The sequence below is a fragment of the Typha latifolia genome, chromosome 2 (assembly GCF_019914945.1).
Source record: "Typha latifolia isolate L0001 chromosome 2, TyphaL0001v2, whole genome shotgun sequence".
Lineage (NCBI taxonomy): Eukaryota > Viridiplantae > Streptophyta > Magnoliopsida > Poales > Typhaceae > Typha > Typha latifolia.
In genome coordinates this window covers 5,551,126-5,839,483 of record NC_133087.1, presented here as the reverse complement: position 1 = coordinate 5,839,483, position 288,358 = coordinate 5,551,126, and the positions used below count along the sequence as shown (strand labels likewise).

Below are 288,358 nucleotides of genomic sequence, written 5' to 3'. Positions count from 1 at the left end.
AGGAGGAGAGATCGAGATATATATATATCAATTTCACTCTCTCTCTCTCTCTCTCTCTCGATCTCTCCTCATCCCTCGGGCTAGGGCACCCAATGTGCTCAGGCGACGGCGATTGGTGACAGCGACCAGCAACGGCAATCGGTGACGGCAACTACGACAGCGATCGGCAACGAGTAGCTCGATGACAAGGTCGACGGCGAGCGGCAAGAACTATTAGGAGGGTGCCGTGCAACACCCCTTGTGCCATGTGCAGGTACGCCGCTGGCACGACCATCCATGATTTCAAACTCTAGTTAGTATAAGTAGCTGAGGAACCATCATAAATCTTGTCACTCTCTAAGATATAGCACCACGATAGATAACTATTAATGTTTTCAAGAAAAGACTAATGACGACCCCCCTAAAATAGGTCTAATCAGTCATAAGTAGGACAACTCAACTTTCTCCTCGTAAAGTACATATTATTGAATTTCTTATAAAGTCAGCAAGCAATGCATGATATTCTCAATTCTCCACTTCTCAATTCCATTTTAAAAAGTTAGAAAGATTAGAGAACTAGAGATAACTTACTTCCCCAGGCACACTGAGAGATCTATCGCTTTCAGCACCATAAGCAAGCACAACCTGCTCAAGAAATGCGTATATAAAAAAAAACCATGTCAAATCAAGTAAATCTATGCAATTAAATATTAACAGAAAAATTAGCAGCACACAAGAGGATCTATAGATGCACCTGCTTTAGCTCGAAACCTTACCACATCATAAGTCTTGCGAAGGTCTGATAGAGATACATTAGTACCAAATGATACGTTTCCAAAGAATGCGCATCTATCATGTGCAGCCACGCGAGAAAATTGGTTTACCACAATCTGTCACCAAGTTTCTGGTAGAGTTGAGCTTAATAAGATTAAATGCATGCCAATCAACATAGCACTGAATAACTAATACCATTTGAAACTTATATAGCTGAAAAAGGAATAGAAGGATGGAGTAAAAACAATGAGAACATGAAATGGAAGTACTGAATATGACTTTTTGAAATTAGTATAAGAATATAGAACACACTTAGGCAAAATGGTTTGCAATATATGAAAATAAGCACTATTATTTGCAAGAAGTAATCAGTCTATTTTACAGTCCACTGCATATAACTCCCAAAAAATTTGCATGAGTTGTGAGACAATGTGAAAATAATTGAATCAACATAATACCTATGTAGATTCACCCAAGAGCATGAGACAGAAGAATCAAACTACGTTAGGAACCTAATTTCTAAGGAGAGTGATACAAGTATTGTCCTTTTTAAAGATCAAAGAAATGGGATATAAGTGTATTGCCTCAGCCTGCTCCTCAAGAAAATTAACCATTAATTTAGGATCTCAAACAATATTTCTCCCATGACATTTGCCTTGGGCAATATCCAGCATTGACACTCAATCAGGCCCTCCAAAAAATTCGGAACCACATGATTTAGATTCACCATGGATTTATTTTATTTTACTTAATCAATCATAAACCACTGATTAGCTGAAAGAAATAATAAAAGCAAACATCATTTTGCAATTGCTAAGCCACTATAAAATAAAACAACACTTGCAGCAGCCGCTCTACACACATCAAAAGCAGATGCTAATGCAATTGCCTACCCTATTAATACATCGAATGAAAATGAAAACAATTTAATCTTCAATGCCTACATGCTCAACTGCAGAAAGCACACTGTAGCACTATTGTCTCAGTCACCTACATGGATTCTTCTGTAAGAATGTAACCCATGAAACACACTATTTACAGTATCTATGACTTAATAGTACCTTGCAAAGTAGTCTTTTTCTTTCATATGGAACATACAATGACCACTGTTTCAAAAAACTTCCTTCTAAGTGCCTAGGCTTCCGTCTTAGATGGAATATAACTAGGCTTTTCCGTCTTAGATGGAATATAACTAGGCTTTTCCGTCTTAGATGGAATATAACTAGGCTCCGCTTAGATCCCCTTAGTACCTTGAATCCCGTTTTAGTATGTAGGTTGACTTTGAAATTTAAAAAAGAAATTGTAGATCTTGATAAAGTAGTGGATTCAAATTGCTTAGAATGGTTCTTAACAATAATGCATTATTATAATTTTAGATTGTATGTTTTAATTTCAAATTTTTCTCTAACTATTATTTCTTCTATTTATTTTTGAATTGTCTTGAATCCTAGGCACTTGCCTAGCTCATAGGTGTTACATGAACGCTTGTTCGCTCATCTCTAGCCAATACATGACCCTTTGTCCACCCACCTACTGGCTACAGTCTTTTAAAACATTGATAATGACTTTAAAGTATCTACAATGGCATTAATGATTGTGAGATGTTATTATGATCTTGCTAAGCACTAATTGTCGAGACTAAATTGGCACAAAAGCTTCAAGAGACAACTTATGATCATCATATATATGTTACGAATCAGATCTAGACCGATCCAGATGTAAGAAAATTGTGAAAATTTAGGTAGTGGTAACCTCGTGAATTAGGATTATAATAAGTCTAGTTTCACCTAAATCGTAGGTTGGGATAAAAATATACAAATAAAAGATAGAGTAGGGTTAGAATCGAGCAGAACGGTAAATATCCGATGTTGTGGCGGTCGTCAGAAAATAACGGATGGCCAAGGGTGGTAGTAGACGGCCGTAAGGTAGGATGGTTCGTAGAGGTGATGATGGCTATGGGTTGGAGGTAAAGTTATAGTTTCTAACTTAGATCTACTCTTAGAAAAATAAATAGCTATGATTAATTTACTTCTACTCCTAAGATAAACTTAAGACTAATAATTTCTCAATACTTGAATACTTAGATGAATAAACAAAAAAACTCAGCCTCTCTATATGTAGAGATTGAGTACAATGAGTCTTACTCGAACTTAGCCTTAAGGCTTATATGATTCGAACTAGGACTTACCTTAGAGGCTTACATGACTTAATTAAACTTACCTTAGTAACGTGACTTAATTGAATTTGTCTTAGTAAATTATATGACTTAACTAGACTTGTCTTAAGGATTTACATAAGAGATTAACATGAATTAATTAAAAGATAAATAGACTCGATCTATCGAGTCCAATATCCTCATGATGTGATCCGATCTGACCTAGTTCGTATCAATATATGTCGGAGAATCTTGAATTCCAAACTCCAAAGATTCATTTGATGTCTAAGGTACATGCCCTGCGTGGCTATACAAGGATCGCAAATCTCCTCTCACCAGTGTAATGTATCCGAACTCAAAATCCATATTTTTTTCATTACAATATAAACCTGAACACCTTGTTCTGCATTTAGCCTAAAAAAGAATGGGTTGGTTCCTAATAGGGCCTAGTTTATTAGTTGCTTATTAAACAAGTTTACTCCAAATTTAGTGTTGGCCATCTAGCCACTTTATTGTTGAGCAAATACTACTAAAGATTGTTGAATGGAGAAAAATTATTTATGTGGAAGACTTTAATAAAGAGTTCCCTTTTTCCCTTCTGCTTCTATAGAAGTGTGAGGCATATATCTACATCTACAGTGGCATGCATCTCTCAAAAGATATTTAAAGCACTTCAATCCTGTGTTTGCATCATATACTTGACTTTGATATTTCTCCTATCGCTTTGGCCCTTTAACAGGGCTAGGACACATTGGAGGCCTAGATACATCTATAAGGGAGTTCATTTGGAGGTGCACAAAAGAAAATTGTCAAGCATATCTATGATGAACAAAAATCTTAAAATCTTTCACAAAGGTTTCTTAGCAGCTCAACTGTGGCCTAAGAAATTTCAGACAGTAAGAAGTAATTGACATGAAACAAGTTCATTCTTGTCTCATTATGTGAAGAGGAGTTTACATTATTTCTACGAAGCGGCATACCTCAACATAGTAAGAAATACTAAAGAAAAGGCTCGGAGGAAGTACGCATCGAATGTTTAAACTAGAAAATCCATACTGGTTTAGTTGAGTGATAATTGTTCACACATTTTCATCAAATAATGGGAATACAGTTCACTGATCCCATTTGTTCCTTCTGAACATTGTGGCACCTATATAGATTTCAACCACGAGCAATATAATCGTCTTAACATATATTAAATGTCACGACCGCATCAATTCTGATAACTTGCGGAAAGTGGCATTCTCTTTAACCACACCGAAGCCAAATGTAAAGGCCGTTCGAGTGCACGAGGCTCCATTGCAATTACTTTTAAGTTAATCAATCTCACAAGTACACTTTAGCTCCATTGCGGCACAGGTTGAAGAACCAACAAATTCTAAACTTGATAAGGCGAAATCAAGAACTGCAAACATCTCCCTCACCTTTGTCTCTGGATGATCTGGCGCCACCCCCGAACGAACCAACCCAAACGGGGTCGGTAGACGATCAATAATATCAACTTCTGCTCCTTCGTGAGCCTTCAACATCTATAAAACACCACCAACAACATCAGAAAAGTTGTACAAATGCTATAGCACACGCAAAAAAGAAAGAAAAAAAGAAAATTTATTTGCATACCTTTTCGGCGGTGTAGAATCCTGCAGGGCCGCTACCAACGACGCAGACATGAAGTGGGTTGCTATTCAGAGTGGAGAAGGCCCTCGAAATTAGCTTCCTCCCGTGAAATAGAAATCTACCCATCTTTTATTTTCGGTTTCTTTAACAAAACCTCTTGTGAATTTATAAAAAGAGCAAAGTTTGAAGCAGAAAATTCGAATCTTGGGAAGGAATGGCGGCCGAGGAAGGGGGAGGGGCAAAGATAAAGAAGAGACGAGAAGGGTGGACGGTAGACCGGAGGCTCACGAGTCACGAGGTGGGGAGGTGTGTTCGTAAACGGGTTAAATTCGGATGCGGTTGTGAAACCGGATTGGGATCCGCTTAGTGAAGTTTTCTCATTCTGGAGTATTGATATTGGATGGATAAGAAAATTTATATTAGATATGGGTAGAATTTTAAAATAGACACGCATACAAATCGGATGTAAATTAAAAGATCATATTTGGATTAGATTTTAACCAAATACAAATAAGAATCAATTCATCAATTAAAAGATACAATTGGGAAAATAATCTTTATATTTTCTTAAAAATGTATCAAATCAAAATGGGCCAAGTACAAAAATGTAGGAAAGGGTATATAATTGGCCCATACTTGAAAAGAGGCTTGGAATTTGGGCTCAGATATATTTATATATCAATTGATATTCAGAAAGTTCATATGCAGGGAAAACATGCAGGTTTATAAGTATCAGAATATAGAATATAGAAGATAAAAATCATCTCTTAGGTCTTAGAAAAAGTTTGGTAATTACTATGGCCTCATAGCAAGATGTTATGAGTCTTAATTTAAATCTGCATCTTAACCTCTTGGGCTAATTGAAGTATCTCGAGCCTACTGGGTGAGAGTGTTTTAGAAAACAAGAGTGTGATGATATGAGTTCAGATCCCACAATTTCCTTTAGAAATGTTACTGCTAAACAAAAATTTATATTACTTTTGTTATACTATATGCTCAAATGATGGTAATGTTAATATAATTGTTAGTTCAGTAATTACTCTAAAAGCTTAAGTTATTAAAGAACAGTAATTTTATATTTTATAATAAAAGTTCTCTTTTATTTTAGGGCAAAAATATTTTGATTAGCGCAGGAAGTAGACTTGAATTAAATGAGTGAACATTTTATATTTTAAATGGTAAATGTGCCTAACAAAATTTGAACTCAGGACATCTACTTTGATACCATGTTAAGCTTTTAGAGTAGTTTTTCTCTCGAACAATCTTAACCTAAACTTCTATGTCCCAAACATCACTAATCTAGTGAAGGCCCAAGCTTTCGTACTCAAACTACATTAGCAAATACAGATACAATATTTCCTTCTAGGACAAAGCTTCTAGCACTACATGGATGACTTCTTTTTTTCAACAACTACTCTAAAAACTCAAGTGATCATAAAACAATAATTTTTTATATTTTATATGTAATGATAATAATTAAATAATCCTACACAGGACGAAGATCATACAGATGATCAAACTACTTAGATCCATCCAAATATATATCTCACAAATAATATTTACAAGTGCATGCCTCTTCCATCAGACAGTGGATAGCATAGCATTGCCAATGGCTGGACCCACCAATGCCTTATTGCAATGCATGCATTCATGTAACTCAGACAATCAATGCAGCCCACCACCTGCTACCTCCCTCAACCATGCACAGGGTTTAAAAATCTAACACTTGATATATATATATATATATATATATATATATATATATATATATATATATACATATATAATGCCAAGAAACATGACTAGCTGGAATATACTGTATAACTTTTAGTCCTATATTGTTTGGAGAGACCTATTTGTCACTACCAAGGAAGAGAATACTAATGAGGAGTTTGCATGGAAGATTCATTTGGCTTCCTCTAAGAGAAAAAAGAGAGCAATATTAAGCACTTAGTTTTTAAGAATCGAATCTTGTTATTACTAAAACTTAAGAACTTTTTAAGTACACTTCTACGAGTACACACATCCTCTCTCGTTAGTGCTTTCGAATATTTGCCATAGTGAATAGTAGTAAGCCTAGATGAGACAACTACTATTTTTTGGTGTGAATCATAAAATGTTTCAGATCCTATCTTATTTTTTTTTAAAAAAAAACCATGGCCTATTTTTGTGCAAGAAGAATATATAAGGTGTTATATCTCTTTTGCATGGTGGACTCTGGGCCCTAAAACTAGTTGGTGTGATGGAGGTGATGGGCTATGTGATGTGCTCAGTTGTAAAAGGGTCCACTCTTCTCCAATCAGTTAAAACCTACATGCATACTCTCCTACCTCCCAACCCCACACACACATCCCCAAAACATAAAGAGAACATTGTTGAACAACATAATTGAGTGTGTATATATATTAGTGCTCTTTTTGAGTGAACATTGAAGGCCCATGTTTTGGTTACTAGTGAAAGTGTAACATTTGAAGGGGGGTTGTCTAAAAGAAAGAAAAGGAAAAATTTTAAATTAACACCCTAGGCATCAATAAATTTTTTATTAAAAGCTAACCTTTGAACTAGTTATAATCCTACCAATTCTTTTTGTTTATGATTTTTATACATGGTTAATTATACTCTACTTCCTTTGGTTTAGCTCAATTACGAAAAATCTCTTTGTACTGGCAAACTTAAAAGTCGAATGTTTGAATAAGCTTTCTAATTTATCTAAATTTATATCGATCAATTTTTTTTATATCGATCAACTTAAAAGTCCATAGACCAGATTAGTTTATTTCAGAAACCCAATTATAGTCCCATTCCTTGCAGATTCTGGTGTTGGGCAACAAGGAGAGTAACCTCTTGCATTCTTGAACTAGAGAAAGATTTCCTGTCAGGATTTTCATCCTCCTTGTTAACAACTTTAACAGTCTAAAGTGAGTATGAATAAACCCCTGATGTCCCTTGTTTGCATGGCTTTCTTAGACCTCATTTAGTACCACCAGTAAAGCATTTCTTTTCCCATGTAGAAAATTTTCACACCTATCCAGAATAGCTGATCTAGCCATAGCAACAGGAGGAAGAGTTTCAAAGATGATAGCACTCAGACCTGCTAGAGAGCCTCCTCTAAATGACCAAGGTATGATGTATATATATATTATTTAAAATTTAATTAGTATTATTTTAGATGCGTTGGAAACTGTATCTAATCTCTATAATTTTATCTCCAATGTAAATTTTTAAATTTGATATTTAGGTTAGTCAAATATAATAAAAAAATAATTAATTATTGCACTTTAGTTCGGACCAGAGGAGTTAAATGTATAAGTTAAAAATAGAGGACGGTTTTGTATAATTAAGTCAAACTACGAGGAGTGTAGTATAATTTTCCTTTTTATATAATAGTCTAATATTGGATTTTTTTTAATTATCTATAATCCAAGACTATGATTTATTTAATTTTGTGAATAAAATAATAAAGATATTCCTGAGACACTTGCTAATATAACTTCTAACCAAATTTACTAAACTACCTGAGAAAATTAAGCCACGTTATTTTAAAAGTTAAGAAAGACAAGGATATTTTTGACATTAAAGGAAGAACTTGGTTAGATATAAAATTTTGGTTAGTTTAAGTTAATCTGGGTTATGATATAAAATTTATAGACAAAACAAATGATCAGATCACAAATGGATCAAAGATGTGGTGTTAATCACATAAACATAAGATGTACGGTGTCATATGAAAATTTCTTTTTAACAAATGTATCCCTCAGCAGACGATAAGCTATAGTTCTTCCAGCTTGGCAATATAATATATAATTAAGAGAAAATTATATGTTATCCGTCTATGATTAGATCTAAATTTTCTTTGCATTCCTATAATTTTACTTGTGATTATATTCAAACTAAAGTCATTATATTTTCTGTCATATTCGATCAATCTATAGATTAAATTTAAAGATACTCATTAGAGATAAAATTATAAATAATTATATAAACTTTCTAACACATTTACTATAATACCGATTAGATTTCAGATGATAAAAATATAATAAAAATATTTATATGTTAAATATATTTATCGTATCTTTATCATTTGAAATCCGATCGATATTAATTTTCGTGTGTTAAGAAAGAAGATTATGAGTATTTTTAATGATTTCAATTTAAATATAATCATATAGAAAAAGTTAAAAGTGACATAAAATATAATTTTCCCTATAAGAGTTAATCATTGTAAGTCTCTTCCAAGTAACTCTCTCATCCAGCTGCAGTTGCAGCATTTAGTAATTGTTACTCCTTTGAATTGAGAAAGACTGGAGCAAGTGTGGAACTCACAGCAGAATGCATTCCTTAGGTTGTTGCTAAAGAAAATACCTAAAATTCAGCACATAATATACTAATACAATACAAGGAGAAGCAAAGGAGAAGAATAAAGTAGATGTAAACGTCAATTAAAGTATTTGAGTGTTGTGGTGGAGAATTAAACGATTAATTAAACATCTTATTGCTTAGATTTAAAGCCACTCAATTCGATCTTTAGCCTAACAGCAATGATGACTACTAGCATGCATTTTAAATTTGAGCCATAATTAACATCCATTGTATAGCTATTGTGGTTTGAATACTGTACAATTTAGTGGGTCTAATCTCCACTATGGTGTACATTGTCATAATTATAAACAAAGCCTCTCTTATTTGCTAAAAATATTCGAATAGTATATTAAGTTAAGTTTAATTTAAGAAGTACATGATTAAAATATAAGAAAAAGTAGAATATAGAGTTCATTTAAAGTAATATTTTTTATTTCAATAAATTATTCTTATCTCACTACTCGTGTGATTTTTGAGATTAAATAATAGTAGTTTTTGATTTATTGACCCCGTGAAATTTAATTTTTGGCTACGAGTTTGGTGTTTAGAGGCTTAATTTTATATTTTTTTTATTATAAATTGGAGGTTTAATTTGATCCTAAAAATAAGTTTTATTTAAATTATAAAGAAATTTACATGTAAAACCCTGTCTTTTAACGAAATTATAGTTTATATCCTATATTTGTACTATTTACAAATAGAGCCCTATAATTTAGTGAATATATACAAAAAAATTCTGAGTTAAATTAATTATACTAAAAAAATTTTAAAAATACCTCAATCAAGTCATACTAGGGCATTTTAGTTATTTTAGAAATAAGAGTATTTTAGTTATTTTAAAAATAAAATATCTCTATTTAATAGAATATTCTTACAGTATTAGTTCAAATTTAGCCCAGAATATTTTTTACACGTTGCTAAATCATAGGTTCGATTTATAAATAGTAAAAATATAGAGCGTAAATTGTAATTTTGTTTAAAAAAAGAAAGAAAAGTGTTATAATTATATCTATCAAACGAACGGCAAGGAGCTGCTTGCGACTCTATTTGTAAATAATTAAAAAAGAGAAGGCATTATCTATCGTGTAGTCAAAATATAGCATGTTGTTTATTAATTTTATCTTTAATTTATCATCAAGAATACATAATGTGATATCCAAATTAGTCAAGATTTAAGACTAAGTGTTAAGTGACTTTCTCACACTAGGAAAAGCCCGTGGGAGTCACTTTTTTTTTTTTTTTAATTTTGAGTAAAGTGATGATAAAAGAATAAAGCAATGTTTTGCCACTGCAGTGATGAAATATTTATGCTTTCCGACCCGAGTCTTAAATAAATCTTAAAATAATTCCGCTTAAACTCTCTGAAACTCGAACTTTCTTGTCTAATTTTTTAATTAATTTAGTGGCAGGTAAAATAAATTTTTATAGGTAAATAAATTCAAAGAATATATATATAAACAAGTGATAGTGCATATCTAACTGGAATTATTCCCTAAATTTTTATATGTCTCATTCCTTTTGACTCTTAGAAATTATAATAATCGAATATTAGACGTGATATAATCATTGCACGAAGACACGTGTTTGCATGCGAGAAGAGGAGAACAGATCAAGACAGAATCATTGGTAGTTGGAGTCAACGTTCAGACCAAATGGTGATAAAATATATTTCATTTTTTCTTTTAGATTGGGATTTAGTGGGGGCACGCCTAATTCACGCGTTAGGTTTGTCTAAGGGCATTGTCGGATGTTGGATTTTTTTTATATATTTTTTTAAATTAAAACTTGGCCCATATTCTTTTATTTCCTTTTAAAATCTACCTATCTTTCTAGTAGAATTCTGCTCTTAAAATATTATTCCTCCTTGGTGAATCCCGCATCAAATCATATATTTAATTTTAAGATTTGTAGATTTGATTCCAACTAGATGATTAAAAGAAGCTAGGGGTTATTTCAATTAATTTATGCATGACTAACTATTTTTTTAATCTTTTATATACTTTTATTATTATGATTATTGTTATTAAATTATTATGATGAGTTATAATATTACTGTGATTATTAATCTTTTATTTTTCACTTTATTATTCTATGATAGCATTTGTCGAAATGATATTGCTGAGATAAACTATGAGTTAAGTCTTATAAGAGTGGAAAAATTAGCCTGAGAATGAAGCTAAATGAGCTAGATTTGGTTGCCCTGAAAGTGTGTTCGTTGTCGCATTATCTGACTCACTTTTGTACACGAGCTAGTACTCATAGTTGAGGAGCTTCAAAACCAAACATTGCTGCACCAAATATGCAATCGTTGGTTAAAAAAATAAAGGAGGCTTTGTTAATATGTTCGAATGATAAAGTGCTGACCGATGAGGTAACGACCACTTTATAATGGCCTGAACAATGACCAACATCTCCCTCTCGTAAGATGAGAACTATTGCAAATGCTTTGATATCTTGCTTAAGTAAGCTATTGGGTGATCGTCCTGTCTTAGTAGAGTAACTATGTTGATCCCCGAGGCATCATACTTAATGATGAGTAGTTTAGAATAAGTCTAGTAGATGAAGGACAAGTATGAAAATCATGGTTCGTGATTTAAAGGTTGAGAGGGCAACTCACCTTGCATAAAAGCATTGCTAAGAGTGTCGTGCTCTTCTCATAGCCTGCCACAAAGCAGTGATAGTAGCTTGTGACACTGAAAAAGCTACACAACTCCTTTGAATTCTCGAGGAGAGGTCATCAATGCATGCTAGAAAACTTGTCGGCATCAGCATTCCAAGAGTTAATATAATACAGTTTAAGTACTCCACCTTTAGCTAAACCTTATAAGCACTTAGAATGCTTCATATGGAAGTGATGAATGGCAAACTAAGGTGAGAACATTCTGCAAGTATTGCATGCAAGATTCTTAGGTGAGGCTTTATACAAGGATATTGTAAAAAAAAAAAGCTAACACATACCAATAAATATTTGTTTAGAATACATTGTTCATAAAACTCGTAGAAGGTGGTCAAAGCATTGGGTAAAATCAAAGAGCGTAATTAAGAACTTGTAGTAGTCATTCTTAGTCTGGAATGTTGTCTTGTGAACTATCATTGGAATGCACACGAATATGATGGTGGCCAAAGCAGAGATCAAGGTTCAAAAAATAGGTTGCCCCTGTATGCTCATCAAGTAGCTCATCTATCACCGGCATAGGATACCTTTCTTTGATAGTGATGACATTCAACACCCTATAGTCTACACAAAATTACTACATGACATCCTTTTTATGCACCAATAGCATCGGTGAAGAATAAAAGCTATGACTCGAGGGAATAACGCCATTGATAAGCATCTTAACCATCAACTAGGTGATTCCTCTTTTGAATATGAGGGTATCGATATGGTCAGACATTGGTTGCAATCTCGATATAGTGATCTTTGATTCTCTCTAAAGAATATTGCTTTTAAGTCATCATAATTGGAAATTCTGAATCTATAGAAAATTTGATGAAAAATTACTCTACACGACAAATCTAGTCAAACGGCTCATGACCACCAAACTTGCAAAATTCCAACCATGTTGTTTCCCCTTGAAGTGTATGCCCACACAGATGATCAAGAATGAGATTGAGTGACCATATGAATGAGAGGTCGTTGTTGAAATGGGTCATGAGACATGGTAAGGTGGTCATTAGGATTTTGTCATGATTCAACATGTCATATGACACCCTCGGTTTAGGTGTAGTAGGAGTAGTCGAGATGGAAGAGGAGAATTTTTGGACTCTAGCATTGTGGCCTAAGGAATGTGGGAGTGGAGGCAAAGGTGGTGGCGGCATGTTGTCCTATGCCGTATCTCAAGATGGACATTGGTGTCTTTAGACAAAGCTAATCTTAACTCATTAAATGCTGACTATTTTAGTGAGACCAACATCACCATGTTGATTGGTGGTAGCTAAGTAAGCTACATATCCATTTCTTTTGGTATTCCTCGGTGGTGGACAAATGAGGGTGGCAACCATGGTGTAGCTCTGTGTAGATCGGTGGGATAGAAGTAGGGATGACAAGGGCAATGTGGAAGTTGGAGCCATGGAACCCTAGCCAACCTTTTGAGTTGCCATAAATCTGGTCGCAAGGAGCGTTATCTGAGGAAGGATTGGCTTTGATATCAATGATACACCTTAGTTGGTCGTGAGGTAGCTCGGTTTATGGAGTAACCGAAGATACAGGGAGGAGGTGACCTAGGGTTGCCTTAGTGTAGCTGTCGAGGGAGAGAAAAAGGATTAAAGAGAGAGTTAAGGAAATGAACGATGTCAATGATTTCTACCTATATTTACTCCCTACTAAAGAAACTAGGACCCAACCTAACATAATCAAATAAAACAAGCTGACTGGATCAACCAACTCAAAAAGGCTAATTTGAACTATCAAAACGACACAAGTAGACTAAATATAGACTAAGCAACAAGTAGACTAAATATAGACTAAGCAACTCCTCAAAATGGCACATCAATGTATGTATTAAATTAGTATAATAACTTACTAGAATAAGATATAGTCATTGTGGTAGTTCAATACTTTATCAAGATCAGAGACTTATGTGTTGATATGATAAATAGGATATCGTCCACATTAATTCTTTAGGTAAAATTAGTTATCTCTACATCTTAAATCTTTAAGCACTATGGATAATTATGCTTTCTCCCTTTCAATTATTTTACTGGATGCTAATGCTACTATTAGGATATGAACTATTTATTTATAGGTGAGAAAAAAAAAAGCCATATCTCTTATTATCTCGAGCAACTCCTTTTCTTATCACATCCTACCTGAATATAAAATATTTCTCAATGGAATAGAGAAATACCCAAGTAATAATTGATTCAAATTGACCAAATTCAATAAACATGGATAGATCACCTACAGGATACATGATTAGTTAACGGGAAATCTCGTGTAACATATAAGATTTTCTTAACTAACAAAGTGTTGTTATAAGTGATTTTCTAGAAAAAAAATATCTTTAACAAATTCCACTCGAAATGAGACCTGCATCTAGAGATAAACCCCATTCTGATTTTCCAACACATTCCATTGTGATTGTCCATGTCGTGGAGAAGATATCTACTACTAGCCTACTACTAAATTCTGAAAGCATCTAGAATTAAACTTCATAGGCAAGTAGTCATCAAACACAAGAGAAAGGAAACAAAAGCTGTAATCTCTTGTATAATTGGAAGTTAGATAGCAATTAGGTGCACGTATTAATTAGTAAAGTAACAGCTACAAGCTGGGGGAGTTGCTTTGATATTACCTTGCCAAGAAAGAGATTAAAGGAACAAATTAGCTAAAATTAAAAAAAAAAGCGAATCAGACATTTTGTTGGTTTTTGGGAGTTTTTTTTATGTATCTCGTACACTTAAAAAAAGAAACTAAGACTTAGTCATTTTAAAAAATTTAAAATTTTAAAAATAATTGGCCTTCCGGTTTTATGAAAAATATTTATATAAGTCACTTTTCAATTCAGTAGATTTTAAAATTTAAATTGCTGACCAGAAAGGTAATCAATATAGAAATTTCTCTCCTAATGCTTAACAATTTACTTAGTAATTTTATATGATTCGCTTTCCTGAAAATTAATTTAATATTTAAAAATATAACATATATCTACTTTTGTATTTAAGTTTTGTTATAAGTTAGAGAAAAATAAATAAATAAATAGGGGCAGATTTAAAATATTAAAAGAACTCGGTTTTTACTAGAGCACAAGACATGGTATCTCAGAGAGAACGATTGATGGGAAATTAAATAGTTTTATATAAACTGGAGATCTTCTATGGATATATAGTTTCTCAATTTAGGCAATTCTCCAGTTCGAGGAGACTACAATTCCAGCTATCGATCACAAGATAACAAAAAGAGAGTCCCTTTCTCATGCCTTAACTTCATCTTTTGTAATTATTAATTTGTAATGTCCTGTGTCAGAAGATTTGAAATTAAAAGAATATCACGCATGTATAAATGGCCATCTTTCTCAGACATTCATCATTCCTTTATGTTTTGTTTTGGACCTTGTAAGCAAGGATTGTTAAGTGGGTCAGGTCTCGGTCGAATTCTAATTACAAAATATCAAACCTTAGTGGTGTACAAATAGTTTATCTCATACACTACTTGGCTCAAATCCATCCACTTTGTTAATTGAGTGGTTCAGTATCATTTTGGAAAAAAAGAAAAAAAAAAAAAAAAAAAAAAAAAAACCCAGAAGAATTTCTAGACTCGCGTAGATTCTATTTCATTGTAGTTGATACAGAAGCCAGTTTAATGATCTTAGACTGCTCTTGTGGAGGCATCACCATAACATTAGACCCTTGTATTAGGCTCGGGCATATGAGATTGATGTGCAATCAAGGGTGACATGAGTGCACGGAGGAGGATTTAGTCATACTTTATTGTTAAAAATATTATATAGTCTTTTGGACCCTTTTATAGGGAAAGCACATAGACAATTTATTATAAAGCTGATACATAGAATAAATGGATATAATTTGGACAAGTCATAAAGCTTTCATAACAACACAACAAATAAGCTATTGCATCAAGTCCAAAGAAAAATTAGCAAACAAAGCACACCTAACTCTTAGGTAAGGTGTTTTTGATGACTCCCCTGCGATCTTAGCAGATTCAGACTAATAATTTAGTACATCAATACAACAACAACGACGACGACCTATATTGAACGGATGAAGAAGGAAAAGAAAACCAAACTAAAACCAAAAGGTAGGCTACTCCGACTAGGCTAGCGGTGGGAGTGATGGCAAATATGAATAATGCGACGATTGCCACTAGCTAGAGGAAAGATGTGGCAGCAGTGATGGTGATGCATGATTGGATTGAGCAGAACTAGAATTTAGGAGGCAGATCTAATGACACAAAGGTCAGAGACGACGACGCAATAGATCTGAGGTGGCTGGCTAGAGGAAAGACAACGATGACAGCACAAGGTGACAACGGAGTAGAAGAGAGGGAGGTGAAAGCTGCCCTCACCTAGCTTAATGTACCAAATATGCGATGCATCGACCCAAACCTAGTTCAATAGATCCTAACCATTTTAACAAGCTGGTCGGATTAGAGCAATTAGTTAGATTTGCCTGCCCGAGATGGGTAGTTGGGCTCGGGTCATGATCTTACTTGACTAATCAAACCCCAGTGTGCCGGTTTGTGCCTGTTGACCATGGCCCATCCTCATATCTAATAATAAGAGCTCGTTTTGTTGGCTCGAACTCATAAATCTAGAATTGCATTTTAGTCCACTTTAGAGAAAAAGTGAACTGTCAAGAGTAAGACAGAGGCTTCAACTTTTTTTTTCTTTTACTATCATTTAACAATCTATGTATATGTTTATCCTTCAACCCCTTTTTTTTTATAAAAAATATTATATATAACTTGCTAATTTTTAACAAAATTATAGTTTACACTCTACATTTTTATTATTTGTAAATTGAATCTTATAATTTAGTAAATGTGTATAGAAAATACTGTCTGTTAGCTAAACCTAACTATACATTTAGATTAAATTAATTATACTAAGAAGATTATGATAATATCCTCATCTAAGTTATAGTTACCCAACCTATACTATCTCAACTAAACCCAATTTATAGTAACGATATTTTAGTTATTTTAGAAATAAATATCTCTAATTAATGGAATATTCTTATGGTATTAGCTCAAATCTAACCCAGAGTATTTTGTGCACATAATCACTAAATTATATGGTTCAATTATAAATAGTAAAAATATAGGGTGTAAATTGGAATTTTAATAAAATGTAGGGTTTTATATGTAAATTGTTTTTAATATTATCTCAAAACATTCTAGAGTTAGTCAAAATTATTCGGGGGATTTACTATATAGATGAGTTAAATAAATAATATATGTGTAATAAAAATAATACTCCAATTCAGGTGCGTTTATCTTGCTCACCATTATGAATTTATTTTATTTTTTAATTTTTAAAATAAAAAGTATTCTATATTCCATCAATAGTTAGTAGTAGTTACATTAAATTTAACTCAAAAGTATTTTTGAGACAATGAAAGTTGAATTATAATAAAATGTTATAGACTAGACTAAGGTGGTCTATTTGCTCGTTAGCTGTTTAGTGGTGGAATTAATAAAGATGGTGAGATCTAAATGATGTGAGTGGATAATGGAAAAATGATGATGACGTAGAGTAATTTGTGATTTAGAAAGGAAGAAGAGGTAGAAGATGGTTGACCATAAAAAAAAATGGGATCGACGAATGAGGAGATAGTCGACGGGTAGGGTTTGAGGGAAGAAGTAGAAGACTATGGGGATTGACAAGCGAGGAGCAAGGGAATGACATCGGCCTTGGATCGAATGAGGAAGTTGAGAGAGATGAGAGGTAGGAGAAATAGAAAATGTCAATATTCTTACATGATTCCATCCCAAAGTGGTTGTCTTCCATATATTTAGAGGCTAGATAGAAATTCAAAAATATTCAAATTAACCTAAACATGAAATAACCTCGGCGTCATGTTTCGTTTCTAGTGTTCAAAAACTATTGGATGAACATAACTCTCAGATTGGAATGCCCGAACATCACTGTGCTGGTATTTGAATGTTTTAATAAAGATTGCTCTCAAGTTGGGGTGTTCAAAAGCCGTTGGATGGGCATTTGAATATTTCGATGAAGACTGCTCTTAGGTTGGGGCGATAGAATGCCATTGGCCAGCGTTCGAATGCCACGATGTTTTACTGGTCTTGGATTGTGGCGTTTGGATGCCTCGATGAAGGTTGCTCTTATGTTTGCCATTCTAACACTGTTGATCAGGTGTTCGACCACACAAGCCCGATGTAAAAAAGTTCTCCAAAACCAATAAATACCTAATAAATAGGTTCAAGCCACTGAACCTAATCTCCTCTCCTCTGTGTGGTGACTTGATTGAGCCTTAATCACATTATAAAATTATTATATAAATTCTCAAGTCTTTTTTTATGATTTGACAATAATATGTGATCGATAACTCTAGACAAAGGACTTACACTACTTTAGCATCAATCCCTGTATCGGTTTGTGCTAAAAGCTTAAAAATGCTCCAAGTACTTTATAACTTCTTATATAATATTATCAACGACGGGAATGTTCTTATTAATGCTCCATACATTGTAATGATTACAGCTAATCTATACTAACAATTTTCGCCTTCTCATATATTATCTTTTTGATCCTCTTTTGCAGAACATAATCATTGATAAAATTTTAAAGGGTTAATTACACCAAGACTTGTAAACTATAGCCTTGTTTTACATAGATGCTATAATTTATTTTTGTGATATTTTGAACCGCTCAACGATCTAATATCTCTCACTCTCTGATGGTGCTAGCAAAAATTAAATGACTATCTTACCCTCATTTTCTCTCTCTTTTCTTGCTCCAAAATAAGGGTAGTGGTCCATGGACCAAATAAGTTTAATTGAGCGATAGTCACTTTGATTTGTTTTAAGTAGAATAAATCTAGTAGATAACTAATGAAGTAGACATTTCAGAGGTTTGGCATTGTTAATTAAGAGAGTCAATGTATTATAAAAAATAAATGTGATTAATTACACTAAGCCCTCCTGAATCTAAATATTTTTTTACCACATAGATCAAAACCTAAGAAAAAATTTAATTCAGAGTTATTTTTTTCCTAGTTAAAAAATGCATATAAAAAAAAGGTGATAATTCAGAACAGAAAAATATAATAATCCCAAGTAAATAAGATGTATAGGAAAATTGACAATAGCACAACAAGTTTCGATGCAATTATCCCTGTTTTAATTTAGGTCATAAAAAGAACCCGTCAAAATTAACAATGACTTCCAAACCTCAAAAGCTGTACCTTGTGTTACCTCCGGTAAGTCAGGGTCTGGTTCCACCGGCCACTTTGACACTTCCTTTAATTTGGTCTCATAATAAACTAATCTCTCTCTCTATATATATATATGTATGTATGTATGTATATAGAGAGAGAAGAGAGAGAGAGAGAGAGAGAGAGAGAGAGCTGGAAGAGAATATGAGGTCGGGCACATGAGGACAAGCGAGGGGGCCGAGCAAGAGGGGGGGAAAAAGAGTGTTAAAAAAAAAAAGGAAAAGCCTCCTCGGAAAAGGACACGTCGCCCTCCGACAAAGATCTCACTCAGCGTACGGACACCCCCGAACTCCCACGATATCATTTCTTTTTTTTCCCGCACTCCCCGAATTCCCGCCACTGGCGGCTCGGCCTTCGAGAAGGGAGGGGCGGGGGGCTCTTTTGCATATTTACCCGGCCAGAGATGTAGGGTGATTAGTGGTGACAATTGTTTTAGTTTGGCAAATGGCAACTATAGAATAGCAGTTTCTATTCATTCCCCCCTTCCTCTTTTTCGACGAGAGCTATGATTAGGTCTATAATTATGTAGGGCTTTTGGCTTCTTGTACTAGATAAATTGAATCAGTCCTTGAGATGATTAATTAGTGTTGAACAAAGGACTTTTGGGCATATTAGCCATTGCTATATATATATATATAAATAGAAAGAAAAAGGATTTAATGATTAGAGAGTAGCAGTGCGTGATTGCTATCTTGGTGCTTTGGGATCATCACCTACCTATGTAACTACTAGCTTTATGTGTTAGGGCTGTTAGGCATTTCTTTTCATATATTATTAGAAGGCATAATTTTTGTCTATTTATTTGTAATAAATTCTCACACATCAATAATCTATATGTCTTTCATGGTGTATATATAATAAGTGCACCAGTGTGTATCTAGATATGGATCAAACCAAGTTACTTTCCAGCTCAGGGGTTATATATTTGCTAGGTATATATTCGTTTGAGTCGTAGCTTAATATTGTGGCCCTAGCAGTGTTTTCTAGGGTTTGAATTTTTTCCTCTTTTAAAAGAAAGTATTTCTCGCCGCCTTCGATGGCTTGCCAATAGCTAGGTGAACAGGAGAGGTTTTTCCCTCCCACTCCTTCAATGAGTTTGTTATTCTCTCCTCACTGTCCTGTCTTCTTTTCTTTCTCTCTAAGGTCCCTCTTTCTTCCCATCACCGTCTGCCTCCCATCTCTTCTATTATCGGCGCCGCCGTCGTCCATCTCACCTCGGTCCCCCTCCTTGGCCTTCCACATCTCCATAGATTATCTACTAGGCACCGAGGGTCATGGATTTTGCCTCGGTCCTCTTCTTGACCTTTCGTGCCACCGTTGTCTGTGTGAGCTGCCGCGGATCTTGCCTACACTGCTTTCACATCACCATCTTCTGCACTGACTATTGTGACGTCGCATGCCTTGGTCTTGACATATTTGCAAAAGTTACTTCCGTCCTAGCCCGACCCGCCTCTGCCTCATCTCATTTCATGTTCTACTAGCGTATATTTGGTTTTTCACCTATATGTTTGGGAATACAGATTTTCTTGGTTTCACAGGTTGCTCAAATGGAGTCTTCAAGTCATTTCATTATAATTGCTAGACTCTATCACTGGTGAGCCTGCATTCCTATCTTAGCTTGCTCCTATTTTGAGTGCTTAACCTTTTAAGACTCATACTTTTATATCTATAGTGCTGCCACAATTGGCCAAGTGAAAGGCTTGTTTTTAGAGTATTGCTCTTTCTCCTCCTTTTCTTATTGTGCTTGAGTACTTGTTCTTAATGCATCACTATTATTATTGTTCGGTCTGTAATACAACCAAGTGAAGGAGCTTTTTCTTAGGGTTTTTACTCTATTCCCCTTTTTTCTCATGTATTAAGTTGTAATCGTTCGATTGAAATTAATAATATGATTAGTCTATGAATTTTCTCTCAAAAAAAGAATAGCTTAATATTGTTAGAAAAACACTTGCATCCAAAAGCTTAAGCTAGTTAATGACTAACCATTAAAGGCTAGAAATTATTTTTTTGTTGTTATTGATATTAGAGAAAAATCTAAATGTTTGGTTTAAATTAAAGAAATTTTACAAATCACACCATGCATTTTACCTTCTTTAAATTAAAATTTTTTTACAAATCCTTTCTTTTTCCCTTTAATCCTCATTTAATACCCTCAATTAACTTAGACTATACTAGCAAAGAAATATTCTTTTATAATCTATGAAATAATTTATAAATATCTATATAATCCCTATCTTATTCAGGGGAGGGATAAAGAGGAGGGAAAGGGATGGTAGAGGTATTTTAGTAATTTAGTCGACCTCAGTTAATTAAAATGACATCAGGGTGTTAAATGAGAATTTTAGAGAAAAAAGAGGGGTCAGATTATAAAATCCTTAAAAACGGAGTGTGAATCACAAAATATAAGGTGTGATTTATAAAATCTCTTTAAATAAATAGGTATGTAATTGATCAATAATTTATACCATGTCATTAATTAATTCGATAAACATCTAACGTACTAGACCTAGATTTATATTTTTAATTAATTACTTGAATGTAGTAGAACAGTAGCATTGGATTGATTATCGGTAAGGCGATTATTCTATTTATTCTACTTTTATCCTGTCTAGTGCTTCATAGTCGTGTTTCTATTTTATAAGTGTGAATCTAGTCGATCCGAAAGTAGATGTTGTCTTATGCACCAATTTCTCCTAAATGATTCAGGCTTACAATAACTAGTCTGTGGGCATCTTGGACCTGATGTCATTCCTCCTCAATATTCGTGAGAATTTGATATATTACCTTTTAAATAGTTATGTCGGTAACCTAAAAGAATTTTCCATGCATCTTTGGAACATTTACATATTGTATTGAGCTATTGTATAGTTCGATTATTCCAAGAATTTGCATGCATTTGTCTTTGTCAAGATAAAAAAAAGAAGATAATCTGCAACTAAAGTTGAAGATAATATGCTTAACGTAAAAAGAACTTGTAATCTCCAATAATTGTAGGTGACCATGATTAGCTATTTACTAAGTGAGAATAACGTGGGCAACTTACATATATGCTCAACCTTATATTCAAAATTAGGAAAAAAAACATTCTACGAATTGATAAACAATATGATCTGGAAAATTGATTAAGCTTTAATTAATAATTGATAAAAGAATTCTATGAATAAATAATATCTCATGAAAAATAAACTTCTTGGCAAGATTCTGCAGAACTTTTAATTACAAGGTATTCAGAGTTAAGAGTGCCAGTTGTTTCTTTGTGATGTGGGTTAGATCTCAAAGGAAACGCCAAAATTTCTAGCCATCACCAAATAAGTAACATGAAAGAACAGCATACCATAATTAAGGACAAGCGCAATATTCCAACAAATGATAAGCTATGACATCATTCTATCTCCAGAGATTTATTGCAAAGTATAGTTAATCTTAACCAAATCATGGTTGCATTTTGAGCCAAATAAATTCTATTAATCAAGAATGTTATTAGACCCGGCAAAGTCCAAATGTCAAAGTATCATCTCAAATTAGTTCTTTGCCTCTCCCTGATAAAACATTAGACCTCACTTATTTTCTAACAGAAATTATTGCTTGGAGGACCCATAACTTGTCACATCGTAATCCTAAAGAAAATAATATTGCCACATGTGAACCTAGTCCTAGTCTTCTCCTTGAAGCCAAATTAAGAACTAACCCTACTCAGACCACTCCTTTTGGTCTGATGCAGTGCTACCACCTTTTCTCCCCCGTTTTATTGTTAAAGCAAAAGGAGAAAGGAAAAAAAAAAAGCAAGGGGAGGAAAAAAAGGAAGCAAGGAAAAGGTAAATAAAAAGGTGGAAGGAAAGGAAACAAAACAAAACAAAAGACTTCTACCTCCCATGTAATCAGATTCCTCTTAACAAGTCTTCTGCTTTTCTCTTCTCCAGTACCTCAACCATAGAAGCAAAAGAGGCAAAAGCTTCTAAAGATTGACTTGGAGGAGTAAGTAAAAGAGGCCAAAGAATTCAGAGATGAATAGGGGAGAGCTCCAGACCTCTCTAATGCAGCAGATGATGGGGGAAAGTCCTAGTTGGTGGAGCATGAATAATATGAGGCCACCTCCTAAAGAAGCTTCTCCCTTCATGCTCTCCTCTTCCACATCATCTTCTCCTGCAGTCTTCTCTCATCAACCACAGCCTTCTGATTTCCTCCCTATGAGTACACCTTGGAATGACAGCCAGGACCAGCCAGAATCATGGAGCCAGCTATTGCTGTAATTCTCTCTCTCTCTCTCTCTCTCTCTCTCTCTCTCTCTCTATGCATGTATAAAGATGGAAACTGGTTTTGCGCATAATATGGTCACCACTAAGATTCTTCATAATTCGTTGTCCTTCAGAATTCCCTTGAAAGGACTTATTTAACTTTGAACATTTCAAAGTCCAGGATATGATGGAACAATTTGATCTCATGTGATATTATATATATATGTGTGTGCAGTTATTGTTTTAGATTTACTTTCTCATTCACTTCCTTTCCTTTTTTTTCTGGTGGAAATTCGCAGGGGTGGATTAGTTGGGGAAGAAGAGAGATATAGCTCTAATACTTTTCAACCTAAAAAGATAGAGGCTTGGGAGGATCAAGTTGTATACCCAACAGGTAGTGCACATAATATTTGTTGTCCGAAGCAAGAGAATTATGAGAGTACTGGGTATGTCTATATCCATGGGAGTGAAGAGATCCAGGTACCAAAATCTCCATGGGGTCGACTTCTATCAGCTACTTCTCCTAGGTCTTGTATCACATCAAGCAGCTTCAGCAGCAACATGTTGGACTTCTCAAACAAGAAGCCAGAAGGACGGCATAACCAACCAGACAATTCATCTGAGGTTGGAAAGCTTGACTTGCTTTCATGATCTAATACCAACCCTTTTTCTTTCTTTAATATATCTTTGCTCTCTCTTATAATTGTTTATTTTCTTTCGTTGATTGGTTCAAAAAATTATACGTGTGTTTTCGTCATCGATCTTCATATCCTTATTATACTTTCGTGCTATCTTTTATTTCTTGGTTGAGGATTTCCATTTAGTTATTGTTTATGTGATATCTTGATAAGGGTAATGTCTGCTACAACCGAGGAGCTCAAGAAATGTTGATGGTTCTCTTGAGTTAATTAGGGTTCATAGATCATATATATAGAGAGGGGCCCTTAATTCTTACTTTATCTTTTATCTTTATCCAGTGCATGAGCACAGCAACTGGTTCAGCTTTCAAGAAGGCCAGGATTCAAGGCTCCTCAGCACAATCTACTTTCAAGGTTAATTTCCTCTCTTCTTTTAATATGCACAATCTACTTTCAAGGTTAATCTCCTCTCTTCTTTTGATATGACTTTGATCGGGAATCTCTCTCTCTCTCTCTCTCTCTCTCTCTCTCTCTCTCTCTTACATAGTTACATGCTAACCCAGTTTCTGAAATTATATAAATAATATTAAGAATGCTTTCATGCTTTTATGACCTAAAATGATTGTTTTTTTATCATTATAAGAAGAAGAAGAATATAGCAATTCAATGATGCTAGTATTTTGTTTTCCTTATTTTGTTTCAGGTGAGGAAGGAGAAGCTAGGGGATAGAATAAATGCTCTTCACCAGCTTGTTTCTCCATTTGGAAAGGTATTACCACTATATATCCTCTAGTATTAATTATGTGAGGTATACATTACTCTACCATAGTATCTATATACACTAGTACTGCCAATTCCCTTTACTGATATAAATCTCTACTACGAGTCTTGTACTTTGTAGATCTATAGTTTTTGCCCATCCCTTCCTGCTTTGGTATTCAAATAAAGGAGATCTGACATGGCTTCTTTTCCAGACTGACACTGCGTCTGTACTGCTAGAAGCCATTGGCTACATAAGATTCCTCCAGAGCCAAATTGAGGTCTCTCTCTCTCTCTCTCTCTCTCTCTCTCAGTCTCTCTCTCTTTGAAAGGATGGGGAGCAAATGAAACAAAAAAGAAGGGGTGGTTATAAGAGCACGCAGTTAAAGCTGGTGCAAAAAAGCAGTGTTGTTTTATGTAGCATCTTTTAGTCATTGGTGTCTTCTAATGCCATGTGTTTCAGAGAATATGTGCGACTATTTCTCACACACATTCAAACTTATCCTTTTATCTCATGCAGGCTCTGAGCACCCCGTACTTGGGCAGTGGATCTGTGAACACCAAGCATACTGTGAGTAACTTGAAACACCAGCCCCACCCACCTCCATCTCCATTCTCCCCCACAATTTCCAATGCTACTACTGTTCCTATTACTAGTCCTTCATCTTTCTTATATCTCTATGTTTTTCTTTCACACACCGACATATGTAGGCATACAAGCACCTACCTACATATGTAGACATCCAAGCACAAGTAAACGTGTGCGTGAGCGTGCTCTCACAGGTCTGAGAAGACTACTGTAGGTTTCTGCTCAAATTGTTTTTTATGGAAGGTTCTGCTAGTCTTCTGAAAAGAAGGAAGACTGTAATCCTTTTCATGATTTCTTCTACTTTCTCCTCCGAATAGCTGTTGTCCTTTTGATAATTCACAAAACCATTATTGATAGTTTTTTTACAGTTGAGTGGCAGTATATATTAAGGTTTAGTTATAGTTTTTTTTGGAAATAAACCACGACCTAGATTTTTAATGTTACCGTTGTTCAGTACATAAACTTTATTTTAGTAAATATACTCTTAGCTTGTATGGTCATCAAGTCATCAACATATTTCTGCATTTCAGCACGTAATTTCAGTAAAAATTCGAAAGAACCTTCTGAAATATCATATATTTTTTAGATTTGCACGGTATATTACTGCCACATTACCATTTTGAGGGTCAATCATATTTAATTATTATAATTGTCTCCAACAGCAAGCATAGTGAAGTGTCTAGGCATATGATTTTTGTCTAAAGTATACCATATCCTGAAAGATTTGCGTTGCAAATTATTATATATATTTATCAAACTCTGCATGCTTGTACTCTACTGATTTGTAGAAAACGTTTTCTTTATGTATAGGGGCAAGGAGAGAGGAATTGTATTTTCCCAGAAGACCCTGGTCAGGTATGCTTCATTGGATCCATACCCACCCCAGGAAAAGCAAGATGACCCTTGTAAAAGGAATCATATTAGTATAGAGCTTCTTTTTACGACAAAAAAAAGCATTAAAAGAACAAAACCTTTAGCTTTACAGCTTTTACTCTCATTAAAGAATACCCATATGTTGCTGATATCTATATTACATGATTCTCTTGGGCAGTTGTTAAATGATAATTCTATGAAGAAAAAGGGACCACCTGAGCAGGTATTTCGCGTAGCTTCAAAGCAATTACTCGAACGATTTATGGTCATGAGTATATGTGATAACAAGTTCATTTTTGACTTAATTGATTTTCTACTAACATCAGGTGGGAGATGATCAACCAAAGAAGGATTTAAGGAGTAGAGGATTGTGCCTTGTTCCAGTGTCCTACACTTTGCATGTTGGAAGTGAAAATGGTGCAGACTACTGGGCTCCTAATTTCGGCGGAGGATTTTGAGAGGTGGTATGTGTCTTAATTTACAAAGTGGCATAACATCATGAGCAGTCACTCTGCTAAACTGAAGGTTGATTGCTCTTGATGCTATGCACTGATCATATCTTTGCGCAGCATCTGTGCAAAATTAAGGTGAGGATGGTTAGCTGCACTGCAGGACTCTTATATATGCTTCAATATGGCACCTCCTTGGTTAGATCTTTGGAACTCTATGATGTATATGAAAATTTTAATATTCGTTGCTGTACTCTTATATGTCGTCAGGATGTAACTAGAAACAAGGAAACAAGGGTTACGTCCAGCTATCAAGAAAGGTTAACAGACACCGGTCTTGAATATATACTGATCAGAATTAAAGGTTACCTTGCTTTCCTAAAAAGTAGTAGAATAGTAAGGTTACGTAGAATCCTACGTACATCTCTTTGGAGTTATCAGCCACTAAAAGAGGAACTTTGCTAGCGATAATAATGAGAGAGAGAGAAAGAAAGAGAGATTTATGGAACAACCAAAGATGTGATCACATGAATTCCAAGATAAAGATACGTAAGTTTATGGTTCATTTGATAAAATGATCAAATTACGATAGACAATAACATAACGTACAGCTAGAAGGAAATTAAATATATACATATATAATATATTCATCCGTGTAAACATATATATATATATATATATCAAAAAAAATATAAAATATCCAAGGTGATCGAATATACAACATATTATCTATACAATATTGCAAAAAAATAAAGTGTAGAGATTCTATCAACAAACACATTACTTGAAAAACCTCATAAACCTAGGATAAAAATTTATGAATCCTATCCAGAATTAAATTAATCACTAAAACTATACAATAGTTATAAGATTGTATGGTCTTCCTTGCTCGAGCCTTCTCTCGAGCCTATGAAATACAACTTTTCGTGATTGATTCTGAACTTTAGTAACCCTTAAGGTTGATACTTCCATCTCTGTCTCTAAAGTTTTTGAAGATGCATTGAAGATGGGATGTGTAGAAAATGACTCAACACCTTTTGCCTCGAATCCTCCCCCTTTTTAAATTATAGATGTTAAGCCATAATCTTGATCTCTTCAAAACTTTAAAGTAAAAGTTTTAATAATCCAAAATAATTGAAGGTTAGATCTAAATTGGTATATACCTTCTCCAATAATAGCCCAAAACTGAACTTCCAAAAGTTTGCAAAATGGATTCTGAAAAATCACATCTGCATTGTGAATTTGAATGCCCCCATCATGAAAATTCATTCTGAGTCATATTTGTTCCCAAAATGGCTAGAACCACCATTAAAATGCCTATAAACCAAAAGTTTTAAACTTTGTAGTTATTACTACTTTCTGGGTGGTCAGAATCATATCATCAATATATATATATATATATATATATATATATATATATATATATATATATCTTCTTCTTATGAACCAACATTATAGATTAAGATCATTTCAAAATTAATCTTCTGTTTTAATATTCTTCATCAAACATCTTATAACTTATGGTAAAATTCAATCATAAAATTATGAATAATATTCTATTGATGCACAATTTGTTAATTATATTAGTATAAAATCTTAACACGTAAAATTATGTAGTTTAGTTGATATCTAGATTGGACACCACCACTAACAAACAAATTAAGAATATCTAGTAGCTAGCTAGATGCTGCCTCTTCATCAAACCTAGCTAGGGCAACCATCAAGTAGGCATAGTATAGACGGGATTACACTTAATGTTTTATAGCTCCAAGTTTGATATCCTTTTTCGCATAGCTACCATGTGAATTCTGACTAAAAGTAGCATGGAGTAAAAAAGAAGTCCTCTTTGTATCTTGTGAAGCTAATGCTAGATCCCATCTATCTCATGCATGCTTCACAGATATAAGTCGTAATATTTATATAAACACACACACACACACACATATGTAAGGTGCACCCATGGCCACTTCATTGAATAGATTGCATTGAACTCAAAAGGGAGTGAGGTTATACATATAATATACCACGTACGTACGTACGTACTCCAAAGATCTGAAGCTCTTTTATTTGAGCTTCAGATCTACTCCGAAGAATTTCCTCGAATTAGCTTTACATTAATCTACTGAAATGGAGTGAAAAAGTCTGCTACGAAAACAACGAGGAAGCCTCCAGCATTCAGAAAAGGAAAATGCTTCGGGAGTTACCCTACATAACATGAAGGGTCAGGGAAGAAAGGAGCTTGGTATACATGGTATTCTAGTGAAGAAGGGGGTGTTGCAAGTATTGTTAATTTTATATATTTATTTTTAACTTTGATTTAAACATGCAATAACTTGAGTTTTCGTGTTAGAAAAATAAAGAATAAATATGTAAAGGTGGCTTATGATACATGCCGAAAAGGATCTATCCTAAAGAAAATTGATGTCCTTTGTATATGATTTCTCGCCTGTCTATTTTCTAAAGTATAATTTAGAATCTTATGTTATGTCGCCGGTTAATTAGCACAACACCCTTTGACATTTCTATTTGAAAACAGTGCTCCTCCGATTTAATCAAAATATTTAAGAAAAAAATTAGGAGAGAAGTAGCTAAATCTTTGCATTTTGACTTAAAATATTGTGTTGTTTTTTTTTCATAGGGGAGGGTATATATTGGTGTTAGAGGTTTTTTCTATTTTCTAAACAGTGTAACCCCCCAAACAACACATAACAATTAAAAATAGTCATTGGGCTGTTACAAAAATTAATTTTAAAACTCTTGCAACATTTTGAGTTCTAATTTTTTTAATTAATTTGAATTCTAAATTTTATTATAACAACGGTTAAATAAATAGTTAATCCAAAAGCTTATATACGTAAGTGAGGGCTACTTTTTCTAGAGGTCATGAGTTCAAATATCAATAACCTGCTATTATTTTCTAACTCTTAATTAACCTAAATTACATTTTCTTGAAATATGATTGCTTATCTCATCTGAATCATAGTATTATAATAATAATAATAATAATAATAATAATAATAATAATAATAATAATAATTTATCCTATTTGCCTCCTACACTATCTAAAAGTAACAACATACACTAATGGTGTAAAATGGGAGTGGATCAGTTTACTTATCTCTCTCCTTTTCTTTTCTTTTTTATTTCTGAAAAGGTGAGATGCATTTAACTAAGATGTACCCCTTCTTCTTATGGTGGATGGGGTATCACAAGAAAGGAGATTTAAAAAGATCTCGGGGGTATTACATAATGAAACCAATTAGTAGTCCTAGAAGAGGTTTCTCTGCCCGATTTAGCTGAAACATCACCACCAAAAACACATGCCCCTCATATGTGTAAAATTGGTAGAGGATGTGTTGAGTACTGTTGAAACACAAAAGCCATTTTTTTCATGGTAATATACATGTGCTAGTACCATAACATTATATAGCACAACAAGTATAATGAAATATATATCATTATTATGTTTTACGTGCTATCATACATAATTATGCTTATGGATATGCATAGTAATCATGAGAAGTGTAATTATGTCAAATAATGAGTAAAGTTAACATAGACTACTTGCATTAACAAAAGTAAATAAATATCTGCCCATGCATGATATAAGTGTGATGATATTATAAACCAAGACATTTCATTCTCTATACTACTCTTAGGCTGCGTAAGTGCCTAACATCGCTGCCAAGATAACTGGTTACAACTGCGTTGTGAGATCATCCTCACATAGTACAGTGTCCGCCTTACTAAAAATGAAATAATAAAAACATAAGCACAATATTTCTAATATTAATTAATTAAATAATTATAATGCCATTCACTATAGGCTTAGGTTGATATTTCTAAAAATTATTATATTTATTAATCAAGTAGAGTTAGCGTAGCTGTACTAAGGCCTAATACTTTATTAAAAGTAAATTAAATAATTTATCTCAAATTATCGCTCGACTAATTACTATTGATTTAAATCACATCAAATAGATGACATTTAATTTACCAAATTCCAACAATAACTAATTCTCATTAAGAGCAATAGTAATGGCACTTTTAACAAATTTTGATTTATAACAGTTATTATAACTAACAAATTTAAAGTCTAAAATTCATTAATATATAAAGTTCAACTTGACGTGAATAATTAAATAAAAAGATTAACGTAAATTAAAATAAAATAAGGATATACTAATATATTTGAGCCAACCCAAGGCCTAAAACAATAGGTTGGTTGTAACTAACCCAAAAAACAAAAAAAAACCTATCAAGCTTAGGCTCAAAGCCCCATCCCAACTAAGCCAAGAAAGCCACCTAGGCTGAGCTGCAGCGTACCAATAACCAACATAGGCTGGATTGCAGACCAACCCACCGTACTATTGATTGACTGTTACGAACCAGATCTAGAATGATCTGGATGTAAGAAAATTATAAAAATTTATGTGGTGGTAGCTCATTTGTTAGGGTCCTAATGGATTTAGTTTCACATAAATCTAAGGTTAGGATGAAAAGCTAAAAATAATATAGTAGAGATAAGTCAAAATAGAGCAGAACGGTAAATATCTGATGTTGTGGCTGTCGTTGGAGGGTGGCAAATAGTCAAGGGTGGTGGTGGATGGCTGTAGGATAGAGTGGATGCTAAAGAAAGGTGGTGGCTAGGGTTTGGAAGCTTTGAAAGTTCTACAGCTATGATCTACTCCCAAAAAGGTAAAGGCGATTTAACGAGCTATGATAAAATGATAAATATGGTAATAAAAAATAATTAAAATCAATTAATTCTCAATGTTTGAATTCTTGGATGCTTAACAAAGGAGCCCAACCCCTTTATATATAGAGGTTGGTTATAATGAGTCCTACTAGGGCTAGTTTTAAAGGCTGACATGACTTGAATTAGGACTTGCCTTAAATGCTTATATGACTTAATTAGACTTATCTTAAAGGCTTACTTGATTTAACTAGACTTGCCTTAAGGGCTATCGTGACTTATTTGAACTTGCCTTAACAAGACTTGCCTTAAGGGCTGTCATGACTTATTTTGGCTTGTTTTAATAACTCACATGACTAAACTAGACTTACTTAAAATGCTTACATCATGAAATAATTAAAAGATAAATAGATTCGACTTAACCAACATGGTCGGATTATAATAATCCACCATGCTTTCAACCACCTTGTCCTCAAGGTGTCTATAGTGGGTTTCAAACATTAGTTTGCTCTCAAACTTTATGTCCTCGATCTTCGTGTGAGTCTCATCTACCACAAGGAGGAGGGGCCCATGGTGGGTTATGCTCTAGGGCCCACCATTTTGACCCATAGTCTATTCTAGCCGCGGGTGGCTCGAGCCAAGTCATAGCACATCTAGTTTAGGCCATGGCTCGGGTGCAACTGGCCCAAGGAAGGTGCTGACAGTGGTGGTTTAGACTGAAAGTGCTTAGATAATCACCGATTGAAAGTTCGAGACTTTAGCCCTAGCTGCCATAGCGGGTGGGGAGGACAACATCACGATCGTTGATGGGGGCTTCTCTAGTGTTGCTACGATGAAGAGCTCGATCTGCAAGGATGGAGGGTGCTCTACCACAACCGTAGAAGGGATGGTTGCTGTAATAACCTAAGTACTAAAAAAAATTATAGCTGGGCATGAAGCGACCGACCACGCTGTGGCCGGCCTCGTGTCCAACATGCTTTGCATGCTATGGCAGTAGTGGAGGTGCCACGCACCTCTATCGAGCCACTCTTCTTCGTGTCACGGCGACGCGTGGAGATGGGACCGAGCCCACTAGCCACTCCTTCGCCGCCACATGACCACCATGATCCCTCTTTCTCTTCTTCTCTCTCTCTCTCTAATTTTCTTTTTTTCTCTCCTCTCATTCTCTTGATCTCTCTCCCTCTCTCTCTCCCTCTAGTTCCCCAGCAGCCGCCGATCGTCGGGAAGAGCCGCCATCGGCCCTTCTACCCGTCAATTCTGATCCACCTGTTTAAGACCTTGTGGATCTTGCTATTGAGGACTAAACGTTGTTATAGCAACGTAAACGAGTGGTTGTTTGGTAATTATAATTGTGGTGAGTAGTCTTATCCCCGAGACATTTTTCTCAAATTAGGTTATATTATATATTATGTACACACATATTTTTGCCTCTAGAATAATTATATGACTTTCTCTAGAGATGATTACAGTCGAGCAGGTTTTATCATGCATATTATTAGTCTGATCTTGGATATGAGTATGATGATGATATATAGAGATGATTAGAGATGACTAGACTATTATAATTTTATATCTAATTAATCTATAGTATGAGTATGCATGTGATAGACTAGCATGAGTATACATGTGTTGACTATATGGTTGGAGACTATATTGCATCATTTTTCTCTTACTCTTATTTCACCTAAATTTCTGTTATACATTGACTTGTTATCATACTAGATATATGCATATGATTTGTCATTTAAAAGGAAAGCATTCTGATTGATATGATAGTTGGTAGAAAGTACGAAGATACTCGAGTAGGTGCGAGGGTTAGTGCGTGCCTAGAGTTGATTGATCACTCGACATAGTCGTGATCCTATGGTCTTATGTCCGAGGTCAGTAGTTTGTGTGCGCAGCAAACATGCGGATACATGCCGTTCGCCAAGACATATATGGTGAGTTATCCTCATGTAGTTTCTATCAGCTAGTTAGGTACTAGGGACTAGATAATGATGATAGTCGTAACGATTAGTAGGGTATGATTATATGATTGAGTTATTCTTAATGGTTGGCAGGATATGCTTTGAGCCTTCAGGCTAGATTATGAGATTTGGTACCGAGTGTTGACTATGCATAGTAGTCTAGTATGATGGTGTTATACCGAGATGTCAGTGATGATTATGATACTAAGAATTACATATGATTATTGAGTAATAATCATGATTTAGATACCATTGCATTTGCCATCATGACATGGTCGACATGCATTATATGTGTTATATTTAAGAGTGATACGATGATAGTTTGACATATAAGCTTATTTATACATTGTCAAGAGTTTATATTTTTGATCAGTTATAAGATGACATATATTATAAATTTGAGATTATTGAGGATTTGCTTATATGTTCATTCATAGCATGATATTTTTTTTCTAATTCATATTATTCGATATGGCATCACTAATTCTGGATAAGATTTATTCACTAAGCCTTTAGCTCATGACTATCTTTGTTTTCTCCTTCTCAAAAACTCAAGTTATCAAAATGGAGTAGGATATTCCCTTAGAGATCTTACTAATGAGTGAAGAATAGAGTGTGGTTAGTGTTTTATGCTAGATGAGTTATGTTATATGATGTATCAGTTGACATTTTTTAAAGTGTCTTTATCCTTGTCTTATATTTTTAGTATGTGATTTTGTACTTGTATAAATATATATATATACTATTATTGTGTATATATAATAGTGAAATACTCTTAATGATGTGTTGTGGCCTATGTGAGGCCCTAATAGGGTTATCTATATGTTGTTGATAGTCAGACTTGAGTTATTTTTAGTTTAGATATTGTAGATAAAATTATGATGTTGATACAAGTTTATTTGATTATCAGCAACTAACCAAGTTGCCAGGTGCCTTGCATGTACCGTGTGGGTTCGTGCCATGCACGTTTTTAGGGTTTGGGTGTTATAGTTACCATGGTTTAGATGGTCTTCATTGTTTTTGTAACAACCTGCCCTTAAAAAAAATTGGGCACGACGTGGCCGACCACACTATGACTGGCCTCGTGCCCATGCAAGCTGCATGAGCAGCTTGCGTGGTGAGGCGCCACGCGCACACCGCCGCTGCCGCAGCCAACTAGTTGCGGCCAATTGGCCCTGGCGCCGCCGCTCCTTCCGCTCCACCGCCTCTCTTTCTCCCTCTACATCTCTCTCTCTCTCTCTAACTACTACCGTCGTCGCCACCGGTGAGGTCTCTCACTTCCCCTCTTTCCTTTTCTCTCCCTTTCTCTTTCCCTCTATCTTTCTTGCTTTGGGCTCGGGCTCATCGGAGCCGAGCCGCTGGCTTGAAGCCGGCAGCTGGCTGGCCACCAGCTGCCAGTGCCCTCCTCGTCGGCCCGGGTCCGCACTTCCCTCCCCTCCTCCCTTCTCCTTTTTCTCTTCTTTTCTCTTCTTCTTCCTCTTCTTTTCTTTCTTTCTTCTTCTTCTTCTTCCTCAGTTGTTCCCCTTTCTGCAATAGTGCTGGGCTTGGGCTAGCACTATAGCAGATAGTGCCGAGCCCAGCACTGTGACAAGGGATTGCTCCCTTTTAATTTATTTACATTAATTATATGATTTAGTTTCTAAATTTTAGATAAATCAGTTTATCTAGATGGTAGATTATTTTGATAATTTACACTCACTATTATAAGTATTCGCTAAGTATTTTTAGTATAATAATTTATTAATTATAGTTATAAATACTTGCATACGATTATATATAGTTTAGCCATTGTTTATTAGATTAATACATGTAATCATATTGATAATAATCTTATATTTTATATAGTTTGTTTTATTAAAAATAATTAAATTATATAAGTTTCTATTAATGTTTATGTATGCTTATACATGCATATGTTTAATATATTTGAATATACAATGTGTTTCTAGCACATTATTATTATTATATATTATTTTCTATGCAATAAAATGCTGAGCTCAGATAATTATTTTTATATTTATGGATAATGATTATTATATGTATGATTAGTAACTAGTTAAGTAAAAGTAGTAATTGCCAAATAATTGAATTATAGTTAGTTTATTTTATGTACATATATTTTAATTCTTTTATGCTTAAAGAGATTAATTATTATATGCCTAATATATAATTAGAATAAGGTTATCATAATTATATATATATAATGTATATCAAGTTATTTAAAAAAATAAAATAATTTATTATATTTTACACCAATGAATTCTAAATGGGATAAACGGCTAACATCATATTACTTAAATATTTTTAGATCCTGAACCCCCCTTTATGTGAGACTCTGTGGACCCTAATGATGAGGGATGTTTGATTGATAGACGTGAGAGAAGCGTAGTTCGTGTTTTCTGATCAGACTGTAAGTAGTCTTATCCCCTAGACTAATTTCTTAAATTAAGATATATTAAATATTATGTACATGCATGATTATATAGCTTTATCTAGCGATGATTTCAGTCGAGCATATTTTATCATGCATTTGATTAGGCTGATCTGGGATATGAATACATTGGTGATATATAGAGATGATTGGAGCTGATTATACTGTTATGACTTTGTGTCGGGGTGATATCTAGCATGAGTATGCATGTGATAGACTAGCAGTGATATACATGTGTTAGTTATATGGTTGGAGACTACATTGCATTATTTTCTTTTTGACTTCCTTACCACCTAAATTCCTGATATGCATGACTTGTTATAGTACTGGATATATACACGTGATCTATCATATAGAAGGAAATGCATAAATTTCATTAATAGGAAAGTTGATAGAAAAAGCATGAGGGTACCCGAGTAGGTGCTAGGGTTAGGGGTGCCTGGAGTGATGATTATGGTCGTTGATATGCAATATCTCGAGGCCTATGTCCGAGGTTAGTTGAGTCTGTGCGCACAAATAATCGGACACCTGCCATTCGCCACAGCATGCGTGTGGTGAGTTACCCTTATGTGATTTCTATTAACTGGTGGGGTACCCGATCTAGATAAATTTTGATATACCCTTAGCGTATAGTAGGGTATGATTATGACTGAGATACCCTTAGAATATGGCAGGGTATGCTTTGAGCCTATGGGTAAGATGTTGAGATCGGATATCGGATGTTGACTGTGCATAGTGGTCTAGTATGATGATATTATACCAAGATGTTGGTGATGTTGAAAAATGCATATAATTTTATTATCATTTGTTATACCTAATTATCGAATGGTCAATATGCATCATAGGTGGTTACATTTGATAACATAGCATAATCATGATTGACATGCATCATTTGTGTTATATTTGAGAGAGTGTTATGATGATGGTATGATTTAGAGATTTGTTTATTCATTGTCGATGATTATATATTTTTATCAGTTATAACATATTATTTACTTTTCATCTATGTATTTTTTTAGGAACATTCATATACTCATTCATGACATGATGCTTTTTTTAATTCATATTATCCAGTACATGATTTACTCTCTATTTGGATTCACTAATTTGGGGTAAGATCTATTCACGCCTTTTGCTCATGACTCTCTTTATTTCTTTTCTAACCCTCTTAGATATGTGGTACGTGATAGCGACTTGAGATATCCTGAGAAAATATTTTAGATTGATGAGGTGAGCTATAGGTGCAAGACGGTATAGATGATAGTTTGTATAGAAATTAAGTTGTATCATTATTTGTTATATTTGTAATTTATTATATCAAACGATAATTTGTATATTACATGTCAGATTATAGTGTACTCGTGTATCAGTTGTTTAGTTGTATCTTGATGGTTTGTCGTGGCATGTGTAGATCTTGCTAGATTATGTGGTGGTCTAGTGTATATTATTATGGACTTAGATATTCATATGTTAACGGATTTATTTGGTTAATAGTATGATTTATTTGGTGTTGGATTATGGGAGCATAGAGATGTTAGCAGATATTATTTGATGATGTCATGATTATATGTGCACAATGGTATATCTATGCGTGACGGGTCCCGCCCGACCCGTCGCATGCGCCGGGCGTACCGTGTGGGCGCATGGGCGTGCACGTGCCCGTGCTAGACGGGGACATTACAGTTTCACAATTATTAGTACTTGAAGGTGGGTGGTATGGAGCCAAGATAGCTACTATCAAAGCTCTGGGAGCCTTCTCGATCTTTTTAGAGCTTTTCTTCAATTCGACCAAAAATTCTTTAAATATTACTTTCGCCCATGTCGATGGCTTATCGTCGACGGTTGCTAGTGGTGCCAAGGAAACCTCCACAGGGATGGAGATAAATTTTTGGTCCTCCATGACCACAATCTCCCCTGGGTTAGGTTTGGATTATGTGTTCACAATTGTATGAGGAATGTCGACTCTAATACCAATGTTACGAACCAGATCTTGAATAATTCGGATGTAAAAAAATTATAAAAATTTAGGTAGTCGTAGCCTCATGAGTTACGGTTCTAATGACATTATTTTTACCTAAATCTAAGATCGAGATGAAAAACTAAAAATAAAACAGTGAAGATAGAGGGCAGAATGGTAAATATCCAACATTGCGGCTACCGTTGGAAGATGGCGAACAAGCAATGGTGGTGGTGGATAGCCGTAGGGTAGGGTGGTTGCTGAAGGAAGGTGGTGGCTAGGGTTTGAAAGATTTGGAGGTTATACGGTTATGATTTACTCGTAGAATAGTAAAGACAATCTAATGGCTAGGATAAAATGATAAATACGGTAATAAAAAATAACTAAATTCAATTAATTCTCAATGCTTGAATTCTTGGATGCTTAACAAAAGAGCCTAAACTCTCTAAATATAGAGGTCGGTTATAATGAGTTCCACTAGGACTAGCCCTAAAGGCTGACACAACTCGAATTAAAACTTGCCCTAAAGGCTTAGATGACTTAATTGGACTTGTCTTAAATCTTACTTGACTTAACTAGACTTGCCTTAAGAGCTATCATAACTTATTTGGACTTGCCTTAACTAAACTTACCTTAAAGGCTGTCATGACTTATTTTGACTTGTCTTAATGACTCACATGACTAAATTAGACTTGCCTAAAAGGCTTATATCAAGAAATAATTATTAGATAAATAGACTCGACTTAACCCACGTGGTCGGGTCGTAATAGGAATTTAGCTATAGTGTACCACAACCAACATGGGCTGGATCGTAGACCAATCCACAGCACCATTGGTTGGGACACACCCAGCCTAAAGGAACTTGGGCTGCGCTAACAGCAGCCCAACCCAATAGACCATAAGTCTAAGCTGCACCCAGCTCAAGCCCAAGCTGAGCAAGGCTGCACCCAGCCCAGCCCACCACATACTAATGGCATGTTGGCCAACACTGATAGTAGGGATAAAACATGAACTGCAAGCTAAATTGGAGATTAGCATGGCTCCACCTCGACAGAGGAGCTCGATAGGGAGGGAGGGAGGTTATCGATGATTTCTGCTACCAATGATCCCAATCCATAACCTAACACACCCATACGATGCACAAAATCTACACGAGGTGGCTTGACAATGGTCGAGGCTATCGACGGTGAATAAGCCCCACACCATGGCTGACGGCTAGGGAAAAGAGTCTCCTAGCAAACCCAACCATGAGGGCACTAAATGATAACATCGAAAGTTTTGTCTCATGAAGACGAATGCTTCCGACCAACCACGAGGAGGAGACTGTGATGGCGATGGCTGAAATCATCCTTGAAAGTCAATAGAAGGAGGCTACCAAGTGTAGCCTCAACCTATGGGAGAAATTATCCAAATAGGGTACCGTTAGCATGGGGACGACGAGGGGGTTCTATTGGCTCAACTGATCATCTAACGGGATCGAAAGGAGGAAAAAGTAAAGGAAAGATGCTAAGGAATGAACTAAACTCAAACTAACTTTACAAGGTTAGAGGACTCACCGATAGTGTGGGCTTTCAGTAGCACTTCGGCACGGCGAAAAGAAAAGAGGGAAAGAGAGAGTTGCGGGGTTAGGAAGGAAGAAAAAACAATGAGAAAAAGATAGGGGCAGAGAAGAAGAAGAAGACAGCACACAGACACTCAATTTTTTTATTTTTACAGGCTGTTACACTAGCTGCCTAGTCAGCCACCTAGTTTCCCCTTTATACACATGTAATATAGACATTAATATAGCCTCTAAATAGCTTTTGACACTTAGGGTGTATTATTTAAGGGATATAAAGATCGGATTTGATTTAGTTATCTATGGGTCCTACATAATCTCATGTTTGGTATGCAATTAATAGATGAGATTAGAAGTTCAGCCTAGATGCCATATCCACCAAAAGAGGGGATATAGCATCCCATCTAGGGGGTGGATGGTATATCTCGAGTGGAAGGATAAGAATAATATTACTATATTATCATATAAAAGAAATAATAAATTTAGATATATAAATAACAAAACTAACAATCTTAATTAATCAAACTTTATTTTTATTTTTATTAGTATTAGCATTTTTATATTTATTTAAAGTATTACTATACTAAAAATATTTCATATTTTTTATTTTATTATTAAACATTTTTATATACTTATTTTATTACTTTGTATTACTTTTGATTTTAATTTTGATTATTTTGTATTGAATGTGATTAATTATTATAATTAATATAATTTAATAATATAATATAATTTAAGTTTGAGATAATCAATAATAGTTTAAAATAGTAATTGACGTTACTATTTTTCTTTATTAAAGATAATAATGTAATTCTGTTTAGTTATCCCATATATTCTTGTATAAATCAAATAGTAGATTAAAATTGTAACCCCGAAATAATCCAGGAATGACTTATTCTATCTTATTTAATCCTACAATCAAGTGCACCCTTAGCCAATGTTCAGGCATTTACACGGACACGTGGTCTCGCCATGTAAAATTCTAATAGCTTCCTTCAAATCAATCTCCATAATCAGCTTGCAATCCTTCTCAACTAGGCTTAAGCCCGAGCGGGTTGCCTAGATTTTTGTGAAGAGGAAATGACACATCGGGGCAAGGCTCCCATGAAGCCTGCACAAGTATCCTCTTCTAGTTCCTTAGAACCGCTCCTACACCATCTTGGTGTACCTCATTAAGTAGGCTTTATCAGAGTTCAGCTTCACCCATCCTGCTTCCGATACAATCCATTTCACACTCATCCTATCATTTACTACATTGGCTTCTTAGCTTCCTTTGCATAGTTCTGGATCAACTAGGCCGCTATGCAAGTAACTTTCTTCGGCGCATCTGTTTCTCCTCCAAATGCAATTGGGTTTTGTTGCTTCTAGATGAGCCATAACGTGGAAGCAATTATGGACTTGATTCTATTATTTCCACATTTGTCCAAACTCCACAACTTGATGAGCCACTCTAGATAAATCATAGGCCCCACATCCCTAATAGATGGGGTTAACATGTGCCACACCATCAATGCAGAGCTGCATGTAAAAAAATTATGGAGCACTAGTTCGTCATGTAGCTAGCAAAAATGTAGATATCCTCCAGCACCACGTGCATGCGAATGAGATAGTTCTTTGTTGGCAACCTGTTCAAGAGTAGCTTCTAATAGAATGTCAATATCATTGGCACTATCGGGGGGCGCCACAATATCTTCTATTCTAGCCACTATTCTAACTCTGGATGGAGGAGATACTTGTATATAGACTTAGCTGGTGGTTCCTCTATTGGGTGCAACCACCATGTCCAAGCTTTGATGGTAGTGGCATCACCTTATGGAAATGCTGAGATGTTGAAGGCAAGCTTGATACTACATCCTTGACAAGCCTCTCCATAGTCCACATTGTCCCTTTGAGGAGTTCATCAACCATAAGCTGGTCGTCTAGGAGCACCTAGTGGATGATCCATGACTATTTGCTTCATGGCATAGATGATAATTTGAAAAACTCCTAGACACAAGTATGTATTTAAATATTAGCCAATGATATCACTCGTTCGCTTAAGTAAAAATTCGTAAAAATATTAAAAACGAAAGCAGAGATGAACACTAAGATTTTAACGTGGAAAAACCAAAAAAAAAAAAAAACCACGAATCCAAACTCATATCAAAACCAATCACTATGATAGTAGCAATTACAAGACTGACTCACAAAATAACCCGTCGATCCAAATGACTTTGTTCCTCTCAGTCTTGCTCGCTAGAACCCACGATTCACTACTTCTCGTGATTGATGTCCAACCTCAGTAGCCATCAAGATTGATTTTTTGTCTAGATAGCCCTTAAGACGAAAAATTAACTTTTGTAGATGAGTGAAACCTTGTTAGTTGAAGAACCAATGTAGCCTCAAGAAGTCTCATTCAATAATGCTTCTTCAACCACCCTTGAGATAGGGCATCACAATCCTTATATATGATCTCCAAGATAGAGCGAAATTCAAGTCTTATCTGAACTCACGAGAATCCAATATTTTCAAACTTCGTTGGTGCGTTCGAACGCGGCCCAAGTGCGTTCGAACGGCCTAACTTGATCTCAGGTTCGTTCGAACGGGCCCGAGTGCGTTTGAACGCGACAGCTTGAATTCTTCAGGTTGCGTTCGAACGCGTTTGTGAACGCAGCTCTTGGTCTGTGTGAACGCAAGTACCCGCGTTCGAACGCGTTTGTGAACTCAACAGCTTTTCTCCAATAATCTTGGAATTCTTCAAACCAGAGATATTCTAGACTTGTATAAAGCTCATATACATGTAAAAATACACTTAGAATATTTTGTACACAAATGCCAATAATTAAAAACCTAACAATCTCCCTCTTTGACAATTTGTGACAAAACATCTAGTTTACAAGATATTACAAAGAATTCAAAATGAGCATTCAACAAGTCTAGTACTTTTAGCATATCAATCCCTACAAATAAGAATATACCAATCCAAGATCAAGTGAAAATAACTAGAAATGAATAACAATCTAAACACAAGTTATCAAGCAAGCATAAGTTCACAAGCACTCAAGCAAAGTTATTATGCAGTAAACATAAACTAGTAAACTCCCCCTATGCCCAACACTCCCCCTACACCAGTAAACTCCTAAACTCTAAACACACCTCTAAACTCACACTCTCCCCTTTTTGACACAAATGCCAAAGACTAGAAACTTGGTGGGAACTGACGATGTAGAATCGACAACACAGAGTTGAGTACGGTCCCCTGACGAGTTTACTCAGCTCGTAAATCATTCACGACCGAATGGAGGTCCTGCACCTGAGTGCTAAGCTGATCAAAATGGTCAGAGAACTGTGGTAACTCCACCTTAGTATGAGATGAATCATCGTCAGAACTGTCATCAGAAATATCGAGGTGTGATGAACGTCCAACAGTGGAAGAGGACGGCTTGAGAGGAGATGACTGATCATGAGCTTGACTCCGCTTAAGAGTTATCCGATCCAACGATTTTTGCGAAGTAAGGGAAGCTTCTGAGGCATCCACTCGCACCCCACTCTGAGTGCACAAATTGGTAATAAATATGCCAAACGTCAACCCTTTACGAGGCGCTTCTTTCTGTGCAGCTGTCAAAATGGAATCGCATATCAGTAGAAACGCCCGACAGCATCACATGAAGGAGAAAGGCACGATCTGAACTAATACTAGAATGTCGAGTCTTGGGGGTGACATTGTACAGACAAAGTAGGTGAAGCATGCGAGCCACTGATATCAGTTTCGTATGAGGCATCATGTTTCCCTTCCAACGTTCCCATTTGATTAACACAGTACTAGCATAATCTTTGACATCAGGAAGTGGAGCAGACGATGGATACTGAAACTCACCATCAGGAAGTTGGAGTTCAGCACGAATAACATCGGAATCCAACTATATCTAAACCCCACGGACAGTAGAACGTATGCAGCGTTCTAAAACCGTAGCATTACTGAAAAATTCCCTAACAACTTCCACATATGGAGTCCCGCTCATCCGACACACGGATAACCATCCTCGCTCAGTAAAGATCTGTTCGATCCCCAAGGCAGAAAAATCAGAAATGACTACGGGTCGTTCACAGATAACAGGTCGAGTGCCAAAATTATGTTTATATCCCCCTGCAGCCGTAAATGTAGAAAACTTGGGAGCCGAAGTAGGTGACAAAGGCGACCTTGGTTTCTTGGAAACTACAGCTTTTCTAGGCATTCTTGAGAAAGAAACAAGTTGCAAAATTCAATACATGCCCAAAGCAAACAAAAAGATAGCAAGAAATCCATAAAAATCTAGAAACCATGAAGGCCCTAAATGAAATCCATCTTCCACATGAAAATGCTAAGATATCACGTTCAATCACACAAGAAACATTAAGATAGTAACTTTAACGTGATCAAAACTCGAAAACGCACGAAATCAATCAAGATCAAGAGACTTAATTGAATAAAAAATAGGAAAATTGATGGATGATCATACCTCGCAAAAGTGAAGAAAAACTAAAAGATTCGGCCGAAAGACCAAGATCTTGAAAATTTGAGAGGGAGAAAATGAAGAGTTTTTAGGGTTTGGAAGATGGAAGATGAAAACCCTTGGGTTTGGACGCAATATATAAAGAATCCTCGAGTGCGTTCGAACGTGCCAGTCACCGCATTCAAACTAAAAAATTTGCATTCGAACGCCTTTTTTTTAAAGTAAAAAGTCTAAGAATAGATCAAAAAATCTTTTTGGAGATGCACTTCTAAAAATTCAAAATAGATTCAAGACATAGAATATGACAATCAAATGAAATAAGTCATACACAGATCAATCAAATCATCAAAGGCATATTATAATCAATTCTAATGCATCACTCAAAATTAAATTAATTTTGATTGATCATAACAATATGCATATGCTAGTTGAGCATAGATAACATGAAACATTCTTCTTAAATAAACTTTCCTATTTAAACAATGATACAACACAGTAGTCAAATCGACTTAGTATTTAAATTTGCACTTTTCGACTTATTCTCCATAACAGAACAAGAATTTTTTCTGTAATTTTTTTTATATATACTTAAACCATATAGGTGCAATGATGGCTTTCACACATGAGTAGGTAGCACTTTTCTTGTAGTACATATTAAACAATGTGCAAGAAAATATTCACATATATCAAATTATTTTTTATTTAATTTGTAAGCAATGTACTGAGTCAAACTAGACTCTAAATAAGATGGCTTTCATACTAATTCATTGTAGCCCTTTTCATTGATCTTTTATGAACACATTTGTGATGACTAAGCAAGAGGTCAAACTGTACAAATCAAAGTTAATAGTGAGCTATTTAAAAAAAAATTCATAATGTCATGCTCACTCAAGAATATACACACGTTATGAGTGCATTAAATTCAGTTTAATTATAATATAGAAGTCGAGAGAGTGAATAAATTAGAAATGATACAATATACTACAAGATGACAAAATTGATTATAATAACTCATAATCAAGAGAAAAATCATATTTTTATGTCAAGAGTATATTATTGAATCTAGGAGTGCATTAATTTTTTTATGACAAAAACTCTCGACAAATCTGAAACTAAAACCAAAGAGAAAATTTCAGAGTAAAAGAAAACTTAAAAAAAATGAAATAAAATAAAAAACACGCAAACCAAAATAAAAAAAATCAATCCAAAGCACAAATCTCTAAAGAAGTACGAAGATACTCAAATCTCTGTAAATCCAAAGGTTTTGTAAACAGATCACCCAACTGTTTCTCCGTCTCAACATGTTCTAGTGCTATTATTTTGTCTTCAACTAACTCACGTATAAAATGATATCGAATATCAATATGTTTTGTACGCGAGTGTTGAACAGGATTTTTTGATATATTACTAGCACTCATGTTGTCACAATAAAGCATCATAGTATCTTGTTCAATGTCGTAATCTTTGACCATTTGTTTCATCCATAGTAATTGAGAACAACAACTTCCCGCTGCAATGTACTCAGCCTCCGCAGTAGATAAAGATATTGAGTTTTATTTCTTACTATGCCAAGCAACCAGATTGTTTTCAATATAAAATCATCCACCTGAGGTATTTTTTCTATCATCACATGAACCTGCCCAATCAGAATCTATGTATCCAGATATGATAGCTCCCGAGTCATAAGTAAACTAGATACCTAAATCAACTGTGCTACCGACATATTTTATGATACGTTTCACAGCAAACAAATGTGTCTCCATAGGTTCAGACTAAAACCTAACACACACACCGACGCTAAATGCAATGTCAGGTATACTAGCAGTTAAGTACAAAAGACTACCAATCATGCTCCTATATAGTGTCTGATCAACACTTTTTCCTAAAATATCCTTAGTTTGGTAGTTGTACTCATAGGAGTTCTAGCATGTTTTGCATTTTCTAAATTGAATTTAGTCACAAGATCCTTAGCATACTTGGTTTGAGTGATAAATATCCCTCTTTCCAACTAAGTAATTTGAAGTCCCAAAAAGAACTTCAACTCACCCATCATGCTCATCTCAAAATGACTATGCATGAGATCTGCAAACTCCTTAGCTAAAGATTGACTTGTTGCCCCGAAGACAATGTCATCCACATATATTTGTGCCACAACTAAACTCTTGTTCAACCGTCTAATGAACAATGTCTTGTCAACTCCCCCTCGAATGAACCCCGCATCCACTAAAAAAGTGGTCAACTTCTCATACCAAGCTCTTGGAGCTTGTTTTAGCCCGTAGATAGTATTTTTCAATTTAAACACATGAGAATGAAATTTTTGATCTTCGAACCCTTTCGATTGTTCCACATAAACATCTTCATTTAGAGTACCATTCAAAAAAGCACTTTTAACATCCATTTGAAATAATTTAAATTTTAAATGACAAGCAATAGCAAGCAGTATACGAATAGACTCTAATCTAGCAACAGGATCAAATGTCTCATCAAAATCTATACCCTCAATTTGAGTATATCCCTGTGCTACTAGTCTAGCTTTATTTCGAACTATATTGCCATGTTCATCACTTTTATTCTTGTAAATCCATTTTGTACCAACGACGTTCACATTCTTAGGTCTAGGAATTAAATACCAAACATCATTCCTACAAAATTGCTCTAATTCCTCATGCATAGCATTAACTCAAGAATCGTCTAACAATGCTTCCTTCATATTTTTAGGTTCAAAAGAAGATGTATAATAAGTAAATAATACCTCACTTTGGATTTGTCGTCTTGTCTTAATTGGTTCATTCACGTCTCCGATCACTTGTGACAGTGGATGATTTGTTTTCACTCTGGCAGATGGTTCCGGTACGTTGCAGTTATCTTTGTTCATTTCAACTTTGTCCTCGTCCTGATTCTCAATTTCCAAATCAAGCTCCTTTCTTATTTCTTCGTCATATGTATCTGCAGAAACAAAAATAAGAGTAGCTTTAGTTATATCAGTCGTGGATTCATCTATCATAACATTAGCAGATTCCATAACAGTAGGAGTATCAAGATTAAATACTCTGTAGGCTCTGCTATTATTAGAATACCATAAGAAGATGCCTTCGCTACTTCTAGTGGCAAATTTAGTCAAATATTCTCGATCACACAATATATAGCATTTACTTCTAAAAACTCAATAATATTTAACACTAGGTTTCTTACCTTTTCAGATTTCATATGCAGTCATTTTTGTACCTAGTCTTAGATAAACACAATTTATCACATGTACCGCTGTATTGACCGCCTCTGCCCAAACCTTTGAGTAACCTTTTTAGTGTGAAGCATAACCCTAGCCATTTCCTGCACAACTCGGTTCTTTCTTTTCACAATCTCGTTCTGTTGTGGAGTTATAGGAGCTGAAAATTCATGTTGAATACCAAGAGAATCGCAAAATATAAAAAAAATTTCATTTTTAAATTCTCTACCATGATCAGAACGAATCCTAACTAGAGTAGTAGATTTTTTATTCTGCAATTTTAAGCATAGTGATTTAAAAACTTTAAAAGTTTCAGACTTCTCACGTAGAAAGACAACCTAGGTATATCTGGAGTAATCATCAACCATTAAGAATATATAGCATTTACCTCCAAAACTTTCCATTTTTGTTGGACCCATCAAGTCCATGTGAACTAATTGTATCACACGGTCAGCGGTAGCTGCATTTACCTTCTTATGTGAGATCCAAATTTATTTTCCAATTTGACACAAACCGCACACTCTTTTTGACATTTCTTTCATCTTAGGTATTCCTCTTACCACTTTTTGTTTGGACTGAGTAAAAAATTCCTTGTGATTCACATGTCCAAGACGTTGATGCCAAAGATCTGCAATGTCGAAAGAGGCACTGTTACATTTCAATTTATATGAAGTTCCAACAACATAACAATTATCAGATGTTCTAGATCCATAACATATAACATTACCATCATGATCTAGAATAGTACAATCATTTTTGGAGAATTTTACCTTATAATTTTTATCACAAAATTGACTGATGCTCAGAAGATTTGCTTTCAAGCCTTTAACATAAAGAAGATTTGCTTTCAAGCCTTCTCCGAATGTCATAACTCTCCCTTCATATTTTTTGAGATTAGAAAATAAGGACTTGTCACCGGACATATGTCTTGAACAGTCACTGTCTAAATACCACAAATCAGAATTTAAAACTTTTAAGGCTGAATGCACAACATAACATTTCAAATCACTTTTCTTAACCCATATGGCCTTTGTTTTCATCCCATAAATGAAAGCACTTCTAGGTTTTTGCAAAAATTTACAATAAGGTCGAATATGCCCTAGAATGCCGCAATGATAGCATATCAGAACAAACCCTTTTCTACTCACCTTTTGTTGAGGAGTGTGACTAAAGTTTATCTTTAGTGCCGTTGAAGATTCACCAGTTTGTAGATTCAACTTTAGTTTAGAAGCATTCATTCAGGATTGCTTTGAAAATGCAGTTGATGACTTCAGATATTCTTCCTTTTGTATACCTGTAGAAACGAAGACAGTTTTATTATTATTTGAATTACTAGTGTATCCAACACCATACCTGTCTTTTCCAGAGATCTGAGCTTTTAGAATCTCGTCAAGTTTGTTCTTCCCATTAAGAAATATCACTTCTTTCTACAATCGCTCTAGTTCAATTTCATCAGCCTTCATTTTATTTTTCGCATTGTCAAGTTGTTCAGAAAGGTCTTTGACACGTTCAAGTTCCAATTTGTACTTCTCCTCAAATTGAATTCTTTCTGGTTCGATTACCTTGAGTCGTTGATGTAGTCTAAGATTGCTTTTCTTGAATTTAAATGACTCTAAGTACAGGTCATTATATGCCTTTTGAATTTCAGATTCATCTTCCTCAGCTGGTAACATATCCTGATCATCTGTACTATCAGTATAAAAAACAGAATCAATATTAAGTAGAGAAGAGGCAAAAGCTACAAAGTTTTCTTCGTCTTTTTTAGAATCATCATCAGATTCATTTGAGTCATCCCAAGTAACTTTCATTGCTTTACCCTTCTTCTTAAGGCGATTAGGGCATTCTTGTGCTATGTGTCCAAAACTAGAACATTCAAAACATCGAACTTTATTCTCAGAATTCTTATTTTTCTGTTTAACATTGTTGTTGCTCACACCTGTATTCGAACTCACAGTATTCTTCTTTTTCACAAAGAATTTGCTTTTCTCAAGTTTTTCAGCATTCAACTTGTTTGGCTTCCGAAAGAATTTATTAAACTTTTTGACGAACATAGCCAACATCTCAACATCTAAATCACATTTATCATCATACCCCTCTATATTTTGTTCAATTGTGGATAGGGCAATCCCTTTGGACTTCCTCAGTTTTGAAAGACTGGACTCAAATGTTTGTAGATTTCCTACCAATTGTTTAACTTTTATAGAATCGATGTCCTTACTTTCCTCAATAGTTATAACTTTTGCCTGAAACCTCTTTGGAAGAGACCTAAGGATCTTACGGACAATTCTATTTTTAGGAATTTTCTCTCCTATGTTGAAATTGGAGTTGACTATATCACTCAGCTTTGCATAGAACTCATCAAATATCTCATTCTCCTCCATACATAGAGTTTCAAAACTAGTAGTCAACCTCTGAAGTTTAGAAAGTGTTATAGTCATAGTTCCTTCGTGAGTAGTTTCTAAGATCGTCCAAGCTTCTTTTGCTATCTCACAAGTAGAAATTCTTCTAAATTCTTCCGAGGAAACACAACTAAAAATTGCATTTATTGCCTTGCTATTCTATCTAACTTTTTCATAATCTGTCCTTTCCCATAACTCTATCAGTTTTTCAGCAAGTTTATCATCCACCATGTACATTGGTGGACTCCAACTAGGGATGAAAATGGGTCGGATTAATTCCGACCCGACCCGCTATCCGACCCGATTCGGATCGGATTCGGATAAAAAATTTTTATTCGATTCAGATACGGATAGAATTTTTGAAAAAAAATTGGATACGAATTCGGATACGGGTCAGATATATTTTTCGGATTCGGATATGGATATCGAATATCCGTTTATCCGCATATTTTTTTAAAATGATTTACAGTTTGTAATTTCCTTATTTACATAGTAAATATTAATATTATTACTAATAATACATTATATATTATTTATAGAGATTAATTTCTCTAATTTTATAAATTTGACATATAAAAAATTATTTAGCGTAAAACTCTTAATAATTTTGTGTTAATTATATATAAATAAAATATTATAATTATTTTAAATTCAATCAATATCCATTTAAGATCCGATCCTCTATTTGAAAATTATCCGTATCCGTTTAGTTAGGATATGGTTTTAAATTTTGCTATCCGTCTAATATCCATATTCGAATTTGTATCCGGACTAAAAATATGGATCTGGATATGGGTTGAGCACTATCCGATCCGTTTTCACTCCTAACTCTAACCGTTCACAATGGCAAACCATACTCGTTCATCTATAGACTTCAAGTAAGCTCTCATCCTAGCTTTCCAATATCCATAATTTGATCCATCTAGGATATGAGGTATAATAGATGATGGTCCATCTCTATGAAAATCTATGCCTATCTGATCTCTCTCAAAGGGTAAGAGAACCTACTCTGATACCAATTGAAAAACCCCTAGATACAAATATGTATCTAAATATTACGAAATGATATCACTCGTTCGCTTAAGTAAAAATTCGTAGAAATATTAAGAACGAAAGCAGAGATGAACACCAAGATTTTAACGTGGAAAAATCCAAACGGGAAAAAACCACGTATCCAAACTCGGATTAAAACCAATCACTATGATAGTAGCAATTATAAGACTGACTCACAAAACAACCCGTCGATCCAAACGATTTTTTTCCTCTCAGCCTTGCTCGCTAGAACCCATGATTCACTGCTTCTCGTGATTGATGTCCAACCTCAGTAGCCCTCGAGATTGATTTCGTCTAGATAACCCTTAAGACGAAAGATTAACTTTTGTAGATGAGTGGAACCTTGTTAGTTGAAGAACCGATGTAGCCTCAAGAAGTCTCCTTCAATAATGCTTCTTCAACCACCCTTGAGATAGGGCATCACAATTCTTATATATGATCTCCAAGATAAAGTCAAATCCATGTCCTATCCGAACTCACGAGAATCCAATATTTTCAAACTTCGTTGGTGCGTTCGAACGCGGCCCAAGTGCATTCGAACAGCTTGACTTGATCTCAGGTGCGTTCGAACGCGACAGCTTGAATTCTTCAAGTTGCGTTCGAACGCATTTGTGAACGTTGCTCTCGGTCTGTATGAACGCAAGTACCCGCGTTCGAACGCGTTCGAACGCGTTTGTGAACGCGGTGTGAACTCAACAGCTTTTCTTCAATAATCTTGCAATTCTTCAAACCAGAGATATTCTAGACTCGCGTTCGAACGCGTTTGTGAACGCGGTGTGAACTCAACAGCTTTTCTCTAATAATCTTGCAATTCTTCAAACCAAAGATATTCTAGACTTGTATAAAGCTCATATATATGTAAAAATACACTTAGAATATTTTGTACACAATTGCCAACAATTAAAAATCTAACATAACCATAGCTCTGGCGTTGCTTTGGTAGTGCACCCATTGCCTATGAGCTTCATGCATCCCTCTTAAGCTTGGTCACCATAACATTGATGCTTTACCACAACAAAAATGCAGATGTATGGATCTTGGTTGCCCAAGGATCCAAGCTTCCCTAATTGCAATGAAGTATTCTCACCTAGGGTTCATTAGCACCATTTACTTGGCCAAGTCAAGTCGGTGAATCGCTAGGCCACCATATTCCCTAAGCTTGGTTAGTGCATCCCATTTTACCAAGTGGAGTCACCTTCTATCTCCTTTAGCTCAGATAAATATATAGCCTTATACTCAAGATTATCCAAGATCGTTGTGCTACTTAGTTAGTAAGTAGGGATGGCCATCAGAGTGGCATTCAACCAAGATGGGCCTGCCAGCCAAGGAGAGGAAATGTTGCTTCCAACCCACTAACTTCTTTTTGACCTTAACAATCAAATACTTTTGTTCCTTGATTTTAACTCTCTAACCCGAGATGAAAATTCCTTAGTAAACGAAAGGCATGACCATCTCTCATAGCCCAAGCATTTTAAGCAGCATCCTTGAACAATCTAGCCCCAACCAGTTAGGGAGGAAAAACTTCGCAAAGTTCACCTTCTGGTGAAGAGACTCGAGTAGCATTCTAGGCAGGACAACAAGCAATCCTCATTGGTTTTGGTGGCCCGTGCAGTACTTAGACTCTTAAAAAATTATATATCTAGGATACAATACCTTCACTATCAAGTTTTCAAGGCTGTTTTTGTCGTTTAGTAACCCCAAGAGGAGTTGAGAAACTAGGATGAAGAGGTACAACGAGAGAAGATCCTCTTATCGGAGTCCATGGTGTGGCATGATACTTGGATGTTTTTTTGTTGACAAGAATTGTAGACATCGATGACATTATGCAGGCCCGATCTAGGTATACCACACTGTCGAAAATCCCATGTGCATGAGCATGCCCATCACTGCCTTCTAACTCACTCGATCATAGCATTTATCCATCTTTACTATCATTGCCAACGAGTTACCTATGTCATAGGTCATCGAATGAGCAACCTCCTACACTGCCTAAGTGATATCAATGATGCTCTGGCTAACTATGAATGTTGCATCCTCCAAACCAACCAATTTAGGAAGGTTTGCCACGAGCATCTTGGCGATTACCTTATAGGCGACCATACACAATGCTATCAGCCTGTAGTCCTGTACCATGTAGTATTATCTCTCTTTCATGTTGTTTGGGGTCATTTTTATAATGTACCTGATATTAAAACTGTAAACATAGTTCTTAACTTAGGTGAATATTTTAATTAACTTAGAGATAAATAACAAAATCCAAAATTACATTATAGATTCGGCAGGTAAATAGCTAATTCCACATGTATGTAATGAAATTTATAGAAACAAAATATAATACTCTAATACATAATATAATCCGTAATCCGAAAGTGCCTTTCATAAGATAAGATCTATTCTGCACATCATCTGTCATGAATAAACTGAGCGTTGCTTGTGATCTTTTCCTTAAATTGTCCTCTTACATACATGTTCTTCCACATAAAGTTATTATCCAAAATGTTAGGACTCTAGGAACTTTCAAGCTTTAATATTTCATAGATATTCCTTACTAATGCATTATGTGTAAATGATGTTCACTATTTCCTAACTAGTCAGTACTAAAATCTATGTTTGATAGTGCACGATTTAAGTTATTTAAAAAATTATTTGCACTTGGGAACTATTGATCATCAAATAATTATTCTACAGTAAATCTAGTCACATTTGCTTCCAAGATATCAGAATATTAATATATACAAACTCTTCAACTACAAGATCAAGTTATGAAAGTTGAAAAAACTCCTAGACACAAGTATGCATCTAAATACTAGGCAATAATATCACTTGTTCGCTTAAGTAAAAGTCCGAAGAAATATTAAGAACGAAAGCAGAGATGAACGCCAAGATTTTAACGGGAAAAAACCACGGATCCAAACTTAGATCAAAACCAATCACTATGATAGTAGCAGTTACAAGACTGACTCACAAAACAACCCGTCGATCCAAACGACTTTGTTCCTCTTAGTCTTGCTCGCTAGAACCCATGATTCATTGCTTCTCGTGATTGATGTCCAACCTCAGTAGCCCTCGAGATTTATCTTTCGTCTAGATAGCCCTTAAGATGAAAGATTAACTTTTGTAGATGAGTGGAACATTGTTAGTTGAAGAACCGATGTAGCCTCAAGAAGTCTCCTTCAATAATGCTTCTTCAACCACCCTTGAGATAGGGTATCACAATTCTTATATATGATCTCCAAGATAGAGCCAAATCCAAATCTTATATGAACTCACGAGAATCCAATATTTTCAAACTTCGTTGGTGCGTTCGAACGCGGCCCGGGTGCGTTCAAACAGCCTGACATGATCTCAAGTGCGTTCAAACGGGCCCGAGTGCGTTCGAACGCGAGAACTTGAATTCTTCAAGTTGCGTTCGAACGCGTTTGTGAATGCAGCTCTCGGTCTGTGTGAACGCATGTACCCATGTTCGAACGCGTTTGTGAATACAGCTCTCAATCTGTGTGAACGGACCCGCGTTCGAACGCGTTTGTGAACGCAGCTCTCGGTTTGTGTGAACGCAAGTACCCGCGTTCGAACACGTTTGTGAACGCAGCTCTCGGTCTGTGTGAACGCACTACACGCGTTCGAACGTGTTTGTGAACGCACCGCGTTCGAACGTGTTTGTGAATGCGGTGTGAACTCAACAACTTTTCTTCAATAATTTTGCAATTCTTTAAATCAGAGATATTTCTAGACTTGTATAAAGCTCATATACATGTAAAAATACACTTAGAATATTTTGTACACAATTGCCAACAATTAAAAACCTAATAGAAGTAGAATTCTATGTAAATAATGTTATCATATCCTATTGTTACATTTATAATTTTTTTGATTAAATATAGTTTACCATCCTATATTTATACTCAAAATTACTTTACCCTCTTGTACTTCAAAAAGTCATAAACTAATCTATATATTTATGATTAAAATAATACCGTTAGTTTTCTCGTTAAACTTAACTAAACGGTGTCAAAATAATGAAAATAAACCTCATTATGTTTGTTAGACAAGATACGCAACATTTTAAGATAATACCCATAGATGACTAATATAGCCATGACGCTAAGTTAAATTTGATAGAAAAACTAAAGTCCCACTTTAGTTATAAGTGTAGGGATTAGTTTGAGACTTTTTAAAGTATATGAGATAAAGTGATTTTAAGCATAAATACAAGGTTGTAAAATATATTTAACCATAAATTTTTTCTTCCACTAATGCTCTACATCATTAATAAATAGCTCGTCAACATCATAAGGAATCAAATTTAGCGTATAACATGCTAATCAATCTAGCATACAATAAGCACACTTTGAACATTCATACAAACATCATCATTATCCATTAAGTAAAAATTTTGTGATCTCCGTAAGAAGAAAGTACTTCAACCTTACATCATATTCTATTTTCGTCGGAATGTCCTTCTATGAGTTTGTAAAACTTGGCTTTGAGTTACAAAACAATGTTCCTAACTTTGATTCCTCTTAAAGAAAATAAATTTTGCATATGTATAAACTTGTTGATAATCTAATACAAACAAATCAATATGCAATTTAATATATGCCTAGATGAGTCTTTTTCTTTTCTTAACATGTATAAATTTTATTCTTAATAGAATTTTGAAAAAACATTTAGACACAAGTATGTATCTAAACACTAGGCAATGATCTCACTCGTTCGCTTAAGTAAAAGTCGGAAGAAACATTAAAAACGAAAGTAGAGATGAACGCCAAGATTTTAACGTGGAAAAACCCAAATGGGAAAAAACCACGGATCCAAACTCGGATCAAAACCAATCACTAGAATAGTAGCAGTTACAAGACTGACTCTCAAAACAACCCGTCGATCCAAACGACTTTGTTCCTCTTAGTCTTGCTCGCTAGAACCCACGATTCACCGCTTCTCGTGATTGAAGTCCAATCTCAGTAACCCTCGAGATTGATCTTTTGTCTAGATAGCCCTTAAGGCGAAATATTAAGATTTGTAGATGAGAAGAGCCTTGTTAGTTGAAGAACCGATGTAGCCTCAAGAAGTCTCCTTCAATAATGCTTCTTTAACCCCACTAGAGATAGGGTTTCACAATCCTTATATATCATCTCCAAGATAGAGCTAAATCCAAATATTATCCGTACTTACGAAAGTACAAGATAGAGCCAAATCATAATCTTATCCGTACTCACGAAAGTACAAGATAGAGCCAAATCCAAATCTTATCCATACTCACGATCTTCAAGATATAGCCAAATCCAAATCTTATCCATACTCACGATCTTCAAGATAGAGCCAAATCCGAGTCTTATCCGTACTCACGAAAGTCCAATATTCTTAAACTTTGTTGGTGCGTTCGAACGGGCTCGAGTGCGTTCGAACGCGACCGCTTGAATTCTTCGAGGTTGCGTTCGAACGCGTTTGTGAACGCAGCTCTCGTGCGTGTGTGAACGCAGCACCCGCGTTCGAACACATTTGTGAACGCGGCTCTCTGTCTGTGTGAACGCAGATTTCGCGTTCGAACGCGTTTGTGAACGCGGCTCTCTGTCTGTGTGAATGCAGATTTCGCGTTCGAACTCGTTTGTGAATGCAGCTCTCTGTCTGTGTGAACGCAGATTTCGAGTTCGAACTCGTTTGTGAACAGCGTTCGAATGCGTTTGTGAACGCACTGCGTTCGAACGCGTTTGTGAACGCACTGCGTTCGAACGCGTTTGTGAACGCACTGCGTTCGAACGCGTTTGTGAACGCACTGCGTTCGAACGCGTTTGTGAACGCGGCTCTCTGTCTGTGTGAACGCAGATTTCGCGTTCGAACACGTTTGTGAACGCGGTGTGAACTCGACGGCTTTTCTCCAATAATCTTGCAATTCTTCAAACCAGAGATATTCTAGACTTGTGTAAAGCTCATATACATGAAAAATTATACTTAGTATATTTTGTACACAATTGCCAACAAATAAAAACTTAACAAATTTCACCTAAGCCATAATCCGATCCTTTAACCATTTGTTTTTCCTCTTTAGTGAGGTGAATGAGAGGAAAAGATAAAGGTTATATAATTATGTCATACACAAAATTAAATAACTATATAATAAATAACTTTAAAATTAGACTACTTTCTTAGCACTCAATTGATGTATAAGAGTTAAGAGAGTATCCTTCTAGAACTTCATAACACCAGCCTATCGAAATATTATGGTAGTCATGTTAGGGAGCTTGGATTTCAAAATTTTGGCAATACTCTAGGAACCAAATATGTGACGAGGAAAGTTAAGATAGTTAAAAAAATCAAAGTAAAAAAATTATAATCTAATCATCAACATAATCATGATTACTATCAATATAATGGTATATCCGGTCAAGTACACTTCATTTGCTACACTCCCGGTCACCGTCTTGTTGACCTTCTCAACTATCAATCGAAAGGAATGGAAGAGTAACTCATGTACATCCAATCCCCAATTATATTTATAAATATAATGAAGGTTTTTAATATAAGGAATAAGCTCCAAGGGGCAAATATAATTACTATGCTAAAATAAAACAATACTGAAAACTAACAAAATATATACTTTAATAAAATCAATGACGCTCTCTTCATCGTCCAAGGGTGATAATTTCTCCAACACAATCTCTATTTGCTTTCTAGTTATTACCGTTCTACAAATAAAGTATGTTTTATTAAAAGAATTTTTTACAATTCATCATTCACTTTTCTACCCTTCGGATTGCTCATATTGAAGACTACCTTTTCACCGTTCAAAGGTAATCCAAAAATTATAGTAGTTTTCACTGCCTTTAATTGGAGTTTAAATTTTTCATAAATAAATATTGATTCACTCCTCCACCCTTTAATTACCTCTTGAAGGAGTAGTGTGTCATGTGCGGCATAAGGAAAGTCAAATAAAAACTTGAAAGATATTTTGAAAGCAATCTTGATCGTGAACAAATTTAAACATCTCTTTTGTTTTACTTGTATAGCAATGGAAAGTAATCAAGCACAATTTAAAGACCCTATATTTTCTCACAATTTAAACATCTCTTTGTGGCCTTATTAATCTTCTTCTTGATGGAGGGGTCTGACTGGTTCGAAATTTATCATCAGAGTTTCTCTTCTTCTTTGATAAAAGGGTCTAAGTTGGTTGTTCCTTTAATTCATACCTTTTGTTCCTTTAATTTATGCCTTTTATCTTCACTACAATTAGTGGAATATCTCTTTCTGGTCTTTGCAATTATATTAATTTAAAAATATCAGCACAAATCATAAGAACATAAGATTTTAAACAACTAGCAAGAATGTGTGTATAACACATTAAATATACGTCTCATTTGGTTATTAAAATGCAAATAATAATTATAAATGGTGTCAATAAACTACGAAACTAAAATAATAAGTTGCAATTTTGTCAATAAGTTGCGATTTTATCAATAAGTTGCGAGATCAAAATAACAAGAAAGAATCTTATCAATAAACTATGAAACCAAAATTACAACTGACACTTTGGTAATTTAATTATGAAAGCAACATTACAACTATTCATATCTTCTCAAGTTTTAGTAATATTCCCTAAAATGTATAAACTATTAGTCCTAGTATTATTAATTAAAAAATAGAAACCTAATTAAACTATGACGATTAGATTCAGACCAAGCTATGGTTACCTTGGAGATAGGAGTGGTAAAATTAACCCGACCTAATAACCCGACACGATAACCCGGATATTAATTGGGTTGTGTTTGGGTTTATATCACTGACCAGCTTAACCTATTTAACTCATAAAAGTATACGAGTCAAGTCAGGTTAACCTGCCAACCCACAATATATATATATATATATATATATATATATATATATGTTCTAACTCTAAGACCTAAGTCCCCACTCCTCAAGAGGCCAAGACTACAATTGTGTTGTCGTTGCCTTAGCCCCTTACCCATGCCCGATCACATCGCCCGATCCTCTCACGCCACCTAAATCTCCTCACGTCGTCGGATCTCCTCATGCCGCCCGAGCACCTCACACCGTTGGATCTCCTCATGCCACCAAGTAACATTGCTGGACGACGATGTCGTCACCCTCACCTATCGACATGCAAGCATGGCGACAACTCGCTAGCTTTACCACTCTTCGGTGGTGCTGCTCCACGACGGGTGTGTGCTTGTCGATGGAAGCAACTCTCATATATACTACAACTCCTCCAGTGTCGAGTACCTAATGGAGCTTAGCCTCGAGGTGTTCTTGCCTCATCATCATGGGAGCCAGAGATGAGACTCCGTCGCTATGGAGGTCCACTCCCAGAACCTCGCTATCGCTGACACCTTGATCTTCACCGCCGCTTCGCCATCTCCGACAACACCTCCACAGCTAGAAGCCGATGTAGATTTGTTACTAAATATTGTTAATAATTCTGCTAGATTAGTGTTATGTGTTTTATATTTTTTGTTAGTTTGATTAAAATATGATGTATATATTCTAAATCTTGTTGTATTAAGTTTTTATAGTAATCTTGTAAATTGGTTAATCTCATTTTGTAAATAGGTTAATATAAATGAGTCGTTCTCGTGTTTGTACTGAATATGTGATATGATCTAGAACCAAAGGTAAGTTACGCAACTATTCCTTCAAGATCTAAATGTATTAAAAGAATCAGTCCGCACAATCGTGGGAAAATATTCGTCAGATATTCTTCTATAGTCATAAAATTACTAAACTAATTGTGTTAGATCCTTAACTTCCTGATCTACAACTTTCGTATTTATGCCCTTTACAGATTCGAACTGTAGAAGGGACAAAAATATGGAATAACGTGGGTGATGGTGGTGGTGATGGATGGAGTGGATGTTAGGGTTATGGATGAGTATGGAGATGAAGGTGGATGGTGGATGTGATTAAGGGAAGTAGACGAAGGGAATGAAGTGGTCGAGATCCCAAAGAAGAGGGGTGGCTCGATAGTCGAGGGGATTAGAAGTTCGGAGAAATCTTACCAACTATAGAGGTGGAAGGACGGTGAAGAGGAATTTTATTTTAATAAAAATAAACAATTAATGCAATAAGAAAATATTCTAACTAAGTGTATCAATATGACCAGACCTGAACCCGACTAACTCGACCCAGTTGCCACCCCTACTTGGAGACCTTTGATTCAACACCCAAGGTCGAGATAAGGGGCTTCATATTTTATCCAATGAGTTATCCTTTTATATTTTTAGCATTGTTATTTGCTTATTGAGTTGTATTTCATTTTAGACTCTTTGGACTAGTTATTTGCTCATTGCTCTTTGCTTTGGGTTAGTCAGACTCTAACTTAATCAAGTTAGATTGACACGAGTCAATTATGTAGCCACTATATATATTGTGGTTAGCACTACCTAGAGCCATCATCGCTACCGCTACTTCCCCTTCATCTAGCCGTGCCCCCCACACTCAAGGAGTGGCCCACCGTCCGAAGCTATCACATTCTCTACCAACTACAACCACCCACCTTCACCATCGCCTACCTTAACTTTCCATCATCATCATCATTTCCGGTGCTTCCATGTCATTGCTGGCATATCATCCTCATCCCATACCTAGGAGTTCGTGCTTCTATCCGTGGATCCCTAAAATTAGTTTTGAAACTAATCTTGCAGTTCTGTCCATCCTGACCTCCCAATATCTCCCGATCTAACCATCCAAATATTGAGATATTGGATTCATTGGAAAGCTCTCTTGAAGAGTTACAATATACAAATCTCGCAAGGTTCCAATGTGTAGATCTTCTAGAATATCTCAAGAAAGTTTTGCCCTAATCTTTTATAATTGATTGTGCATTAGAACAAGCCACTTCGGTATTTTGACTTTCCTCATTTTTGTGAGTCTAAATTCCTATTTTGATCCTGAAGTTAAGGTGTTCTTACAATGGTATTGGAGCAAGTCGGACCTTAGACCACCTTGAAACACCGTTAATGTGAACACAAGGTCAAAAAGGCTAGCAGATGATTTTGCCCCTATCGATTCAAATTTGGTTGCGGGAAGTCCAGACCATGGTAGAGATCAATTAGAGACCTCCGTATGTGACCTTAGCAGATCAAAGTGGATGGACCGCGGGACCAGTCAAATGCAAGGCAAGGCCCATAGGACCTACTGCTCTTGCGCATGCTAGAGGAGATGCATGCAAATTAGGAGGCAGCTAGGGCATTGCAAGAGAGGATGATGACATTACTTGTCGACACCCTAGCAGCGAAAACAACTACTTCTAGCCCTCCTCTTGCTTTTCCAATGGTGGAGACACCGCTCGCATAGATCGAGCCCTTATTGCCTACCCTACTAATGCTGAGGACGCAAGAAGAGGAGCTACCTAATCCACTGATAGGTGTACTGATCTACTGTTGGTGCTTACCAAGAAGAGCTCAAGAAAATCACTACTACATGCAACCCGACATAGTCAAATGCGCTACTATGGAGTTCGTTTATATCAGGGCTACATAGAGAGATCTAAGTGGATGTGAAGGCTCCCATCTTGTTGGTGCAAAAGAAAGACAACAGATAACAATTTTGTGTGTATTATCGAGCCTTGAACTTCATCACCGTCAAGGACTATTATCCAATATCTATGATAAAAGAGCTCTTGTATGAGTTGGCAAGAGTGACATACTTTAGCGAATTGGACTTGCATGCCAGATACCACCAAATACAGATTAATTTTGTAGATGTTCGCAGACGACATTTCACATGCACAATGGACACAATGAATTTTTTGTTATGCTATTTGGTTTAACCAATGCTCCAGCGACTTTTCCAGGGTTGACGAATGATATTTTTAGATCTCTAGTATGTCGATTTGTCTTAGTCTTTTTTGACGATATTTGGTGTACAACTAGAGTTTTGAAGATCATTTACAACATCTTCACAAAGTGTTGAAAATTTTGGAGACAAATCTGCTGCTTATGGGGATATGAGAAGGTGAAATATTTTGGCCATATGATCTCAAATGAAGAGTAGTGGCCGACTTGAGCAAAATTGCATATAAGCTCGGTTGGCCACTCCCGAAGATCGTGCGCGAGCTTTAGGATTCCTTGGGTTGGCGAGCTATTACTGAAGGTTCTTTGCTCGATACAAAAAAATAGCTTCATCTGAATCACCCCTCACAATGCTATTGAAGAAGGATGCATTTGAATGAAGCAATCAAGTCACTAATGTGTTTTAAGAATTGAAATCAACAATGGCGTCGGCATCAATATTGGCACTACCAAACTTCACCAAGGGCTTTGTGATTACATGCAATGTATCAAGACTTAGAATAGGTGTTGTTTTTATGTAAGGAAGTTGGTTTAAAGCGTTCATGAGCAAAGCTTTATTTTGGAAGATTCAAAGACATACGAGAGAGAAATATTGGCCATTACCAAATGGAGGCCATATTTGAGCGGGCATTGCTTCACCATCTGAATGAACCAGAGGAGCTTTCCCCACTTCATGAGTCAGAGGATAAGTGCACCAGTACAACAGTAGTGGGTGATGAAACTTTTAGGGAGTATGACTATGATCTACAATACAAGAAGGGCATAGAAAATCGGGTAGTGGACACGCTATTGCACCAAACTAATAGGGTTAAACTTATTGCCTATTTGAGCCCTATTTTTTTCTTCCTCAAGGAATCGAGGGGAGTAGGTATGGTTGGCCTAAACATTAAGTATCTTTTGTGAGAAACAGTAGTAAATTCGAAGAGTTATTTAGAGTTGGAGGACCAAGACGACATCCTATTAGATCGTGGGCCACATTCAAGTGCCCATGATTGCTTCCTTGCGGTCTCAGGTGCTTGACCATTTCCACAACACCCGGGAGGTAGCTATGAGGGTGTCTTGTGGACATATAGTTTGGAATACGGAAGGATGTACAGATTCATATTCGAGGGTGCGAGATGTGCCAACAGGCAATATTGGAGACGTTGAAACTAGTTGGAACACCATGGCATGCCAAGAACCATTGAATAATACCTTTTTTGTTTTGTGGGAGACCATCTAAGGCATTGGTTGAAGTTTTATCATGGATCGAGTAGTTGTACAACACCGCTCAGCACAGTAGCATCTTGATGCCACTCTTGGACACACATGATATATTACGCTGGCTATGAGTACACATGATGACAACCTATAATCATCATAAGCAAATGCATGATCGAGGACATCGTGAGCAAGAGTATGATGTCGGCGATATTATTTATGTTTGAGTACAACCTTATTGCCGAGTGACCTTACGATCGGTGTGAAACTAAAAATTATCGCATTATTGTTTTGGTCCTTTCAAGGTGTTGGAGAGGATATGGCCTGTTGCATATTGTTTGGAGCTGCTGGAAGGAACATGTGTGCACCCCATGTTCCATGTCTTGCTGTTGAAGGTGAGAATGACTGTTGATCAAATTGTTGAAAATACTTTGCCCGAGCTAGAGGATGACATTGAGATGGTTGAGCCAGCTCATGTGTTGGCTAGGCGACATCGGAGACATGAAGGGAGATTGGAGATAGAGATACTCATTAAGTTACTTAGCAAACTATCCGATGAGGCTACGTGGGAGTCTGAGATTAGCATCATGGATCGCTCTTTAGACTTCACAATTTGAGGATAAGGTGGAGAAGCATGGTGAGCTATGAAGTTAGATTCAGACAAAAACATGGCTGCCTTGGAGTTATTGGGTTCAACACCCAAGGTGGAGATTAAAGGCTTCACATTTTGGTCCGTGAGTTATCATTATTTATTTTTAGCATTGTTATTTGCTTATTGAGTCGTATTTCATTTTAGACCATGTGGACTAGTTGTTTGCTTAGTGCTCTTTGTTTTGGGTTAGTTAGACTCTAACTTAGTCAAGTTAGACTGACATGAGCCGACTAGGTAGCTACTATATATGTTGTGATGTGCACCTAAGTCAAATCATCTTGGAATAATCAAATCTCTAATGTCATCTTCCTCATTCTTCCTTGTTCGACTAGATGCCCCCACGACAGCCTTGGCACCACCTAGATTCGTCACCGTTACTACTACTTTCTCTTTTGTCTGGCCGTGTCCCCCACACTCCGAGGAGCGGCCCATCTTCCTAACTTGTCACCTTATCTACCAACTACAACCACCCACCTTCACCATCAGCCACCATAACTTTCCACCACCGTCATCATTTCCGATGACACTACATCACCACCGACCTATTATTTTCGTCCCATACCTAAGAGTCCATGTCTCTATCCACTAATCCCCCAAATTAGTTCTAAAACTAATTCTACAGTTCCGTCCATCCCAATCTCCGACTACTAATATGATGATATCTCTCGATATATTATCCAAATCTCAAATATTATATTCGTGGGAAAGTTTTCTTCCGGAACTACAATATATCCAAATTTATTCAGAACCCGATTGCGGATCGAATGGCTATCACTGATGTTCTGAAGCAAAAAGCTATTTCAATTTTCAAATAATGAATAATATGAACAAATGACTTTTTTTTTATTAAAAGTCATTAATTGCAGTCTCTTCAATTGGGCAGCCATACTCGAGTAGGTAAGATTATCGACATATCGGTGTTGTAAATTTTGGAAACTGAAAATAAACCTAACTCCCAAGAATAAAAACTAAGTAGGTTTTTAAAATATGATAAATATATATATTAGGGGAGAGCTGTGAACAAGTAAAATTTTTTGGCGCAAAACACAGAGTTTTTGACCAAAATATTATCAACGGTTTTTAGTTGTTTTCAATACACTAAAAAACTATTAGAAAAATTATTATTTTAGACAACGAATTCTTCACTATTGTTTTTATATCAATCGCTTATAGAGAAAGTGATTTTTTTCTATATAAAACACTTTATAGGAAAAAATGGTCTAAAAATGACTGTCTGATATAGTGATTTCACTATATAGTAGTTTAAAAAAATAGTTTGAATAGTATTGTATTTTAGAGAATATTTTGTAGTGCAGTAATATTTTGGTTTAAACTCCAAAAATACATACTGAAAAAAACTAAAACCTCCGCCTTAAGAATACCCACGTGTCGCTCAACCACAGCCACCTGTTCCTCCTCCCCTTCCCCAAACCCTCCTCCACTTCTTTCGATTTCATCCTCTTCCTATCTCCCATCGCTTTCCGTTTATAATCCAACAAAACCTTCTCTTTTCCTTCTCCATCTTAATGCGATCGACCCTCCCCCCATGGACATCTCCGCCGCAGCCTCCTCTCTCCTCCGCTCGATCCCCTTCCCCGATGTGAAGCCGCGATTCTCGCCGTCCGCTCTAAGATGGCGGCGGCCGTCCCCGATCACGGCGGAGGTCTCGGTGTCGGGGTCGGGAGAGGTGGTCGCGCGGTCTTCGCCTGCGACGCCGGTTTACATGCCCACTCCGAGGGATCGGCCGCTCCGAACTCCTCATAGCGGGTGAATTAATCTTTTTGTTGATTTTCGTTTAGTTATTTGTGTAGGACATTGTAACATCACAGCTTTGTACTTTCAACTGAGCTGATGCTTGAAAAAAAAAAATCCTTGTCATGAGATAAATAGTTTTCGGGAACTAGAAATAGAAATATTAACATTATAATTTCATACCCAAATGCTTACATTGCTAGTGAGATGAAATCTTGCTTATCACTAGTAATAACGAGTGACAACGGGTTATCTTACTCATGTGCTTGTTATGTGGCTAAATGGCTTAGCCAAGAAAGAAATTTTGTGATCACTCTCACAAAAGTAGAAGAGAGAAGAGAACAGAGTAGTAAATTAGAACCAATGATAATTTCCATAAAAGATTATGTTCTGCATCATACGCCACCTTTCCTTGAATAGAGAACAATCTTAAAACAAATAAAACTCCTAAAACTACTAGGAATTCAATCTAAATAGGAACTATCAACTAATAGAAAACTAAATTAAAGACATTGAAATATCAAACCTACATAGTAAACCTGTTGAGATTATGAATCTTATAGAATCAGGAAATCCTTGAGAATAAGACTCCTATAAGAAGTAAGAAACCTTAAGATTAGGCATAATTCTAGAACTAGGAAATGCTTGATAGTTGATACTACATCAGTCCGCCATGCCTAAAAGGACTCATCCTCGAATCAAATAATGGACTTGCTTAAGAAGGATGATACTTGAACATGTCTTGGACATTGAATGTCTTTGAAATTTTGTAGTTATCTGGGAGGTCAATTATGTAAGCATTATCTTTAATATTATGCAAAATGCAGAAGGGTCCAATTTTTTTAGGATTCAATTTCTTTTAGCTTCTTACTAGAACTTGTTCTTTTTGGATATGCCCTATCACAAAGTCATCTTCTTTGAAAACTTTTAGTCTGTGATGTTTATCTGGAATTACTAGTAAAGGAACAAGATCCATTGGATGATTTAGTGATTGTCCAAAGACAACAAAGACAATCTCAAATGGTGATTTTTTTGTTGATATGTTCTTCATGTTATTGTATGCAAACTTAGCTTGGGCAAGGATTATATACCATTTTTTTTGTAGATTTGGTGAATTCGTGCCAACAATAAGATCAATATGATGTTATTTGTCTCGCTCAGTAGGCAAACCTTTAGAAAGCTTAACAGGTATTTAAAAAAATTCATTAAGTAATAAAATTATCTCAAGTGGTTCTAGTGTCGATATTGGACCTTCTTTCTATCATTGCCAAGACTTCTGCTGTTTCTCATGACTTATGCTCTACGCCATTGACTAAAAGAAAAGTTGTGCGGTTGATATTTGTTCCTCTTTGTGCATATGGGTGAGAATAATTTTCATCCTATCTTTATAGAAAGTAGATGTATTATAACGACCTGCATATAGAATTGGCGTCATACTGTCAAGAGTGACCAAGGAGTATATAACAAAACATATATGTCAACCACATCAAAGAGAACTTGATCCTTGTATGGTTGGCCGATGGTGAAAGTGATAAGACATTATTTCGTTACTTTTATCTTGCCAACACTGCTGATCCATCCTCTAGAATAAGGGTTTGGATGATCTTGGGTGGATAGGTTCAATTTGTTAACTGCTATTTGTGAGACAATATTTTCACTGCTACGCTTATATATGATAAGGTCACAATCCTGTTGACTGGCAATGTATCTCGTCCTGAAAATATTATGTCGTTGCTTAGGTGGATCTTGCTTTGGACATACAACAATTTTCAAACCACCAAAGAAATTCCTTCGTCCTCATATGTTTGTTATATGAGCCTCGTTCTCTTCCTCTTGATCATCTTCATATTGCTCTTCTTTGATCAAAAGATTTTTGACAATGAGATTGATTGATTGTTTGTTGCTTGGGGCATTAATTTGAATAATGTCCTACTTCTCTACATTGATAACACTTTATAGGATTTGTAGTGACAGAAGTGTTGTTCCACCTAACGTTCTTTCAAGTTCGTTGACATAGTTGGTTGAGAGGTAATATTTGATTGCACTATTGGATTTCTCAGTGAGCTAGATCGAGTAATTGAATAATGAAGTGGAATACATATGTAATTCGATGACGGATCCATTGAAGTTGTTGTAGAAGAGAATATATTGTAGGGTTCGCTTGATTGATCAAATTGATTCTCCACCTATTGAAGCATGATTCGATCATAAATTGTTGGAAAGTCCTTCGAGAAATCTCTCTAAAATTGAGCTTCTGTCTCAAATAAATCATTTAGTGTAGAGAATTAACAAAATTCTATGGTATAATCACAAACGGAATGGTTTCCTTGTTGGAACTTGGAAAAACTATTGATCATAGTCGGCCGGAAGGAAATAGGCATGCAATAATTGCTTCATCCATGCTAACATTTAATTAGTGGCTTGTTTTGTCACGCACTAGTCATCTATAGTTGATCCCACCATGGATGGCCGTGCCGGCAGCGTATCGGCACGTGGCACGAGGGGTGCCGCACGACACCCCTCCTAGTAGCTTTGCCACTCATTATCGACCTCATCGTCGAGCTTACTGTGATAAGCTTTGATACCAAATTGATAAGCTCTAATACCAATTTGTTATGATATGGAACCAAGATAGGTTACGCAACTATTCCTTTAAGATCTGGATGTATTACAAGAATCAGTCCGTGCAACCGTGGAAAAATATTCGTCAAATATTCTCCGGTAGTTAGAAAATTACGAAACTAATTAGGTTAGATCCGTAACTTCCTGATCTACAACTTTCGTATTTACGCTCTGTGCAGATTCGAAGTGTAGCAAGGAAGAAAACACGGAATAACGTGGGTGATAGTGGTGGTGACGGGTGGAGTGGATGTTAGGGTTATAGATGGATATGGAGATAAAGGTGGATTGTGGATGTGATTTAGGGATATAGACGAAGGGAACAAAGTGGTTGAGATCCTAAAGAAGAGGGGGGCTCGACAATCGAGGGAGATTAGAAGTTAGGAGAAACCTTGCCAACGGTAGAGATGGAAGGATGGTAAAGAGGGAGGAGGGAGATTATGGTAGATAGATGATAGAGAGGCAAGAAATTAATATTCCAATAGCATTATAAAGTTGGTTGCCATCTACATATATATAGAGGCTAGCCAACAAATCCTAAAACAATATGAAACTCTAATTCTAGAACTTTCCCGTCCTATAACTAAATCCGGTCCTATAACTAAATCAAACTGGCTGGTGGTCGCTTCACTGGTTTACCAATCTGACTATCTAGTCTGTCTGGTTTTGATAATTATGCTACATCACTTATCTGTGCCTTGGCCCTACGGGTATGCTATTTATGCTCAGTGAATCAAGGGAACTTATCTGCAGAGTGGATGCTTGCACTACTCCTTAGAACATTGCATCAGAGTGAAGCCTTTTATGATGATGCAGAAGGCCATAGTCAGCTAATTTTGCCATCTAGTTGAAAATACTTAAAACTTCAGTTTTTTTGTCCAGGAAAATATGGCATGCTCATGTGGAATAGGAAGCCTGTAAATAGATTTGTCATGCCTATTATGAGTGTTATTTTGTCAAAAACTCAGCCTTAGTCTCTATTTAAGTGCTAATTTTGCATGAATGAATAATATGTTGCTATCTCACTGTCTATGGATTACTAGTAGATACTGTTATCACACATGTTGACAGAAAGTATACTTCTCAATTCAGCTAGTTGATGATCCTAAGTTATTGGTCGAAACTTGAAAGAAGAATGTTTGATTCAAGATGATCTTATATTGTTGGTTGAAACTTGAAAGAAGAATCTTTACTCTTATACTATTTCATGAGGAAAAGATGATGGCCGGAGTTGAAATAATGAGCTGATTGGTGTTCTTGTGGCAGGTACCACTTTGATGGGACTGCTCGGCCATTTTTTGAAGGATGGTATTTCAAGGTATCAATCCCTAAGTGCAGGGAAAGCTTCTGCTTCATGTACTCTGTTGAGAACCCAGTATTTCAAACTGGGATGAGTATGCTGGACAAGACTATCCATGGCCACCGGTTTACTGGGGTTGGTGCTCAAATTCTTGGTGCTGATGATAAGTATATCTGCCAATTCACAGAGGAGTCTAAGAACTTCTGGGGAAGTAAGACTTTTCTCATAGACATCTATTTTTTGATAATACTCATTGCATCTGTTCACTTAGAATACTCAAAATCCTTTCTTCCTGTTCATGGATAAAGTTAACAAATTATGCAAATAAACAGAGTGAATCAAGATTAGTCATGATCTGTTATCATGGTTAAACTTTAATTTTTTATGTCTGACATTTGAGAATATTGAGGTTGCATTAAATTTACTGAAAATAATAAGTTAATCTTTCCTGGGAGGAAATGTAATGTACTAACCTGAATAAGCATGACATGAGAGCTAGTAATTATTCTGTTATGAAGTGTTGATGATATTGTTTGTTGGAATGCTACACTATTCATCAGATGTTCTTGTGATTTCATGGCTTTCATGGTTTGTTGGGTAATCAACTAGCAGAAGAAATTTAGCATGTCAAAAGTACTTTAGATCATTAAATTTTCATAATATCAACATCACGCTACTTTCTTTTGGCATTTCTTTGGAAGACCGTAAGTTTCTAGCATAAGATCAATATTTAATACTACAACATAGATAAAATGAAAGGCATTATTCTGCATCGATGTTCATTTTATTAATACAGCTATAAAACAACAGGAATGCGAGCTTGATTTAAGAACTTGATCACCTGCTGGTCTAAAACATTTCCTGTCAGATACAAATTGCTTATAGTAGAGGTAAAACTATTGATCCCGAGCTCACTCTTCACAATTCATACATTTGATTTGGAAGCCAATTGCTGTGGCTGTATATATTTACTTTTTCCCCCCTAAATCACTATCTCAAATTTAAGATTAAATTAGTTTGACATCAGTGGTTAAATATGTTAGGAAATGATGAGAGGAAATTAGAAGAAATTAGAATTCACTTAGCCCAACATCAGACAAGGATCCAAAGTGTTTGATTATGCGGCCATACAAGTATGGTCATTCAGCTACACTGATATGCCCTGTATGTGGGTGGCGGCAGAAGCAGTTCTGATAAGCTCTGATACTAAATTGATAAGATCTGAAACCAAAGATAGGCTACGCAACCATTCCTTCAAGATTTGAATATATTACAGGAATCAGTCCGCGCAACTGTGGGAAAATATTCGTCATATATTCTCCTGTAGTCAGAAAATTACGAAACCAATTGGATTAGATCCGTAACTTCCTGATCTACAACTTTCGTATTTACGCCCTTCGCAGATTCGAACTGTAGCAGGAACGAAAACACGAAATAACGTGAGTGATGGTGGTGGTAACGGGTGGAGTGGATGCTAGGGTTATGGATGAATATGGAGATGAAGGTGGATTGTGGATGTGATTTAGGGATATAGACGAAGGGAACGAAGTGGTCGAGATCCCAAAGAAGAGGGGTGGCTCGATAGTCGAGGGAGATTAGAAACTAGGAGAAACTTTGACAACGGTAGAGGTGGAAGGATGGTGAAGAGGGAGAAGGGAGAAGTCTAGAGAGAAGATAGGAGGCAAGAAATCAATAATCCAATAGCATTATGAAGTTGGCTGCCATCCACATATATATAGAGGCTAGCCAAAGAGTCCTAAAACAATATGAAACCCTAATTCTAAAACTTTCCCGTCGATCGCGTTCGAATGCACCAAAAGACGTTCTCTGTATGTGCGAATGCGATGCCGGTGTTCGAACGCGGGCGTTCGAACTCGCCCGACCGCGTTCAAATGCACAATATGCGTTCTCTGTATTTGTGAATCTGATGCAGGTATTCGTAAGGGCGTTCAAACGCGACTCCTCCTACGTTCGAACGCGACCTACAGAAATTTTATTTTAATAAAAATAAACACCTAATGCAATAAGAAAATATCCTAACTAAGTGTATCAGCCCACCACGCTTCCCCCACCTTGCCCTCAAGGTGAAAAGTCGGAGAAACACTCCAAGATATCAGTCTCCAACTCCCATGTCACCTTATCGGATGGCTTGTCATGTCATTCAACTAGAATCTCCATCTCCAATCTGATACCATGTCGTCGTCGGCGTCTAGCAAGTACTCAAACTGGCTCTACGACCTCTATCTCCTCCAATTGCTCCGGTAGAACCGATCTAACAATCTCATGATCTCCAATGCGCTCTCTCAACAATGAAACTTGAAAAATAGAATGCACTCTCGACCCCTCCGACAGCTCTAAACGATATGCAATCGGATCAATACGCTCCAACACTCAAAACGGACCAAAGTAGTGATGTGCTAACTTTTGATTTCGCATCGAACGTAAGGTCACCTGTCGATACGGTTGCACCCTCACAAACACCCAACTGCCGATGTCAAACTCCTACTCTCTATGGCTACGATCATAAACTTGCTTCATGCGGTTTTGAACAAGTTTAAGATGAGCACGCAACCTTCTCAATGTGGCGTCTCTATCCATCAAAGCTAAGTCCACCTCCGTCCGATCTGCAGATGCCACTGGATCATAAGCGCGTAACGTCGGAGCCGTGCGTTCATACACTACCTCAAATGGAGTCATGCCAATGCTGCAATGGTAGGCAGTGTTATAAGACCACTTCACTCACGGTAAGAACTCCAACCATCGTCTCGGCATCTCTCCCACAAAGCACCTCAAATACTGCTCAATGCCTTGATTGACCACCTTGGTTTGGCCGTCCGTTTGCCGATGGTAGGTCGAACTGAAGTTCAATCGAGTCCTCTGCAATCTGAAAAACTCAGTCCAAAAGTCACTCATAAATACACGATCACGATCCGAGACAATCGTGCGTGGCATGCCATGTAACCGAGCAAAATCTCTAACAAAAATTTCAGCCACCGACTTGGCTAAAAACGGATGTGACAATGCCGAAAAGTGCGTATACTTGCTCAACCTGTCAATCACCACAAAGATAACAGAATAACCACGTACCAGCGGAAGACCCTCTAATAATCCATAAAAATGTCTTCCCAAACACGATCCGGTATATGTAAAGGCTGTAGTAATCCGGTCGGTTTCAATATGGTTGCCTTAGCTCTTTGACAGACTTCGCAAACACGGACAAAACTCCTCACATCCCGCCTCAATCCTGGTCACGTGCAATTCTAAGATATCCTCCTATAAGTCCTCAAGACACCCTCATGACCAGCCTCTGGAGTATGGTGGAAGTGCTCCAACAATTTCTGCCGCAATCCATCATTTGCGGGCACTCGAATGCATCCGCGGTCCAGCAGCAAACCGCCTCGATTTTCCAACTCTAGATGGCGCTCCGAATCATCCATCACCTCCTGCAACAATCTCAAAATATCTAGGTCAGATGTACATGCATACCTCAGGTCGTCAAGGAAGGGAAAGGTAGGAGATGTATAGGCTGCAAACTCGGTGGTATCGGGTTGGCACGATAGTGCATCCGTCGCTCTATTTTCCTTTCATTTTTGTATTGGATTTCATAATCATATCCCAGCAATTTTGTGACCCATCGTTGCTGTGCTGGAGTGTGTATGCGCTGTCTCATAAAGTATGGAAGGCTCTTTTGATTGGTTCGGATAATGAATCATCTACCGATCAAATAAAGCCTCCACTTTGTCACCGCATGCAGAATTGCCAACATCTCTCTCTCATAAGTCGATAATTGCTGAGATTTTTATGACAAAGCCTTACTAAGAAAGGCTATGGGGCGTCCTCCTTGCATAAGTACAGCTCCTATGCCAACACCCGACGCATTATATTCCATAATAAACTCTTTGGTGAAGTCCGGTAGCACTAGAACGGGTGCCGTCGTCATTGTTGTTTTCAGTTTTTCAAAGGCTGAAGTGGCTTCATCCGTCCATCTAAAAAAGTCCTTCAACAAAGAAGTGAGAGGAGCAGCGATCTTGCCATATCCGGCGATGAAGCGTCGATAATATCCGGTCAGCCCTAAAAATTCTCTCAATTCGGTGGTAGTAATAGGAATGGGCCAAGCGGTCATACATGCAACCTTTTGATGATCCGTTGCTACACCATCCGCTGAAATAATGTAGCCTAAATACTCCACTTGTGGTACTCCCCATAGACACTTGGACTTCTTGATCTTCAATTAGTTTTGCTTCAACAGATTTAACACATCCTCTAAATGCTGCCAATGCTCAAATTCAGTCCTGCTATACACTAAAATATCGTTAAAAAATATCAAGACATACCTTCGCAAGACAAGCCGAAATATATCATTCATGAGGTCTTGAAAGGTAGCTGGAGCATTGGTGAGACCAAAAGGCATCACTCGGAACTCGTAATGCCCGTTCGAAATCCGAAATGCAGTTTTGTGCACATCCCCCGGACGAATTCTAATTTGATGACACCCGGCCCTTAAGTCAAGCTTACTAAATATAGTCGCCTCTGCAAGCTTGTCTAGCAACTCCTCAATAACCGTAATGTGATACCTGTCCTTGATGGTAATAGCGTTTAGTGCCCGATAGTTGACACAAAAACGTCATGTTCTGTCCTTTTTTCACACCAATAGCACATGGGATAAGTATGAGCTATGACTTGGTTGTATGAGGCTTTGCTCCAACATCTCGGCTATCATCTTTGAGATAACTTATTTTTGCACATGTGGATACCGATATGGCCTCACGTTCGCCGGTGCAGCCTTGGGTATAATCTCTATGCAATGATCCGCCGCTCTCCTCAGCGGCAACTCCTGCGGCTCCTCAAACAGTCCAGAAAAGTTATCTAATAAATTAGACAATTTAATGATAATATCTGAACTCATTTGAGGCTCATCAATGTCTGTTTGGGCCAAGGTGGCTCACAACGACTACTAACTCTTTCAAACTCAGCTTTGTATTCCAATACGGTCGTCCTCTGAATCATCTTGCTTAATGTGATAGCAAAATCTTTATATGCCGCTGTACCAAATCTACGTGTAATCCTCCAACAAAAATTAGCCCATCCGGTAAATCCTCCACCACGAATAACCGATCTATATCAATGCAATGTCGTTCCTTGGAGGTGAAAGCTTGCCATCTGTACTTTTGTATTTTCCGCTGTACTTTGACAATCAAAATATTGTTCAATTTGAAACACCCAATCCGTTGGATCATCGCCTTGGAATTTTGGAAAATTCAAGCGTGCGGTTCTCCCTTGAATAGCATTGTCGGGTTCACGAAAAATCCTTCGTTCAGGTCTAAACCTTTGTGCAATTTGATCACCTTTTCTAAATCCTCAAGCACATCTATCACCATCTCCAAAGGGATTAACCTCATCCTCAAAGTGTCAATCCTCCTCATTGACAAAGTGTGCCGGTGCTGCACGCCTCTCGGGTTCCACCACCGTCGGTCTTGGGTTTTGCAACGGAGGTGGGGAATGATGTGTGGGCATAGGTAAGAGGGGATCATTAGCACTCGCATGGCGCACTTGGACTTGTGGGGTATCAGTTCGATGAGGTCCCATCGTTGGTCCTTCTTGAAACTTCGATCGCCGTCGAGGAGATAACGAATCTAATCGATTCTTGACATATTCCTTGAAATCATTGTGATCCTTTTGAATTGAGTCAACTCTATGCATCAATGTATGGAACATGCCTCTAAGTTCATCCATATTCGCACTTATAGACGTTGATTGACTTGGTCCTGCCGTGGTCGCTCCAAAGAAATTGACCTCACGGTTAGGGTCATCGTGGATTGAGTCTTCCCTTATCGGTGTGCTCTCTATAGGTCTCCTTGTTGATGTCATCTTCCTTATTTCAACCATTAATGGAGGTCTGAGGTTCGCTTGCTCTGATACCAAATTGATAAGCTCTGATACCACTTGATAAGCTCTGATACCAAATTGATAAGATCTGAAACTAAAGATAGGCTACACAACGATTCCTTCAAGATCTAGATGTATTACAGGAATCAGTCCGCGCAACTGTGGGAAAATATTCGTCAAATATTCTCTTGTAGTCAGAAAATTACGAAACCAATTGGGTTAGATCCATAACTTCCTGATCTACAACTTTCGTATTTACGCCCTTCGCAGATTCGAACTATAGCAGGGACGAAAACACGGAATAATGTGGGTGATAGTGGTGGTGACGGGTGGAGTGGATGTTAGGGTTATGGATGGATATGGAGATGAAGGTAGATTGTAGATATGATTTAGGGGTATAGACGAAGAGAATGAAGTGGTCGAGATCCCAAAGAAGAGGGGTGGCTCGACAGTCGAGGGATATTAGAAGTTAGGAGAAACCTTGCCAACGGTAGAGGTGGAAGGATGGTGAAGAGGGAGAAGGGAGAAGTCTAGAGAGAAGATAGGAGGCAAAAAATTAATAATCTAATAGCATTATGAAGTTGGCTGCCATCCACATATATATAGAGGCTAGCAACGCGTTTGATCGCGTTCGAATGCACCAAAAGACGTTCTCTGTATGTACGAACGCAATGCAGGCGTTCGAACGTAGAATATGTGTTCTTTGTATTTGCGAATCTGATGCAAGCGTTTGCAAGAGCGTTCAAACGCGACCCCTCCTGTGTTTGAACGCGACCTACATGAATTTTATTTTAATAAAAATAAACACTTAATGCAATAAGAAAAGATCCTAACTAAGTTTATCAAGTTCACAAAGTATGTGGCTGTATATAAGGTCTATTTGATTAATCAGACAGCATAGGTGTGTTGGTTTTATGATATCAACAATGTATAAATTGTCTATTAAGGCTAATTTTAAATCATGTAAGTAATTACTTTTAATCTAAACCCCTCCAAGTTATAATTTGCATTTGTGGGCATAATATATGTATTGTTATGGCTATGGATTCAGGTATCGACCAATCCCGATCTATATCGCTGAAACAGATCGGTTGATACGGCCGATTTAGTTGATCCCAGCTCCGAATTTTTTGAAACGAAAGGCCGATATAACTAATACAGCCGATATAGCTAATACAGCCGATACATATCATTTTCTCAAGCACCCTATCCCGATTCCGAAATCGATACTTAGAATTTTGGTTATGACAATTTATTTCATAGAAACACACATTAAAGAAATGAATGGATTCTTAAAATTGTCTCTAGACAAACGTTCATGCTTCTTTTTGTGCTTCCTTATTATACAGAATGTGTCGGACCTAGTGTGTTGAAAAGCAGTAAAGGCGGTCTCCCCACAAACAACAAAGGCGGCCTTGATATGTGAGTGGGCTGCTGTAGCTGGCTTGGCAGCCCGCTTGACAGTTGGTGGGCCTGGTAGCTGCAATGGCGGATGTGGATGGGTCGAGTCAGGTAACGGGTAACAAAATGGTTTAGGTTGGCTGTAAGTTTGAAAAAAGAAATTTGTTTGAGCCTTAATTCTTGTCCTTTCCTCATTGATCTCTCCCTCTCTCCTCTCATCCCTCTCATCTGATGGACGTCATCTTGGCCCCCTTTTTCTCATCCCCTTCCTTGGACGTGAGATGCTTCACCACCTTGGGTTTCTTTTCCACCACAGGGGCCTCCTTGGCGACGGTCTTATTCTCCTTCTCCACCAGATTTTTCTCTGCTGGCTTCTTCTCTGCCTTTGGCGCCATCGAAAATCGAGGGAGAAGGAGAGAGGAGAGAATTCGATTGCCTTGGGAAGCCTTCGATTTAGTATTTATGAGAAAAAATGGTAGGCTGTGATTGGTTGGTGACTTGGAACATGGATTGATGAGTTGGCAGAAATTAGGGACATTTAGTTCTTGCAATCTAAGGCATGGATTAATGAGTTGGTATACTGTATTAGAATATCATATACTTTATTCTGATTCTTGCAAATTTGAGGCACGAATTGATGAGCCTATATATCATATATAATTATTTTTAATTTTTTATATATTAAAATGCCAGACCTCCAAGGCGCTTATATACCGTCTAGGGGCTATGTGGTGGAATGACCGGCCGCATACCGCGAGTGCCTTTTAAATTAGCAAGCACTGGTTCAAATTAATGGTTGATAGATTGAACCACTGGTTTCTTTTAGTGAATATGTGTTATAAAAAAATTAAGAAATCTAGGTAAAGTTCGTTCCTAAACTAACACTTATTTATAGCTTAAATGAATTATCGCTTTTTTTCTGCCCATTTTTATTGTTGCATATACTTAAATAGAGTAACCATGATAACTCATTAATTCATGAATTTGAGTTTGCATAGGCAGGCATGAACTGATATTGGGAAACACCTTCATAGCCGCAAGCGACTCCACTCCTCCAAGTAAGGAGGTCCCTCCACAGGTTGTTGCTTTGGCTTCTTATTGTGTGCATAAAAATATAATAAATCATTCAAGTGTTATTTATTTTGTGTTGAACATATTTCTTCTTAGTTGCGTGGGTTCACCAGCACTTACTTCGTGTGGCTTAATCTGCTTCACTGTAACATTGCTGGGGGCCTAGGACCAGGATATCCACCCTTGAAAGCTGGCCATGTAGGTCTAAAGCTGTACGAGAATATTGTATCCCTTTTGCACATTTGTAGTAAAATAATAGGGCTCCCGTGGCCTAGTGTCTTGCCCTGCTTGTCCACCTTTCCTATACAGAGAAAAAGAAGAAAGAAAAAGACACATAGTTAACGTCTAATTTAGTTGTTTGACTTGTTATCAGGATCTCTATTTATTAAGATGTTTTGTTACATAGTGGTAGGATAAAGTGTGCAGGTAGAGGTAAAAGGAGAGTTAGTACTTCATAAGTTCGTACTCATCTGGCAAAAATCTATCGTCTTTCTATATCCTTCCCACTGCTGCCACTCTTAACCTCTTCGTATAGAGATCTTCTTGTATTCATTTTATTATTTCCATCGAGCTAGAAAAATAAAAGACAAAGAATTACTCTCGGTTGTGCAGTTAGCCCTAACTATTCTTCTGGCACTTCAACCCACAAGTAGTCCAATTGTGGAAAATTAACAACAAAAGGAAGCTGCTGGTCCTAACTATTTGGGGTCGGGTGGTTCACAGAAATTCCCTAAATTAAAGTTATTTAAAAATTTGTTGTTAGCAATATTGTTTTAGTGACTTCTCTCTACAGCATGTTGCATCATTGACCCTACAGTTGTTCCCAAGTTCTTCCCTTTGTTGACAACTTCAACTTTGAGTATCTTTGGTAATATTCAGTCTTCCTGTATTCAAGACCAAGGTACATCGGATCGGCCGATCCGGATCAGGATCGGCCAAGCCCGACCTCAATCCAAGCTGATCCTAGTCATTTGATTAGGATCGACTAGGATCGGCCAATCCAAATCGGAATTGGTGGGACCATTTTGGTAAGGTGAAATTTAAAAGCCAAAAAAGAACTAATGGTTGGGCCCTATTTTCCTACTCTGACACACCAGCATAATTGATGGGTGGGCCCCTATCCTTTTACTAATCTGGCTAACAAGTCCGACCTCCACTCCTATCCTCCTTGCAATAAATGCCTCTCTCTCTCATGCTAAGTGATACAAGAAAGAAATTTTAGAAATAGATATAGAAGGCAGCAATAGTACCTTTATATACATCAGAGGCAGAGATGATGACGATTTATTCTTTCATTTATCTTTTATGTGATACAGCTAAGATTAACAAACGAAGACCACACAAGTACAGTCCACAAATAGATGAGTACGGTTGATAAGGAGAAAAACAATCATAATAATAATAATTAATAATTAAAGAGATAACCAATTAGTAAATTATGATCAAAACAATCACAGAGATTTACGAGAGATAGTTCAGTATTTATTAAAGTTTTGACTTTTGAGTTAGTACTTTTTTTAAAAAAACTTTTAGGGTTCATATATGAATAATTATTATGTTATTATTATTTTGTCATTTTTTCTATATTTTTAGAAATTTTTCTGTATTTTTAAATAATATTTAGAATTTTACGTAATTAAAAAAAGTCTGACCCAATCAGGATGACCGATACAGCCGGCCAATCCGGCCGATACCTATTGTTTTTCGGAAGGCCAATTCCAATCCCGATCCTGATTTTTCAAACCTTGTTCAGGACAATGGTTATGTTGCCAGGCCCCTTGATCTTTGACAATTTTCTATTATCTTTTCATTCCATTTGGACATTTTATTCGCTCTATACGTCCAAACTTTGCTGCAGCTCCATTTAATGTGAGGGAAAACAAGAGTCTGTGCACAATAGTCAACATATATTTAAATATCATGTCATTTTGACTGATATTCTCCAATTAGTATCTTAAACACATCAAAAAGTTATTATCAAACTAATTCCAGAAAATCACTTCTCATCTCTTTGTTAAGATGGCTAAAAACTTCAGTTTTGTTGCATTATCTCTCTATTCCCGTTTGCTGCAAAAGTATTTCTCCGCCGTTTGATCAGATACCTTCCTTGTGGATTTTGGTTGTCTAGTCTCCTTGAATTGCGAACAATGAACAGTATTTGGCATTCAAAATATGCTGAAGACCTGAGCTAGATAGTCTTTATAGTTTGATTACTTTGATATCATAAACTGAGCAATGATTTCATATATATGTAGGAATAAATAAGGAAAAATATTGCAGTTTGTTAATTTTTGTTGTATTAAAAATATTGGGTTTATGTATTTCCATGGACATCTATATATATTGCTTCTTATACATAATTATGGGGAATCTAGGTAGGCGTTGATTCCATAGATAGTCAATGTAGGACTAAAAAATATGCTTGTACTCATGTTGTTATTGAATGCCCACTTTAATGAATCAAGAATTGCTTTTGTTCATTTTAGGAATTCCGTGATCGTGTTTTAGAAGGTTTCCAAGTCACCCCAATTTGGCATCAAGGCGTCATATGTGATGACGGACGGTACTTCAGATCTCAATTTTATTAACCTTACTTTTGATGTTTAACTTTTTATCATTGCTAGAGGATTTACAATAATGAAATATTAAGTTAAGCTTGTGGTACCACCCTTTTCTACATATATCTGACTGACTATATATGAACTTTCACTCTTTTCTACGTGTAGCAATGTGCTTTTGCTCTACTTATTATAAAATTCTTAAAGAGATGAATGAAATAATTGTCATCCATTTTAATAAGGGCAATGATTCCATACAATCTACTTTATTATAAAAACACTGTGGGAAGTTAAATCTAACTCTTGAGAGAGAGAGAGATTATTAACAACTCCCAAAAATCCAAATAATGATAGCCTAGACCGTGCCGTTCTTTCTTCTCTAAAATCTTTTCTACTTTCTTCTTGTAACAACAACGAAACAATAAAATGTTGCTAGTCGGAGCAACTTTATCAAGATCCAACCCAAGCTACTAACAGTGTTGATGATCATACTACAGTTTTTATATTTTAAAGGGTTAAATACATTTTACCTCTCTATACTTATACCCAAAATCACTTTACCCCCATGTACTTCACAAAGTCTCAAATCAATTTTTGTACTTGTGGCTAAATTGAGACTGTTAGCTTTTCTATTAAATTTAACTAAGTATCATGATTATTTTGGTAATTTACTTTATTATATCAAAATCTGCATATGTTCTCTAACAAACACGATAGGGGCATTTTGGTTATTTTGATGTTATTCAGTTAAGTTTAAAGAAAAAATTAACGGTTTTACTTTAGTCATAAGTATACGGACTGGTTTGAGATTTTTTGAAGTACAGGGGGGCAAAGTGATTTTGGGCATAAGTACAGGGAGGTAAAATGCATTTAACCCTAATCAGTAACATTGATGATAGTAGAAATTATTTTCTCAAGGAAGATAGTTACAAAGGTGGACTTTTAACTACAAACTATGCATTAACTATTAGGCCCTTCAGTTCTAATTATGGCAAGAATGGAGATTCCAGGTTTTTCTGGACCTACCAGTAGTATCTTCCTTTTTGATTTAGTTTCTCTGGGAGAGTGTTCCAATAGGATTTACTACGATATGATAGGGTCTACGGTACCAAATTGATAGACTTTGATACCAATGATAGGCTATGGAACAATTCTTTTAAGATATGGATTTATTGCAGGAAGCAGTCCGCGCAACTGAGGAAAAATATTCATCAATTATTCTCCCACAGTCAGAAAATTGCGAAACCAAGTGGAATCGATCCGTAATTCCTTGATTTACGTTTTTCGTATTTATGCCCTTCACAGATTCAAATTGCAACTGGGACGAAATTACGATTAAGTGCGGATGATAGTGGTGGTGACGGGTGGAGTGAATGTTAGGGTTATGGACGATAATGGAGATGAGGGTGGATAGTAGATGTTTAAGTGATGAAGACGAAGGGGAAGAAACCCAAGGAAGAGGGAGGACTCAACAAACGAGGGAGATTAGAAGTTAGGAGAGACTTTGCCAACAGTAGAAGTGGTAGGTTGGTGAAGAGGGAGGAGGGAGATTAGGGTAGAAAAGATAAGAGGCAAGAAACCAATAATCCAATGGCATAATAATTTTGGCTGCCATCCATACCTTTATAGAGGCTAGCTAATAAGCCAAAATAATAATAATTAATCATAATTCTAAAAGATTCCCACCGATCGCATTCGTACATGCCCGATCGCGTTTGAACGCACAAAAGACATTCTCTGTCAATGCGAACGCAATGCAAGTGTTCGAATGCGTATATCGCGTTCTTTATTTTTGCGAAGCTGATGCAGGCGTTCACAAATCCGTTCGAACGCTCTTCCAACCGCGTTCGAACGCGACCTATAGAAAATTTATTTTAATGAAAATAAAAAACTAATGCAATAAGAAAAGACTCTAACTAAGTGTATCACGATAGCATTCCTATTATTGGATAACTCATGCACCATTGTTTTGTGTGATCATCCAATGCCTGCACTTTAGAAAGGTCTGGAATTTCCCATTCTCAATGCAAATATCAAAAAAGACTGAAACACATAGTTGACCACTTGACTCAACTTTTTCATATCACTGGAAATGGGTTATTGACAGTGAACAAAAAACAGCAGCAGTTTTATTTATCTTTTGATGAATACAACCTCAGTTGTTTAGTACTAGTTTTAGTGCGGAGAAAGAAAGAGTGGATACCTATAATTTAGCTAGAAAGATCACAGACAAGTGACATTATGATTAGCCTCTGCACTGTGACATTGACTCATCTCTTTGGCTTTCCATTGTTTTGAGTGTTCCAAAAGACAGTGTTTAAGATTTGATTTGATCAGTATCTGTCTGTGATAGGTCAAAATACGTGCAGACTGTGAAAACAGCACGCTGGGAGTATAGTACAAAGCCTGTATATGGCTGGGGGGATGTTACTTCCAAACAAAAATCGACAGCAGGCTGGCTTGCAGCTTTTCCTGTATTTGAACCTCATTGGCAGATATGTATGGCAGGTGGCTTGTCAACAGGTACTTGGTAAATTCCTACTTTAGTACCTTATTACACTCCTTGTTCGATACAATTCAAGCATCCAAATCTAGATATATCCAGCTATGTATATGTACAGTTGCTTCTCTATTCTGTAGATATAGACTAATTAATATGCATAATGCACATGAACATTCATTTATTGTTATCAGCATCAGAAATACTATAGTTCTAACACTTGATTAGTTTTCCTTTACAAGAAACGATTTTTTCCCTATTTAATTCCTAGTATCAGACTGAATGCTCAAGTCTTTTGTCCCTAATTGGGTTCACTCATCTGGACAAACTGCAACTGTAGCACCTACTGAGACACTACATTCCCCAGTGTATCCCCCAGCGTATTGGGTCTCTGATCCATTGTTGAAAATGAAATTATGAAAGAAAATGTAGTAGATTCATTTTAACATAAAAGTACTACCATTTCATACTACCCGTTTTAGGAATATTTTGCACCACTACAAAGAATACCTCCCTGCATTAAAATGTAAGGAGATACCTCATAATTTTATTTTCAGTATGAGGTGGAGCTCGAATTTTGGCGGCCTCTGGTATGCAATTTTTTCTTCTTTCTCTGATGAGCTCCCCATCCTCTCTCTCAACCCCTCTCACCCTCACCTCTCTCTGCAGCACTCCCTCCATCTCCTCCCTCTTTTTCTCCCTTTCTCTCTCTTTATTCTGCATCAATGAGAGAGGTGTTAGTGAAGCGATGCAAGTTCCCAAGAGAGAGAGTAGGAAATAATCATTTTTTGTTCCTCTTAATGTTTAAACATGTGGATGTCATTTTTCCTTTTTATATTTTTCTGAATTTCAGAAATTTTCTACATTTCATAATAATTTTAAATTTCATAAAAAAGTTTCGTCCAAAATGGCCAACTGATATTAGCTGATACATATCAACTTTCCAGTGGTCGATCTTGACCCGCTACCAGTATCCGGAACCTTGTTTAAAACTAACACTTTCCAGTTGGGGGCTTCTGAGAAATTTCAGTATTTTCCTTTTTTCTTGGTTGTTGAGATTAATCTTCTTCTTTCTCTGAATCCTCCAATCAACTTCTCTTGCAAATAGAGCCCATCACAAGAGATAAAAGATTTGGAATATGATGAATACAACTAAATGTTATCCACGAATTAAATAGATTCATCGTAATCCATAAATACCAATGTCAAATTTCATAAATTAAGAAACCCTACATCAGATTTTACTACGATTGTCAGAAATATAATTATTGGATTCTAACAATATAATTACCAAATTCCATATATCTCAATTAAGGTATCCACAGATAAACTAACAAAATCTGGTAGAGAAAAAATAATGAATGAATTGTCATTAATTAGGAAAGAAAGAAAAAATAATTGGATCAAGGAATTATTGTGCCTGTTGTTTGCTCGGCATGCCCTAGTGTGCCAATGGCACACTTTGATATGGTTTTTACAATTTGTATATATTTTGGGTCAACGATGGTCATGCTAGTAGCACGTACCATGCTAATCCACCATTGGCACGTCATGGGCACGCCTCGTTGTGCCAGTGACACACCCCTACATGCCATTGACATGTATTTATAATATTTTTAAAAAACTTTTTTAAGATATTTAAATTTTTTTTTTTGATTTTTGATATATCAATTTTTGGTTTTTGGTTTAAATATATGTATTAAAAGTTTAAAACCTACGTTATAATATTCTATCTTTAGATTATTTTTGTAAATAACATTTTATTAAAAATAAAATAACAGTTAAATATAAATATTATTCAACACATACTATGATTGAAGACATTCATTAAAACTAATATTAATGATTCAACACTCCATAGCATAATTGTATACTCCATAATAAAATTGAACACATAATATTAATTGATAGTAATTTAATAATTAAAATTAATATCTAGTTAAACGTAAAATAACGAGGAGGATCAAATACTTCATTTGCCGGCACAAGAATAACGCGATAATATTGCATTAAATATTGTTGATATTCTTCAAAACTCATTCACTGATAGTATTACTCGTTGAAACGTCTTACAGTCTTTATACAAATAGAAATTTTATATTTCTTCTATGATATGATATGTATATTGATCATGAACGAGAATGAATGGCACATGCACAGGCACATGTATAGACACACCATAAACATATGCAAGTTGGAAATATAGAGTATAATAATGGTATTTTGGCTTTGGTGGATGTGATTGATATGGTGGTAAATATGATAAACTCATATCATCTTGTAGGTGCACCTCTCCTGATGTTATGCTACCTACATATTTAAGTCTTCTGTAAAAAAAAATACCTCTCTAAGAAAGTTGGGTAAGGGGAACACATGTCTTATCTCCATTATCACCATCACCAAACTGAGTCTTATTATTACCATCACTATCACTATCACCATCACCATCATCATTATCATCTCTAGTCTTATTATTATTAATTTTATCTAAGCCTTCTAAATAATTAATTGATTAGTTGATTTGATAATGATTGATGAAAATAGAAAAAAAAATAGTTCCACATAGCACAATGACCAGCACGCTGCCATGCCGGACGGCACATAGCCGTGCCGATTTGCACAGGTCGGCACAGGGGTGTGCCACTGGCACACCCCGTGCTAAGTGCCGTGCCATTACTGGTACGGCAAGTGCTAGTAAGCATGCCCCCGTGCCGAGCAGCACGACCATTCATGTTTTGGGTTATAGTATATGTATTAAAATCTATATTAGAGTATTTTATCCTTAGATGATGTTGTAAATTATCTATTTTGGTAAAGATATAATAATATTTAAGTAAAAATATGATTCAACACATCTATTAATTGATAATAGTTTAATAATTAATTTTGGATATGTTCCTACACCAATTTTTTCACCAAATTGAATAAAATTGACATATGTTGGTCAAATTTTCTGAATTTGGGGGATATCAAATTTCTCCTTTGATTCTTACATTTTAAAAAGTATTTGTTATTGATCTAGCACCAAAATACTATATCTTTGTTGAATACTCTTACAAATGATAGATCTAGCAAGATTAGGTTTGATCCATCATTTTTACACCCCAAATTGGCTTTGAAAGTGTAAAACAAAGGAAATACTAAAAGAGAATGAAAAACAGAAAAAATTATCTTCTGGTGGGATTTGATGAAAAAAATCTTGAAGAATCACATATAGATAAAAGGGATTGAGGGAAATGCGATCACATAAATTACCTTTCTCTAAGTGGCATTGGAAGGGAAAGTGCGATAAACTTTTGAGTGTTTCAAATGGTTTAGGGCTTCAAACAACGGTGGCTTGCCCTCGTGTCAAATAGATGACAGATTGTTTACAAAAATATAAGTATGATACTTCCTCGAGAACTCTTATCTTCTTTCCTACGACTCAAAGTCTTATGTTCATACATATTTGCTTGCCTCCTCCTTTCCTTTGACCTATGCTTAGCTATACAGCTGTCCTTTGACTCTATTGTATGGGAGCTGGTATCTCTGAACCTAGACCAAGATGTTCTTAAAGGGTCTTACTATTTACTTGACTACGATCTCTTCTAAGTAGATTAGAACAAATTGATCTAAGTATAGAGGCATCTTCCATTCATTTCGATTTGGGTCTTTCTGCTCTTTGTCTATGGTTGGACTAAAGGTACCAGCACCCTGGCTTATTATGTGAAGGCTATGGCATGCATTCATGGATCTAGTATTTAGGCCTTGAAGAAATAGTTGTGGAAGGGATTGAGGCTTGTAAAAGGTTTTGGAAGGGTTAGAAAGTGGAAAAGAAAAGGAGGTGGTTTAGAAGATTTAGATGTGAGAAACTCTAGAGATGCATAACAAAGGGAGGAAAAGGAGTGGGAGGAAAAGAAAAGAGTATAATGTGAAACAGAGGCAAGAGACATTTTCTGAGAACATGGGTACATAATTGGCATTAGGGAAATGAAAAGTTATCATTCAAAGTAAAATAGAGTTGACAAAACTAAAGAGTTACTATACAATATGAAACAGTAGCAGCCTGTTCTGCTAGGGTTTGAGAATTTATTTCCTTCCCCTCCCTTGAGGGCTTCTCCCTTCCACTGATGACTTTTCCCCTCTCCCTTCCCCTAGCCAATGTGGTGGTTAGGTGAGGGGAGAGGCTCTTCCCCCTCCTTTGTGAGAATCTTCTTTCCTCCTCTCTTTTCTCCCCCATCTTCCTCATTTTCTTTTCCTCCCATCCTAGCTTCCTCCTCCACCTTCCCTCTTCCATCTTCTCCTCCTTAAAAATTGTGGCAATTTGACTCCTCAGCTTTGTGGTGGTCTCAGTCGATGGGTAGCGAGAAGCGTTGGTTGGCTCTCTAGTGGCCCTTATCAGCCTCCACCTATGCCCTGATGGTGAAGGTGTTTATCCTGGTGGCTTAGCTGTGCTCCTTGTCCAGCTGCCGTCGTCTTTTGAAAGAAATCCTTCTTTCTTGAAATCTTTAATTATTTTTCTCTGGAGCAATGTTTCCTTTTTTTACTTTCTTTGATAAGACGTCATTCTTTGTGAGACATGTCATTCTCTCTCTACCTCGTAGCAAAAAGATATTTCTAGTGGTAGGATTGGTATTCCAAAGATTAGTTGGGTAAACCTATAATGATTAAAGTGAATTGGGTGTAGATGCCAAAAAAGGAAACCCAATTGGTTTTTGGTGCAATCACCCAATTTTTAGAATCTTAAAAATCCTTTACCTCCTTGCTTGTCTATCTTTCCCATGAATTCCCATGCCATGGTGTTTTTATTAGGGATTGTCGTGTGGGCTGGCACCCTCAAAATCAATATTTTAGGGTGATTTTGCAACCCTAGTCCATATTATGCAGAAAGAAGTTTCTTAGCAAATCAGTAGGTTTATCTCACGATCCACGTGAAAAATAAGTTAAGATCTGTAACTTATTTCTCAGATCCACTTTAGTTAAAAGTGTGAGATCCTTTCCCTTCTCCATTTTAGAATTTCAGCTTGAAAGGAGATAGGTGGAGATGTAGACTAAGGAAAGCAACTCTGAGGGAGGCGGATGAGAAAGCTATCACAACCGAAATCATGACCGATCACATGAAGGCTCAATATAATTAGTAATTCTTTAGTCAATAACTAAAAACTCTTTTAAGGAAATTAAGATGTTCAAGTTAGACAACCATTGCTATTAAAACAATTAATGCAGGTAAAGAAAAAAACCAATCCTAAGTGGAAGTAAATGAGTTTTGGTACACCACATTCATTTGCCACACTGATTAGCATCTGAAATGTTGAGAGAATTTATGAGCTAATAATTTTAGCTCAGTGGTTAAATCCACCCAAAAGCCAATAAAACTAGAATTTGTAAAACATGATTTGAAAATCAAAGATCAAGGATTAATAATAATAATTAGCATGCTCATTATGTGAATAATAAAGCATAAATAATAATAATGCGAGTGACAAGCTAATAACATGCTCAAATTTCATTATGTAGAACTTTTTAATCTCGATAAAAGCTGTATTTTTAATTTTGGGTCTGTGCCTGTGAATCCATATCAACTAAAAGTGACCCTCAATATGATGCTCAAGTCTATTTCTTATAGTTGATTTAGTTAGGGTCACCAAGAGGTATCACTTAGTATTATATATATCATATCTAAATATTAAGAGAGATTAGTCACTGTAGGAAGTTTTTCGATATGATTTGAGACTTCCATAATTTCGCCAGAATTGCGTAAGAAAGCTATTGTAGTGATCTAAAATAGTTCTATTTCTTGGATTTTCACTAAAGTCATTAAAAAAGTCACTGTAATGATTTAAAATAGATTTGTTTCCTAGGCTTCCAAGTAAACTCGAGTCTCTACGGAAAATCATGGAGTGATCTATACTGGGTTTGTTCTCTAGTCCTATGTATCTCAATTTAAGTTCTGCTAGCTATTCATGATCAATATATTTGCAATTTGTACAAAGAATAACAATGCACAAAAATAACAAGATAGCATAATACCATGATAACATAATGACACGAAATACAAGATGAATAAAAATATGAGTGCATCCACTCACCTGTGGTCCACGTGGAATAGCTCAATTTAATAATCTAGGTACTAGTAAAATTTTTCACCTTTATCCATTAAATAATAAATTCATTTTATATTCTAATAATAATTTTTTTCTAAAATAAAAACTAATTAAATTTGGACCAAAATAAAGCCTAAAAGATTGGGCTGCGTGGACTGGGCTAACCTACAACCTACCAAGTTGCTAAGGTGAGTTAGGCTTGAGGACCCAACCATAAGCTCGCAGCTCAAACCGAAATTACACAAGGCCTAACCCACTAATGATGGCTGTGCTGATGGTGGCACAACACTTGGCACGACGTGTGTTAGTAGCACACCTAGTGCCGAGTCATGTCGTGCCGACCGCTGCCGACTATAACGAGTTGTATGAGATTTGAAACGTATTTTATTGATCTAATACAGATCTATTAGTGGTAAATCTAAAATATTCTAAGAGCTTTTTTTTATCATGTGACAAACATGATATGTCGGAGCCCATTTATTTTTACTTTTTTCTATTTCAATAATATTATGGAGTATTCAATCATTAGTATTAGTTTAATAAATATTTTCAATAATATTATGTATTGAATAATGTTTTTATTTGTTATTGCTATATCTTTAATAAAATAAGTGAGTTTAGAAAAATAATTTAAAGATAAAAGACTCTAATGTCAGCTTTAATATATATATATATATATATTAAATAAAAAAATTAAAGATTAACTTGCCGAAGACCCACACTATAAATTTCATTAAAAATGTGTGCCAATGCATGGCAGCACACACACCAGCGGGCCATGCCAATCGAGGATCGGCATGGCATGTGCCTTCTGCACACACTAGCTAGTCTCTTTTGGTTTCTCTTTACTAGTTTACTTAAGGCAATTTCTTGTGCATACTTTTAGCCTTTTAGGTGATCTGTATATAAATAATTCTGCATGAGGAACCATTACTTGATGTATGCACTAGTAGCACACACTGATATACTTGAAAGTATGCGGAACTATTGTTTTCTATGAGTATGAATAAGGATATATCTTTAGGAATTTTAAGCTCCACATCTAGTTATTGAAGAAACAAAAATTCAGGGGAAGCCTAAACCTGATGTAGGCTGAATAAAGATGGTGGTAAACAGAGCATTCAAAGCATTTGCAGACCACACCCTGGAGGAAAATATTGATGCCACTTCAATGCCTTCAAGCTGGGACCACTGAGAGCAGTACATGACTCTCTGTTAAACTGTGTGATTGCACACTTAATATGGGTCCTTGCTATTGCTGCAAATCCTTGCCGTCTTCCATTTGACTGATCCCTCATTGAAGGTCTCAAATTCCCAATGTGCATTGCTTGTTCAGAGTTTCAGGTATTTATTGGTGTATTGCAAATGAGGTCTCAGTGCATTGCAGGCTTACAATAATGCTTGGGTGTTAAATCTGCAGTGATAATTTTTGTTTTACTGCCTTACCGGTTATTTTGTTAAGGTTAATGATCATTCTACTATTTTTTGGGTATTAATCTCTTGCAATGCTTCCTTTATAAATGTTATTTTGGATATCAAATTTGGTTGCCATAAAATATTTCTTTAACAAACAAGTTTAGTTGGATCTTGGCACAGGATCACTTTTCTTAGGTCATGAAAGAATATGGGATATCATGAATTACATAGCTTAATCTTTTGGCATGCCCACACAAAAAAAAATTCAATTTTTTTAAATATCTATATTATGTTAATTTGATTTGTTTTCTTCATATGTTCTATCAGGATGGATAGAATGGGATGGAGAACGTTTTGAATTCGAAAATGCTCCTTCTTATTCAGAAAAGAATTGGGGCGGAGGCTTTCCAAGAAAATGGTTTTGGGTATGTTAATACTTTTCTCATTTTCTAATCATGCATTTATTCTAATATCTTAGGTATGTTTAATGCAACAAAAAAATGCTTCTCATATAACATGTTTCATGTTAAGTAGGCTCAATCTTTATTCTTTCTAGTCTCTATGCACACTTGCATGTTATGTCCTGTCGAGCGGCATGGGTGCATGCTGCTCGGCACTGCTGCCTGCTGTGCTGTGCTAGTCTCAGTGTCGATGTGGAGCTATTCTTTTATTTTTAGTTTTATTTTTGTCAATCATTATCAAATCAACACTCGTTATTTTCTTAATCAACATGATATGATATGTTAAACTTTTTTTTTTTACTTTTTAATTCCATCAATCATTATCAATCAATGTGTTGAATTTTATTATGTGTTCAATTATATTATGAAGCATTCAATCATATTATGGTTGTTCAATTATTAATATTAGTTTTAATAAATGTATTCAATCATATTATATGTTTAATAATATTTGTATTTGACTATTGTTTTATCTTTAATAAAATATGTTATTTACAAAAATAATCTAAGAATAAAACACTACTACATAGGTTTTAATATATATATATATATATATATATATATTTAAATAAAATATTAAAGATTGACATGCCAAAAATCTAAAAATATTTTTAAATATCTTAAATTTTTTATTAAAATTATGTTAAATGCGTGTCTGTGGCACAACCATTGTTGCTCTAAATTGCAATATATTGTAGTTCTTCTGTTGGCTATCCTAATCTTATTCATGGGATTAAATTGTCCTGCTCGTTTCAGGTTCAGTGTAATGTTTTTGAAGGTACACCAGGGGAGGTTGCTTTAACAGCAGCTGGTGGCATGAGGAAGCTATCTGGATTGACTGACAACTATGAGAATCCTGCCTTGGTATGGTACTGCACATTCAATCCTTATATTTAATTTGGTAGCATTCAGTAAGGCCTCTAAGCACTTGGTTAATGATAGGAGCGTGAATTATGAAATAGTTATAATCCAGCAAATTAAGATAGTTTTTTTTTCTTGTTCAAAAGCTTTGAATACTAGGATAGTAGTTCTGTCCAAGACGGTTCAATTAACAGGGTTATCTTGCTTGGTATGACTGCTCTTGATGCAACGGATAAGCTCTGAATCCAAGTTTGTTAGAGTAAATGGAACTTGGCAATATGGAAGGAGGATGGAATGAAATTCTTTTTTGAAGTCTTTGAATAGAGTTGGACTTTCTTGCTTACATGAATTATAAGTGAGTGAGGGAAGCAGGAAAGAACAAAAGGGTTTAAGATCATTGGAACTAATGGCATGTAGTTGCTTTTTTTGTTCCTTTAACAGTAAAATTATAAAATTTTGTGGACTACTGTTCTTTTCTAGTTTATCACAACTATCAAATTGGCCTCCTTGTAAATGTTTCGAGAAATCATAGAAGGGGAAAATATCAGATATTGCATTTCAACACAACAAAGCATGGCATTGACAAAACAGCACAATGCACTTGTAGATGAGGTAGATCAAATCAACAAAGAGGCTAACAACTTCTTCCTAGATAAAATCAGTTAATAAGGTGTTTGAACTTTCTCTGCTTTACAAACCTTTGATTGCTTCTGTGAGAAAGAAAATCTTTGGTTACTGTGATGCAGATTGGAGTTCATCATGAGGGAACTTTCTATGAATTTGTACCTTGGACCGGTAAAGTAAGCTGGGAAATTGCACCATGGGGTTACTGGAAGATTTCTGGAGAGAATGACAGACATATGGTAATTAACTAATTACTTTACCTGGACTTGGAATGCAAACTCATTAAGATCTGATTGCCAGTGTTTGTTTAGTTTTGTGAATATATGCACTTGTTTATCTAGTCATCATGGTATCCTTACTGCCATTATTTTTTCCATTTATCAACTTACAAATTTAGGTACTATAAGTTTGATATTCATCTTAAATGACCTCTAATATGGCACTAATATCCAACTTTCAAATTTTTTATAGTTGGAATAATCTTTCATAGACTGTCCTAGTGATAAGAGCAAGGTTGTCTGAATGTTGATCCAGTTTGGATTAGGTTACTTTTTGCATTTTTTTATTAAAATTAATTCTTAGATTTTTGTCCTGACTTGACCTTAGTTAAATTGGTAGAGATTATAAATGGTCTTGGCTTTTGATAATGAATAAAAATTTGATGTGTCACAAGAGGTTAATCAAATTGAGGTTTTAAGGCTCCATTTCTGAGGTTAGTTTGCAGAGTTTGATTTATTGAATGAAGTGCTATGCCATTTAAAACAGGCGCAAATACTAGTGTTATTTTCCAGATGATTTGTCTTTGTCTAACTCCCTCATAATATAGAAAAGTCTCAATTCATTTAGATGACTGACAATCATAGGCACACACATGCCACAAGTGTAGGGTAAATAGTCACATCAAGAGGCGTTGTCTTTTGTGGTTTCAGCTTGCAAGTCTCTATAGCTGAATCACATTTTGTGCATAAAAGGCCAGTTGATCTGTTGAACTGGTTGAGGATTTTAGATAAACGTCTGGGGGTTTTGCACATGAAATTTCTCGACGTCACTTGATCCTATCAAGTATGATGTTAGTGTCTCTTCACATTCATTTGGTGATCTGTTATTCAGAAAGAGCATTATGCGCAAAAAATCTTTTATACTCAGTCTGCATGATTGCTAGTTTATCAATAAGAAAGAAATTTGGTTGATGGAAGCAAACTTAAGACAAGGAATATTCTCTTAGCACACAATCTCATAATTATTTTTTGTCTTGCTTTTGTTTTAGGTCTTTGTAATTGTGATATACTTTTTAACTTAATTTATGTTAATTTGATATAATATTAATTGAAATGATGATGATGATGATATTGTTAATGCTGACCATATATCATGGATCTTTTGGGATGCATAGGAACTTAATTCATCTTCAATAAATCATATCACATAATGGACCAAAATACATGTTACTTGCAACGAAGGGCTACTTTGCCTTTGTAGTGCACATATTTTATGTGTAATGCATACATCTACGTAAGCAATGGATACATATATATAAGCCGATACATTTTGCGTGTAATGCTTTCATTTATGTAATTAAAATGTATGTTTTTGTAAGCAATAAGCACTTTGTCTTATACGTGGTGGTACCTATACAAGAAGATATAATTACAATAACTAGATCTCATTTGCAAACAACATGAGTTTTGATCTATGCTTGCTAATGTAATTAGAAGTTGGAATTAATTTGCAAATCATTCGTTGAATTTATGGACCAGTGATAACCACCTGGCAGTGGTATGCCAAGTATTATAAGCATTGAGCTTTTATTCTTAGGTAATTGTACACCCTAATCTTATGAGAGTCGTGGTGGGGTTTACTTCATGTAGAAACAAAACGGATAGAAGATAAGAGAGAAGATGGGAAGAAATAGAAGGATATGGTAAGAGCCCTCTGTTTGTACATTCAGTGTAAAAGGCAAGCAAAAAAAAAAGGAAATATCTACCATTCTCCATGTAGTTTGTTAAACCATTTAGAGGGAAGCTAAAAAAGGAAAGATGACCACTTCCAATTTTTAGGAAAATAAGGTCATATTCTTATGGACTATGAAGCATGGATACAAAAATGGGTATGATACAGATACATCGATACAACAAATCTTAAAATATAAGGTTACCGTATGCATAAGATACATAGCTCATATATATATATATATACACATACAGTGGCGGAACCAATATATTTTTACTCGGTGGGGGAGAAAGGTGTCAAGTCACTATTAAATTATGTGTGACAATTTTCTTTTTAGAAAAACTAATGAATAATAACTTGACATTGCCTATTCACAAATACTATTTTCTAATTTATCTCATCAATTTAGAAGACAATTTGTATATATTATACTATATTATAATATATTAGTATAGTATATATTATACTCTATTAGTGTATCATATACTATATTGCATGGATGGCTGTGCCGGTCGGCATTTGCTGTATCAATGGCGTGCCAGCACGTTACACGAGGGGTGCCGCATGGCACCCTTCCTAATAGCTTCGTCGCTCGCCATCGACCTCGTCAAGCTTGCCGTCACCATTTGTAGCTTGCCTAAGCTCGCACCCCCATCGGGTGCCCTAGCCCTAGGATAGGAGGAAGAAAGATCGAGAAAGAGAGTGTTAGTTATTGATTAAAAACTTAAGTTGCAAATCCGGATCCTGGATCTCTCTCCCCTTCCTTTCTTCCTCCCTTCCTCGAGCTAGGGCACTCGACGAGGGTGCAAGCTCGGGCGAGTGGCGACGATGACAGTGAAGGTGAAGGTGAGGATGAGTAGCCCCTTACCTTTTTCTCTCTCTTATAGCATGGTCGGTGGTCGTCACAATTTGTGCCTGTGGCATGATCATCGTTGCTATATTATTATATATCATATATAATTTTTTTTCAATTTTTTATATATTAAAAATGTTAGATTACTAAGTCGCATACATATGTGACCGCATACTACCTAGGTGCTATGTAGTGGGGTGGCTGTCCGAATACTTCGGACGCCTTTTAAAACATTGCTTTTTTACAAAGAGAAACATTCTATATTCAATAAGAAATAAAAGGTATGACTCATTGATAGGAATCTCAAAAATATTCAAAAAGTATATAAGAAATATCCACAACATTATTTTATTTTTAAAAGTTCAAAAATTTTAAGAAAGTATCCGATACATATCTGGAAGTATTTGATGAGTGTCTTACTTGATAAGGATACGATGGGAGTATGGAAGCATCTATGTTTCTTGGCTTATGGATTAATTAACCTTATATTAGGAGCCTTGACAACCTTTGAAAATGCTTATATCATCTAATTATGTCAATTGTTGGCTCGTCAAAATACTCAATACCATAGCAGCTCTATTGTTTGATCAGTTATTATTTGGGATTAATGTTGTTAAGGATTCACCTCCTGTGGAACGAAATGTCAAGGTGTGGATTACACAAACAAGTCAATGATAATCATTTGAGCAAGATTTATTAGATTTTTGGAGCTTTGTTCTTCATTTTTAGATTATCTTGATTTTAGAGTATTTTATTTGTCCTTTAGAGTAAGGATTGTCGTGCCAACACTTATCGTGCCAGTGCTAAGTCGGCACGTGGCACAGCGACTACCTACAACACCCCCAAAAGAGCTCGCATAGGGACTCCATAGTTGCATGGAGAAGCTAGAGGAGATGTAGAGCCGACGAGAACTACCACAGCCGCATGGAGAAGCCGATGAAGATGAAAGGGCCATGGCTAGGGTTTTTCTTCTTGTTTCGTTCATCAGATAAAGAAGAAAAGTTGAGAAGATGATTTGAATCACTTAAAAAATTGATTCGGATCCTAGAGGATCATCTAAGATAAGTTAGAATTCATTATCATTTAAAGGATCCATATCACATAAAATAGGATCCTTAAAGATAAGTTAGAATCCATTATCACTTAAAATATGATTCTTTATGATAATTTAGAAATGACTTACAATCCTTTATTTCTTATAATAGGATCCACGTCCACAATTACTAAAAACATAATCCAATAAGTTAACCCATCATCTTCCTCCCTTCTCATCGGTCCACCCTTATTTTTTTTAACCCTAGCTTTAAACCGGCAGCCATGGATGGTAGTGTGAAGGATTCCAAAACAAGTCTCTCTCTCTCTCTTTGCCATGCTGCCATGCCGTGTGTCAGCATGGCATGTGCTGTGGCATGTACCATTTTGATCGGTGATCGGCATGGCAATCCTTTCTTCAAAAAATCATACTTATACTTGTATTGTTAGAAAAAGTCGAACTGTTCTATTTTAACTTTGCTCGCGGATTTCTTAGCATTTCTCTATTCAGCTCTATTTGATCTAAGGTTTTTGTCAATTAAGTTGTATGGTATCTTTCGTAATCAATTCCTATGTAATTTTGGTCTTCCCTTCCATTTTAAGGCATCTTCTGTGAGCTCCTTTTCTTTTTTGAGGATTCAACCGATTAAAGTTTCTGTGTTTCCTACTAGCAGTAATGGATGTGTTTATCTATTGATTAGGGAAAAGCAATTGCAGTTTCCTGTTTTATCCTTAGTTTGATGATTTGAATGATTCAACTTATGGTCAAGCAGCTGAACATCAGTTCTCTGCTTGGGTTAGAATTCTGAAACTATTAGAACCTCATCACATCGCTGACAGGTTTTCCTACGAACTTAAGAGAATATGTGTTCTACAGAAATCCTAGAGACCAGTAGCTCATGAGTTGAAGCACTGTACATGGATTGAGTCAATTTTAAGTCTGTGAGAGGCAGTCTTTGCATCAAGCATGGCCAAGAGTTTGTCATGGGAACCTACAGGCAAGCTGTGGTTCTTCCAGTAGGGCCTTCTCAGATTGAGTCAATCTTAAGTCTGTGAGAGGTAGTCTTTGCATCAAGCATGGTCAAGAGTTTGTCATGGGGCCTCTACAGGCAATCTGTGGTTCTTTGAATAGAGCATTCTCAGATGGGAGCTTATCATGGGTGATCTATAGGCAAGCATCCGTGTTTGAGGGAGCCAAAACAGTGACACATCTTAGATCAGTTAATGATTATGCAAGTAGAAGATGTGTGGTAGTAAGATGGTACTGCCATCTCTCTACTTATTATTAGTATTTAGCACATTTATTGCGTGTAGAAGGACCACTTTTCTCTCATAAGGGATTTTCATTGAAAGAATCTTCTCCCTCTTGATTACTTGCAACCCAGGAAACTGAGGTTTTTGAATGTCCCATCAGAGGTTCTTGGAACTCTTGACCATTTCTTTTGTTACACACCCTAAGTTGATAACTACAGGCAGTTATTTGGTTATTCCTCTTTATTTTTTATTTTTCTTGTGTGGTAATACTGCCTATCAATGCTTATGGTCAGGTGGAATTAGAAGCCACCACAGATGAACTTGGCACTCCCTTACGAGCTCCCACCGCAGAAGCCGGCCTTGTAACAGCATGCAAAGACACCTGCTTCGGAGATCTCAAGCTGCAACTTTGGGAGAAGAGATACGATGGCAGCAAGGGGAAGGTGAATTACTAATGCATATTTTGAGTTGCATGGATTGTTTTGAGCTAAAACAGTGTCACTAGTTTTCTTGTATTGACGTGCAACCAATTGTCTTGTAGATGATACTGGATGTAACAAGCAACATGGCAGCATTGGAAGTCGGCGGCGGGCCCTGGTTCTCAGAATGGAAGGGCGAGACGTCATCAAATGAGGTCCTGAGCGGTATCCTTCAAGTTCCAGTTGACGCTGAGAGCTTCTTCCCCGTTAACTTCTTCAGGCCTCCAGGTCTTTAGGATCTATACAGGTGTATCCAGTGAGATAACAAGTTGACATGAGGATGAGTAATATTAGTGCATATCCAATTTTATTGGATCTTAGGCTTCAATTAGTTGTTGTTTTACTCTCTCTGCAAGGTATAACTTCTTTTCTTCTTTAGTTCTCGACATGAGCGAATTATTTTCAGGACTGCAACGATCCAGAATTTGCTTTTCTCCGTTCACTTTTTATTGAATAAGAATTGGCTAGGAATAAGCCTTCTTATAGTAACTAAATAATCACTCAGTCTCCATTCACTTGTAAAATAAAGGTAGAATAGGTATAACTACTTTAATTTTTAATACTAGAAGATGAGAACTAATATTAGTATAAGTTATTCTAATATTTTTATTTAATATTAGTATGGGTAATAATTATATTTCATGTGATATAAAGTTGATATTAAAGTATTGAAGAATAATAAAATTGTATTAGGAATTAGTGATGTTTTAAATTAAATGACAAAAATACCTTTGAGTATAATTTTTCTAAAATAATATTATTATTTATTAAAATTGTGAATTTAAAATACTCTATATATTTGTACTATTAAGAACTATGCATTATAGGGTAATATAGGGTTATAAGTAACCATATAGGCTGCCTGGACTGAGGAAAGTGGTCCAGTTCATTTGGGCAGCTGTCTTGAACGATAACTTTGGTTGGTTAGCTACCTACCTACTAGGTCACCCATGCTAGGTTCTATTTCCTTTTTTGTGCTGGATTGCCCTATTAGAATGGCATCATGTCGCCTCTCCAGTCTCAAAGGATGATGAGCAGTACAATTGTTGATAGACATTAAGTCGCCCCGGTGCGAGAGCCACTCGCACCCACTAGAGACTTCAAATAATAGTATGGCCAAAGATATAAAGAGATTGCGGGATAATACGGGGTTATAAAGTTGCACTGTATGTAAAATAATCATCTATTAGAGGATATAAATAGGTACTACGGAATAATGCAGGATTATAAATTCACATTTTACTAGGAGTAAAGAGGCACTACTGCTTGATATTGATAAAAATTGATGCATATCATAGCTTGAGTACTCGAGAGTTTTTGAAAGTTTAATGTATGCAATGCATTGCACCTGTCTAAATATTATTTTTGTCGTAGGCAAATTAATTTGATACACTAGTTATCATAATTTTGAACATTAGAAAGTAATATTTGTTGTATTAGGATATTTGGAAGGAACTAAAATTGTTTATACTATATTATGGAAGAAATTCATCTGTTATTGAAAAGTATAGTGATGTGAAACTGTTTAGATGATGATTCTAAATCTACAAGTAGATAGATTTTCACCCTTAGTGGTGCTGCTATTTCTTGGAGATCCAAAAAACAGACTTGCATAATTCATCTTACCATAGAGTTTGAGTTAGTACCTTTAAGAAAAATAGGTAAAGAGGCTGAATAGTTAAGAGATTTTTTAGTTGATTTGCCAATGTGGTCAAATCCTATCTCCTAATCTACAATTGACAAACAAAGGAAAAACATCTAGCTAGGCTATTAGCTCTATGAGATTCGCTGGGTATCAAACTGCTTGATTGATTCATTGTGATAGTCAAGCATTGTGTCACGGGCATATAGTAAATTATATAATGAGAAGTTAAGACATAAATTTTAGACATAATTTTGTGAGACGGCTAATAGAAGATGAAGTAATCACCATGTATTACATTCGATAGTGCTCAAATATAGTGAATCATTTGACTAAAGGTCTTAATAAGGATCTAATTAAAAAAAACATCTTGTGAGATAGGTCTTTAGACTAGTTGAATAATATCTCCAAAGGATGACAATTCTACCTAAACCATATATTTCATGCTCTAGGTTCAACGGGGAAAACAAATATGAAGGGTGATGATACTGCACGCTATTTGGACCGACTCAGAAATTATTTATTAAGTGCCATGTTCTTGTAATGAACAAGTGGGGTTGAGTTAAACTTTTAACGAGTTTGTATAATATGTGTGTTTAATCTACAGGAGCGCCTAAAAAAATTCTACCTATGTGAGTACAAAGTCAGATTGCTTTTGTCAGAGTTTGGTCAACTCCTAGCATACTCATAAAATTGAGATCAACACATAGCCATTAACATGCGGTTCAGAAAAACATTGAGATTTTGATAAAGATATGTGTGAATTCTTTATTGTCATAAAGTTTATTAATTCAAGAGATTTATGTTTATTAATATCTTGATATAACTTTGAGAATTTTATACTACGTGAAAAATCAAACTACACGGTAGTTTCACTTATGTATCAATATTTTTGTGTAACGACAAGCATATTTTAAATCAAAGTTATTATTATTTATTTTAAAATAAGTGGGGGATTGTTTGAAACATTAATTTTTTATGGTGTTTTTTTACAATAATAATTTTGTGAGTGGATGTTTTGATAAGACACATTATTATGATTATAACTAATTGTTTAACTAGCATCTTTTAATCTTATAACTACCGTAATTACTTTTTAGTTATCTAACTATTAGAATATTTTAGTTTGTGTCTTTTCTTTTTCTATAAATAGAAGATGGTGATATTATTTTTGATTATTCCAAAGACCTTAGTACTTGCTATTACAATTAAATCTTGTTCAGATTAATATTCAATTTTGTGAGTTGCACCTTAATTTGTGACGATCTTATATTCCAAAAACATATTGCTTGTAATTTTCAATCATAATAAGTGGACGGCAAATTTGTTCAAAACATAGATTTATCTTCGCCTAACTATTGTAAGAGCTTATCCATTTGATTTCATTCATCTTCACTTTTACTTTTCTCGAACATAAAAAGCCTACACTACCTATATAAGTCTGCATGACATTTAAAATATGCAAAATATTTGTCTACAAATGCACTACCTAGTAAAAAGCTCGACCAACTTATATGAGTCTACATTTTATTTAAATATATAAAAATAGTTATCTATCGTGTAAGAAAATATGTCTGCACTACATTATAAAAAAGCATGTAATACTTGTATAAGTTAGTATTATATTTAAATATGTAGAATATTGTCAACAACTTAAAGAAATATGTTCATATTGCATGATAAAAGGTCTATATTTCTCATAAAAAATACACAAAGTAAAGATTACTTCAAAAAATTTATATAACGAAGATTACCGAAATAATTCAAATTATTATCCTAATTAATCAAATAATTTGCCACCTATAAAATGACCTCCTAGCATGGCTATTAATGTGCTTCTGTCAGAGTTTAGTCAACTCCTAGCATACTCATGAAATTGAGATCAGTGCATGGCTATTAACGTGTAGTTCAGAAAAACATTGAGATTTTCATAAAGATATGTGTGAATTCTTCGTTGTGTTATAAAGTTTATTAATTCAAGAACTTTATGTCTATTAACATCTTGATACAATTTTGAGAATTTTACACTATGTGAAAAATCTAACTATACGGTATTTTCACTTATGTATCAATATTTTTATGTAACAGCAATCATATTTTAAATCAAAGTTATTATTATTTTATTTTAAAGTAAGTGGGGGCTTGTTAGTGATATTAATTTTTTATAGTATATTTTTAAAATAATAATTTTGTGAGTGGATGTTTAGATAAGACACATTATTACGAATATAACTAATTGTTTAACTAGCATCTTTTGATCTTATAACTACCGTAATTATTTTTTAGTTATCTAACTATTAGAACATTTTAGTTGGTATTTTTTTCATTTACTATGAATAGAAGATGGTGCTATTATTTTGAATTATTCCAAAGATCTTAGTACTTGCTATTATAATTAACTCTTGTTTAGATTAATATTCAATTTTATGAGTTGCACCTTAATTTGTGACGATCTTGTAATCCAAAAATATATTGCTTGTAATTTCCAATCGTAATAAGTGAACGGCTAATTTGTTCAAGAGATATATTTATCTTCGCCTAACCATTGTAAAAGCTTAGCCATTTGATTTCATTCATCTCCACTTTCAGTTTTCTTTAACACAAAAAGCCCACACTATCTATATAAGTCTGCATTACATTTAAAATATGTAAAGGTATTTGTCTACACTGCAAATACACTATATAGTAAAAAGCCCAACCAACTTATATAAGTCTACATTTCATTTAAATATATAAAAATAGTTGTCCATAGTGCAAGAAAATATATTTGCACTATATAGTAAAAAGCATGTACTACCTGTATAAGTCAGCATTACATTTAAATATGTAGAATATTGTCAACAATGTAAAGAAATATGTTCATATTGCATGATAAAAGGTCTACATTTCTCATAAAAAATACACAAAGTAAAGATTATTTAAAATATCATTTATTTTTTAGTACTTCTTTCTTTCCACTAAGAGGTATTTTGGTCATTTGATATAAAATATTATCATTTTTTAATATAATGTTTCTATTTATTGTTACTTTAATATTAATTTTATATCACATCAAATATAATTATTACTCGTTATGCTAATATACAACTAAATATTATAATTGCTTATATCTGCATTAACTCTCTTCTTCTAATATAAAAATCAAAATAATTCTTGTATAATTCAATAAGCGAACAGAATTGATTAATAGATTTATTTGATCCGGTAGCTTGTTAAATACAAATAGACTTATTCTTATATAAGCCTTCTTATATTGATATCCCTAGAAAGTTACCTCCTAAGTTTATTCTGACTTACATCTCTCACATCTTATCTTTTTATCTAATATTTTTATATTTATTAATTAATATATTACTCATGAAAAATATTTTAATCAACTATTATTTCAATCACATTCTCTCTCTTTTCTTCTTCTTCTTCTCTCTTTTCCTTATCCATCCATTATAAATGGTACTCTTATTATTTGCCAAATTATTATTTAAACTTTGTATCAGATTAAATATAATTATTACACATTATATTAATATATAACTAAATATTAAAATAATTCATACTAGTATAAATTCTCTTAAGCTAGTATAAACAAATATAATAGTTATATTAGTATTCATCTCCTTTCACAATTGAGAGATAATAAATTACAGACAGACAATATTATTTATGCTTAGACACTTCCACTCATTTGTGCTAATGAAATAATGCTAAGATGGTTCAAGGAGATCATGTTATATGAATGTACATGAGTTTAAATTCAGTATTGGTTTAATTTCAGACATCATTAAGTTCTTACATCTCTCTTGAAATTAAAAAAAATTTATATGAAATTGGATACTTGATTGATCTAAACTAACAAACCAACAATTTAAAAGTTTTTTTTAACTTTTATATAGAGATCTTTACTAATTACACTGTATATTTTATCTATTTTGTAATTCACACTTCGTCTTTAAAGATTTTGTAATCCGATCCCTATTTTTTCTCTATAATTCTCACTTAACACCCTAACGTTATTTTGACTAACTAATATCGACTAAATTACTAAACTACACATACTATTCTCTCTTATTTTATATATCTCTCCACCATCATTCCTATCTATCTCTTTCACCGTCGACGTCGTCACCGTTACCGTCACCACATTTTCTCATCTTTCCCCCTCTCCTCCTCCTCTTCTTTATTTTCTTTTTTTTTGGGAAGAGAAAAAGTAGATGAACAAGACAAGAGTAATTTAGATATTTATAAATTATTTTATATATTATAATAGAATATTCCTTTTCAGGTACCATGTAAATTAACCCAGGATATTAAATAAGAATTATAGAAGAAAAATAAGAGGTCGGGTTATAAAATCCTTAAAGACAGGGTGCGAATCATAAAATAAGTAAAATATAGGATGTGATTTGTAAAAATCTTAAAAATATAAAATATTACAAAGGAAATCCTCTTCATAAACGAAAGATTTGGAGGTAAAATATATTTTATTTTCTAATACTTTAACAAGTGCCAACTAACCTAAATGGTGTTTTTACTCTCCTAGTAATAACAAGGATATTTTAACCATTAGGGTTCAATAAAACAAAAGGTTGGAATTAAAAAGAAAAAGGAAGATCGATTTGGCAGCCTTATCCTGACCTCAGTGATGTTTTTTGCGATTGGATCCAAAGATGATAATATTCGTTGACCAGTTTGAGAATGGAATTGGCAAAGAATACTTACTTCAATTTATTGGGCATTGGAACGAGAAGTAGAGTTTGAGCGATAAAAATTATTTTAGATAAAATCATGAATAAGACAAGTGATCTATAAGTTGTTCTTGTAAGTGCTATAGTTGATTTAATAATTGGTTCGATCTAAGATTAGATTTGTAACTTTTTTTAACCAAGATATTAATTATTTTTCACGTAAATTTTTATGTGTTTGTCGCAGATTACTATTATAAATTTTAAATTAGTACCAGAATTAGGAGATGGATTTCTCTAGATAAGAATAATCCTCTATTAATCCTCCCTTGCTCGTTAAAGTAACATATTCATATTAAAAAGTTAGAATATAAATATATATGAAATCTATAGATGAACGTGTGTAGTTACTTATATGTGAAGTTGAAAATAGAAATCGTTCATAAATCCAGTTGATAATAACGAGATAAAACATCATGTTTAGTTGTGTCACTCACATTTATAAAATAGCCAAGAAGTCTTGAGGAAAAAACTTGGTCTCCACATGTTATACACATTGTTCTTAAAACATGATTATCAAATGTGAAAAGATTTCTACTGGTAAAAAATAAGAGATAGATGGTAGGAAAGAGATAATTAAGAGGAGAAGAGAGAGAGAGAGAGAGAGAGAGAGAGAGAGAGAGAGAGAGAGAGAGAGAGAGAGAGAGAGAGAGAGAGAGAGAGAGAGAGAGAGAGAGAGAGAGAGAGAGGAGAATAATGTATTAATTGGTTCCTAAAGATGCTCATTCTCCAACCCTATCCATTTGACCTTGCAACAATACTTTGACCAAGGAAACGTGCCCAAATAGAGAAAAGAATGGAGAGAATGATTGGGTTTTGTTTGATTTGGTCCTCAGCATGATGCTCTTGAATTGTCCTCATTCCCTCTATTCTAGTTTGATTATATTGTTTATTAGCCGAATGCTAGATATAAGACAATAATAGATAGTTAAAAACACGTCCCTATCGATTGAGGGTTCTTTATGGGTTCTAAAATATTCTGAAGCACATATAATACTAGTAAATATTTCAGTGTCTCCACTTAGTTAGATTCCATCGCTGGTCAACGATAGAGCATAATAAAATTAAGAAGAGTAGGAGATACTAAATAGGATTAGATAAGTTAATATAAAATTAAAGTATAATAAGTGGGCTGTTATATCTCTTCTTTTGGGGATGTGATTCCTAATCTTATCTATTGTTTCTATTAGTTTTGGTTTTCATTAATTTAATGATATTTAATGATATATAATTTATGTTTGAGATAATCAACATTGTTTAAAATTTTAATGAGTATATTAATTTTTCTATAGTTTTATTTAGTTATTCTATTATATTAAACTAAATAGTAAGTTAAAATTGAAATATGGAATTAGTAATCCTAAGAATATGTTAGTCCCTTAGAATAAGTCTACTAAACTTATCCAATCCAACAACCAAACTTATCCAATCTAACAACCAATAAGGAGCATTTAATAGTTAGAAAATAAAGTTTAATTATTTTATTCGAATAAAATTATTTTTTTAGTACATTCAACACTTCGATACTAGTTTTAATACCCATTAAAGGGCAGTATCAAACTTTTTAATGATTAAAATTACATTAAAGAGAGAAGGCAAGACGCCCCAAAATAATTACACCCTAAGCGAGCAGTGGCATCAAGATATAATATGAATGTGAACTCAGACACACATGAGTCATCCCACAAAAAAGAAGAAGCAGTTAACCTAGATTGATTAGCTAGCCAGTTAGCAACAGAATTTGCTTTCCTAAAAATGTGATTAATCGTCACTCTTTTGGAAGAGCTAATCAAGTGTTGAATATCTTCGATAAGGTTCCTGATGATCTGGTTGCCATCCCCGCCTTTTCAAGAAGTAAGATTAGTTGTTGAGTCTATCTCAATCATCAAATTCTGGATGATTGAACATGTATATATCAAATTCTGGATGATTAGAATACAAGTATATATGAAATCTATAGATGAACATGTGTGGTTACTTACATGTGAAGTTGAAAACAAAAATTCGTTCATAAATTAGTTAATAATAACGAGATAAAACATCATGTTTAATTGCGTGACTCTCATTTATAAAATAGCCAAGGATGCATGAAAATCTTGAGACTAGTCCATCAAAAAAATTAGTCATTCATTAAACTTGGTCTCCACATGTTGTAACATTGTTCTTAAAAGATGATTATCAAATGTGAAAAAATATCTACTAGTAAAAATGAGAGATAGATGGTAGGACAGAGAAAATTAAGAGGAAAAAAAATTGACTACAAATTTTTGGTTGATGATAGGAGAGAGAGAGAGAGAGAGAGAGAATAATGTATTAATTGGTTCCTAAAGATGCTCATTCTCCAACCCTCTCCATTTGACCTTGCAACCATATTTTGAAACTAATGTATGGCTACGCTTTATCCAACTAAACATCTTGGGAGATCTTAAAATATTTTAAGTTCCCAAAACTTTAACCAAGGAAACGTGCCCAAATAGAGAAAGGAATAGTGAAATTGATTGGGTTTTGTTTGATTTGGTCCTCATCGTGATGCTCTTGAATTGTCCTCATTCTTGAGCCACCTACCATTGAAGGATAGGTGATACACCTAAGTCCAACATGTTAAGATCTCAGATTTGCTGCTTGGCACTATTATAACCAAGAAAAATGTGATTTATAGTCCTTTGCCTCAGTAGTCTAGCCTTAGTAGGTAAGCAATTCCAAGTGAGCTTCCAAAGAAAACTCTTGATGCCAAGAGCTATAAGTAAGCTCCAGATGAGCTTTTATTCAAATCAACCATAACGTCAGATTGGAATTTAGAGATAAGAAAATTATACCCATTTTTTACGGTGACCAGACCTCTAGGGTCATCAGCTTAAACTCAGGTGTCGTTAGAAGGTAGCGGGGTAGCTTAATGTTCTAAATAAGATCACACATATCCTAACCAAACCATTGTAAAATCCTTTAATACTCCTCTCCCCAAATTTTGTTAACATTTTCAAGAAGTAATTGGAGGTGTGTAACCTAGTTCTTGCTAGATTCGCATCTAGTCACGAAGGAAGGCAGTAAAAGAAGTGGGAGGAGCAATCAACTGGACGATCATAACAACAATTTAAGAATGTATTAGGTGAATCCTACCTTGTGCCAAGATAACACATGTAAAATGATAAACAAGTAAACTCATGTGAAATTTGGAACTATTCACCTTGGAATTCAAATTGTAACTCTGAATCTGAATGAATATCCAGTCCACAAACTATTTATTAGAAAGAAGCAAATGGGAGGTGCTTAACATGAGGTACTCCTGAGGTTTGAGATGGAGATTTTTCTATCAATAATAGGAGAGGTTGTTTTAGGATAAGATATAGGTGTTACAATAATGCGAATCTGACCAAAAAAATCTTTGGAAATTTCCTAAAAAGCAATGTAAACGTTAGATTTTTCTTTCAGGCCAAATAATAAAGACATCGATCTCAAGCATATCGAAAGCAAGGAAAGAAACAAGCCTTCACATGCATCAACTTCAGTCTGTCTCTCTATATATAAAGTTTCCTGCATACAAACTCTCTACCCATCTCGCTCTTTCGGAGAAAAAAGAAAAAGAAAAAGTATTGGGTTAGAAACTCCAAGGGAGAGATGGTGAGAGCCATGATGAAGAAGTTTGTGATCTTGGTTTGCCTTGTGGTTCTGATGGGGGTAGTCACTGATGGGGCTACACCAGTGAGCACTTTGAAGAAAGTATGGCAAGTGAACAAGAGAGGACCCTTCTTGGGGCTAATTGTGCCAAACTCCTTTGAGATGAACCCTCTTCTCAACTCCTCAAGCTTTGTCCAGAATAAGTTTATGCCTCACTTAGATGTTGGAGGTGAGAGATGATCATGTTGTTCTTTCCTCTTTCTTTTTTTTTTCTTTAAAACAATGAGAGTTTTTCTCTTTTTTATTTTTTTGGTAGATAAAACTAGTCAATAGCACCAAACTAGCCTATTTCTTTTAAAAGCTTAAGCTGACAGAATGCCTGGAATTTTATTGGAATTTAAGTCAATGAGTGGAACTCACCTATTGTATACTTAGAAATCTAAGATGGTAGTGATGGGTGAATTTTGACCAATGTAATGTACACCCAATGAGCTATTCTTTTATGACTTGCTATAGTTATCTTCGTATCTTTCTAAGTTTTCTAATTAGTGGATAGATTTTTACATTAAGACAAAAGAAAATAGATGAATAATATGCTTTGTTCTTGCATTGTTATGTGAAGGCAAAAGATTCCGCTTTGGAAGCATCGGCAAGGAGAAGGTTATTGTTGTAATGACAGGATTGAGCATGGTAATTAACGCCTTTTTTGGTAATCTTATCCCTTAAACTTGCATTCGACAATGATAAGATGAGGACTCTAACCTTTGTTTTTATCTCCTCAAATGCATAATTGCAGCTTAATGCTGGCTTAACCACTCAGCTTCTACTAAGCCTCTTTGATGTCAAAGGAGTGGTGCACTTTGGAGTTGCAGGAAATGCGAATCCAGACCTCCAGATTGGAGATGTAACTATTCCTCTATACTGGGGTCATACAGGGTTATGGTATTGGCAAGTATGCATCCATCCTATTCTCATTACATTCAAATTAGTATTCATATATATAGATAGACACATAAGTCTATCTTGAATGTTACTAAAGATTTTTTCGCTTCGATTCTTGATATTTTAGTTTGCAATCTTTGTTTTGTTAGAGATATGGTGATGGGGCTGAGGATGAACTAGCATTGGAATCCTCAGGTGACTACACAAGAAAAATTGGCCATCTTAATTTTTCAGACTATAATGCAAACAGGTATGGCAAGTCTGAAAATCTATTGAACAGTGTATGGTATCAGCCAGAGGAGATCTTTCCTGCAAATGGAGTACCAGAAGTCAGACAGCATGCCTTCTGGGTTCCTACTGACAAGCATTATTATGCACTCGCAGAGAAATTAAAGGTGATAAATATGATTATTTCCGAAATTCATTGCTGATATGAACTTTCTGTCTTATCTTCACAGATTCTGTTTGTAGAGATTGATTTATTAACTAGATTTCTTAAATGATGTCTTCCAATATTTCCTAGTATTTTTGCATTCTAGAATATGACCATTCTAATTGAGAACTCATTTAGAATGCAATTGAAAAACGTATGAAGTAGGCTTGTCTATTTGACATCAATTCAGCTCTATTGATCAGACATAGCTCTATTGATATATTTTTTTTTCGCGTGATTATTCTTTGTAGGGCATGGAATTACCCAAGTGTGCAAATGCTAACACATGCTTAGAAAGGAGTCCAATGGTTGTGAGGGTGGAAAAGGGATGCAGTGCCAATGTTTTTGTGGACAATGCAGCATATAGACAGTTCTTAAGATCCAATTTCAATGTGTCTCCAATTGACATGGAGAGTGCAGCAGTTGCACTTGTTTGCCTGCAGCTACAAACTCCTTTCATAGCTATAAGAGCTCTGTCTGATCTTGCTGGTGGCGGCTCTGCGTTGTCAAATGAGGCTAACAATTTTGCTACCTTGGCTGCAGAAAATGCAGTCACTGTGGCCTTAAAATTCATCTCCTTCCTCTAAATAATCTGTTCTCTTTGTCGCGTCGCAATTTGTTTCGCTGAAAGTATGGTAGTACCCTTGTTCTGAATAAAGAAATTTCAGACTGTTAATTTGTATGTTTGCATCCAAGCAAATGCTGTCATTTATGAACAGAGTATGTAACTGGTTACATCGAAAATTAAACTATTTGTACTTAAATGATCTGAAACTGATACAATTTCCCGTTCAAACTGAATGGAATAAGTACTAAAAGTATTTGAAAAGAAGCTCTAGGTGGGTTACTCCTTTCCTAATGGACCTCAAACTATCTGAATGAATTATCTTTCTCCTTCAATCAAATTTACTCACAATTTCTCATTCTTCAAACATGCAACCAAATGCCTTTATGCCTCAAATTTTAGCTACCATCTCTCTTATCACAAATCACTATGTACCTCCCTTCATATTTGAACCTGATAATGGGTTGGGTCGCTTGGGATTGATAACAACTCTAATGACTCAACCCGATATAATTAGTATAATATCTATTAAAAAAATTATATCTAAATTATTTATAACCAAGATTTAATATATAATTGTATTTGGGTATGTTACCGTTTATTTAGTTATAATTTTTTATTGTTCGTGGAGCGGGTTGAGTCGAAGCCCCATGCCACTCAATTATTTGACGAGTCAATGGGTCATTATTGAATCGAATAGTCATATATGGAGGACTTGGGCTTAAAAAAAATATTATTATTATAAGTTGGGCTTAGAGTTAGGCTTGACCTAAATTTGATTCTGCTCGACTCGACCCGATTTGAAGAATGCTGAGGTTTACTTTATATTCATGATATCTCAATCAAAGATATTCGTGTGGCTGATCAAGTAATAACAATAATTAATATCACATGAGTATTTTAGTAATTTAATAGCTGTTAAAAAATTTATAGTACTTTGAAACAAATAGAACAAAGTGATACAAATCAAAATTTTAAAGGATGGTTTAAGTTTCAGAAATACCACGGAGAGATAATTAGTAATTCACTTATTAATCTACCTTTCTAGCTAGGAAGTTTTTTCTCAAACAAAATCTCTAAAATGCTCTAAAAATATCTCACTCATCATAAACCAAATCATTAAATATTCTTTTTGAGATAACAATGATGTGATATTTATTTTTTGCAACTAATCATATCTAGTATATATTCTTACAGAAATAAAAGGAAAGACTTAAAAAGAAACAGAGTTAGTTAATAGTTCATAAAGGAAAAAAAATCATTTAAAGTGTTTAGAAAAACAAAAGGAAAGATTTAAGATTCTTATTATTCCATGCAATCTTTGACAATGTTCCATAATCTGGTGGAGTTAGTTGACCCATCACTATCGCTATTTCCAAAATTTTATTGTCGAATAAATCTCGAATAAATATCCCAATCTACCTTAATTAACATCTCTTCCATCGATCCAAGACTTTTAAGCGAAGAATTTATTATACTCGACCCATCTTTTTCTTTTCTTTTCCCTTGGAATTTTACACTGAGGTCCCCAATTTTTATGCTACGGATAAATCCTTGGAATTATTTATGACATCACATCTCACTCTTTTAGCTTCTCTTCTTCTGTTCCTCTTATTCCTGGATAAAGGTCTCCTCCACTATATGCGAACGGGGGTTCGAGGGCAAGAGAGGAAGACAGAGAGGAAGGCGGACGCTATGGCCGCCGCAAAGTGGAACGAGACGGCGCTTCTCGTGATCGATATGCAGGTAAAGGTGGTCTCTTTGGATGGATTTTTCCCAGTCTGTTGATGAAATTTGTAGTTGGTGTGATCTTTTCCGTGTTTTTTTTTTTTTTAAAATTTCCAGAAAGATTTCGTCTTGCCGGAAATGGGAAGCCCGGTGCTCGTGGCGGGGGGTGAAGCGATCGTATCGTCCGTCGCAAAGGCCGTCTCGGTTGCTAGAGATCGCGGCGTTCTTGTGATTTGGGTTAGTTGCAATTGCAAGATTGCTCCTTTTGCTACTTCCTTTTGTGGGTTTGGTTTCGAGCTTGGAACAGATCAATTATTACTCAATAGTGGTGTTTGGAATATTTTATGAGAGTTGATTGCTTGAAGCAACGGTAATTGGTTGATCAATGTAATGCCTTATAGGTAATTTACAATTCGTTACGGAGGGGAATTACTACTGCTAGTAGGAGGAGGAAATACTAAAAGTAAGGAAATATATTTAGAACTTCCTTAAATGAGGTTTCCTAATTATTATGGTTGCCGATTTTATTTTCCATCGGTCATGGGATGGAGTGGAATTTGGGTTAGGGGAGTCGCCTCTATAAGAAAGGAATATAGAAGATTGAGGATTACTGATCTAATGTAAGTGAAGATGGCATTTTTAGTGAAATGATAGCAGAGAATAGTTTTCAATGTGGGACTACTCAACTCGAGAAGAGATACTATAGGAGGCTAAGTTGATGTATTTGCATTGAGAATTTCTAATAGGGACTACGCAACATTAGTGGTGATGATGAGAGTACATTAATTTGGATCTGTATTTGGTTGGGATTATGTTTCATATTCTAGGGTGTTAGATGTAGCATACACAATATACATACATGTACATGTCAACATTATATATCCGAATTTGTTTCATTATATGTAGTTTTTACTTTATAGTATCATCATTTATCATCTTTAGAGTGATTCTTACTGATCTTGCTTAAGCTTTGTACTGTTTACACTCAACAATTATCTCTAGCTTTAGTTATGCAAGACATACTTACTGAACCCAACAATAAAGAATTTTCTTCTTCATAAACCTCAACGGTTTACAGTTCTGATAAACAAATTGTCCTTCAAATTCTTAAGGATGAATGGATAATTTACAAGATAGAGATAGAAGATAGAAGGCTTCATGAAGTATATATGGTTCTTTGTTATGGAGCATTGGCATATCTTTTTTATTCACACAAAGGTGCAGCTACTAATAAAGGGTTGAAAATGCAGGTTGTTAGAGAGCATGACTCTCTAGGAAGAGATGTAGAACTCTTCCGCAAGCACTTCTATGCCAATTGTAGAGGACCAACTATGAAGGGTTCTGAAGGTGCAGAACTGGTTGATGACCTTACAATTAGAGAAGGGGAGTATAAGTTGGTGAAGACACGCTTTAGTGCATTTTTTGCCACACACCTTGATTCTCTTCTCAAGGGTTCTGGAATCAAGAGCTTGGTTATCGTAGGTGAGAACTAGCACTAAAATTGTATAATTGATGTATATTTTATAAGTACCTGATAATGTTAAGCTCCTCGGTCATTATGCTTAATCTATGTATAGACCGACCATGTCAATTGGCTTCATTACCTGATTATTGCTCACCTTTGCTTTTCCTCCGCGCCTCAGCGGTGTCAATTAGAGGCTACCTGTAGTAGCATGTCATTTAGAAATATGAACTCTGACAATGATATATTAGTTAACTTGCGTTTTCTAAATATGAACTCTGAATTGAGGTTTGTATAAAGCTTTGTAGGATAGAGAAAGAATTATAAGAAAAAATTTCGCCCACCAAAAAGAGAGGTGAGGGTGCACCTTTGCTATTTGGTACTTATTGGAACTGAACGGGGTTCTGATTTAGTTTCTTTCATTGCTGCATCCTACCACCTTTTATTAGAAGACTTGTAGAATAGCTGCAATAAGTCTTGCTGGTTGTACTATGATTTTATCATATTGGTAGAAGTCATGCTTAAAAGAAGCTTTGGGTCCTCTTTCTCTAGGATTGTTGGGTTTTTTCTTCTCCGATAGGAGCATTATTAACTAATTAACTTTCATTATTTTTCTTATTCTACAGGTGTTCAAACGCCAAACTGTATTCGACAAACTGTCTTTGATGCAGTGGCATTGGACTATAAATATGTTACTGTTCTTGTTGATGCGACGGCTGCTGCTACACCTGAAGTTCATCTCTGTAAGTTCTCATGCTCCTCTCATTTTTTTCTTATGCTCTTAATTATTTTTTTCCATGTTGTCGGGTGATTGAAATCATGTTAATCAGATATCAAGCAAATCTAGCACTATTTCTCTTGAATCACATGGGTTTGTGATTTGAGTACTTGTAGCCAACCCTGGGCTGTCATAACAAATAACTACAAGCTAAATTTTGGTTGGGAGCATTAGCCATACTAGTAGCAATGAAATTGCTCATGGCTGCAGTAGCACTACTTCTCTAGCTTCACTGGAGTGACAAGTCTACTCTGGCTCAAACTTTGGTACAACATGTTGGGTCTTGTGAGTTTTGAACATCTAGATTAGAGGCTGTACGGTCATAAGATTCTAAATTTACATAAGTGTATCACACAAAGGCAGCAGACATAGCATTAAGTCCTAAGTATTTTATATCAGCCACATGATCCATTTCCATGCTTCAGAATAATTCATGATTAGGACTTTGGCCTATGGCCTATGTACAGAAGTCAGCAGTAGGCAAAGTTTTCAAATCTAATGGTCTTTTACTGGGATCTTCTGAACTTCTAGTTGAGTTATTTGGAATAATGATGTGAACCTGGATGTTGCCAATAATATACTAGGACTGAAGAAGTTGCATTGATGGACTTATTTATTCATTTGTTTGCTTTGATAACTTGTTGACCAGGATTTAACCTGAGTTCCTTATAACTTTTGGTCTTCTGAATAATTTATGATTTCAAATTATCTTGAACCAGCAAATATCAGAGACATGCAAAACATCGGAGTAGCAACACCAACTTTGCAAGAATGGTGCAGTTCAGGTGTATGACTACTAAAGTTCGGCATTCTGACTACGTGAGTATCAGGATTGCATCGTAACAGAAAGTCTGCCATGTGCTTATTATTAAAAAAACAGTAAATGTTTTCTTCTCTGCGCATAACTTCTACTTCTACCATATTGCTTTGCTTGGACTTAAGTGCTGATGTTTCATATGTTTAATACTTACAATCTGCTCAGTACCAAATATGAGTTATTCCTCGAAATATTTAATGACAAAGAGATAACTATTGCAGGTTGGTGTATACTTTAAGAGGCAGAAGAGAAAACAAGCAGCCTATACTTTTTTTCTTTTCCAACCCTTTCGGCGATACAATTTTGGTAAACTAGAGTAGCAGCGGCGGAATAAAGGAAAAACATAGATGAGTAAATATATAACAGAAGGGAAGAAGAACAGTGTCTCACCTCAAAGAGGAAGGTATATGTCACACAGATGTATTGTTTCAGTTTTCATAATTCAAGATCTCATAAGTGGTAGTGAAGCTCAATCGATCGAAAATTTTTCAAGCAACACTAAATTGTGAGGTATTATCTTTTGCAGGAACATCTTGTGGAATTGGAGATTAAGTTAGTCTCTGTGGTTGCATGGATGTACCAGTTATGAATATATATGAGATGTACTCGTAATTATGCAAGAAAGTTAGTGGATTTATTTTACGATCAGAGCTTTGTCAGTTCATACATGTGTCAGTGTCTGATGATTTTTCTTATTTAATATTATTTAGTAAACAGATTTAAAATATCTATAAATTTAGATTTCTCTCTCTTCCCACATAGGAGAGAACTGCCAACATGACAATATCCTAATTAAAAACACTGAAGTTTTTAGCTTTTTCATTTTAATACATTGTCCCCCAAGAAAACGTTGAAATTTTAAGGAAAATATAGTAGAAAAAAAATTTGTGAAGACAAAAAAATATCACTCTAACTAGTTATAATTTCAATCATTTTCTCTTTTCTTCTCTCTTCTCCTTGTTCATTTATAAATTCATTATAAAGGATATTTTAATTATTTGCTAGACTATTTTTTTAACTTTATGTCATATTAAGTATAATAATTATACATTATAGTAGTATACAATTAAATACTAGAATAGTTTATATAGTATAAAAACTCTAGTATAAGAAATTAGAATGAATGAAGCCAAAAAATTTCAACCTGTTCTTTTGAATACTAACCTCACGAGAAAAGGCTGGAATTTTGTAACTACTTTGAAGAAAATGCCAATATGACGAAAAAGGACTAATACAAAAGCAGCAAAGTATCACTTAATCAAAACTTGTATAGATATACTATTAGAGACCATGGAAAATTGTTACAGCACAATACGTGACTAGAGGAGACTCATCTTCTCCACCACCACCTTGAAGGTGGTGGTGGCGGCGGAGTAAGGAGGTCGATCATGGTCTCCTTCTCCTTGGGGGTCAAGGGAACCCCTCTTATGAGGTTTAGTGCCATTATGTGGACGTTGGTCTTTTGCCTGTGCCTTTGATAAGCCCATACACCTGCGGCCGCGCCAGCAACAATGACCTGACCATGGATGCACCAGAGTACAGTTAGCATATTTCTCTAAATCATGAAAGTAAGATGCTAGTCTGTAACATTAGTTTCTAGCAACCTGCCATTGAAGGAAAATAATCGGCGGTTCCATGTGATATCATGCAAGATAATTTTATTCCACCTTCCTCCTTCTTTGAAACAATTTACCCAGCTAAAATTAAAAAAAAAATTATGCTACATCATTCGTGATATTGTACTTGATCAGCATCATTTCATATGAATGATACCGAAGTCTGCAGTGCAGAAAAATATGGTAATGATGCTTGTGATTATGCAAGATGATTTGAATGTGAATTTATGAAAATGAAGGCATTCATCAAAATCTAGTAAACAGAATACAGTTGTTGCCTCCTTATTTTAAACTAAATGTCATTTTCTAGAGATTTAAAACTGGCTCAACTAGGCCAATCAATGAGATATTAATTACTGGCCTACTATCAAAGTCATCATGTCATAAGTTTAAAAAATTTCATTGAATATTTTGTTTACTTAATGAAAGATGAAGAGGGCTTCCAGGCTAGATATATAAATAACATAACATAACCATCTGGCATTTTCAGATCAAATAAAAAATAAAAGGAATTCTTTATACCTCTTTCTTTATATGGGGATGAGAAAGGTGAAACACAGATCTTTTAGGACTTGGGTCATTGCCATGTATGAAGTTCTAACAAAAATGATTCAGATTGCATATTACTTCCAGGCATGATACGAACATTCAAGAGTACAACTAGTCATGAAACTCCTATAAATGCTGATATGGCAGCATTGTCTACTTATCACCTGCAAAAAAAAAAAATTGTAAACAAACGTACAATTACTAATAATACTGACCGGTGATAACCACAAGGCAGCCGTTTGAAGATCAAATTTTGGGGCATAGAGTACTGTCTCCCCAAAATCTTCCTCTAACTTTTTATAAATCTCCTTATCGCTTTTACCAGATTGGATCTCATCACGAATTAACTGCAAGGGATGACAGCACAATTATTAAGATTACAATTGTTAGTTTGGAACTGTCTAAATGAAAATGAAAATATCAGAAGTTGTATTAATAAGTTAGAAATCAAGAATTATATGTTTCAACTTTTTAGATATGGTGTTTGTCAGAGGAAACAAAGAAGCAACTAGCTTTACATGTAGTTAAGAATTGTCATGTAATGGCAACAATCATAGTAGTCCAAGAGAGTATAATCCATGCTTTAAAGCAGTATGACTGACTAAATGATCACTTGGAAGATTTACTCATTCAATGAAATAAACAGATTAATGAACAATGAGATCAAATAAGTAGAACAAGAACTCAAAATAAATTTTATGCGAAGAAGATTATTGGATCAACAGTCATCAAGCATATAAAACTTCTAGACTGATGTTTAAGATGGAGAACCTTACAGGATAAGATGTACACAACTACAGATAATAATTATATCCTATAACATGTACATACTTAACAGAAGTAAATTAAGACCCTAAAAGCAGAAAATATCTTGATCGAAGATATTGGAAACATTGTCAGGTCTAGCTGTTGAGGAGAACATCTTTTATCATCGGAAATGAGCATGTTCATTTGCAACTTTTTAACCTGACAATGATGCCAGGTTTTTTATGGACACTTACTGCAAGGAAATTGTAGTCCAGAAGGTTTTATAGGAATATAGAACTATCAGAAGAGTCGTATAATATATTCTTCTCAACCAGTTCCCATCAAGTTTATCGACAATACTGAAAGTATTGTCATTAAATATTGATCTTATACTCCCTTTAATGTCTTAAATTCGTTAACTAAGCTCCATATAACCATCACAACTTAAACCTTCAAAACACAAACCATAACTTAAAAGGAGAAGTACCTTCCTGAGTAAAATAGCCACATCGGCTTGGGAGTCTTCAATGGATTGGCTTCCACACTCCGTGCACCGAACATTATGGCTAATATTTCTTGCCCGTGCTTCTACAATCTGTACCTTCTTCACATCTTCTTCAGTTGACATAACAAAACTGCCATGTATTAAATTTAATCATTTCCTGAATCTTTCATTATCAAAAACCCATACAGATAACCAGATGAGAAGGGGATAACAGAATCGATCCCCGCCTCTCAATTTCTGTCAGACATTATGTCGAACAGTTGGCAGGCAAGATGAATAATAAGCATGAAACTAGATGCACTACGACAATCCGATCGCTCTCTGACCCAAAATCAAGCCGCATAGTAACGTGAGAAGTAGTGTCAAACTCCACTTAGCTCGTAATCCAACAAATTAGAAAAAACAAGAAAGAAATGCAAACTAAATAATCTCCATCAAAGAAAAGACCATCAATAAAAACTCAAACTTGGGCTACCCATCAAGCGAAGCATCAAGGTGATAAATTTAGGTCAGAGGGAACCGGTAAAATTAATTACCTGAAGGCACTACTACCGGATTCAGTAGAGCTTCACGCAAACACGCGCGCCGTATAGCAGAGTGGAAATTAGAACAGCAACTTACTATGCCCTTCCCTTATAACCAATTGGTTGGCTAACAACTATCTATTCTTATCAAACCCATGAATCTCCAGAGTAAAACGGATCCAGGAAATTATTTTTTTATTACTAATTTTTGTTTCATTTTATTTATTTATTTATGTTTATTATCAACTTCTTTTGAGTTATTTTTGGAAAATTTATTACGAACATACTATGATTTACCTTTTATTATCAAACACATCTTTATCATATCATATGATTATTTATCATTATATCCTTACATTTCCTCTTTAATGCCTAAAAAATAAGCTGAGTTATTTTTAGCCTAATGGCTGATGGAATATATATAGTATTCTTTTACTTTTCAAAATAAGAAATTACAGTATTTAATTTGAATTTAACACTTGGTTTCCTTTTTATTTTTATCTTAAATATTAAAAACCTTACTCAAAGGTATTAAGATCATTTTGCACCTATAATTAATTTATGTATGTTAACAAAAAAGAAGTAAAACATACATAAATAGAGCAATTTTTTATTAAAAAAATTATCTTTTTGTTAATAAATCATGAGCCTATAAAATTGGGTGTTGAATTATAAACATCCATAAATTAGGGTGTTCTTGAAAAAAAAATTTGGATAAATCATAAGCTTATAGGTTAATAATAAGCTAACCCAAATCACCCCAATGTCAAACACAGGATTGGAATGCACAAGCTCAAGATAAGATAGGATGCTAACCACCCACTTGTGCTAGTGCATAGGGTCTACCAAAATTAATTAATTTGTTTTAGGTATTACAAGCAAATGATAACTTGCCTCCCACTACTCACTGAGCAATTTAATGTTTCATGTATTCTGTAAAGGCATTACTGTCCAATTGTCTACATTATTTGTTCATTTGTAGTACAGAGTAGGATCGTCAAATCTATACAGAGATAGCCGCAAAGAATACCCTGAAATGATAGAAAGAAATACCAAGTAGATTATATCTACTGTTTAATAAAAATAATAAACCAAGGCGGCCCTCGCCTTTTGTTAGGGCAACCGGTGTGCCGCCCTGCATGGCAACTGTCTTTTTCGCCATTTAAAACATTGCACGTTACACATTCTACTGTTTAGAGGGCTTACCAAACTTTGGATTGAATCTGACTCACCACTACTTGTTAGTGATTAGCATTCATCCTAGTACATTGACTCTATTATTGATGATATTCATATTCTAACTAATAATTTCCAGAACTATTAAGTTACCTATATTTATATTTATAAAGAAGCTAATTATGTTGTTGATTGGTTAGCAAATTAGGTAAAAATGTAGACTGTACATGGAACTGTCTGCATCTATATCAATTATATTTTAAACTTTAAAAATCTAAGAGAAATTTCAGTTTTTCCCAAATTATTTGACTCAAAGATAGAGAATTTGATTAAAAATATTGAAGAAAAATTGTGATATTAGAATTTAATTAGATATAATCCACTAATATCTAGTTTTAAAAGGACTTTAATTCACCCTATAAAACATAGTTTAAGGCTCTGGAAAAGTTTATAAGTTATTATTATTATTATAAGCTATCCCGCTTGCATGACAATCCTTAAATGAAAACTTCCCTTTTGATCTACTATAAATTTTGGTATCCAACTCTAAAAAAACGTTTTACAACTGTAGTAATTAATTTATAAAATATTTTCTTTCTTACAAAAAAATTATAAATTCTAGATTGGTTTAATTAAAACACCATAAGTTTCCATCTTCTAAAATAAAAAATAATAACAAAAATGTATTCATCTCTTTGTACTTAATAGAGTCGAGGCAAAAGATGGTTAAATTACCAGTACACAATTCTCTGCTAATTGAATACAACACCTGTGAACTGCCAAAGAAAAATTTCCCACAATTTTTCTTCTCTCTGCATGAGAGAGAAAAACTATCCTCGTTCCTTGTATCCAAGCTCAAGCGAAAGCAAATTAAGTTTTATGATATTAATCATATTTTCTATTTGTACTTGTTATAATCATCTTTCTAAGTTAAACCCAAAAATAATACGGTAAAGTAACACAGAATTACTGAAGAGCTAGCTACATCTCACTGATAACTCGGCCTCATAATATTAACAACAGTCTCTTGTAAGTCTAATAGTTACATAGATTTCACGACTATTAATCATCCTTGTTGCAAGTATCACGTTTGGAATTTTCGAACGCCAGTATATATAGAAGGATGAAAACTTTGACCCTGTAACTACTATCTGCAAAAAAGATTAAGAAGCAAGACAACATCATCACTTGGTTCAAAATAAAGAGAAGATGAAATAATTATAAGATAACTTGAAAGCGTTTAAGTTGCAAAATTCTTTCAACATAGTCGTGCGCGAAATGGGCAAGCATTGCAAAATTAAGTATAATGATCATAAAACTCATCGTCAGTTATAAATTCTTCACCCAATTCTCAGGATCCTGTCTCGACAATGTACTGTTTCTAGAGAGAGGCTAGAACTAGAATTCCACCTCACTTTGGTTTTAACATTCAGATGACTAACTTTTTAGTTTGAAAACCAGTCGCAATTATCACAAGTGGCACCACATGAGCTTTAGAAGCATAGATCTTAGAAAAAGTGATGTAGCAACATAGAGACAAAAGGTGAGTGAGAAGCCATCTGGAAAAAATGGTCTTCCAAGCTGGCTCATGAATATTAGCTTTAGTTTTAAATAATTAGATAGCTGAAAGTGATTATGAAATAAACCAGCAGGTATATATAGTCCATGAACATTGACAAGTAGTATTTTACGATAGGATTATCAGGTTCTTCAGCCATTCAACCTACCTGGGAGTGAGAAATAAATTAATTTATGAGATGGTACCTCTATTCAGATGACAGGAGTGAGATTTCGATTTCTTGAAGTGTCTTCCCCTTTGTTTCCATCACATTCCTTCTCACAAATATTGCAGCAATCAAACAGAATGATGCAAATATCGAGTACAACAATTGTGCGCCTAGTTTCTCCAGTAGCGGCAAGAAAAGCAAACCAACAAAAAAGTTCACCACCTGAAAATTTTGAAGGCAGTTTTGTTTAATAATTTCTTTTCTTGAGTCAAAAAGAAAATAACTAATCCTGGTTATGCTTAAGCAACTTCAACATTACCAATGCCATCATTATCTTCTAACATTAAGAACTAGACTAAATCAACATACTAAATATGCTAATAGTAAACTTAAAAAGTCTGAACAGCTATGAAGGATGGATGGTTCAAATTCTCAATAATCTGGTGAGGTCCATATAGGCAAGCTACAAATAGAATACTCATTTAATTCTTCCTGAAGAGTTTCCTGGTTCAAGTATGAAGTATCCAATTTTTAGAATAAAAGAAAATTTATGGATTGCTCTAATACATCTCAGATACCTTCTCAGGCAATTGAATGGAGGCAATGATCTTCGCTAATGACTATCTGAGGATCATCAATTTGTAGACAGACTTCTACATGGTTATTTAAGGCTTGGTCAGGAAGATTTGCTCAGTGGTAAAAATTGACATAAAGGTTTTATTTGCATTATGATATATAACACTCAAGGAACCTAATTCAGAGCTTCTTCCATATATGATAATTAATTTTAAAAAAACTTTTTCTTGTATTTGATCTTGCATTATAATTCTATGTAATAGTAACATAAACAACATTGCATCAATGTAATTTCATATACTCATTAAAATGTATCCATTTCATAGTTTATTATTTTTCTCAATTAAACAATTCTATAAATGCATAACTAAAAAGCAATTCTATCAAACAAAGGTTTCTTTATTTCTTGCATTGTTTCTAGATACTTAACGTCCTTCATATGAAAAACAAGATATGTCATAACATACCCAATGCACAGACATGCATAGAGCCATAGCCTTTGCCCGAATTTTATTGGGGAAGATCTCAGGTAAAAGAAGACCAGGGACTGGGCCAGCTCCCAATGAAAATGCCAAGACAAATCTGCAGAAGTTGTGAGCTTTGAGATCAAGTAAAGTTATTCCAAGATCTGGTAAATGCGTGCTACAGTGCAAATATTCAAAATAACATCCTATTTCCAGCATAATCTTATCTTCATCAGTAATGATCTAAGATACGCCTTTCCTTTTTAATCCAATGTTGGAAGCAATTGCAAAACTTTGGGCATGTGTTGGATAGAATGTCAGATTAGGCATTGATGTGTTCTTTCATGGAGGAAACTAAGACAACCAAGTGTGGTTTCAGAGATGGAAAGAATAGGATTTGCAAGATATCCATTTTAAAGAAATGAGGAGATGGAAGTAGAGAGAGAGAAAGAAACATGACAAATGATAATATAAACAAACACCAGAATGGAAATTTCATAGGACATGATGTCAACTTTGTCAAGGATTTATTTTTGCACCTCCCATCGATTTCTTTACCCTCACAAAAAAAAATGTGAAGACAGCATATCTATTCAAATCCTCAAAAAGAAAGAAGACCCTCACTTCCAATCTCTCCTATTCTGACCTGCACACTTCCAATCTTTCCTATTCTTGAACCTTCAGTAGTAGGTATCTGTTATTTATTTGTTCAAGTTCCAAGAGTTAGCTGATTCTATTAATTCTATTTTTCAAAGGTCGAAGAAATCAAAGAAAAATTTTACTCACTAGAAGAAATCTGCAAACAAATATTTAGGAGACAACACCCTTGGAATACTCAAAGTTAGGCAGATATCTCAGATTGTTTGACAAATGAAAATGAAAAATTGAAACTTATAACAAATAAAAAAAGGTCTAGAAAAATAAATATATGAAACATTTTGGAATTCACTAATGGTGGAGAAATTTTGAGAATCTAATAAGATATAAAAGTGTAATTTAGGACATATTAATTGGGTAAGTGATGTAACAATAGAATATTAGGGCATTAATTCATCAACTAAAAAGTATGCTAAAGAATTCAAGCATATGCAACAAGCAACTTTACTACATGATGGATAATAAGTGTAAACTAGAATTGACATATTATGAGATTAGCGAAAGTCATATGAAAGAACAAAGCATAATGAAAGGTTGAGTTATTGCCTATGGATTGTTAGGTTTTGTAATTGACAAATTGGTAACTAAACAAATTTATTCATAATGTACTTTCTCTAATTTTTACTGTATGAGATGTGGCATAATGTTCTATAAAGTTTGGAAGATAAATGAAACTGGTACGACAAAGATTAAAATTCGTTTGAAGGTTGTTCGAAGCTTATCCAAAGTTCATTCAAAGTTTGTTCAAATAACTTCGAACAAAACTCACCCAAAAGCACCGGTCATTTTCCAAGAGAAGATTTGAAGGTCTGAGTTTGAACTCGTTCAAACATACTTCAATTGTTCAAAACTTGTTCGAATAAACTTCGAACGAAATTTATCCAAGAGCTTCTGAAAACATTTAAGCGAAGAAGTGAGGTAGCTTGTCCAAACAAGTTCGAGCATACTTCGATTGTTCAAAGCTTGTTAGAACAAACTTCAAACAAAAATTACTCGAAAGCTCCTAAAATTATTCAAAGCAATTTTAAATGGGTTTGTTCAAACCTGTTCGAACATATCGAGAAAAGTTCACATTTTCTATCTAGATTAGGGTTTGAGAAGCCTACCTTTTTTGAGAGCTATAGAAGGGAAAGTCTTGAAGAAAAGAGGCACCATTCCTAGAGATCAAAAAATCTCCTTGGAGATCATTTAAAGGAGTTACGGAGAAAATTCCATTAGATATTATCTCAAGAGTTATAGAAGCAAGTCTATAATCTTAAGGGTCACTAAGGTTGGGTATCAAACACGAGAGCCGGTGCATTGAAGGGGAGTCTATTAAGAGGAATGTGGGTAATAATCAAGGTTCAAAAAATTGAGATCGAAATTGAGATGTGGGTAATAATCAAGCCTTCCAAGAAAACAATATGTATTTAGCCGGATCGGTCGTATTGGCCATATCGGTCGCTCGATCAAATTAGACTTTTTATAATTATATAAATTCTAAATATTATTTAAAAATACATAAAAATTTCTAAAAATTTAGAAAGGATGACAAAAGATAAAAAAAAAATAAAGAAATAAAACTATGATGCACTAAAAATTGAAAAAAAGAAGAGATTAGAGACAGAGCGAGTGGAAAAAAATCAAACAAAAAAAAAAAAAGTTTAGTGCAATGAAGAAAAAGAAGAAAAAAGAAGAAAAAGATTTAGTGTAAGAAATGAAAAAACTGAGAAAAATAAAAAAATTAAATTAAAAATTATACACCGCAATTTGTCAAAGTTAGATTTACGTCACCAGAGTTTACCGGAGCTAGATCTCTCCATACGAGAAACAATAGCTATATAGTAAAAAGAGAAAAAGAGAAACAAAAAGTGAAAGAGAGAGAGAGAGAGTTTGCTAGATTGGGATCGGGTTTGGCTGATCCTGATCCTTTTAACCATGGTAATAACAATCAAGTTAGTGCTTTGTAAACCATTGTTTTTATAATATTTGATTTGATCTCATAGAAGAGATTCGTGGTTTTCTAACCCTTGGTTGATAAGGAGTTTTTCCACGTTAAAATTATTGTGTTTGTTTTGCTCTTGTGTTTCGTATTTTAGTTATTTTTTATCGTTCTAAGTGAAATAGATCTTTTAGAAGTAATTAAATATTTTCACGAATGACTAGATCTAAAGCATACAAAATTAAGAAAAAAGACAATGATTACAATCTTGAATTATACATCCTAATATCAGCAAGTCCCAAAATACCAATGATACCAAATCACTCTGCACTATTGCTAAGCTAACTAAAATCATGAACTATACATCCTACGATCAGCATGTCTCAACTTACAGATAGTACTAATCTACCCCACTCTAGTTCCAACCAAACAGCGCCAAGCTTCATCAGACTCCTAAGGTGGCTACCAACCAACCAAAACCTACAAGGTTGTTGGCCAAAGCAAGACTTTAAATCAGTATATGCCTCATCACCATAACAAAGTTTCATGTTTCTTCATGATGCATCAAGGGTATCACCATCATTCTTGACAAATACAAGTCAGATAAAGCATTACTGAAAGTTGAGACAGCTCATATGAACAAAACTTCTGCAACTGATTGCAAGCATGTTAGCGAACCCTCAAAAATCCATGCCAGAATTTCAGAGAAAAAGAGGAGCATGCCATAAAATCTACAAGCCCAAAGTTGTGGGATATATTAGTGTATCTCTAATTGCAGTTTTGGCCAGTGCAACCAAGGAGAAATCCAACAAAAATGCTCTAGAAATAAAGAGATAGGAGACTATTGCACTAGAGTGGGTAATATTTTAGATATAATATACTCAAAAAATAACAAAATTTATCGTACTAGTAGAATCTTCATCAATTGGGTTTTCTCTATCCTTAAATGGTATCACTGATAACTAAGCCTAACCAAAGTGAAGAAAATGGTTAGGTAAAAGTTATGGATTATAGAAACTCTAGCTTCTAGGGCAAAACTAGAGCAGAAGAAGGATAGGAATTCCCAATGAAGGTAGGCAATAGCATACCATTACCACATAAAGAATTTGAGTATGGTCTGACAAATCAAGAAGTCATAACTAGAAGCAAAGATTTATTCCAAATTCCCTTAATATGAAAATTATGAAGTAGAACAATAAAACGGATATTATAAAAGAAACTACTTGTAGAATAACATTGAAGTTCAATAAATTATGTATAGCTTATAATTGCAGGATACTAAATGAAAGAGCCACATTCTCTAAATCTGCTATATATTGATGCATCTTTCAGGTACTGTAGCCAAGTATTTGAGTTCTAAAATACAAGAAGTTAAAATGTGTAAACAGATGGAAATTTGAAATTAAATTGATAACACTGAATCCAATTAGGAGTGGTCTCAAATTTCTTACAACAGCATTCCACCAACGGAGAGATAGAGAGATCCAGAACCTAGGTGATAGAAACTCGCTGCACTTGCCTGAAGACCCATTGCTGCTGCCTGCAGAGAGAATTCACTTATTCATTTAGTTGTTCCGTATTGCATACATGTATATATAGAATATAATGTATATATAAACACACACACACACACATACATATATATATATACACACACCACAACTATGCAAGAGAAGTAGGTTCACTAACTGTCAATAGTTACCATTCCAAGGAAACTCCCCAGGAGTAGAACCTTTCTTCCTAGTTTATCCATTAAAAGCATCGCAACAATCGAGCCTGGAGACAGCAAAGAAAGGCAAATGACTAAATTCACCAAGTCCCACAATGCTACTACAGTACAATAGTTCAGCTCACCTGATAGATTTGCAAGTCCCACACATATATTAGCAAGATTTGAGGGAACGCCCGCACTTTTAAACACGGTAGATGAGAAGTAAAATACAGCATTTATGCCGGATAACTGTTGTAAAGCAAAGAGCGTAGTTCCAATAAAAACAACTGTAGCAAAAAAGGAACTTTTAATGAACAATCTTCATAATGAAATAGAATAATGAAATTACACTATTAAAATAAAATGGGCGAGAAATTCATGGAATAGCTAGCTACCTCTGAAATGGCGACCATAGAACAATTCTGAATACTTTATGCTTTCCCCCTCATCTGCTCTTTCTGTACGTGACAGTTCTGCTACTGCTGTTTTGACATGAGATGCTCCCAGAAGCCTTTCAAATACAGCTTCGGCTTCACCAACTCTTCCACACTGTATAAAAACCAGTTATCCTCAATAGGAAGAAACACAGAAGTAACACAAATAATTCATATAACAACTAATAAATGCTTAATTACCAAGATAACAACACCGTCAGTCATGTTACTCTAGAAAAGCACAAAAAATACAAACTAAGTCCACTTTTCAGCTCAGAATGGCTTAGAAGAGTTCCAAAGGGTGAAATATCCAATCCAATATTAATCCCTTACAAAGTTCACACACCAGCATACTGAGAAGTTTACTCTTAACAGCAAGTAATTCACCAAACAATATACTTTAGTCAAGCAACTTTGAAAACCCCGATAAAAAGAATGTATTGATTTGCCCACACCAAGTAACTAGACATCTAAATGTTACTTATTAAGGAATAGAATTAGTGCAAATTGATTGTATTTAGAAGTTCAAATTGAGAATCCAAAGAAGAAATAAAGAAAAAAAAAGAAGAAAATGAAAATGGAAAAAGAACTGAAAGTAAATTAAGTAGAGGCAATTTGTAGTACTATCAAACAATAGCTTTTTAATTGCCTTACCCAGACAGAGCCAAATTGAGAGGAATTGATGCTCAATGGAATGTTTGTCTGAGGGTACTCCAGAGTTGTCTTAACCAACTTGGATGAGAAACATATTGATAAACATCTAGCTGCTCAACTCATAAGAGATAAGACAGGTATATATTTCCATTGTTAGAACATAATGAACAAAAATTTAAATATTCCCGAGATGTTAGCACAATCAGCAGGATTCCAAGGGCTTTTCCTTAAGCTGTATTCATGTTGTTTGTTCCAAATCCTGCTCTCAACAACTTTCCCTTTCTGCCTTGGGCTCACCGCAACCCCCAACTGCTCAAGGGCATACGCCTTTTTGGGAACTCCACGAGGGTGAAATATCTATGGCTCTCTTGTAGAATTAATCAATGACAGAGAGATACTTTGCACAAGGCCTTATGATTTGTGGCGTCAGTTTCTTTCTTGTTATCAGCCTGAGTTGTAGAGGTCTGGTTTCAGTGGTTTCAATGATCTGCCATTTCAGCTAATACTTCAGGTATTGGCGGAAAGAGTCTCCAAAGAGCGTGCATATAAAATATTAATATACATATACTCCAATATGTCTTTTCCTATATAAAGATATAAACATGATATTATCAAGGCCCAACAATTAAGAAGTGAAATGTAGATTATACACATTATGTCTCAGCTTGCAGACTGGATTATTTCATTATGTGGATGCCTTATATGTACATTTTGGTATTCAGATTATCTGTAGTATTCTGTTACTTATGTGTAAAACATGATCCTCCCTTAAAAACTTCTTAAACAGTTTCATATAGTGGCTGAAATCACCTGATCAACTAAACCTAATTGGTGACCAACTGTCAGTAGAAAAAATTGGCCAAACCACTAAAATCAAAATTGCTAGAACTGCCGATGAAAATCAAATTGACAAAAGATTCTGCAAAAAATTATGAAACTCAAGAAGTATGGAAATTGGCATGTGCTGTTCAGAGTTAAGACATTAGAAGAGAGAAATCTTCAATTGTTAGGATCTCCTGATGCAAAGTCTACTAAGACAGTAGCAATAATTAGCTGAATTTATTAATTTATGGCAATATGGTGGTGAGCCAAAGGACACAAATGAACCCCATATTTTTATGTATCAGTTCGTTGGCCCATTAAGACATGAATCAAGTGAATCCTTGAATATTGCCAGCTATAAACTAATCGCTAATTACATGTTTTACCATTTGTAGCTTCATGCTATGGCAAGGTTATGTTTTATTGTCAGAAAATAACAGACTCACATATAACTAATTTGATACTCCAAATTCAAATTGCAAAATGAACAAGTGCTAATCAATAGTACGAGGCTGAAATTTACATGCTTACTTCATTAGACTTTCTTACCCTACAAACCTATTATCTATCTTGAATCTTATTTCACCATTTCAAAAGCATCTTTTTCTACTGCTTTAATGAAGAGGTAAATACAAATCACAATGAACATTGAACTAGTGAAGCTAGTTCCAATTTAAAGTGTGCACTTATTCAGTCTTTTTCAGATGAGTTAAGTTCTGAGACTACATTAAAAAAATAAACATGAAAGTAAAAATAAAAATAAAAATTTATTGTCAGAAAACAATGAAAGCTTATTGGATTCATTGACATTCTACAAGGTCTTAGAGAAGCAAATATAGCCTACCAAAAAGAAAGACCAGAAATTGTTTTCATAAAGAACATGAAATCAGGGAGACCACCCTAGGAGGGATGAAAAGCACCACAATGAAACAAGAAAAAGTATCAATTCTGAGAAGAATGTTTGCATGAAATAATAAGAAAGAACACCTTATAGAGCCAGTGGAGGGATGAAGAGCACCACAATGAAACAAGAAAAAAGAACCAATTCTGAGAAGAATTTTTGGATGAAATAATAAGATAGAACACCTTATAGAGCCACTGAGGACTTTCAGCACAGAATTCCATCAAGAGAGCAAGTAAAGAGGCAGGAGCAGCAGAAACCCAAAAGCACACTCTCCACCTGCCAAGGTTATCAAAAGAGTTGTAATCAGAAGTACTGGGATTTTACATGTATTTAATCACAAGAGGAACAAGTTGGATCATAATGTTTCTCACCATCCAGTGACCTCCTTGACAGGGATCCCAATTAAGAGAGCCCCTAATAATCCAAGACAAGTTGCTATCTGAATAAAGCTACCATAAGTGCCCCTCAAATAAGAAGGAGAAACCTGCAAACCAAAGGAAAATGCAGTAAAAATTAAATTGAGAATTGGTACAGTTATGTTCCTTACAATCACCCCAGTGAGAAAATTGATCAGTTGTGTACCTCTGTGACATAAAGAGAAGCTACTGGTGGACCTATTCCCATCCCTGTTCCAACTAGGAATCTACCAAGAAGCATAACCTCCAGACTGGTTGCTGAAGCACTGAAAAAATGCTCCTAAATTATGCATCAGAACCCACATTGACAACTTTACCGACAAAAAACAGCAAGACTTTCTTTGCATACTACAATGTGATTTTTATGAGATTCAATTAATGCATTAGTAAATAGAAATAAGAAGAAATTACATGCTTTATCTAAATCTTGCTCAATAGAAGAAAATATCGGGCCAACAAAAGCTAAGGTACAAACTAGCATTAATAGTCCTGATAGTACATTGCAATTTCCAAACAATTCAATCAGATTCAAGTGACTTGGTACATTTATCTCTGAGACATCTGAAAATTGTCATGCATTTCTTTCAATAAAGGCTTTCCTACATCAGAGATTAATATACAGATGTATGGTAACTGCAAATATAGCAGGTGCATAAAACAAACTGAGCACACAACACTTCCCTTTTTGATATACAATTAAAGCAGATGAGAATTGCAAGATTTAATGGGAAAAAAAAGGAGATGCTTGTAGGACCCAAGAAGCTAATTTCAAACTAGCAGAAATAAATTTACACTTGTTGAATGTATGTAGAAATGATTCAATAAAATCCACAAGACTGATGCATCACCTCAATGAAGCTCCAATAATCATTGGCAAAGCACTCAACTGAAAAGCTCTGCATCGGCCGATCCCATCTGCGATCGAACCGCTAAATAAACATCCAACAAGAGCACCACCCAGACACATGCTCACCACAAGTCCTGCGCCAAAACCCAACTTAAAATTCCTTATCAACTATAAGAACCAAAAAGCAATCAAATTTTATTACCCTATCAACAATTACCTTCAGCAAGTGTGTTCCCAGCAAAACCAAGATCCACGGAGATACTCTCAAGCGGCTCATTAACAACACTACAACCCAAAACACCAAAAAGATCACACCACTACGCAAAAGATCACAATATTATGGTTCTGAGAGGGAATGCAGACTAACCCAATGTGATATCCAAATAAGAAGGACGTGATCGTCGCCACACATACATGCGGCAGAGATAGCTTCCACGAAGGGTTCTCATTGTCTTGCCCAATGGAATTCATCGATTTCACTGAAACCAAAAACCAACCTAAGAAATCATCCAACCCAATTTGATTCAACGCAAAAGAAGCCGAATTGGACCGGATTAAAACAGACCCATGTATCAAAACAGCGAGAAAAAACGAAGAAAGGAGGTACCTGGGCTCTCTTCGCCTCGATCAAGGGCATCGGTGAGCTCCTTTGACGACATGCGTTTGTAGACCGAGGAATTAAACTTCCACCGCATTTCCCCTTACCCTCAACTCTCCGAAAGATCCAGACTGAACTCAGCCAACACTACCCAGATGCGTATATATATACCAACTCCCTCAAGAATAACTAAAAGAAAGATTTAAATAGAAAGAATAAATAAATAAATGGGACTCTTGGACAACACCATAAACGGCGGGTGACGGATCTTTACCGCGGTTCCCCCTCACGTGCTACCGTGCGCCGGTGGGCGTAGAGCAGCGGTCGCGCTAAACTGCGACGTCCTCCCGTGTGCTGCGTAGAATAACCGCGGTCATGCGATATGTTGCAATATGCCGGGGGGTCGAGGCTAACGTGCGCCGCTTGGGTCCGGCCTTACGGTGGATGGGTTCCAGAAGTTTTTTCGTTGGTGGGGACACGAGATGGTCACAAGTGAAACGTGGCGGCTCCGAGAAAGCGTGACCGTGATAAATAATACTACGCACATGGGGATCCCTTCTTTGCCCGACACGCGTCGCAAATCAAAACCGTTAGGTAATTAGATCGTATAAGAGTACTGTCCACTAAGTATACTCTCATCACATGGCGCTAGGTTACATATAATTGTTGAAAAGAAGAAATCCTTTTGTAGAAGATATTTGACGAGGAGTTAGCGCCTTATATTTTACTTATTTTATTTTATTGTTCGGATTTTGTATTTAAAAATTTTATAATTTAATTTTTTTTCTTTATAATTTTTATTTAATATTCTAAGTTAATTTAGATGGTACTAAAAATATTATGTTACAATATATTTAATAATTTATATATTATTTAAATTACACATATCTTCTTCATCATCTTATTCTTTTCCATCTATCCCTATCATCCTCGTCTCTCCGACAAATCGTCGATCGGAGTGAGAATAGATAGAAGAGGAGGATGGAAAAAATGAGAGAAGATGGTAGCGACGACGACGACGGCGAGAGGAGGTGGTTGAGAAAATATGGTAGAGGGGAGGAGTGACAGGAGTATTTTAGTAATCTAGTTAGTGTTAATTAGTTAAAATAATATCAGGATGTTAAATAAAAAGATAAAAGAGTGAGGTTATAAAATTTCCAAAGACGAATGTTAATAATAAAATAAGTAAAATATATGGTGTAATTTTTATAACTCTCTTTTATAAAAATCTATGGGTTCTAGAATTATTTCATCTCAAATTTCATCAATATCTAAATTTGAGAATTTGCAAACATCCCAAAGTGAGAGAAGGTAAAAGCAAAAGCTTAAGATAGTTTTGACAGCAAATCGTTTTCATCGAAGAAAAAGGAAAAGTAATTACATGGAAGGCAAAATTATATGCCTCCCTCGAATAGAAATATATATTTTATTTAAATAATGTTTATATTTTAGTATAATAACTAAATAATATCTTAGATTTTTTTTAGTATATTAATCAATCATTCTCGCTTCACTTATTTTATATAACTTATAAAAATTAATTTAATAATAATCTAAAATAATTATTTTGTTCATAGATTAAACAACACCTAATTACTACTACTTCACATGAGACATAATTATTACTCTTTATAATAACATTCAATTAAATAATTGAATAGCTTATATTAATATTAGTTCTTTTCTTTTAATTTTAAAAATTATAATATTTCTTCGAGAATTAAAATTATTCATTGTGGAATAAGAATAATCTTATTTTAGTATAAGCCTTCTTATTAGTAACCATACTAATTTACTCTTAAAAAGGCATCATTTTAATCACTCACACTGTCTCTCTTCTCCTCACCCATAACTAATAAAAGTTATTTTAGTCATTTACAAAACTATCATTTCAATTTATATCATATCAAATATAATTATTACAAATTATACTAATTTATATAGTTAAACCCATGAATAAATTATATTGATATAAGCACTCTTATGCTGATATGAAAAATTAGAATAGCTTTATTTGAATTGTTTCCTGATCTGTGGCAATGATTGGTGTAGTAGGTGGGATGTCAATTCACATGCACAGGAAAAAGGTTCAGCAGCACGCCTGGCCTTCTCATTGACTAGATGTGTTACCAAACTCAAGAATTAATTAATGTAGGACTTGATACCCCTATTAGGCTTAGTAATAGAAGTTAACAAATGCATATAGTGCGATATCACTTGCTAGTCCTAAACTTAAAACTACAAAATGGATAATAATATTGATGGAAGTGGGCTAATTACCATTATGCCTCTATTAGATAGGACTTGCTTTTGCTTTCAAAGAGAGCAAGGAAAGAATCTGGCGACCAAATTTTCTTTCTATTCTTCTGGACCAGGTTGTTGCTACTAAACTCATTTCTGGCCTCAAGCTTGCTAGAGCATCTCCAAGTCTCACAAATATGCTATTTAGAGATGATTCTTATAGGCTGAGCCACAAAGAAAGAATCTCGGTAGCTCAAGGGTATTATAGATAGTTATTACTCTTTCTTTGACCAAACCCTTAATTTTGACAAGTCCTCGATATATTTTAGCCCGCAAACTCCTCTATCAACACAATCAACGATTATATTTTCTTTTGGTAACGGGCTCATGCTCGGCTTAAATATAATATTTACTAATATTATATATATATATTAATATAGTTATATATAAATACATTTATAACCATGAAATCTTTAATCTCATAGCTCCTACGATCCTTTCTCTATCCAAACCTAATCCTAAATCTAATAAAATTCTCTCCAACAAACCCAATTTCTTCCTCTTCCTCCTCCTCTATCGACCAACGACCTGTTCCTACCTCTTCTGGCAGCCTCCGCCTCCTCCATTGGCATCAGCCTCCTTCGTCGATATAGGCCCCCCCCTTCCTTCACCTTCTCATCCAACCTCCTCCTTCTCCATCGACAAATCATTGCCTCCTCCTCCTCTTTCTTCGGTAAGCCACCGCCTCCTACTCTTCCTTTGGCCTTCTCCTCCTACATCAACCACCTCCTACTTCGACAAGTCGTCGTTCCCACTATCGCCTTCTCCTCCTCCTCCTTCGCAAGCCATTGTCCCTATCATTGCCTTCTTCTCCAATCAAGCTTGGGCTTGTCTTGGGCTCAACTCGGGCTCGGTCTAGCTTGACTCGAGCTCAGCTCGAGTTAAGTTGAGCTGAGCTTAGACATCAAGCTAGGCTCAAAATTAATTTTGAGCTGAACCTAAGCTAAGACTAGCTCAGGCTCGGCTAGTTTACACCCGAACTTATTGGAGTATTATATAAAAGAAAGGAAAATTCATCATTTCTTTTTCTTTAAGCTTTTTGAACAATTGATCAATATTAAAATAAAATTCTCTGATTTTAAAACCCCCAGTACTAAACCTATGCCCATTTAATTTCAAATGGATCTCTTGGTGGTAGGGGTGTAATCTATTCAAGCTTTATTTAAGCTTCGCTTTAAATTAGTTTCGAGCCTAATCTAAAGAATCAAGTTTGAATTATTTAATTTTATTCCAGCATATTTTGAGCCTATTTTAGACATTTGATAAGTAAACAAGCCCTTTTCAAATTAAGACTGAATTAAGCTTGAACCAAACTTGAATTGGATCAAGCCTATATCTTAGCTTGAAATGAATCTTAGGTAGTCTATACTTTGTAAAATCAAATCAAATACATAACCAATTGAATCTAATATATATTATTTATATTTATATATAAATTGAGTCTTATCAAGGTGTCTTGTTCTTAAGCTTGGCTTAAAATTATTTTTGAGTGGAGTGATGGAGTCAATTTTTGCTTCCTTCTCTTATTTCATTAGTTTAATTATTCAGTCGGGTCTAATGTTGAGACCTATTGTATGCACTTATTTTTATCATATTATTTTAGCTGATTTGCACCAAAAATTAATATATTTTTCTTTTTTACTTATCGACCTATTTCACCTTACTCATTATAGAGTTATCTATTTTATAGATAAAATAATAGTAATGCCCTTACTATTTTTTTTTTCAAAAACATAGCTATCGTCACTTTTATTAGGGTGATTTATACCCAAAACATAGTGCATTTTTAATTTTGTTATTTAGGCCCATTTTGATTTTTTTTTTCTTAAAAGTTGGGTTAATTCCTTGTTTTCTCCTTTTAAGTTTGCCTTTATGGTGCGATAGGATGGGTCTAACAATTAAAGAGTTCACAATAATGAGATCGAATAAAAAACTAACTGTGATGGTTATAATTAAACAAAAAATAGCCTCGTTCCATCGTTTTCTAAGTATAAATTATGCTTAGGGTTTTGCTTCATCCATTGCCTTCTCCCCCAAAATCTCCTCTAGGGTTTATAAAAATGTTATTCTATGTCACTAGGAAGTATGATCTTCGAGAAGACATATTATATCCTCATGGTCGACACAAGATTTATGTTGTTGCTTTGAAGTATGTATTCTAGTACTAATCTTCAAATTTTGTAGTTAGGAATGATTTGAGATTTTTGTTAATTAATTTTTTGCTGTCTTTTCATTATTCGCCATTAATGTTCCTATTCTATGCATCATAGTTATTGAACTTAATCATCATTTTTTTCTTAATGTTTTACATTTATAGTTGTATGTTTTGTACTTATATTCCTACTCTATTTGAAAATCTTTTGTTATCGTGATTTGACAGATAATTTAAATTAACCAATGATAAAGACTAGAAAAAGATATTATACTTATCACATTTAAGTGTCAACAGCAAGAAAAAAAAAATTAGAACTAACAAAAGGGTGAAAAGAGATAGAGACTCTGACACTCAAACTCAACTAAGTTAATATCTTGTCATAAAGGAAGATAATTTGAATTAATCCAATGACAAATACTAGAAAAAGATATTATACTTATCACATTTAAGTGTCAACAGTAAGAAAAAAAATTAGAACTAACAAAAGGGTGAAAAGGGATAGAGACTCTAACGCTCAAACTCAACTAAGTTAAAATCTTGTGATAGAGGAAGATAATTAGGACTAAGGAGAAGACAAAATCTCCCTACAAAAAGTATAGGTTGTCTAAAGTATGTGCGATAATTTCTCGTTACTATGCAAATAAAATCAAAGAAGGGTTTAAGTTGGTGTGTGATCGACATTTGATGATTGTGTCAAGAACATCTTTTAAGTTTTAAGTTGAGTTTCATGAAGTCTCACAGGAACATCACTTCTTCAAGGTAATTAAGGTATGAAAGAGTGTATCAAAATTAATTCTTGGCAAATTCAAGTTTAGATGGTAGTAGTGAAAATTATCGTAATTCTTTGATTGTCTATCAACAGTGAAAATGTACTATACGATACGACCAATATAAAGAGTGAAAAAATGGAGATGAACTCCACAAAATTTTTCATAAATAGAAACTTCATTCATGGAGCAACAACAGTTGAGCAAGCAAATTGAGATTGTCAGGGTGAAATTGTCACCCTTGGACGAACGATAAAGAGAGTGCTTTTAATTTTGTTATGGTGTGCATTTAGTATTTATTCAATAATATTCAATTTTAGCGCAATAATAATACTTGCTCATCAGAACTTACACCTTATATCCAAAATCTCTAAGATATTGATAAATATTTGGGAATTGGTTGACCATGAATTCCTCAGTTTCCTTCTCTGGATAGTTGAAAAAGATTAAAGGGATAATTCTCTTTTTACCCTCTAAACTATTATTATTTTCTACAATGACCCGTTAACTTTTTTAGTACATAATGACCCATTAAATTTTTTTCTGATACATAATGGCCTTTCTAATGGAAGGAGTCAAGTGAGGTATATTTTATAGTTCGGGGGGTTATTATGTACCAAATAAAAATTTTAAGGGATTATTGTGAAAAATGGTGATAGTCCACTTGTGAAAAAAAATCGGACGATTAAATCTAGAAATGCCACAGACTAAAACCAATAAAGTAGAGTTGATGTATGTTGTGTTGAGAGAAGCATCCACAAATTTTTCCATAATTATATTATTTATTTTATATTTTTTAATTACTATCTTTATTTCCACATCATATCATAGTTTTAATTCTTATTATTCTGAAATTATAATTTGAAGAATACTAATTATGTGGCTAACTAGTTAGCTAACCGAGGAATAGAGAATTTCGGTTCATTGGGGTTGGGTATTTACCCTCTGAACTCCATAGTTTGGTGTATGGAGATGTTTCACGTATAGCTTTATATTCTTAAGATATTTTGTGCACTTTGTGGTAATTTATTGCATATTTACATAAAATTTGTTTAGAAAAAAGAGCATTAGTATTTTGATAGGATAAAAAAGATTAGTGTTAAGTCATTTCAAAGGATAGATTTAGAATTTGAGAATAATTCAAAACTTAGAATCATTTTAATTTTCTCTCTCTCCTCCCTCTCACCTTATATAAATAAACAACTATTTGGTTACTGAATCTAGTAAGGACGAGAACCAAACACCACCTTGAACTCGGGCTTTGACTTCAACTCGTCGCATAACGTCCGCATGCGACGATCCATCCGACGGTGGATCTGAGATCATTATTATACCAAATTGAGAACGTGCCACACAGAGGATTCGGATCCGCTCAAATAGGGTTTGCAAGAACGAAGTTTTGCTACAATCGAAAAACGTGGTTGACAAATATTTCTTCCCCCTCTTCTAAGCCGTGGTCGAAATCGAGCGAAAGAGAGAGATGCGTCCTCGCGAGAAAGAAGAAGAGGCGCCGCCGCCGCCGGAACCTTCGCCTGAACCGTCGGCGCCGCCTGCTAGGACCGGCGGAGGTCTCAGCAGCATGGTTGTCCGGCCGTCGGAGAGCGCTGGACGAGGAGGAGACGCTAACGAGCCAGAGGAGCCACGTGCCACCTCCGCATCCGCCGCCCCCGGGAGCCGGAGACCTGACTCGCCGGATGCACGCCGCCGTGGCTCGCTTTGGGACACCCGCCGCCGAGGCTCGCCGTCGGATCCGAGACGTCGCGAGCCGTCGCCGCCCTTCCAGCGTCGTGGGACCCCGCCCGGATTCCGCCGCCGCGGTAGCCCTCCCGGTCTCCATGCCCGATTCCATGAGAACCAAGGTCTGCGTCAAACCCTAGATTCTGGAAGAAGTACTTAGGGTGTTGATTGCAACTATCTTCTTGTGAAATATCCTTTCTTTGGTTTTTTTTTTTTTTTGATCGGTCTAAATTAGATCTTAAAGGACACGAAAGAGTTTTCACCTAGCCTTGCTACATACGGTTGTCCAATGTTCTTTTGCCTTACCCTCTTTGATCCATAGATAAAATAATTGCGCTTCAAATTTATTCTTTAGGAAATATACTAGTGTTTTCAATAAAAGTCATTTTTGGTACTTGGTTGAGTAGACACTAAAAGGGAAAAAAATCTGGAGGTAATTAAAATTGAAGATCATGTCTTAGAAATATAACAAGAGTTCAATCCTATAATCCATCCAACATTTGTTTGAAACCATGCACTACTCAATGCATGAAAATGCTACCTCCTTTTCTCTTGCAATGAAGCAATGAATCATCAGATGCTATTTTTAGAGTAGTATTCCTTTCATGTACAGTCATGTAGAGAATGAATTTTCTGCATCACAACATAAGTGAAGAGTCTCTCTATGATGCTATATTTTGATCGGCTTCATAAAACAAATCTGAAGTGGTTTCAGCATGTTATACACAAATCTATAAAATTCCTTATGCAAAGATCAATCAGCTCTGTGTTTGAACAAATTAAAAGATTGTTTGACTACAAATTGTTGTGAAATCGAATTAACATGCATAAATAGCATAACCTGAAGATGAAGTGCAAGGCCTGAAGCCCTTATCTTATCTGAAAATAAAATGAATTTGCAGGATAAGATAAATTAAGAATTTCCTTCACTAGAACATTCACTTAAGCTCTCATTACTTTAGATATTTTGTACCATTCTTTCCATGACAGAACTCTGATCTGGATTAAAGTGTTCCAATACTGGAAAGTTCCATTATTAGGCTACTGTAATTCCTTGGCCTTGTTCATTTTAGGAATAAGAACAGTTCTAAAATAAGTATTCATATTTGTTATTTTGAAAATGAGATTTTTATGAGATTTTTATTTTAGGAATAACTGTTTATATATTCACTTGTATTCTAAAATAAGGGTGTAATAATTTACCTTTGATGTGATATAAATTGAAGGAAGATGTCAATTGTTTTTTTGTTTTTATGTAATTACGATAAATACTTTTGATTTGATATAAAATAGATTGATGAATTAGATATCAACAGTAAATTAGTAATTGTATTAGTGTGTTATAAGATATAATTTTGATGAATAATATTTGTATTATAGAATATGACTGTTATGAATGTTTAACTGTTATTCTGAAATAAAAAATTGTATTTCAGAATAAAGAAAAAGTTAAAACTGAAGTAAATGGGGACTTAGACAGAAAACAGGAATGTTGGACAAACCTTCTTTTACCTCTGTCTGACTAACTTATGATAATTACATTTATTTTTAATGATAAATAACGTCATATTATATCAGCCTTTGCTGTGGTTTGATAGACAAACATTCTCTTCTTCACTCTAGCATACAACTGTCCCCTTGAGGCATTATGAATTTATGATTTTATCAGATAACTATAGATTAAACAAAGGTTATGTGGTCGCTAAGACAATTCATGGCACTTTTTTTTTTTAATCTTTTGGAGCATAGAGTCACATGCATATTATTATCATTTTACAACTTCCATTATCTGACCTGACAACCATAATGAAAATTTTTATAATTGATTTTATTTTAGGAACTCTTTTTTTCAGAAAAATCATGTTGACTGCTGGGTTGTGATTACTACTATATCTTTCGATATAATTTACTTCCTTCGTAAACATTTAAGTAAAAGTTTAGCTTATCATCGATCAACCAAAAATATGGTTCAGAAAATTTGTATATGATGAATTCAGTAAAAAAATGCTATATATTTTAAACGTTCAGCGGTAGTTCCAAGCAGCTACCTTTAATTCTTTTGCTGACTTCAATGTTCAGTGTAATGGTCAAGCAGTACAAGCTTCAGTATAAGCATGGAGAATAAATTTTGCTGTTCTGCTGTAACAATTCCAAGTTGGTTGGCTTGGGTGCAAGATCCTTGTCAATGAAGTCAGAATTTTAGCATTTATTTTGGTTTTGGCAAGTCACTTTGTCAAAAAGATTATTGGCTATGACTGAAGATTTAGTGTGCTGGATGGATATACTGGCTTAGTAGAGGCTGGTCATGCATGCATGCTGTTAGTATATAGTATTCTTAATTTTGCTGCCATTTCTCCTAGAGGCAAATAGCCATGGTTCGTCCTAGTCTCCAGTGCTGTATGCTTGGGCACCTCTTACGATGGAACAAAGTTTTCTTAAGTTATGCTGCTAATGATGCAATTAGCAGGTATTGGAACTTTTTACTAGGAAGTCTTGAGGATTGCGAAGGAAAGTTATCTTGCTATGTTCATCTGGTTTATCCGTTCATTGAGAGAGAGAGAGAGAGAGAGAGAGAGAGAGAGTGAGAGCGAGAGAAAAGGATAGAGGGAGAGGGGGATAGAGAGAAGCCTTTCGAGCATTCTCATCAATTTGATACCACTGCAAAAGTTTGATGCCTGTCGACCACTATTTTGAGCTCATTGGAAATTTGTGGCCTTCAAAGTTAAAATTGGGGTCTGTTGGAGCTTCTTTTGTGTTACTTGTCTACATATTGAGGGTCATGTCAGTATTATCATTCAGACATTCGGCAAAATTAAACTTCTCAAGAGAGGCTGATTTCTTTACATTTACTACTTGAAGATTGTGGCACTGGGTGATGAAAATAGCAAACATCTTGATTAATACTTCTGCATAAAAAGATGATAATATTGGTTGCCTGATAAAAAATTGACACCTGACTGAGGATATAAAATATGCTTACCAGATGCTGCTGAAGCGTAGGAAACTAACAAATGTTTACTATCATTCGGATGAAGGAAGAAGAATGAAGGATGAAAAATAAGCCGGATAAACAAATGATTTTATGTGATAAGGTTGATCACATCTTATCTCAGATGATAAATGATAAGGCCAACTTTGTTCCTAACTTGCGTGAGTATGCAGAAATAGATGATACTTGGTTCTATTGACACATTTTATATAGAAGCACATTGTAGCCTTTTGGCCTCAAAAGCAATCTGATGCGGAAAAATGGGTAAAGTCTCTTATTGTTTAAATAGCCCATTTGTCATTATGATGACTTATAGAAAAGCTGGATCAGATGGATTGGTTCTTTGATTTGCTTGCATCTTTAAGTTTATAGACCATTGATGATTCATGAGGGATTGCTTCTTGGTCCTCCGGAATATGGTCTTGTAGAAGGTGGTCCTTCTAAAACTTTTTGATGTTTGTTAGAAGAGCAAAACTTAAGTGCTTCAGAATCAAGCTACTGATGCTGAAAATAAACTTGAAGGGAAGAAACACAGTAGAACTGGGAGGAGAAATTTTCTATTGTATCATTATGAGCATTTTGGTTCTATGTGGCTTTCTTGGATTGGGGTTAAAATTAGAGGGGAATGGACATCATGATTTATCTCTACGGATGATAGGCTCTCTGGAAATTTGGCTTTTCTGCATATCCTTGGCAGTAAGGATGCTATGTGGTATGAGTTAAAAAATTAGCTTCTTGAGTAATCTCATTAGCATTGGATTTTGCCTGAAGCACAGTTGAGGGATGGCTCATTTTACAGTAGTATCTCTGAAGCTGTATGGGATGCCAATGCCAATTGGATAGAAGATTACAGTAGCTTTTAGTATGAATCTTTGGATGTTTAGGTCTAAACTGCATAATGAGGTAAAGGCAACATATTATTTAGTTTTGACTTTTGTATTTCTGAATGACAACCATTGTATGTTGCAACTTATAGCTACATTGTTGACACGAATTTCTCACATCTACTTTGTAAATATATTTGTCATCCACATTAACCATCCTTTCCTGCTAGATTGGATCTTTTGCTGCAGGTCATTCTGTTTAACTACCTGTTAGTACATCCGTGATGTAAACAGATTATCTCGACTAGCTTTTCTTATTTTCAGAATTAATATCTTTCAATTTAAAGCTTTGATGGTTTTGTTTTCAGGATATCATGCAGGTTCTCTTTCACCTCCACGGAGGCGAAGGCCAGATGATGCTCACTATGGTCCAGATTTTGATCACATGGTTGGCACACGTTACGGTCGTGGAATTCGAGGTGGTAGAGGAGGTGGGAGATTCCGAGAGATTTCACCACATCATGGCTTTGGGAGGGGTGGGCGATCATCTGGAAGAGGCTACAATGCGTCTGGAAGGGGGCTACCTGCCTTTGAAGGAGATTATGTGCACAGAAATGATCCCAATTTATCACCTAGAGAAGGTGATTGGATCTGCAGAAACCCCACGTAAGTCCTTTTCTGGTCCCAACGCTGGGATGCCCAAACAACTGGAGCAAAATCAAGGCTACAATGGGCTTCACCTAGTTTTGTTTATTTTCTTTTATTCAGAGATAATGATCTTTGAAGTCTAATTTTGATTTCTTTTTCCACTTGGTACATGCTTTTTCTCTCTTGTAGGTCTTGCTCATCAAAACTAATATCCTTCTTTTGTTTCAGATGTGGAAATCTGAATTTTGCTAGACGAACTCACTGTAACAACTGTAACAAATACCGCTATGGACCTGAAGTTCATGAATCCAGCCGCAGCCCCCGGAGAGCCTATCCGAAATCTCCTCTCCCTCGAGGGTCTCCGACAAGGGATCTAGGTCCACCAATTGACCGTGCCTTGCGAAGAGATGTGGACAGATACAGGTCCCCGCCACGTAATTGGGGCGCAGGAGATCCGAGAGAATTTTCAGCTCGCTCTCCTTCAGGGCGTGTTGGACGCATTGCAGATCAAATGCGAAGGGAAAGATTGAACTATCATGAAGATCTTGAGTATAGGGATAGAGGGAAATTTGACTGGATGCTGCCGGAGGAGAGGGATCACAGGGGACGTGGACGGGATGGTTTTGTTCCTGATAGAAGAGGATATGATCGACGGTCCCCATCACCTCGTGGTCCTTGGTCACGAGATTTAAGGGAGAGAAGCCGCTCTCCTATAGGGGACAGAGCACTAAAGACTTCTTTTGTGGGCCGAGGTCGAGATGGTCGGGACTATGTTGATTCATATGCAGGCCGAGGTCGGGCTCGTGATGTGGATGTCGGCCGGGGACGTGGTTATAGGCAGGGTGCTGGTTCTTTCAGAGGCCAAGGTCGGGGTGATAGGCGGATCATGGCCAATGGTAGGAATGATGATATATACTAGAGCAAGATAAATCATGATCAGACCATCTGTTGGCGAAATTCTGTGGTATCAGATACTTTTTGTGGGGGAGAAATCTATCAGAAACAGAAACTTCAGCTTATAAGTGTTAAGATCCTTTTTGTGTTATTGGTCAAGAGAATTTCTCACTGTTCCAGACAATCATTGAGGTTTTGCTGGGTTCTGTGGCTAAGAGAAAATTTCGTGTGCATGTTATTATGATTATGTTTCTGTACTTATTTAAGGCCTCAGCATTGCATCAGATTTTTTTTCTTTCTGTGCTTCTGGTTGAGGATTAATACTAATTGATTGCTTTTGAGATGCTTCGGATTTCCAAGGCTAGATGGAGGCGAACTACTTCAATCCGTTGGACTTTGATGTGACCGGAAACTTGACAATCTCCTGATCCTATATCTTTATTCTTTCATTTGACAGTATCATCGTTCGTCACTGCTTGTCCTCTGATACAATGTTCATGGTTTACGAGGATTGCAGCCTTCTCACTGATGTCAATTTTCTCCTTATTGGAATGTTTGAGAGGTGAATAATGGAGCGCTTTGGATGGATTGCAAGCACAACGCCGTGGATGGATGGCACTGCAACTAAGACTCAGTTCAAAGGATATTATGTTTGCAATAGATTGCAGTGCTCCTACTGTTTCTTTCAATAACATGGAGTGGTCTGTAACTCTGGACCAAAGACAACACTGGAAGGTGTAAATACTTTCAGGTTGGTGTTGTGTGTTAGCTAGCCCAAAGTATGCAGGAGGTCCAGTTTTACATGCAGCAGTCTTATAATGGGATTGATTAAATTTGAGTGAACATTAGCGTTGCACTCAGCTCGTTGGATTGCATTAAGTTGGGTGGTCAAGGGTTATGTGTCAAAACCCTTACATTCATTGTTCATTCCTTTAAACAGACTATCAGGTTACTTTTTGTGTGCGTGTGTGTGGGAGAAAGTATCAGGTAATATTTATATCCTTGCATTATTTTGAGAGAAATCAAAGATCTCTTCCAATGCTTTGTGATCAAATGTAAATTCATGTATGCTAATTACTCTTGCACCAAGAAATACAGTTTAGTCAACCTATGTGAACTTCACGTACAAAGTATAGAAATGCAGTAAACAACTGTCGTTGAGGTGCCAATGGTCCCTAAAATACAAGCAAACTCGTAATATCTTGATAAGAAGGGGAAGGCTCGTGATCACTCATAACTCATTTTTCAACCACATCTGTATCCCGTTGATGCTCAGGTAAGAGAGTTAGTGAACTCATGATTATCCATCTATGAGAATATCAGATGTTAAATATTAGAAGAAATTTTTTTGGAGTCATATCATTTTTAACAGCAGCTGACTCGTGTTTACATGTTTGATCATTTATTTTTTGTGAGCACAACAAGCCACAATATGTATATTGACAGCTATCCATATACTCTCCCTATACTAGAGACAAATGAACAGATAATATTGCGATACATTTACGTACATTGAATATCTTATGGCCTATTGAATTTGAACAATATCTGGCCCTTCCAAGACACGTAGCTCATCCACACCTTAGTCTCCAGCTGCACAAGCAAAACCAACTAATGGTAACGTAAAGCAGTATGTAGTTTATAATGGTTATGTAAGCTGCCATGAACTAAATGTGGTGAGCACTGAATGATCATTAAAGATGTGTCATGCTGTGTTATTTTCAGTAAAAAATGTACCATACTGTTAAATAATTTAAATGTTTGACCTATAACCCTATCCCATGTCTTGAACGGAGATCTACAGTTGTTGTTCAAGCCAATACTTGCACATGCAAATAGTAAGAATTACCAAAAGTTAGAGGAACCATGAAGCTTACCAATACTGAATCTAAGTTTGAAAATAAATTAGCTTCACAGCTATTTAGGCCCACTTGTCTTTGACGGACCTGCTCGCTCCACCATAACATCATATAGTTTCTTGCCATTCTGCAAAAGAAAATTAAGCCAGCATAAAAAAAAACCCGATACATTATAGATTCCTTCAATCCCAGGTACTCACGAATATCACTGGAAAAAAGTGAATTTGTCCTTCAGGATTGGTCTGTGTCTCCTTGAAATACACCAAGATTGGAAATTGTGGCCACCAAAGCTCCCAGTTCACAAATGATGAGTACCTGTATGAATTTTGGAGCGCTTTAGTTATTGTACATGAAGAGCAACAAATAACTAAAGAAACCATAAAAGAGGTAATGATGCTATCTCACTTCCAACGATTCTTGCCACCAACAAAAACATTTTCACCTGATTCCTGCAGTTGATCCCCAACTTTTACCTCCTAGAATAAAAGATAAACGAAAGAATTAGTATTAGTGGAGAGAAAATAATAGATAACTTAGCTACTCTTTGAGATTTAACATTAAATTTCATACTCTCCCCTTGTAAGTACATCCAAGAAAGGAGCCCCACAAGCAGGAGCCAAATATGTTATCATACATATGCCAATATTTCTCAAGATGAGCTCAAACAATGAAACAAACTTAGAGTACTCTCAAAATTTTCGCAGTCAGTTCCTGATAAGCTGGATGCCAAATACTTTATGATTACTCTCAAGAATGATGCAAATGCCTGACTTGAATCCCCATGCTAAAGTGAGCTTCCAACTGACATGTTGCAGCTAGAGACTTCAAATATGAATTCTCATAGAATAAATGTATGAAATCCCCATGCTAAATAGGCTATCAAACTATGTGCTGCACTGAGACTTGAAAAGCCTTAAAGAACTAATACAAATACATGATCATTCAACAGACGATTAGGGAACATGATCAACCTGGATCTAGTCTTGTTTTATTGTTGATATAGAACACATAACAAGAAGGGTGTATAAGCTTGTGGAAGTATGTAATAGGTTAATTTCTACTAATCTACTATCTTGGACGAGCAAATTATAGTTATAGTCAACTTCAATGAAATAAACAATAATTATTCAAGCTCCACAATTTGGTTTGTATAACTTAAACTTACAACTTATTCTGTTTTGCTCTTATATAGCTTATTATCTAGCAGGGTTACTCCCCAGGTTACTCCCAAGGTAGGACACACTTTCGTGAATTTAGTAGAGAACATGGGAGTATAGGAGACACTTGGAAACTGGTGGCAGAGGCCATTCTGCAATTATATCACTTAATGCTCTTAAGTCTTAACACAATACTATGATTATGTATCAAAAAAGATAACCTAAATTGCTAATCCAATTGTTTGTCTATAGAAAAAGTTAGATAAAGTGCACCAATCTATATTATTCTGAATCCTTGATCGAATCATGTGTTTGTTCAACTCAATGAATACCGACAGAAAGCTTTTGAGATTCTTTTAGCTGCTCTAGAATTTTTCTAAGAAACTAGATAATTCGGGGAAGCTGCTATGCTCCCCATTATGGGAACAACATCTCTATAATAACGGGCACTGAATAAGAAAAAGAGAGTAGCTGCTTACTTCTATAACATTAGTTCTGAAATTCTCCATAGAAAGAGGACAAATACTCACTATTATCCTCCAGTTTCAATAGCATGTAAAAGTCTATAGCCCTTTGCAATTATTAAAACTTATGCAACAGAGCAAGTGCATATTCAACCATCTTCAGGTTTTGCAGCTTGTGCCAAAGTGTCTTGCTTAAACAAGAGTATCTAAATTGAAACATGCTTCTTCGAGTAGAGAACTAACCAGGGCTTCTTCATCAAAGACAAATCTCACTCTAGTTGTCTGCAAATAAGTAATCAAATGGATCAGAATTTAAAAAAAAAAATTAAGATCAATAAGAAAATCCAAAACTAAAACCGAAAGGGAATTTGCCAATAAATCCTCAAGGTTCTAGAATAAAAGTTCGACCAAAATTAACTAATGGGAGTTGAACACTCCTTGTTTGGTTTGAGACTAAGCTTCAAAATCAATTAGTTAGTCTCATTTCTTAGTTTTGATTTTTTGAAGAGTAAACTTGATTAGATATGAAAAAGATAAAAAAAATATATTTAGTTACTGAACCAGTTTAGGATCCCTAAACGAGTTCGAGGGGTGGTCTCTAAAACTCAAAGCAAACATGGCCTTATATCCCAGTGTGTTTCCACATGACATAACTATGCTATAAAGTGGTGACTGTGCATCTGCCAAAACATAAGAATAAAAAGAAAGAGTGAAGCACAGAAAGATTTGGCAGGCTTAAACAAAAAGGATAAGTTACATAGGAAGGTCAACCCCAAAACATAGGTTTCCATAGTTTGTGTGATAGCTATTTCCACAGATCTTCAAGAAGAGAAGATGCCAATTAATAAACAGAAGAATATTGGACACCAAGGACTCCAACAGAAAATATTAACAGGGAAAGCACATTTCCAACACTGTAAGCTCACCTGGAACAATAGGAGCAATCCAAGTAGACCTACTGGAGCAGCTACTAGTAGATTGTCAACGTATGCAAATCCACCTGCTATCCCTGCTTATTTATGTTCACAATCAGCATTTGGAAGAAGTTAATGCGCTGACAATTAATTAAAGGATCAATTAGTTCAGGATTTCCAAGAACTGTTCTAAAAAATGTGAGAAGTTCTGTACAAGTAGAGTGCTAAAAATGCTTTAGGACTATCAAGTTCAAGTACTATTCTTCCAGGGCCATTAGCAGAACACTTAATCAAAATCTCCTTGCGCAAGGTGAAAACTTGATCAGTTCCACACAACAAATACTATTTAACTGATTAAGATGGTGCTTGTTTCAATCTTCTGTTGTCCCTCCATCTCTTGGAGCATGGTGCCACCTCATGACTCATAAAATATGATTTCGATTACTTTGAAGGAATTGTACCTTTTAAAAACAAGAGATAAGGGCAGCAAAAGATCATTTCATCCATTGAATTCAGTTCATAAGGCATCTGCATATCTATAGGCTCCTGTTACTCGCATTACATGAATTCCATGCAAACCGACAAGTTTGTGCTTCTTTCATCATTTGTAAGTTGCCTTTGTTCTCTATGTCCATTTTCTCTCTATTTCTTCCCCTCATTCCTTTCATTCTCTCCCAAATTCTTTCCCTTTACTCTGAAAACCATGAAAGCACAGAACAGTGACCACCCCTCTCCACTATCAAACAATCATCCTCTCTTCTCCTTCATAGGTATGCATAAACAGAAACAAGCAAACAAATATCCACAGTCATATTTGTGAATGCATATATCTACACATCTTTGCATGCATCTTTTAATGTTTTATACACCTTACATTTATGTGATCTAAGCAAAGGATCGCTGTGCCCACTTGCCATGTCGATGGGTTACTGGAACCTGGCATGGGGTGTGCTTATGGCATGGCCCCATGCTGGACTATGCCAATCAACACACTTACACAACAGCCAATACCGAGCCCATATCGCCCGATACAAGTGATATGGGTATAGTATTGAGTAGCAACTGTTATGTGCCATCCTAGCAACTAATTTCCCAAATAAGAGATTTAAGATTTTCTTTTACTAAATCCTATCACAAGGTAAAATTATACTCCATATTCACAACCTGCATAGTGCATACAATTATGGTATACCTGTGCCTATCCTAATCTCATTATTGATTGTTTCTTTGTATTATGGTTATCACGTCATACAAGAATTACACTAGCCAGATATACATATGGAGAGTATATGAGGCGCTATAATGAGCATTACTATCAATTGATGGGTTCTAAGGATAACTAATAGTATTTGACACAGCAAAAGATAAAATTATACTCTATATCTGTAACCTGCATACAACTATTGTGTGCCTATGCCTATCCCAATCTCAGTGTCGGTTGTTCTTGTGTAATATGGTTATCACGTCATACGAGAATTGCACTAGCCAGAAATATATAGAGAGTATGTAAGGCATTACAATGAGCAATTCTATCAATGGATGAGTTTTAAATATTACTAATAATATTTGATGTAGTATTCTTGTGTTATTCTTGTACTGGTAAATTTAGTATTTAATCATCCCGTCATGCTACGTACAACCAGGTATTTACTATAGATTTAGTTTTAATTATTGAACCATTGTCAATTAATGAATAAATATGTAATGTGTTCAATCCTATTATTTGTTAAATTATATTTCTACCTGCTATATCTTTAACAAATAGATCATTTATTGCCTTATCTAATGATAAAAAAAACTCTAATATAGCTTTAATACATATATTAAAACCAAAGATATGTATAAAAATCCTAAAAAATGTATTAGATGTATGTTTGTGTACTAGTGGCATACTGGGCGTCTCGACAGGGTATCGACACAGCACGTGCCACTAGCACAATAATCCTTGATTTAAGCATTAGGAATGAGTTGTAACCTGTCATGAGTTAATGGGCAGGAGTATGTGCCAACTCCATATTCACCTCTGCCTAAAGGTGAAGAATATTTAATAGTCGTAATACTGCACAATTTGTAAATAATCAGAATACAATTTTCTTCAGTTTTATCCAAATGCCAGCCAATTTAGAAACATGTTCAAATAAATGAAAATAGAAAGGATTGTAATGGCAATACAAAATTTATTTACCGTAATCCAACTGCAAGCTCTTTAGAAACATGTTCAAATAATTGAAAATAGACTGAGCTATACGTTCAGTATAAGTTTGACTAAGAGTAAGTTTTGACATCTAGAAGTACAATATGTGTCCGTATGCACATTACATGATAATCTGCTTTTGTAGAATCTAAAATTGATTTGGCGACTAATAAACTATCTTGGAACTTTGTGCTTACTGTCTGCAAAGCTCACCAAGAATAACAATTGGTAATCGATAGTCTGGGTCAGGGATCACAATTTCTCTTTTACTTGCTTTTCTTCCAACCTGCAAAAACAAAGATAAATGATCACATGAGAACAGAACTTTGAATCCACATATATTTAAATATGGGATACAAGGTTGAGCAAAGAACTCGAAAATAATGGAAATATCAAATATCCATATATAAGTTGAGTAATTTTAAAAATCAGAACAAGTGAATATATCAGGGCAAAATTTTCTTGAGTTCCTATTAGAAAAGGAACATGCCATCTAGAGCTGCTTGAGGTAAGATTGCCTTCAATGTCACTTTTTCTTACTTTATCTTTGATAGCAAGTTGGTATTGGATAAAGGAGGGATTCATTTGTTAAACATGTTACTTGGCCTTTGAAACTATTCGGGCTTAAGAAGGTATTGATGAAGGTTTTTATTGAGAATCTGACAAGCCAATAATTGCATAGTATACCCTTGATATATTACTGGTGAAAAAGGCAGTTAGTGCCATAGAGTGACACTAATTTTAGAGGATCTCTGCAGTCATGTGATCTTTAGCAGAACAAGATTTCACCATGTCCTTAGTGATCTAACTTGTTCTCTATAGGAAGGAATACGCCACTAGTGGACTTTAAAATGATATAAACCAAGGTTCCCAGTTTCGGTTGATCCCGATCCCAGCCGAAACCAGTCGGTAGGGCCTGGTTTCGGCAGTTTCGACCGAAACGTGTGGGAATGAGTCGGATCCGACTCGGGGGACATCAATAATTGATGTCCCCATCCCCCACCTGCCTCTCTCCCTTTTCTCTTTCTTTTCTTTTTTCCTCTCTTTCTCTCTTTTCTTTCTTTCTCTCTTTTCTTTCTCTCTCTCACGGATCTCTTACTCTCTTTCTCACCGGCGACTGAGTAATGAGTAGATCTCTGCCTCTCCGGTGACCTTGACCTCCGGCGACGTTTTTCGACGAAGATTCGACGACCTCGATCTCCGACGACCTTGGGTAAATTCTTTTTTAGTTTTTTTTTTTCATTGTGCAGCAGCTGCACCTGCAGTAGGTGCTGCTGCGCACCAGCAATTGCTGCAGCAGCACCTGGTGCTGCTTATGCAGTTATGCCTCATAAATTTTAAATTATTTTATATTTTATTTTGATTTTTGTTTATATTTTTTAGTTGCAGAGCTAAAATATCAATGGTCCCAAAAGAGAAGTCATATGATACCGACATTGGGTGGCAACATTGCAGCACTATTGGGCAAAATAAAAGATGCGTTAAATGCAACTGGTGTGGAAAGAAAATGAGTGGTGGTGTCAGCCGTTTGAAAGAACATTTAGCTGAAAGACAAGGAAATGTAGCAGCTTGCACTCAAGTGTCTTTGGAAGTTAGAAAGCAGATGTTGGCTTATTTAATTGGCAAAAAGAAGGATAAACAATCTACACAACAAAAAGAGTCAATAATTCGTAAAGAATTGATGTATAGTTCTGTACACATTGATGATGATAGCAGTGAGCAAAGTGAGGAGGATAAGGAGGAGAGACAGATGAGGAGGGCAATGAAAGAGAGCAGAAATATGCATAGAGAAGAGGAAGAGATGAGAAGAAGCACTGGTGGTAACTTTTAGAGATCTAGATCAATTAATATACGAGGAGAGAAAGAATATGGGGGCAGCAGTTCTACCCATAGAACTCCTGGTGTTACAGACTTCAATCAAGACAGCTCTCAAAGGAATTAAAAATGCAAAGAAACACATTAGTAGAGCTATCTCTAAATTTTTCTTCTACAACCATATTCCTTTCAATGTAGCTGATAGCCCTTACTATCACACTATGACGGATACTATACAATCAGTAGGGCCTGGTATTCCCCCTCCTAGTTCAAATGATATTGTTACTAAATATCTTGACTAAGAGATAGATGAACTTCATACTTATATTGAGACATTTAAATGGTATTGGGATGAATTTGGTTGTACACTGATGTGTGATGGGTGGAGTACACAAAACAGAAGAAATATAATTAATTTCTTAGTGTACTCTGGCATGGGGACAATATTTTTGAAGTCTATGGATGCTACTGCTCATTTCAAAAATGCAGATTATATTTATCAGTTGATGGATGAGATGGTATAAAAAATCGGTAAAAAAATAGTAGTCCAAGTGGTTACTAATAATGGGGCAAATTATAAAGCTGTTGGAAATTTACTGATGATTAAAAGACCTCATTTATATTGGACGCCATGTGCTGCACATTATATTGATATGATGTTAGAGGATATTGCAAAAGAGCCTGAAATTGACATGGTCATATGTAAAGGTCAGAGGTTAACAAATTTTATATATAACCATGGTTGGGTTCTTAATTTACTCGGGCAGATGACTGGTGGTAGGGAGATCATCAAATCCGAGGTCACTAGATTTGCCACTCACTTTTTAGCCTTGGAGAGCATCATACGCTACAAGGATGATATTATGCGGATGTTTACATCATAGGAGTGGTCTATAAAAATTAAGAATATGAAACCTAAAGATAAATCTTTAGGTGAAACTTTAAAAAATATGGCTCTTGAAAATACATTTTGGGATAATATTACAATTGCCACCACAGTATTTGAGTCTCTTGTCAAAGTATTAAGACTTGTAGACAGTGATGACAAGTCTGAGATGGGTTTCTTATATGAGGCAATAGACATAGCTAAATAATCAATAAAAAAAAAATGTGGGCCAAAGTTATAAGAAGTGGTGGAAGATGATTGATTCTAGATGGAACAAACAACTACATAGAGATATAGGCATGCTTTTAAGCTTTAAGTTTTAATTTACTTTTATTTATGAATATTTAAAAATTTGAATGCTTACAAATTTTAAATTTCTACAAGGTATTTTCTTAATCCAAGATTTTAATTTTCTAAAAATGTCAATAATAATAGTGAAGTCTTGTTGGGGATTAGAAAGGTAATCAGCAAGCTTGAGCCCGATATTCATAAACAAATCTTGTGCGATAAAGAAGTGAGTTATGATTCAATTAAATAATTTTATTATTATTTGTTTCAAGTTTTAACTTTCAATATAATCAATAAGCTAATAATATATTTCTGATTTCAGATGGAGAGATATAGATTGAGAGCTGGGCAATTCAGTACTGCTAAAGTTGTTACAACTATATCTCATAATACCCCAGCTGAATAGTGGTCTATTTATGGATGGGAGGAGGCACCGAATTTGACGTCAATAGCAAAGAAGATTTTAAGTCAAACTGTGTCTTCATCACAGTGTGAAAGAAATTAGACTACTTTCTCTTTAATCCACACAAAAACACGCAACCAATTGACAATAGAAAGATTGGAGAAGTTAGTTTTTTGTCATTATAATATGAGATTGAGGGAGAGAAATTTAAGAAGAAAGGCAAAAAATGAACAACTGATTGATTTAAATCATGTTTTTGATAAAGAAGACCCATTGACTCCATGGATCAGAGAAATAGAGGACATGTTATTAGATGACAGAGATAACTCATAGTTAGATAAAATATTAGGAGAGACCACGACGAGGGCAGAAGCTGGTACGAGTCATTCAGCAGTGAGAAATAGTATACCTACTAGTACCAATCATTGTCCTGATGATACATATGATGGTGAGATTGTTCCATCTACATTTGTTGAGGAAAGTCAAGGAGGTATAAAGAGTGAAGATAGAGAAACTGAGGATATATATGCATATCAACGACGTCGTCATGAGATGCATTTTGGTTCCTATAATTATGGTACATCAAATATTTATTGTTTGGAGCCATCACAAGATCCATATACTAGTTATTATCCTCAGTATTCTCAGTATTCTCAGGCACAAGATCTAAATGCTGGTTATTATCCTCCTCAAACACAACTCACACAACAAGATCCATACAATATGACTAGTATGATGGAATTACTTTTTGGAGCATCAGGTCCCAGACATCAATTTTACAAACTTATGGTGATTATGATGATAAAGACTATAGAAATTTACGATAACCAACTCGGTATTCATCAAAGTTTTAAATTTTGAGTAAGTTAATACATTTTGTAAAGTTTTTAGACTTCATATGTGAGTAATTTTTGTTTTCTTATTTTTTGTCATTTTTTTCTAAATTTTTCTGCATTTTTAAATAATATTTAGAATTTTATATAATTAAAAAATAGGCTGATCCGATACGAACGGTCGATACGGTCGATACGGCCGATACATATCGTTTTTCTGGACGGCCGATATCGATCCCGATCCCGATACTGGGAACCTTGATATAAACACAAGAAAATCATATTTTTTTCTGAACTTGTAAAGAATTTTTTCGCAAAGTAAATAGAATACCTGTGGTCATCATGCTTATACCCATAATGTGAACATATAAGGTGCTGTCAAAGCTAATCTGCCATTATTTGACAGGAAAGTAAGATGGAAAATTGGGTAAAGATCAGTTCCATTAATTTAATCAAAAGGATACTACAGCCCAAGAAGGGTGAGAAATGCAGGACAACCACAGAAAGTCTTGATCTATTGATCTATTGGTGGTTTTCAGTTTTCACCAATTGGGTAAGATCAGTTCCATTAAATTAATCAAAAGGACTATACAGCCCAGGAAGGGTGAGAAATGCAGAACCACAGATTTTTCACCTGGAGGGAAAGATAGATACATCACATAAACACTCACATGGGGAGAGAGAGAGGGGGAGGGGGATTAGAGGAGGGGAGCTGACATGTAAAAGAAGAGAGGAAAAAGTATCAAAACATTCTGCTATGATAAGGGATCGCTTCCTGTATCCTTCTTAATAAGTATGATGACTGTGTCCTTGATGTGAATGATTTAATTTACCGAACAGGAAAGATAATAAAAGATACTTGAGAATAAATTATGCATAACAGAAAGGTGATTTTTATGAACCATTGATGCAGTTGCAGCATAGCTTCCATGCTTGCCAGCATTCTTCTGACTGATTAGGTTCTTGGAGTAGAGATTTCTTCTGCACAATGACTTCGAGGAAGTCAAACAATATGGGATAACTTCTCTACCTGATGAAGGAAAACAGAAGGAAAAATACATCATTAGGATCTAAAGGAAAGATGTTAAGAACATATAAGAGGAAACCACATAAAGCACCTTTCTATTATAAAACAATTAAATGGAAATAATATAGCAGGTTGTTGCGAATGCTCTTTTTTCCCCAATGACAACTTGTGTCTTCCAATACAGACCTGATCCTATATTATCGTCTTGCATAACAACATGCTTCCACTAGTCAGCCCAAAATTTTCTATTGACAATTCTAGATCATAAACAAAACAAATTTACACTTTACGAGTCACAACCTGTTCGAGGTTTGACAGTGACACCTGGATAAATAGGATTTCTGCTTGGTATATAATCAGCAGGACCAGTGAGCATATTGATGCATTACTGGCACGAAGACAACATGGGATGACTTTATTGGGAAACTTTCGGCCCATCAAATGTTAGGTATCTAACAAATCCAAATATAATGAAAGAAGCTACAGCGAAGATACACATGAATGACCAAAGGAGAATATCTGATTCACCAATGAAAAATAATCTTCTACTTCAGTATCCACTGCATTCAAATCTCGGGTACTAAATATAGTTAATATCTGATGCTTATTTGCTGTTTAGTCGTTCAAACATATCATCACATGTTAACATATAAAACCCAAACAAGTACCACTACCTTAATAAGCACATCAAGTTGTACAGAGCCTATCCTTCCATTCTAACACCGAATAGCAAAAGAACATGAATGCCATTTGATTTGAGAACATTCTTGAAAAACTAACGAGAGTAAGACATATTTTCTAACAAGCACCATCAGCAGCCAAACTAATAGCTTTTGACGATGCTTGCATATAAGACATTATTATTGTGAAAATCATAATATTATTACTTCAAAATACAAAATTTATACACTTCGTCGACAAAATCGCCATATGAGTTTAAAATGGATACCTTTGCTTGGAGTACAGAGGAGAGAAGGGGATAACAAGAGCGCGGTGGCCATTTCCCAGCTTCTCTACTCCTCTTCTCACCACCCATTTATACCTCCTTAGAGGACATTAAATTTCCTCTTATACCCACCTTATTTATGCTCAATGACACCCAACTAAGAAATCAATTATCCGTCAAATAGAAATATAGATAAGGGCATTTTAGTAAAATTATTATATCCTATCCTTGGAAAAATTCCCACCACCAAATCATGCCTAATTATTGTGAGCTTTACTTGAGTGAACCCCTTCGTCTTCCCACTGCCGGAAACCTTATATTCTATCTCCTCTCCAACCCAAACCCTAGTTTGATTCCTTCGAGGCCAAGGTGAGGGCGCCTTTCACTTAAAAATTTGAATTAACTATGTTATTTTTGCATTTTAATGTGCTTGTAATTTGGCGAAGCCTTTGGTTCTTAGGAGTAGTTTCTTAGCTCCTCCTGTTAAGATAAATGTAGGAAAACAACGACTAGGGTAAACGTACATAGAAGAGGAGGATTCCAAAACCAACGCTACTGAAAAAAAAAATACATATTTTGGATGTTTTATTAGCTGCATTGCATTGCAAGACGTGTAGATCTGCAGCGAAGTTGTCTGCCTGGGAGTTGGAAGTAAGAAATTGAATTTTGTCTAGTAGAAGTGATTTTTCTTTTAAAGATAGCGAAAGAGCCATCACAAAACTCTATCCTGAGAGAGGATGTTAGTTAAGGCCGGTCTGCAAGGTATACACCCAGAAAATAACAATTTAGCTAGCCAATCAGCTTCAGTCTTCTTAGCAAACAAAGGAATTTTTTTCAAAATGAGGTATGATGGTGTAAATCAGTAAATGTCTTCAATAATAGAGTAAATGCCCATAGCCTACCCAGCGTTCTGGCAATGATGTCAATTGTAGAAGAAGTACTTCTCATTGCTCTTGCTTAAGGTGCAACTGTTATTTTTTGAAGAGAAGTGGTTAAATTCATATATTCGGAGGCTCTGTATTTATTTGTTGTTTTCTATTTCTTAAGTTTGCCATAGACTTGTAAACCACTGCAACCTTCTTTGTTCTCGATGAGCTTGTTCTTTAGGAGGAGGGCGTCACTTGATGTGGGGTGAGTCTTGTCCCTTGTATCTAAGAAGTCATGGATTTAAATCTTGAAACTATGTTATCAAGAATGACGGTAAGACTGCTTATGTTCCCCCTCCTAAGACTCGGTGTAGGTGGGAGCCTCATGCACCAGTACAACAAGGGGGCCGCAAGTAGCTCGAGCTTGGCTCATTTATAACCTGGGTAGCTCGAGCCCATCTCATATTTCTATGTGCACCTATGTAGCTTTAGATTGTTTCGGTTGTTTCATGCTTATTTCTTTGTTACACGAAAAACTTCAACCATGTCACAAAGAAATGTGTCATCATTTAAGATTGATGAAATAATCCTGACAGGAGTGAGAATCCTTCTTCTTTTTAAATACTCAAATTTGTCATGGGAAATTGCTGATAATTCGAGAGAAGATTATTGTTCTATTGATATGCTAAACACAAGGTGAGTGAATAAAAAATTTTAAACTCTACTTGCTTGTCATTCTGTAGAATAAGACCATATATAGATATATAGGTTTTCATCACTTCTGATTTAGCATAAATGACATCGTTTTATAACTCTTATACTACCCAAAAAGGTTGCCATAATTTTATAACTCCTTAACTAAATCCTGCTATACTATATGAATGGTGCTGGTTCGTTTCTTTCTGCTTGCTCTCACCGCATTGATGTGTTCTATCTTCTTGAACTCGCGAGCGAGAACAAATTTGCTCCTGAGGATTTGAGGAAGAGGAAAATTGTTCATATGGTTTATTTAATTGAGTGTGTGCTTCCCTGCTGAATCTTGGACTCTTGGAAAGTACTTTGCCTGATATGAAGAATCTGAATCGAATGGAAAACAAGCTCGAAGAAGTTACCTATTGGAGTCTGTTAGACTGCTGATAGAAACACATCAGCTGGTCCACCCCCACGCCAAACTACTCAGAAGGCAACTCTTTATGCACAAAATCCTGGGTCTCTTGGTGGGGATAGAAAGAAGCTGAGGCATGTTGTCGTCGAAAATAAATCAACCATGCAGCTTTCCTTCACCCAAGATTAGTTTCCTTCATAATGTGGATGATTGTATCTTTCTCCTCTCTTGTATTAATGCAAGGCTATTTGCCATTGTCATGCAGTCAAGAAGTTAATCACCTATTTTAAGTTATGCTCCTGCTCTCTAAACTTCCCAAATTTTGGTAGAATATTCGTTATGGCTAAGACCAAATGTGTTTGCCCTTCATGGACGTCATGTCTTGCTTTGTGCTTTGGACTTTTATTAGACTTATAAAACCTTGTCCTATGCTATGGTTGGGCAAAGCAGCGTAAACTATATATATGTATATGATTTATTATAATTGGTTGGATCCTCCAAGTATCTATCCATTTGTTAAAGGTATCTTTTAGTTGAAAATAAAAAAAATCGATATTGCAAACCTTTAAAAGATCATTTTTATCAATAAAAAAATAATCAGAATCAGCATTTAAATCCTTTAAAAATATAATAATTGTCTAAATTCATTGAACTCTTTCCAAAAATACCGTTATAGTTAAATTAGAAAGAAATATCTAATAAAATATTTCTTACGGGTGTCCGTTGTTTCTAAATGACCAAACTGCGATTCTAAATGATAAAAAAATTTCTTAAGAAGAAACAGATATAAGATAGACCTCGCAGAAATCATTCTGGGCAGCAGGCATGGCCATAATTTTGCTGACTAATGAAACAATAATTATTAGGCTCAGAACAAAGATCATAAATGCTTAATTTACTGATGTAGTAAAGCAAGTTTTTTGAGAGATGTAGTAAGGCACGTTGTGATACAAACAAGGAACAAAAGAGCGATCTGTTCATGAGTAAATATCAGAATCACACAAGTCACAACCTATAGATGCATTACATGGAAGCACTGAAGGATGTAAACTGAGGGATTTGATCCTTAACAGATCATCACCCTTTCTTTGGCATCGCAGCAAGTCTGGTATACATCCTCGCCATTGAATGGTAACCCCTGATATCACCTGATCGTAGAAGATTCCCTAAATAAGGAAAAGAAATCAATATAAGAGATTGAGAATTGTTGAGAGATTATAAAGTCATTGCTTGTAACACAGACAACTGAGCTATAGATTGACTCCGACATCAGGACTTCTTAAGCATAATAAATGCAACACAGGATCTCCTAGTGTGAGAAAGTCCAGAATATTGCTGAACTCGACTAAAAAACTAAATGATCTCTTAGTAATTGCTTTCATGCAAAATACATGTATTTAAGTATTATAGAGCCACTTAATGGTTTGGACCAGGTTCCAGAGAGACTAATAGCATCATAATGACCATTTGCATGCACATGAGAAATGATAAATATTATCAATTTGTAACTCAAATTTTATATGCACTGCACATGTACACAATCTTGTAACAATATATCTGGTGTGTGTGTACGCCCTCGTCACTAATTGTCCAGCAGAATAACTGCAATCATGTTTAATAAGTGATAGCACAAGTTACTGCAAGCAAACTGAGAGAGAGTTCTAATAATCAAAGGATTTGGAAATGATCTCAAGCAAATAAGTTCTCGATCAAATTGGGATGACCATCACGCCGAAAGAAGATTTGGAAATGATCTTAAGCAAACAAGAATTTGCTACTTGCTAATAGCTGCTAGCCATGAAGGTCTCAAGCCTCTCCACATGACAAATTTTATCCGTCTTGCACCCCCTAGTAGCATTGAGGTTCTGGTGGGTGCCATATTAAGCTGAAATCAACTGTGAACACTGCGTGCCTAGGCTCTACATCTGGTTTATGCCTTCATATATATTCTGGAAGATGCTGCCTCCCTCGATGATGGTTTCACAATATATTGACTTTTATTGTCCTTCATAGCTTCACTGCTTCACAATTTTTACTATTTGTATCATAACAGATGTTTTCTGCAGTTTTGCATATCTTTCAAATATCTTATATGATACGGACATCAGTGACATATTACACAAGCATATATATCAGTGCAATTCCTTTTTCATAAAATCAGTCTTAAGTCAATTATTTTTATTGTATATTTGCTATTCATGGTATTTAGGGTTATATTTATTTTTTTTGCAATTGTTTAGGGTGTTATTTGCTTATTGTCATTTGTAAGGTCTATATGTATGCCAGCTTTTTACTCAATTGGGGATAATAAAGAAATAGAATTGTTTTAAGATCTCCAATGTGAGTTTTGGGTGTGAAACCCTAATTGAGAATGGAAATATGAAACCCCATTCTTTTTCTCTTTCTTTCATCATCATCGTTCCTAGAATCCTAACGATCCATTTGTTTCACATCATTTTAGTCTTAGAGCAATGATTTTTTAGGATTTAAATTTTTTTTCAAACCATATTTTCTATCTCCATCACTCATTAATTTTCCCGTGCTACCCATCTTCCCTAACTTTTATCACCAGTTCCACCGTGTATAGATGGCTCGCCTTCCAGGTTCTAGTACTACTCTACACTTGTCCTTCATTCTACACTTGCATTACAAATATTAGATCATCATTGCATGAGAAGATTGTTGTTGTGGAGGAACGAGAAGAATTAGTCATCATTTCAGAATTGCGAAGCAAGATCCGACCAAACGTGGAGTGTTCATGCATCATCCAATAGTCCATCATTACTTAAATCAACATTCTTCTCTGCCATAGCCTATCCCAAAGTTCGAATTTTAAATTTTCCCCCCAAAATATCAAATTTCTCTTTCTTTTCTTCCTTACCAATATCTACCAAAATTTTGAATTTTAATTTCTCTCCAAAATACCAAAATTCTCTCACCTTCTCCAACCTATTAAACTCAAATCCACCTAAACCCAAACAAATTCAGCTTACCAATTCAACTCTATCCAAGTCTATTAGCACATAACCCAATCCGACCCATTAGCCTTATATTCCAACCCAATTCCTTCCTTTATTAGACTCCCCATAGCCAGCAACTTCTCCACTGACATTGTCGCCACCAGTAGTGCTCTCCACTGATGCCGTCATCGCCAGTGTCGCTCTCCACCAACGTCGACATCGCCAACCCCACTCTCCGCCACCACCAACGCCATCTTTTCTAAACTCCATCGCCTGCTTGTAGCTGCCAACCCATATCTTTCGTTATCGCGTCCCCATTGACTTCTTCTCTCGTCCCCATGATCGGTGTCATTTCTGAAACTGAAGACAAGCCTTGACATCATGAAGATTTGGGTGTGAAACCCTAGCTTGAGGGTGAATGTGTGAAACCTATTCCTAAGCATGATGATACTTGGTTTGACTGAGAGCAGTAAGAGCTCAACAGACTAGAGCAGTATGAGGAAAGTCTCAGCCCACTGCTCAAAGTCACTAAGGATAAGTCTTATCATTAAAAAAACTTAGGTGTAAAACCCTTGCTTGCGGATGGAGGTGTAAAACCTATCCCTAAATCTGATGATATTTGACTTGATCGAAGTGATTTGACGTGTCAGAAAACTGTGAGACTAAAACAACTTGAATGCTGCAGAGGGTATACTCGACAGAGTCGAGTTCTCTCCCATTCAGGGAGTATGATACGGACATTAGTGACATATTACACAGGCGCATGTATCAGTGCAGTTCCTCCTTCAGAAAATTAATCTTAACTCTTAAGTCAATTATTTTTATTATACATTTGCTATTCATGGTGTTTAGAGTTATATTTACTTTTTCGCAATTGTTTAGGGTGTTATTTGCTTATTGTCATTTGTAAGGTTTATATTTAGGCTAGCTTTTTACTCAATCGGGGTTAATAAAGAAATGAAATTTTTTTTAGATCTCCAATGTGAGTTTTGGCTGTGAAACCCTAGTTGAGAATGGAGGTGTAAAACCCTATTCTTTTTCTCTTTCTTTCACTATCATCGTTCTTAGAATCCTGACGATTCATTTATTTCACATCATTATATTTCTCATTGAACATTACTAAAACTGATCTGTCACAAAATGAAGCTAACTAACCCGAATCACAATTGAGTGGACTGTCAGCTTCTGGATGTGCCATTAAAGCTATTATAGCTCTGCAAACAGATTGGAGGGTCCATGCAGGACTCCAAGCATTCTTCAAGATATCCAGGCATATCTCCCCTGTCTACATTACAATAGAAGAGAAATCATTAGATTATAACAATGCAGATTGAGCTGGGTACTGTAAATTAGCCATCTAGGACGAGCAAATACTTGAGCTTAGAACAGTCAGTGCAAAGAATTGCTACATTCCTGTCAGAACACATGTCAAAAGAATGATGTTTGAAACACTAGGCAAACTTACTTTTGACATAAAACATATTGTTGAGAACTCAGTTGAAATTTCAAAATCTAATTTTGATTAGCAAGGTTTGTTACTTTCCTTTTTTTATTTTTGATTCTTCCGCCAAAAGGTTCAAGTTAACGATACTCTTAAGTCCTAACTTTCTAAAACTTTAACTACATATAGGTCTAGGGGCAGGCATCTCAAACCATGCTCACATGAAGATATCTAATACTGTTCCTTTGATGCTCAACCAATAGGATGGAAGTGACAATAAAACTTGACTTTCTTACTTCAATTCATGGATAAGAATAGCAATATAATAATGATTTTATCTCAGCTGCTAAATCAGAGAGAAAATAGTAAAGAACAGAGAAGGTTAATGAAGAACAAAAGATAAAAGAAATGTGGCAAATAAATAAGAAGCGGAAGTTCCAACAAAAGTAGCACTTCAATTTTCAAGATAATTATCAAAGATTACAGTATTTGGGTCTCCTTTTGACGTGTATAAAGGCATCAAAACAGCCTCAAAAGGTAATACTAGAATATCTAATTTTTTCCCCTAATATAAATAATAGGACTCATTTGATATAATCTGAATCATAGTAGGACTTAAAAGAACCAGAAAATTGATATTTCTAATCAAGCAAAATTGACCAATCATGATATGATTAAAAAACTAATCATGATATGATTAAAAAACTCCTAAAGTTAAAGGATTAAAAAACTCCTAAAGTTAAAGGAGCCTTTCATACTTACCATGACTTTCTAGTTCAGCTTATAAATAATCCCAGAAAGATAAATAATGTAGGTAACCAAATCCTATAAATATCAATCACTTCTGCCATAGAAAACTTGCCCATCGGTGTGTTGTTGACTTTTTCTGCAAAATAGGTTTATTTTTCAAACTTATCAGGGAATAGGAGAGTTCCCGAAAATTTTAGCGGAATTGGTTGAATTGCCTTTGATGAACAAAAATTCCTCTCAAAGTCACTTTTTTCAGTTTTTGCGCACAGATATAATCTACTAAAGAATACCTAAGTGAAGAAGCATTGACATTGATAATGATTCCCTTTCCCAAAAGAAAATTTACCCTGTTCCAAGAAAGGTTTCACAATTCACCTATTCCTCTAATAAGTTTGAAAGATGGTATTCTTCAGAAGCACTGACGCTGATAATGATTCCCTTTTCCAAAGAAAATTTACCCAATTCCAAGAAAGGTTTCACAATTCACCTATTCCTCTAATATGTTTGAAAGATAGACTTAATTTGCAAAAGAAAAAAAAAGGTCCAATTTTCTTGGTGTACTTCGCCTACAACCAGCCTGATAAGTTCCAAAAATCCTTTGCTGATTATGAGACATACATTGAGAGTTCCAAGTTTACAGTACAGAAGATTTAATGCCACAATTATTGTCACAAACCAATAGTGGGTTCTTCACCGAGTTACCTCAACCAAACCTAAATGCAAAAAGAGGGAATAGTAAAACTAACATAGCATTTGTGAAACTTATTCATGCTGTGAGGCAAAGATCAATTAAGTGAAGGCAACTAAGCAAAGAAACTCTGTACAGGACGCATCATCCTAACTCCACAATAGATCTTATCTTATTTTGCATAAATAGAAACTCAAAAAAGTATATAATTCAATTACAATACATACAAAATATCAGATTCCACAAAATGGCTGATCGTCAGCATATAATATGTTTTTAATTATGTGTTTCCTAAACCATACCTTTAAGACAGTTACATATATGTAATGCAATCAACTGAAATAAAAAGTTCCGCTCCAATCTGTAGTTGTGGTCAAATGATGAAGGCAGTTTAAAAGTTCCATAACACAAATAATTCCATGACTAGAGAAAAAACTGACCTTAAAATGCACATTTGGATGGAAAATTTTTGTCAGAAAACGAACTTGGGGAGGTAATAAAGGATATTGTTCCGGAATAGCAAATGCGAGCTGAAAAATACCTCCTTCAAAAGGAGTTTCCGAAGGCCCCTAAACAGCAGACAGAAGTCTAGTCAGAGAACAACTCTGCAACTTATTGTACCTTGCCATAGGACACTACCTTAATAAGAGCAGTCCACTTGAAAATGTTAGAATCGTCACACATTAACTGGATATCTGGGTCTGCTGCTTTCTCTCGTTGCACCTCCTTATACTCCTTGAAAAGCCTTGCTCTTGATGCCTGTCAACAGAGATTATCAGGAAGAAAATCAAATTTTGAAGCATCCTGCTCAAGAAAAGTTAAATATTTATATGATGACAGGATTAAAATGGAGTCAAAGACTACTTTATTTATCCATTGGAAGAGCATTCAACTCTGCATATCATAGTAGATAGCAGTAGAATAATAGATTAGTTAAACAACTCAACCTGTAACTTATTGCATTGGCCTTCTCCTCAGATAAGTATACAGTTAATCAAACAATTTGATACATAGTTTGCATCCATGAGGTCCATAGAATCATAAAGTTCTGCCAGTGACCCAATAGTTCTATCAATAACCTCAAAATTCTCTACCTTCAGTACCAACATTTGTCTTGTTGATCCAACTCCATAAATCAAATCTGAATCATCAGTTTAATTATAACAAGATGTTCATGTTCTAGATACTAGTTCAGTAAAAAAACTAAAAATGGTTTTCTCTGACAACCTTCCATAATATATCCTTGAAAGAACATTAAAAAAAAAAGTCAATCACCCATTATGTGCAGGTTGCTGTCTGAAAGGCTGAAACCTATTAATTTAAGTCAAAAAGACAAAATGAGTCTCTTTGTGGCAGCACCTTTACCCAAACAGAGAGTGAGAAGATGACAAGAAGAAGAGGTGGAGGAGAGAGAGAGAGGAGATTTAGGAGAGATTTAGAATTCTTTCTTCAAATCCCATCAAAAGGTATATTTTCTTTCATTCTCTTAGGTATTTCCTTTTGTTTTATCCTTTAGAAATCAATTTGGGTGTACAAATCTAATTTGCTAGATCCATCTTTGTAAGAGTCATCCTGCGTAGATCTATGAAATATACTCTTCAAAATATAGATATCAAAAGTGAAAGTTAATTTCCCCCAAATTTTGCCAAAATTTAAAAATTAATGTATCAAATTTATTCAAACTGAGTCAAAGTTGGTGTAGAAACATATGTCTAATTAACTCCATATGAGTTGATTTGAATCCAAGTTTCACAACTTTGAGCTAAATTTCAACAATTAATGGAAGTGTTCAGTTGTATTATATGTTGAATCATACAACATTATCTAGGGATGAGAGACCCCAATATAGCCTTTAATACATAGATAGAACCTAAAGAATATACAAAAAAAAAAACTTTTTAGAGGTGTGTCAGTGTGTCATTAACTGGGGCATGCCAATCGGCACAATATGTGCCACTAGCACAACAATCCTTACCAAAGACTCTAAAACTCTACTTCCATACTCTTAATTCTTTAGGCCCCCATTTACTTGTGGAATATAAATAATTTTCTTCTAGAATAAATTTTCTTATTTTAGTATAGTAACTAAACAACTTAACTTCTTCTAGTATAGTAATTCATCATTCTCTTTCATCTTATTCTATAAAACTTTTAATTATCTGAAATTACTTTTTTGCCCCTAGATTAGATAGTACCAATAACCTCAGCTACAGTTGAGATTTCCTCTCTATCTCCTCTCATCTTCTCTTCTCTTCTCTTCTCTTCTCTCAAAAGGCAGCATTTAAAGTTGGGAAATGTGTTCTTATTAAATACAATATAATGCGGGTATATAGGGCATTTTAAGTCTACAGTTGTAGTAACAATATTATAATTTTAGATAAATATATATTATTACTATTATTTTACATTCAATCAAGGGTGTGGAGAAGTTGGGAAATGCAGGGAAGTTGAGAAATGCGGGGAACTTCTTATTAAACACAATGTAATGTGGATATATAGAGCATTTTAAGTTTGCAATTGTAATAAAAAATATTATAATTTTAGATAAATATATATTACTACCACTATTTTACATTTAATCAAGGGTGTGGGGAAGTTGCAAAATGCAGGGAAATTCTTATTAAATACAATGTAATGTAGATACATGGAGCATTTTAAGTCCATAGTTGTAAAAAAAATATTATAATTTTATATAAATATATATTACTACTAACAATTTACATTCAATCAAGGATATTTTTGTCATTTGGAATAAAGCATCACTAATTTCCAATACAAATTCACTATATTTTAATACTTTAATATGAACTTTATATCACATCAAATATAATTATTATTCCTTATAATAGTATCCAACTAAATATAACTTATACTAGTATTAGCTCTCTTCTTCTAGTACTAAAAATTAGAATATCTCTTCTAGGACTGGCCTTTATTCCATAAGCATCAACAAGGCCTTAGTTAGTACATGGTCAAACTCGTAAACTTTTAGCTCTAGAATTCTATCTCTTCCCAGTCCCATATGAAGGTTACAAAATCTCATAAAAATCATAACAAAATTTTATGATTACTTTAGAAGCACTTACTAATGCAAGTTATCAGTGAATTATAGATTAACTATTGATCTCTAAAAGGTCAAATATTAAATATGCTTTTGTTACGGAAACCTTACTGCTAACAAATGCAAGTCCAGAAAGTTACAGAGAGGAGCATGAAAACATATAGTATAACAAATAGTTCCTCACGTTGTCCCCATGTTACTTCATTCAATTAGGTTACTTACATGGAGCATAAAGTATAACGGGCTGGTACTTAATGTTGACTAGTGACAAGAACGCCTTAAGGTATGGAATGAGCCTTTGGTATAAGATACTACATTTTTAAATATCAATGCGTCAATGGATGTATCTAGTACTCACATATATTCCCCTCCTTATGGAGAAAAGATCAATTTTAAAGGATAATAGTAGACGAGCAAGGATATGTGATACGGACATCATTGATAGGACACGATGGGGTGTGTACCAGTGCAGGAGGAGCCAATAGTTAAAATCTCCCCTATACAATTTGGTTATGATCGATTTTATATTTGTATTTATTTAGGGTGTCTTTTGCTTATTTCTTATTTAGAGTCTTATTTCTTATTTAGAGTGTCTTTTGCTTATTTCCATTGTAATTCTATATATAGACTCATCTTTTTGAGATTAATGAAGATTATTTGATTTTGATCTCTTTTGAGAAAATTGGTGTAAAACTATTTTAAGAGTGGAGGTGTGAAACCCCATTCTTTTTCTCTCTTTGTTTCCTCCTCCATCTCCTTCTTTTCCCCACATTTTGCATCAACATGTCAACAAATTATATAAAATGCTGATATGGAGAAAAAACAAACAAGCTCTATGTAAACATCAATAATCAAATCAAGTTGGATTTGATGCTGTTTTATTCATTTCTTTCTTACATACACTGTTCCATACCGAGGCCTAGATTCATCTCTAGAAAGAAGCAAACAAAGAGATGTGCACAAGGACATATTTACGATTTATTAATGTGGTACTAACCATAATGACTTATCAACTTCAACACATGAAGGGGTTGATCAATGATCATTAGTACAAGTTCATTTTGTGTAGCTAGTATTATAAATGGTTTAGCAAGTAACCTTTATCCAAGCTTATCCTTTTGTAATCCAATATCTATGGAGAAGGTGAAATACAATAACTAAGAATCAGAACAATCTCAAAGTTCACCTTCTAAACTTCAATTCATAACATATATGTACTATTCTCACACTGAGAACGAGTGAGAAGAGAAATGGTACCAAATGCAGATTAGTTTCTCAAAAGAAAAGGATTAAATGCAGAGTATATAAACTGCACCAGATGCAGATTAAAAAAGTCAAGTGCAGATCATTAAAACTGCTTCAAGTGAAGATTATAAATTATCTAAAACAAAACATGAGCTTCACTAGAACAACTAGATTGGCTAGTGAAGATTAAATAGATGAAATAAGTGTATAGTGGACCAAGTCACCAACCAACCTGCATGGCTTCTGAAGATTAGTTTTCACAGGACTTCACAATATTAGAAAAGGTAGTGGCCTTCAAACTGCACACAAGATATGTCATGAATACAACAACAAAAAGTGAAGCCTTTTGGCCCTAATTATTCAGCTAGTATACCACAAATATGTGTGACTAACCACAGTCCAGGTCATGTCAATTTAAAGTAAACTTTTAATAATAGGAACATCACCAGATCAAATGTTGCTATATGTCTATACCATTAAAGGCAGAACTTAAATTTGGCATTTAACCAAATTCAGTTAGAGAAAACAGATGGCCAACTGACTATAATTATATGAGAGATCAAATATCTCTCAGAGTCCCACTGATTGCTCAGCGATATTAAGTTCCTCACATGATCGGCAACGCTCAAAGGATATAAACTTGGGAGTTATAGAAAAAATAGTACGAATAAGAAGAGAGAAACTAGAAAGATATACAATTGACGCAATAAATTCCCACCCATCAGAATTAAACTAATTCCCAATTGAACTATACCCCAAATTTTGGACAACATAATTCAGACTGACAATTTTAATCCTTCTCCTTTCGAGTCACAGAAACATCCTCCTAATTAAATGGGTAAGGCCCATAAAAATAACTAGACAGAACAGATCGCTGTAAACAAATAAATCCAACACAAAAGAAACCCAAACCCCGTTAGAACACCCCAAAACTTTAAGCACAGGATCACCACATACCCCAGTCATCTGATCAACAGGAAATTTGCCGATCGTTTAAAGAAAAGGAGAGATTTTTAGATCATAATTCTTCGAAGAAGTAATTTTTTTTATTAGGGGAAATTCTTCAAGAGATCGCAGAAACGATTGAAGGTAGACATAATTGAAAAACCGAGTCTACTAATGGAGATTGAGATGGAAAAAATATGAGAAATAGGAAATGTTTAGATGAGACGAAACCTGTCGAAGCGGAAGAGTTCGAGGGGCGTCCGAAGACGAAGAAGATTCGCACGCAGGAGAGCTAAATAGCTAATTTAAGGTTAGGTGGGCGAGGGTGTAAAAGAACCGAGCCTGAGCGAGCCGGCTCTAGCTCAGGTTCGGTTTCGAGCTCTAGTTTGATGTTTAGGCTCGGCTCAGCTCAGCTCAACTCGAGGCGAGCCAGACCGAGCCCGAGCCCGAGCCGAGCCCGAGCTTAATTGGCGGAGGCAGCGGCCGCGGGGACGGGGATGGCGGCTTGCTGAAGGAGAAGGATGAGACTAATGGAGGAGGAGGAGGCCGAAGGAAGAGGAGGAGGAGGAGGCCGAAGGAAGAGGAGGAGGAGGAGGCTGAAGGAAGAGGAGGAGGCGGCGGCTTGCCGAAGAAGGAGGAGGAGGCGGCGGCGGCGACTTGTCGATGGAGGAGGCGGACGGAGGAGGAGTCGGGCGGCGACCCGATGGAGGAGGAGGTCGACGGAGGAGCCCGTCGACGGAGGAGGAAGAGGAAGAGAAGAAGACGATCGGTCACCACACCACGACGGAAAGAACTAGCGTATTTTTGTTTTTATCATTTTACATATCACACCCTATGTTTTATCTATTTTATGATTCATACTTCGTCTTTAGAAATTTTATAAGCCTACCCATTCTTTTCCTTATAATTCTTATTTGAAAATTTTATATATAACACCCTACCTTTTAGCTAAATTTGCATTTACACCATAACCCTATAATTTAGGGAATATGTGCAAAAAATACACCGAGTTTGATTTCAACGTGATAATATTTTATTAATTAAAATTATTTTATTTCTAAAATATCTTAAATATCTAAAATGCCCTTAGGTTGATCGTTGACCCACAGGAGGAGAACGCAACCACGACCCTCGGCCGCATCCTCGTCCCTCGCCCCTCGTCGACGTTCTCGAGCCTCATCAGCGTCCTCGAGCCTCATTGACATCCTCAACTCTCGCCCCTCGTTAGTGTTCTTAAGCTCCACCTACGTCTCCAAGGTTGACCCCCAATCCTGACGGAGCTGCCGCCAAGGGACCCTCACCCCTCGTCGGTATCCTCGAGCCTCGCCAGCATCCTCGACTGGGGGACCTTGCGCTCGAGGCAAACCCTAGTGTCCAACACCTCGCGGACGCTAGATCCCGACAAGAGAGATTTAGATGATGAGGAGAGAGGAAGAAAAGAGAAGGTAGGAGGAGGAAGGAAAGACTGAGGCGGGAGGAGGAAGGAGGGAGGAGTGTTAAGTGGGGATGATGAGGAGGGAGGAGTGTGAAGTGGGGATGATGAGGAGGGAGTAGGGTTGGGTTTAGTTGGTTAGTTGATTTGGGTCGGGTTTACTTGGTTAGTAGATTGGTTTGGGTTTAGTTGATTAGTTCAACCAGTGATTCACTAATGGGATTGCTAATTTTTAAAAATTATTTACATAATATATAAATAGATCTAAATAATTCGAATATCTATAAAAGTAGTATAATTATATATATATCCCTCAAAACAAATCTTATTTATATAGATACCCTCCTAATTATTTTCAAGTTAAGTTATTAATATAAAAAGATAAAAATACTATTAACTAAGAGAAATACTTGCAAAATAAGAATAAGCATATTTTGTCTTTTTATATTTAAATTTTTAAAATTTTAATAGTAGTTTATTCCAAGTAGTATTCATGCAAAAAATAAGGATTTAAAAAAGCATGTGTAAAAAATTTGTATTTTGAGATATATATATATATATATATATATATATATATATGAACTTTAGATAGACATACAAACAAATAAAGGACTTTTCAAGGGTATATGTGCAAAAATAATAATTTTAAAACAAAAGAAATGTTATAGACTAAATATTTTTAAAATTTTAGGACTGAAGTACCATTAGGATATATAATAGAATAATTAAATATTAAAGATAATTATATAATTTTGTAAAAATAGTTGACATATTTGTCAAAAACCACCCAAGTTGATATGAGCTACACTCGAGCCGAGCTGAACTTGAGCAGGTCGTCTATATAGATACCCTCGTGATTATTTTCAAGTTAAGTTACTTAATATGAAAAAAAAAGGAGAGGAGGGAGGAAGCTCATCAGTGTTGCTGGGTGGTGGAGGTGGCAACGACAGTTCCAGGGATGACAACGAAAATTTGAGAGGAGAAATTTGAGAGCGATAAAGTGCTACCAGAGAGAGAGAGAGAGAGAGAATAGATAGAGGCGGTGGGGGAAGTCGGTGGAGTGTGGTGGCGACAGTTGGCGCTTACCATAGCCAACTAACCTAAACCAATTGGCTAGGCTAGTGACCAGATGTGCATGGCACCCCCAAATCCTAGCACAACTTCATGGGCACGAGGCTAACCACGTCGTGCCTATGTAATTCTTTTTTTAATTGTTTTGGGGCTAGGTTGTTATATATTTGCAACATGGCTACCCATTTGGTGAATCTTGTAGAGTTGCTTGGATCAAAAGCAAAGAGCACTGTAGCACAATACAACTCAGTAGTCTAAAATTGGATAATGGCCTTGCAGAAGGGAAATGAAATGGAGCAAAAGAAGCCAAACTTCAATGTAAAGACCTGCACAATGATGAAAATGAAGGACATGTTGATGGAGATGTTGATGTTTCGCCCTATGGAATAGATCACTAGAGGGAATACTTTTGGGGATTAACCATCGCGATAACTAAGGAGGTCATGAGTTCAACTTCAACCCTAAATAATATTGTGGAGAAAATGTTTGGTGGTTTGGTAGCTTGGCTTGATTCGGTTGATGACTCGGTAGTGTAACAACTTTGAGCAAATCTCGGCGACATTTGGTTCGGAGCAATTATTCGGCAACACATATGGTTTAAACCTAAACTAGGTAGCTAAAATTTTGTTGGGGTCTAAATGTCTCTATATCTAGGGAGGGTTAGCTTTTTGTCCAATCTATATCTAGCCTTCAGACTCATAAATGATTAAGAAAAAAAAAGAACATTTGGATCGGTCGGCTAGTCCACATTGCATTCCATCTCTTCTCGTAATCATAGTTTAGAGGCAATAAATAAATAAGAAAAATGTTATAGTAATTTAGAGAATGCAGTATGACTTTGTAAAGTTATCACTTTTATCTCAATGCTTTCGATGCACTAAAATTAGAATTTTATAAATAGAGGGTTAAACTCTAATATAGAGACAAATAAAATATAGATATAATAGAAGTGGTGTTCTTAGAAGACTAAAGATAAGATCAATGCTAATTGCCCTATTTTCTTATGTGCAACAAAGAAGAGGAACTTCCATTCTCATTACTTTTGTTATCAAACCAATGTTTTATTAGTTTACGTTTGGCTTCTAACTAACTAAAGCCACAAGTGGAGTTATGACTATCCCAAAGTCTACGAAAATGGCAATCACTTGCTTCATTCGTCCGTACTACCATTACAATTAAACAATGGGTAAGTATGAGTCTCGCCTATTTACTAAATTAGATAATATTTTAAGAGAAAAAAAATTACCAAATGAGAACTAAATAAGATTAAAAAAAAGATAAATTTAAAAATAAAACAACCATCTGACAGTAAAATTCCCTTTAATCTTAATGATGCCGTTGTTTTGGACGGAAAAAAAAAGAGATCTTTTACACACTGAGAGCTGAAATATTAGGTACTTAAATTATGGATTACGGATAATAACTACGTAATACGTTTTCAACTGTAATGTATTATGTATATTAACTACCTAATAACATTAGTTCAATTAGAATGTAGATAGGTAGAGCCGTTGACGTTTAACGGATGGTTGCCGGCTTGCGGAATGAGTTGAGTTGACGTCATTAGAAATTCGAACTCAGGAGTCAGGAAGCCTTGCAAAACCCTGTCTAACAGGAGGAGGAGGTAAAAAAGAAGAGAAAGATAGAAACATGGCGGCTTCCCCTCTGCTGGTTCGATCTAGGGTTTCGGCTCGTGCAATTTCGTCCATTATCAGATTCCCCGCCTCCAAGAAATCATTCGGATTCGAGGTGCCCCCATCGCTGCCGACCTCGCGGCGCGTTTCTTGCATCCAAAGGTGCAAGCTGTCGACTTGGTTGATCCATTTTTAGTTTTGTTGACTGGAACTTGGGCAAGTAAGCATGCGTAGTGTTTTGATTCCTAGGTTACCATTGATCTCGGCGAGTTTGTTGTCGATGCTTCCACTCCACACCGCGATTGCTTCTGCTCGGTTGAGATCTATTCTCTCCGCGGAGTCCCAGGCCTGGGGAATGATCCCTCAAGGTAGTATTCCCATTTGTTCTCTCTTTCCCGTCTTCACGTTTTTGTTGGTTTAATTCTTGGTTTGTTTTAGATTTTTTTTTACTTGAAGATAGAAAATGTAGTATGCTTCATTATGCTCACACTCACTCAGTTAAAGCTTTTCTTGGGACCTTGGCAAGATTTAATTTTCTAAAAACATTGCATTATAACAAATTGAAACTGAGCACAATAATTAAATAAATGTAATGTGCAGTGAATATATGAAGTTATTATCTAATTAAGTTCTTTAATTGTTACAGGCTCTTGCCTTATGAAAAATTATAAATAACAATAAATAAATAATAATTTTAATATGCACATACTAATATGAAATAATATTTTGATTAAGTGCTTTGATTGATGCTGCTGCTTGATCACCATTTCTAGGATTGAAAATTTCCGCAATAAATTTGGGTCTTATGTATGAAAAATCGAAATAGTTTTTGATTTTGATCACTTATTTTCTTTATTTCACCCTTTAGAGCTAACTAAATTTCAGTTATATATCAGTGTATCCTATTAGTGTAGTAAATTTTGTAAATAATACAAATATTTGTGGTTCTCTGTAAAATGACACAATAAATGGGTGAGTTTGCAAAAATTAAAATTTTGTTTGGTTTTGTATGTACAAATACTAGGTGGAGCCTATCTAAAATCTAAATGGATAATTGTGGAGGAGGTATCTCTCCCGTTGCATGCGCAAAAAGCTTTCAAAAACAAAAAGCTAATAAATATTGCAGTAGAAAAAAAATGGTCCAATGGGCCTGGGGACGTGAAAATTTCCCTTAATTGAGGAGAGGCGATTGCCCCCCTCGCCCCATCCCTCCACTAGTACCCGCAAATGGTTTCCGCATTGCTTGCTTTGATTGATTAGAAACATAAACCAAATGTCTTAAAGGTTTTGAGTTGTACATAAGAAATTACAAAATACTTTGAGATGGTTTGGCCATGTGAAAAGGTGAGCAAAATACACCCGTACCCACAGGTAGTTAATCAGTTGAGATAGAACGAGGGAATAAGCAGTATTAAAAGACATGATAGGCACTTAACAAAAATATTATATTAAATAGAGGAATGGAAGAAAAGGGCCTGGCAGAACCCAAATATGGGACTAGTGGCTTGTTGTGGGTGGTGCTATTGTGGTACAAACCAGCTAGTTTTACTAGAGTTTAGCATGTAGAGAATAGAATTTGTTGCAGCTCCTCTAAAATTCATGTTTCAAATTGATCTAGTATAATTATTTTTCTCTATTGCGTGTGTTGAATATCGTTTGGTGGAGTAAACAAACATGCCTATCTTATTTTAGATCGTTCCAAATACTGGAGATGTATTATTTTTCCTGTAGGAGGGAAAGTTTATGTGGTCCTTTCAGATGGATTTTGGTCATGGGTCAAATGACATAACATTTTGGAGAACTCAGTGTGTACACACTTGTTGCTAGCATATTGGATAAAATGTGCTCCTTTTGAAATGTAGTTAGCATATTGGTGTTCTATGTGAAAGTACCAAGTCACCCTTCATTTGAATTTGCATATGATTGCTAACCAGGTCAGCTTCTAGTTGTATTCCATTATTACTTGTAGATTGTTTTTTTCCTTTCTCTGTTTAGAAAATTGAGAAAACTGTTTTTTTACATGTTTTACCAAACTTTTGGTGATTTTTTCTTTTTGATATATCAATTAACTGTAACCTTCTCTACCAAAAGTATTGAAATTTTAGTGGTTTTATGTCATTTTTGGATTGTCACTTGTCATTGACTGGTGCCAATAGCCTATAAGCATGGCGGATGCTGCTTTGTGCTGATCAGCACAAATGGCATGGCAATTACCAGTTGCCACTATGATAACATAGAAGGAATGTCTACATGATAAATTAGAGATGGTACCTTGAGATCTGGGATAAGGAAGTAATTATTTTTCAGTTCAAGTTGCTGTTAGTGGGAAAAGAGGACCAAGGTAGTCTGATCAAAATAAAACCCATTATAGCCAATAGATTCATGAAGACTTGGTCTTACATAGAGTCAGCATTGGAAGGAATATATGTGCTCAACTCCAGCTGGTTGAGTCTAAGTCTTTAATCTTTATCTTTGTCTTCTTGCAATTTTATTCTATTCCTAGATGTGCTGGATTATTGCGAGCTTGGTAGCCTATTCTTGGGTGCTTCGGATGTGAATCACATTTTGGTGCTTAGCAATTGTAGAATTTCTATGAGAAGAGAATGTAAAGTTATAATATGTTAAAATTTTCATTAGGAGATTTCTATGATTCTATTGTGATATTCCGCTAGAGCAAAGCTGACAATTTTGATGATTGATTACTTAAATTGATAGTGTCATTCTCTTGTAACCAAATATTCCAGAAGTGGTCATGACCAGCAGCCATTGATCCCATACCATATTATCAATAATAACAGTTTTCCAGTGTAATTATTCATTAACTAATGGGAGTTTGAGCATCAGGAGCTTTATTTTTCTTCATGACTTGTTATATTTGTTGTCTGCTAACAATCATTATGAAATGTCTAGTTCAGGAACGTATGCTCATGAAGTAAATCATGAACTGTTGGATATCAGAGTTTCTAAAATCATCATGATTTTATAAATATGAATTTATTGGAGATATGCTAGTTAATTGTGGTCATGGCTCATGATAATACATCAAGAACTGTTTTATTTCATAATGGTCAAATACTTCAACACCTCAAAAGTGCGCCTAATGCACTGGCCAGTGGGCAAGAGCTGTTTAACATCATAAGCTTGCTTGTGTTAGTTGCCAGATTGCTTCCCTAATTCGAACCAAGGGCATTGGGTAAACTTTTACTGTCACACCAAGTGATATTAGCACGATATCAACTATTACCCGCCTTGGGGCTCACTTTTCATTCAGTATTGGTGTAATCTGAGATATCTGCATTTCAAATATTTAAGGTATCCTTTTGCATTCATTATCTGGCTTTTAGTGACAGGTTTTTCTTTTTTCTGTCAGTATGGCAGGATTTCTGTAAACTGTAACAATGGAACTGCTGTTGCTATTATCCTGTCACCTCAGATGTTCTCTATTTAATTGTAAATGCGTGTATTAAAGTATTATCAGTCTCTCATAATTGAATATTGAGAATGAGTAATCTTTCAGTCTTCTATGATATTCATAGTTTTATAGCTTTTGTATGATGCCTACCTTAATCTTTTATTTATGCAAGATGGTTGCATAGTTTTGGTAAAAAAGATTGAAAGACAGAGAAATGAATCTTATAAAGATGAAAGTTGGAGTGAGAACATAATAAGGACATGATGTAGAAGTTTGGTCCTGTTATATTCTGTGAATCTCCTAGTTATATTCTGCTTTGTTGGATATACTAGTTCATCAGAAAGATGATTCTGTAGGTATCTGAAGGGTGCATGTTTTCCAACAATATATGGGCATTGTGGAACCTTTTCTCTCGGTCCAGAAAATATTTTATTTTTTTAAGTTAGTTATTTTTAATTTGCTACTGACTATCTTGCTTGTCTTGATTCTTTTCAAAATTCTCAGTCTATTCTTTTACTTGAAGTCCATACTTGTGGAAACATCTTAAGGCTCCTTTTGTTGCATTGTCAGTATTATTTCCCGCTCACATTTGCTTGTAATGGTGATCTTTCCCTATTCTTTTGGCCACCAAACATTAGTTGTTCTTATTTGGAACATTATCCTTTGGTACATTCACTTAATAGGTGTCAGTTTTTTGGAGGCATTTCCTCCAGTACTAAGGTTTAAGGAGCCTCTGAAAATTGCTTCAGACATTTCAACTCATTTTCAAGCTGAATAGTACAACCACATTCATTTTAGGTCCTTAGTTACTCAACCTTGTACCAGGGAAACATCTTTCTTGTGAAGAATCAGTCATCTTGAAGTGGCATCATTAACTAAAAAAGCTTTAATCTTTTTATAAACATGCATTTATATTTACGATTTTAATTATTTTTTCATCCTGAACACTGTTATCTAATTGTTCTGGATGTTCTGGCCTAGTTGCTTAATTTGTAATTTGACAAGGAAATGACATCTGTTTCATATTAGGAACTACTATTGTGACAGTAGCTGTTATTTGATCTGTGTATATCTGTCAATTGTTAACCTCTGGTGGCAAACATAATATCCGAAAGTGGTTGCTAACGTTACCACATTGGAAATGTTCAAGGATCTTAGCTCTGAGGCAGACATTTTTTATTTCTTTTGTTCATATGTTTATATAGTCACTCTAACGAATACTGGTTTTTCTCTTTTGCAGGAATCTCCATGCCTTTATGACATCATTAGGACACTTCTTGGCAAACTTTGAGACTTGTTTTAAAGGAGACAGACAGAGTAGATGACCTGTTTGTGATGCTATACTGTTCAACTTTCTGAAACTTTTTAAGCTCATGAAAAGCTGTCTTCTTGACACAGTAGTTCATCCGAAGAATTTTCGTCTCATTTTATTCCTCGCTTTTCTTCATTTTTGGTGTCGAAGTGCCATATGATGTCAAGATTATTTTACGACAAATAGATTGCATTTCTAATTCGTGGAATAATGCAACACTTCGAAAAAAAGAAGGAATTTAGGGGAAACTCTTCAGTCTATCTCCTGTTTGTGAAGAATTGTTGTAAAATCTCCACGGTTAGCAGTGACTAACTAAAGTATATTATCTTGTTCCTCGAAGCTATTGCCATTAAGTGAAGCAGTAATTCTTCTGATGCATTCATGCCAATGATCGAATTTAATCTACCTATACGAAGCGAGAAATGCATTACAATTTCTTGTTCCAACGTGAACACATTCACTACAGATAATTTTAAGATGCTGTACTATATTTGCTATCAGTGAATGAGTCAATGACATATAGATCATAGATGGCATCTTAAAAGTGATTTTAGCTTTACGAAGCTTTATTTTTCCTTCTTTTTGGTTGGTTATGCCACACTTTTTTTTAACTTTTTATTCGGTCCTTGTGAATATCAACACCAGAAAATGAATTTTTGATGTGTGTAATTTATGCTCCACTGTGGTAGAAAAATTACTCCTTTTTTGTTTAGAGTTGAAAATTGAAGTAAAGGCACAATCGCACGAACCCCAAGATTTCTTTGGGTTTTATTTTTTCCTTTTTTTTGGGTTAAATACTTCGGTTCCTACACTTCAACCATAGGATTGATTAATTTAACCTTATATATAAAAACAGTTATCAAATGGTTTCAACTTTCAAAAGAAGTAATCAAGGCATGTAAGGTTAGATCTAGTCATCTAAACCCAAAAATACTACTACGAGTTATAGATGCCAGCGAAGTTTGTATTTAATATTTTTTTCACCTATTTATAATTTACACACTACATTTTTAATATTTGCAAATATGAGTGGCTGGTTAACACTAATATCATTTAGTAGAAATATTTAATATTTTTTAAATATTAAAAATGCCCCCACCATTTTTAAGAACATAATAGATTTCATTTTCTCCTCTAATCTCAAATAGCAAGAAGGAATAGCTTGAATTCAGTCAAAAATTAAAGTGAGTTCTTTTTCAGCATCCTTTCTCCTATATTTTTTTTTACCTTGGATTTTCTAGGTAAGATATTTTTTAAAGGTCTTTTGGGTTATGTAAAGTATTTTGAGTTGGATAAAGGTATTTTAGCAATTTTTTAGTGTAGTTAAGTTAATTTATGAATTTGGTTATGTTGTGTACTGGGCTAAGAGGGGTTTATTTATAATGATGTTGGTGGGTGGTTAAACGGTGAAATAGGTAGAGATAATGAGATCTAAACGATAGAAATAGAATGAATGAAGATGATGATAGCATGTGGTAAATCTGTGATTTAAAAAGGAAGAAGAGGAGAAGATGATTGGCCCTTAAAAAATGGGGATTGATAAATGAGAAGGGAGGAGCTATCCAGCAGCTATGGTTTGAGAGAGAGGGTATAAGATGGTTGACCCTACAGGATTAGGGGAATCAACATTTGAAGAAGAAAGGAATGACATTGGTTTGAGAGGTAGGAGAAGATAGAATATGTTAATATTCTTTCATAATAAAAAAATTAAATGCCCTCTACATATTTAAAGGCTAAACAAAAATTAAAAAAATATTTAAATTAATCCTAACACAAAATGATTTCGGGGTTGGATATTCAAATCTACACTCTCAAGTTTAAGCATTCAAATGCAAGATTGCTCTCAGATTGGCGTGTTTGAACACCGTAGGTCAAGCATTTGAATGCCTCAACGAAGGCTGCTCTTAAATTGGAGCATTCAAATGCTGTTGGACAAAGACTACTCTTGAATTGGAGTACTTGAATATCGCTGGCCGGATGTTTGAACGCTTTAATGAAGATTGCTATCAGATTGGGGCGTTCAAATAGTATTAACCGGGTGTTCGACCATACGATCTCGAGGCTCAAAATTCTCCAAAATCAATAAACAACTAATACTATGATTAACATATTCAACTTAGCTAACCTAATCTCTCTTGTAAAGTGACCTGATTAGGCCTGAACCACACCAAGTTAAGTTTAGTTGATAGAACTAATAGCATGGTAGTTTTTTTATTTTTTTTTGCAAATATTTGATAGACGGAGAACGTGATTTGCAACTATTAAAAATATAGGGGGTAAATCGGCAATATGGATCTTCCACTTCCCACTCTCTCTCTAGTGCAAAAATGAAGCTCCTCTTGTAAACAAAATCTTATCCATAGACTCTGCAATCTTCCTTCTTCTATAAAAGCTTTCTTCCTTCTTATTCTCCTCTCTCATGGAAGCCTCCCCATGTACCACTATCACAGCATGGCTGTTTCCTTCTCCTCCAAATCTCTCCAAACTGAGCTTCTCTTCTCCACCACCACTCTCTCCCACTGTCCATCTCGATATGGCTTCAAAGCTCTCCCCTTTCGCCACTTCTGTGCACTCTCATCACCCAAACACGCTCTACTCCACGACTTCCCTCCTTTTTCTGCATCAAAATCTCATGCAGGCAAAGTAGCTGACAGAATAGCCCAAAGAAAAGTGACCCATGAAAGGAAAGGGAAGGATGAGGGAATTGAAGATGGTTTAGTTGGTCGTGAAGAGACAGTAGTATTCAGAGGTCGTAAACAGAGGAAAGAACCTAAAGACCGAGGTTTTAGGCGAAATAGAGAAATGGGTTCTTCTGGGTTGTCTTCTTCGAGGTCCAGAGATGAAATACAGGGCAGAAAGCCTAAAAGGATTGGAACTTTGGGTAAAACTGAGAGGAAAACAGAGGAAAAGGTGATGAAGAAGAGGAACAAGAAAGATAAGACCAATACGGCAGAAATTGAGCTGAGAGTCGGGTTAGACATGTGCTCTAAGAAAGGGAATGTGATGGGTGCTATTTCTCTTTTTGATTCTGCTATTAAGGATGGGATCCAATTGGAACAGTATCACTATAATGTGCTTCTGTATTTGTGTTCCTCTGCTGCTGTTGGGGTTGTACATCCTGCAAAAAGTGGTACTGGTGGTGGTGGCAGTAGTAGCAGTAGTCCTAGTGTGAAAGAAATCTCAAGCAATAAATCGTCAATAAAGCATTCTCAGGTGGGCGTGAATGGTGCCACAACAGAAGGTCAACATCTTCACACCATCAATCTTAAGGAAGGAATGAGTAGAGATTATTCTTTGAGTGAACAAAAGGGTAATGATGTTGGTATCCCAATCAGTGATGAAGTAAGGGACTATGCACGAACTAGGGGATTTGAGATCTTTGAGAAGATGTGTGTGGAGAAAGTTCCTATGAGTGAAGCAGCTTTAACATCAGTTGCTCGAATGGCAATGTCTATGAACAATGGAGACATGGCTTTTGAGATTGTAAAACATATGAAGGAACTGGGTATAACCCGAAGGCTGAGGTCATATGGTCCTGCTCTGATGACCTTCTGCAATAATGGTGATGTTGAGAAAGCTTTTGAGGTGGAAGCACACATGTTGGAATCAGGGGTTTACCCTGAAGAACCTGAATTGGAGGCACTTCTAAGAGTTAGTGTGGCAGCTTACCGAGGAGAAAAGGTTTATTATTTGCTCCACAAGCTTAGGACTAATGTAAGGCAGGTGTCTCCATCAATAGCAGATTTGATTGAGGCATGGTTTAGGAGTTCTACTGCATCTAGAGTAGGCAAAAGAAAATGTGATGGAAATTCTGTAGCACAAGCAATTGAAAATGGTGGAGGGGGGTGGCATGGTTTGGGTTGGTTGGGTAGGGGAAAATGGACTTTAGCTCGTACAAATGTTGATGCAGACGGAGTTTGTCTGGCCTGTGGTGAGAAATTAGTGACCATAGACCTTGATCCGGTTGATACTGAAAATTTTTCCTTGTCTGTAGCATCCATAGCCAGCAAGAGAGAAAGAAACTCAAGCTTTCAGAAATTCCAGGTACAAGTTCTTTTGCCCTTGAGAATTACCATTTCATTCTAATGGTTTCTTATTTCTTATGGAGGAAAGTATGATTAGACTTGCAGCTGCGTTCCTTATGCCATAGTGATTTCCCTGTAGTTAGCTTTGCCTGATGTGAATCCTTGTCTTCTTTCATATCTGTTCAGGTTCTTTTATTTTCCTTTTCCTCCTCAGGCTGCTAGTGAAATGTCCATATATCTTGATAAACATGAAAGCTGTGAACAAATTATACGTTGACCTCAGAAGCTACTTTTCTGTTTTCTTCCTCTCCTTTTCTTATGTTTAATATAGTCATTTTTAATCTCTGGACGTAAAAAAGGTTGAATCATTTCTTTTGGACTATATTCGTTTATGCTGTCGATTGACTGCATTCTCTTCTTCTTATAGAAATGGTTAGACTACTATGGCCCATTTGAAGCTGTTGTTGATGCTGCCAACATTGGTCTCTTCAGCCAAAGACAGTTCTCACTAAAGAAGGTATATAGTAACTTATAAGTTGCAATGGCGTCTGATTATTAGAATTGCTTGTATATCTGTTACTTAGCCTCATCTTTTCAATATGCAGGTAAATGCTGTTGTCAATGGTATACGCCAGAAACTTCCATCGAAGAAATGGCCATTGATAATTGTGCATAACAGACGACTCAGCGGAGACAAGATGGAGGAACCTCTAAGTAGCAAGCTGATAGAAAAATGGAAGAACGCAGATGCTATTTATGCAACTCCAACAGGATCAAATGATGATTGGTGAGACTGTCTTAACTCATGACAATCTTGTTCTTGAAATCTTTTTATTTGACAGGCATTTTTAGAAATCAGGAATAAAACCAAATACTCCATAATATCCATCTTCTTCAGGATGATATTATGATCTTAACTTGCCTAGATTGCGATAATGTGTTGACTGTGTTGTTGAATATGGAGCAAGAAGTTTGTTTTAGCTATGTTAGAACTCAATACATAAAATAATCATAAATGATGCTGCTGATTGCAGAAGCAGCATCATTTAATGCACAAACCAGTAAACATTTGACAAGTGTAATATTGTTGCTTGAGATTTATATGGACTGATGTAAAAAGGATATGTATGGATATATCCCTCTTTGTGGAGAAGATTTACATCAAGTAGAAAAACTAAAGTTCTGTTTGGTTTGAGGCTAAGCTCCGAACTTAATTAGTTGGTCTCATTTTTTAATTTTAATTTTTTGAAGAATAAACTTGGTTAGATATAAAAGAAATAAAAACATGTTTGGTTATTGAACTATGTTAGGAGTCCCTTAATCAATTCAGGGGGAATCTCTGAACTCAAAGCAAACAAGGCCTAAAATCCCTCTTGCTCCTCTGAATTCCCATCTTGGTTTTATTTCTTGGAATAATCTCTACTTATTTTAGTAATTTTATATGTTTTTGACATTATTTTGTTTTACGATCCTATAATAGTGCAGCGCTCCACTTATTTGCATTTGAAGTCCAGGGGTAAAAGGGAAACATGCAAAGATCTTTTAGGAGTACTTAAAGTTATAATGTTATAACGTTATAACGGTGAATAAAAAGATAATTTGGTTGCTTGAGATTATTTTGGAAGATCCTTGGGAAGAAAGAAGAAATACAAAGAGGGGAAGGCAGAGAAAGAGCATGAATTGGCACTTCTGTTAAAACTTAAGGTCTTGTTTGGTTTGAGGCTAAGCCCCGAAATTGATTAGTTAATCTTATTTCTTAGTTTTAATTTTTTGAAAAGTGAACTTGGTTAAATATAAAAAAGATAAAAAAATATTTGGTTACTGAACCAAGTTAGAAATCCTTGAACCAGTTCAGGAGGTGTTTCTAAACTCAAAACAAACAAGGCCTTAGTACCTAACTGTTTCCACTTTATTATGAGTTACAAGAATATAACGAACAAGGAGGATCTTAGTCCTCTTCATATCACAAGTGTATTATCTATGTCTTAACAAGTTCATATCTAAAGAAGTTGGGACTGTCTCATGCGGACATTCAAGAGATTTGTTCTCAGGTTTCATAAATGAAAAACATCTTCTATCCACACCTCTGCTTCCACAGTCCCCACAACAAAGATATAATTCTAAATTTTTCAGTACAGTTACAAAAAATTAAATTATGTATAACACAGTATAAATACACGCAAAACTGAGTAGGGAAAGCTGAACAAATGTAAATTTGGGACTATCAAATACAAAATTTTAGTTCTTTTATTTTTGGAAGACATCAACACAATCCTCCACAATCTACAGCTTAAATCACCGAAATTACTCAATGTGCAAGATCCTTTGAATTAAATGATTTATTAGTCCCTTGTTTCACAGGTCGATGTCCATTTTAGATGACTTTTAATACATCACTTGAAAGTGTCTTGACACCTATTTTTCTTGAAGCTCCTTTCTGTCCATCATATCAATACTGTTTTTATGTAAGTACTTTGTCAACTGAAATTGTTTTTATGAAAGTACTTTGTCACATTTTAGTTATTTTCTGAAGTTACTGTTGGAATAATATATGGTTCAGGTACTGGTTGTATGCAGCTATAAAATGTAAATGCTTAATGGTGACAAATGATGAAATGAGAGATCATGTATTCCAGCTTTTAGGAAATGATTTTTTTCCCAAATGGAAAGAAAGGCATCAGGTATGCATACATCTTTTTTTTTGGGACAATGAAAATCTTTTCAAAAAGTGGAAACTTTTTTTTACTTCTCTTTTTATCCTTATATGGCCAATAACACCTGTACTGTATATGCACACCACTGACTCACTGAGTTATTGGAGTATTACATATGTACTGAAATCTTTGGTACTAAATATATGTTCCTATGCAGGCCTGTTGTGGAAATATTTTACAAACTACCAAAAATGCCCTCCTCTTATTCTACATACATGTACTAGTCTATACCTTAAAACTCAGCTGTTTGTAGCATTAGGAACGGATGATGTTATGCGGGGCAGTGGGGGAGAGATGAGAGAACAATCAATGATCAGTAAGGAGTAGAAGACAGGTTGAATAATATAGGGAAGAGATTGAGTAAATGAAAGGTTACAGCTCACATGAAAAGCATAATTCAGAAGCTGACTTTAGATACATACTTTGGGAACTATAAAGGATTTGATGGCATATGCATAACTTATTAAAGTTGTGACACCAAATATTTAATATAGTGGCAGATATACAGTTTGAAACTATTTGAGTAGTATATATTATAAAATATTCTTATTTCAATGTTGCATGGAATATCTTCTAAATATGAGGCAGAAGATATGAGAAGTGAAATGGCACAAGCTGTGCTTGGAGTTAGAACTAGCATTCCGAACCTAATTCTTCATTCACTAAAACATTGATCTCCTGAGACACATGACAATGTTGGTTTTTTGGCCTACCCACATGCTGCCTGTGTCCTCTAAACTAAGATATGGGAGATTGAATTAAATATTTTACATTTAAAAAATTGAAAGCATATATCTCTTCTTAAAATTTATTCTTCCTCGGTGATGTTTGCCTGTTAACTCCTGTTCTTCTAACCTAGAGCACAATCTTTAAGGTTTGAGAAGTTTAATCTTGGTGTCTCATGTATTAGACAATGAATGGTCTACTCAAAAATTGTCTTCTCCTGATAGGTGCGCTTCAGTTTCCGAGATGGTGGCTTTGAGTTTCAAATGCCCCCTCCATGTTCTGTTGTTGTACAGGTTTGTTGCCAGCACTTTCATCGTCCTCATTGTTTATTATACTTTTAGATCTATGCAGAAAGTAAAGAGGAGTTCATGTCTGCTAGGTTGGCTTAATTTTTCTCCTGATGATGCTCACTTACCTAAATAGGTCATACCGAAGTTAATTTAACTAACTAAATTTATAGTAATTCTGACTTGCTTAAATATAGTTGATAAGATGGAGACCTACTGGAAGCACACATTAACCTAGGTACAGTAACGAGAATGTGAGCACCAAAATTATGATCAGATATCAAAGCACTATAAAAATTGAAATCTATTACCATTACCAATATTCTCTGACACATGGGAGAGTCATTTATGTAACTATGTTTCTTTGACATCTTGAGTTTCTCTTCTAGTATAATAGATTTTGATTAGAGATTGAATAGTAGGACATTCCCATTTCAAGACTTCCAGTGTAAAGAACTATAAATAGAGAAATAAAATTCCTTTGATGTGGCACCTGAAGTCAGCTAGATCTTCTCTCGGTAAGGTAACTAGTGTTCTGATAATTTTTTTTCTCTGAAACTCAGGAATCAGAGGAAGGTCATTGGCATATTCCTATCAGGTCCGAATGTGAATCTGAGAGAGAAAGAACATGGTTATGTGTGACACGTGCTAATTTGCGCACTATTAAAGAATGATCTACCCCACCAGAAGGTGAAATTCATACTTATTTATTTTGTATTACCAGTGAGACATGTTGAGATGGAGTTTTCAGTTAGACATCCTTATTTATTTTATCAAAATGGTACTTCAAGCATTTAAAAGAACAACTCATTAAATCTAAGTAAGCTACCAACAATATTTTATATAAGCCTGCAACTTAGCCCAAACATACCCAGCTTAAGAAAATTACATAACATTGGTTTGCTGTGGATCATTTGCTACATACTGCAACTAGTAATGTTTTCAACTTTAACGTTTCACATGAACAATGTTCATCTCAAAGGATATGCTTATTTCATAGTTCGCATGCATATGGATATAATGCAACCATTCATAAATTCCTGCATCTATGCCTCATTTACAAGAATATCTTGCTAGATAGATAGTTCAATTTCATATCTAAAGTAAGAACCATTTGGGTGCAACCATCTTCCTACTCCTATGCTAGTAACTTGATTTAGAAACTTAGCCAAAGGTAGAACCATGGAATGATCAATCATAAAAAATAGATAGTACTGCCAAAGTGTTTTTTTGTTGATTCTTTAAATTACGCCATGAAATGCATAAAAAACAGCCCGTGCACATTGCATGTACAGACACCTCAGGATATGGCAGTTTTGACTCTCTTCTTCTTTCTGGAACAGACAGCATATTTTGAGAAGGTGAATTGTGCTGCTGCATTTTCAATCAGAGAGGATTGTAATGCATTTCAAAGGAACATGATGGACACTGACTGTCATATCCATCATAAAATCATCTCTCTGCCAGGGAGGTGCCGGAAGAGAAATCTATGGCTGTCTGAATGACACAGGAAGAAGTTCTAAGCCATCACCAACAAACTTTATCATCCTCTCCACTCTCCAGCGCTTCAAGTCTAGTTGTGTGAGAAACAAAGTGCTGGAAAGCTTATGCTCCTGCAATCTTTCCCCACCTGCTGTATTTTGTATCGTTTGCCCACTATCAATTTATTTTGTTGCCAAGATTCCAAACATTCAAATATATGTTAGTCATCATTCTTTATACAATGTTATCATCAGGAATATATAATATTCATCAGGTGTTATGTCTACTCTTCAAAGAGCTAGACAAACTTTGGGTTTCAAAGAAGCTTCAATACTCTGCATATGGGAAACTTGTATAGCTAGAAGCTGAGGCTAAGCATATTAGGGTTCCCAATTGATGCTGCAACTTGGCTTGAGAGGATATTCACTGTAGTGCAGAAGTCCTGAGAATTTTCTACAGTCTTGGGCTGTTTATTTATTTGCCAGGCATCTATTAGGTAATTTTAGTATCTGCTGTGGATTAAAAAAAGGTTTGTAAACTCCCTATGGTTTAGCTCAGTTTTAACATATCCTATTGTATTTCAAACTTGAGCATTGCGACAGACTTTTCATTTAACACTAACGGTATTTCGTTAGCGCTATTATTTGTGCCATAAACAAATAATAAAATGACTAAATCACTCCTCCATCTACTACTTAGACTATATTTCTATGGTTGAATAATCCGAATCAGAGATATTCTACAATGAAACTACATAAAGTGGATATAGTCTAATGTTGTCCAAATTAACTTCATTTAACTTGATAAAAGATGACAGATAAATATGGTAATGACATTTAACATCAAAGAGTGTTCGACTGTTTTTAAAATTTACAAAAGAGAACTCTTTGCCTGCTGAAAAAGGCACAAACAAGAACATGTCTTGGAGCAGTTGAATGACATTTTGCAAACTTCCACAACAAAGAAAAGTAGCAAGCAAGTTTAGTAAGGGACAGGAAATCGAACTGTAGATGGACCAGATCTCATGTCTTCAATAATGAGATCAAAAAGAGCTTCAGCTACTGGGCCTTCTTTGCCTGCAGCCGGAAAAGGAAAGGAAAAGGAAAGAAAGGATAAGCGTTCGAGTAACCCTACTTTTCGAAAAATATATACAAATAGCATGGAACAAAAACAACATTTCTTAGATAAACAGAAAATTAGTTATTGTATTAGTTTTATAAATATGATCTTGAAAAACACTATACAGTCATCAGGAAAAAAGATATTTGGAATATCACAGGCTATAGCCATTTTGATCAGAAAAATTAAGAACATCAAAGTCATCAACAGCACAAGTAACTTCCAAGAGATGTAATCCTAAAAATTAATAAATATATCAATCTTCTAGCAGTGAGAATACAATTTTGCTGTAAAGTAACAGACTAATTTTCCTCATACATAAATGAGAAGAGAAAAAAGTAGTTTCGGCAAACATGTATCTCTCTAGTCGTTTATGGGTGTTTGCTTGATTTCATAGTCAGTGTCATGCTCAATATATATGATTTGAAGTTAAAACTCCGGATGTTGTAAATCTCTGTATAAACAGTTATTACAAAATGGATGCACTGCCAACTGCCAAGATCTACTATAAGTTTGTCTTCATACATGACTACCATATACATGGCTTTAAGCATGGATATTATATCGATAGCGATATAAGGTCATGTGGACTTTCTACTATGAAAAAACATAAAGAGGTACATGGTTAGTTATTGAGAAATCAGCCTTACCAGAACCAATGATCTGATCATCCCATTGCAGAACAGGCTTCACAAGAATTCCGCTTCCAATGAGCATCATTTCATCGGCCATCTTCCCTTCATCAACTTTCACATTTCCTAATTTTATTTCTTTAAGTCTCCCATCTGCTACAAGCTGTTCAGCAAGAACTATTACCCGTTTTGCAGTGCATCCACTCAGAATCTTGTCAAAATTAGGCATAAGAAGCTCCTTCTTCCGCGACACAAAGCCAACATTCATATTAGGACCCTCAGCAACAAATCCTTCATCATCTAACCAAATCCCAGCAAATGCTCCATTTTCTTCAGCTTCCATTTTGGATAGGGCATTCGGGAGGTAGTTTACATTTTTCATAACCGCAAACTGTGGAGACTTCATAGGAACTGATGATGTTACTACTTTACAACCCTTTTGGGTTGGTAACGAATGATTTTGTATCACAATAGCATAAAGAGCAGGATTTAGGCAGCCAGATGGAGATAATTGGAAGTCACCAGGTCCTGCAGAGAGCCAATACCTCAATGACCCTTGAGTACATTTTGATGCACTCACTGTTTGAATGAGTATGCTTCTTATGGTTGCGCGATCAAATGGTAGACGAATTTTGGCCATCGATGCAGACCTTAAGAACCGATCTAAATGCTGATCTAATTCATAAAGGTGCCTGAGATCATAAAAAATAAAAAAATAAAGAAAATATTAGTAATTGATGATCATGAAGTAATTATGTACAATTTCCCTAAATGCTCTCTCCTCAAATCTCATGCATATTGTTGTTTTCCCTTTGCTCACAGAGTGAGAAAATAAAGGGAAGAGAACAAAAAGGAGGAAGCATCCTTTTCTCAAAGAATTAATTCACATATAAACTCCTATGCAAACATTATCGGATGATAGATCCACTACAGTCACTATCATAACCTGCAATAGAGGCACTGTAAAATAAATTGAGCTAAAGACAGCACTATATTCTGTTTCAGTCAGATAATATTCTTTCTACTTATCAATGAAGTTGAAAGAACCTTGGATGCCTTAACTCTTACCCATCCATTATAGCAGCAGTATCAAAAACCCCATGTCCTCTATGGACCATATGGTCATCCATGGGTATCACCATTGCTGCATGATCAGTAGTAATTCCACCAAGGATGCTGGAGTACATTGCCCTGTAATTTTTCTTACTACTATTTTCTTGGAATGATTTTAGCCTTTCTGCAACCTTCATACCAAAGAAAAAAGAAAAAGAAAAATTGGGTTAAAGATCATCTCTGAATAATATCCGTTCAAAGATTATGTAAATGCTTTCTAATAGAAGAGAGAAGTTAATAATAGAAAGAGGAAAAAACTGCAATTAGGCATACACAAAAGAATAATGAAGAGGGAACACAATGGAATTATTAAAAACTCTTCGCCTTGCATATCATTATTTCAGACATTGCCATCGGACGACGGCTCCTCAGAAATAACGCTATATTGCAAGGATCTTCTATTTTTCTATTGCCTTATGGTCCATGGTTGGTGACCTCATTCTTTTGTTCATTTTGCAGTAGTCTTAACTCAGTTTTAACTCTGAACTTTATAGTACACTGCAATTCCTTTTTGAAATAATATTGCTCTGGTGAACTCTCTCCCTTCTGTATCAAAATAACAGAACGTGAACACATGATTTGAGTTCAAGTTGATATAGAGGTAACAGTTTGACTTTCTTTTCCATGCAATGGAAGGCTGGTTACATTTACATAGTTAATTCTGCCAGGTCAGCTGCATGGGACAATAAAGTCTTCAAGGAAGCTACTGTCTCTTATTTTATGAATTCACTTCAACTGACACCAACAGCATTACCAAGAGAACTGCTGTAATACATGTCAAATAATCTGATATATTGGAACATTAGCACTTCTTATTTCCTTAGCAAAGACAATCCTTTTTGGAGCCAAATTAAAGCTGCTCATGAACTGCTCATATAGGAGATTAAAGTACAAGCCTCCAATAAAACATTAACCAGTTTCTACATGCACACGCAGAAAACCCCTCATACACAGTATAAGCTAAAGGATTTATTAGTTTTCATCAGTTTAAAAAGGAATGAGCTATATTTCAATCTGAGGGTAGCTCAATTTTTAATTGAAACTGATTAAGCTCATGCCAAACCATGGACAAAATGAGCCGCTAGCAAATGCGGTGGTCCTTGGCTGTTGTCAGAGTGAAGAAACTCTTTACCTCTTGCAGCTCACCGTGGTACTAGAGTTATACATCCAACTATGGGCTCCATTGCTTACACAAAGATGTTATACAACTCTAGTTTCCTTTAAACATTGTTCTTCTATTACCTGTCATATATTATTCTTCTTAGTCTATACACTAAGAAACCATTCTCAATAACAAAAAGAACTAATAATTAGTAGAAAGGAAAGGCAATTAATATATTCAGCCATCTAATCCTGCATTAGATAACTAATGCAATACAACAAGAAGCTTCACTTGTTCATCAAAATGGCAATAGATTAGAGCAGAGTATATCAGAGCTACTAAGGGAGAAAAAGAATCCTAACCATAAAAGGAAAATTGTAACGTTTACTGTATCACTTATATACTATGAAATGCTGACTATTACTGGCTAGACATATAGATGATCAGTGCATATACATAGAAAAAGGAGGATAAATATCTACCTCAGTTGCAGACAATACAGGAACATCAAATTGGTGACTTCCAGCCTCTGTAGATTCTGCAAAGCAAAGAACGAAATGAGTCCATTGATAGAAATATCTTTCCTCTTTGTTTCTCTTGCAATCCTCTTTTGCGTGATATTTATCAAGGACCAGAACAAAAAATATTCTATGATTCTATCTTAGAGAGAGAGAGAGAGGCAAGAAGAAAGTAAATTTCAAGAACCTTCTCACTCCTTGGTCAGATTTTTCGGATAAAGAAAAACATAGAACTATACTACAAATAACAATAAAAACAACTACAAAACATCATCTTTTCGCTCGTTTTTACATATGTTGCAATCATAGGATGATAAAAATTCAATCTTTAACTCGTTTTCGCTATCTTTGCATCATCGTAAAAAAGCGAGAGAGAGAGAGAGAGAGAGAGAGAGAGAGAGAGAGAGAGAGAGAGAGACCATCAGGATCAACTCAAAGCTATATTACCATCAAAGCAAAAGCAAACAAAAACAGAGGAAGCCCCAACAATCCACCTGCCCAACCCGAAGTCTTCACGGCTCTGACCTCCTTCCACGACCTTCTATCCACCCCTAATCCGAAACCTCGAAATCCAACTCCATGAAACGTGAGTCTCCTCCCCCCACCATGGCTCTGACCTCCCGTTGATCTGACAACCATCGCCGTCGACCGGTTTCCCAATATGGGTTCGCCCAAAAAGGCCGAGATAGAAGCCATTGATTACCCAAGCTGAAATCGAAGGAGAAAGATCGCAAAGATGCCTTCTTTCTATGTATAAGAGACGAAGCAGAACAACACATAGCATTTTAAAAACATACAAGTTTTCGGCTGCAATGTTTAGCACATTGGATTGCACTTTCTTTCTATTTTGTCGTACTAAGTAATGCATTTAAGTCGTTTTCTGCGTCCGAGAATTTTTTTTTCTTTTTTGATAATTGAGAGCTTGGATTAAGCTTAACTTGCCTCCTTACCTGCTGAGCAGGGGCCGGAGTCAATGTTCAACAAGGTACAGCAATATGGCGGATTGGGCCTTCTGGCCCAATAACAGTATAATTAAAACCTAGTTTACCCCGTGGGCTGCCGAGTCAGCAACCTAGTTACCTTCTCTTGCAATATGATGCACTCTAACCCTATAAAGACTTTGATCAGCCCTTACACTCTACCACAATTTTCTCACTCGCTAGGGACATGGGCTTTTCACCTTTGATGATATTCACTGCGTCTGGCAGAGTCGACTAAAGAACTAACTTGACCTCTCTATAAACCGGCCTCAGCCCCATGCGGATTGCACAAAACTTTGAGAGGATCACCGACTCACTAGGACAAGGCTCCCAAGCAATGACTCTAGGCAGCCCTTTTCATCTCTGATTATAGCCCCTGTGTTGCCTTGATAGTCGTCGACGGTATATGCACAGTTGGTGTTTAACTTAAGCCACCCTAGATTCGATAGCTCCCATTGAACTATCCTACTATTTTTGGTCCTCAGTGCTTTAGGTGGTTTAAAGTATTCTCTAGTTAGCTAGGCTGCTCTCATCGCCATCCTTTGCAAACTGGCTCTCTCATCCCGAAAGGTGAGATTATTTCGCTACCTCCAGCTGGTGCACCTCCTTCGCGAGCCAGTCTTGTCATGGAATGCGTATCATTCCTAGCTCTTGCCACTTTAGCTCTCAAACCAATTTGGCAAAACGACATGTAAAGAAAAGGTGTGCTCAATTCTTCATGCAGTCCACAAAGCGAGCAAGTGTCATCAAGCATCATACGTAATGAGTGGAGATAGCTTATGGTCGATGCCTATTCTTGCATACTTTGCAACAGAAGGTCCTTATGCAAGGTGCCAGCGGAAGGTCTCACAACCTTTCTACAGTCGACCACCTTTCCTCATTGGCCTGGTTGAGGAAATGTTACGGTCATTTTTTGTGAAGATGAGTTTCTATTTGACTTGATAATCTAGACAGAATTTTAGAATGGAACTTATGAAGGTAATTGAGATCGATCAAACCATTGGATCGATCTAAGATTCGGATATGTTGTTCCTCTATAAGTTAGAAATTAAATGTAATCAAAATCTCCTTGATCGAATGAGTAGATCGAAAGTTTGGTATGAAACAATGACTGAAGGTCAGGAGGTAGCGGGATGGACGTGGAATATGTGGTTAGGGTTATGAAAGATGATTATGGTATGGTGGATGGATTAGTACTTGGAAGTAGATGGGGCGGGGTGAGGGAGAGAAGGGAGCTTCCAGGTATTGTTAATCGCTAGAAAGAGGAAGGAGAAGCAACGAAGGATTAACCTCGGTTGTAGATGAGAACTTGCGTTGGATACCAACGGAGAGGAAGGAGGAAGGAGAATATGGCTAAAGCCCAAATGAAAACAATTCCAATATTTAATAATCAATACAACTGCTCTTCCACCTATATAGAGGCTAGCCAAACATCCGAAAACTCTAAACAAATCCTATTACAACTCAATTTAACCCTAAACAATTTAACTAAACTAGTCTTCCTTATCTATTTCGGATTAGTCATTCATTTTGCTGTAGATAGATTCTGAATTTAGATAAGTTGTGAATACCAAAGTTGTAGATTAGAGGTTGGAGATCTTATTCAACTAGTTTGATATTATTCGAATGTCTGTGAAATATCTTATGGATATTTTTCCAAAACTGTGCAGAGTTGGATTAGCTAATTAAATAAAATCTTAATATATAAAGACTCTAACTAAACTAAATAAGCAGATAAGATAATTAGTGTAATGCCCCCGCCCGGCACGGGCACGTGCACGCCCACGCACCCACACGGCACGCGCGGCGCACGCGACAGGACGGGCGGGGCCCGTCACGCACAGATACTCTCCTGTACACATACAATCATTACATCATCAAATATTACATGCTAACATATCCATTATCACATAATCCATCACCAATTAAATCATACTATTAACCAAATAAACCTGTTAACATATGAATATCCCAGTCCATAATAATATACATTAAACCACTACATAATCTGGCAGGACCCATACAGGTCACAACAAACCATCAAGATACAACTAAAATGACTAATATAAGAGTATACTATGATTCGACCTATATCATACAATTCATTGTCTAATACAAAAGAGTACAAATATCAAATACTGGTACAACTCAATTCTTATATAAACTATCATCTATACTGTCTCGCATCTATAACTTACCTCATCATCGCTCTAAAATATCTTCTCAAGATATCTCAAGTCGCTATTACGTACCCCATATCTGAGGGGGTTATAAAAGAAATAAAGAGAGTCATGAGCAAAATGCTCAGTGAATAGACCTTACCCCGAATCACTGATGCCAAACAGAGAGTAAATCATGTACTGAATAATATGAATCAGAAAGAGTATCATGTCATGAATGAGTATATGAATGTTCCTCAATAATACATAAATGAAAAATAGATAATATGTCATGTCATAACTGATAAAATATATAATCCTCGATAATGTATAAATAAATCTCTATGTCATACCATCATCATAACTCTCTCTCAAATATGACACATGATGCATGTCGACCATGACCATGCTATGATATCAAATGCAACCATATATGATACATATTGATTACTCGATAATCAGGTAACCAAATGATAATGAAATCATATGCATTTCTCAACATCACAATCATCACTAACATCTCAGTATAATATCATCATACTAGACCACTGTGCACAGTCAACACCCGATACCCAGTCTCAACATCATGTCCGAAGGCTTAGAGCATACTCCGCCACCCGCAAGAGTATCTCAAATATAATTATACCCTGCCACCTGCTAGGGTATCAACATCCATCCAGACCGAGCACCCACATAGTTGATAGAAACCTCGTGAGGATAATTCGCCACATATGCCTTGGCAAACGACATGTGTTCGAAGATCTGCTGCGCACACAGACTAACGACCTCAGACGTAAGGCCAACAGGATTGCGACTTTGTCGAGCGATCAATCATCCACCAAGCGCGTCCTAACCCTCGCGCCCACTCGGGTATCCTCACGTTTTCTATCAACTATCCTATCAATCATATTTCATGCTTTTCTTCTAAATGACAGATCATATGCATATATCTAGTACGATAATAAGTCAATGCATAACAGGAATTTAGATGGAATAGGAATCAAGAGAAAATGATGCAATGTAGTCTCCCACTATATCGTCAACACATGCATACTCATACTAATCTATTACATGCATACTCATGCTACAGATCCACTCGATATATAATCATAACAGTAGAATCATCTCTAATCATCTCTATGTATATCATCAATGTACTCATATCCCAAATCATCATAATCGAATGCATGATAAAATATACTCGACTGTAATCATCTCTAGATAAAATTATATAATCATGCTGGAGGCCAAAACATGCATTTACATCATATATACTATAACCTAATTTGAGAAAGGTGTCTAGGGGATAAAACTACTCACATCTTATTAGAAGACTCAACACACGTATCCCTCGGGTCCATCAATCAACCGCCACTCGACACTGGTGAGATCCTCGGGGTCTCAAATAAGGGGGTTTAGAGTCTGAAAATATTTAAGTAACATAAAGTTAGTTGTTTATCTGATTATAATTCGTTCGAGTAAAATATGATATTTTATTAGGTTTAATATTGATTAGATTTATATGATAAATTTAATTGTGGTAATATTAATATGCTATTTATATTTATTTAATAAAATCCTAATTTGATAATTATAGAAAATAAGTATATAGTAATTTATCTCCTTTTTATAAATAAACAAGATGACTATATATATGATTTAATAAAAATATAATTATAGAATAATATTATTACTAGTTATTTTGTAATACTTACTCTTATTTAACTAATCCTAGATTATACATAAAATAATCATTATCTTATTATACAAAAATAATCTGCAATTCTAGTATTCCATTTTATACAAACTATTAGACAATACTAATATACTAAAAATAGACATATATAATATAAGTTAAATATAAATATAAGACTACATATATTCACTAATAAATAATAACTAAAACTCTAAATAAATTTATAGGCAATATTTATAATTGTAATTAATAAATTATTATACTAAAATGCTTAGTAAAATTATATTAGTGAGTATAAATTATCAAAATAATTAATTACCTAAATAGACTATGTTACTTATCATTAGGAAGTAATTATATATAAAAAATAATAATAGTCCTCTTCCAACACTGTCTGCTGCACAACAAGAGGAGGAGGAGGGCCAAGAATGGAGAAGAAGAAGAGAGGAAGAAGAAGAGAAAGAAAGAAAGAAGAAAGAAGAAGAAGAAGAAGAAGAAGAGAAGGAGAAGGAAGGGAGGCTCACCTAGGTTGCGACGGCGACAGCGACAGCGGCGGCTGGCGTTGATAAGAGAAGGGAGAGAGCTCAAGAGAGAGAGGTGATAGAGAGAGAGAGAGGAGGGTAAGAGAGAAAGAGAAGGTGGTGCGGCGGCGACGACGGCGACAACGAGAAGCCGTCGGCGAGGAGAGAAAGAGAGCGGTGCTAGAGAGAGAGAAAGAGAGGAGGGTAGAGAGAGAACGAGGGAGTTAGAGAGAGAGAACGAGGGAGTTAGAGAGAGAGAAGATGGTGAGAAAGGGAGAGGTGATAGAGTGAGAGAAAGAGAGGAGGGTAAGAGAGAGAATGAAGGAGTTAGAGAAAGAGAAGGTAGTGCGGCGACGACGACGACGACGGCGATGGCGGTGGTAGGTCGGCGTCGGCAAGGGAAGGAGAGAAAGAGAGAGCGAGAGAGAGAGATCGAAAGAGAGAGAGAGAGAGAGAGAGATTTAGAGGGAGAAAGAGAGAGGCGGTGAGGATGGTGTTGCGGCGTCTGGCAAGAAAATATGTGAGAAGAGAGAGAGAGTGGGAGAGAGAGAGAATATGTGAGAGAGGGAGAGAGAGAGAGAGGGAGAGAGAGAGAAAGGGAGAGAGAAAGAGAGAGAGGGAAGGCGGTGGAGGAGGGGGAAAGGCGGCGGCTGCGGCGGCGGCGGGGCCCGCCACAGCTAGCTAGTCCGGCCCGGTTGGCCGGGTCGGCGGTTGTGGGCGCACGTGGTGCCCCCAACACGCGCCCACGTTGCATGGCACGAGCTCGTGCCATGCAACACCAATATATATATATATATATTTAATTTATACATTATTATTATTTATTATATTTATTATTATTATTATTATTATTATTATTATTATTATTTTAGTTATTACAATTAGAATCTATCCATTGAGCCCAATGTTTCCTTGATGTGATCCAATCTGACCTGAATCGCATTAAGAGATTTCATCCTTGGCTCTTCAGAAGGGTGGGCGCTCCATACCCACTTGTCCTCCACATTAGCCGGCCCTCTATGTTGTATCTCAATGTGGAAAGTGATCTCCTCCCCACTTTCATTGAGCAACTATTGTTTAGTCTAAAGCTGCCTGTCTAGGAAATGGGTCACGAGGAGATTCTCGTTCAGTAGTGAGGGGCTCATGATGCGCAGTTGCCTGGGCCAAGGAGCTTCAGACATCCATGGAGTCATGGCCACTCTAGTGGTGTTGTTGTTGCCCACCAACATCCTGCACCCATCTTTGATGGATACCAAAGAGGAACTAATAGCCTACTAAAACCCATGATGGAAAAGGGGCTATGCTGGTGTCCCACGGGTCTACTTTGCTACACTTAGCTCGTACCGTGTTAACCCACGGGGTATTCTCTTTGTTGAGGACCTTAAAGGCTAGCTTGCTCAGGAGGGCCGCATGGGCCAACTTCAATCTTCTAACTACCAACCCACCGTCTTCTTTGCTCTGGGTCACCATCTCCTGGCTGATGAGATGCATGCTGCGGCCTCAACTGTTGCCCCAAAGGAAAGACCAGGCAATGTGCTCATCCTTATCCAGCACTGAGTCTGGCACCTAGGTGCTACCCTACCAGTAGATGCAGATGACCATTAAGGTTGCATTCACTAGTATTAGCCTACCCACTATCAAAAGTAAACCTTTCTTCCACCTTGCCAATTTCCACTCAGTTCGATCTATCATACCTTGATGCTCCTCGACCTTTATCCTCCCCCCGAAAATAAGGATGCCGAAGTAGGTGAAAGACAATTCCGCCCGCCACAAGTCAAGGGCGTCAGCTAGGTTGGTAGCCAACTCTGTGCTTAACCACCTTGGGAGGAATAGCTCCGACTTAGCAAAGCTTACGTGTTAGTTAGTGAGAGCTGAGTAGACTTTGAGGCACTCTAGTGCACGTTTCATATTGGCCCTTGGTTGTCTGCGCGGTTATGAGCAGACCATTCGCATAAAGGTGGGAGAGCTACATATTCCCGTCGCTGAAGCCAGTAAGCTCCCCTTCTCTAAGCTTGGTATTTAGAATACTTGAGAGGAGCTGGGAAACTAGGTTAAATAAGTACGGTGATAACATGATACCTTGTCGGAGGCCGCGATAAATCAAGCGTGTCGAGAGCCGCATTCCAACTCACATTATTGTAAGCCTTCTCCATGTCCATTTTGATCATCATGATCGGTAGCTTGTGCTCGTCATTGGTCATGCTATTGGTCACTTCTTAGATCTTAGACAGCTAGGGTGTTGTCATTGATGGACCTACCAGCGAAGAAGGCAGCTTGCTTCTTTGACCCCACTAACTTTGGCAGTAGACCCTTCAACAAGCTAACCAACACCTTGGTGATGACCTTATAGGTGACATTATATAGCGCTATTGGCTTGAAGTCTCGCACTCTGGTGAGACTTCTTTCCTATGGATAAGGGTGAGATACATCCTTCCATGTCTCTATGGTAGAGTGTCCGTAGAGAAGAAAAACTGCACAGCTTCATAATGGCTATCGCCTAGGATAGGCCAATAATGAGTGTCGACCTCTACTTGGATGTCGTCCAGTCTGGGCACTTTACCTCGCGGTAGACTCCAAGGATCATTCTTTATCTCCTTGTTGGTCACTGGCTGAATAATGTTAGAGGCTTCTTCTGTAGAGATGGTCGGTAGTTTTGGCCAACTTTGTTCCATTTGATTGGCCTCCATAGTTAGTCCTAAAGTTCTGAGTAGAACTCTACAAAAGCGGCATTTAGTTTCTTCTCATTCTGCGTCCAAACTTGCTCATCTTTCTGAATAGCAGAGATATAGTTTCATCACCGTCATATCGAAGTTGATACTTGAGAATCGGGTATTGCAGTTTCTTTCACAAACCCATTTCAACCTAGCCTGCTATTGGCACTTGATGTTCAATTGCTTGCTCAAAGTCGTTTTGCGATGATATCGGCTACAAAGGTTGCCAAATCCTTCCTCGTCCAGCTGTCCCACTGCATCTAGATCCTCTAACTACTTGATGGTAGAGGACGTCTTATGTAAGTGCCTATTGAGGTTCCCTATAGCCTCCCTACTCCATCTACGGAGCACATGGTTCGACGTGCATGTTTTATGGGAGAAAGTTTGCATCGGGTTGCCATTGGCTCCACGTGTCCAAACCTCAACAACAATAGCTTTGCTCCCCTCATGCTTGAGGGGGTGCAACTTGAACCGAGATAGGTTGGCCCATCGTCCAAGGCACAAAAGGCATGATTAAGAGAATTGGTGCGTGGTCTCATGCGGTCCTATCAAAGTTAGTAACTTTGCTCAACGGGAACTAACTCAACCAATGAGTCTTGCAGTCTAGCCTGATCCAAATACGTTTGGGTCCTTGCTGATTGTTGCACCATGTGGAAGGTGGCCCTTTGCAGCCCAGATCACAAAGCCTCGCCTCTTCCACGAACTTCTTAAATGCCTTGCACTTAGGTCCCAGTTGCATCGGCCTCAGGCTCCTTTTCTCTTGAGTGAAAAGATAGGCATTAAAATTGCCCATTAACTCTAAGGAGCGTTGATACTCAGGACACTTGACAACTCATCCCAAAGTTCCATTTATTCCCTCAGCTGGTTGCTAGCATAAACAATCGTCTAGCCCCAAGTTTAGCCTATAAAGTTAGAGATCACCATATGGATTGCTTGTCTTGATGTTGCGATGACATTCACCCAACCAACTTTTTTCCAAAGAACCATGATGCCTCTCGACCAACCTTCCGCCGGAATTGTAAACCAGTTCCAGCATCGCCCTAGGGCTTTAGCCACCCCTTTGGCAGTCTCCCAATGTGCATGAGATTCTAGTAGAACAAGGAAATCCAAGTTGTGCTCCCTATTCAAATCTCGACAATGGTCGTGCACTTCTTTCTTCATAGCTCTTCGATAGTTCTAGAATAGTGCTTTACTCATTAAGAAAAATATTAAGTATGAATGAGCACAGCTTATTGGATCCGTCCTTTCTTAGAGGAGTGGGCTAGCCTCTCATTTGCTTCACCCTTAGCCTACGACTAGTCACCTGCTTACATCGTAGGGCCACCTTCATATGCCACCCGTGCTAGTTGAGTTTGCCTTTGGTCTACCTCCATATCCTCTTGGCTAACCTTCAATCCTTGGGTGAAGGCCTCTTTTATCTTCGTGATCATCTTGTCATGGACCTTCATTACCAAGCCATTGGAGGGTAAAGTCAGTACTGACTTGGCAAGAGCTAACCCATCCTATAGAATTTTCAGTAGGTAGAGGCTTCTAGGTTTGCCTTCTAGAGATTTGGCTTTGTAGGTCTTCACATAGGACATTTGGGGTTCTCGACTTTGGCCAGAACCCAGCTGAACTTGTACCCCATTGATTATCACTAAACTTGGGTTTGCTATTGTCGAGGTGTCACTCTGCAAGTCTAATTTGGTCACTCACAATCCTTTTCCTTCGATGACCATGTTATCTCAGTGTTCCTCTTCAGCAATTGTCATTTCACCAATTTGGGGATTGATCAGGTCAACCGACTTTTGCAGAATATCTGGTGTAGGGATCTTTGATGTATTCGAGGGCGCAACTATGTCCTCCATTTTGGTTTTACCTTTGCATGTTTCCCTTAACGTTTCCCTCTTTGGTTTAGGATTTGCACAGTTCCGAGTGGTGACCCGCACAACCACATGCAAAAAAATATAGTGGAATATTTTTATAAACCACCATTTGGTCTAAGTTTTCTAACCTCGAACCAAACTAGACCACCATCTTCAATGGCTTCCTCAGATCAACTTCTACACATACCTGAATAAAACAACTACGGCTATGGTCAACCATTGTCTCCTCTACCCTCAGCGGCTTCCTGAAGTAAACGACCACTAGAATGAGACCCTCTAGTTCCCAGTATTCCTTGGGAAGATTGTGCAACTAGATTCAAATCAGTACAGTTGTGAAGGCGTTCTCTGAAGGCTAAAAGTTATTTCTCCATGGTATCAGGTTAAGAACCATACCTTGCATTATCCATGGGCCATTGATGAGGATGTAAGCCACATTCGCTTCCCTCTCGAATCGAAAGATGTAGAATCCTTCCTCCATGTCGAATACGGAGAAGAGCTAGTCAATCCCATTCCATAACTTCACTAGTATGAAATTGAGTCTCCCCAGCAGGATGCTGCTTCCTAGAAAGCGGCCAATTAAAGTGAGTCGCCAACTATCCCGACAAGCTTGTAACACCTTTGGTTCAAGGATAATACACTCATCTGTCTGAGCTTTTATCTTAGTCAGTATTTCCTCTAGAATGAGCCCCTGTGGCCCAAGGGAACGCTGGTGGCCTATTGCCACGTCTGCTCATGACTTGCCCTCTAGTTGTTTATCCTTGAATAATTTGGAAGAGGAGGCTCGTCGGAGTGAGACTTCCTCACCTCCAACGAGGGCAGGTGGGGTTCTTCCTGCCTCGCTAGAGCTCATCTTTCCTCGTGTGAAGAAACAAAGAATTCTATTTGTCTTTTTTAATTCATCCAAGAGCCTGAAGGCTAGATATGGATTAATAAATAGTCAACCCTCTCTGGATACAAAGACACTAAGATTACTTCGAACTAAACGCCGCTGAAACAGTGCTCTAAGCCATGGTGTTGCTGAGCTGCTCATCTAAGCTAACTACACAACCGAAATATCAACCGAGCTAAGCCACCACCAGTCATTAAATAATTTTCTTTATAATAATTATTTGGAGTTGGAGTCGATCCCATAACCTTCTTGGTCATGCAGAATTACCTATCTAACTCTATTGGTCGGTAATAAAGAATTCTATTTTAGCATCTGATTGACAGGTGCTCTCCAACTCATTGTCTAGTATCTTCTACAGATGTAGTGTATTCCTACAGTATGAATACTTAACCACTGTTCATTGGCTGGAAGTCTGCCACAATGGCATCTAAAGATATACATGTAAATAAGTTACTTTTTTTTATTAAAAATGTAATTAAGTAAAGACACATTTAAATATTGCAATATGTAAATATTTATTATTATGAAACAAGAAAGCGAAGCTTCATCTTCACGTCCCCTTTTCGTGTTCCCAATCTCTCAACTAGGTTTCACTTCCGACCCTAAGCACCAAAGTCCTCGAAATTTTTAGTTTCCTCCACTCTCCAAGATCTCCCAGCCATGGCATCGAATTCCAAATCCATCTCCATTCTAAGGCTTGTCCTCTTCTCATCCGCATCCTCCTGCCGTTTCTCCTGCTAATCTTCTCCCAAATTGATAAAAAAGATCGAATAATTACCTTCCATGGCGTTGCTATCCGACGCCCTTCGCCAAGCCTTCATGCCAAAGCATGAGTACGCGAGCCTCCGTGAGGAGGAGAAGGCATGGGGCCGCCTCCAAAGACCCCTCGCCATGTCCGTCGCCGCGGCCGTTGGATTCGCCGTCGTCATTGCCGCCTCGGTTAGCCTCAGCATCGTCTTTCCCGGTGAGCCGAGTCAGAGGCCGTTCTGCCATGATAGGAGGATGCTCGAGGCTCTTCCGGTGAACGCGAGCCGGGAAATGGAGGTGTCTCGGTATCATGGGGCGTTCTATATGACGGAAGAGGAGGCGGCGGATTTCTACTGGATGGTCGTGTTCGTGCCATCCGCTATCGTGTTCTTGGCCTCGGCGGTGTATCTCTTGGCTGGTGAGCTGCGATTTAGTTCCTTTTTATCTCGTTTTAAATCTTGGGATGGAAGGGTTGCCTTCTTTTATTACCACCATATTGTCGTTTTAGCTCTTGCCAGCTCATCTTCTGTATCTTTGGTTCTCTTGCAAGTTTTGTGCAATCTTAGTAGGTTATTGTACTGTTATGCTCTTAGTGCAATCCCCAACTTTGAGAGGCTTGACAAAGGAGAACTTGTAATTCATATTGATTACTTGACGTGTTAAGAGTATTGAGAGATTTCAATCTTCTTAATAACTTGAAGTTCAGCTACAATTATCTCAGTTTGTCAATGTTGTCATGGAGACATGGTGCATTAGTGACCAATCAAGAGTTTCAGTTTGGAATGCTGCTGACTATGAACATTAGTAGAGATCATTTTTGACATATTAATTCTCATGCAATTCTTTGGAAATCGTTGCCTATTTCATTTTTCTTTGCTTACATCTTTAATTTGCATTAAGATATTTTAAACATTTTCCTTTCTAGTTCAGTTATGGTCTTCCATATCTTATTCTGGAGTCATCAATTTTTAGCTTCTTTTGCCTGAATATGTCCTTAGCATTGATTTTATCATTCACAATTTTTTTGTCATAGAGAAATTCTTGATTTAGGTTTTTTGTTATGTTTTGGAATGTTTACTTGCTTGATAGATGACAAGCTGTAAAAAAAAATTTCTTACTAGAGGAAATATAAAAGGTTTTGATTTAAAAACACATGTAAATGACTGAAATGCCCTTCTTTCTTGAAGTGTAAAAAAAATATCAACGATTTTTGTCTCCCATAAAAAAAAAGATTTTTCGTTGTATTGCGATACTGGATAAAATATTGGATAGTTTTTAAACCATATAAAATAATTTATGCAAGGGCAAAACAGTATTTTTTGAATCTAAGTTCAGTTTTAACCATGTTTAGTCAATTTAACCAATGGAATGGTAGTTTTGAAAGTGCACAATGATTTCGGTAGCAATTATGATATTTTGAAGAATGTAGTGATAATAATGATATTTTGAAAGTTTTCAGTGTCAATTATGTAAAATTCTTTTTTCTTAGAGTTCAAAGGTATCTTTTGTTAAAGGAGAACATAAGAGTTTTTGTTTGTTATCTTGTACTCAACTGCAGCTAATTGCTCTAAAAATAATTAGACTAATATTTTATTAGATGTTTCCTGAAGCTGACTAGTTAATTTCTTCAGAGGAAAAGTTGGTTCAAGATCCTATGAAACCCTTATATGGAAATCAATTAGAAAACATTCCTTGCTCATGTGATTTAAGGATTATGTGTAGAAAAGATTTCAGTGCCATCACGAGGAATAAGAAAGTTTTGAACATTTTAAACTTTTTGGTCTTTGTTGTTGGAAAGATCATGTCTATCGGGGAATAGCTATCTTTTGATAGTTGACATAAGTGAATACTAAACTTTTGTGTGAGAAATTTTGTATAAATTTGAAAAGATGGATTAGTAGTAGATATATTCTAGACTATATATGACTAGTGCGTTGAGGTATTATATAATGCTAAAAAGAAGGAAGAGGGTCTCTTGTTGAAACTTGATTTTTAGAAGAGACAATTATGTTAGATGGGATTACTTTGGGGTAGTGATGGTTTAGATCAACGATGGCCGTGCCAACTAGCATGGGGCTTGCGGTCGACACTTACCGTGCCGACAATATACCGGCATGTGGCATGAGGGGTACCACATGACACCTCTCCTAATAGCTCCGCCGCTCACCATCAACCTTATAGTTGACCTTGTCATCGCCGCTCGCCATCGTCCGATTTTGAGGCGCTGCTTGCCCGAGCCCGAGGAGAAAGAAAGGGCGAGGTGGGTCGGGTTGAATAAACAATTAAATTGCAGATTTTACCTTGGCGGCGAGTAGCACCTTGAGCTTAGGTGACGATGAGGTCGGCGGCGAGAGACAATAACAAGGTTGGCGGTGAGAGGCAATGACGAGGCCAGCAAGTTGTAAAGGGTGAAAGTGGGTAGTCTCCCTTATTTTTTTCTCTCTCTTTTGCTGCACGTGCCGTTCCGTGTCGGCCGATGATCGGCAAGGCCATCCTTAGTTTAAATAGATTTCAAAAGAAGATGGATCAGATGAGTGGAGTCTGCTGTTTCTTCTAGCTTTATTGCAGTGCATTTTAATAGAAGTGTGGTATGTTATTTTAATGTAAAAAATGCTTGCGGCACGATGATCTCTTAGCCCCTTCCTTGTTTGTGATTGTTGCCGATGGCTTAAAAGAAATCCTAAAGAGAGCTAAACATCATGGACTTATTGGTTTAAGTGGAGATACAATTGCAAGACTGAGAAACTCCCTATAAGATATTTGGGATTTCCTTTGCATTACAAAAATATCAATGAGCAAGATCGGGTGCTAGTTTAAAAATTGAGAAGTTGGCAGCATGGAAAGGGAAGTTACTTTCCTTGGAGGCAGATTGACCTTGGTTAATTCTGTTATCAGCTCTATTCCCTTATACTAGCTTTCTTTCTTTGCCATTCTGAAGTGGGTTGTTAAAAAGATTGACCAATTATGTGGTAGATTTCTTTGGAAAGGGATGGGATAGAATGCTAAGGGTTATCACCTACCAAATTGGAAGTTGGTTTGCAAAATAAATAAATAAATAAATAAAGGATTTTGGAGGTTTGAGTGTTTTGGATCTTCAAGATTTGAATGTTGTTCTCTTCTCAAAATGGTGCTGGAAATTGCTAAATTCAGACAATCATTTATTGACTGATATTATTCATAAAATATACTATAGCAGGATTAGAAAGGTATATTCTAAATGGAAGGTCTCACATAGAATATTAGAATAGCCCCCTTCCTTTTGGAGAGGTGTTATGCAGACTGGTCTCTCTTTTAAAGCTAGTATTATTAAGAAAGTTGGAAATGACAAAACTGTTAGATTCTGGACAGATTATTGGCTGGGTGAATATTTCGTTGGCCACATTGTTCTCCAATTTATTTGTTATTGCTTGGAGAGTGTTGTTATATTGATGATAGAATGAGGAGTATTGGTATGTTAAATACATGAGGTACTTTGATAATGCTTTGAGCCTTTGATACAAGATAGCAACAGTTGATGCAGTTCAATTCTGTTCACTTACCTGATAAAAACCAGAAGGATGTTGTGAAGTGGAGATTTAGTTCTGATGAAAATTTTACTTTAAGTTTGTGCATAAATTTCTAAATAATGGTGGAAGGATCTCAAGAGTGATTCCTGGCTTATCGAAAATGAGAATTCCATTTAAACATAAAGCCTTCTTGTGGTTGGCCTACAATAATAGGGTGCTGGCTAATCTAGCCAAGAGAAAGTGGCTAGGAGATACCAAGTGTAGCTTCTGCAGTAGAGATGAATCTGCTATCCATTTATTCTTGAAGTGCAAATATGCTAAGGAAGTTATGTTGAAAGCAAAGGAGATTTATGGCCATTTTAAAAAACCTGAGAAAGTTGATGGACATTTGGATGTTGGGGAAGTAGGGGTTGCTAAGAACTGTAAAAAAACCTGGAGAGTTTGGATGGTTACCCTCTGTTGGTGCCTTTGACTTGAGAGAAATAATAGAACATTTTAGAAATTGACTCCCAACTAGCCTGTTGATCCCTTTCATCACATTAATAATATGTTAATATGATGGGCAGGACTTGGTGGTAAGGAGGCACAACAAAAGTCTAAAACTCAAGTGAATGGAAGGAAGAAATTTCCTATCAATCTGGACTGAGCTTCTCTGTGTGCTGCTCTTTTCTTTTCTTTGGAGATATACTCTTTCTCTGGTTGTGGAACTTAAATTTATCTTTTTTGGTGGTTAGTGGATGAGCGAGATGATAATTGTCTCACGATTTTTTAAAGTGGTGATATACTGTGTGGGTGATATGTACAGTTTTGTCTTGCATTTACTGTTAAGGTTGATGCAATGGGTTCCAATTCCGTAATGAAACAGAGTTTAGTAGCTAAACTGCCTAGCTGAATACTCGTTTTCACACAATCAAAATTCAATTGTTAGATTGACTACTCTTTCTTAGTGAAAGTCAAATGTGAGGACTTTTTAGAGATACCTATTGTTTTCTTGTATCTAGATTCTAACTATAATTTGGGAAGTGCAAGTGCTATGATAATGTAAATTAGTGTCACTTTAGAATGATCAAACTCACATATCTAAAAGAGTTATAGTAGATCTTTGCCGTTGTGAAATGTTCTTATTCTTAAGATATTTAACATTTTATTTATCTTTATACTTCATTATGGGTGCTACATAATACATATAGTTGGCATAGAGAAGGTATGCATTCATTTCTGGCAGATTCTGTCTACCAATTGCGTTGTTTGGACACGAGCTTAATTTTTCTCCTATTTTTAAGTCATTCATGCATTAATATTATACACCTTTTGTCTGCGTTGCTAGTTGCTAGATGTACTTTAATAAATTATTTTCTGTGATATTGTTTTGTTTTGAGTGAGAAATCATTAGTTCTACATATCTCTTTTTTTATATATCGCTTTGATCTTTTATTTTCTGAACTGATGTTGCAGGAATTACTGTTGCTTATGCTGCTCCAAGAAGACATCTGTTCCTCCGGGTAGTGGAAAATAACTTCTGTGCTTCTAAAAGAGGTGCATTTGTAACCTCTGGTTTCTCACATAACTGTTGAATGAAGCTTGAAATTTCATATCTCTACTTTTGTTCATTTATGATCCTGTTAGATTTCAAGAGCATTCTTTTTCATAATAAGCAGGATGTGTTCTAGTTTCTTCAGATAATGTTTTTTCAATATCATAGGAAAGATCTTAATTTTTATCTGCTACGAAGTTTAATTGCTTGAAAGTCCTGCTTTTCCTGTACTGCTGGTTATTACTTATTAGTATACATGAAATGCATGTAAATTTTGTAAGCTGAAAAAATGTTAAAGCACATAATTCTCAGCACAGTCCGATTGAAGTCCTATTAGGGAATATAGTGCTTAATGTGTTGTTAGGAAAAAAAAAAGAATCTATAACAAGTTCACATAAAGATGGAGCTAATGCTATTAAATTAGGGAGTTAAATTTGATCTTTTTTATCTTCTTTCAAACAATAAGCAACAATAATATCATCAGCAACATTTAGGCTTTAGTCCATCACTCCAAAGGTAGCTATCTGGATCCTTTTACTTGGTCACCTCTATTTAGAATGAGGTTCTTTGTCAAACCGAATGCTGTCCTGTCTTTTCTCACTACTTCCTCCCACATCAATCTTGATTTTCTTCTCCCTCTTGAGGCTTTTATTTGAATGAAACTATTCCTTTCTAATGACCAGTGCGTTCTAATTCAAACAGTCAAGCTTTCTTTTTTCACCTAGAAGAAAGAATTCTATATTTTGTCATATGTAGAATTATGATCTGTATAAACACTATAGCAGGATTTTTATATTTAGAATTCTAAAAGGCAGCATTTCCATGTTATATCTGTGTATTAGATATTCATATTATCTGGGCTATTTTCTAGGACCAAAATTCTATAATCTGGAATTTGGTCCTTCATTTCTTAGATAAGGAGAAGGTGATATATCAGAATAGGACGGTAGTTTTAGGCTTGATGCCCTTGGAAAAGTTAGGAAGTCCATTTTGATTGATGTGACCATGAGTTGGTGGGGTTTCAACTTTCAAGTTTATGTGAATGTGATTGTCGGGAGAAAGTTATTTATGAGATAAATGCATTTATATCCATCTTGGGATTGAATTGTTCTGTTTATCAGCCTCCAGATTGGTTGCATCTGGTAATTTTGTGAAAACTGAAAATAGATTCACATAATTAGTTGTCATAAATGGGTCTAACTTACCTTGTTGCAGTTGCTTCAATATGATTTGATTGAGAATTTGAAACAGTGAATAAGAACAATTACAATGTTGTTAACAATGCACCTGAATAACGCAAATAGATTTTGAATTTGTCATCCTGTTTCCTGAACTTGAACTCTTAAGTTGATGTACATTAATTACAGGTGGAGTGCGCTGTCTGTCAATTCTAAATATGGTGTTTGCACTAATCTTTGGTCTTATGGCACTATTTCTTGGATCAAGTCTCCTTACACTGGGAAGTAGCTGTTCTGTTCCTCTCTTTTGGTGTTACGAGATTGCCTCATGGGGTTTGGTGATCTTGTATGGTGGCACTGCCTTCTTTTTGAGAAGAAAAGCTGCTGTCATCCTTGACGAGGGAAACTTTGCTGGCCGTAGCCTGGGGCTGGAGATGCTGGAAGGGGCTAATGAAGTGTCACCTGAGATGGAGAGGCGCATGAATGAAGGCTTCAAGGCATGGATGGGATCGTCCCTTCTTTCCTCTGATGAAGAAGAAGATCCAGATGATTACTTAGCGCATGGTGATCCTACTTTGAACACCTCTAACGGAAATAGAGGGTGAGTCATTCCTTTGAAAGCTGACTTCATTTTCAACATTAAGATGTAGATATACTGTCCAATACTTTGCCCAAGATATGGTGTGATGGTGTGTACAGGTGATCATGGATGAAAAGTAAATGCTAACACATGTTATCTGAACTACTTGTCTATCTCTGTCTTTCTGTTGTTTAGGCCTAGAAACTAATTGGAATCTTTAATGTTGTATTGCATTCTCTATATTAGGGATGAAGTTTGCTAGTGATCTCGTGTGGTGAAGAGCACTGAATGTAGATCACCAAATCACAAATGGGGTTTATCTTCTCTATGAAATTTTAGTCAACAAGAATCATAGTGAAGCACAACCGTGCTGAAGTTCAAGATGAACTATGGAATATCTAGACAATATCCAAGCTGGCAAAATTGGACAAAAGGGTTATCATACCCATTGAAAATATATGGATTTAATAACTGACTTACCAAGATAAAAAGAGGAAAAGGTATAACTTTGATAACGTCTTTGGGAATATGTTCTCTGTGATGTTGCTTGCAAAGAGACAATTATTGTATTTTGGGCAACTTTATCCAATCTTTTTTCGCTATTATCTAACTTCATCCTATCGAGTTTGCATCGGTCTTTGGGGATAAAGTGTTCTCTGTGATGCTGCTTACAAAGAGATAAATATTGTATTTTGAGCAACTTCATCCAAATTTTTTCACTATATATATGCAATTGCTTATGTTTTCTAAGAGAAATTTGCACAGTTGTTGTAACTCTTTAACATAATTTTCTTCGAACTCGTCTCTATATCCTACTCAGGGCACATCCGACGCCTAACTCCTTGCGGTGCTTTGAAAGATTTTGAAGTACCCTATGCATTGTGGAGGGCTAGTTTTTTGTCTGACCTAATTAGGTCATAAGTATGAAAGATGAAATCAAGGTTGCACTTATTTACAGTTACTTTTGTGTGATCTATAGGTGTCTTTAGGAGAACTAATGCAAATGCAGAATTTGTCGTTGTTTACAAGCAAATTTGAAAATTTCATGGGTATATGCATAGAAGAGCCTTAAAATGGTATGCCCTCGCATTTTCTACGTGCAAAGACGTTTAAAATGTAGATACGCAGTGGACCCAACCATTATATATATACTAAAGGATAGAATCCACCTGTATTAAGACATGTTAGGCATGAAGGACCTTTATATATATATATATATAGGCTTATCACATCTTTCCCCAAATATATTATGCTGTAATACTCCGAGAGCTCCTTTTTCCAACAAGAAATACATATAAATAACTAAAAAATATCACCTTTTATGTTGTTCTGTTCCGTGCAATGCAAAGCATAACTACAAAAGTTTATTATCTTCTTTTCATTATTGTGTCAACATGAGGATGCTGTGCAATTAGAGTTCATGACAAAGGAGTGGATCCCATGTCTATGCAATCTTCAAGTCCTATATCTTGTGGTGTTTTTAGATAAGTTTGTCACAATTTTGTTTATTCCACTGTGGTAGTCCATTCAGTGTGCCATTCTAAGCCAATTGAAAGATTCTAGAGGATCTAGGTTAAGTTCTACCACCTTCAAATTGTTGCCACAAATTTAAAAAAAAAAAAACTCTCTCTAGCTGGAATTATTCGCCATTAGGATTGAGTTCAACTCCTGAGAACAAGTTTAAGTGCTTAATTTTGTATGGTAAAAGCACTGTCCTATGGTCTAAAGTATCTGAACTCTCCGAAGTTAAATAAGAAATGATGTTAGAAGTCTCACCCATGAATTATGTGATCAACTGTTTCAATAGTTGCGGAAAGAGAGCCTCCCTTGGATCGAAGTTTGGACTTATGGAATGTTGGACTAGGCTTCCTCGCAAGGAGTCTACTCTCGCCTTAATGAAATAGGAAATAATGATAACTCTTTTGACTAAATTAGGAGATTATGAGAGGTTTCTTAATGAGATTAGGAGCGTACTCTAATTTTACTAGGAGAAGGATATAGACTTTAGAAAATGCAAACAAAGGCTAATGATGTGCGCATTAAGAATCCGTGTTAATGTGCAAGAGGTGCATAGGAGATGTGATGGTACATAAAGTCAAGTGGAGGTGCAGAACATGGGACACATGGGTGATGCAAGATTAGCACTAGAGCGTGGAAGCTAATATATGGACAACAATACAGTATTATAAGAGTCTCCCACAGTCTGTTGTGTATTAGTTCTGTACTAGTTGATTATGTATATGCAGTTCTATTTCTTGAACTAATTTATTCGAGATATTATAGAGTCTGCGTACTCCATATCATGCATAGTAGATTTGTTTCCATGTGGTTTTCTCTTGTTGAGAGGATTTTTCAGAGGTATGTCTTTATGCATAGGTTTGTTTTTATTAGTTTGATCTCTTTTTAGTGTTTGGTGAGATTGAATCACACATACAAAAACATAAATAAGAACTCCAGTTTAGGTACATACCATCTTATCCGCTTCGCCAATAACATTTCGTAACAACATGATAGTATGCTTTCAAAAATTAAAGAATAACAGAAAGATGAATTAAAAGGCCACTCAACAACATTGACTCAATACAAATGACCAAGAAGAAAGTCTGCATCTTTAGTTTTCTTCAAGGATCATATGGAATTACAAATTAAAATCAGTAGCTACAACCATACACAAAGGTTCTGCAGCAAAGAAAAGCACGCAATGGACCAAACGAGGGAAATGACACTTCTCTTTCTTAAAGAGGGAGAAAGAACAACTCAAACAGTGTAAGATCTACATGACTCTAAATGTGCCTCTGAACTATATACATTCAACTCCATGGTCTTTGTCACCTACTTGTATTGCATTCAATTCTCCTGTACTTTGTAAATCTCCTTAGTGACGAGATGTGGGGCTTCGCAAGCCTCCTAAGATCTCAACTTTCTCTATATAGGACAATTTCTTGGTAGGTGCAGTATCTTGATGCTTCAACTTTCCATCTTGTGAGCTCAGGATGTCTTCCTTGCTTGTATCCTTCTTTTGCCATCCCATGAAATCCCATAGTGTCATTGAAGTGGGTGCTTCTTTCAACTTCTCCATCTCTTCCTTCGGATCCAATTTCCTCACTGGTCCTGTTGTCTCTGGATCTGACAAAGAGTACCTTCTCTCTGACTCCTTGAGGGAAGGATCTTGAGTGAGAGAGTCAGCATGGAGGACGTCTTCGATCCGCGACATCACGCTGAATGCTAAGCTTTCTAGAATACGGGAGTAGCTTTCAAGAATGGAGTGTCCAACATCCTGGAAAAATTATAGAAACTTTTGTCAATTGATAATTGATTCAATCCATTTGCATTCTTTCTTCATAAGATGGGAATAATTGAAGGAAGGATTAGATTATTTCTTACTTTATTGTATTCAATCTTGTTTATGTCCAGTGCTGATTGAGGAATGCCAGGGAATCTTTGCTTGAGAAGAAGTAAGATTGTCTCTGCTCGCTCTTCAAATTGCTCCCTTTTCTCCAAGCTAACAATTGAACCCCAAGATGACTTTCCATCCTTGTTGTGCATCTTCCTCTTCCAAATGACGATCGATGCCTCAATTCGGTTCTTAAGGTCAAGAACTTTGTGCTCTGTCGACAAGTCCATTGAATCCAAGAATTGCTCTGGATCAAAAACATCAAGTGTGATGCTTTTATATATTGAGTCTCCAAGGCTTGCCCTCCCATTCTGTAACAAAATGAAATCAAGCAAAAGCAACCTAATCAGACATCCTTGGCATAAAAGAGATGATGGAATTTCTCCTTCTTCTGACCGCAACAAGGCTGAGCTATCAGAATAATTGTAAGTTGTAACCAGGTGTCACACTTGATACTATCTTCTAACACAACAGTTAAATCTGAAATACATGTGATAAAGTAGTTGAAGTAATTTCTCTTTGATTAATCCAAAGAACATGACAAGGAATGAAGGTTAAAATAGTAAGTGATTACATAAAATCGTATCATTAAAGAATTCAGAAAACTGGGTCAGAAATCTATATTCTGACTATCCCAAATAGAGGAGGTGAAACATTTAAATTGCTACTCATTTGTGAAAGCCAGATTTTGAACACTCATGGATAACATTGAACTAGAATTCCAAACAATATACGCAAGACTTCTCATTCATCACTGCATCCATTTCCTGAAAAAATGGGGTTGTAAAGCTAACTAAAAGTGGACAATGCATGAACCAAGTAGAATTGAACGAACCTAATATAGTAACTTATGTTATGTTTAAAAACAATTTAGTTGTATACCTTTGGAAGTGATTCAATATAGACCTCAGGGACTTCCATTTCCATAAGAACCTGCGCATTTATAGCCATAGCTGCTTTCAGCACTTGGTGCACAGATTCTTTCTGGAACTGCAGCCATTTCCTGGAGACCTCAGTGAGCCCATTAGGAGGTACTTTCACAGTTGGAAGCCACCATTTGTCATCCTTCCTCTGAGCAGTCCCCTTCTCAGACTCATCATTGCTTGACACATATGAGAACTCATACTGGTCTTTAAAGTTGTCAAGGTAACCCTGTATTTCCAAATGAAAAGTATGAATTAGTAATTCCCACAATGAGATTTAAATCAATACGTTTGGTCTCCTGAATCAAGGGATAGATTTCTCACTATGAGCATTGCGTCAAGCTTGCGCAAGGCAGGAATGTTCATCTGAAGATCTTTGCGTTGCTGGGTTGACATAATCTGTATAAGAAATGAGTGTTAAACGTTGATTCCTCTATAGTTCTCTGTACATATTTCCTAGTAATAGAATGGAAGATATGAATTAGAAAACTAGGAAGGAACTTGTTCATGACCTCCATGCTTGTTCCATCCTTCGCCATGTGTTGGGACGGAACAAATTCCACAATATGGTCAGTGACAGATAAAAACCAATCGATTTCTTTCTTCCACCTCGCCTTCATTTCAGGGGGCATCGGTTCCAATCGCCGGTGCTCGCCGAAGACAGAAGCTGAATGAATACAAGGAGGAAATTTTTTAAAAGCTATCAATTAATCCGAACATTTTAAAACTGTGGAATTGAGTTATAGTTGTGGAAATCAGTACTTTTGAATCAGACCTGCAAGATTGGTGATGGCATTGGATAGAGCCAGAGCTGAGGAAACCCCTTTTCCAGAGCCTGACATGTCTTCTCCAAGGAGGAGCTTTGAGAACCTATCCTTCATCAACTCCATATCTAAGCACCAGAACACCAAATATATTGGATTAACTACCAAGAACGTAGCAATTACCGACTCCAAGAAGCATGAACAATGCCATTTACCTGAGGGCGGCCCGTCCCGGCCACCATTGGAGTCTCCATCCTTGGTGAAGCGAGACCTCGGCGCCTTGTCGGCTGCGGGATCCGGCGACCAACCATTCTGCTGCTGTCCCTGGAGATGGCGGCCAGACGCCGCCGCCGCCGCCGGCGAAGAATTCCCACCACCCTCACCATCAAGAACCATGCTCTGCGACTGGCGCCTGGGGTTCTCGAAAGTCTCCGAACCCTGCGATTGCTTGTCAAAGGTCTGGCCACGCTGCAGGAATCGAACCATCACACAAGTTGATGCTTCGAGCTCGAGAGTCCAAGAAAAAACTTAGGAGATGGAAGGGAGTAAACCCATCTTAGTTGCTTGGGCTTTTGCTCTTCTTTTTCTTCTTCTTCCTTTGGAATGTAGCAAAGGAGGGGAGAGAGAGAGAAGTTTTGGGGGAGGGGGGGATGTCTCTGGGTTTCTTTTTTAAGACCTCAAACGTGGGTTACATGTTGGAGGGAGGATGAGATATAGAGGAAGAGAAAGTGGTGATGGTGAAAGGAGGAAGTAGAATAATTGAAACTGGAAGTGGTCTTTTGGAGACGAGAAAGTGGAGGGGGCGCACAGTGTTAGTTTTTAAAGACGGGATGATCCATCTGCAGTTATGGCTTGCTTGCAGCCAACCATGAGATGCCAAGCATGTGGTTGTAGGAAATTCGTGCACCCAGGGATGAGGATGGGTGCGGTTTGGCTGCTGGTTGGGGAGATTTTGCTTGCGGCTGGAGAAACAAAAAAGCCCGGGAAATGTGCATGACAATGCTCCCTCCCTCTCCTTTTGCTTCCATGATAACTGTCAGTTGGCCCCATCGGATGATAAGGTGAGTTTTTGACCAAACTAGCCTTATTTGAAACTTTATTTACCAAAATAGACTATTCATCAAACTTAATGCCAAAATAAGTCTATTGAACAGGCCAAATAAACTAGTTAGTGTTTTACTTTTAGTCTTAACTTAAGCAAATTAAATGAGAACTTAAACCATGCATTTGTTTTTGGTAAAACTTTGAAAAACTAAGTTGTTTAAGTTTAATAAAACATTTGACGCTTAAGCGTTTACAAGCAAACAATGTATAATTTAAACCGCCGATAGGAAAAGCATTTCAATTGAACGTAAAACGCCTAACTTCTTAGAGTTTCAATAAAATGCTTAAGAGATAAGCGTTTCTTTTGAAATTGCTGAAATTGAAATGAAACACTAAAACAATTTGGCATTTACAATTACTAAAATAGAAACACTGAAACTGAAACTAAAACACAAACACTGCTGGTAGATTCACATGTATACATTTCTTTTAGAAATAAATAAGAAACGCTTGAAGCAAACAACAATATCATAAATTAATATGAGATATAACATATAAGCAATAAACCATATCTAAATTAAAATACTAAATTCACACACATCAAAACAGATAATCACAAATGATATTAAATGAAATATGTTTATACATCAAAACATTCCAAGTTTATAAATAAGTATCTATCTGCTCGATGCATAAAATCGAATATGCCATAGTTTCTTTTTTTCTTCATAGGTAATCTTAGGTTATGAGAAGTAGATGACTCCTATGTGTGTAGAGAATTAGGTATGTCTACATCTACTCCTATGCAATAGTTACCTCCTCTATAGCCTGCCATGCAGTAGATGTAGCATGCTTTGCAACCTTAGTAGCCTGCTTAGAAGTAGATGTAGCATACTTCGCAATCTCAGTAGCCTGTTCCGCAATATATGTAGCATGCTCCTCTATAGTCCCTCTCACCCTACCTCTCGCTCTACCTCTACCTCTATTTCTACTTCTACCTCTATCTCTACCTACAGGAGATGGTACTGGTTGATGCACTATAAGAGATGGTACTAGTTGATGCTCTATAGGAGGATTGTCGCAACTCATCAACTATATGTAATGCGCTAACGCACATGTCAACAATCATGCTCATTGATGCTCGACCACCACTGCTACTCCATGTAGCAAGTGCATCTGAACCTCGACCCCTTCACTTGCCTTAGGTGGTGGGATAAGAGATGGAAACTTGAAAAGGCTTATCAGATGGGGAAGAAAGACTGAGGGATAGAAAATGAGGTTCCCTCTTCTCCAACTTCTTGTCTACTTGTCCCTCCGGTATTCATTGCTCGACCTTTATTATTCATTCGCTCCTGACCGGTGTCCCTGATGGTGAATATCTGGTAAAGTATGAACCTACACCAAATATTTAGTAGTAAAATCTTTGGAAATATAAAAGATATGAACATAAAATATTTTAATTTGTACTAAAAATACCACAACTTCAATAGTTGTGCCAGAGGGCTAATACCGTATATGTGGTCTATCTAATAATGAAAAAATCAACCGTCGTGTGATGCTCCTATACTATACCATGCAGAGATCACTATAGCTCATGGTTGCAACCACCAGTGGTGAATCTACTAACCTAGCTCCACGCTGCTCCCACATCACAATATACACTGCGTGGTGAACCTATCAATCATAAGTATTCTTACCATGTTTATCAATATAGTGAAGCTTGTCTTCTATATTACATAGAGTAGGGATTTGCTAAATCTGTCCAAATGAGCGTATCACTCGATTTAGAAAATGCCACTCGACAATATCAAAGCAGATGAGTGATGCCCTCGTCCTCCATATATTATTAGTATAACATAGGTAGTCTAGCTAATACTTTTTCTATGTATGGCTCCTACATAATGTGAAAATGAGTTAAATAAGTTTATAATATAATGTTACAAGTATTTTTATATATTTATAAATATTACCTGATCATCACGTTGATGGTCTAGTTGATCTCGATAATAATGTAACATGTGTGGTGCCGGATTTTGCTCATAAGTTGGCTTGCATTGCCACCTAGCACTAAGCGCATCGGTAGGCTAAGTTGGTTGAGCCTCAGTTGGTGTAGGAGCAGATTGTCTATCAGCCCTACCCACATGTAGTCGCTCCCATGCCCAAACTTGCAATTATCTTAATAAGTAAGCAAAACTAAATTAGCTACTACAATTAACTTAAAAGTTTCGAATAATTATACATAAATCCTTGAACTATTGTGCACTTTCCTATAGACTCACTCGCTTATTTCTTATAGCATGTTGACCCCTATGACCTTTTCTTTAATTGTCCATATTCATTTTTTTTGTTAAAAAATGTCACATGATTGTTACGTGATAAAATTTAGGAGCTCTGGAGATTTTATTTTTATTTTAGAAGAAAGAAAGAGAGAAAAAAAGGTTAAAAGGTAAGTTAGTCATTTAGCAATTTTTATTACTATCCTTTGGGATAGAATTATTAGATTGTTAGGGTCAAAATGTCATGAAAAATAAATAAAATAATTTATGTGAAAATGTGCAATAATTTTAAGAAAATAAAAATATGCAATAATTCTAAGGGCCAAAGTGTTACAAATTTCAGCTCAATAGTTCGATAGTATAGTAGCCTTCATATACTATGTGGTGGCTAATTTATACATGGCACAAGAACGCAGTACATAAGAAGGCAATGAGTATTCACAAAGATATGAGTGTATAGCAAAATGATTGCTATTAATTGGCCTATCTTTGTGATTACAACTTCACTATATAAGATATATTAACATAGACAAAATTACGGGGGAGGATCTTCTTCATTGCTAATGACTTATTCCCTCTCCTTTCCTCGTGGCTGTCCATCTTGCTGTCGTCCTCTTCATGGTCATCTCCCACCTTGCCGTCGTCTATCTCATTGATGCCCTCTTCACAGTCTCTCACCTTACTAGTATCCTCTTCATAGTCTCTCACCTTGTTGTAGTCCATCGCACCTCCTACTTTGAATTTGACACAATCACCATTTTTCCCATGCCAGCATCGACTTCATCATTGTCATCTGTGCCTACCAGCCCTTGAGCTCCCCAGCTTTGCCTCAAAAATGAAATTCGACTCCCTTGCCTTGCCTCAATCACTATCTTGGTCAGAAGGGCTCTTCCACTATTGTGACCATCTCTCCATCCAACTTGTTTTGGTCTGTGTATGCTCATGTATGAACGTGTTTGTATGTGTTTTATATGTGGATGTAAACATTAGATCTACCCCCACCTGCCTTAGCCTTCTTCTACTTTGCTAGATTCTTTTTTTTTCTTTTGTTTTGTTGCTTGGTTTCATAGGTCTATATGTATCGGGTCTTCACGTGGTCTTGACGAAGCAACTAAACTCCGACTCTAGTGAGTCTGTTTTTATCATGACTAGCTCTATCGTAGAAGTTTCAATCTTTCAAAACTCTTGTTGTTCATATTTGCAGAGTTGCTACTATCGTCTACCCGCAACAGTGTGTACCCTATCTATCAATCGGTTCTGCTTCTAGAGCCATCACCTTGTCCCCTTAATCTTTTATTCTGCACGAGTTCTTGTATTTAATACTTTATTTTAATTATCATTAAATCTAATTTTCAGCCAAAAGTCTGAAACTTATGCTTAGATTGTCGCCCAATCTTCCTTTTTTTTTCTTGTGTATCATATTGTAATTGATTAAATGAAACTAATGCTACCATCTTTCTAAGAACTTTCTTTAAAGAAAGAACATTATTAAGGAGATTATAAAGAACCCGAATCATTGCTCCTATTATATTTATGATTGTGGACATCATTGATCAGATAAGCAGTAGATTTTGGGATTCGAGCACTATCACAAACATTGCAAGCAAAGGAAAAGGTGGAAGGCAATAGGGCGACGATTAGATGGCAAGCAAAGGGTTGGAGGCATTGTGTACATTGGTACTCATCCCCTTAGTTTTCTCGTAGTTAATTCAGTGCATTTGGGAAGGTCCTAGTTTTTCTCTCCTGTAGTCCTGGTTCTCTAAAATCTAAGATACGTCTGGTTTGACTTTGCAATTCTAAAACAAACAAAATTGAAACTTAGTCACGGAAAATTGGTGTAATGATATAGAATAAGAGAAGAATAGAGTCAGGTTCTGAACAAGATTCTTTGTTTACTTCCATTGGCACGCAATGATGCAATTAAATTAAAGGAAAGGCATAAGATTACTATCGTGCAGATATTCCAACATATTTTAAAAAAATCCAAAATTTTAATGTGTACTAACTAAAATAATTGGTAGAAATGATATGAGAAGTTACTTGGGACTGCAAATTGTTGGCTTTTCTTTTTACTTTGCTCTAATTCCACAGTAGCTCTTCGAACAGTTTTGAGCTTGTTTTTTTTTTACTATTGTACATATATTCTAACATATTTTAAAAAATCTAAAATTTTAATGGTACTGATTAAATTAACTGGTAGAATTGTTTAGAAAAAAGAAAAGAAAACGATCTGATGGAAAATGAAAAATTACTTAGCTGCTGCAAATTGCTGGGCTTCCATTGCTATAGCTTTGTATTATTGAGAGAGATTAGAGCTTGAAGACTTTATATCTGGATATAGATGAAAATGATGATGGGAAGATCTTCTTCGTAGATTTGGATAGAATCATAGTTGCATATCATAAATTTTTCAAATTGGATCTGAAATTTAGGCTCGTATGTATTTAGTCACGTTTTTCCTTGAGAGTTGATGTCTATCTCAATTGCATTATATGGTTATAAGGCATTAGGAATGGACTGCACTATGTATAAATGGCAAGATTTGTACGTATGAATGAATGTAGTTACATGTTTGTGAATTATTGTGGCTTCTCAATTGACAATTGAAGGGGAATTTTTTTTTTCTGTCCATACTAACTTATATGGAAAAGCAGAACAATCGCGAATCAATACTAATTCCACTCAATCAATACTTCATCGCATAATTTGTACAGAATTACAAGCACCTATTTTCAAATACTATTTAGCTCTCTTGAACACAGAGTTGTATTATTTTGTTTTGCTCCGTTGCTAATTTAGAGTGTTGTATGTTTGCTTTTAACTTATTGTTTTTGGTGGGTGATTTTCGATCCTCCTGTCTTTGTGAACTCTCATGACCGTGTCTTGAACTACTGGATTGATAGAACCTATAGGCTAACTCGAGGCTCTTCGCTCATGGTCGCTCATGGGAATTTCTAGAGCTGTTCTTTATTTTAATTTTATATTGTATCCTGAGCTTGATGCTCTGTTTTAGATTATCGAACTAGCTTTTATAAGCTAAATGTGGGACTTATGTTAAAAAGTGTCGCTCTATTTTCCTCTCCATTATGTATTAGATTATATTGATGTAACTTTTGGAAGTTAATGAATAAACTTGACTAAGAGATTTCTCTCTCAAAAAAAGAAAAAAGAAAAACAGAGCTGTTAAAAATGAAAAGAATTATAAACAGCAACAGAGATATATACACCTAAAAGCAGCAGAACAATAGCTTACTTCGTCACTGAGGCTGTTCTTTGAAGAAAGGCTGGAGGTAAGTTCTGACACTACTGTCTTCCCACTCCAAACGTTCCCACCATGATTTCGAACCTTCAATGCATCGTAATTTGCTCGGGAAGGTATCTGGTCGGAACGGGAGCTTCTTCAAATTCGGACAATCCCCGATATAGATAATACTCAATGCTGGAAAAGCGAACGTGGAGTGGCAAATTGAAACCATCTCTGGTAGGTGATTCAAAAACATCAAACGGAAGCAAGGCAAAGTAGAGGTCCGGATACTATCTTTCTCTACTATATCTGCAGCATTTTCTCCATGAGTGTGATTGTCCGCTCCACAGGTAATTATTTGCCTCATACTAGAACAATAAGATATCCATAGCTCCGTAAGGCATGGGAGATGCAAAATCCACGAAATATTCTTCAGCTTGTCACAATTATCTACACGCAAAATGCAAAGAGCATGAAACAGCTCCTTGGGAACCACTCCATTCCATATTATTTCTTCTAAACAGGGCATATGATCAATTCGAAGGCTCTCAAGTGCCCCAAGATGCCAAGTGGGCTGATGATAGTCTCCTTCCATCACCAATTGCCTCACACGGCTTTCAGAAAAACGAATGTGAGCTAAGTTCGTCTGGATTTGCTTGTTCCCAAGGAAGCTAGCTGACAAGGACAAGGACGTGGATTTGTCCAGCTTGCTAATACCGAGCCACCGAACTGATATATTTGGCAAAGCAATAAGTCGATGGAGTTGTGATGTATCTTCTACGCAAATTCCAAGACCTTTTAGATCGTTTAAGCACTCTATCTCTTCCAAAAATGGTGATGGCATATAGGCCAAATTTCTACCTTTACTGCCGCGAGTTTCATGTAAGTCGAGAACCAGCAAACGTTTGAGTTTTGCGATGATACCATGAGGAATTGTACAGATTCCAGTATTCCTTAGAATCAGGTACTTGAGATTGACAAGAGATCCCAGCTCCTTAGGAAGTGACGGTATGTTGTTCTCTGCAAGGTTGAGGTATTGGAGCTGGACCAACCCACATATCTCTTTGGGGAAATGAACAAATCCACAGTCGAAGAGCTGGAGATATGTGGGTGCAACTAAAGCTCCCATATCTCCAACCGCTCGCAATTCCCGGTTATGAAGAAGCATCAAAGCGGTGAGTTTGGATGAAGAGAGTGTGGGTGCAATTGGAGGAAGTTGTCGGATTGTACTGTGCATCAACGTTAACCTTTCTGCTTTGTGCCAAATTTCTTTGTCACGGGGAGCCTCATTTTTAAGGACAATCCATTTGCTCTTGTTTTTAACGACAATCCACATTGCCATATCACGTAACACATCATGCATCCTCACAAAAAAGTCCAATTCTTGATCCGGTTCTAACAAGCATGCGGCTATCAGGTCGCCGATCAGAGTGTATCCAGTGTTATAAGCCTCCGACAAGTCGTCAAACTCTTTTATTAAGCCTAATCCCATCCAGCATCCAATGAGTTCGAATTTATCGATGCAATAATCCTCCGGCCACATGGAGCAAGACAAGAAACACTCTCTCAAGGTGTCAGACTTCAAGCTATCATAACTGAATTTTAATCGATAGAACGTACTTTTCTCATGACCTTCAGATGATTGTTCTTCGACCTGGTCGAGTTGGGACTTCTTGAGTAGATCGATGGCATGCTTCCATTCTTTTGGATCCTTCTTCTCGTACATAGCTCGTCCGGTTGTGATAAGAGCCAGTGGCAAGCCCTCCAACTCCTTGACCACGTGCTTTGCAAGGCTCCGAACGCGGGGATGAGAGTTGATGGTTTCGTCGCCAACCTTCTCCACGAAGAGGCTCCATGCGTCGTGGTCCTTTAGGCACTCCACTTTTATCTTCTTCCTCACCTCCATCTGACCACAAACCGTTGTTGATCGTGTATTCAAGACCACCTTGCGCTTGCATCCGTCGACCATGCCGAGTGGAAATGGGATTCCAACTTCCTGCAGATCAATTCTCTCCCAAAGGTTGTCCAACAGCAAGAGGAAACTTCTTTTCCTCAGGAAATTGAAGATGATCTTAGCTTGTCTCGACACATCCCCATCGCACTGCAGCTTTTGATTATGGGCTATCTCCTTTTGAAGTTTTTCCGTTGTACATGATTGAGAAGCTGTGGCGAAGATCACAACGTCAAAAGAAGAGTCGCCAATAAAGGAGTTGTTGATTTGTTTGAGGAGGCGAGTCTTCCCTACGCCACCCATGCCCCAAATTCCGATCATCCCCACCATGAGATCCTCTTTTATAGAGTAGAGTGCTTCTTCAAGGTATGGATTCGCATCCACAAGTAATGTCGGTCCAGGCTCCTCCTGGACAGGAGGCGGCACCGATGTTATCGCCACCGCCTTCGTTGTTTCATCATGTAATAACCTTTGCACGTCCAAAAGCTTCTCAGTGGCAGTTTTGCCGATGCTGTAGTTTGAACAACAGTCGGGTGAGAAACACTTGAAGCACATGCATCTCTGGGTATATCTCCCTACTATCTCATCCACTTCGGTTTTGGTAGCGTCCACCTCGTCCAACCACCCTTGCAATTGATGAGTTGGTCTCTGGTCATTCCTCTCAGCTATCTCGATCTTCTCCTTGGCATCATCCTTCTTGATGAGCAAATGCTAGGTGGTGCTTTGGAGGGCTCTGACGTTGTCGCCGGCTTTAAATAGATACATCAGATGCCGTGTCACGAAATTGAACGACGAAGCCAGGGTGAGATCTGCAATTCTATTTAGAAACTCCATTGAAATCAATCAGAGAGGAAGGGGGAGAGAGAGAGAGAGGCCAAGAAGATGAGGAAGCAACAAGGAGATCCTTTTTCTTTTAAAATTAAAAACAAGGAGATACTTTGGAGTTGTTACGGTAAATCACACAAGTACGTACGTCATAGATCATGCCCACAGAAAAAAAAGAAGAAGAAGAAGAAGAAGCTGTAGGGCTCTATTACTCTATACTAACATCCTCTTGTCCAACTTCCGTTTCATCTGCTAGATTAAATCCTATATATGGTGGGGATATTCTGAACCTAACTCACCTGTTTGGATAAGACAAAAGAGTTGCAGTGAGCAGTCAAAGCACCCAACACAATCTTATGACTTCTTCAATCATTTGGCAATAATACAAAAAAATTAGTAAATGCAGCAATAGCGCCAACAAATAGATGCCAACTAAACATTATTTTAGTTTTTTAGAAAAATTTTCAAATAACACACAATTTCTATCAATTTTGTGATTAACTTCCCCTCAGTTATCTGTAATTCTATCTTTTTTTTCTACAAATTTTACATGACACTACCTCTACTATTACTTCGATTAACTACTCTTAATTTTAGACCATACTTGTATTTAACTTTAAGAATGAAGTTCCAAAAGTACCCCTTATTCACTTTCTAATAAATTTTAATGTTGCCTAAAAAAGAGATTCTTGAAGAAAATTGAATTTTATAATACACTTCAGGTTGGTTATTTTTGAAGTTAAATAAAAGGTAGAAAGGAAGACAATGATATTTCTGGTATTTAAAAGGTAAACTAATACTTAGTGGAATATCCCTATTTATATACCATTTTGTTAAAGATTAATTTGAGTAAGTTAATCCGGTATGTGATATAAAATTTATCGACAAACATGGGATGTTAAATATAAAATCGCTGCAATATAGGGAGTTAAATGAACATATCCCTTTAATTTATGTTACTTCTTTAATTTTATTATGAGACGTGTTTATATATCCTTCTTTTTCAGTTAATATAATTATCCTTTAATACAATAGAGACACTTTGTGTTTTGTGTAATGATGCAGCAGACGCAGTCGTATATCTTTCTAAATGTGCAGGTGGGCCTTCAACTCATACTTTTGGTGCTGCAATGCAATTAAAAGTATGCCTTAGGTGAGCAATATCTTTCTAATCAATTAATTAGTTTGTTAGTTAATTTCTTATTTCACAAGAAAGATTAAAAAAAAAATCTCAACCTTCTTTTACTGAATCTTAAAATAGTTACTACCAATATCACAAAATTACCAACATCACAGAAATACCATACTTAATTATCTTTGCGCAAAAGTCGTTACTTTGATTACTTTAAATTGAAAATTTTTATTAGAGACAAAGTTATAGATGACTGAATATGTTATTCAATGCATGCATCTAAAATAATACCGATCAAATTTCTACTTACAAAGATATAATAAAAACATATATTTATTCAATATATTTAATATAATTTTATTATTTAAAATTTGATCTATATTATTTTAGATGTGTTAACATTTTATTCAATCTTTTATAATTTTATCTCTAATAAAAATCTTCAAATTTGATATCTAATTTGTTCAAATATTAGAAAAATTAATGGCCGCATTTTAATCTAAACTATAAGTGGTAAACTGATACACATAAAACTATAAGGGCGGTAAAATGATACAAATCAAACTATATGAGGATGAAGTGAATTTCAGCCTACTCACGGGCTAAAATATTATAAATTGGAAAAGAGAACTTGAATCAAAACTATAATGCTCCACCAATCCGTATCATTTAAATATATCGAGAATTAATTGGGTCTATATATATATATATATATAATAAATTAAGTAATTTTAATTTATGTATTTATCTAGAGCAATAATCTTACTCTCATATTAATTGATAGATTATAATAAGACCGTATTGTCTATTAATTACAATGGATCATATTCACTCAACTAAGAACAAAATAAGAATTAGTTCAATAATGCTATACCCTTACTTGGAATCTCATATAGTGTGGAAATCTTAAAAATAACCTTCTAGTTCCTCAAATATTATATTTGATGGAGAAATTGTAGATAGATACTCCAGAATAGCATGGCCATATATTTATAGGGTAATGTATATGTATCATAATTTATTAAAGAATATCTCAATTTGAACTGAGTGATAAAGTTTTTTTTTTATATAATTTTATTTTTATAGGATTAGATTAATATATTTGATTGTGATTATCTTAGATCACTTATGGAGAGAAAGTCTGATAGAATATCTTTGGGAGCTCAAACTTGTATTGCATGTTATGTTTGAGAGAGGATGTGATATATTGGAAGAGAGAGTATTTGAGAGAGGATGAGATAAACATGTTAGAGAAAGTGTTGATAAACAGATAATTACTATCACAATTTTCAATATATACTCATTATATATATATTTTTTCTATTATTCATATAAAACTCCTAAACTAAGAAAGAAGAATACTTACATAAACCCTTCGGCTAAGGAAAAAATTAACTATATGAACTTTCTGAATTAAAATCTTTCTTATGTTAGAGGGTTTATATGGTAAAAAATGATTTAGGGGACGTATATAAAAACCTGATAGTTTAAGAGAGTTAAATGTAGTTAACTTTAATGCCTTGTTTGCTTTGAGTTTAGGATCTCCTCTGAACTGAGTTAACAACTAAAACTAGGATTTGGCTACTGCTTGAAGAGGTTTTGTTTGTAGCCCGCAAAAGCTCATGGGAAATGTCGAGGTTTTGACCAACCTACTCCTCCAAAATTATATTTTACCTGTCTAGCATATTTCGTTTTAAAATTATTGTCTCAGCCAGTGAATTTTAAATATAAGTAGTTTACCAAGTCGGCGATTTATATAGTAGTTAATATCACTTAGAATATTTCCCAAGTCTAAGAAGATTTATATATATATATCACTTTCCCAATTAATAATGTATATAAAAATTACTTAACCAAACTCCCCCCCTAATAGACAATTTTTTAGTGATTTTAAATTCCTATACAAGTCATGATTGAAATGGGGATTTCAAAATCCACCTAGTTTCATATATAAATTTTAAAGTGACTTAGATGTGTGCAAAAATTGGTGTAATGATATAGAAAAAAGAGAAGAATAGAGTCAGGTTCTGAACTAGTTTCTTTGCTTACTTCCATTGGCAATTAAATTCAAGGAAAGGCATAAGATTGTTGTCGTTCAGATATTCCAACATATTTAAAAAAAAATCCAACATTTTAATGTGTAGTAACTAAAATAATTGGCAGAAATGATATGAGAAATTACTTGGGGCTGCAAATTGTTGGCTTTTCTTTTTTACTTTGCTCTAATTCCACCACAATAGCGCTTCCAACAGCTTTGAGCTTGTTGTTTTTTTTACTGTTTTACATATATTCCAACATATTTTATATCATTTAAATTTTTAATGATACTAATTGAATTAACTTGCAGAATTGATATTTCTATTTTTTTGATATAATTTAGATAAAAAGAATAGAAAAAGATGTGATATAAAATGGAAAATTACTTAGGTGCCGCAAATTGTTGGGCTTTTTCTTTGGCTCTTTATATAGCAATGTTTAAACAACTAAGTTAGAATAACCTTGAGTTTGAACACATTCGCATCTTAAAAGCAAGATCCATGTCTTTGATCTGCCTTGTAACTCTTAAAATTTTTATAAATCATATCTTATATTTTATTTATTTTATAATTTACACATCGTCTTTAAAAATTTAATAATCCGACACCTTTTTTTTTTTTTTTAATTCTCATTTAATACTTTATCGTTATTTTAACTAACTAATATCGATCAAATTACTAAAATATTTTTATAATTTCCACTCTTTTTTTATATCACTTCACCGTCTTTCTCACCTACCTTCTTCACCGTCGCCACCACGAAACTCTACCACCTTTCCTCATTTCTGTTCCTCTCTTTCCTCCCTCATTTCTCCTTTCTCATCCTCCCTCCTCTTTTTAGAAAATAATAATAATAATAAATATAAAAAAATTAAGATATTTATATATTATAATAAAATATATTTTTTTAATACCGTCTAAATTATCCCAAGATAGGATGTTAAATAAAAATTATAGAAAAAAATGAAATACCAACTTATAAAATCCTCAAACTACAAATCACAAAATAAATAAAATATAAAATAATATTTGTAAATAAAGTCTATTCCTGATTTCTTGCTTTCTAAGTCATACCTCTAAATAATTTTATGAACTTTAAGATATTATGCAAACGGCTTCGAGAGAGAGCATGTCTGTGCTGCATTATTGAGAAAGATTAGAGCTCAAAACCTTTCGCATCATCTAAACTACTCCATCTCTCTCTTTTTTTTTTTCTTGTTCAAATGGTTAGATTAGCCATTTTACTACTATAGAATCTTAGCTTCTTAATTTTGTATAACTATCATCCAATTGCTATCCTATCAGACAAGCTTGTTTGACTTTGGTGGTGAACTTATGATAAGATTAGGTAGATGTTTTCAAAACAGCTAGCTCATCGGATTAGGATCAGACTTAGCCCAAGCCCAATTCTAATTCCAACACTAACCGAACAAGCTTTGCATAATGTAATAAGTGCGCAGAAAGCTTTGATAGGGATTAAAAATTTCCCACCCTTCAGAGCCATACTACATCTGATCACAGCTTTCTATGTACATATATATATATATATATATTAGAAGGTCTCTACTATGCTGCAGCGGCTGCTTTGAAGACGAGGAAGCAGAGAGTTTCGAGGGAGAAGTAGATAAAAGTCCCCTGCTTGTGCGAGAAAAAGCACCCAAATTTGGACCCAACCACGCACTGCCACCCGGGCCCATATCTCTTGTCGAATTCCTGCACCGAACTCAAAAAATTTACAAATAACTCCCTATCTTTTGCATTTATTACCAAACGTGAAGAAATTATACTTGAAACTTAAAAGGTGGATCCAATTATAATAAACAAGGATAAAAATAACTTTGCTGAAATTTTAAATAAATTTTTTTTGAAACTTTTATTTGGCACTTTTTATTTCATTTTTCCAAAGTTCCTCTGCAAAAGTACCGCACAGGTTTTAGGTTCCCTGTAAGAAATTCTTTTTTTATTCGCTGTTATGCCAAGAAATTAAAGATCGATGGTGTCTTGGTTTCGGAATAAGACCAAAACGCAGGCGGCGAAACGCAAAAAGAACCCGATCGGAGGAAGTATTAAAGAGAAGAGAAAGAAACCCCTTTGATGTGGGCGGCGATGCTCTCGCAATCGAGGACGTCGAAGAGGTCGAGGGCTTGCGAGGCGAAGGACATGGCCTGCGACTGCATCTTCGCCGGCATGTCCGTGTCTTGGATCGTAGCCTTCCCTTCCAACATCCTTATCCTTTCTATCTTTCTTTCTTTCCTTCCTTCTCTCTCTCTCTCTCTATGTCTATAAATATATACATGTAACTTTCTCTTTCTACCTGTGGTGAAAGAAGAGGTGGCAGGAGGTCCAACCTTCTTCTTGATGTAAATATAGGAAAAGACGAAGGAGAGCGAGAGGAACGGGACGGAAGTCAGCAGAGAAGTCGACCGAGGTGGCTCCATCTGATGCTTCCACCTGGCTCAGTAGTTATGCTGCACGATGCCCATAACGTGGACTGCAGGAACTAATCGAATTAGATAAGTTTCACAGGACTTATTTATCCATATAATCTCATATTTATTATTTACGAAATTTATATATAACACCCTGCTTTATAACATAATTATAATTTATATTTTATATTTTTACTAATTATAAATAAAATCTTATAATTTAGCGAATATGTGTAAAAACATATCCTGAATTTTATTTGAACTAATAAGGTAAGAATATTTTGTTAAATAGAAATATTTTATTTCTAAAATAACTAAATACTCTTATATCTAAAATAACTTAAATATTCTTAGTATGGCTTAGTTGAGAATATTTTTTACACATATTTATTAAATTATAGGGCTCGATTTGTAAATAGTAAAAATATAAAGTGTAAATTATAATTTTATTAAAAGACACAGCATTATATGCAAAATTTTCTTATTATTTAAACAGTAGCCTAGGAAAAGATAAATTTTCAGCTATTTATTTCAAATATGGAATACTAATCTTATCTGCATGCCCTCTGCAGAGAAGTTTATCTAATCTGACTCTAATTTCTTTTCTATTTTATCCGTTTGTAATACAATAAATCTTTTTAGTTTATCTCTAGTTTATCTAATTTGTTAGCTTATAAACAGTATAAGATAAGACCTCAGTTAATCATAACAAGGAAGACGTGTTATTGTAACCATCGAGTACTATAATATGCACATTTGGATAAGATTTCCTTTAGGAATTAACGTAGAAAAATATTAAAAGAAAAACTAAAAAATGCCTATCGATTATATATTTTGTCTAGAAAAAAATTTACACAATATATTTTAAATATAATTAATTTTTTTTATTATAAGTGACTTGCCCAGATCGAAAAATCCTAGCTCCACTACTAACAGAAAGGTTAGTTATAGAAAATTTGGTTTAAGAGTGAAGGACATTAGTTTTCTCTAGTTTGAAGAGCAACTTCAAAATTAACACCAGCTATAATCCATTCCAATGGTAGAGCATTATACTATTATATAACTGAAATGGCTTGATTTACATAGAATGAGACTCCATTGTATATTGTATGAAACACCCGTTTCTAAATATACATACTCTTCATATAAATAGAATCCGTATGGTGTCTCTATTAGTCAATTTTTCTACATAATATATAAGATAAAATCTTAAAATAACTTAAGCAAAAAAGGAATCCCAACAAACCGCCAACAAAAACAAGCCTCAATATACATAGCTATAACACATATGATATAAATGCCTAAAAACCGATTTATTTTATAAGAATAAATAAATAAATTGCAAATAATCCTCGTTAGCTCCTCCATAAACTTAAGATTATCTATTAATCTAAAAATATTTTCATCGAAAGCTGGTGAGCATAAAGCCCAATAAGTATACCCCTCTAAGTTTAAAAGTAATGTAAAAAATAATACTACATAGTATATACATTACTTTTAAACTTAGATGTATTATTGCAATCATAATTGGTATATACGCAATAATACATCTAGACCACATATTCATTGTCTCCATATTTATTACTCACATATATTTTTAATATAAAACATGATACACATCACCTAGATCATTAAATTTTCTAACTCAAGCCTAAGCCACAACCATAAACAATATTAAATGCCCATATTAAGTAACACCCATCTAGAAAGGAGGACGTCTAACGTTAGTATCACCATGCCCATTTCTCGGCGAACAATTGACTGATTATCTGCCACTACAGACTAATGACTTTAGATGTTTGCCCATCATCATCATTAGGTCAACATCGCACCTTGATGCTACCTACCCTAGCCTTTGGCACAAAGTTATCATATCACTTGTGCAAAAAACATGAGTCACCACTCAAGGACGCATAGGGTTGCGTTATTAAATACTACTATATTTATGATAGTGTTATGTCTATTCAAACCAACTGATAGTCCCCTCCTGATCTCATGACCTTAAGTATTAACCAATTTAATTATAGATACTATATACATTCTACCCCTTAACACTAGGCTTAGCAAGTAAATGGGCACTACTGTGACTGAATTGCATAGTGATATATGTAGATGATGTAGTAATCAATGCTATCAATCATATGACATTCATCGTATCCCAAGAATACACTAATAATCTATGCATAATTATGAAGCAATAAAAAAGAGAATATTTGCATATGCATAATATGAATGCGATGAAACTATAAAAAAACATCGTTTCAATATTATACTATTCCTAAACTATGGATGATTCACTTGTCTAATATCGCTTCATAGTTAACTAGCTCCAATTACGACATGAGAACACCATCGCATGGTAATGAATCTACCACAATAATGAAAGTAATAGAATCATAACACAAATTTACCTAAAACTAACTAATTAAATAACTCACAGATTGCCGCTATAGGTTCAGGTTGGACAACTTAAGAATTATTACATTTATTGCTCAGGTAAATTTAGTATAATAATAATTTGATGAGCTATTAAGAGTAATTAATATAACTATCATCATGTTCATTGTTTCATCAATTATTATCGATTTAAAAAAAATACAATGGATAACATTTGATTAACTTACTTTATTGAATATTTAAACATATTGAGCATGATTACCAATCTCTAGTTAGAACTAATTCTTCATCAGAAGCAATTAGAAAGGTAACAAACTTGTCCCTTATTAATGATTAACATTCGAGGGCTCAAGTCGACATAGTAAATGACTAAAGTAAATTAAAACAAAATTAAGAGCATTCACTTGGAGCACCGTAAGGGCAAAGGTAATTGGCTAGGCTATAACTAACTCAAAGATCACATCATCACCCTCGCAAAGTTGGGCCCAAAGCCTAAACTAGCTAAGACTCCCACATAGGTTGGGTTGTTGTCAAACCCACAACTAACTTGGGCTGGGCCATAACACACAATTGACTTGGGTTGAGTTGCTTGTAATCTAACCTATGACTTAGGTTGGGTCACACCAAACCCAAGTCCAACAACCCTAGACCTTTCCCCCTTGGCAACTGAGGCCGGCATGCCCATCGGCATCCACAAGCAGTAAATGGCATACAAGGTGTGAACCTAATCAGAGATGGAGCATGATTCGTCTTGATGGGAGAAGCCTAACAGCTAAAGGAAGAGTAAACTAGCAAACACAGAGATAGTTGAAGAACCAAGCCAAACAAACGAGAATGTTATGGAGAGAGCACAAAGCTCAAGGATTAGTTAGTTAGGGTGATCGACAGCAAGGGAACACCCCCTCCATTGTCGGCGCCCGTGGAGGTTTCCACTACCACTCACTGAGCTACGAGAGCCCCAAAGGCAACATCAAAGACTATCTCACGAAAAGAAAGGTTCCCAACGAGACGCTTAGAGGAGATGTTAGCAAAGGTGGCTAGAAAAAGGGCTCAAAGGACAAGAAGAAGCTACCATGTGCAGCCTCAACCAATGGGAGAAATGACTAACTATGGGTATCACCGAAAAGGGGACAATAAGAGAAATCTTGAGCAGCATGGGGAGACAGGAGGTCACTGGTCGGTTGATTTCTATCAAGGTCGAAATAAGAAAGGAAAAAAAACTAAACAAGCACTAAACACTAATTAACTTAAAAGAGAGTTAAGGGACTCACCGATGATTCAAATCATGGGTTTGGTGGGCTCTGTTGGCGCTCTAGCACTGCGAGGAAACAAAAGAGAAAAAATCTGCTACAAAAAAGGAAGAAAGAAAAGAAGATGAAGAGGAAACGGGGAAGAAGAAGAATTCTGCACATGCGTCCAAAATTTTATTTTATTTTTTTGTTTGTCTATTTATTTATTTTTGGGATGTTACATTGTAGCTATTAAAAAAAATTAGTGCAACACATAGTCATTAAAACTATTTTCTTCTCATTAAGAATACTTTGCATCAATTTTATACTGTAGGGTTGAATTACAAACACTTCCAGTTTATACAATAAATTTTATAAAATTTTGTCAGTTTTTCAATTGAAAAAAAAATTTAATTAACCAATGTAAATATCATGCTGCATGAGCATGCAAGAGTCGGATAAATGCAGCTCTGTCGCCAACACAGTAAGTAGAAAACATATTTGACATATTTGCATATATATATATATATATATATATATATATATATATATATATATATATATATATATATATATATATATTTATCTGTGCCTGCATAGAAATACACCTTGAGAAAAGAAAAGAATAACTTTAAGAAAGAGAAAATTAAGCATTATTTAATATAACATATGACCGTCAAAGAATAGAATCAATAAAATAGTAAAATAGATATAAAAAACACTTACTTTAAATAAAAATAATCCAATTATTCTCCCTTGACGAACCTCTCAAATCATAGGTCAGACAAGCTAATGACTCTCTTTGACAGCTCTATTTGTTAGCAGCTTGAAAGATGGCCCTTGTGGAGAGGTGGAACTCTTCCTCCATAACAAAATAAAAAGAAATATCTGAAGCTCCACAAAGTTATATTCTCATAGGTATGTGACAATGCCCTCAAAGGACAAGTCTTAGCACTTCCTTTTAGTCGGTAGGAACTCCACAAGCATAATGCAATTGGAGTTTATATTATCTACTCAAACAGCATCTCTGTGATGAATGCAGCAGGCACTCTCAGACTCCCAATTCATTGGCTCATTTCTCCCAACTTGGATGAATGTATTAGATACATTATATATTTTTCATCCCTTAAGATTCTCTAGTTCAGCAGAGAAAACAATTACACTGCTCATAACTAATGTAGTCTTACTATCCGAAGAACAGTGAAGTACCAAAAAATTAAAATTATCTAGAGTTCTAGACATGTCATAAAGTGAATATAGGTTTAGCTATTACACCTACACCGTTTGAACTATAGGATAGTATTACGATGACCTTCTATCATTTGAAACGCTATAACCAGACCTCCTAAACTATCGGGGGTGTGATGCAAGGGATGACATTAATGAAAAATAGTATAGTACTCTTTTATTCTTATCCACATAATATTATTCTACATTCCTATTGCTTAATATTAGAGAGAATATAAATACCTATTTTACTCTTCATTGTTAATAGATAGGAAGTGATTTGCTTGTATGGCAGCAATTTATTTTCCCTTCCTCTCTTCATTTCGAAATCGCACCACCTTAATCTCATCTCCTTTCTTTTAATAATTACTTAATGTTGATATAAGTTAAGAATGAATATAATAGTTTGGCCCTCTTATATTTTCTATAATGGTCTCAGGTTGGTCCAGGCCTAGTTCAATGGTGCTCCAGTTGGGCCGGATTCGGATTTGTCTGGACCTTTTACTTTTGTTCCTCCCGATCGAGCCATATTTCAGGCCTGATCGATCCGTTCTTTGACGAATTTGACGTCCTCCGTAGGTGTTATCTTGGATTGCATATAAGATGTTTGTTAAAATGTTTGACACCTGCGCAGCCGGCGCTGCATTCTAAGCGGAGCGTTCTCTGGTTGGTTGCAGTTCCAATACTGAATGGTGTCGATAATTTGATAGCGCACGCAGCAATCCCTGAAGTCATAGTTCTTTGAGTTGCTTTCACATCGCTTTTTGTGTTATTTTTCCTAATCCAAGAGCAGCTGTAGGGTGATGTCAAGATCTCATGCAACTACAACTAAGTTTTGGATCTCTACCATCCCTCTTTACATGGAGCGGCCGTCATCTTTGCAAAGTCATTCCTTTTCTCTCCATGGAGCAGCTCCGTTCTTTCAAGAATCTTTTTTTTCTCCAATTGGATCATGGCCGTCTCAGCCCTAGAGGACTCCGGCCCAGCCTCCCATTTCCTCCATGAAGGCTTCTTCCCGGCACTTCTCCACCAGCGTGAACTCATCCGCCATTCCTTTCCAAAACCCATCTCCTATTTCCCCTGGAACTTCTCAAACCATCCAATCACTAGCCGCCGCCGGCCGCGTAGCCGATGCCATCCGCTTGATCGTCCTCCGCCGTAGCCGTGGAAAGCTGGTCAATCCGAACGCCTTCATATCTATCCTTAGGCCCTGCGCCACACCAAAAACACTCATTTTAGGACGGCAGCTCCACGGCCACATGGTAGTCTCAGGTTTTGTCGATGACACCTTTGTCTGCAACCATTTGATCCATATGTATGGAAAATGTGGATTCTTAGATGATGCCCACTCGGTTTTTAATGGAATGACGAAGAAGAATTTGCATTCTTGGAACACCTTGCTCGCTTGTTACTGCAAGTTTGGATTTTTAAGTGAGGCAGAGAGGCTGTTCGATGAAATGCCAAAGAGGGATGCAGTTTCATGGAATACGATGATTGCGGGCTATGATCAGCATGGGCCATGTGAGGAGGCTCTGCAGTATTTTGTTTGGATGAGACGTTCTGATTGTAAGGTTGATCATTTCGGTGTTTCCAGCGTGGTTAGTGCTTGTAGTAATCTTAGATTTCTTAGAAATGGGATAGAGCTGCATGGTTTTTCGGCCAAGTTGGGTCTTCATTCACATGTGCAGGTGGGTAGTGCTCTTATTGGGCTTTACGCAAAGTGTATACAATTGGAGGCTGCTAGAAAGGTCTTTGATGACATGGGCATTAAGGAGATTTTTACTTGGAATTCTATGTTACATGCTTATATTAAGTGCTCAAAGATTGAACAGGCACTAATATTCTTCAGAGAAATGCCTGAGAAGAATGTGGTTTCTTGGACTACAATTGTCGCCGGATGCTCTCAGCATTACAGGAATGAGGATGCAATTCTGTATTTTCACAAGATGCAGGAAGTTGGCTTGCGGCCTGATAAAGCATCACTTGTTAGTGCTTTAAGAGCATGCACAGAATTGCTGGACTTTGAAGAAGGGTTTAAAATCCATTCCTTAATACTAAAATGTGGTGGTGGCTGTGATGTAATTGTTGGGAGTGTGCTTGTGATGTTGTACTCCAAATGCGGGTATTTTACTGATGCTATAAATGTCATTGATGGTATGCTACTAGTTGATGACTTTTCATGGAGTGTGCTGATAGCTGAATATGCAAAGCATGGTATGATAGATAATGCCTGTAAAATATTTGAGAGTTTGGAGGTGAAGAGCATTCCAATATGGAATGCGCTTATAGGAGGTTATTCCGAACTTGGTATGGATGGAGAAGCTCTTGAAGCTTTTAGGAAAATGCAGATGGATGGGATGAAGGGTGATGAATTTACCTTTGGAAGCCTCCTTATGGGTGCTGATCTTCTGGGCCTCAGATATGGTGAACAACTCCATTTGCAAACTCTGAAGCTTGGCATTGATTCTTCTGTTTTTGTAGGTAGTGCTCTCATTGACATGTACAGTTACAATTTAGAGTCTGAAGCTGCTAAGAGGGTGCTGTATTTATTAGGGGAACCAAACACTGTGTGTTGGAATTCCATGATCTCTGGATTTGGACTGAACAAATTGGATACTGACATTATCAACATATTCTGTGTCATGATGATTCTTGGCGTAATCGCTGATACTGTCACATTCTCACTTGCTCTTGACTCATGCTCAAATCTACTAGCATTGAATGAAGGACTACAGATTCATGCCCTTGCTTGTAAATTTGGACTTGATTCAAATGTTGTTGTCGGATCTGCTCTTATAAATTTCTATGGGAAATGTGATAGACTAAGCTGTGCCTTACATGCATTCAATGAACTGCAAGAACATAGTGTAGTTAGTTGGACTGCACTTATTGGGTGCTATATGAGAGGTGGAATGTGGGATATGGCGAAGGAGCTATTTGATATGATGCCAGAGCGGAACATAGTTTCTTGGAATACAATTCTTTCTGGATGTTCTAAACTTGGCCTTCCTTTGGAAGCACTTCAACACTACCGTCAAATGAATAAATTAGGTCTGCTGCCTGATCACATAACTTTTGTTAGTATGCTGTCCATTTGTAGCAACTTCTTGCTGGAAGAGAATGGGAAGCAGTTTCATGCACAAATAATCAAAGCTGGCTATCATGTGAATAAGCATGTCAGCAATGCCATGACTGAGATGTATCAAAAATTTGCAGAACTTTCACGGAATGAATTTTCTTCTGGATTATTTCATACAGAACTTGGAAATGAGATAGCAGAGCCAGCTTCTCCTTCAAGGAAGTATTAGGCCATGTGTCTTTTCCTTTCTGGTAGCTTTTGGTGGAGACTTGTAAACAGAAACACATCAAGATTGCTCATTCAGTTTTTATTGTGAATGAGGTGACTGGAGGTCAGCACTATGTGAAGAAATGTACATGTTGGCCCTCTGCACTTAGGTTACAAGATATTGTCATGATCAAAGGTGACAATGATTTTTCTTTAGAATATTTCTAGCCAAATGTAGAGTCAAGCTGATACATTCAATTTTTTACTCAGTATCTTGCATTCAGGTCAGACCAGCTGCCTGATATGCAACAAAAAGCTGGAGACTGAATAAAGCGGCCTGTTAAACATCAGTTGGTTTCCATTCAAGAATGTTAAGTAGATGGCAGGAGGCAATACTGGAAACCCATCCCACTTGGTGCAAGCTCCTCTGAGGTATCCATGCTAAAACATTTGTATGTCTAATTACAGTTCTACCGTAACTTTGTTGCAAGTTTTATGATGTTATCTGATGTCATATCTATACTAGCTACTATGCCCATCAAAATGAGCATAAAGAGAATGAAATTCTAAATCTTATTGGGATATATTCCAATGCTACCAGTTTCTTCCATTTCTAATTCAGTAAAAGAAACTTGTTCAACCTAGAAACTTGATCTTATAAGAATAAATAAATCAATCAAATTACGAGAAGCCTCATAAAGTGCTTCCTTTGGTAGATCATGGTGTTACACTGGTAAACTCAATGAAGTATTTAAGTTTTTATGTGAGGCACATAAGGAGGTGGCCAGAAGAACACTGTTTAAGTTTGTTTTGGAGTTCCTTCATGTTCCATAGGGCAAACCCCTCTCCTTCAAGAGGTAAGCTTCCCATGGAGTTCCATTCATAGAGCACAGCTGAACCAACAGTAATTAGAGCCCATCTTGGAGCGGTTATCAACCATGGACGACAAAAATAGCACCCTAGACATTGCCGAGTGTATATATTGTATCTATTCTCAAGCATTTTGTCCTAGCGTAGCATTTATATTTGTGGTCTTAAGCTTGTGTAATATCTTGACAATCCTGAAGACTTTGTAGATATTCTTAGGGACTTGCTGTGCACAAGTTCCTCCTTACTTTCATTCAATGGACTATAAAGAAGATCCGACGATGGAGTCGGGAATAAAACATAGTGAAGTGTACATCAGCGGATATGCAGTTGTTCTCACGGTATGCATAAATGTTGAAGGGATTATGTTTTGTTTTTATTCTTCTAATGATATTTACTTCTGCATGACTAGTTTGGTTCCTAGGTCATGTACAAACTATGCAATCTAAACTTCCCCCAGTATTTCCGAGAGTTATACGATATGCTAATGTCCCTGAGTTCCACCGAGGTGTCCTCCAGGAGATTATACCTCAGTTGAGAACCGATAGGGTAACCTTCGTTACCATTTGGATCACTTACATTTCTACAGCATGCTCAAGCCATCTTTTTTCATTTAGATTCTTCTTGCTGTCCAGCTTACAGAAGAGGAGAAAGATATAATCCCGGTTACTACAATTATAGGATAGGGGAAAATTCATTCTAAAATAGAGGTGGTAATGGGTTAGGATAAAAGAAGAATGATTCAAGTCAATTACTTTTCCTAACATATGTTCCCCAAATTATAGACTGAATTATGTGTATTAGAGTCTCACTCTGTTATTTTTCAAGAGGCTGCCACTTCAGATCCTGAAGTTCCCAAAGTTGTTTCCAACCATGAACCATCAAGATGACACTCATTACTAATGTACACACGTACGGTATAGGAAATGAACCATCTACAACAACAATAGCCATAACAAGTAATAACATTATTATTTAGAGGCATGAATTGAAAAATGATCATCTCAAAGCTTGAGAATTTGTTGTTATATTATTTATTGATATTATCATTACCATTATTTTGTAGATGTGTGATCAAGTTTCATTTTATTTTGCCACATTATTATGTAGAAGCACTCGGAAGATGATCATGCCAAAGTTTGAGATTGTTGTTGTCATTACTTTTGTTCTTTTTGTAAAAGACTTATGTATAATCATTATTAATAAAAATCATTCTAATTAAGGAAATTTTCAAATAACACACTATATTTTCACTATTTTTACTATTAATACAGAATTTTGTAACGTGAATTTTTTTTTTATTTTTTATTTTCATGAGTGACACATTAATCCTATTATGTGGTTTATATAACTCTATTAGTTAAATTACTAAAATACAATTGAAACAGTATTGATCGAGATCTACACTAGCTAAATTCTTTCTAAACCATACTCCACCCTAATAAAATATTTCTTGTATTAGCCGATGAATGAAATTGAAGATGAGAACAGGGGTAATCTACTAATTTTAAACATTACTCTTTGTATTTTAACATAATATTCCTTCATTGATATCCTACTGTTCAGAAATGGTCATTGTAAGAAAATTGTAGGGTACAAAATTCTCAAAGATGCATATTAATATAAAAATAGTGAAAATATAAGGTGATATTTTAAGAATTCCCTTATAACCAATACTACTATTTTGAATATCATTATTATCATGAATAATTCTCTTTTCACCGTTGAACTACTATTATTTTTCATAATGGCCTCTTTGAATTATCACTTGGAATTATAAAAAATATCTCACCTTATCCCTTCTATTAAGTTTCTATTAACTATTTTCATCAATAAGTTGTCATGTAAAAAATCACGTTATAAAAAATATCTCACATTATCCCCTCCATTAAGCATGTGCAAATAACATGTAATTCAAGAGTTTATGTTGACTAAAATGGAAGGGCAATTTAGTCATTTGTTTATTCTGGCTAGGATGTTAAAAATGTGAAGTATTTTTGATAGTTCAAGAGGTTGTTTTGCATCGAACAATAGTTCAAGGGATCATTGTGAAAAATAATGATAATTTTAGAGGTGAAAATGAAACCTTCTTTTATTGTTATTATTTATTATTTGGTTTGGAAATTGAGCATGGTAGAGAAATGGGAAGTCTCCAGATTTCGATTAACTTTTAGTTTCATTAGAATAACTAAATAAGAAGTGAGAGGCTAAATATGTTGAAAGAAAAGAATTGAGTTATCATAACTTCTTCTATTAAAATATCATTTTGTTCCAAACTCTCTCTCTTTCTCTACTGGATCCATCACATTAGTGGGGATATGATGTACTGAAACATCCAAACATAAGTCCAAATGGTGGTGGTAGATTCTCTATATTTCCCCAACTGCTGGAAATTTCTATAGCTTGCAACTTAATAGCTGGGTTTTACGTTATCTGAGCAGCTGAAATTAAGACCAATACTGAGCTCTTTTGGCAGAAAAAGAAAAAAGAAAAAAAAATTAAAGAAAGATAAATAATTTCTTTTTATTTATTTATTGAAAGCTGTGAGTTTATGAGTTAATTATAGGTTAGATAAAAAGATTTTACCCTCTCAATTTAAATAAGTTAGACACCTGAACAAATCGGATGGTTCTAAGAAACAATCCACAATGAAATCATAGTATGTGCATGTTCCTCTTTGACTAAAAATTTACTAAATGTTAACTTTATTATTGGGATTCGAACCTATTAATTTTGTGAAGGCTAATAGAACTAGATCAATAGTTTCAGTGTGGCCTAAATTCTCTTTTCATCTTTCAAGTGAGTTCTCACTAAGAAAAAAAAAAACTCTGCGAAGAACCTTCCTTTCATAAATAATTGTCCGAATCCCAAAAGATGCCTTAAAAATATCCATCAGTCCAATCTATCTTCAAGCTTCGAAGCTGTCAGTCTGCAACTTGGGCCACAGCACAAGCTTAGCCGTTATCTAAATGTCTTTAATTTAACTTCTTGGCTAGAAATTAGGAACTACCAGGAAAAGAATGGGACACTCTCCACCTAAGAAGCATAAGCATCACTCACTTGGAGGTTTTTGTGTGACTTGCTACTAAGTAATTATTATGAAGGGTCTTAACTCAGCACTCAGTTCTATTTTTTCCGATATTGATGATTATGTTTTTCTAAGTTTAGTGTACCTTTTTTTAAAAAAATAAATTATGTATATCGTGAAATTAATGGGGCAATCGACTGGCTTGCTAATTATAGTAGAAATATAAATTTTGGATGTACCTAGGAGTGATCATTTTATGACCCTTTTGAATGGATTTTGCTCGCCAACACAAAAAGTGATACACATTGTAACTATGAAAGTTAAAGTAATAAAGGCTCTGGCATTGGACTGGGCCACACTCTTAAAAGAAAGATACTTTCGCAATGAATCTTTTTGGAAGAAAAGATAGAAGCCTTGAGACTCTTGGACGTGGAATTCTATCCTAAGGATGCGCAACCAACTTTGGAGAAGCGTTACATGGTAGGCGAGCAATGGACGATCTTGATAGATTGTTGATGAGCCCTAGATCTCATACGATCTATTTGAGGTACAGCTCCCACTCAACATTGTCACTGTGCAAACCTGATGGACGACGACGTTTGGGAAGAAGGAAAAGTCTAAGCGCTCCTTGCGAGAGATGCAGCATTGGCTGTTAGGAAGATCTTCATTAGCTCGGCAACCACAACTATGCCGGATAGATTGGTTTGGATGCACTCCGCCTCATTAGAATTCTTTGTCAAAACTGCCTTCAACCTACTCTTAAATGGTGAGTGGACCAGCTCTACCTCTTGTGTGAACAAACAAAAGTTGTAGAATACCATTTGGAGATGCAAACAGGTCTTGCTAAGAGTTCAAGCATTTCTATCGCGCTGCTTGAATGGAGCCATAGTAGTAGAAGAGATTATAGCAAAGCACCCACCCAATATGAACACTATCTACTCAGCTTGAAGATGTGGTTCAGAGATCATAGAGCACCTCCTCTTGAATTATAATTTCGCTGGAGCCACTTATTTTGCAAGTGATCTCGAGCTCACGATTGGCAGTGAGCCAGATCGCTTGGAAAGTTGGATTATGCATATGTTGGAGAGGATGACCTCATGAGCTTGCATACACATTCACCTTGATATGGGAGATTCAAAAGTAAGAAATAATAAGACTTATCGAGGGACAATGAAAAGCAAAGTCATCACCAATGTTCTGCATGGAGAGGAGTAACCTGTCACGCTAAGCCTACAATCAAAAGAGACACTTCAAAGTAACGACTTGGTTTGTTGGGTAGATGCCTCATGGAGGAGTAATGGCAAAGGCAATCTCGGTATTATGCTCTATAGGCATCTAGATCTATTTTCTATGGCTAAAAGCATTCACCTAGATCCCTGCTCTAGTGCTTTAGACGAGGAAACGCTTGCTATGCTAGAATGAATGAAGATGGTAGGTTTTTGGAAGCAAGAGGACAAATGAATTTTTCAGTGACTCTTAATGTTGTGAAGGCTATTAATAGGTGGATTGACAATATCAACTAGTCTATATACTCGCTAGTGCTTAAACTTAAACAGTGGATTTCTAATTACCCTAGGATTCAAGTCTGTTTTATGGGTCACGCGAATAATGGAATAACTCATAGATTAAGCAGTTTGACTAATCCACCAACAAATGTGGAATGTAACACTTTATCAAATGAATATTAAAAGTCTATGGACATTATCTCAAAAGCAAATAAAATCAAAACCGAACATTTTCCTAATAGCCCCAAATTTCACTGGTTATAGCAAACAAGATAACTTTGAATTAGAATTTAATGGTTCTGCACATATTAGCACGGAAAGAACATCTAATCTTTCATTAAGCAACAGTTTCCTAAATTTTAGTAGAAATTAAAAAAATGCGTCTCTAATAAAAAAAAAAATACTAAATATTAATTCCAATATTTATAAGGGAATTTAAATTTATGATCTTTATCATAGGCCGCCTATGATAGGACTCAACCACTGAGCTACTATAATATATTAAAAGATGATAATATTATTTATTTGTAGCCTTATTCGAATGACTAAAAATGGTGCATCTTTGATATTTTTTTCTCTTTCTTGATTGATTAGAACTGTTAGGGTGAGATAGAACCGACCTTTTCCAAATTATAAAACTCAAAATGTGCTGTTCTAATCTCATGTAATTTTTTTTTTCATAACGCTCTCATTGTATACTCTCACTTCAAGAAGATCTGAATCAAGATACGAAACATCTTAGAATGTTAAGAAGTTGTCCCTCCAATAAAATTCATTAAAATGTCATAACTTAATAGCTTCAAATAATTAAAAAAAAAATTAAAATTTCAAATCATGATCGGAGGGATTTAGTAGGTTTCCAAACAAGGTTGTTATGTCTCTAGAGAGAGAAAATTATATGTGATATTTGTAGAGAGAGAGAGAGAGAGAGAGAGAGGAGATCGTTTGGTGGAGCAGTCGCTATTGGCCTCCCACATGCTAATCCCTGGGACAGAGAGAAACCATCGCCTTCGATCTGTCTCCGTTTCGGTAGAAGATATACTAAAGATATAAAATTTATCCGGAAGAGAGAGAGAGAGGGATGAATACAAGGTGATGGGAGAAGAGAAGTCGTCGATCGCCATGGCGAGCAGGGAGAGAGATCGCGAGTTGCTGATCCCAGTGGCCGGTGACTCCGCCGTTGACTCCGATGCCAAGGCCTCCGCCTCATCTGCCGCCGCCGCCTCTGGCCGAGAGGTTCCACCATTTCTCTCTCTGTCTCTCATATTTCTTGTTTTATTTCATGTTTTGGTCAGCTGGGTTCTTTTAAAAATTGATTTTGAGGATGCTTCTTAATAGATTTAGGCAAATCCCGTTTGGTTTTTTGATCTTTAGTTCGTTTCTTGATTAGCCCTGTTTGAAGAGAAGCTACATTTGATAGTAGAGAAAGGATTTCCTTTTCGGATGCTTTGGTTGGAGTTGGGTCAGTTTAATGGCCAGAGGTGTTCTACTTTTTCTTTTGCTGGTTCAGTAGGTGGTTTCCTTTCCCCCCCTTTTTCTTGGTTGCTTGAGGAGTAGTTATTCTCTCTTGCTTCAACTTTCTATTGTTGGAGAACGATGTCTAGACGAGTTTTGAGTATTATTCGAGGAACCAATTGGTTTCCACTGTTACCGGCCAAACTACTCGCTGTTGGACTTGGAAGACTCCATCTTGTATTTAAGATTGCATTTCTTAGGCTTCTAAAGGAAGAAAAACATAGACTTTATTTAGTTTAATGCTACATTTTCCTTGAAATACTAGAAATCTCAGTATCCATTCTATAGCCTGGAAGATAATTTTGTAAATCCAGTTAGGAGCCATTTGTCTTGATGTATTTGAAGAAAATATTCCTATAGATATAGGGGATACTTTAAAAGTCATTTTTTAGTTTATACATTTCATGATATGGTCTTCCCCAGAGGCAATTTAGAACCATCTGAAGTATCTACACATCCAGTTAAATTGAGTGTACTTCAAAACACAATTGTCAAACTGGGGTAAAACTTAAAGGAAAGAAGAGACGATCTAAATTTGTTGCTTGTGCTGGTTTCTCATTTGGGGCAATGCAGCATTGTCAAGTACATGGAACCAAACAGCATCTTAATGTTAGTTAGCTTCATGAATATTTCACTAGCATTTCTGTTTTAAGTTTCTAACCCATCATTTGTAGCTACATTCGAACTCCTAGACTCCCGGTAGTTTCTCATATAATGGAAACACTTTTTTCTCCAGTTTCTAATACTTTTATTGAAGGACATGAGCATGATTGGTTTCTCATATAATTTGATCTTCCTTATTTGATTGCCTATCTAGGAGAGATCTCTAAAAATTTTATCATCCTTCGAACTCCTAGACTCCTGGTAGTTTCTTATATAGTGGAAGCACTTTTATCTCCAATGTATTTTGATCTTCCTTATTTGATTATCTATTTAGGAGAGATCTCTAAAAATGCTATTTTCCTTTTACTTAACTAGGATTTAAGACTTAAGAGGCATATTACTAGTTAATCTTGATTTTCTTGGGACCAACGGATAGTTGCACTCATATTTTTGTGGCAAAGACCATGAGTAGATCAAAGATAGGTATGCATTTCTCTTCCATCAAAAAGCTTGATTTATTCATTTAAGCTTTATAAACATTTGTTAGAGAATACTGTACATTTCGGACCCGAAATAAAGACACAATTATGCTGTGGAATTATTTACAAGAATGATATATTGTTTTATATGTAAGAACCAGAAGAAAAAAAAATTGAGGATCAGGGGTTGAGAGAGGATGGTGCACGTGCAGCCCCTCCCCTCTCCCTCTCCGGCACGCGACGAGGCGCAGATGTCTCATCTAATCCGAATCAGATTAGATTTGATCTTCTTTTAATCTATAAATTAAAACCCTAATCCCTTCTCTCTCTCTACTTAACCATCTCAGCCCTCTTCTCTCTCTTCTTTCTCCCCTCTTTCGCTTTCTTCTTCCTCATCGTTGGAGTCACGCCGTGGAATCGGTCCGCCGGAGCGTCACCGGAGCCATCGGAGACCACCACGTGATTCCTTGGTAAGCTTTCTCCCACCCCTTAAATTAAATTTCAATTTAATAAAGTAAATTAAAAATACCTAATTTGGGGGTTCTTCGGCTTCATCGGCAAATCTGGCCGGTCGACGGCTTAAGGTCGCAGCCGCTCCGTCTTGAAGCATCTTGCTGTTGGCCTCGTGTCGTGGGCGTTCACCGTTGGAGCCCTCGTGGCTCCGGTCACTGTCGGCCATGAGATCGATCGCCGTTCATGGGTTCTCCTACACCTCGTGAGGACGGCGGCACCGTGTGGGTGTTAGGGAGCTAAGGGCGCGGCCGGCGAACCGTCGCCGTGATGGCCACCGACGTCTCCCTTTCTCTCTCTCTCTTCATCTTGGAGAAGATAGACTCGGGCAACCGAGTCTGGTCTTCTCCCTTTTTATTTTTGAATTCGGGTCGAGTTGGATCCGAATCCAAGGAACCCGACCCAGTTCCATTAGTTAATTGGATTGGTCCTTGGGCCCAATCCATTTAGATGTTAGTTGGGTGGGCTGTAGGCTAACTGCAGCCGAACCCAACTAAATTGGACTTATTTTGGCCCAAATTAATAATTATTGAGTTAAATTGTAGAAAATTTTTAATATTTTTTTAATTATTAAAAAATGTTATTGTTATTTATTATTAAAGGTGGTGATTTTTAGCATGTGAGCTAGGGATTTGAGATTCAGTTGTCTTGCCTAGACTCAGGTGAGTGGATTCACTCACATATTTATTTTATTATATTTTGTACCGTTCAGACCATGTAAATTTTCTGTGTGCAAATTATTTATTTCACCCTTACGTGCAAAAATTTAATTGTTACAATTTCTGTGTGCAAATCTATTTATTTCATCTGTATGTGCGAAAATTAATTGTTATATTTTCTGTGTGCATTTAATTATTATACTTAGTGCATCATCATACTTCGTGCAAATATTGAAAATTGTGAAAAGAAAAATGAGATTAGTATTGGTACGACTTAGAGAATAGTTCCGGTATAAATCGCTTGTGATTTTTCGTGGTGATTCAAGTCTATTTGGAAGTCCAGGGGAAAGTCCTAAATCAAATCACTGCGGTGACTTTTTTGATGACTCTGGTGGAGTTAGAGAACAGTCCTACGATGAATGAGAAATTTTCTAGGTGACTCTAACTTCTCTCAACGGTTAGTAGAAAAGACAGAGTGTGTTGATCACATAGTGATACCATCTGATGACCCTAACTGGATCAGCTATGAAGAAAAGTCCCGAGCGTCATTTCGAGGTGACTTCTAGTTGATGTGGATCCACAGGGTCTAGACCCATTGAGAATTTGACGGTATAAATATTGAAAAGATGTTAATATGTTGAAACCGTGCAAGGTTACAAGTTGTGACTTTCTCTATTATTATTATTGTTATTATTTAAAGAGCATGCTTATTGTAAATTGTTATGGATATTGTTGCTTTTTTTCAGCATTAATAAATGTAGAATTTATTTAGTTTTCGAGTAGATTCCACTCACTGAGCTATAGTTGTTGGTTCATGGATTCTATTTTTGTATTTATTTATCTATCTTAGGTAATAGTCAGCGGGACGACTGAGCGAGATGTACCCGGACTCCACCTCCACTTAGGATTCACCTATTTACTTTTCCACTCTTTTGAATTTTATGTTTTAGATTAGAAGATTTATTTATTTCGTTAGGGACTCAAAAACAATAATATTATTTTATGTAAATTGCAATTAGTATGAAATTTAATAAAGCAATTTTATTTTACTTATTTATTTGCCATAGTACTGGTAGAAAGTATTATTAAGGCTTCATGTATCTCAAACATATTGAGATACATGGCTGGTCATGATTCCTATTTCGGGTCGTGACATTATATGCAACAGAGAATCAACTATCCAAATAAGACATCAAGATATTCTAGATGAAGGATGAGAAATTGTATTAGAGGTTGTGTTCATATCTGTCATATGACACAATACATGAAACTTGATGCAATAGCTGATGGAACAATTGCATAACTATCTTTAATCTACTCATGGTTTCTGTAGTATATTGTCATGCATTTGTCAGGCTTATTTAGTTATGTATTCTTTTTTCTAGTACTGTCATTAAGAGGATCTCTGAAGAAGTTTAATATTATTTTAACTGATTTTATGCCTTACAGGCATTTTATAAAGTTGTTCGTAGTTGGGCTTCCAAGAAGTTCATGACTGGATGGTTAGTTCTGTTCTTTTAGTATTTAGTGCTTTCTCTCATATATTTTCTTTGATGCTTTCTCTGCTATTATTCTCTAGCTGCATTTACTATATATTTCCATGTACTGTTCTATATAACTATATAACTATTAGCAATGGTAAACTGACACTTTTTTTAATTTAGTTGAAATTCATAGGCCTCAAGAACTTGTGACCAAGGTTCTAAAACTCGGTATCGGAATCGGGATTGATTGTTAGAAAAACCACATGTATTGGTTGTATCTATCGTATCGGCCGCCTGTATCGGATTTAACTATTTTTAATTACGTAAATTTTAAATATTATTAAAATACAGAAAAATTTCTAAAATTTTATAAAAAATAATAGAAAATAAAAAGAAAACAAAAATTAGTCACATATGATGCCTAAAAACTAAATAAAAAATTTACTAAAAACTATATTGAATTTCGACTTATATTAGACAAATTTTTATACTTGTAAATTACTACTGCAAAACAACATGAAGAGAGATATCTTTCTAATTTGTTATTCTATAGCAGTAAGAAAAGAGAAAAAAAATGAGAAAAAAAAACTCATTTGAGTTCACCAAACTGTGGATTAGCTAGAGGGGCTCACCGAATCCATCGCCGAGAGAGCTCAGTAGAGTGTGAGAGTGTGTGGGAGATAGAGAATAAAAATTAAATTTAAAAAGAAGGCAGTTAATGACATTAATTACTAATGTCTCCTATATTAGATACATTTTAGATTTGACCTAAATCTTAAAAAAATTAATTTCAACCAATATTGATGTTTTTAGCCGATTCGGCCGATTTAGCTGATCCCAGACCACCAGATTGGTTTTGGGTTCGGATCAGGATTAGTTATGGCCGATCTCGATCCAAATCAGTCAATTTTGGGATGCATGTTTATGACTATCTTACTCATGTGTGTCACCTTTTATTCTTAAAAAGAATGCCCTTAAATGACTGAAGTAGAAATATGATCAAAACTTATGATAGAAAATGTCGTATCTTCAATGTGAAATTAGAAGTATAACAAGATCGAACAAATATCACCAATACTAAGAAGCAATTCCGTGAAGCTCATTAGAAGGATAACAACAATGACATAGGGATATGCTATTAAACTGGAATAAGTGAAAAAGCACAGTCAAGTGGAGGTAAACCTAAATTAGTGGGACAAGGAAGTTGGCGGTGTCCAACTATTGTAAATCCTTTGGCACTGCATAGTGCTTGAAGTCACTGCTAGTAAAAGTTTGGATGATTAACTATAAACCCAAACAAATTATGTTAATCACTCTACATATCTCCTCCATCAGGATCCTTGGCATACTGTCCAATACATGTATATGCACATGTAATGTTAACTCTTTATTATTGCATAATTTATTTTCCTTGGTACTTCTTATATAACCCTTTGACGAGTCTGCTTGATTTTTTGTGATATTTTTATTCTGATTCTTTTGCATATAAAGTTTTCTTTAAATTAGTAAGGAAATTGGCTATTGTTTAGTGTTTCAGAGAGACTACATCAATAAGTATGACTTGGTTATCTACTTATAGAGAATATATCATGTTCTTTTTTTGGGCATGCCCTTATTTCTCTTGCATATTCTATATTTTCAGTTTTATCCTCTTTCCAATTGCGATCACCTTCTATATCACGTGGTGGTTTATTCATTTTGTGGATGGATTTTTCTCTCCAATATATGCTCAGCTGGGAATTGACATATTCGGTATGCATCTCATACTTGTACATTAGGTTTGAACTTTTGAATATTATGTTGATTTTTCTTGCTCTGCGGATGATCTATTAGTATAATTCTACTTCTTAAGTTAATGCTTTTATTTTCCTACTTGGAAACTTGCTGTAGTTAACATGTACATATTGAAGATTTCACACTGACATGGAAGTACATCTATATGCATCCGTGTTAGAATGCCATCTGGGCATCTTATGGGGTCTGAAGTTAGAGGTGTATTTAGAACTACAATTATAACTTGTAGTAGATGCCATCATTTTTCTTGTAATTTATAATCATTTAATATATATTTTTATTCCCTTAAAATCTGTTAATAAAACAAGTGGTCATAAGTGTTCTTGTGTTAAACTTTGTAATGCTCATCAGATGTCATGTCAGCAGTAGTGACCATTTCTACTATTTTAAGGGGTATATTTGTATTTCCAGATATGTCAGCAGGGTCCATCATATCTCAAATGAGAAGCTTATGTGAGCCATTGTGTGGGGCTCACAATCCCTTGTTACACTGGGCAATTAAGGCTTAAAGTTGAGCATAAGCTGATATGGCATATATTACAGTCTATCTTGGGGACGATTGTTACAGACTTACAGATGAGGGTAATTAACTCCTGGCCAACCTCACCTAGAGGCATGTCATTACCAATTCATGCAAAGAGAAGAAGATTTACTAAGGGTTAACTAGGAGAAATTATAAGCACTTTATATATATTGCACTGTTTTGAAAGGCAGTCGGGGCAGCACCCCAGATGCCCCACAAATTAAGAAGGCGGCCCTCAAAAGCAGGAGGGTCGCTTTGGCGCCTGCCAATCTGCCTTGGCAGTTTTGGTGTAATTTTTTCAATCAACAAAATAGATGTTATTTTTTTTTCTGCAGGTATGTTAACAATTACGTGTGTTTACTAACTACTATTCTGCTAAGAGCCCGAGAAAGATTACTATTTGTTTGCTGCAAGTATGTAATTAATATTTGTGGATTAATGTTTGTGATTACTATTTGCTAGTATGTATGTTCACTATTCTGCTGATTATTATTTATAATTGTGATTACTGTTTGTAAATTAGTTGCTATTCTACTAGAGGAATTGTTCATTAATTTTTCATATAGTATATATATTATATTATCATATATTTTTTATATATTAAAAATTCTAGACGGTCTTGGTGGCAGCCTACTACCTAGGCACCATATAGTGGGGTGACCGCTCGTAAACCGCGTCCAACATACAAAACATTGATATGTCAGAATCAACATGGATAAAAAACTCTACTTTGTTCTCTGAATGTCAGCTATCATGTTCCTTTTTTTCATTTTATTTTGTTTTTTCCTTCTCATGTGGTGGATGGGTTGCTTTCACTCTACTTTGTTCTCTAAATATCTAATACTTCTCTTTGCACTTTGCAATTTAGGAAAACTATCTTGCTCCAGATTCTTACTTCCATGATCAAAGGCTCACCTCGGCTGTTTCTCTTTGGCAGGACTTGGTTTCATAACTTCTCTAACTTTCATTTTCTTGGTTGGAGTGTTCATGTCATCTTGGCTGGGGGCATCCATCCTTAACCTTGGAGAGTGGTTTATCAAGCGAATGCCATTTGTTCGCCATATTTACAATGCATCCAAGCAAATTAGTGCTGCCATATCACCTGGTAAATTTCCTTCATCTATATAATTCTGTTGATGTGCAATTCAATTGCTATAACTAACATTCTCTAATTACAGATCAGAACACACAAGCCTTCAAGGAAGTGGCTATTTTAAGGCATCCCAGGATCGGTGAATATGCATTTGGATTCATCACTTCTACAGTTGTCCTTCAGGTTTGGAATATTGTTCATGTTATTTTTTTGCTTGATCTCAATCATTTTAATTATTGCCCATCCAGAATATCATACAACAGCCAAGTTTTATGCAACTATTTGCTGTCAGATTTATGGGTCCTTTTCCTTTCATTTATCTCTATTTAGAGCTAGGTTCTTTATTAATGCACCTTTTCTAGCTTTAATACAATGTTGACAATTTTGGCTCCTAATCTAAAGGTGTATTTGGAAATGTATTTTCTGGGAATATTTTTTCCCAGCTTATAATTTTGACTATGCTTTGACCAAGAATGGCTTGGGGCAAAGAGGAGTAAGTAGGGATAAAAATAGTTCCACCTTTTTGGTGGGAGATAGTTATTCTATGAAAAGAATTTGACAAAAGCTACTTGTTTTCCAAAAAATACCAATTTTGTCCCGTAACAACTATAAAATGTAAATGGGGGATAAAGTTATTTTATCCCCTTTTCTGGGCACCTACTAGAATAAAATCACTGGCCCATACATGTGCACTATTTAGTCTTTGTTAGAGATGTATAAATCATCTTATTTGGCCCTCACTTAACTTATCCTCTATATTGTCTGGTCCAATCATTTCTTTTCTATGTTTTCCAGTAGTCCCAATCATTGCTTTACAACCATGTTTTAATATTCTCTAATGCAGCAAATGATTTTCACTTATTCTTGTTAATGTCTATGGACAAAAATAATTCTGGAGCTTCATATACTTGTTTGATATATCTCATAGGGTTATTTTGGAGGATATGAATGTTAGCTATCAATAATCAACCTTTGGAAGTCAAATTAGCTATATGTTAGGCATTACTGCTAAATTTTGATATCATATCTTCTCCATTTCTTTTTCTATTTTTATAATTTTGGTCTTCTCTTTTTTCCACTTTCTGCCCTCTTGACAGAGTTATTCTGGAGACGAGGAGCTATGCTGTGTCTATGTTCCAACCAACCATCTCTACATTGGCGATATATTTCTCATCAACTCCAAGGATGTCATTAGACCAAATTTATCTGTTCGTGAAGGGATTGGTAAGCTATTTACCTTCTGTGATTGTTGTATGCAAGATGTATTGTGCTGCTTGTTGATAGTTCTTCTCAATGTTGTGATCATTGTGTTTTCCTAGAGCAAAGGACCCTTTTTGGTTTAAATTTTTTCTTTCTTTCTTGAACATTCTTCTCTCCCTGTTTCAATTGCAGAGATTGTGGTCTCAGGGGGGATGTCAATGCCTCAAGTTCTCTCAACACTGGATCCACATGGTATCCAAGTGGACAGAACCAGATCTAATCGAAGTTGAGATAAACGGCCTTGCTTACCGTTGTTTATTCTAAGCTGTTAGGAGTTTATTCCTTCCTGTTAAAGACTTCTGTGCTGGCCAGGCAAATTCTGATGGCATTTTTTTTTTATTCTCCTAGATTTTCTTTGCTGTGCAAAATTTAGGTGAAGCAGATCTGATATGTTTCTTGTATTAGTTTTATTGCACGCCAAGGAATAGGTTGTTTATCCAAGTGCATTCTTTTTCTGAGCCTCCTATAAGATAATCTGGTTATCAAAAAAGATTGAAATGCATAGAATTCTTGTTAGCATCACACATCTTCGTAATTGCTCTTCAGATATTTTTTTTAATAGGTGACATTATCTCTTGCATTCTACAACTTATGTAATCCACTATTTGCTGGTGATGAGCTAATGCCTTGTGGTTTTACTCTTATTTATCCTGGTGGGTTGCAACATTTTTAGAACCATTGTAAATTAAATCATCAAGAGCCCATAGCTTGCTACTTTCCAGGATCACTATTTGTTTCACTTTTCATAATGAAATAATTCTAAGAATTTTCCAACTAGATTGATTAATTTGTTTGTTTATTTGGCAAGGATTTCATTCTCTGTAAATTATCTTTCTCGTCAAGCTCTTGATTTCATTTGCTATCTTGGCAACATATAATAGTAATGATTCATCCATCCTTCCCAGATTACTTTTTAATCACATATCAAAGAGAAAGGAAGTGGAAGAATGTAGCAGGACATATTAAATATGAATCAATGCTTTGTACTCTCATATTTGTGAATGTCATAATAAAATATTTGAAATTCAGGTCTTTGGAGCTTAAGGAGGCTTGTCTCAAAAAATACTTAAATCTAATCGCAAAGAGCCCATTTGCACATTTCCTTCTTTTTGGGGTTTTAGACAATTGACATTGAACAATTTTAAAATATTATAATTGCCTCCATAATTTTTATTACATTATTATTATTATTATTATTATTATTGGTACTGAAATCTTTTAATTCTTTTAAAATTGCCACTACATTTAGATATTGATAGAATATTTCATACAATAACCCCAATATTCAAGTTTTTTTTTCAACACCATCTCGTGGGCTAAAAACTTCCAACCACCTCAGTGGTAACAGATGGTTATTCAAGTTAAGGAATGCATATAAATGATTAAAATACACTTCTTTCTTAATTATTACTCTAAAATATTTATCACTAATTTTATTTCTTGCAAAAAATTAAAATTTCTTTTCTTGAATTATTATATTGGATGATATTAGATAGTTTTTGAATTATTTTAAACAATTTGTACAATAGCCAAATGGACGTTTTTTGATCTAAGTTTAGTTTTTGCAGTAAATTTTTATTCTTTGAAATAGGGTCCATAGATTGAATATCATTCATAAGCAGGGTTACGTAAGGCTTCAAACGGTGGGCTAGACCGGGCTTTACATACACAATAATAGAGAGCCTGTTTGATAAAATTATGAGTAGGTATATTGTTACACGTATCCATAAAATAGACTCGAATAAAAGGTAAAGGGTTAACCACCTAAAATATTCTTAGACAATCGAAAGAATAGTTCAATTAGTAAAGTCAATTTTACTAGGGCAAGTGAATAATTGCGAGGAATAGTTGCTTTAGCAAGACCCTAAGAACCTTTTAAGTCCTTCAAGCAATGCAAGTGCTTCATTGTAAAGGATGTTTAAGCAGTAATCTACAAAAATATATAAATCATGGCCAAAACAAATTTGCCAAATGGTTGACGGCCAATCCCAATCCCCTACACACGTCACCGACCTAACTTGCATAAAACCAAATAATTGGATTGAGAGGAACAGGCGCCACTTGGCACCCATGCATCGTCGAAGAGGGCCCCAAAACACTAGCCAAATTCTACTTTAAACAAAAGAGCAAGTAGGCTTTGTCCACAACCAACCGAGGCAAAACCTCATGCCATTAAAAACCCTTGCATTTCAGGACTTCCACAAAAACAACAATATAGAGAAAGTGTAAGTGAGGTCAAGCTTGGAGAGGGTAGGGTAGTAGTGGAGGAGTCGTTGCTTTCATAAGGTAGGGTTCTCTTCAAGCTTGAATGTCAGCCAACAAAAGAACTAAGAGACACGAGCAAAGGGTGAGTTAAAGAGGAGGTGATCGACAGTTTTTTTAACCGTATGTATACAATGGACAATTGTCATTGATGTTAGGTTACGATAGTGAAGAGCCAATCTCACCAATAGTGCACTTGAAAAATGCCAAAGAAATATTCTAACGCGAGCACCGGACTTACACCTCTAGATAAGCTTCTATGTAGAGCTGACTGAGTTCGAAGAGTAGGAGCTCATCTAGCTACCCTTCGAGAGAACACTGTAGGCATACTTGGTGGAGAACTCCCCAAATGTTGAAGGCATCAAAGTAATTCCGGACAAGTTGCCGACACAGGGTCGACGTGGATGTGAAGGATGCTCGTGGCCACACTCTCAGTGAATAAGTTGCGCACGAGAGGCATGTTTTGCACCTTTAAGATCCTTTACTTTTGAGATAGAAGGAGGTAGGGACACATCGTTAATATTGAGGCGAGTCAACCATGGTCTTTGACTATGGAGACAGAAGCTCCATCCCTAACACTCCACCTTACGTTCTTCTAGAGGAAGTCCTTCAATTAACATTTCCATATCCATGAGCCTTTAGGTTTAGAGGTCGAGCCACAAAAGGAAGAGGAACATAAATATTTTTCTCTAAGCAACCTAATTCAAAGGGAAGTCAAATCGATGATTAGCCTCCTAACAAGTTTGAGAACTAGAGCTTTATTTACTAGAACATGGTTCTTGATGTTGTGCCCAATACACTAGAGATGCTTAACATTATATATACTACTCTAGTTTCAGAGGCTGAGGTAGCAGTTGTCCCTCTCAAAATTGCACCAAAAGTTTCAAAGAATTGCATTAAGCTTGACGAGGAACTTCTAAGGGAGGATAGAGGAGAACATGAAGTAGATAGGGATGAAGCTCATGATTGATTTGATAAGAACCAGACAACCTCCATGGAATAGGAGCTTTTTCTTCCAACTCACGAGTTTATTTTGAACTTTGTCCAAGATGAACTCATATGCCAAGACCCTGGATTTGGGTAAGAGTAATAGTGAGCCCAGGTATCTCTTGCAAATAGCAAATGGATGAACCTTGAGGGCTAACATGATGAGGGTTTTGCAAGCACCTCTAGCACCTCTACTAAACTAAATTGAGGATTTTTCATTGCTAATGGCTTCACTAGACAACTTATAATAAATTTCAATGCACTCGGCTAAGGATAAGGCTTCTATCACTGATGAATTCTAAAATAGCAGAAGGTCATCTTCAAACATAAGGTGGTTCAAAGCTTGAGTTCCTTTGGTCACTTCATTCCTTTGAGTTTCTTAGCACCCAATGCCAAGCAAAAAGGATAGCACTTTCAACCCTAAGATAAAAGGTAAAGCAAGAAGAGGCATCTCCAACAAGCCTCCGGGAGGGGCAGAAGGAGCCCTCAGCCAAGCCATTAACATCAACAGCAAGAAAGAGGAGGAGATGCACTCACTGTTAAAGGCAGTGAAGTCTTCCAGTAATCCGTAAGCAATGAGGCAATCCTTGAGGAAGAACCACTCCATCCTATCGAATGCTTTAGATGAAAGATTCGCTTTGCGCATGAATCTAATCTCTACAAGAAGAGTTAAGAAATAAACCATCTCTTCGAGCTATAGCATAATCGCCCATAATTTGACAACCCGGGACGAACGCCGTCTAGGTGTTGGAAATCAACTAAGATAGAAGAAGCTTCATTCGACATGATAGAATTTTTGTGATGAGCTTATAGATTGTATTACAAAGATTAATAGTTCTAAAGTCACCGACTATCTCAGAATTAACCTTTTTTGGTGATAAGAATGACGATCATCTTCCTAAGTCTCCAATTAAGCTTCCTCAAAGAGAAGAAACTTCGAAAGAAATAGGCAATGAGCCCATTCAGACTCAGGGCACAATCTGGGCCAATGAATGGAGAACAGTGGTGATTTTCTCATCGGAGGAGGCTCAGATAGACCAGCCACGTCCAACTCAACTCGTGGATCTTATGTAGACGCTCCTACATGAACAGAGGGAAGCTCAACGATTTTGGTGACAATAATAATACTCTTGAAGAATGCAAAGTGGGTCGGATGATTAATTTGTTCTTTTTAAATGAACAAACGAGGTGTAAGGTGAACAGATCATAGCACTAATACTTTATGATTAGGATTTAGGGTCGGAAATATGTTTTAGTTGAAATGATCTCGAAAAACATGGAGGATTATGGGCATTCCTTCTTCCACGTGAAACGAGCATGTTTCTTCTTCTCAGAACATTCCATTTTGTGGCATGTCCGTCTCTTGAATTAAATAAACAAACGAGCAATTGTATTGGAGACTACTGGTTTCAGATCTAAGGAGAAGAAGCATGACGGATGAACCTCTCCAATCTGAAAATTAGTGCAATGCACGATCTATCCATGTACACTAACAAACATTTAACTAATTGTTTTTGAAGTAGGAAATCAAGGTGGCCATGTTAAAACTTAAAGCTTTCTTTTCTTAGTTCTCTCGTCTCTCCTCTCTGTTCCTTTACCCCAAGATTAGATTTTTTTTTCCCCGAAGATTAGATTCTTGCAAACCTCCAAATTTCACCGTTTTCTTCGGTTCTTCTGCTTCTTTCGAAGTTTCAGAGACAACCCAATTCCCAAAATTTGTTCTTTTTTTGGTTAAAATCCATCTACGTAATGCCCACTTCGAGAATCCTCCTCTATCTCGCCTTCCTCGTCCTGTTTCAGTCTCTCTTCTCGTCACCTATCTCTTCTGCCATTATCGACGACGGGGATGACGATTTGGAGGGCTTAGAAGAGCTGCTAAGGATGGACGAGGAGGAGGAGAAGCGTGGGTCGGCCCAAGGCAAGCCATCTGATACTGAGGTGGTGAGCAAAGCCCAAAAGATCGTTCTTGATCTCAGGAATGACAATGCCAAGCGTGTGATTGATGAGAACGAGATGGTGATGCTTCTGGGTTACACTCCGTGGTGCGCCAGGAGTGCGGAACTAATGCCGCGGTTTGCCGAGGCGGCGACAGAGCTTAGGAAGATGGAAAGCCGTCTCGTGTTTGCGAAGCTCGATGCGGAACGTCATGCCAAGGCTGCTTCACTTCTTGGGATCAAGGGGTTTCCTACCATATTACTCTTTGTCAATGGAACTGCACAGAGATATACTGGAGGATTAACAAGGTAGCTATTTATTTCTGTGTCATTAAATAGCATTCTGTTATCATTAGGATTTGTCGAGAAGTATGGATTTCCTGAATCAGTTTCTTCTGAAAATGTATATTGGTGTGCCCTATCTTATTGGTTGTCTCAATCATTTTGTATATGTGCATCGATCTCTGCGCTTGGATTATCACGTTAATTTGCTGAATAGCATATGAATGTAAGTAAAAGGATTATAGTAAACTATGTCCCATGCTATACCAGTTGGTGCTTGGGAGATAGAAATCCATTTTGATTCGCTATCTTTCAAAGATACATATGCTGTATCACTTTTCTCTTTCAATATTATGGTGTTCATATAAATCTTTCAATTCTGTTCTGTTGACTTTTTTTATCCCTATGTCCTATCAAGTGCTCAAAGCCTCAAAGCCATTGCCATCTTTCTTCTTTTTCTTTTTCTTATTAACAGGGCAGAGATAGTTATCTGGGTAAGAAAGAAAACTGGTGCCTCAGTTATTAGACTATCTTCGAAAGATTCAGCTGAAGAGTTCCTGCATAGGCATCATTTATATACTCTTGGCCTTTTTGAAAGATATGAGGTATACAACTATTCATCAAATCAATCTGATTTATTTCAATTTGAAGGTATAAACTTTTATGTGATGTACTAAAGGTTCCAACATGCTAAGATGGCTGCGAATTCTTTCTGAATAGTTAGTTACCTGCTATTAAGTTCATGAAGTTATGGTAGCCACAAGATTTAGTTGTCAATGTCAGGCTGTGTTGCAGAAGTTGAAGATGGTCCTTGAAACCTCCTTATGAAGCTTGAAATCATACTCTTAAGCCACTGTGTCATATGTGCCCAGAGAAACTAGGGTTGCATGGAATTATGGGAAAATTAGACCAAGCATGTCGGTGTTCTTAATTGGCACCTTCTGGTGTTCTGATAATGCATGAGCAGATAAAATGTATATACATACTTCTAGACCTATCTATTTCTAGATCTCAAACTAAGAAATTCCTCTTTGTTATATTCGACTCTGTGCTTGTTCATTTGCAGGCAATTAGACACCACTACTGGGGTAGTCGTTCTGGCTCTGAAGCTATGGCATCACTCACAATGATTGATAATGAAGAAAATTAAGTGCAGAAATAAACATAGGGCATAAAAGTTATCAAGCTTGTGGTCTACATCCGAAGTGAATGTGGATTACATGTATGGCTTATTATGCACCGTAAAAGAAGAAGTTTGAGCCTGGAGCTCCATTTGCACACTTGGATAAACTTAGGGCATGGCTGAGCTCTTCCTGCATAACTGATGAGCTTAGTCTTAGCTTGTGTGAATCCATTTCTTAGAATTAAGTGATCCTTAGACTTCAACCATTAATCCTGAGATTTGCAGCTCTTTTAGTCTCGGGCATGGTCGCATAGCCTTTGTCATAACATATACTTATCTAATAAGTATCAGACACTAGCATTTCACCAAACAATATAATAATTTCGTTGCCACTTCCCTTCCATGAACCAGTCATAAACAGGAAGCAGCATGACTTTTAGTTGGATGGAAACTTCTTCTGTTGGTGTCCTCCTTTCCGTCACCAGAATCACCACCCAAACACAAAATGGCTGCTTCTCTATGAATAAGTTGGTTTGGAATCCTTTGTCCTTTATCCCTTCCCCCTTTAGATATCATTATCGCTGATTCCATTCCTCTTGTTAGGTTTATATTGTATGAAAGTTTGTATAATAAGTTTGACTCCCATAAAATTTAAGTTTATTTGAAGATATGTTGTTTAATGCTTGTATGATGTATTTTTTGTTTATCTCATTCTTATGGATTCAAGCTGTCAGAAGACTCAGAAACCCAATGCTTCTTTATTAATTTTCTTCTTGTATTGGTCTTATTTTGACATACCGTTACAAATACCTATTACACTGCCACACTGGATTATAAATTTGTTGCTGACATGTTATGTAGGTAATGGAAAGCACCCTAGTTTCAAACATCTTTGCAACTATTTGTCTGTCATTTATATGTTTTGAATTGGATTTTCAGGGACCTGAGTATGAGGAATTTGTGAAAGCAGCAGTTATGGATAACGAGATCCAGTTTGTTGAAACTAACGACAAAAGCATTGCTGTAGTGCTTTTTCCCAATATTGAAACTGAGAACAAGTTCGTAGGTCTTGTCAAAAGTGAACCGGAGAGGTTCGAAAAATTTGGTGGGTTTATTGTGCTTCCAGTTTCTTGCTTTAATGCCCTTTTCAATTCTTTGGAAATCCTGTTTGAGCAAACTTGTTCTAAGATATGCAGAAAGAGCAATGATAATCTACCAACACAGTGTATTGGATATTTTGGTAAATATTATTAGAAAAGATTGTAGGATCCATCCTCCTGACCTCAACCTCTCAACTTTGATAAACTTTCAGTGTTCACTTCTTTTATATTAGGCATTAGCATTTTTCAGGCACTTGTGGTTCATCTGTGTAGATTTTCATTTTCATTAGGGAGGTATTAGACCATTAATAATATTGGGAATTTTCAATCTCAATTACTTCTTCTTAACCACTATTTCACGTAAACTGGTTTCTTTATACTTTATAGCTTATTATTTTCTTTTCATGCTTATATGTTGACTGATGTCAAATACCTTACTCAATTGAATCTAATAGTTTACATATTTTTTGCATTTGCAGAGGGAACATTTGAAGAAGGAAAAGTTTTGCAGTTTGTGGAATATAACAAGTTCCCCTTAGTTACTGTATTGAGTGAACTAAATTCTGCCAAAGTCTATTCCAGCCCTATTAAGCTCCAGGTTCCTATTATTTATCTAATTTTTCACAGTTTTCCGCTTCTTTTATTCACTGATAAATTGGTTGATGCAAATTGTTACTTAACACTAAAAGCTTAAGCTAGAGAACGGTGATTTGTATATTCTAATTCCTAACACTCCCCTTACTTTTGGGTTTGCTAGACAGGTGCCTCACAGTCATAGGAAAATGCTGTGAAGCATTGAAATATTTATATTTTCTCCTAGATTTCCAATAGTAACTATGTGAATATATGAATAGTAAGAGAGAGAGGGAGGGGGAAAGGAGAGAGAGAGACAAAAAACTTGTTATTTTTCTTTTCATGGAGCCATGGAGGCAATGGAGTTGCTTCCACCGCAAGTAGCAGTGGACATAGCCTTTTGGCCAATACTCTTCCCTATAGAGGTCACCATGGAAGAGAGAGAGTCCAAAACAACCTCCTCTTTAGTCAAAACATTTGGTCTTCTCCATCCTATTTCTGAAAAGAATAGACTATGGCAGAAACGTCCTCTGAATAGGAATTAGGAATCCTAATAGTTTGAATGATAGGTAAAGTCTGTGTACCCAAGTAAGAAAGGCACTTTATACTTGATATGTATACTATTATACTTATCGCTAATGGGTTAGAAAACTGTCAAATTACCTACTGCCTACTGACTGACTAACCATCTAGGCGCTCAGTTGACTGCGTAGGCAGGTCCCTAGACTAGAGCTGCCCACCTGTCTGACATACATATGGGGCGCCTTAGCAGCCACCCCAACTAAGGTGGTTGGCGCCTTGACTCTCTTTCCTTAGATGAAAGGCTGAGGATGAAAGTAATGACTTTTGAAGAGCACGAAGAGTGCTAGATGCAATTAGAGAATGTACATGTGAGGAAAAGGAAGGCCATGCGAGAGGCATTAAAAGGAAGAGAATGATGACATATAGCCTGAAGGTAATGGAGGATTTGCATTTTTTTCCACTATCATTGATCTAGTGCATCTTGATAAAATTCAAGCTTATGAAATTGTCTTGGGATCGTTTTTCAGTATTTTTAACATGAAGGTTGATAGAATTCGGTTTTATGAGCTTGAACACACCCTTAGAAACATAAGCAGGGTCAACAGAATGTGTGTCTATGCTTGTAGATTTATATTGAAATTGACTTGGTCCAAATTCCTTCTAGGTTTTTATCTTTGCAGAAGTTGATGAATTTGAGGACATTCAGCTACTCCTTCAAGAGGTTGCTAGAAAATATAAAACAAAGGTATGATTTCTGATGCTAAAAAGGTCCCTTGTTGATCTTTTTACTATCTCCTACTACATTCTCTAAGTCAATATTTTGCTAATTGATGCAGATAATGTTTGTATTCGTTAATTCTGCTGAAGATAACCTTGCAAAGCCATTTCTGGCTTTATTTGGGCTTGAACCAGAAAAGCCTATTGTGAGTTCACTATATTACTGTTCTATTTTACATCTATAATTTTAGAATTTTTTTTTTTAAAATTTCTCATGGCATATGATATTTCCCTTCATTAAGGATCGCTGAATTAGTTTATCTTCATGCAGTTTTGATGTAATTAGCTACACTATTCTTGTAATCTTATGTTCTGCGTAGCTTTCTTGCTTTTATTGACATAGTTTGCTACTTTGCTGACACAACTAGGGTAGATAATGATGCTACACTTGGTGTGCAGGTTACTGCTTTTGATAATAGAGTAGTTTCCAAGCACTTGATGGAGTCAGATCTTACCCGGAGCAAATTAGAGGTACTCTTTGGCACATTTTCTTTTTCCTTATATTATTTGAAATTCTTTTAGTTGGACATAATAATTGCAGCTTCTATTAATTTACAGGAATTTTGCTTAGGACTACTGCATGGAACTCTTCCACCATATTTCAGATCAGAACCAAAACCATCTGAAGTAAGCATTTTATTAATTTCAAATCTGCAGTATATTCATAATATAGAGGACATGTCAGGGCCAGTTTGTGGGATATCCAATTTTCTTTGTCGCTGCAGCACTAATCGAAAATGAAGTAACCAGAATAGCCAGCCAGCTTATATTGTTCAGTAACACTACTGAAAAAAGTCCTCATCCCATAAGATCTTGTTTCCTTTCTTTGGCTAATTATCTGTCTCGTGCAACCATGAGTAATTGTAGTCTGTTTAATGTGATTGGTAGCATATATGGAGAATACAGTTCATTATGCAGTTATCAAAGCATAATATTTTTCTTATCTAAGATTGTTTTCTTCACCTTATCATAATGGTAGTCTCATGGTTAATTTCTGAGGATCCAAGTTAAATAAGCCTAATATTTAGTAGCAAATGTTACACAGACCATTCTGACTTTCATGTGTGCTGCTCAATTTCTTGAACCATACTGCCTTATCTAATTGTCAAGGTGTTCCATTTTGCTACAAAACACACACACACATGCACACAATTGAATTCGTGGCCATATAATAGTGAGCTGCATTAGTAACAGAAAAATATAATTCCTTTAAATATTCAGCACCTCAATTAGTTAAAATATTTTTCAGAGTAACTACTTGTTGCTTGATATTCTATATCCTCTGTTTTAAACTACCATTCCAGTTGATGGCGCCTAATCTGATGAAAAATGCAGAATGGACTTGTTGAAAAGGTTGTTGGGAGGACATTTAATGCTTCTGTCTTGGAGAGTGCTGAAAATGTTTTTCTTGAGGTAATTTGACTAATTATTTCAATTGATTGTCTTTGACGTATCTTACCTCATTTTCTGTTTGTCCTTGCTAATTTTTCTTTTAGTATGGCCATAATCAACCTTTATCTTTCATTCGAGGTGCATGCACCATGGTGCGTCGACTGTGAGGCTACAAGTAAACAGATAGAAAAGTTGGCGAACCATTTCATAGGAGTGAAGAATCTAAAATTTGCAAGAATAGATGCTTCTGTTAATGAGCACCCAAAGCTGCAGGTAAGTTATTCTATCATTATTAATGGAAAAATATCATTGCTGATATCGAAGTAGACTCATTATTGGATGTTTGATTTATGACTGGTAGACTGCCCCTGTCTTTCTTATTGATTTCCTGCATTCTTGGAAGTGTCATCTCAGTATTTTTGTTTTGTTTGGTAGCTGTTCTCCAATCAAATTGGATGCCCATACCAATGCTGCAGCTGGTCAGACACAAGAAAAACTAGGATTAAGAAACCCAAAGAGCAAGACATGAATTCATGGTCTTAAAATTATAAAGTACCGTAATGCATATAAAGCTGAAAACAGGGGAATCTTAGTTTTTCTTGTTTTTGTCTTTGCAAAATAAAAAAAATAGAAGAATGTTAGTTTTTAGTTTTTCTTTTCCCTTTTTACCTTTTCAGGAATTCCCCTTACAATTGGGCCATTTTATCCTAATCACTAGGCTATCACCTACTTTTATCTTCTCTGCGCATTGTAAACCCCGGTAATACGAATGAATAGTGTAGATCATGAGTTAAACAAGTCAAGTAAGAAATGAAAGGCAGTGTTCTGCTGTTACATTGACCAATTCTTATGTACTTCTCTACGAGCAAAGAGAATTTTGGTAATATTACATTTTAAGATGTGCATGTCATGGTCATTTTTCTTTCCTATTTATATCTACTTGGATCAACAGAGAAGAACATTATTTGACAACAAAAACAATCTTCTATGATGACTTAATTGAGTTATTTCATGTCTCTTGTAGGTAAATAATTTCCCAGCTCTCTTATTTTATACTGCTGGAGACAAATCAAACCCGGTATGTACAAGATATAAGATCCTTTTCCAATATGTTCTGTTTTGTCGGTAGTTTTAACATTAATCACACTATTATCGACTTTGCAGATCAAATTATCTAAGAAATCAAGCTTGAAAGAAATGATACACTTTGTAAAAGAAAATGTGAGACTGAAAGATGATGAAAGCCTCTCAAATGCTGACCAGAAGAAGGATGAACTATGATCGATCATTTTGGCTGATCCGAAGTGTCTTTTGTAGGTCAGAAAGAACTTTTAACATCTTTTCAGATGTTCAAGAACATACAAATTTTCGCTATAAGACCCTAGACCGATCGGAGCAAGAGTTTGGATCGGTTACAGCTTCGATCATTAGCGATCTTGAGATTTCTTGGAGACAGGGGATATTTCTGCTATTATGGGTAGGAAGAAAGAATACAACTACATAGAGGAGCTGCATGAATATAATAACAAAATAGGAAATTTTTAGCTCACACCTAGTTGGCAGAAGTTGTTTCTTTTCAAGTATCAAAACTGTCAATAGATTGTCCACCATATCAAAGTTGTTTCTTTTCAAATCATTGAACTCTGTTCAATATATTATTTTATTTATTAAATTCAGTTAGTCGAAGTTAAAATTTATGGGCAAATATAAAATTGACTTTCTAAATTATTATTTATGTTGCTTAATCCTTTTTTAGTTTAAATGGAAAGCAACCGTTTCCTTTTCTACCCGAAATTAAAAAATGAAAATATATATTTTTATAATAAAAAAAACTGTCACAATTTTGACTATTTTATCTTCAATTTTTTTAATATTTGTAATGTTTAAAGTATAAAAGTGAGAAAGTTTGAGATGGAAAAAGCATAAAATGATTTTTATAAAGAAAATTATTATTTTTTGGTACATTGTTGTAAAATAAAAAGGGCAATTTGTTCTTTTTATATTAAAATTAATATCGGTTAGACAACTACATATATATTAGAACTATATAAAGAGGGTTAAGTGATATGAAAAAAAATTCATGGAGATACTCTAAATTGTTATTAAAGATGCTATTTGATATTGTCTCATGGCTTGTGGTTTCCCTATTCATTGTATCAATTTGACCTTCAAATCCAAGTCTAGAAGAGGATTTGGACAAGGGTGCCCTCTCCTCTCGCTCCCTTATTTGTTTATCATTGGTTCTATTATTCTTTCCTTACTCTTGGAGAAAGAATCTAGCATTAAGATGATCAAAGGTGTTAGGCCAGCTAGAGATGCATTGGCATTAGCACATTTAATGTTCGCGGATGATCTTTTATTATTTGGCAAAGCTAATCTTGGGGAAGGATCCAAGTTCAAATCTGTTAGTCGACAAGTATTGTCTAAGAGTTCTGGCCAAGCTATTAATCTGTAGGAAGTCATCATCATCTATTCTTTTCAGCAAAATACAATAATAAAGTTCAAAAAAGCTTACTCTCTTTTCTTCTCAAAGTGAAGCCCCTTGCTACTAGTGATTGACAAAATCCAAATGAAGCTTTCAGGATAGAAATCCAAGCTTTTATCTCAACTGGGTCGCTTTTTATTTCTCTTGAAGTCGATTTTAAGCTCTATGTCTATCTTCTTCATGGCAAGGTCCCTCGTACTGAAGTATACCCTACCCCAATCGCTTATGTTAATAGTGGAGCTTACCGATTTTATATTTTTAACCCTATCACGTGTAGTATTCTATTCATCACCAGATATCTCTGAACTATTTTGGAGGTTTAATTTGATTTTATAGTTAAGTTAACTTAATGGTCGTGTTAAATTAAATACTATCAAATAATAGGATGTGAGTAACTACTTGTGAGCCAACTCTTTTGTACTTAGCACATATATTATTTATATGTAGACCTGATCAAACGGCACAGCTCGACTTGGCCAGGACCTGGTTTGGGCTGGCTTGGCTCGAACCCTAACTACCAATGGGCGGCGCAGGCCAGCCCTTTGCTTGCCCGGCCTGGCCCCTCCCAGAAGCCCGCTCGTTTGGCCTGCCCGTTCTGCTATAGTGAAAATTAACCGAAAATTTATACTTTGTACCTTTTTACAATTTTTTTAGCTCACCTCTCGCATCGCAGATCAGCCTATCATGTATGGTACTATCTGTTTAAATTTTTTTAATATATTATTCTTTTTAAAAGAGGGAAGAACATAAATATTTAACAAAAATGCCATCGGTAAAAAAAATTCTAAAAAGAGCTAAAAAATTCTAAAAATTAGCAAAATAGGACCTCTATTTTTTTTACCATTTTACCCTTTTAACAGAAATAAACAACTAGTTTATAGGAGCATGACCCGGCTCAGCCCGTCCAACCCAATCTCTCACGGGTTGATGAGCTACAAGCTAGATAATTCTAAGCTTGCCCGAACTTGGCCCGGCCCAACCCACTCGTGGGCAAGCTAGTGAACACAGTGGCCAACCCGATTGGCCCAGTAGGCCTAGCTCGGCTCACCCAATGATCACGTCTATTTTTATGTTCACTTTGAGAATTATATTTTTTTTCTGAAAATACAACCATTATTTTCAGAATAGCAGTTCAATATTATAATAGTCGTATTCTAGAATATAAATATTATTTGTTAATAAAATTATATCTTATGTGGCACATTAACTCTATTACTAATTTATCTTTAATATTTATCAAAGATAATTATTACACCTTATTTTTTAAAATATAAGTGAGCATATAAATAGTTATTCCTAAAATAAATGGCTCATTTTTTTACAGGAGTGTCAAAATTTGACCTGACCTAATAACCTAATAACCTGACACGATAATCCAACTTTTAAACATGTTTAGATTTAGACCAATCATAATCGGATCATAACTTGAAAATGGGTCAACCAACTCGTTTATAACCAGAATAAATTTACTTACAATCCGAATAACTTATAAAAATTTGAATAAATTATGCTATCCAATAACTCATTTATGATTCGTTTAAGTAGTTTAATAAACATGATCATATTTAGAAATTTTGAATCATTTATTAATAAACACGTCATGTTCATATTTAGAAATTCTGACCCGTTTAGTAGTAAATGTATCGTTTTCATATTTGTATATGTATTATTACGACCCGATTAAATCTCACCCAACTCTAAAGCTAATCTAATCTGGTTGCCGCCCCTAATTTTAGGAATGATAAATAAAAATACATATTCTAGTCTAGAATTGTCTTTGTTCCGAAAGTGAGGGAGACACTGTAACTGAGAAAAATCTCAGATCTTCTGAACCTAATAAAATATCTCGTACTACTGTGGCCATCCATGATGTGCGCTGGAGTGCAAGATATTGTACCACTCAATAATAACTGGCATGAAGGCTGTCTCCTTCACTTCAATAAAGAAGAAAGCTACAGATTTGTTCAGCAACAGTATAAAACAAAACCCAAAGGACAGAAGACGAAGAAGAATTCCCAGAGATATAGTTTAGAAGAGCAGGTCAGCCTCCATATGGCAATAGAAAATTGAGGTGCAAAAGGGTCTCAAAATTCCAAATGTGAGTTGCTGGAAGGAGACTTGGAGAACCAAATCACATGGTAAGTTTCTTTTTCATGTTTTTTTGACTTGAGTGCCAGACTAACAGGCCTGCCTCATTATCTTTTTCTCCACTTGTTTGGACTTTCTTCCATTACAATCAAGAATGCAGACAGTGGAGCACAAATGATTCCTCTTGTTGACCAAAAAAAGGGGCAGCTGTAAAGCAAAGAAAAAGTTTTGTTTTCATCAGAAGAACTAGAGCTTGAGGAGATCATTTATTATGCCTGCCAATAGAAATCCATCTTATTATTTAGTACAGACTCTCCTCCCAGTAGGAAGGGGGGTCCTGTGAGATTGTTCTTTTGACACCATCTCTTGTTTGCATTATGTTTCAAACTTACCCTGTCATTGAATCATCTGGACTTGATTGCTGTGGATTCACATTGAAACAGGACTCATAAGTATAATTCTTTTTTCTTCTTCAGAGTGGCAACTACTAGAGTCGATTGTTTACCATGCAAACCATGATTGATGAGCCCTCACCATCATGAAGAAATTTGTCATTCCACTCATTTCCAACTCATAGTACATGTTTTCTTTTTCAGTGGGTAGAAAGTATGAACTATATTCATTACAAAGAAGTGGAAGTTGTGTACAATGAAAAGAATCATTTTAGATGTGTAAACAATGAAAAGAATCATTTAGCTCTTAGTATTGTGGCAAACAGGACATACATAATTAAATGAGAAGAAAGGAACCATTTCAAAGTCTCCAAAACCTGGTATTTATGTCACACTTCAGGCCTTTCGAAGAAATAGTCAGCATTAATGGTTAAATAAGGTGTGACTTTACAACTGATCAAAGTGCCATAGGCTTAAGAGCCTCTACGATAACTGTAACTATCTTTCTTCATCTTCCCCATTTCCATTTCTTGAGTGTGCTGGCCCTCACTGCTTGATCCTGATGGGTTCTGACCATATTCACTAGTTGGAGCACTGTATTGACTGCTTGCATAATCCTGACTTACGAGTGCCATTTTCCGGAACTTCTTCATATCCTCATTGTACTGGCTAGAATCATAATCAGAACTGCCATACGAACCAAAAAATCGGCTGTGTCCCGGTCTCATGCCTTCATTCAGATCCTCGAGAGACACATCTCCTTCCAATGCCCGCACAACCTGATTGATTTTCAGAAAACGTGAGTGAGAAACTCAACTTAGTCTAGACATACAAGCCAGCAGGTAATCTGAAATATCTACAAGGTTCAAAGGAGAAAACTAGTGAGTTGCTTGTTGCCTACAATGCAAGTTTAGTCTTATAGATAGTAGGAACATTTCAAAAGCAATACACTATGGAGATAGATCAATAAATGCAGAAACTAGTAGCTGTGTGATCTTAAGAAATGTATCCCAATATAACTCAATGTAGTACAACCAACGCTTTATCAGACATAATGATTCCCACCAAATCAAAGTACCAAGAAGTAAGCCATGTACCAATTAACTTTGAAAAATAGTAACAAATCTTTTTATAAATAAGCTACATCTCGAACAAAGAGAAATCAACTTAGAAAAGAATCCTATATTTGACAGTAAGACTTTATTACCGGAACATAAAAAAAAGTTATGTATTGTGGTTACCTGACTCATCCGTGGCCTACGCTTTGCAGAGTGGCGCACACAAGCAGCAGCACAAGCAATCATGCGTGGCATCTCATTGGTGTTATAGTTCCTTTCCAACCGGGGATCAACTAAGGCATCATAATTGCCATCCTCAAGAGCTCGAGTAAGGAGAGGCCTTGCCTGCAGTAAAGAAAAATATTTGAATTTCCATAAAGTACCTGATTGGCAAAGTAGTGCTAAGGGAAAGAAATATAAAGAACATTTTTTAGGAGTTGTTTCTTTAAGTAGAATGACTATTGCTAAAGAGGATAAAGAGTTCAAGCTGCAGACAAAAAAAGCCTTCTCAGCCTCATTGAAAACATATTATGAGAATGATTCCTTCAAAAATAATTGATCAGGATACAAGGTTGTTAACTGAAACCTCATTCTTACTCCATCCTTAGTTAATGAAAGGACAACAGACAGTGGAAAAAAATGAAGCAAAACGCTAGCAAAGAATTACAGAAGGCACTAACCCAGTCGACCAAGCTGTCATCCATAAAAGATTGGCTTGAATCAACAGGTCGTCGTCCAGTGATTAGCTCCAGAAGCATAACTCCAAAAGAGAACACATCAGATCTATCTGTGAGCTTTCCAGAGGATGCATACTCTGGTGCCAGATACCTGAATACATATGCTACTTGTCAGATGGTAATTGAGCCTCCAGATTCCTACATAAGACTACTAAATTCTATAAGATTAACTCAACTACATAGTATCTAGTAGGTAGCTTGCACATTCTCATAACACTATATTGGCATGTAAAGTAGCAAAATTCAGCATAATTTTATTCGAGCACATGAATTATGCAATATTCAAGTAACAAATAGCACATTCACTACTCATTTACTACATCCTTGGCATTCTGGAAAATCCAAACTCCAAAAGAGATGTAATAAATCCACTCTGCAATAATGGGTAGAGAGAAGATATTGTGGGTATAAGAATTAAGAAATAGTGTGATTACCCAAATGTGCCCATCACTCTGGTGGAAACATGGGTGTTGTTATCAGAAGAAAACTTTGCTAGCCCAAAATCTGCAACCTGCAAATAAGCTCCAGTTAGCCAGCATACATCAAAAATGACTGAAACTTGTCACCAGAGTTTATGGGTCCAGCAACCTCATGGTCATTATAATCATCAATATCATGTACGGATGTTTTTAAGACATCTAGTTAACCATCCAAAGATAAGATCAACTCAGAAAATATATGAAACTTCCTTTGGTTTTGTCAACCTTGACTACCAACATTTTCAACAGTAAATCTCATAATTTAACTAAGGAAATCTAAATATTTTTATCCAATCAAAAGAAATAAAATCATAGAAATGATATACACAGATGATGAATAAACCAATTTAAGATGTGAAATATTAGAACTTTAAGAACACTAGAGCACAACCATATCTTACTGATCGGTTTGGGCCTTGTCAGACAAGGTTCATTGATAAGAAAAAATTTCAACTAAATAAAAGCTCATGTTAAATAAAGTGAAAGAGTATGACATACCTTAGCTTCAAACTTATAATCAAGAAGGATGTTAGCTGTCTTTATGTCACGATGTATAATCTTAGGATGGCCTGTTAAAGAAAATAAACTTTAGTCAGAACATATCAACCATTTTCATTTAAGTAATATAAAAATAGCTGAAGATATAACTCACAATCCTCATGAAGATACGCCAATCCCTTTGCAGCACCTAAAGCAATTCTCAATCTTGTGGGCCACTCCATAGTTGGTCGGCCTTTCCCTGAACAAAAAGGAAGAAAATTGATTGTTCATGAAAATGTTTAAAAGAAAGCTAAAGGATAACGTGAACAATAAATAGCATGCACACAGCAAGTAACTCATATTACATCCAGGTTCCCTCAATGAACTTCAAAAGTTGCTACAAATTTAAATGTGATCATATGAGACAATGATAATGTCTCTATTCATTATGAAATTTGGATTAGCTTAGTCATACACAACACCAATTCAAGGAAGGTAGAGGCATAGCACATCAATTGTTTCATAAGCTTAGTCATCTTATTTTTCTAGAGGGTGAAAATAGAAAAAAAAACAACTAGAAAATTTCAGTCAAGATGTAATGTACATGGAAAAAAACTACAATAAAGAGAATGTTATTATTAGTTTATTACCATGTAAATGGAACTCCAGTGTATTATTCGGAACAAATTCATAAACAAGCAACCTCTGCCCCCCAGAAATACAGTAGCCGACCAATGAAACCAGATGTTTGTGATGTACACGACTAATAATTTCAACCTCTGCCTGGAATTCCCGTTCACCCTGTCCACTCCCAATTTTCAATTGTTTGACTGCAATTTCTTTGCCATTTGGTAGTATCCCTTTGTGCACATATCCAAAACCACCTTGTCCAAGGAGATTGGCATCAGAGAATCCCTCAGTTGCCATCGCCAATTCGTCAAATGTGAAGGTGCTCTTTGAGAAGCCAAGGAAGGTACCAGGTGATGGTGGAGGGAGTACTTCGCCACCAGAATAATTGGAACCAGAACCAACACTACTGCTAATCATAGGTGGAGGAGGCGGAGGGGCTGCAAAATGACCAGGTGAATGTGGAGGGCGCGAAGCAAATGGAGGTGGAGGGGGAGGATGTGGAGGTATTTTGACAAAATGATCTGCAGGTGGAGGATTATTTTGCTGCCAATTCTGGTGTTGTCCACCATATGGATCATCTGGAAGCATATAACAATGGTGAACCAAATTAAAAGAAATCTTTATATAATAGGAATGCTTGTAAATAAGCAATCATTCACATGAATGCATAAACCATGTCGCGACAAGAACTTCTTGAAGAAAGCAGTATCTAAAAGCACGGATGAAACAGAATAGAATGCATAGCATAAGTGAATATTTATACCTTGTAGAACAACTCACATGAACAATATTTCTCACAGTTTAACTGTTTTCCACTTTTAGAATTACAGCTATTTAAAATCATATAATACAACACCACCACACAATATGATAGACTGGTTAGCATGCAAAACTATTGTCGATGAATTGTTCATAATGTGAAACCATGTCCAATATTATCTGAACATGATATCTGCAACTATCAGCAATTCAGTACATAAAAATATCACCACGTTAAAGTGAGATAACTACAATCCAATCAGCTAACATGTTTGGATCTGTTAGCTGAACCAAGTGCTTCCCATAAACCAAGGTAGACAAATTACTCACCATTACATTAGACATGATATAACAATAGAAACCCTGGTCCGTTACTAACCAAATGCACAGAAAACACCACCTAAATGTGTCCTCACTTCCACAAAAAGAAAATTCAAATTTTTACAGCGACATTTAAATTCAAATCCCTCCACAGAAACATGGGAATTACATATATTGGACACAGAAACTGCATCAACGCAATTTATGACAGTGAGCGATGTCGGGCAGGGGAAACAACAATCTGAACTACTAAAATATTTGGATTCATTAGTTGAACTAAGTAACCCAATTTGACGTTCACAAACTAAGATAATTAACATAAATCTAACTAAGACAAGATAGCAACCCTTTCTTAGACATAATCTAACAATAGATCCCTTGACCCACTACCATCCAAATGCAAGGGAAACACCACCTAAATTTATTTACCTGCATATCTTCCTTGCCAAAAAGAAACTTTTTCAACAGATCACTATAAAAACAAGAACTCAACAATCAAAACCACCTCTTTTCTTCAAAAAAAAAAAAAAGAAAAAAAAATTATACAACAGAAAGTAATTGAAATTCTTCCAGATCTAACATTTCCCACCAAGCAAAAAAAGATCCAAAAAAAACTTTTTTTGGTAACGGAAATTATTATTAGAGAATAGATCGTACCCTTATAAGGTGGCGGCGGCGGAGGACCACCGTACTGAAGAAAATGCGGCGATGGACGCCTCTTCTTCCTCCAGCAACAGACGCATATAAAGCTGGCGAGTAACAGAACCACCAACCCACCCACAGCCACACCCACCACGAGAGAGGTCGAGACGGAGCTACCGGACGACGGAGGAGCCGGCGGAGACGTCGTCTTCGGCGGCGACGGCGTTGTCGGCGTAGATCTACCCGACGGTGCATCTGGCGTAGGAGGAGAGATCGAAGGGGTCGCCGGCGCCGGAGGAGAAGTAGATGGGTCGACCGGCGCTGGAGGAGAAGTCGATGGGGTCGCCGGTGCCGGAGGGGAGATCGACGGAGGAGTTGGGGGAGGTGAGGACGCCGGAGGAGGAGAGGATGCCGGTGCCGGCGGTGGCGCCGAGGGAGTAGCCGGCGGTGGTGCCGAGGGAGTAGCCGGCGGCGGAGCGCTCGCCGGAGGAGGAGGAGCCGATGCTGGGGCTACTGCCGGGGGAGGTGTGGTCGCCATTGGTCTCCTTCTCTCTCAATGTCCCTCTATTGGCTCTTCGTCTTCTTCCTCTTCAGCGATAAAGGCGGCTTTTTTAGGTTTCCATTGCTTCACTCTCTCTCTACTTACCTTCCTATATTAATAATGTGAAGTGACAAAGAGTTTAAAATACGAGAAAGAAATACTCATCCACTTCGTCGGAAAGCGTGAGAAATGGAATTTTGAGATAAGAAAATTAATTCCGTGGCGTCGAAAGAGAGAGAGCCGACTTAAAGCATCGTACCCGTTGATAGTTACATCTGACGGTGACGGCTAACCAACAGCCGGCTTAACTCAGCCAAGCCGATTAGTTTAGCTCAGATGGCCTGCATTAGAGAAGACAGGGTGTGCTCTATTCTTCAAGGCAACGGATGGAACAGAATGAAGCCGATCGCCTGCAAGTCTGACTGTAGGACTCTACTACGAGCTTTGGCCGGAAGCCAACGGTATTTTGCAAATCAGCACCTATATTTTAATCTTACTGCAGAAACGACATGCTTTTTGGACACCTTTTAAAAAACCTCTTTGTGTTTCGGTTCGGTGCAGAGTTGCACATGGCAACATGAGCAGTGGGCCCGTCAATTTTCAATCGGTAATTCGCGTGATTAGCGCATTCAAACTGCCAAAATATTCTGAAAAACACCCTGTATTTTATCTTTATTATTATTCACACCTACTCTTTCGAATATATATTTATTCCACCCTTATATTTTACTTTCAATAAAGTCAAAGGCTGTTATTAGTTTCTCATTTTAAACGGATTATTATGGCATAGATATAGCACTCTGCACATAATAAAGTTTAAAACATTTTTAATAAATTTCTTAAATATATGTTTATATCTTATATTCTCTCAATAAAATGCTAGTTTTTGCCTGTTCCTTATTTTTCCTTTAAAAAATAAAAAGAAAAAGAAAAGAAAGTAATTTAGTTTCCAAAATAACTCTAATACAATATAGGACTATGTACAATATCAGATTAAGAAACAATTTATGTCGAGATTCTTTCTCATTCCAAGTAATCTGCAAATAATCCTAAACCTGAGGCGTCGATCTGTAAATAGTCCTAGTCAGGGCTTCCTCTGCACATAATCCGCTTCCAGAGATTGGTGCGGTTGGGTGGGACCCACGCGGGGTTTGCCCACGCTTTCCAGTCAATTCTCTTCATTGCTGTAAAAAGCTGGTGCGTAGGCTGGCGACCATCGCTTTCCACATCGGATGAAGCCTCGAAGCCTTAATTAAGACACCAATAATTATTAATTGATTAACTCTGATCTCAAGCTGGAGTCCAACACTAAACACGGCACGTTATTAATGCATTAATCCACCTCCGGAGGGGTTGGCTGTGATTTAAGTTTAACCATGGAGAAGAAGTTTTTGAGATCTAACTTGAGGAGCTTTTATCCAAGACGTTACGGTTTACAATTATATGGATTGCTGCAGCGCTCGTTGTTTCTATTCGAACAACGTCTCGTGAGTGTGGTCAGGTAGGTGACTGCTCGTAAGTTGTAAGGCCGCCCAAATCTTTTGGACCCTAACTCAGCCCAAGTCTCAATTTGACTTGACTTGTTCACATAACCCAAACTAGTAGCCCCCCTACACCTCACCAAATCAGCATGAGCCCGAGCTATCAATGGGCGGCATGGATCAGTCCTTTGCCTACCCAGCCCAGTCCGGCCTAAAAGCCCGTTCATTGACCCGACTTGAAAGCCCAGTCTAGAAGCCCACCCATCAGCTCGCACGAAAGCCCATCCATTCGGCCCACAAGAAAACCCGCCCGTTCAGTACCATTTAATTTTTTTTAACGTATTATTTTTTTTCTAAAAAATGAGAGGAATAGAAATATTAAAAGAATAAGTTAATCATAAAAAAAATTCTAAAAATTCATGCCAACCTGGCCCTACCCACTCGCGAGCCGGCGGGCAAACATAGTGGCCAGGCCAGTTGACTCGGCTCGAATCCAGTTCGGCCCACTCGATGATCATATCTAAGCATTATTATTATTATTATTATTATTATTATTATTATTATTATTATTATTATTATTATTATTATTATTATTATTATTATTATTATTATTATTATTATTATTATTATTATTATTATTATTATTATTATTATTATTATTATTATTATTATTATTATTATTATTATTATTATTATTATTATTATTATTATTATTATTATTATTATTATTATTATTATTATTATTACCAGAGGTTTCTATCAATCTACCCTTGTGGAATAATCACATTAATAGTTGCATTGATAGTTATCTTCGTTTTGAAGTCAGTATTAATAGTTCCATCTTAGGTGGTACTGACAATTCCAGCGACCGTTACATTTATAATTTCATTCGTACTGAAAATGTAAGTGCTAGTGAAAGTGGAAGTTCTAGTATAAGAAGTTCTAGTATAAGAACTAGTAAAAATGGAAGTAAGTTCAGTATAAGAGGAAGATCTAATGATTTAGATATAAATAAAAAATACAGACATTTATGGGTTCAATGCGAAAATTGTTATGGATTAAATTATAAAAAAAAATTTCGGTTAAAAATGAATATTTGTGAACAGTGTAGATATCATTTGAAAATGAGTAGTTCAGATAGAATCGGAGTTTTGATTGATCCGGGTACTTGAGATCCTATGGATGAAGATATGGTCTCTATGGATCCCATTGAATTTCATTCAGAAGAGGAACCTTATAGAGATCGTATCGATTTTTATCAAAGAAAGACAGGTTTAACTGAAGCTGTTCAAACGGGCATAGGTCAATTAAATGGTATTTCTATAGCAATTGGGGTTATGGATTTTCAGTTCATGGGAGGTAGTATGGGATCGGTAGTAGGTGAGAAAATCACCCGTTTGATTGAATATGCTACTAATCGATCTCTACCTGTCATTATTGTGTGTGCTTACGGAGGAGCACGCATGCAAGAAGGAAGTTTAAGCTTGATGCAAATGGCTAAAATATCTTTTGCTTTATATAATTATCAATCAACTAAAAAGTTATTCTATGTATCAATCCTTACATCTCCTACAACCGGTGGAGTAACAGCTAGTTTTGGGATGTTAGGAGATGTCATTATTGCTGAACCTAATGCGTACATTGCTTTTGCGGGTAAAAGAGTAATTGAACAAACATTGAATAAGACAGTACCCGATGGTTCACAAGCGGCAGAGTATTTATTCCATAAAGGCTTATTCGACCCAATCGTACCACGTAATCCTTTAAAAGGTGTTCTGAGTGAGTTATTTCAGCTCCACGGCTTCTTTCCCTTGAATCAAAATTCCAAGAATGAAAGTATAGCGCCAGATTAGCTTCAGTTATTTTATTTGTAGCGAACAAGTATTTAGTTTATCGTAATAAAAAAACAAAGAAAAACGTTCCTTAGTGACATAAGTTTCAATTTTTAGTAAGAGTCAAAAGTTTCAGATAATTTTTTTCTTCCAGATCTATTTTTTTCTCTTACCTCTATTCATGATTAGGATTAGGAATTATGAACCCTCTATCAAGAGGATAAAAAAGTGAATTTATCCTTCCGCGGAATTCTAATTGTAAGAAATAAAAAGAATTTTATCTGGCCTTCTTACGTATTAATAGAGACAATAATGAAAAATATCAAAATAAAAAAGAAATAGAAAATATGGAATAGAAGTGATTTTATTTCGCTCTCTATCGATAACCCTTCTTTTTTACTATGAATTTCTGTTTTGTTTGTTGGATCAGATTATTTAATTTAGAGTCGCGAATTCATAAATTCATAATAAACTATTTGATTTTCATAATAAAAAACTCCTTTTTAGTTAATAATAATTTATTATTTAATAATTATATTATTTAATAATTATTTAGTTTAAAAAAAAAATCCTTACCTTATTTGTTAATAAAAAACTCCTTACCTTATTACATTAGATTAGAAAGAAAGAATATAAGGATGGCAGAAGAATAATAAAAATTTTTAAAGCAAATTATCATATCTATATTTGTGTAGAAAGATGAATAGGTACACTTAATTTAGTTCTACATTTTAGCATTTATTATTTGAATTTGATTATTTAAAATTAAAAAAGTTATTTTATATTATTTACTATTTTTTATATATTATTTATTTATATTATTTACTAAGTTACATTTATATATATTTATATATAATTTATATTTTTATATTATATTATATTAAAATATTTATATATAATATATAGTTAATTATCTTATATTATCTTATATTTATATTATATATATATACTATATATATATATATATATACTATATATTATATATATATATATACTACTTAACTTACTTGCGAAATATTATATTATTTTTCAGACTTTATTTTATATAAATCACAATAGTCAATATTACTTATAATAGATATACTTATCATATCATAAGATATCTTTCTAATGGATACAAATATATAGATACAAATATTAAATCGAGGCACCCATTCTATGACAGATCTCAACTTACCCTCTATTTTTGTGCCTTTAGTAGGCCTAGTATTTCCGGCAATTGCAATGGCTTCTTTATCTCTTCATGTCCAAAAAAATAAGATTGTCTAGATCCGATGGGACCAAATCTTATCAATTTATTTCAACACTTGATCATAATACGGACGGATATTTATTTAGTGTAATATGGTATGATATGTGAGTATTTCGACACACAAATGAAAGAACAGTTATGCATGCGCGGATACATGATATACGCATAAATGCATGTATATGCTAGGTATAGCTGGTTAAAAAGAAAAATGCATTAACGAATATTTTGATTTAATAGAAAGTCAATGTATCTAACCAATTACTCCACATCAGAATAGTGCTAGTTTTTGAAAGTTACTTCGGGATCAAGAAAGGTAAAGTCAAATTAACAAATTCATTTGGGTTATTCTCTCAATTCCAATCGAATGCAACTGGATCTAGTATAGTATGAATTGGCGATCAGAACATATATGGATAGAACTTATAACGGGGTCACGAAAAACAAGTAATTTTTGCTGGGCCTGTATCCTTTTTTTAGGTTCACTAGGATTCTTACTGGTTGGAACTTCCAGTTATCTTGGTAGGAATCTGATATCCGTATTTCAATCTCAGCAAATTGTTTTTTTTCCACAAGGGATCGTGATGTCTTTTTACGGGATTGCGGGTCTATTCATTAGCTCCTATTTGTGGTCCACAATTTTGTGGAATGTAGGTAGTGGTTATGACCGATTCGATAGAAAAGAAGGAATAGTGTGCATTTTCCGTTGGGGATTTCCTGGAATAAATCGTCGCATCTTCCTTCGCTTTCTTATGAGAGATATCCAATCAATCAGAATTGAGGTTAAAGAGGGTCTTTCTCCTCGTCGTGTCCTTTATATGGAAATCAGGGGCCAAGGGGCCATTCCCTTGACTCGTACTGATGAGAATTTGACTCCACGAGAAATATATTCCCATTTTTGTTCAAAAAGATACCAAAGTGGATGATTGACTCATTCCAGACTAGAAATAATCGCAGGAAATCCTTTGATAACACGGATTCCAATTTTTCAATGATATCCCATGATCGAGACAATTGGCTGAATCTCGTGAAACCATTTCATAGAAGTTCATTGATATTTTCTTTTTATAAAGCAAATCGACTTCGATTCTTGAATGATCCACATCACTTCTGGTTCTATTGTAACAAAAGATTCCCTTTTTATGTGGAAAAGACCCGTATCCATAATTATGATCTTACATATGGACAATTCCTCAATATCTTGTTCATTCGCAACAAAATATTTTCTTTGTGCGTCGGTAAAAAAAAAACATATTTTTTTGGAGAGAGAGACTATTTCCCCAATCGAGTCACAGGTATCTAACATATTCATACCTAACGATTTTCCACAAAGTGGTGACGAAACGTATAACTTGTACAAATCTTTCCATTTTCCAATTCGATCCGATCCATTCGTTCGTAGAGCTATTTACTCGATCGCAGACATTTCCGCAACACCTCTAACGAGAGGAACAAATAGTCAATTTTGAAAGAACTTATTGTCGGCCTCTTTCGGATATGAATCTATCGATTCGAAGGGAAGAACTTGCATCGGTATCTCGGTTTCAATTCAAACATGGGTTTGATTCACACTCCATGTTCGAGAAATATTTACCATCAGGAAAGAGGAAAAAACGGAGTCTTTGTCTAAAGAAATGCGTTGAGAAACGGCGGATGTATAGAACCTTTCAACGAGATAGTGCTTTTTCAAATCTCTCAAAATGGAATCTGTTCCAAACATATATGCCATGGTTCCTTACTTGACGGGGGTGCAAATATCTAAATTTCACCCTTTTAGATACTTTTTGAGACCCATTGCCGATACTAAGTAGCAGTCCAAAATTTGTATCCATTTTTCATGATATTATCCATGGATCAGATATATCATGGTCAATTCCTCGAAGATTCTTCCACAACGGACTCGATAAGTGAGATTTCGAGTAAGTGTTTACAGAATCTTCTTCGTCCGAAGAAATGATTCATCGAAATAATGAGTCACCCGTTCCATTGATATGGACACATCCGAGATCAACAAATGCTCGGGAGTTCCTCTATTCAATCCTTTTCCTTCTTCTTGTTGCTGGATATCTCGTTCGTATACATTTTCTCTTCGTTTCCCGAGCCTCTAGTGAGTTACAGACAGAGTTAGAAAAGATAAAATCTTTGATGATTCCATCATACATGATTGAGTTGCGAAAACTTCTGGATAGGTATCCTACATGATTGAGTTGCTCTGGAACAATTAGGAGATTCTCTGGAAGAAATACGGGGTTCTGCTTCTGGTGGCAACATGCTATTGGGTGGTGGTCCCGCTTATGGGGTCAAATCAATACGTTCTAAGAAGAAATATTTGAATAGCAATCTCATCGATCTCATAAGTATCATACCAAATCCCATCAATCGAATCACTTTTTCGAGAAATACGAGACATCTAAGTCGTACAAGTAAAGGGATCTATTCATTGATAAGAAAAAGAAAAAACGTGAACGGTGATTGGATTGATGATAAAATAGAATCTCGGGTCGCGAACAGTGATTCGATTGATGACGAAGAAAGAGAATTCTTGGTTCAGTTCTCCACCTTAACGACGAGAAAAAAGGATTGATCAAATTCTATTGAGTCGACTCATAGTGATCATTTATCAAAGAATGACTCTGGTTATCAAATGATTGAACAACCGGGATCAATTTACTTACGATACTTAGTTGACATTCATAAAAAGTATCTAATGAGTTATGAGTTCAATAGATCCTGTTTAGCGAGAAAGACGGATATTCCTTGCTCATTATCAGACAATCACTTATTCACAAACCTCGTGTGGGGCTAATAGTTTTCATTTCCCATCTCATGGAAAACCCTTTTCGCTCCGCTTAGCCCTATCCCCTTCTAGGGGTATTTTAGTAATAGGTTCTATAGGAACTGGACGATCCTATTTGGTCAAATACCTAGCGACAAACTCCTATGTTCCTTTCATTACGGTATTTCCGAACAAGTTCCTGGATGACAAGCCTAAAGGTTATCTTATTGATGATATCGATATTGATGATAGTGACGATATCGATATTAATGATCGTGACGATATCGATATTGATGATAGTGACGATATTGATGATGACCTTGATACGGAGCTGCTAACTATGACGAATGTGCTAACTATGTATATGACGCCGAAAATAGACCGATTTGATATCACCCTTCAATTCGAATTAGCAAAAGCAATGTCTCCTTGCATAATATGGATTCCAAACATTCATGATCTGTATGTGAATGAGTCGAATTACTTATCCCTCGGTCTATTAGAGAACTATCTCTCCAGGGATTGTGAAAGATGTTCCACTAGAAATATTCTTGTTATTGCTTTGACTCATATTCCCCAAAAAGTGGATCCCGCTCTAATAGCTCCGAATAAATTAAATACATGCATTAAGATACGAAGGCTTCTTATTCCACAACAACGAAAGCACTTTTTCATTCTTTCATATACTAGGGGATTTCACTTGGAAAAGAAAATGTTCCATACTAACGGATTCGGGTCCCTAACCATGGGTTCCAATGCACGAGATCTTGTAGCACTTATCAATGAGGCCCTATCAATTAGTATTACACAGAAGAAATCAATTATAGAAACTAATACAATTAGATCAGCTCTTCATAGACAAACTTGGGATTTGCGATCCCGGGTAAGATCGGTTCAGGATCATGGGATCCTTTTCTATCGAGATAGGAAGGGTCATTTGTTGCACAAAATGTACTTCTAAGTAATTGCCCCATAGATCCTATATCTATCTATATGAAGAAGAAATCATGTAAGGAAGGGGATTCTTATTTGTACAAATGGTACTTCGAACTTGGAACGAGCATGAAGAAATTAACGATACTTCTTTATCTTTTGAGTTGTTCCGCTCAGGATCGGTCGCTCAAGATCTTTGGTCTTCACCCGGACCCGATGAAAAAAATTGGATCACTTCTTATGGATTCGTTGAGAATGATTCTGATCTAGTTCATGGCCTATTAGAAGTAGAAGGCGCTCGGTAGGATCCTCACGTACGAAAAAGATTGCGTCGGTTTGATAATAATCGAGTGACATTACTTCTTCGGTCCGAACCAAGGAATCGGTTAGATATGATGCAAAATGGATCTTGTTCTATCGTTGATCGAGATTTCTATATGAAAAATACGAATCGGAGTTTGAAGAAGGGGAAGGAGCCGTCGACCCGCAACAGAGATAGAGAGGCGGATTTATTCAATCACATAGTTTGGGCTCCTAGAATATGGCGCCTTTGCGGCACTCTATTTGATTGTATCGAAAGGCCCACTGAATTGGGATTTCCCTATTGGGCCGGGTCATTTCGGGGCAAGCGGATCATTTATCATAAAGAGGATGAGCTTCAAGAGAATGATTCGGAGTTCTTGCAAAGGGGAACCATGCAGTACCAGACACGAGATAGATCTTCCAAAGAACAAGGCTTTTTTCGAATAAGCCAATTCATTTGGGACCCTGCGGATCCATTCTTTTTCCTATTCAAAGATCAGCCCTTTGTCTCTGTGTTTTCACGTCGAGAATTCTTTGCAGATGAAGAGATGTCAAAGGGGCTTATTACTTCCCAAACAAATCCTCCTACATCTATATATAAACGCTGGTTCATCAAGAATACGCAAGAAAAGCACTTCGAATTGTTGATTCATCGCCAGAGATGGCTTAGAACCAATAGTTCATTATCTAATGGATCTTTCCGTTCTAATACTCTATCCGAGAGTTATCGGTATTTATCAAATCTGTTCCTATCTAACGGAACGCTATTGGATCAAATGACAAAGACATTGTTGAGAAAGAGATGGCTTTTCCCGGATGAAATGAAACATTTGATTCATGTAACAGGAGAAAGATTTCCCATTCCTTAGTCGTAAAGATATGTGGCCATGAAAAGGGAAGGGATTAAGTGGAACAGGATTGGCCGGGTGGTAGAGTCGTGGAAACACTTGTTTATTCCATATTTTGGACCTTAGCTCCATGGAACAATATGCTACTGCTGAAACGTGGAAGAATTGAAATCTTAGATCAAAACACTATGTATGGATGATATGAAGTGCCTAAACAAGAATTCTTGAACGGCGAACAACCAGAGTATTCACTACATCAAACAATTTCCATTAATGAAACCATGTAAATCCATCGGATAATCAAAAATACGCATGTCCGATGAAATGGTTGTTGCTATCGCTTCAATAACGAATCATTGGTTTAATCGAATAACTAAAGAAAATAGATAGAATAAGTAAAGAAAATAGATAGACCTTTCTCTTTCTCTTCGTCTCGGGTTGATGGATCTTCTCAATTGGAAGATCTCCCATATGGATAATACACATTCCAGTTGACCGAGCCTAATTCTAATTGTTTTGTTCCGAAGCAAAGATATCCACGGAGGCTGGTTCGTCCTATTCAGATATTCACGACCAAGAGGTACTTGGATTCTCTTTCGGATAGGCCCCGAAAAGAGAAGAAAGAAAGGCTGGAATGCCAACAGAGACGTCTGTCTATTCTCTAATTCACCCAACCCGATAGTACCCATTTTGGGAACGTCCAGTGCCAAAGTCACTGAATGGGTAAGTCGCCAATCCCTAAAACAGACTATGTAATGTACTTTATCTGTTGGGTTATGGGTACTGGTGGGTATTTTACCAGAGGTTTCTATCAATCTACCCTTGTGTGATTCCTGTTGAAAATGTAATCACATTAATCACTGTTGAAAATGGGTACTGGTGGGTTATGGGTACTGTTGAAAATCTAAGCCTTATTATTATTATTATTATTATTATTATTATTATTATTATTATTATTATTATTATTATTATTATACGATGATTCCTTTCCGAAATAGACCGACATTTTCTATATTGATAGCTCTTATGAATCATGATGACCATTTTTTTTCTTTTAAATATCAGGCTAATCTTTTGGCCTGCCTCACAGACCAGAAATCTCTCGGCCGAAACCCAAACCGGCCTAATTAGGCCCCATGGCGGCTTAGTATTTTCGGCCCAAATCCGACCCAGCCTATGGCCACCCATAGTAACAGAGTAAATAACATTGTTTAGTGAATTTGATTAGCTATAAAATTGAAGTATTAGTACTTGAATGTTACCAAATCTGAGGCCCCAACGACTTGGGCATTAATAAATTGGAGTTGGTCTACTCAGGGAGCTTCATTTTTATTTAGAAAACCTATATTTGCACATATAAAGTGTAATAAAAAAAATTAATCTTTAGCTTATAAGAACAAAGTTAAGCTTATATGCAATATTTTCACATTCACTTTAACTAAGTAGATGTCAAAAATGTATTCTAAAAAAAGAAAGAGAGAAACTTTTGCAACAACTATCTGATATCCTAAATAAGTTTGAATATTTGTTTCTATATTTGTTTTTTATATCTTAAAGTGAGTTAAAATTAACGAAAGATATTAAATGAATATTTATTTTTATAAAAGCTAGCTCTTTTTAATAGTGATAAGGTAGATTTTTTTTGTTGTAAATTTCCATGTCAACTTAAATAGTTTAAACCTTTATGTGAGTTAACTAACATTAATAAACCATATACTCGCAAAACATCCACTATGTCTATATTGCAGCACGGCTAGGGGTGAAAACGGGTAGGATTAACTCTGACCCAATTCGATTCGGATCGGATTTGGATAAAAAATTTCTATATGATTCACATACGGATATAATTTTTGAAAAAAATTCGGATACAGATTCGGATACGGGTCGAATATATTTTTCGGATTCGGATACGGATATTGGATATTCGTTTACCCGCATTTTTTTTTTAAATGATTTACGTTTTTAGTTTACTTATTTAAATAGTAAATAATAATATTGTTACTAATAATAGGTTATATATTATTTATAGAGATTAGTTTCTCTAATTTTATATATTTGACATACAAAAAAAATATTTATTGTAAAACTCTTAATAATTTTATATTAATTATATCTAAATAAAATATTATAATCATTTTAAATTCAATCAATATCCGTTTAAGATCCGATCATCTATCCGAAAATTATTCATATCTATTTAGTTAGGATATAATATCCGTATCCATATCCGGACTAAAAATATGAATTCGTTAAGTATCCGTATCCGATCCGTTTTCACCCCTAAGCACAGCTTTCAAAATAAGTACATTAATAATTATGTTCTTGAAATTTTTTATAATACCTACTTTCTTCGAACATTGTTTGATACCTTTCATGACACCACTTATCCATATGATCATATATTGATAGATAGATAGAAACTCAAGCCCGAATAAATTATTTAATATTTATTATTATTTTTTTCTTTCTTTATTAAACCGCTAAAATTATATAACACTCTACAAATATAATTGAAAGTATTTGTTCGATTAATTCTTTAATGTGCCATACTTCAAGGACCTAAATAAAATTGTTTCTTATTTTTAATATCAGTCCTAATTCTCCTTTTCTATATAGAAGGTTCATAGATAAATATATGCATTGCATAAAAACACAATTACACACTAATTAGAGAGTAATCAGTCCATTTCCATACATTATTTATTTTGAATTGCTTGACCAACAAAGTTATGAGCTATCGAATTGTTTGTCCTAAATCTTCTTGATTAGACTATTATATTCATGGATAATAAGGAAATATTTGTCAATCAATACTCCACATATTGTTATTGATCGCATTAACCATAATGATGCAGTCATTGTAAAGTACGGGCTTCTCTAATGAGAGAGTTGCTATATTTACTCAAATAGAAGTTTTTGTACAGCTTATAGTTAGAGCTTTCATTAAAGATAAAAACTCCCACACAGCCAAGATGCATCCACCTAGCAGATATAACCATCCTCGGCATCAGGCTCAATTGGACCTTGCTCCACCTGGACTTGATAGTGGGGCTGTAAGCGACTAAGATTATGATATATTTGGAACAGTGAAAATGCTATAGATTTGGGACACTACCTTCAAAGGGTATGACTTTTCATTCTCAAATGCCAAGGCATTCTTTGCTTTCCAGATTAGCCGCATGATAGTGAAGGCATTCCCATGAGGGAAGAGTTACTACAACTCATGGTGCCATTGATGGCCAGGATGAAACTAGAGTGGGTGCTACCAATGTTAGTACAATTGCCCAGGGAAATGTGCCAACGGCTGGCATTGCGCAGTGGAAGATTTGGATGGATTTGAAAAGAGGATAAAAGTTAGGTTAGGGTTGTTGGCATGAGGAAGACCAAAGGAAAATGAAGCAAGCTGATTGTTTGATGGTGTCGTCGTGTGATAGTGCGAGAAGAGTAGGAAGAAGAGATGAGAATGAGTGTGACGGAAAAGAGATGGCTAGGGTTATATATATATATATATATATATATATAGTAAGTGTTAACGGGTCAACCTGCCAACCCAACCCGTATAATTTAAACGAGTCAAATTAGGTCAAATAAGTTAGTGTTATAAGCCCGACCTAATTATTAATTGAGTTAGACAGATTGGTCTGTTTATAATCCGAAACTAATTACATTAAACCTAAACCCATTTAAAGACCAGTTATTGGGTTGAACTAATTCTTGCCACCCCTAATCCTACTTTGACTTTCACTAGTTAACTATTCTTAACCTTAGATTATAGTTTACTTAAATCAACAAGTAAAGTTACTAAACAAATTTATTAAAATACCATTGAGAAAAATATCTTGAAGAAGGTGATGTTATAAGACAAATCTGGATAATATCATATTTGTATTGATATTATTTTCTGGATCTGCATGTTGATAGGGATAATGAACTTAATTAATATATCTGCTAAATACATGCACATATAGTAGTATTTGTTTTTTAAATCCATAAGAGCTTGTGATATACAAAAAGATAACAATTAGTAAACATATATAAAATCAAGTAGAGAAGAAATTCATGTAAAAGTATATAAAATATATTTTTATATTAGTATTGTCATAACGTTTCAAAGGAAAAAAAAAAAAATATATATATATATATATATATATATATATATTATGAAATTGATTCAGATACACATCATACACTATTTGGACATGGACAAATTTAGATATGCTGATTAGAACCTATTTCCACCCCTAGTCACATTACGAATAACTCAGAGAGATAATAAGTTAATCATAAAATCACTAAAATATAAGGTATTATTTACAAATTTTTGTTGATTTTGTGCAGTGGGCCAATCGGACTTATTCAAAGGT

The 288,358-nt window shown here is 35.8% G+C and overlaps 21 protein-coding genes and 2 long non-coding RNA genes across 35 annotated transcripts in view; 13 read left to right on the top strand and 10 right to left on the bottom strand.

Moving 5' to 3' along the window:
• The window catches only part of LOC140780926 (NADPH:adrenodoxin oxidoreductase, mitochondrial), a 9,542-nt gene extending 4,731 nt beyond the window's left edge, over nt 1-4,811 (bottom strand). For both annotated transcript variants that reach the window (XM_073126644.1, XM_073126645.1), the window contains exons 1-4: nt 4,529-4,811; nt 4,333-4,437; nt 756-869; nt 571-624 (exon numbers count right to left, since the gene is read on the bottom strand). In XM_073126644.1, the coding sequence (XP_072982745.1) occupies nt 571-624; nt 756-869; nt 4,333-4,437; nt 4,529-4,651 (396 nt within the window). In that variant the 5' untranslated portion in view covers nt 4,652-4,811. The remainder of the gene's footprint in view (nt 1-570; nt 625-755; nt 870-4,332; nt 4,438-4,528) is intronic.
• Nucleotides 4,812-22,646: 17,835 nt separating this feature from the next.
• LOC140782388 (transcription factor bHLH68) lies at nt 22,647-26,671 on the top strand. Its single transcript, XM_073128919.1, has 9 exons — nt 22,647-23,045; nt 23,334-23,658; nt 24,012-24,086; nt 24,376-24,441; nt 24,647-24,712; nt 24,952-25,002; nt 25,831-25,875; nt 26,072-26,116; nt 26,220-26,671. The coding sequence occupies exons 1-9, from the start codon at nt 22,804-22,806 to the stop codon at nt 26,349-26,351; spliced, it is 1,047 nt and encodes a 348-aa protein (XP_072985020.1). The 5' UTR covers nt 22,647-22,803; the 3' UTR covers nt 26,352-26,671.
• Nucleotides 26,672-64,181: 37,510 nt separating this feature from the next.
• On the top strand, nt 64,182-97,260 carry LOC140782056 (probable tocopherol cyclase, chloroplastic). The gene is made up of 10 exons (XM_073128408.1): nt 64,182-64,522; nt 68,393-68,637; nt 76,712-76,791; nt 79,271-79,347; nt 81,696-81,865; nt 89,669-89,766; nt 90,559-90,666; nt 91,410-91,526; nt 96,670-96,819; nt 96,918-97,260. The coding sequence occupies exons 1-10, from the start codon at nt 64,302-64,304 to the stop codon at nt 97,089-97,091; spliced, it is 1,440 nt and encodes a 479-aa protein (XP_072984509.1). The 5' UTR covers nt 64,182-64,301; the 3' UTR covers nt 97,092-97,260.
• A 9,403-nt stretch (nt 97,261-106,663) lies between these two features.
• On the top strand, nt 106,664-109,027 carry LOC140782142 (bark storage protein A). The gene is made up of 5 exons (XM_073128558.1): nt 106,664-107,080; nt 107,474-107,541; nt 107,648-107,803; nt 107,943-108,188; nt 108,478-109,027. The coding sequence occupies exons 1-5, from the start codon at nt 106,852-106,854 to the stop codon at nt 108,811-108,813; spliced, it is 1,035 nt and encodes a 344-aa protein (XP_072984659.1). The 5' UTR covers nt 106,664-106,851; the 3' UTR covers nt 108,814-109,027.
• A 1,228-nt stretch (nt 109,028-110,255) lies between these two features.
• Nucleotides 110,256-114,224, top strand: LOC140781074 (probable inactive nicotinamidase At3g16190). Of its 2 annotated transcripts, none has more exons than XM_073126859.1 (7): nt 110,256-110,537; nt 110,637-110,756; nt 111,770-112,001; nt 112,608-112,724; nt 113,479-113,578; nt 113,798-113,979; nt 114,103-114,224. In XM_073126859.1, the coding sequence occupies exons 1-5, from the start codon at nt 110,358-110,360 to the stop codon at nt 113,550-113,552; spliced, it is 723 nt and encodes a 240-aa protein (XP_072982960.1). In that variant the 5' UTR covers nt 110,256-110,357; the 3' UTR covers nt 113,553-113,578; nt 113,798-113,979; nt 114,103-114,224. The 2 variants fall into 2 exon arrangements, with proteins under 2 accessions (XP_072982960.1, XP_072982961.1); XM_073126860.1 differs by having other exon boundaries at nt 110,343-110,537; nt 113,479-113,638.
• A 581-nt stretch (nt 114,225-114,805) lies between these two features.
• Nucleotides 114,806-117,825, bottom strand: LOC140782174 (cytochrome c-type biogenesis CcmH-like mitochondrial protein). Of its 2 annotated transcripts, XM_073128615.1 has the most exons (5): nt 117,530-117,705; nt 116,976-117,123; nt 115,957-116,088; nt 115,715-115,789; nt 114,806-115,092 (listed from the first exon to the last, which is right to left on the bottom strand). In XM_073128615.1, the coding sequence occupies exons 2-5, from the start codon at nt 117,114-117,116 to the stop codon at nt 114,907-114,909; spliced, it is 534 nt and encodes a 177-aa protein (XP_072984716.1). In that variant the 5' UTR covers nt 117,117-117,123; nt 117,530-117,705; the 3' UTR covers nt 114,806-114,906. The 2 variants fall into 2 exon arrangements, with proteins under 2 accessions (XP_072984716.1, XP_072984717.1); XM_073128616.1 differs by lacking the exon at nt 115,715-115,789 and having other exon boundaries at nt 117,530-117,825.
• Nucleotides 117,826-119,568: 1,743 nt separating this feature from the next.
• Nucleotides 119,569-130,923, bottom strand: LOC140781543 (probable plastidic glucose transporter 2). 2 transcript variants are annotated; one of them, XM_073127559.1, is made up of 15 exons: nt 130,699-130,923; nt 130,434-130,613; nt 130,194-130,305; nt 130,044-130,111; nt 129,828-129,960; nt 129,146-129,245; nt 128,935-129,047; nt 128,746-128,839; nt 126,145-126,298; nt 125,893-126,036; nt 125,741-125,814; nt 125,490-125,578; nt 121,464-121,578; nt 120,458-120,642; nt 119,569-119,844 (listed from the first exon to the last, which is right to left on the bottom strand). In XM_073127559.1, the coding sequence occupies exons 2-14, from the start codon at nt 130,519-130,521 to the stop codon at nt 120,460-120,462; spliced, it is 1,467 nt and encodes a 488-aa protein (XP_072983660.1). In that variant the 5' UTR covers nt 130,522-130,613; nt 130,699-130,923; the 3' UTR covers nt 119,569-119,844; nt 120,458-120,459. The 2 variants fall into 2 exon arrangements, with proteins under 2 accessions (XP_072983660.1, XP_072983659.1); XM_073127558.1 differs by having other exon boundaries at nt 130,194-130,323; nt 130,699-130,840.
• A 6,079-nt stretch (nt 130,924-137,002) lies between these two features.
• On the top strand, nt 137,003-143,023 carry LOC140781523 (uncharacterized). The gene is made up of 3 exons (XM_073127533.1): nt 137,003-137,506; nt 141,566-141,863; nt 142,074-143,023. The coding sequence occupies exons 1-3, from the start codon at nt 137,128-137,130 to the stop codon at nt 142,762-142,764; spliced, it is 1,368 nt and encodes a 455-aa protein (XP_072983634.1). The 5' UTR covers nt 137,003-137,127; the 3' UTR covers nt 142,765-143,023.
• A 1,025-nt stretch (nt 143,024-144,048) lies between these two features.
• Nucleotides 144,049-155,599, bottom strand: LOC140781524 (uncharacterized). Its single transcript, XM_073127534.1, has 9 exons — nt 155,529-155,599; nt 154,455-154,582; nt 149,541-149,613; nt 147,146-147,228; nt 146,463-146,501; nt 145,004-145,074; nt 144,799-144,913; nt 144,617-144,725; nt 144,049-144,332 (listed from the first exon to the last, which is right to left on the bottom strand). The coding sequence occupies exons 1-8, from the start codon at nt 155,578-155,580 to the stop codon at nt 144,657-144,659; spliced, it is 630 nt and encodes a 209-aa protein (XP_072983635.1). The 5' UTR covers nt 155,581-155,599; the 3' UTR covers nt 144,049-144,332; nt 144,617-144,656.
• A 196-nt stretch (nt 155,600-155,795) lies between these two features.
• On the top strand, nt 155,796-157,874 carry LOC140780942 (uncharacterized). The gene is made up of 2 exons (XR_012107608.1): nt 155,796-155,894; nt 156,988-157,874. It is a non-coding gene; the product is annotated as an uncharacterized lncRNA (long non-coding RNA).
• Nucleotides 157,875-158,374: 500 nt separating this feature from the next.
• LOC140782354 (protein PEROXIN-4) lies at nt 158,375-169,371 on the bottom strand. 2 transcript variants are annotated; one of them, XM_073128875.1, is made up of 6 exons: nt 168,818-169,371; nt 167,874-167,940; nt 163,975-164,094; nt 163,776-163,904; nt 161,612-161,741; nt 158,375-158,662 (listed from the first exon to the last, which is right to left on the bottom strand). In XM_073128875.1, exons 2-6 carry the CDS (start codon nt 167,877-167,879, stop codon nt 158,574-158,576), a joined length of 474 nt encoding a protein of 157 aa, XP_072984976.1. In that variant the 5' UTR covers nt 167,880-167,940; nt 168,818-169,371; the 3' UTR covers nt 158,375-158,573. The 2 variants fall into 2 exon arrangements, with proteins under 2 accessions (XP_072984976.1, XP_072984977.1); XM_073128876.1 differs by lacking the exon at nt 168,818-169,371 and adding an exon at nt 168,599-168,620.
• Nucleotides 169,372-172,578: 3,207 nt separating this feature from the next.
• On the top strand, nt 172,579-177,805 carry LOC140781088 (uncharacterized). The gene is made up of 3 exons (XM_073126886.1): nt 172,579-172,885; nt 172,973-173,091; nt 177,376-177,805. Exons 1-3 carry the CDS (start codon nt 172,740-172,742, stop codon nt 177,393-177,395), a joined length of 285 nt encoding a protein of 94 aa, XP_072982987.1. The 5' UTR covers nt 172,579-172,739; the 3' UTR covers nt 177,396-177,805.
• Nucleotides 177,806-179,754: 1,949 nt separating this feature from the next.
• LOC140782677 (proteinaceous RNase P 1, chloroplastic/mitochondrial-like) lies at nt 179,755-186,947 on the top strand. Of its 2 annotated transcripts, XM_073129375.1 has the most exons (7): nt 179,756-181,491; nt 181,900-181,989; nt 182,078-182,259; nt 184,033-184,153; nt 185,137-185,205; nt 185,763-185,889; nt 186,543-186,947. In XM_073129375.1, exons 1-6 carry the CDS (start codon nt 179,881-179,883, stop codon nt 185,871-185,873), a joined length of 2,184 nt encoding a protein of 727 aa, XP_072985476.1. In that variant the 5' UTR covers nt 179,756-179,880; the 3' UTR covers nt 185,874-185,889; nt 186,543-186,947. The 2 variants fall into 2 exon arrangements, 1 of the variants encoding a protein (XP_072985476.1); XR_012107927.1 differs by lacking the exons at nt 185,137-185,205; nt 185,763-185,889; nt 186,543-186,947 and adding an exon at nt 183,834-183,937 and having other exon boundaries at nt 179,755-181,491.
• A 510-nt stretch (nt 186,948-187,457) lies between these two features.
• Nucleotides 187,458-192,048, bottom strand: LOC140782678 (D-amino-acid transaminase, chloroplastic). 2 transcript variants are annotated; one of them, XM_073129376.1, is made up of 6 exons: nt 191,963-192,048; nt 191,660-191,873; nt 191,130-191,185; nt 189,501-189,676; nt 188,451-189,124; nt 187,458-187,757 (listed from the first exon to the last, which is right to left on the bottom strand). In XM_073129376.1, the coding sequence occupies exons 2-6, from the start codon at nt 191,859-191,861 to the stop codon at nt 187,663-187,665; spliced, it is 1,203 nt and encodes a 400-aa protein (XP_072985477.1). In that variant the 5' UTR covers nt 191,862-191,873; nt 191,963-192,048; the 3' UTR covers nt 187,458-187,662. The 2 variants fall into 2 exon arrangements, with proteins under 2 accessions (XP_072985477.1, XP_072985478.1); XM_073129377.1 differs by lacking the exon at nt 191,963-192,048 and adding an exon at nt 190,678-190,787 and having other exon boundaries at nt 191,660-191,722.
• Nucleotides 192,049-202,506: 10,458 nt separating this feature from the next.
• LOC140782665 (uncharacterized) lies at nt 202,507-210,287 on the top strand. 2 transcript variants are annotated; one of them, XR_012107926.1, is made up of 5 exons: nt 202,507-203,151; nt 207,695-207,775; nt 209,141-209,552; nt 209,778-210,061; nt 210,182-210,287. XR_012107926.1 is itself a non-coding variant. In XM_073129362.1 (4 exons), exons 1-4 carry the CDS (start codon nt 202,770-202,772, stop codon nt 209,791-209,793), a joined length of 891 nt encoding a protein of 296 aa, XP_072985463.1. In that variant the 5' UTR covers nt 202,507-202,769; the 3' UTR covers nt 209,794-210,146. The 2 variants fall into 2 exon arrangements, 1 of the variants encoding a protein (XP_072985463.1); XM_073129362.1 differs by lacking the exon at nt 210,182-210,287 and having other exon boundaries at nt 209,778-210,146.
• A 1,760-nt stretch (nt 210,288-212,047) lies between these two features.
• LOC140782379 (rho guanine nucleotide exchange factor 8-like) lies at nt 212,048-215,297 on the bottom strand. Its single transcript, XM_073128903.1, has 7 exons — nt 214,828-215,297; nt 214,624-214,740; nt 214,361-214,515; nt 214,173-214,247; nt 213,808-214,077; nt 212,916-213,236; nt 212,048-212,808 (listed from the first exon to the last, which is right to left on the bottom strand). Exons 1-7 carry the CDS (start codon nt 215,096-215,098, stop codon nt 212,407-212,409), a joined length of 1,611 nt encoding a protein of 536 aa, XP_072985004.1. The 5' UTR covers nt 215,099-215,297; the 3' UTR covers nt 212,048-212,406.
• Nucleotides 215,298-221,189: 5,892 nt separating this feature from the next.
• Nucleotides 221,190-223,682, bottom strand: LOC140781414 (probable disease resistance protein At1g61300). Its single transcript, XM_073127362.1, has one exon. It carries the CDS (start codon nt 223,680-223,682, stop codon nt 221,190-221,192), a length of 2,493 nt encoding a protein of 830 aa, XP_072983463.1.
• Nucleotides 223,683-228,440: 4,758 nt separating this feature from the next.
• Nucleotides 228,441-229,466, bottom strand: LOC140782380 (dynein light chain 1, cytoplasmic-like). Its single transcript, XM_073128904.1, has 2 exons — nt 229,208-229,466; nt 228,441-228,833 (listed from the first exon to the last, which is right to left on the bottom strand). The coding sequence occupies exons 1-2, from the start codon at nt 229,343-229,345 to the stop codon at nt 228,687-228,689; spliced, it is 285 nt and encodes a 94-aa protein (XP_072985005.1). The 5' UTR covers nt 229,346-229,466; the 3' UTR covers nt 228,441-228,686.
• Nucleotides 229,467-235,036: 5,570 nt separating this feature from the next.
• LOC140780945 (pentatricopeptide repeat-containing protein At2g13600-like) lies at nt 235,037-239,793 on the top strand. Of its 4 annotated transcripts, XM_073126674.1 has the most exons (4): nt 235,037-237,884; nt 237,959-238,120; nt 238,756-238,896; nt 239,666-239,793. In XM_073126674.1, the coding sequence occupies exon 1, from the start codon at nt 235,404-235,406 to the stop codon at nt 237,708-237,710; it is 2,307 nt and encodes a 768-aa protein (XP_072982775.1). In that variant the 5' UTR covers nt 235,037-235,403; the 3' UTR covers nt 237,711-237,884; nt 237,959-238,120; nt 238,756-238,896; nt 239,666-239,793. The 4 variants fall into 4 exon arrangements, with proteins under 4 accessions (XP_072982775.1, XP_072982773.1, XP_072982776.1 ...); XM_073126672.1 differs by lacking the exon at nt 239,666-239,793 and having other exon boundaries at nt 238,765-239,030; XM_073126675.1 differs by lacking the exon at nt 239,666-239,793 and having other exon boundaries at nt 238,405-239,030.
• A 4,162-nt stretch (nt 239,794-243,955) lies between these two features.
• On the top strand, nt 243,956-253,530 carry LOC140782859 (protein LIKE COV 1-like). Its single transcript, XM_073129689.1, has 7 exons — nt 243,956-244,324; nt 248,304-248,356; nt 249,981-250,090; nt 251,593-251,760; nt 251,834-251,931; nt 252,846-252,972; nt 253,141-253,530. Exons 1-7 carry the CDS (start codon nt 244,184-244,186, stop codon nt 253,236-253,238), a joined length of 795 nt encoding a protein of 264 aa, XP_072985790.1. The 5' UTR covers nt 243,956-244,183; the 3' UTR covers nt 253,239-253,530.
• A 4,243-nt stretch (nt 253,531-257,773) lies between these two features.
• LOC140782138 (protein disulfide isomerase-like 1-5) lies at nt 257,774-265,653 on the top strand. Its single transcript, XM_073128552.1, has 12 exons — nt 257,774-258,500; nt 258,949-259,078; nt 260,536-260,701; nt 261,176-261,294; nt 262,456-262,536; nt 262,628-262,714; nt 262,968-263,039; nt 263,127-263,195; nt 263,904-263,981; nt 264,099-264,233; nt 264,985-265,038; nt 265,125-265,653. The coding sequence occupies exons 1-12, from the start codon at nt 258,007-258,009 to the stop codon at nt 265,239-265,241; spliced, it is 1,602 nt and encodes a 533-aa protein (XP_072984653.1). The 5' UTR covers nt 257,774-258,006; the 3' UTR covers nt 265,242-265,653.
• Nucleotides 265,654-268,440: 2,787 nt separating this feature from the next.
• On the top strand, nt 268,441-269,004 carry LOC140781773 (uncharacterized). 2 transcript variants are annotated; one of them, XR_012107738.1, is made up of 2 exons: nt 268,441-268,583; nt 268,694-269,004. It is a non-coding gene; the product is annotated as an uncharacterized lncRNA (long non-coding RNA). The 2 variants fall into 2 exon arrangements; XR_012107737.1 differs by having other exon boundaries at nt 268,687-269,004.
• A 280-nt stretch (nt 269,005-269,284) lies between these two features.
• On the bottom strand, nt 269,285-274,793 carry LOC140781772 (proline-rich receptor-like protein kinase PERK15). Its single transcript, XM_073127968.1, has 8 exons — nt 274,047-274,793; nt 272,330-272,887; nt 271,852-271,938; nt 271,698-271,768; nt 271,155-271,231; nt 270,664-270,811; nt 270,167-270,328; nt 269,285-269,704 (listed from the first exon to the last, which is right to left on the bottom strand). The coding sequence occupies exons 1-8, from the start codon at nt 274,567-274,569 to the stop codon at nt 269,399-269,401; spliced, it is 1,932 nt and encodes a 643-aa protein (XP_072984069.1). The 5' UTR covers nt 274,570-274,793; the 3' UTR covers nt 269,285-269,398.
• Between the last annotated feature and the right edge of the window lie 13,565 nt (nt 274,794-288,358).

Coding starts and splice junctions, on each gene's coding strand:
- LOC140782388 (XM_073128919.1), top strand. CDS start 22,804: ATGAATAGGGGAGAGCTCCAGACCTCTCTAATGCAGCAGATGATGGGG. Junction 23,659..24,011: donor AACCAGACAATTCATCTGAG/GTTGGAAAGCTT, acceptor ATCTTTATCCAG/TGCATGAGCACAGCAACTGG. Junction 25,876..26,071: donor TCCCAGAAGACCCTGGTCAG/GTATGCTTCATT, acceptor TCTCTTGGGCAG/TTGTTAAATGATAATTCTAT.
- LOC140782056 (XM_073128408.1), top strand. CDS start 64,302: ATGGACATCTCCGCCGCAGCCTCCTCTCTCCTCCGCTCGATCCCCTTC. Junction 64,523..68,392: donor CTCCGAACTCCTCATAGCGG/GTGAATTAATCT, acceptor TTCTTGTGGCAG/GTACCACTTTGATGGGACTG. Junction 90,667..91,409: donor ACTATGAGAATCCTGCCTTG/GTATGGTACTGC, acceptor ACTGTGATGCAG/ATTGGAGTTCATCATGAGGG.
- LOC140782142 (XM_073128558.1), top strand. CDS start 106,852: ATGGTGAGAGCCATGATGAAGAAGTTTGTGATCTTGGTTTGCCTTGTG. Junction 107,081..107,473: donor GCCTCACTTAGATGTTGGAG/GTGAGAGATGAT, acceptor TGTTATGTGAAG/GCAAAAGATTCCGCTTTGGA. Junction 107,542..107,647: donor TAATGACAGGATTGAGCATG/GTAATTAACGCC, acceptor GCATAATTGCAG/CTTAATGCTGGCTTAACCAC.
- LOC140781074 (XM_073126859.1), top strand. CDS start 110,358: ATGACATCACATCTCACTCTTTTAGCTTCTCTTCTTCTGTTCCTCTTA. Junction 110,538..110,636: donor TTCTCGTGATCGATATGCAG/GTAAAGGTGGTC, acceptor TAAAATTTCCAG/AAAGATTTCGTCTTGCCGGA. Junction 112,725..113,478: donor TACACCTGAAGTTCATCTCT/GTAAGTTCTCAT, acceptor ATCTTGAACCAG/CAAATATCAGAGACATGCAA.
- LOC140782174 (XM_073128615.1), bottom strand. CDS start 117,116: ATGTCAACTGAAGAAGATGTGAAGAAGGTACAGATTGTAGAAGCACGG. Junction 115,790..115,956: donor CTGCCTTGTGGTTATCACCG/GTCAGTATTATT, acceptor CATTTTTGTTAG/AACTTCATACATGGCAATGA. Junction 115,093..115,714: donor ATCCCCATATAAAGAAAGAG/GTATAAAGAATT, acceptor ATCCATGGTCAG/GTCATTGTTGCTGGCGCGGC.
- LOC140781543 (XM_073127558.1), bottom strand. CDS start 130,521: ATGCGGTGGAAGTTTAATTCCTCGGTCTACAAACGCATGTCGTCAAAG. Junction 130,324..130,433: donor TCGAGGCGAAGAGAGCCCAG/GTACCTCCTTTC, acceptor ATGATTTCTTAG/GTTGGTTTTTGGTTTCAGTG. Junction 120,643..121,463: donor TATGCATGTCTGTGCATTGG/GTATGTTATGAC, acceptor CAAAATTTTCAG/GTGGTGAACTTTTTTGTTGG.
- LOC140781523 (XM_073127533.1), top strand. CDS start 137,128: ATGCGTCCTCGCGAGAAAGAAGAAGAGGCGCCGCCGCCGCCGGAACCT. Junction 137,507..141,565: donor CCGATTCCATGAGAACCAAG/GTCTGCGTCAAA, acceptor TTTTGTTTTCAG/GATATCATGCAGGTTCTCTT. Junction 141,864..142,073: donor TGGATCTGCAGAAACCCCAC/GTAAGTCCTTTT, acceptor CTTTTGTTTCAG/ATGTGGAAATCTGAATTTTG.
- LOC140781524 (XM_073127534.1), bottom strand. CDS start 155,580: ATGGCCACCGCGCTCTTGTTATCCCCTTCTCTCCTCTGTACTCCAAGC. Junction 144,914..145,003: donor GGTGGCAAGAATCGTTGGAA/GTGAGATAGCAT, acceptor AAATTCATACAG/GTACTCATCATTTGTGAACT. Junction 144,726..144,798: donor ACTTTTTTCCAGTGATATTC/GTGAGTACCTGG, acceptor TTTCTTTTGCAG/AATGGCAAGAAACTATATGA.
- LOC140782354 (XM_073128875.1), bottom strand. Junction 163,905..163,974: donor AGTGGACTGCTCTTATTAAG/GTAGTGTCCTAT, acceptor TCTGCTGTTTAG/GGGCCTTCGGAAACTCCTTT. Junction 161,742..163,775: donor ATCCAAATGTGCATTTTAAG/GTCAGTTTTTTC, acceptor ATTGTAATGTAG/ACAGGGGAGATATGCCTGGA.
- LOC140781088 (XM_073126886.1), top strand. CDS start 172,740: ATGGCGGCTTCCCCTCTGCTGGTTCGATCTAGGGTTTCGGCTCGTGCA. Junction 172,886..172,972: donor CGCGTTTCTTGCATCCAAAG/GTGCAAGCTGTC, acceptor TTTGATTCCTAG/GTTACCATTGATCTCGGCGA. Junction 173,092..177,375: donor CTGGGGAATGATCCCTCAAG/GTAGTATTCCCA, acceptor TCTCTTTTGCAG/GAATCTCCATGCCTTTATGA.
- LOC140782677 (XM_073129375.1), top strand. CDS start 179,881: ATGTACCACTATCACAGCATGGCTGTTTCCTTCTCCTCCAAATCTCTC. Junction 181,492..181,899: donor CAAGCTTTCAGAAATTCCAG/GTACAAGTTCTT, acceptor TTCTTCTTATAG/AAATGGTTAGACTACTATGG. Junction 182,260..184,032: donor ACAGGATCAAATGATGATTG/GTGAGACTGTCT, acceptor TATATGGTTCAG/GTACTGGTTGTATGCAGCTA.
- LOC140782678 (XM_073129376.1), bottom strand. CDS start 191,861: ATGGCTTCTATCTCGGCCTTTTTGGGCGAACCCATATTGGGAAACCGG. Junction 191,186..191,659: donor GAAGACTTCGGGTTGGGCAG/GTGGATTGTTGG, acceptor TTTGCTTTGCAG/AATCTACAGAGGCTGGAAGT. Junction 187,758..188,450: donor TGATCAGATCATTGGTTCTG/GTAAGGCTGATT, acceptor TTCCGGCTGCAG/GCAAAGAAGGCCCAGTAGCT.
- LOC140782665 (XM_073129362.1), top strand. CDS start 202,770: ATGGCGTTGCTATCCGACGCCCTTCGCCAAGCCTTCATGCCAAAGCAT. Junction 203,152..207,694: donor GGCGGTGTATCTCTTGGCTG/GTGAGCTGCGAT, acceptor CTGATGTTGCAG/GAATTACTGTTGCTTATGCT. Junction 207,776..209,140: donor CTTCTGTGCTTCTAAAAGAG/GTGCATTTGTAA, acceptor CATTAATTACAG/GTGGAGTGCGCTGTCTGTCA.
- LOC140782379 (XM_073128903.1), bottom strand. CDS start 215,098: ATGGTTCGATTCCTGCAGCGTGGCCAGACCTTTGACAAGCAATCGCAG. Junction 214,516..214,623: donor TGCCATCACCAATCTTGCAG/GTCTGATTCAAA, acceptor GTATTCATTCAG/CTTCTGTCTTCGGCGAGCAC. Junction 212,809..212,915: donor ACAAGATTGAATACAATAAA/GTAAGAAATAAT, acceptor TAATTTTTCCAG/GATGTTGGACACTCCATTCT.
- LOC140781414 (XM_073127362.1), bottom strand. CDS start 223,682: ATGTGCTTCAAGTGTTTCTCACCCGACTGTTGTTCAAACTACAGCATC.
- LOC140782380 (XM_073128904.1), bottom strand. CDS start 229,345: ATGTTGGAAGGGAAGGCTACGATCCAAGACACGGACATGCCGGCGAAG. Junction 228,834..229,207: donor TCGCCGCCCACATCAAAGGG/GTTTCTTTCTCT, acceptor AGTTCGGTGCAG/GAATTCGACAAGAGATATGG.
- LOC140780945 (XM_073126674.1), top strand. CDS start 235,404: ATGAAGGCTTCTTCCCGGCACTTCTCCACCAGCGTGAACTCATCCGCC.
- LOC140782859 (XM_073129689.1), top strand. CDS start 244,184: ATGGGAGAAGAGAAGTCGTCGATCGCCATGGCGAGCAGGGAGAGAGAT. Junction 244,325..248,303: donor CCGCCGCCTCTGGCCGAGAG/GTTCCACCATTT, acceptor TATGCCTTACAG/GCATTTTATAAAGTTGTTCG. Junction 250,091..251,592: donor GCTGGGAATTGACATATTCG/GTATGCATCTCA, acceptor TCTCTTTGGCAG/GACTTGGTTTCATAACTTCT.
- LOC140782138 (XM_073128552.1), top strand. CDS start 258,007: ATGCCCACTTCGAGAATCCTCCTCTATCTCGCCTTCCTCGTCCTGTTT. Junction 261,295..262,455: donor CCAGCCCTATTAAGCTCCAG/GTTCCTATTATT, acceptor AATTCCTTCTAG/GTTTTTATCTTTGCAGAAGT. Junction 262,715..262,967: donor TTGAACCAGAAAAGCCTATT/GTGAGTTCACTA, acceptor CTTGGTGTGCAG/GTTACTGCTTTTGATAATAG.
- LOC140781772 (XM_073127968.1), bottom strand. CDS start 274,569: ATGGCGACCACACCTCCCCCGGCAGTAGCCCCAGCATCGGCTCCTCCT. Junction 271,939..272,329: donor ACTGGAGTTCCATTTACATG/GTAATAAACTAA, acceptor CTTTTTGTTCAG/GGAAAGGCCGACCAACTATG. Junction 270,329..270,663: donor ATGACAGCTTGGTCGACTGG/GTTAGTGCCTTC, acceptor TCTTTACTGCAG/GCAAGGCCTCTCCTTACTCG.